The sequence below is a fragment of the Rhopalosiphum padi genome, chromosome 2, assembly GCF_020882245.1.
Source record: "Rhopalosiphum padi isolate XX-2018 chromosome 2, ASM2088224v1, whole genome shotgun sequence".
NCBI lineage: Eukaryota > Metazoa > Arthropoda > Insecta > Hemiptera > Aphididae > Rhopalosiphum > Rhopalosiphum padi.
The window spans coordinates 80452653-80656510 of record NC_083598.1 but is presented as its reverse complement, the minus strand read 5'-3'; the positions used below and the strand labels follow the sequence as shown (position 1 = coordinate 80656510).

The following is a 203858-nucleotide window of genomic DNA, read 5'->3' as shown; positions in this document are numbered from 1 at the left end:
CTTTTACGTAGATTTAACGTGATCTGATAAAATTATACTCTTTGTATATTTGACGTCGGCCGTCGTCATTCGTGATCTCGATTTTTATGTTGTTCGAAAAATTTCGATTAAAAAATAATAATATTTGATTAGTTCACAAAGTTACTTATTTAAGTAAAAACCTTAAAATAATATTTTAAAAAACACACTCTATTTTAGTGTTATAGATGCCCTAAAAACCATAAAAGGCTCTAAAAGTGAAAAATTCAAAATGAAAGCATTTTACTCTGTTTAAAAATTATGGTATTAAAATAATGCAGATTGCATCGAAATCCCGGCCTCAATTATAATTTATAATATTATAACTAGCCGTAACGGTGTAACTATTACTCGGCTTTGCCCGAATTAAAGTCAATCTGTCTTTCTGCCGTTTTCTGTCTTGTTGAATTTTAAATATGTATAACAAAAAGTCACAAACATTGAAATACAATTACAATAGTTGATTTTATGATTTTCCATTTATTTTTATTTTTCTCGAGGTAGCCGCGTACAACATGATGTTTTTTTTGCTACGAATTTGATTCATCTGTTGTTTCCGAATCCATCATAGAATTTCTGTAAAATTTTATTTTACAGTTTTTTGAAATTTTTGGTTTTTACGATAATTTTTCCATTTTTATAATTTTTATACCTATCAATAATATCATATTACATATTCTACAACGCAAACAATTAAAATTCATCTATAGTCTATTACATTTGTAATATATACAATATAAATTAATAACATGTGTATCTACCAACTTAAGGCTACAACGAGACTTAAAATTTTGATATTGGATATTAAAATTGTTTTTGAACATAATATACAAATCAATTTAATAATTTGGTTTATATTATATTATAAATGTATAATATTATATAAGAAATAGGTACCTAGTACACGCATAACTGTGTTCACACAGCATACCTCTTTTATGAAAAATTCAATTTTAATTTTAAGAATTTTTAAGTTCATAATATCTTCAAAATATCAAACATTTTGGTTTTTTTTTGTATATTTAAGGAGAGTTATTCGAGTGTTCTAGATAAATATGTATATATAACTATAACTCTTAATAATGATTTTATATAAATATATCATATTATATTCATTATTCGCGTGTAATATTTATGCCGGGTCGTATGAACGATCACTAAACATTTAATTAATTAATATAGTGAGCTAATAGTCTCATAAACATGATTTAGTGGCCAATGATTGGTATATTAAATCTAAATTAACTAGCAAATTGATCAATTGTTATGCAATCGGGCATTAGTCTTGCATACCTACTTATCATACTCGTATAGGTACTTTTTACCAATTATAAAAATATATTAAAATAATAATATTAGTTACCTACTATATAATTTTAAAATCATTACATTATCATATTTTAAACCTATCGACGTAGATCGCGGACTATTATCCTTAGATCTTGATACTTACAATTTAATAACTCAGAAATTACTCGTTCGAATTTCGATTTAATCGGGTAGGCACAAAAATTATCTGCTCAACAATTTACAAATCTTATATGGTACAAAAAAATGACTTAGAAAATACGGTGTTAAAGTACCCTCATCATTTATCCACTGAATTTAGAATATATTCGAATAAATGCATAATTTAATGAAAAATTGGGGGTGAGATCGGCGAATTTCCCGTAAATTACGTCTTGCGATATTCTAATATTCTAATAATTTATAGTTGCGCCGAAACTCGCAGCGCCGTTATTAGTGTCATTTGCGTCCGGGACGCGTCAAGGCGGAGCGGCGGGGTGGTCGTTAATATTTCTGTCGCGCGCCGGTCATTAAATCCGATAATAATAAATAATAATATAACATATAAAATATAATACGCGCGTACGACCCGACCTGCGTGTTGTGTGCTCGTCGTCGCGTCGTCCCGCGCCGAGTGTGTCGCCCTCCGAAACGGCGTCGCACGCGTATATACATACATAATAATATGATACCTATATAGGTTGTGTACTACACGAGTATATCGTCGATTTTCGTGTGTGTGTGTGTGTGTGTGTGTACACCTATCGATGTATGTATGACGATAATAATATATTATGTTGTGTTGTAGGTATACCCACAACCGCGTACGACGCTGGTCGTGTGTGCTAAATACGTCACGTTTGTAGACGCGGATTCTACACATACACTGTAATAGTACTATAATAATATGCGACCAGTCAGATATAATAATATTATGAGAACCGGCTCCTCAGCATATGCGATACACGCGCCGTCCGCGAAGGGGCTTACGGTCAATCACATCTGCAAATGCTCGCAGTGCGACGGAGCACGGACAATCTAATTCAATCCGTCCTCGTACGGCTCGTAGGTATATATATATACACATATCGCTGAAACATGAACATGTGTGAACAGTACAAGTACCTATATATAGTAGAACACTCGACACGGAAGTAATTTACGCATTTTTCGTTGGTATACGAATAAGTTACGAGTGGAAAATCATAACGTCGTTTATTGATTTAAGCTTTTGTTATAAATTGTACCTACTTATATAGTTATGTATAAGCTGATAATTATAAATATATTTTCCATTTTAGTATTATTATTCTACATACAATTTAGAGAAACACTAATAATATTACGAGTATATGTATATGTATTTACACGTATAATACTATCATTGATATTTGATAGTATTTTAGTATATGATATATTAAGTAACATTTCGAATTTTCCAACTACGTTTAGATTATAAATGGTATAATACATTTTTTAAAACAAAATTAATATTGTAATAACCAATAATATTAAGTTTATTGACACAATTAATAAAATAAATTTTTAAAAAATATTGCTATAATGAAAAAAAAACACCTAAACTAATAAAAAAGTAAAAGAATCATAAAAAAAATGGTAATAAAGGAAAAGAAAATGTTTTATGTGTATATATATATATAAGTATCTTCAACAGTTGGTTTCTTCATTCCGTTATTTCCTGTACTATTTATTATTGTATCAATTAAGCTTATTGTTCAAATTTTAACAGATGTGTAAATAAAGGATTATGTTAAAAAATAAAATAACAATAATCTTGCAGGTACTTACATATGAAATGAATTAAATTTATAGCCGATCTAACTAATTGATATCAAAATAAAGCAAGTGCCTATGATATAGTGACCTCTATTGGTAATCATTATATTAGTATATTACCAATTTACAGTCATTCAAGCCTCGAGAAATATTGAAAAATATAATATATATTATAATTATACCTGATAATCATAATTTTATAATAACGAATCGTTTTTAAAAATATTTCTTGGATTATCTAAATGAAAAAATAAATAACAAAACAAGTTTTCTAAAAAATAAATTTTTTTCACTATTTTTACGTATCGAAATACTCCTCCGAATGATAAACTACTTATAGGAATATGAAATTAAAATATATGTTAACGTTAAAAAAAATTTGAATTTAAAAAAATGAAACGATAAAAATAGTTATATAAATATTGCTTACAGTTATGTAAAAAATAAATATATTTTTAAATACCTATGGTTGTAGTTTTTGAAATAATGAGTGGTTTATGGTAAAAAAACAAATACTGTTTACACAACATACGCGGCGGCGCTCACCTACAGCAAAAAACGGTATATTCCAGGTTCTCGTGGTTTAGACATATTAATATATTATTTTGATCGAGTACTCGTTAAATCGTTTCGCCGGGGTAGGTCTATTGTATATTTCATATTATTATATAATTTATATACTTACACGCGGATAATACGCATATTACTACAAATCGTCGTCGTGTTATTATATATTACCTACCTATTTTACTCGCCTACGTGTACACGTGCAGTCGTTTACCCCGTCCGCGGTTTACGCGTTTATCAAACGCACGCGCATACATATTATAGGTGTAGTACGTTTCTTGATAATTTTTCTCAGACGTTTTCATACATTTTTATGAATATATTACTGCACACGAGTATTGTTATTTTTAGACTCACGCGTCTGGAGTACCTATGCGCTATGCCTTACCTATACGCATGTGGTTTTTTTTTCTTTTATAAATTACCGTATATACCCGCGCACTATACCACTATTCTGTCGGGTCGTTTGCTGACCACATTCGCAGCTATATAAAAATATATATAAGCGCATAGTTCGGACAAATCGGGGCCACAGAGGAAAAAAAATTACTCACCGTCGTACATTAATCGTATATTATATCCGCCGTACAAAGGCTTATGAAATAATTTATTGTTTATTACGTCATTGCTGCAATTCCGGAAACTAGTTTGGCGGATTTAATAATAATAATAAAAATATAATATCTATAGACAGTATCTAAATATAGTCATATCAGTACGCTGGGTACGCATCGCCGTATGGGTACCATTATATTGACGTTTACTTATTTTAATAGTTATAATCCCAAAAGACATTTTTTATGTAAAGTTTTATACTATAGCAATTATTACTTTTCAAACGAAATCGATTACGATATACGAGTACAATAGACATGTCGCTGAATCTTTGTGTATTGCGTAAAACGTGTGTCATAAAAAATACTCTATTATTCAAATTTTGGTATGATTTCAGTTAATTTATACATCGAAAATATACTATAATATTTACTGGAACTTGCAAAAAAAAAAAAAATAATTTTAATGGTATAACCGAGGTTTACTCACAAGAAAATGTTTAAATAATTAAATAAATATTTTTTATTACGTTAAACTATAAGGTTCCTTAATGAAATATTTCAAAACTCGTCAAGACAATCGCTAGTAAAACGTTTGATTCGGTTGAGGCCGAATTTTATACGGTTTGTATATATACCACATCTGCTATATAGTAGGTAAAAATAATATATACATACAATAGGTACATTATAATAAGCACTCATATTTAGATCATTAGATGGTTGATAGTGAATAAATGAATGATAACTATAGTGAATGGAATATAATTATAAATGCAGTTGTTTCTTTGATGCACTAAATTGCAATATGCATACAACGAAGAAAATTTACTGAGAGAATAAAAATGATAATATCGCAATGTTAAGCTATGTTAAACAATTATAAAAGCCAAACCCCATTTGAATATACAACAGATATACATCGGACATTTTCCCATGAGTTGAAAAGTCAACATTATTATTTTTTATGATTTATTTGAAATTGAAATATTTAAATATAAAAATTATTATATATGTGTATCGTGTACTCCAATAAGTACGTTTTTAAATTTATTAAACAATTTTTTATGATAGTAACAGTGATAATAAAAATTTAAAAAATTTAAATTATAATTTATAAAGTACATATACCATCTTCTATGAGTTCTGTGTTATTGTAATCCAATACAGTCATCATACGAGTATAATTCATATTTTTTAATTTTCTATCACTTTTTATTTTATTTTTTATTATGATAGCAATATAAATAACTATAGATCAAAAGTTACAAAATTTGGAATCCTATTGATTTTATAATTATAAAAAATAGGGTTGTATATTTCATAAATTTAATTAGATATGATTTAGAATTTCCTAAAGTTAAAAAGCATCTATCTAACTCTATTCAAAACAATAACTTTATTTTATTTACTATAATAATTATTACGTTAAAATTATATAATTGTATTTGTATATAATAATATGTTATATGTTAATATTCATAGATAATATTAAGTTGTACATATTTTTTTAAATACGGATGACGATGTGACCAATATAACATTATTATATTAATTTATTTTTATAAAGAATATTATTTTATTTTTATTCAGAGGCTTAATCACGACTTTGGAGCCCCTTTAAGAGATTTATAATTTGGCTCCTAGTGCGATTGCCCCCCCCCCTTCACCCCTCTAAATACGCCTATTATATTATTAAATAAAAATATACAATTCCACAAAATTAAATATGCTCTAAACAGTCAAAAATTATTATTCAAGTTAAATTTAAAATGTAACTGATTTAATATAATACATCACTGATACATCACAATAATGATATGAGTAATATATTAATATCTATTTATAATACACTTAACATATTGGATGCAAAAACAACTAGGCTGTTTGTAGCCATGTAGCCTGTAGGTCACAAATATTCGATTTTCGGAAGTTCACAAAATATTACTATGATTAGCTGTTTGGTAATAAATTACAAAAGTTTTACAGATAAGAAGCATTATAATAACACATTTAATTTATTCTGTATCTATGATTACATTTTTGTTTTTAAAATTCCACAGTTTATTCGTATGTCGGAATCATAAGATATGCCGCCGGGCGCCAAGTTTGGTAGGCCAAATAGTAATCCAATTGCGTGCAAACACGGCAAGTCGGCAATGGAAGAAAATAATAATGAAAGATTTACTAACGTCTAACTCCAAGAAGGCGTCACACTGCTATTTAGTGGTTTATTTACGGTATCATTTATAATTTCTAATATTCTAATATTCTAAATATACAATATCTTATGAAATTAAGGGGCGATGACTGCAATTTCAGCTGTATCACGATATTTAAATTTGAAAAAGTGTCTAAGCTTTATGATAACGAGTTATATTTTCTTGTTTTGATTTATAACATTATCGGATGTATATTTATATTTTTAGGAAACAGGTTATCAAAATATACTCACAACGTTCATTCACAGTAATATTATTCATTTTGATAACGGTTGCGATAAAGGTAGGTACGTGCACATATCATACAATATATTGTATACCTATTAAAATTTAAATCATTTAATAAGTTTAATAAGATTTATAATTGTATAATATATTAATATGACATATATTTTGATTTTTACTGATTTAAGCTATAAAATGTACGAGTAATTAATTCAAAAGTTTTTTTTTATCATTACAATATAATACATTATTGCACTATTTATTGTTATATTTTTGAAATTTAATAAATGATAATTTATTATGTATTAAAGTTAAAAATGCTAGTTATATAGTAACTTATTAGTAAATCATATAACTTATATATTATTATCTTACTATAGTTTACTATGCCTGTGAATATTCACAAAGCCTCATATTGCACATCGCAAATACATATCACTGACTTCCGATCTCAGACTAAATACGATTGCCGATTATAACAAAACTGGTCAAGAGATCTTTATTAAATTAGGGCTGTTAAAAATTTCACCGATGAGACTTCATATTCGTGTATTTCAAAGTATAGTAAATTACTATATGTTAAAAAAATATGAATTACTGTACTTAGTTTTTGTAGGTACCTACAGCGTACTGATACAGATTTTGGTTAAAAAAATATGTTCATTATTCGAATCAAATATTTTATTTAAATTATCCATATATAAATCATTATCAGGTACCGTATTTATTTTTAGATTGGGGTAAATTTGAATATTTTAACTTGATATACCTTTACTTGACAACTTATAATGGATATATACAATTAATACATTTTATAATATATATTTAATAGCTATTAATTTTAATTAGTTGGATTGAAAAATCCAATGACGTAATAAAAATATACAATGATGAACTAATAAAGCAATAATAAATAATTGAAGCTATTCCAAAACAACTGTCGACAAGATTTTTTTATTACATTATTTTCTCTCCATATTTTCCATTACCAGCAAAAATAGTGTATAATATAGATGGACTGTGGATAGTATATTTAAATGCGTGGACAGATCGGAAAACGAGTTTAGATAGCAGGTAGCGAATTTATATGTATAACATGAAACTATATTTTCTGAAAATATATATGTCTGTATAATAATATGACCATAAGATTCCCAATGACAAATCGACGCCAATAATGCTTTTCATTTTAAATTCATTAAAAATACTGGTTATACAGTACGATGTGTAATATACACCGTTATAAAAACTCTATTCGCACGTTATATAAAAGGTACACGACAGCCACTCGAAGACCATATATTTCGGTGCTAAATGTTTATTCGTTTAGTCGCTTGTTATATATATTATTATATTTATACAACACAGTTACAGTTATTGAATACGAATTTTTTATGTACGAATTGTATATTTTTCTGAAAAAAAAAATATAATATACTGTTACTTCAATACACGGTGATTATGAATATTGTCCGCACAAACGTTTTAAATCTACATAATGTTTTGTTATTTACACACCGACTATGGTGGGATAGCAAGTAATTTTATTCATTTTCTATTCAAATTTGATTAAATCAATTAATCGAATATTCGCAACTTTATTCATAGGTACCATAAATTACGGGCTTATAAAAATATAATAAACGCGCGGGACTCGTTAAAATAAAATCGTCGGGTAATGATGTTGCACATCGTCATATATTTGTTGCAGTGTTGTATATACGAATACCCGACAAACACATCACCGCTTTTGTATTAAACAGATGTGTCGTGTTTTAATATTTTCGATTCGACTGTAGGTAAATGACTGCTGCAACAATACATGTATAGATGTATACAGTTAACTTTAATCAAATTTCGTATAGGTATGATACCTAACTACGTTATTGTAATTCATCTAAATAACATATATTCGTTATTTTTTACGGTACGTTTGTAATTTGTATACTTCTATACATAATAAATAAGACGGGAAATAAGTGATTTACGGTTATGTGTATGTATATATATTTATATATAAAAAACAATTAAATATATTTTCACTTATTTGTATATTGTTGATTATTACGTAGGTATAAAACATTAAACAACGACCCGGCCTTGACCGCGAACGCATTTAAAACAACTGTATAGGTATTTATCATGATAGTTTAATCCTTTACAATTTGGGCTTACATATAATATGAGACAGCAGGTACCTATTATGCCTATATACATATTATTATAAACATTATGATTCGCCGACGGCCAACGGTTTTATTGATTTCGCTACAACTACGTTTATATATTACATGTGACGCGCGTATTCTTTGTATAATACTATAATAATTAATAGCTTATAATTTTTAATATAATTATATGTCAAAATTATTGGATTTATAAAGTATAAATACCTAAAGTATCTACTCAAGTTTTATTTACGTAATTGCAGTAAGAGTAGTTAATGTGAAAAACTGGAAATTGGAACCCTATTTAGCATGACTTGAAAATATTTTTGGTTGTCTTGATGATAATCTGTAATTTAGTAAAAATTTAAATATTTTTTTTTCGATGTTTCTACAGTATAATCCTAAAATAATATAATAATGTTATTATTATATTTAGTTATTTAATATTAATAAACATCATGCTCTGCATATTACAATATAACGCGTATTACGTATTATTATAATATGCATATAATATGTAACATTGTACTGATCTCTATATTTGCAAAGCTGGATGAGTTAATAATATTTTTTAATTCAGTTACGTTAAGTTGACTATTTTTTATAAAATAAATTGACATTTTAAAATAAGAGATGATCTTTTGGATAATAATTTTATTTACTCAATGAATATAAAAATATTTATGAAGGTATTTTAATACCTGTAGTAATTATAATACAACTTACTCAATTAATATTATTTCAGATTCTATAGAGGGTTATTATTTAAATTTGAGTGTAAATTTAGATACTTAATGTATTGTTTTTTCGCAGATATTATTTATCACTATTAATGTCAGAGAACTTTAAACTAAGATAATAATTATAATTATGTAATAATCATGGCTGTCAATAACCCGCTTTAAAAATAAAGTTAGTCGATATTCAGTATCGAACACACCAATTTGTACGTTCATGAATATTCGAATTAGTAGGAGAATAATTAAAACATAATTTATTATTCTGATATATAAAAATAAATATATATTGTTTTAATCACAAATATAATACAGTCCATTAACAGTGTTTTATTTTTAAATAATTATTTTCGTGAAAAAAATTGAATTTATAAAATAAATAATTCATACATTAATAAAAATAAAATAACTATATTTTTTAATTTAAATAATTATAAAGTGAATACTTAATTATAAGCGAATAGAGCATATAGGTTATAGTGGTTATACTCTATGTTTATCCATAATAATAAATTAATATACGTTTTACAATATGAACTTTAAAAATTATTTAAATGAATCTTTTAGTTTTAAATTTCTAAAAATTAAAACCATCAATTAATTATATTAATATATATTAATACGCTCTCAAAGTAAATAAAATAAAACATCTGTTTAGTACGACGACGAATAACCATATGGTGTAATAATGTATAGGCGTATTTTGAATTAATTGTATACGTTATACCTACTTAGTTCACGTCTTCGCGGGCAAATCAGTTACCTTGTTTAGATCATTAATTCGATTGAGATACGCAACCGCCTATGGCCTACCACTGATTGAATATAGAACTTACTTTATTTTTTAACGTGGTTCAAAACTATTTATTATTAATTTTATTAATAATTTATCTGATATCTTTAAAAATAATCCCTCAAATTTTCGTTAAAATCGGTCGAGTAGTTTTTGAATAAATAAGTTACAAACATACATTCAGTTATATATAAGTACATAGATTATATAAAATTATTATCTTTATTTCAGTAACCCCAATGGTAACAATATCTATAAACGAAAAAAATATATTCGATTGTCGTAATCCAAAACGACAATATTTTGTGAACTACTACCCTTATAGCAACCTATATATAAGTTGCAAATAGAAACTATAAACAGTCTAAAGGAATATGTGTTCAATATTTGGTGCCAATTGGAAAAGTGATTCCGGTGATTAGCAAGTACTAATTAATGCACAATAATTATTAATTTGTATACAAATTATTATCACGGTGTATAAACACGTATAGTATGAGCGATATTCAATAATTGCATTGTTGCCTTAGTAAATCGAAGTAAATATGGTTTGTATTTTTATTTGAATCGTTGTTGAAAAGGATATACAAACAATTTTGTTATTGAGTTTTGTAATTTTTTATTTACGTTTTAATTGAAATCATTGTTACATAAGAAAACAAAAACATGCAAATTTACCTGCAACCGAAGAGACGACAAATTTATCGACCCCTTACAAAAATATGTCCTGGTACGGTTGTGGATGGCTGGGGAAGATCTACATACAGGCATGATCTAATATACATTAACTATTTTGTTTTAAATATTTAATTATATATTTAAGTAATAAAACAATTATTATCGTTATTTATTATTATAATTTATAATATTATTTAATTAGCTTTTATAGTATCTCTAGAAACTATTCAATAACTTAATGGGGGGGGCTCTATAGTCACCAGGACCACCAAGTTTTACACTACATTGAGTTAATTATTGTAATGTATACGAATTCAATGATAAATAATTGCATATGTAAAATCTGTGAATCTCTTAATATTGCTATTAAAGACTAAATTAATTTATTTTACTATTAGTATTATAATACTAGTTAATTTAATTTTTTTGCAAAAACAATGTATTTATTATATTACTAATATTTAATTATTATAAAAACTATATATTATATTTATATATGAATTATAATTATTATTAATTTGTGTTACATTTTTAAGGTTTTTTACCGAGCGAAAATTATTTTTTATTGACATTATTAGAAAACAAATAAAACTCGAAAATGTCATATATTAATTATTTACATATTGCTAAAAAAGGGTTAAATTATTTTGATTATAAAAAAAATGCTAATATAAATTGATTTTATCAAAACTAGTTAAGCATAGAAATTTCCGTTTTTCCTTAATTATTTTCCTATTATTTTGAAAAATACTGGAGTTTTTTACTTTTACATCCATGTTGCCATCTAAATAAAACTTTCTATCAAAAATCACTTTTTTGAAATTCGAAATATATTATTACTACTCCAATAAATATGGTAATGACGGAAAGAAAGAAAAAAATTAAAACATTATAACATAACGCGTATACACGCGTGACTAACATATAAATCACTATACGCGTTGTTGCAGGCAATCGTACAAGGAGCCCGAACTACGGTTGGACGACTGCAGGAGACCCACAGTGGCACCGACAGAGAGCCCTTGGCCCAGGCCGGACGGTTGCAAACAACAGTTTGACCGGATGACCGTGCACCGGGCCAGTTTTCGCGAATGGCAGGACGTGGACCGGACGCGGCCCGCGGTGCCGGCCGATCACGAGCTCGTGGGCGGCACCCAAGAACGCATGCAGAACGTGACGTCGCAGCGACACGACTTCGTGACCAAGTGCCTGCCGGAAGCTCAAAGGCAGCGTGCCACCGGGCCGCCGGAAACCATTGGCCACAACTGCGGCAGCGGCCCGTGCCCCATGACCAGCAAGACCACCACGGCGGACGCGTTCGGGTTCACGTGCAATTCGGACGGACGGCGGCCACTGGCGCGGCCGTCCACCGCCTCCTGGTCGCAGGGCCCGAACTTGCTAATGGCCAAAGAAACGGAGACCAGTTCGAGTTATCAGCAGTGGGGCCCGCTGACGATAAGCCGGCCACAGTCGCTGGCCGCGTACTGCCGGTCGGAAGAGCCTGTCAACGGCCGCACCGTGTACACCGTCAGTTACCGTCCGCCCGGCTCGTTCCGCGACCCGTTGCCGGGCGAACAGCTACCGGCTGATGGGTACAGGCACAGTAAGTCGGATAAGGCTGAACCCCACCAACCGTTTTACCCGAGGGCACACGATTACAATTTGTATCCTCAATAATACACAATTATAATTAACACATTTTACAATTTGTATCCTCAAAAGTTGTAATCATGACATCATGTGCTCTTGGGTAAAACGGTTGGTGGGTCTCAGCCTCGTCTGACTTATTGTACATGTATGTTACACCTATTTTTAGGGATTATATTTTAACTAAATACATTAGGGAATTTTAAATTCATACAGTTTGTTGATATTTTTGGGAATCATATTAATAAGGTATGGGAAAAAGATTAGAAGAACAAGATTTAGTGTTTTGCAAATTATGCGTCTACAATCTATACATAACACTAAAACCGGATTCAAAATGATCGATTTTGCGGTTTTCAATGTATAGCTGATAACAAATGAGTAGTTTTATGTGTTTAAGTCTGTAGAGTTATACCATATAATTACTATAAAAATAATATATGTTATTAAGCATAAGTGATACTCATAGGTATATAATTTATTTTAAGTGTTAGGATTTGGGAAAATAAGAATGATGACTGAATCAGTTGAACATGAATTCAAAAGAGATTTTATGAAACACGCTGCTGACACCTCGGTGGTTTTAATCCATCAGCCGAGTGAATTTAAAGAAAAATAATGCACTTTATTAATATCATTTTTATCTTAATCCACATTTCTTTATAGCCTCCTGGCTGTTATTTATTATTTACATATATAACAATTTATTTAAATCGATTTGATATTTACATATTTTCAGAACACTGAATAATATATGGGTCCACTGAGGCCGCACTATTAGAAAAAATACAAACTTAAAAAAATCACTACAGTGAATAAAATTGATTTTTTGTAGAAAAACTATGCATAATTGAATATTTATTTAAATATACATTGTATTATTTATAGGCTTGGAAATTGTATTGGCTTGTAATTTTTTTTCCACACACAAATATTATTTATATTATATTATCTATAATAATTTGTTATAATAAATTTGTTGTACCTACGTTTGATACGGAAAGCAGGTAAATCATTATTGTACCTATAACTTTAATATACATTTTAACAGTTTCTACATTTGATCAGTAGAGTACCTAATCTACCATGTTTTATTGTCGTTCAGTACGGAGCTTCAATTCTGTTTGCTATTATAGTCCAAATTGCAACTAATTGTGATCGTGCAAAGTTAATATGTTATTTATTAAATTAATGACCATCATTATAGTTATAATAGTTATAAATTTTTGACGAATAATGATAAAATCGAGCCCATATGTATCGGAGTAATATACATGTATTTATGATAACAAAGTACAAAAATCGTATAAATTTTAATTTTTAGTTTTTATTTTAAGACATGGTCCTCGAACCTAAGAGGGTACCAACTCCAAATAAAATAACATAAAGTTAATATTATAGTTATTAATATATTATTTTATTTTATAGTTAATATTCTTTTTCACACCTAAATTTTTATATTATTTATAATTATAATTATTATATTATTATACATTGTATTACAGAAATAGTTTAAAATGTAATTAAGTTAATTAAATTAACTAACTATGTTAACTTTTATTTATATATCAAAAATGAGTTCATTTTATTAAGTATAAAATTCATATTTCATAACATTTAAGTCGCAAAAAAAAATTATAATCAAAATTACTTATTTACTTACATAGTGACTTATTAGTTATTTAAACTTATTTCTATAGGACGTATGTACTTTTAATTTTTAATACTGTCAGTTAAACTATAGAATATACACGCCGGTATGTTTGATATTCATAATATTCAGTAGATGTGTACAATTACTTTTAAGTAACATAATAATATGTAACCCAATAATTCAAAAAATATGTTGTATGATAATTTTATATTTTTATCGATATTACATGTAAATAATATAATAAGTGCACTTATTTTCTTTTTAAATACTTTAATAACTACTAATATCTAAATTAGTACAAGAGTACAACTAAACAATTCCAACTTACTATAGTATGCTATGGTATTCTTAATGCAATTATGCATTCTAAATATTATGTACAAGTAATAGGTAATTTGCTAAATATGTACATGAAATTAATTTTATTCTAAATTTATATAATTTTAGTATAGTTATACTTACGGCTACTTGTACTTAAGTAAAAACAACCGGTTTCATTTATGTACTTTTATTTATAACCGTTTAAAGTATTCAGACAAGTTTTCCATCGTTGATATGGTAATTTAATTTAAAACCATATAATAGGTACTTTTTTTCTACTACTGCAGATTTTCAAACGTAATATAATATGATAATCGAAAATTAAATAAGCTCGTTTTTTTTTTTTTTTAGTTAAAATCTAATTCAGTCAACCAAAGTTATTCTTCTAAGTTATAATTTAAAGATAATTTTGAATTCTGAGTTTGGTATAAAAAAATAATAAATTGATTTTTTTTTTTTATTTAATTTAAAATTTAATTTTTATATTATACCTTTTTTAGTAGATACTTTGTGATTTATCTAACTATACACAAAAAAAAATAATAATAAAATTAATTATATGTATAAAAGATTATTATAGTTATCATAATGGAAGTTGTTATACTCGCGAACTGCAGTTGGATTCGTGTTCAACTGATGACAATGGAGTTTTCTTTTCTCTTTTTTTTTCCATAACGCCCATAACATAAGTTGGCTATTGAAATAATTGTAAATATGTAATAATATATTCTATGTCAATGTAAACATTGTATAGATAATAACGTAGTAGAATATTATTTAACAAATTACTAATTATTTCATATATTATGCACCATTATTATAATACAATATAATATAGTTATTATTTCGTAGACACTTGTCTTGTTGCTACATAGAAAAAATCAATATATAGAATACCTAGTCCAATACTAAAATAGATAGTTGCAAATAATACATATTTTGGCTTGTTAATGTAGGAGAACCTAATATAGTGTTGACCCGTTATAATAAGGCGACATACTTACGTGCTTTTAATTAATTTGTCCCCGGACGTCAGAGCCATGTGAAAGTTTGATGATTTATATGATAGAAAATTCATATTTATATACATTTATAGTCATACGCACAAACTATAAGGGAACAGTGAACTTTGATGACATAAAAATCGTGAAAAATTGAGCTATACAACTACTTATTACTTACAAAAGTATAGGAACATCAATTTTTCATGCAATTTAATATGGTATTTGGAAATTCTACACCAAATTGCTTTTGGCATAATTCCAGAGTTCAACGGTATTTATTTGATAAATACCATTTATTTTAATGTTGATACAATACTACAATAGGTAGGTACCTAAAAAGTGATCATCATAAATTAAGACTTTTGTTTGAAATTGGGCAGTCAGAATTGCAGAACGTCGTAAAAATATAGGTTTACAAAGGAAATATAATAGCATTTATTTAATCTTTTTTTATTTAATAACTTGTTGTTCTGGAACAAAATCATAAGTACTTGATCAAGATAGTCGTGATAACTATTGTAAATTTGATCTTAAAAATTATTTTATTCAAATTACTTTTTGTATGAACTGAGCTCAGTTAATTCAAAAATTGTCAATATTTTGTTAAAAAAAGGTCATGTTCGAATACAATTCACATTATCAAGTTTGAAAATTAAGAAAATGTATGTTTATATTCTTGTGCAAAGAAATCCAAAATTAAGTTCAGAATTTAGCCAATTAAGGTTATATTATATGTCGAATAATTATTCAATTTAGGTAACAGACTAACAGATAAGGAAAATTGTAAAATTAAATAAAAATGAACATCAAAAATATGAAATTGTATACTAAATTTTTCTTCAATGAATATAAATGATTGTTAAATGTTTATTATTTAGTAAGAATAATATTTCTTTCAGGGGACAAAGATAAATATAGGTATTGAATATTGATAATACAGCTCTATATTACAAATATAAAGGAGGCAAGGGATTGTAAAATTATAAAATTAAAAAAAAATAAAGAAAACAATTTATACAGTTTAATGAAGTTGTAAATATTACTTGATAACACATTTTTAATTGTTAGTTTTTAAAATTATATTTTATTAGTTAAATAAGGTGTTTTAATAATTTATATTGAAACAATTATTTTCAGGTTTGATGTACATAAAAATAGTTTGTAATTTTAAAATATGTTGGTAACTATAAGTAAGTAATACGTAGTTAAATTATTTTTGTTTATAATTTTATATATCTATAGAATAATTTTTAATAACTAAATGTGTCAATAAGAATATATGTGTACTAGATGGTTTTTTTATTTTAATTATTTAATTATCTAAATTATAATGTCAACATAATATACACAGACACATATTAAATATTATATATCTATATAATTATATACTACATATAAATATATAATACGATATTTAATTAGAATAATATATTATTAGATCATTTAGATCAATAAATTTCAAGTTTTTCCTAGAAAAATAATATACTGTCTATATTAAAATGTATAGGTACATCTTATATTATAAAAACTAGAATAACGGCATTCCATGATATTATATAGGAATAAGAATATAACGACAACGTGTAATGTTTTGTATTTTATAGGTATCTTTTATTTAGACAAAAATTGTATGCGACATTCTTTAATTTAGAATTAAATGGCTGTTTTAAAATTATTCACATTAGTACATTACGCGTTTTAAACCAAATGATTTATGTTTTTTTTTGTTATCGGATTAAAGCCACAAATAAATAAATAAATAATAGAGTCAATTTTTTTTTGCATTTTATATAGTTGCTGAAACCGGTACGATAATTCCTTACGAAATCGGCGTTACTTATATTATATAATTAAGTGCTAACAAACATATTAAAGTATTGAGCATATTAATTTATTATGCAGTACCTAGATACTTAGTACAGTAATAATATGCAACGAACATTACTCGTTAATGCAATGAAATTATTTTTATTAGTAATGACTAATGAGATAGTAATTTAGTTATATTTTTAAATTAGTTTCTAAGTAATTTTTAGTTAAATTACTTTTAAAAAATAATTTTATAACTACAAAATTATAGAGCTAATGATAAGGTACTTACTAGATAGGTACCTAGTTAACCTACTTCTTAAAATCTATTAAAAATCACTTTTTATATGAATCCGTTAAATTGTTCATTTAATTATTTTGTTATTGTTAGGTTAAGTTAGATATTAGATATTATAGTAGTTTAATGGTTACGGATTATTGATTATCACCTATATTATTAATATTATATAGGTACGAGGTATCTACATATGATAACAATTCTTCTATTGTCCGGCGTCGTGTCTTTCAAATGTGTATATTGAATTAAGTGATTAGAAACAAAGTCAAACCCAAAGGCATAACGCTGACTGTCAAGTTTGAAAGTGCAATAGTTATTCTCCGTCTACCGAGAAGACGGGAGTAAAAATTCTTCAAGTGCTCAAAATATAAAAAAAATATAAAACAAGTACCTCCCTATACCTTTATTACCGTACGGTTCAGTATTCATCTTTCATACGAGTATAGGCCACACAACGTGCTCTATTATGTGCATGTCGCAGCCCGACGGTCGCGGTGGTGCGTAATAATAACCGGTCACCGGATGGCGGATGGTAAAAAATTCGCCATTTACGTATAGCCGTATAGTTATGCGCCAATTGATTTATATACGGTCTCGGCGGTGTTCGCGGACAGTCAAATTATGATGTAACCGAGAAATATTAATGATGATAACTACCTGCATAAATAGCAATAAATTATTGTACCGTGAATATAATAAATAATGTGTCGGAAAGAGACGATTTGATAAGTACCTACTAACTATAGAACAATAAATAATAATAATAATAATAATAATAATATAAATATTTTTTCGGTACTTCTTTTGTACGTCGTAATTAATGCACTTATTTTAAATATTATTATACGTCTCTAGTCTGAAGGTGTAGCCAATGATTTATTGTTGTTTACGAGTGAACTAAAAAAACTGATTTTTGAAATCCCGTAATACCCGCATAATTTTTGCAAAATATAATTATAAAGCATAATGCAAATGCATCAATATTAATATTAAATATTCACAATATTATTTTTCAGAGACTTTGACTGATTTATATTTATAGCGGATCCCCAGAGGCAGATTTAAATGTTTATAACTAAATAAGGCATTAACAATTTGCCGCCCCTATTATACGTAAACAACTTTATTATACCTCCTCCAAAATATTCAAATTATTAAATTTTTAGCACCTAAATTCATTTAAATGTTCAAACTATTTTTTTCTCGCTTTCAGATAATTAGACTACTTTGGAAAAATGTTAATAAATGTCCATCAAATTTTAATGAAAATCTACGATAATAATTTTTACGAACCATCATAAAAACAAAATGATGAATGCGTAATATAAAATTATAAATTATAAAACAAAATTAAAACTACTGTTTAGAAAATTAAGTTATACATTACAACATTTTTTTTATAATAATAATAATAATATAATTAAATAAACTATAGTCCATATTATAATAAATATTTTTTACATAACTATCAGTACTAGCTGCACGGTATATGGCCATATATTAATGATATAGTGATGTATCCGAATATGTATATCTAAATTTGAACGAGTTTTGAGTTATTAAAATGTACCTATATTTTAAGTTTAATAGTTCTTAAAGATGGTTTTACAAAAATATAAAATACATTTGATATTGAATCTAGTATTTACTATACTCTGACAATTTTTACAACTTTTTAAATATTGTTAGATTTGTATTTGTCTATTTATTAATATAATTTTCAAGAAATCGTAGTCCCCATATCTTATAAATCTATTATCGTTTGCATACATAGTTAAATAACTCAAAACTACTTGTTCACATTTTCATTTGTGTACATCAATATTTAAAAAAAAATCATTTTATAGTAAAAAGGGTGAATTCTCAATTGCAAAAAGGAGATGCTGAAAGAAGTTGAGAAGGTCATTCAATTTTAGTAGGTAGGTTTATACTGAATAAATTCAAAATGTTATAACTTTATAATTATCTAATCAAGATGGTTTATACTTTATAATATCGTAACTAGAAAAGTAGAAAGGTACTCGTTTTCCGCGAAATAGCAATTTTTTATTCATATATTAGTATTAGTATCTTTGCACCTTCTACAAATGAGAATTTTATCCGTCCGTACGTAGATTAGGTATGTGACAAATTCAACACTCAATCGGCGAACATTATTTTATAATCTACCTTATATAAAATGTTTTAACCTATCAAATGCCGTATCCAACTCATTTTTAAAATTTTTTTCGAATTACGGCACTTTAGCTTAGTGGGACAGAATACTTTACAGTGTCCTATAAGTATAGCAGCTTAAATAGATGACGAAGTACGAACTCTCATGGTAGGACTGTCAATTGATGTGAAGATGAGTAATAATCGAAAACTTAAACCAATAATATTTTTTAGGTACCTTAGGCACCGTACCTAGTCCTAGTGTATCTATATAATGAATATAAATTAATAACGTTTAATACAACTATAACTTCTCAGTTCTCATGATTATTAGTAAACATAGGCATTCACATACACACACGTACAGGCAGTAGGGCATCTAATTAATAGGTTTTAGTTAATTTAACGAAATATTATGATCAACGAATTCAATGGCGGAATATAATTATTAATTTTAGATCTCGATTGGGAATTATTATTGTTATCGTGAGTTCCATTTGATTATTTGGTATCAACTGTTATTAAATTATATTACGTCTCTCCGTAGTTCGTATTGCAATATTGCATTTTATCCAGTAGTGTCAGTTGTGTTGATATTAAATGCGTAATTACCTTTTAGTCCTGTTACCGCCGATCGATCATGTGATCGTATTTGCACCTATAGGTTAAATCATTTATTTTTAAAACTTTAATTACGTTTACTTTGATAGAAGTAAATTAAGCCAATCATACGTGACAATACCTATTCGATTTAGCTTTGTTATTTAATCGCACTTCCCACCGATGACCACTACATTACAGTCACAAAAGTTGTATAATTTAAGGTGTTATCGTTAAATTTTGTGTGAGGCCCGAACATTCAGTGATTTTACATCATTAATAATGTCAATGAAACCGTAAAATAATAATTTTTGAAATATTGTTTCAGTTTGTTAATAAATTTAAAAAAAATATCAGCTATAAATTTTATTGACTGTGCCTACTCAATGACCAAATGACTGCTCCAGAAGAAGATAATTCATATTCAAAGTTGCCTATCGAGGAACGATGTGTACATAAAGTAATATTTTACTTTATTTGTAATAAATAAATTATATTTCTGGTGTACTTTTACAATATAATAGTTAGTTATTCTTTAAAGTCGAAATTGATTAGTTTCGCTTGTATTACTTACATATGCATATTAATAACTTATGATGATGGTATTTTCACATAATAAATATTACAGTTTAAAATTATACTATCAGCACTAATTAAATACCTTACCTACCTAGTTATGGTTTTAGTAATTGCTATAATTTTATTATACTAGTATTATGTATGTTTTATTATTTAGTTATGGAAAGCCAGAATAAGTGGTTATGAAGAAGCTATTAAATTGTTCGGACAATTGGATGAAAAAGATTGTGAATGGAACAAATTTACTGAGATCATTAAGAAGTTCGTTATTGATAGTAATGCAATTGCACAGGAGAAAGGTCTTGAAGCCACATTGGTTTTTGTGGAAAACTGTGCTACTGCAGGGCGGTTAGTTGAGTATACCTAATTTTTATTTAAAATATTACATATTATGTTGTTGATACATTTTACTAACAGGACGGCTGGGGATGTCATGGTTGGATTGATAACAAAATGTTATGGTGCACCAAAATTAAAAACTAAAGATATTGCTATACAAATAACATTGATGTTTATTGAAATCGAGAAGCAAGATGTAGTAATAGAAGAATTAGTTAAAGGACTGGACCATAAATTTCCTAAAATTGTTTCAACTTGTATTAAAGCTGCAACTCAAGCCATTAAGTAAGTACCTACTGTAATAAAAATACTAAAAAAAGCTTGAAAAATTAGAAAAATTAAAATTTTTACTATTAAAAATACATTATTTACATTTATATTATCAAACTTTTAAAATAATTAATATTAATTTTCATTTTTAAAAAATATTATATTTATTAAATATTTAATGATATAATTAAAATATAATTTTGGTATATTTTTTTAATCATTTTATGATTCATTATTAAATTTGTTTTATTTTTGTGTTTACCGTAGACAATACGGATCAAAAGTTATAAATGTTAAACCATTACTGAAAAAATTACAATTAATACTTGAAGACAGGGATAAAAGTGTTAGAGATGAAGCAAAATTGTTGACAATTGAAATTTATTCTTGGATTGGGCCTACACCTGTTAAAGCTCATTTATCAAATTTAAAACCTTTACAAGTAGGTATAAATACTCAATTTTATGTTTATATTTTGAATGATTAATTAAGATAATCAACATTTAAATTAGATTCAAGAGTTGGAGAATGAGTTTGAAAAAATAAGTGGTGATAAGCCACAGCCGACACGATTTTTACATTCACAGCAAATGCAAGCTGCTAAAATGGTTGAAGCGGAGGCTACTAATGAAGGTAAATTTAATAATTAGTAAATATTTGTTTGTAAAATTAATATATATAAAACATTAAACACTTAATATTAATAGGTGTGGTATTTGAGGAAAGTACTGATGAAGTTGATGATGATGAAGAAAATATTGAACCGGTAAATATACTTTGCCAGCTTAGTAAAGATTTTTATGAAAAGCTTGAAGCAAAAAAATGGCAAGAACGTAAAGAGGCAATAGATATGCTAGAAGGAATATTATCCAAAGCTTTAAAAATAGAAAGTGGGGAATACGGAGACTTAGTTAGAGCTTTAAAGAAAGTAAGAAAATATATACTATATTTTATTCTAAATTTTTGCATAATATTGTTTTTAAAATAAAAGAAAACATTAAATTATAATAAATGGATTGAAATTTAAATGTATAATTAATCAATTTATTTTTAACTTTTTTTTCTAGATAATTACAAAAGATTCAAATGTTGTAATAGTTGGAATTGCTGCCAAATGTATGGCTTTATTAGCTAATGGATTAAAAAAACAATTTGAAACTTATGCTTCTACTTGTATACCAGCATTGCTAGAGAAGTTCAAGGAAAAAAAACAAAATATTGTTTTGCCACTAAGAGATGCTGTGGATGCAATATATTTAAGTGTAATTCAAGCATTTAAAATGTTCAATAATTGTTATCATTAGATTAATACTAATAAAATAACCAATCATTATTTTAGATGACGCTAGAATCTATTCATGAAGATATTTTAGCAGCAATAGACAATAAAAATCCATCAGTAAAAGCTGAATCAATTTCATTTTTAACTCGATGTTTCACAAAATGTACACCAGCCATTTTAAATAAAAAATTATTGAAAATTTTTATTACAGCATTAATTAAAACATTGAATGAATCAGGTAAATTATTATTAAATTCTAGTAATTCTATTAATGAATTTGAAATTTGAAATGCTTCATGCATAGTTTTTTTTAATTCAATTTTCTTTGACTAATAAACTAGTTATAACACTCAAAATACCTATTAAGAGAGCCGTGTGTATGGTCTCAATCTTACTTTTATAATTGTACAACATATAAATAATATGTGTTGAGGAAAATCAATTTTGTGTTGTTAACTTATACATATATGATAGATCATTATATATTTAGATAATATTCTTATTTTTAAGTTTGATCATAGTTTTTTTTTTTTTTTTTTTTTTTTTTTTTATTTTAAGGCTTCGACAACTTAGGTCATTAGCCTGTAGGTTGGTAGGGTTGGTACAGTAGGGTTGAAACAGTAGGGGTGTTACACGTGAGTGTATTTGGCAGAATTTTTAATGGGGCACCCGTAGGTTTCTGCCATGCCCCGGGGTGGGGGGATGGCAGCACTTGTTCTCCGGACACCGTGACTTGCCCGGAGAAAAATGCCACCCAGTGGCCGAGGATCGAACCGGAGCCGGCTGCGCCGCAGCCGACGAATTAAACCGCTCGACCACCCCGTCCCCCTTGATCATAGTTTAATTTACTGTAATATTAAAGCTAACAACTAAAAATTTGTTCTGTAGAATGCAAATTTATCATGATGTAAATTTGTAAGATTGATACAACACATACAGGTTCAGTGTCCTGTTATATGTGGAAATTATTATGAATAATAAATAATGGGAACTCAATAAAAAATAATGGCAGCCTTGATACTTTATTTTTTTTTATTATTATAGTTAAAATAACTCAAATAGTTAATATATAAAAATTAAAGTATCCTCTATAACCAGGAAGTAACAATTTTAAATTTAATATTGATTGGTATTGTTTTTTATTGAATAGATCCAATTGTTCGAGATAATTCTGCTGAAGCTCTTGGTACTGCGTGGAAAGTTGTATCAGAAAAAAATATTGTTTCTTTCTTGACCAATGTCGACGCTATAAAACTTTCCAAAGTACTCAAATAGATTCTATATGACTATTTCTAATAAATGTATGATTATTATGTATAATTTGGAAATTTTGTATAGATTAAAGAAGCTGCAGAAAAGGCTATTATTGTTGCAAAACAATCGACTGCTGTAAAAGAATCTTTTTCAAAACCTAATTGTGTCGCAACCAATAATGTCGAGAAAAAAACAATTGCAACTACTAATAAAAATACTGCTTTAAAAAAAAATCCTTCAACTATAAATATTAAAATTGCAAAAAGTGGTCAAGCCAAAAACCCTTCTGGTACATTTTTGCAGCTAAAATATCTGTAATACATTAATGTTTTAATATTACATAAAATTTATGAATTGTTAGGTGTTTGTAAAGCATTATCATCAAATGGTCATCTTCCAATTGATAGTGAAAAAGAAATCAGTGACGATGAGTTGGAAAACTTAGCTTTAACATTCTTGCCCCCTGAAATTTTAAGTGGCATGATTGATCCAAATTGGAAAACTCGTTTATCTAAAGTTCAAGAATTTTCTCAAGCATGTGTTAATTTTAGTGTTATTTTGGTAATTGGTTTTATTTTATAGCATATTCAACAGTTATTTTAATTGTCGCAGATAATTGATGAATTAGAGCCTTCAACAGTTAGCAGTCAAGTATTAATAAAACTGTTGGTCAAGAAACCGGGTATTAAGGACAATAATGTACAAATTCAAAAGTTAAGACTTGAATGTTTGAAAAAAGTTATTGAAAAGTTTTCTATAACCAGGTATTGTTATACGCGAGTATTGTAGAGTGATTCAAATCATTCAGTTCACAGTTTCCTTATTTATGTCGATAGTGTAGTTATTTATAATTAAATGTTTTTAATAGTAACATGGAATATTGTATACAAGACGTTTCTTCACTATTGGGTGATACAAAAAATGGTAGCTTAGCTAGTGAATTATTGACTGTCATTGCTGATGCAACTAAACTGGATCTGGTCTCTAATATTGTTTTAAAATATGCATTTAATATTCAAAAGAACCCAAAAGTTCAGATTGATGCCCTCAACTGGCTTTCAGGTGCAATATTAGAATTTGGATTTGAGTAAGTTTACTATTTGGTTTTTAATTTTAAAACTGACAATCAAATACAAATATTATTTATATTTTATCTATTTATTTATTTAATAGCATTACACCTAAATATGTAATTGAGTATGTAAAAAAAGGCATCATAGCTTCTAACCCGCAAGTAAGGGTGGCTGTTATTTCTCTTTTGGGTGTTATGTATCTGTATGTGGGACCTCAACTAAATTTGTTTTTTGAAAATGAAAAACCCACTTTACTGCAACAATTAAAAGCAGAATTTGAGAAGGTACGAGTAATTTTTGCTACAATAATTATTACTTACATTATTATACTCATTACTTACATTATTATACTCATATTTTAATAATGTTGTTTTACAGCGCCAAGATGAAGTCCCTCCAAAACCAATACGTGGAAAAATGATTAAAGGATCTACTGAATCATCAAGTGATGATGAAAAGCCAGATAATGAAGTTATTATACGAGATTTTGTTCCTAGAGTAGACATTACACCTTTAATTACCGATACTCTGATAAATGAATTGTCAGATAGAGATTGGAAAGTAAATAAAGTCTTTAAATAATTATTTTTAAAATACAAAATACAATTTTGATTTTGTTAAATTAATTTACAAATAGGTTCGTTCTAATGCCTTAATCAAATTGAAAAACATTATAACCGAAGCTAAATTCATAACTAATAAATTGGGTGAAGTAAGGGAAGCTTTGCAAGATAGGTAGGTATACATTCTTCATATACATATACCTTATAATAGTAACAATTATTAAAATTATTAATTGATTGTTTAATTATTAACTAATAATTAGGATAAGTGATTCAAATGCTCGTCTTGGTTCAAATGCCATCAATTTAGTGGAATTAATCACTATAGCCATGGGATCATCTTTCAAAGTATATATAAAAGGTTATTTACCTGGCATATTAAATGCGCTAGGTGATTCAAAGGTTAGAATATAGCATGGAAAATTATATATTTGAAAATTTAGTTGGAAAATAATTTAATGAATTCATCCATTTTTTTAGGTATTCAAAAGTCAAAGTGCTCGTCAATGTATGAATACTTTTGGAGATATATGTGGTTATCGAGAATTTTTTGGAGGTGACATACTCTTGGATGCATTTAAAAATAATTCAGTAACACTACGATCAGAATTATGGACTTGGCTTGCGGAAAAATTGCCTATTAGTATGATTTTAAATGCTGCTGAATATTTATATTTGTTAAATTTTATTATTTTCATATAGTTCCTATGAAGTCAATTCCAGCTGATGAGTTCAAATGTTTACTTCCTGTTTTATACACAAGTTTTGAAGATAAGAGCGCTAGTATTCGTAGTGCCTCTGAAAAGGCTGTTTTAGGGTTTATGATGCATTTAGGTTATGCTTCTATGTATGGTGCTTGTGAAAAATTAAAGGTATAGTGGTATTACTTTTATGTAAATAATATATTTAAATTAAAAATAATATAATGTATTTTGGTAGCCTATGTCAGTCAAGTTGTGTAGAGAGAAATTGGACAATGAAAGACCAAACTTACCAATCGAAAAGCCTAAAGTTGTAAAATCTTGTGTTCCTCCAAGTACTTTGGTTAAATCAAAAAGTTCAAAAAAACTTACGTCTAAATCTGTTACTAAAGCAAACAAGGTATTATTTTATACATTAGTAATTAACTAGTTAATTTACCTGTATCATATATTACTGTACAGATTATATCATAAATATTTTTGTAATATTGATGAGTAGGTAATTTTTGATGTTATTGTCCTGTTTCCAAATCAGATAAATAGTAAGGTCTGGGTTTTATACTGGGTATATAAACTAAAACAAACCTGTTCAAATTTTAGGACTTATATTTATTTATTAATACGCTTGTTTTTTTCAATAAAGGAAAATATTATTTCTCGTGCAAATATGGCCACTGGGAAAAAGAGAGAAGAAATAGATAATAAATCATTGTTTCAACATAACAACTTAAAACATCAACGTGATATTGATGAACATAAATTAAAAGTATGTACATGTTTAAGTTAACAGGAAATGGTTAAAATTGGAGATTTATGATTTTTACAACTAAACATTGAAGTATCATTTATTATATTATAAGTATATGTCAATTTTCAGTTCTTTGTTATAGAACTTATTCATTGTACTGAACTGTATAGATTATAAATTAATAATAACAATAAAAATAAGTAGGATGGTATGTATTATTAGAATTTTAACATTTTAAATTGTTGATGCATATAGGCTTTAAAATGGAATTTTGTTACTCCACGAGAAGAATTTGTTGAACAACTTCGAGAACAAATGTTAACAGCAGGTATTAATAAGGTATTAATTACAAATATGTTTCATTCAGATTTCAGATATCATCTCAAAGCAATTGAGTCTCTCACAGAGGTATTATGAAAATAAATAAATTTTATATGAATTATATAAGCTGTTGAATACTAAATTAGTTTCTAATTTTCCTAACAGGACTTTAATACGGCAGATGATAATTATTTGCCATTAATTAGTAATCTTGACTTAATCTTGAAATGGATAACCTTAAGGTTTTTTGATACTAATCCGTCTGTACTTTTAAAAGGTCTTGAATATTTACAACACATATTTAATATTCTTGTATCCCAAAAATATATTCTTCACGATACTGAAGCATCTAGCTTTGTGCCATATTTAATAAAAAAAGTTAGTAAACTCAGTATCCAACTATTTAGACTATAATATTTTACAATATATTTCTTTTATTTACAATATAGTTAGGTGATCCAAAAGACATAGTAAGAAATACTGTCAGAGCTATATTAAAACAAATTGCATTTGTATTCCCAAATTCAAAGATATTTCAATATATTATGGAAGGAATAAAATCAAAAAATTCAAGACAGCGTTCAGGTAAGTGTTATTAATTAATATTTTTATTTTTTTATTTAAATATAGGATTAATGAATTAATAGATTATTATTTCTTAGCAATAAGCAAAAATCAAATTTTATTCAACACAGTGTATTGAAAATATTATTGTTTTTGAACTTCAACAAAAATATTCTAATTAAATATTAATTTATTGTTTTCTTATAATTATAAAGAAATTATAATAGTTTAAAAATATGTTATGTACATATAGAATGTTTGGAACATTTAACATCCATGGTAGAAGATTATGGTACTTCAGTTTTTCAACCTAGCGTTGCAGTGGCTTGTAAAGAAATTGCTAAAAGCATTGGAGATAGGGACAATTCTGTCCGTACAGCAGCACTCAATTGTTTTGTTGCCGCATTCTTTTTACACGGAGAAGCTCTTTTCAATTTCGTTGGCCATGTAAAAATATATTTTATTATTATTTTATATTTATGTGATTTACACATCAAATATTATATTTGATAGAATATGTAAATAAATTGTTATTTTTTAAACAGATTTCCGAAAAAGATATGGGTCTTTTGAAGGAACGATTAAAAAGAGCTTCAAAGAATCGAGTTGTACCTGTTGCCACCATCCAGCCAACTATGAAAATTGTTATACCTCCTATTCAACGCGTATCTGACATAGAGAATGGTGTTATTGATAGTACCTCAGACAGCGAAGAAAATAATGCTATAATTAATGTTTCACTAGAATCTAATCACGAACAAAATCCCCAAGGAAATGAAAACAATTCACCTTATAATTCTGAAAATACATCTTTACGCATATCAGAAACTATTTCTACTGCTATAGAATATTTACCCACACCAGAAATGGAATCCAGGTGATAAAAATGTTTAAATATTTCTAGCATGATCCATTAATTCTATATTTCTATATATTATTAGATGTACATTTTGTGTAGTCAATAATTTTTCATGAGATTTTTCATGTATTATAAAGTATTTTCATCGTAATATAATTCGAGATTATCTGGAGGGTTAACTAGAGTGATGAATCAAAATGATTTTAAGCTAAGAAAGTCAGCATTATATTACTTAATATATATTATTTTTATATTGTTATTGTACAATTGTATTTTACTATTAGTGATATAGTAGGTTTAAAATTAATTTTTATTGAAAACATAACATTTATTATAGGTATTATTAATATTTAGTTATTATAATATAATATATTTATATCATATGTTATTGTTATTAATTTATGAGCCAATATCAATTATACCGTAAAATGGTCTGAATAACTTAAAAATATTTTAAATATTTATAAAATGTCATACTGTGTATAAAATATAATAATATATATAAAAGTTTTAGATCCTCAAGAATAATATTTTTTGAATTACAATAAAACAACTAAAATCTCAAATCTGTATTCTTTGTTAAAATATTTAATTTTGTCGACATTTTTACATCAAACACTTAAAAAAAAAATTGGCTTAAGTATTTTAAATATTATACAATTTCTAAAAAAACAACTTGTAGAAATTTGTATTAAAATTTTAAACTTTTTAAGCTTAATCATAAAAAACAATTTTAAACATAACCTAACCGTTAAGATAAGAAGTAGCTTAAACTAAGTCTAAATACTTAAAAAAATTAATTTAATGTAGAAAATGGTTATTTAAGTAGGTACTTTACAGTAGAATATTTTAAGTTTCTATGGTTAGTATTTGTTAAATTACAGCAAAAAAATTAAAATCATCATTTATCAATATGTTCATTATATTGTTCTATTCTTCTATTGTTTTAAGTCTTAAACTGCTAGTTTATTACAAAAGAAAGAAATTAAAAATATATGTTTATTTGTATTTTAGAACATCTAACAATGAAATCACTCACGAAACACGAGTGACCCGAACTCGTTTTGCTTTAGACGAAAAATTTATCCAGGAATTGGATTCAGAAGTGATTGAAACACCTCAATTAGTCTTAAAACCATATAACTGGACCTCAGATGACAATGAAATAAACTTTGGAAAAATATTTCAAGATAAATCTGAGTATGTGTCTAAATATTTTATATAACATAGATAAACGAGTATTTCATGTTTAGATGTTTATTTCCTGATGGATCGTCATCAAAACCATGTCTAAATGTGAACCCATATAGTACTGCAACTGTTATAAAATGTAAAAATCCACCTGCTTTTATTGATCCTATTACGCAATTGATAAATCAAGTGACATCGATGGATTTAGAAATATCAAAAGTTGCATTATCAAAGCTCAATAAAATGTTAATGATACCTGATGTAAGCATTATGTTTAATATTTTAATGTACATATTTGTTTTTGATTTTCCATGTATTTATTTATTACAGACAAGATCGAAGTTTTTAGAAGATGGAAAAGTTTTGTCACTTTTTCATGGCATCATTAGACAGTTTGATATATTATTAGAAAATAATGACCCTGTCAAATATAAAAACATATTTAATTTATGTTTGAATGTAAGTACTACTAAAGGGGATGTTATACCTGCACGTGTTGTCTCTGCTTTACTAATATTCATCATTCCAAATTTTCATTCAGAAAAAAACATTTTATGTTGTTAGCTTTAATATTGGGGTCAATTTACTTATTAACAAACTTAAGGTAAGAATAATATTATGTAGGACAAGTTATATGGTTTTATTGATATTATCATTTTAAAGTGAGTTATAGCTATGTAAAATATTACAATTTTAAAATATTTATAACTCTTTAAATTGATAGTACCGATAAAACCCTATGAAATGCCCTGGATTATATTCTTACCTTAAATGCTTAAAGCTTAATAATAGGTAAATTTACACTTAATATTAAAACTATATTGAATGCAAATTTGTTATGTTGTACATCAGTAAGACAAAAACAATATGATATGATATCACATTATTTAGCAATTACAGATTTTTGAGTTTTATATTTTCAATAAAAATAAAAATTGAAGTTAGTAAAAATGTTTTATACACAATTCAGCAAACTTTAAAAAATATAGAACAATCATAAAAATATAATTATTATAAACATAACATTTTGATTTATTTTTCATTTAATATTAACAAACAATATTAGTTAAAATAAGTTAAGAATATTGTATATTAGAATAATGTAAAATTGATGCATTTTTATCACTATTTCTCTTTTATAGTCATCACTTTGGCAATTATAAGAAAATTTAAAGCTAATATATCTATTTTTACATACAATGCAAAAAAGTGTAAATACATAATACCTGTTTAAATATTTAAAGCTAAGTTTATACTATAATAACAATTATACATTTGCTATGCAAGGAAAATATTTTTCTACCACTAAAATCCAATGATTGGTTTGGCGGTTAAATTGTTAATTAATTTCCAAAATAATAAAATTATTAATTTTGCCAATTTTTTTTTTAACAATTATATTTCTTATTTTCTTTTTAGCTGTGTAAATACCAAGAATTCATGTTCATATTAACCGAACAAATTGTGCATGACTTACTTTTAAAGCTATTGTATCTTTTATCTAAGACTGAATTGGATGGTTTGCCAAACCCTGACATGTTTTGGCAATGTGCGAACAGTCTTATTATGAAAATTCTTGATATGTGTGTCCATACGACAGTTACATGGTAAGAATGTTTAGATGAGAATAATTCTTTAAATAAATTGTGTTAAGTTATTTGCATATATTATAAATTCACAGTGCTATTTTGACTATACTTCATAACACAGTCAAAAATCCTAAAAACTCAACAAATTACTTTAAAGATTTGGTACTGAAATGTACATGGAAATGTATTAAGGATTTTGAAAAGTGGGGTGATGACTTATGTTATGAGCTAGTATTTGAACGTGTACACAAATTGTTGGAAGTAATTTATTTAATTTATTATGTCATTAAAAAATGTGTTACACCATTTTTCAATTTCTGAACTCCTCTGTTTATTAAAATTAGGAAACTGATTCAAAATATAGGAAAAAAAAAGAATCATATGATATTCCAATGAAAACATGTACAACTGTTTTATATACAATGGTAAAAATACGCAACGATAAAGTATTGGAGAGTTTGGCTAATTTAAAATTGCCTAAAGATTCTATAATGGTTAAACATATACTCAAGATGTTAAGGGTAAAATAATGAATTAATTATTGTTAATCAGATAATTAGAGTTTGGCATTTATTATTAGCATTTGAAGAATAAATCAAAAAGAAATAATGGTAAATACAATACACCACATGATGAACTAGACGATATATTCAAATTAATAGGGCAACACGAAATGATGGACGAAGTAAGTTATTGAAATATAGTTGTATTTTCAAAGTGAAATCGTCTCAGTTAGAGTAGACAATTAATAATAATGTTAAAAAAATTAACATTTTTTATTATATACAATGATCACTGTTTTTGGGTATTTTATTTCGAATTCTACAAACAAAAAACAACAAAATTCCTATTTGTCACAGGCCGTACAACAGTTATACAGATTTAAAATACAGTATCCAGACATAGACATAGAGCCACATATTTCTAAGACGACAAAATACTTTCAAGATTGTATTCATCGTCGACTAGCAGCAATCAAAAATAATTCAAATCGTCGTTCAGTCGAATATCATGGTACAGTATTTAATCTTTTGGGTGCTTGATGTACAATTTAATTGTTACAAGAGTGTATCAGTTTTTATTATTTAGGAATCGATGACAATTCCAAGTCACTTTTATCTCAGTCTGCTACTGTTAGCGAAGCCGATGGATTTATGAAACGGTTGCAAACTTTAAAAATGAAAGCATCAGCAGCGGGTGGTGTGTTGGACAGAAAACGTAATAAAAACAATATACTGAACCAAAATATTTAATCTTGGCCAACGTTGTTTTTCCTTCAGAATAAAGTTTAATTCCATTTATAGTTATTAGTTGGCATTGTTCTCAAGCAAATGATTCAGTTTTATCAAATCTTAACACATTAACACTGAAAACCCATGGAATATGGACACTATTAGTTTTTTTTATTTTTTTATACTTTTTTTGTCATTATTTCATATAATTATTATTATCATTGAATATTAGCGTTAGAATGTTTTGAGAATGTGCCTTATATGTTCTGTGAATGAAAAATTTGATTCTTGCCAACAATATGCAATTTTATTTTATTTTGATATTATATTTTTTTAGTGAATTTTAACAAAAATAATTTATTTAAGTTTTACAGAGAACATAATATATTTACATTTTTACATTATAGTCATTATTATTATTATCAATTATTCATATTATTAATATTTATTTTAAATTATTAAAATTGATTTTAAAAACTGAAAGATTTTGTTTTTTACTTGCAATATAATATGTAGTTCTCTCTTGATACTGGTATTTCATACTTGAGAAGTTGATATTTAAAATTTTTTTTTGATACATTGTTTGGGACATTTTTCTCTCATATCTCATTGAAATGTCAGGGTCAGCACATAAGCTAACGAAAAATCATTACATTGTTTTGGAGAAAAATGCATTATTGTACTGATTGCTGGAAAGTTGATAGGTATAATATTTTAAATGTATAACTCAATTGCAAAAAAAGTACATTTTTGATGGTGTAAATATCTTAATATAGATATTTTGTTTTTGTTTTTATCTATTTAGAGAAATGTTTCAAACATTATTTGTTTTAATCTTAAAATACAGAATTGTAGTAAGAAATATAATATTTTAATTTTCTAAAATAACAACACGTCAGATACTTATTTATGGATTGGATAATAATTGACACACACAATAATAAAAACAAATTCAAATAAGTCAACAACATGGTATAATTATGATTTATTTAAAAGTAATAATAATAATATAATAACTTATATTATAGTAACACACATCGTTTTAAATTACATAAAATAAAATAGTAGCCGAGGTGGATAAAACAAAATTTTTTGTGTGAAGCCAAATTAATTTGTCAGGAATCAGGATAAAATGATTTTCAAACATTTTTGTATAGTATACACAACACTTGATAGTTAAAAAAAAATTGTTTTAAATGTTTTTAACAAATGTTTGCTATTTTTTTTTATTGTCAAAAGTCTTGATCTAAAATGAAAAACACTCAAAACTTGTATAATAAACTACATGATAAATAAAAACAAACTAACTTTAAATTAATAAAAAAATCACAGAAGACCCGTACATAATAATAAAAAACCTGCACTAGGCACATTATTAATTGTACCGTAGATAATTATACAGCTAAAAATATTATCAATTATTATGACTTTTTTACAATTTGTATGAATATATTTGATTTTTCAGTTATAATAATAATATGTAATATAACATTACGTTTCTATTAAAATGGTATATTATACTTCTAACTTTTGAATAACATAACTCAATCCATCACTATGCATTTATTAAAATATTTGAATAACTCAAATAATAGTATAAATAAGTGAATAATATTATTTAAAGTAATATTATCTTTTGAATAATTAATTTTTTTGGTTGAATAGATGATATAATAGATAAAAGTATTAAATTATGAGAACTTTTATAATACTGGATTAAAATATTAAATTGGTTAAAGATTTGTTAAGATTAAAAAGTATTATTAATATTATCACCTTACTAAAGGAGAACTACCGATGAAGTAATCTCAATATATATATATATATTTATATAAAGGTATATAATTATAAAATATGCTTTATTTATTGCTGATATTAATTAATAGGTAATAGCTACCAAATGTGTAACAAAAAAATGAATACATCATTATTGCACATTTTAAAGTTACGATTAACAATTTCTCTAAATAATTTAATAATAATATGGTGTTTTTTAAAATATATTTCCTAATATTTTACTAGTAAAAATAAGAACTATAATAACTTCGAACGAATCTCGTTAATGCACAAAAGTTTATAATTTAAACATAAATATAACAACAGAATATTGTTTTTATAAGCAATATTTCCCTTCAGAATTGTATTATTTTGACTAGTTCTGTGGTATGTGTGATTACATATTTTTTTTTTTTACTATTATTTTTTAGCAAATCAATTGGATTTTAACATTTGAATAACAGTTATGGTTGCAAGAAATCTAATCATTCAAATCAAAACCCATTAATGATACCTGTCCGGCAGCTGTCTAACTTTCATCGAACCGTCCGCTCCACACGAGAACAGTCTGGCCGACGAGTCCACTTGTAGCTGCGTGACGCCTTGACCGATGTGCTTGAAGAAACTAGAACGAGCGTGTTCGGCGGGGAATGTGTACATCAACTGATGGGTGGATAAATTCCAAATCTGAAAAAAAACACGAATATAAACATTTTTCTTTGCGATGACAGCGGGTGTAGCGCGCGCGAGTTTACTTTGATGTCTCCGTCTGCTGCTCCGGTACAATAAAATTGTTCGTGGGGGTCGATGGTCATACATTTAAGACACGAATCATGGCCCAAGTAACGATGTTTTATCGAACCACTACCACCGCGGACGTCGAATATGCATATGTCACCTTTTCGTCCGCCGGTGACTATTACTTGATGCTGTGGAGCGAATCCGATACACGTCGACCCTTGCTCGTGACACACGAACGCTAACGACAAAAGCAAAAACAATCGCAAAACAAACATTTAGCCAAGTTGTTACGTTTTGAGTGTAATGTTTGTATATAATATTTTTGTGTTATTACCCGTGACTAGTGACTTTTTGTGCGGCAACAGTGTGTCCCACAATGCAACGTTTCTGTTTTCAGATGAATGGCCGGTCGTAGCGATGAGACTGCACGAACCGAGGAACACAAAGTCGCTGGTAACTTTATTATGGCATTGGAATGTCTTGGGGAAAAAATTAAGTATGATTAGAATATTAGATTAATCTTGATGACCGATTCGAAAAAAGTCCGGACTCGTTTTTTTTGATGCATCATCCGAGTTCCGTCGCGAGAACTTTTTTTTATACCAATTCCGTCCCGGTTTTAAAATCGTTACATACCAATTCCGTCCCGGTTAAAAAAAGTTACATACCAATTCCGTCCCAGCTAAAAAAAGTATATACTACGAGTAACTCATATTATCTTAATTTCAAATGTTTTCTAAATAATATAAAATAATATAAAATGAACATACAAAAGGGACTGAATCGGAGTAACTAAATGTTTGGCTGTATCCGAGTTCCAGCCCAGATTTTTTTTAATGGATATACTAATTCCGTGTCAAATATTTAGTTACTTCAGTTCAGTCACTTTTGTATGTCATTTTATATTATAATATAGGTATATAAATTTACAACTTAACGTCGACAATCGATTATAATAATATTATATTATTTAGAAATAATTTGAAACAAATATAATATGAATTAGTATATACCTTTTTTAACTGGGACGGAATTGGTATGTAACTTTTTTTTTAACTGAGAAGGAATTGATATAACACTATAAAAAAAGTTGCATCCGAGTTCTGTACCATATGTAAAAATTGAATTTAAAGATATACATATATTAGTTACGTCCCGGGCTTTTTTTAATGATGGATATACTAATTTCGTCCTGTGTCAAACATTTAATGACGGACAAAAAGTTTGAGCTTATATTATTTCGAGTTAGACAAATAGTCTGAAATTATAAGTTATTCAATTCATTTTTAATAATTTGTTACGATATAATATTTGATTATTATTTCTTTTACTTACAATGTACAAAATGTGCCTAATATACTATAATATATAATAAATATAATAAATTAAAATAATATTTAATTTTGTACTCGTATATTCGAAATTATAATTTTGGTATTTTAGTTATTATTAGTAGTGACTATTTTTTAAATATGTAAAGGAATAATAATCTAATAATACAATATAAAATAATATAATAAATTATTTTTTTAAATTTAAATTTTGTGAATTGAATAATTTGTATTTTTGGACTCATGGAAATAAAAAAATGGTTACTACACCTATTTATTTGGTTATCATAGCCCCTGCCTCCTAAATTAGCATTGACATAGAGATAGCTATTCAATATGTTGTAAGCAGGCGGACGCAGGAAAAAATTTGAAAAATAAGAATAATTACCGTTATTTTGAAATAATTATTAATTATTTGAAATTAATCATCCATTCATTTGGGGAGGCGGGTTGAACCCACAAAACCCCTCCCTGCGTCCGCCTCTGGTTGTAAGTACTATTTCAATTTAGTTAAACCTTAACCCTGTAGTTGAGTTAAGTTTAAGTTGTAAACATTATTGATAAAGCTATTGCTACTATTAATATTCAGAAAGTACTAAATACTAATTATTATGGTTACATGACTATCCTGAATAGAATTGTTTAATTTGTTGTATAGTTACTACAAAAAGCCATATAATCCCAATCACTACTGCCATTCATAGTAGATTTAGATTTTTCTAAAAATACTTATACCTGCAGCAGGCGCGGATACAAAGGTGGACCATGGCCTATGATGTATAGTAAATTCCTGTTATAACGAAAGTCATAGAAGTCCCCTGCCGAAAAGCAGGGCTTATAAAAGCGCTTATTCGAATTTTCGTTATAACGAAAAAAAAATTCGGTCCGATGAATTTGGAGTTCGTTGTAACGGGATTTTACTGTAGTAAAAATATATGAGTTGTTCGGAACATTTATCCGACTTTTTGTCCGGAATTCAATCCAATGATGTAACAGTCACAACACATCATGAATTTAAAAAAAATTTAACTGACAATATTGTATTACACTTACATAAAATGGTCTGTAGTTGGATGACGTGAGACCGACGTTAAACAGTGATAAATTTCCGTCGCCGTCGGCTACGCCGAACTTGTTGCCGTGTTGCGAAAACCGCACCCTCGTGACTTTTGCAAACGTACCGGCTGCTCTAGGTTCGGCCACTGTTTGAGGATGACCCCATTCCCAAATATGCACCGAACCGTCTTGCGAACCCGTCAAATCTAATCGGAATACATTTGTTTTAAATTATTTATTTTTCTATCACACGGTTAATCGAAAATGTAGCACGAATAAACTGTGTAATGATTTACTAACACACAGGTAACAAAGGATGTGGACATATCCTCCGAATGTTGTCCACGCGGTGTTTCATAACCTAAACAAAAAGAGTGAAAAAGTGAGAAAAAAAACCACCAAAAATCAAATTGTAGTATTAGATAAATAGGCAAAAATATAAATGAATAAAATATATGTACATGTTAAGTATTACGGTTAATGATATTTTTTTTACAATGTGTATGTACAACGTTGATGAGGTATTTTTTTAATTATTTGAAGTATGACAAACAGATATTATATTAGCTAACACTTCTAGGATTATTATACTTTGTTGATTGTAACATTTCAAGCATCATCAAGCGACACACAAAAAAATCTTGTCTATTCTACATAAAAAAAAAAAAACAGAAAAAAATACAAATAAAAAATCCAAACAAGAGCAACTTTATAAATACGGTTGCTCAAATCATGTCGAAGCTCTAAAATGCGCACATATAAAATCATAACAATGGAGAAACACGCAGTTTTAAAATTGATTTAAAAAAAAATGTATTTCATCAAATTCAACGCACCGGTCTGAGCAGGAGTCGACTGCGGTCACAGACAAACTGACAGAAACGTGGGTCGTGACAACCGGGGAAATTCAGTCCCTTCATCTGATAGCAATGTGACACACAATAATAATGACAATATTTTAAAAACAAATGATGTATTGTTAAAGCATTTATGCAATTCAAGTAATATTATAATTTTAACTGTGTTTTAGAGATAAGCCTTTGGGAAAAATAAAATAAAATCAAAAACAAATAACAAACAAAAAACAAAACAGGCGTACCTCTACACAATTTAATAACATTAATTATTATTAATATTTCATTATATACAATGTTTAGGCAAGTATACATTTTTTTTAAAGTAAAATACATAAGTTTTTTTTTATTATTATTATGTATGAGTAAGATCAGTGAAGTCTATGATTATAGATTTATTAAATTGATTAGAATAAATAGCTGGAAACAAAATGTAAATGTGAGAGGTAAGTGTTTTTAAGTTTGTAAGCGTTTGTTCAAAATTTTGATAGCTCTTAAGAATTGGGTAGCTTAAAGTATATAAAGCTTTTAATTCTGGCACCTGAAGATATTTGTTGAGAAAATTTAAAATTGATTATTATAGATAATAGATCAAATATATTGTACACAGAAGAAAACACGGCAGATGGTAATGTAAGCCCACGCTCGCAACAATTAATAGCCTCTTACCGACATAATATTTTTTGAGCTTTTTATTGCTCTCGTCCCTCCGTCGCTGTAACTTTGTATGCTCTTTTGTTGTACCTTATTACATAGAAAACAAAACATTCACATACTGCACATAACGCTTTTGAATTCACAATTACTATACAATTTAATTTTACTCTTTAGCCCCAATAATCAATGTAATCTTCCATTTGGTTAAAAATAGAATGTTGAGAGCTAAAGTACAATGATCACTTACCACAGACGCTCCTCGTCCAGTCTGGCCTGCTAATCCAGTTACACTAGGACTTGTGGGTAGTGGATTAACAATAATAGTACCAGGAGATGTTTGAAGAGGACGATCAATAGACGTTTGAATTACCAGGAAACTAGATGGTTGATGTTCATGATCTCTGTTGATTTAAATCATGGAAAATAAAGAAAAAATAAATGAATATTTTGTGCAACTAAATTTGACATTTTGGATCAGTTTGTTCTCAAATATAATATATTTAAAAATGTATTACTAACCTAGAGAGATTAACAAGGTCAAATTCACATTCATCTTCTAGCCAAGAAGGTGATTCAAGTAATAATGATATATCCATCTCCTGTATTTCTCGAGGAGTCGCCAGTGCAAGGAGACTACTGTTTGCCTGCAGTAAAAAATGGATTACAAAATTTAATTTAAGTTATACTTGAATTTAAAATAAATACTCACCAAATTAAGGCAAAAAGCTGATATGGAATCTTGTTCTTTATGGATAATTCTCACTGGATCGGGCAAATGTGGATTGGGTGTTTCACTTCCAGAACACGATTTAACTTCTTGATTCATAGTTGGTAGAGTAGAACTTCCAGCTGCACGTGGTTGACGACTGAATATACTTCGAATGAAAAGATCTTGAACAAATTCTTGGCGAACTAAAAAGTTCCATAATCGTCTAGCTGGAGCTGCTGACCCATGACGAGGACTAAACAAAAATGTAATTAAAAATACAATATATAAATTTATACAATGTACTTACTGGAATGGAGTATTTGATTTATCCAAAAGCGTTCTATATTTATTAATTGGTGGGCCTGTGGTAGCTTGTTCTACAAAACAACCAGGTATGTAATCAACAGGTGGAGGTCCTTTGGATTCTAATTCTTCCTTTAGTATCTCTTGCCATTGGCTTACTGCTCTGAGAGTGCCGTGTATCAATGGACTACTCACTGGCAATTCTGAACATACAATTGTGTATTTAACTATTTAAGTATTGATTTTATTTGTATAAATTAACAGCATATAGTATTTATGGAAGAAAGATACTAGAATTTTCAATAATATTTTGTTTTGTTAATAATTTTAAATTTTAATTCTTGTATAGTTTTTACATTTTATATAATTGGTCATAATTAGTAGTTAAATCAATAATATAAAGTAATAATCATAAAAAAAAATTGAATGCAATTAGAAATTTTCAATATTTTTATTTACCTTGGAGATCAATGGCTGCAACTGTGAGGAATGCATGCAGTTGCTCCTGGACTAACTGCATTATGGCTAATCGCATTACCATCCAAGCATAACTGTATGGATTTGAGTGTTCAGTGTTTTCAGTTTTACCAGTTTTACTCTTGTTGTCTTGTGTATTGTCAAAAATGTCACATTCTTCATCTTCATCTTCTGACAAATCAGAAACAGCACTGTCTGCCGAATCATAATCCACATCTTGTACTTCGGTTGCCAAATTAGGCTAAAATAAATAAATATGAATTTTAATATATACATACATTTTAAATAAAATCTTTATGGGAAAAATACTATATATTTTCTTACTTTGTTCAAAAAATATGATATCATAGACATTTCAGGAGGTACAAAATGTTCTCTGTAAGTTGGTTTATCTTCTTTGATAGTAGGCGTACCAGGAGAACCAACAAATTGACCAAGAAGTTTCATATTTAATCGTACTTTTTGTTTAGTTAAGCTTGTAACTGCGGTCCATACACCAATATCACTGCTTGCACTATTTTCTCGTTCTAAGCTATTAGGCTATAACATTTTTATAATATTATAAATAATTTAGAATTAGTTAAATAAATTAACTGAAAAAATTATAAATTTTACTTACTCTACTTTTGGGAGCTGTAGGTGCAACTTTTAAAAGTTTTTTAACACCACCTCCAAAAAGCGTGCTCCATGTATTTTCAGAAAATGTCTGTCCTACTAATCGGTATAATATGTGACAATCACATGTGGCAAATGCATACACTAATAAACCCATATAAGTAGCGACAAAAGCTTCACACAACAAAGTGTTTAGCTTTGGCGCGTCTTCATCTTTATCATGTGCTAATAATGCCCGTAGGCTTGAAACCCCAGGCCATTTTGAAGGCGGAGTGGTCACTTTGATAGGCTCATCTATACTATAACGACGTTTTCTATTTTTAGCTGCAATAAGATGGCTACAATACGTTGGATTGTCAGCGCCTGATTGATAACTTTCAGCAATTGTATCACTATCACAGAGGGATTGATAAAAGCAAGCTGACAAAGCCACTGATAGATCTCTCAGAACAAACAAATAACTAAGATCCATTCGAGTCAGTAAAGGAGGGCATCGAATATCAATGACCGTTTGTAACATATCGTGTGCTTGAGCCTATATAACAAATAACAATAAGTGGTAGTATAGTCAAATATTAAAAAATCATATATTTTTTTTTTTAAACTACTAATAACTATATTAAGTAATTTACCTGTAGGTATCGAACCGGATCAGCTATCACAGTCTTGTTACATGCAACACTTGCTGACAATAATGGCAAAGTAGTGGGGAATGGCAGAGGAGAGAGTAACTGTTGTTGAGTTTTTTCTTGTTGTAATTCTTGTAATAAAAGAACTAGTTCCATCCGAACTGATGCCAAACCACCACCTCCAGCTCCGTGCAAACTACAATAGCTTAGTAATGTTCTCAAAAGGGTTTCATTTTCTGTGTTAAAACGTGAACAATGTATCAATATCAAATTTTCAATAAATTACTTAACTGATTAATAGTACCTTTGAGCCATTTTTTTCTTCTAGCTGCTCTTTGAACCTTTGCTTCAAAATCAATTTTCTCAGCAAGTAAAATATCATGCAAGGTTGGTTTGTCAACAGAATTCTTTAGTGTAGGTGTTGACGTAAACTCCCGATTATCCAAGATTGATGTTTCAAGGCCTCCCTCATCTATATAAAATATATTTTAGAGTTAATTAAATTAATTTATAAACGTGAGAAAATCATGATCAATTGCATATTGTATACTTACATTGAATAATCATTGAATCTTTGGAACTATAATTGCATAAGTGTCTTAAAGCGTCAACTTCTCTCTCGAGCCACAAGTAAAGATGATACCGTAGCTCTCCACCATCTACTTCATATCCAGTAGCCAAAGTGGATAGTTCTTCCATAAGTATTTTTAGGCAAGCAACAAATTTTAACTGCTGTGCCATTACATCGAGATTGCATGCTTTTGAATCAGATTTTGATTTTTCACTTTCCATGGATTCTTGTTTGACAATTTTCTTTGGTTCCTCCACTGTTATTTCATCGTCGTCGTCGTCATCTTCTTCATTATCGCTCCAGTCCAGTACAAGCTCGTCTTTAGGTTTTACTACCGGTGTAGACCAATCTATTTGCTCAGCACTCACAGTATGATTTACAACAACATCAAGATTGACGGCTTCAGCAGGTTTTTGCTCTACGTCATAATGCATTAAGATACCAGTATCTATGCGAATGTCACGACTACGGGTAGGTGTGCTGACCAAACCTTGATAAAATGTAAATAAATTGACAATAAATAACAGAGACATATAATTACAAATTATTTTTTTAGTATTTTGAATAGTGTGATTTAGTAATATTTGTATAGGTATTATTTTAACATTTTTAATTTTATTTTCATATTCAAATTGTATTGTATTTCCGTATAATGATCAACAATTCCTATGAGCATAGGAATTTTATATTTTGATTGATTGATAGAAATTAGAAAGTGTGAGTAAATATGATATATGTACTAACTACTTAACTAATAAAAATTATTGATTATGTCATGGTCATTATTAAGGTTCGGAAGTAGTAGAAGTAGCATATTGTTTTATATGCTCTCGATTTATAGTAGACCAAGCAAGAAATCCGAAATGTAAGATGGTATTATGCTGTTTAAAAATCGAAAATTTAAAATGCATAATATGTCAATTTTAAGGGAAAAGTGCATATTTCATTGATTTTCATAAGCATAGTTAATTTTTTCTCAACCCACGTACTTTAAATGATATTAAATACAAAACTTAATATTATTTTATGTTAAAAATTAGTCAGTATTTTTTTTTTTTAAAGAATACCTAAATATTAAGCGTTGTATACTAATTGAGTCCGCGGTTGGAAAATTATAAATATACTAATTGAGTCCGAGGATTATTTTAAGTAAAATATAAAACCAACCATAATTTACGTAAATAGAAACGACTACGTGACATCGTTGAAATCATTTTATACAGTGATCATCATATAAACATGGAAAATGGGCGTAGTATGCACCGGGGTATGGAGGCTACAGCCCTCACAGAAACTTGTAGCTTCCTCACATTATTTACTTTCATTTAAAACATTTTATCAGAAATTATAGTTTTAACTATAATTTAACTTATTTATTTTTATCATAAACATGTAAATCAACGTCGTATTATTTTTTTTGGATTTATCCTGTGTGTTCGTCGAGTGCTGCAAGTAGTAATTTAAATTATTATTTAAATAATATTTTCAACTTAACATTCGTTAGCAATTTGGTGGCAATGATTCTAGATTAACTCATCACTCACAATCTGAAATGCATTTGAAGTGCATGGAAAGTTGGTTAGGTTACTCTAAGAGTAAATCAATACTTCAAATTGAAAGAGATTTTTCACATGCAATAGAATCTGAAATGTACTCAATAATTTTGCAGAAAAACACAAATATCTAAGTTAAGTAATTTAATTTTAATTGTTTTATCTTTTATGTATTGTAAAAAAAACAGTCCGGTTAAGAAGGAGTTAAATACAAATTGTTTTTCTAGAAACTGTTCTCCTTCAATTAATTCAAGTTAAACCTTAAACATTAGTAATTTTTGGCATATATTTTTGTATTCCTATGTAGCACTCACAGATAAATATAACAAACTACGCCCATGTACATAAATTTTTACCGATATAAAAAATGTAATTTTATCATCACCTATATTAATTCAATTAATATACCTTAAAACAACCCGGCCTTCAATGCATTCTAAAAGATTTAATTAGGACTAAATTCGTATGTAGCCATATTAAGAAACCTAGTATAAAATTAAAAATACATAAATGTATATTAATATTTAATAATAACTATCGATTTTAATGGCAAGGATAATAGCTATGATATGCTGTATACTAATTGAGTCACAATACCTGAACGGGGAATAAATAATATACTAATTAAGTCCGAGAATTATTTTGTGTAAAATATAAAACCAACCATAATTTACGTATATGGAGACGACTACGCGACGTCGTCGATATCATTTTATAGAATTTATCAAACAAATTTTTACAAATATAAAAAATGTAATTTTATCATCACTTATATTCATTTAATTATACATATAACTATATAAGTAACATTTTAATTATTTATATTATATTATAGCCATAAATTTTTATATGATAAAAAATATATTTTTTTAAATAAATATCTTAAGTCTGTAAAAATAGGAAGGATAGTGTTTTTTTAAATGTTGACGGGTCTCAATTCGTCCTAAAAGGTTTTATTGAGAATCAGTTTGTATGCAGTTCCATAATAATTAGAAAAACGATTATTATAAAAAGTTAGTTATTGATTGAATTTTACTACCGGAAAAATACACCTTTTTTTTGAGGGGCGGGAGGATAAATAATCGCTGCACAGGAAGTCCTTGTCCTTAAATTTTTTTTTTTACAGATTATTTTTTATGTCGCATTAATTATAATAATAAATGTTTAACTTGGTGGGATTATATTCTTTCTTTCAATAAAACATTATGTAAATTGAGTAAATTGTCTGGCAGGTTTGGAGTTGTTGATGACCTGGTATGATGTATTGATGTATATTATTAAGAATTAAGGTTAAATCATAGTTTGTCATTGTTGGAAATGTTGGAAAGTCTTTTGCTTATGCTGCGTGAATAAGTTTTCAAATAAACCAAAGTTTACGCTAAAAGCACAACTAACTAAAGTATAATGTGGTTTAAATTTATCATATTGTAATTAAACTAGAATATACGTAAGTATATAATCAATTTATCTATATACTACACATATATTTATAAAAATATAAATAGGTAGTAGTACGGTCGCAATTCGTGTGCTGATCAAGTAGATAATATGTGGCCGAAAAATGATCATGGCCGTTTTTTATAACCTAGTACTGTGAATCATAGTTATAACAAAATCTAACCTACAACAATTTTTACAGAATTTTTTAGTTATATAATAATGATTACAAGCCAAAATACATTTAACACATTTTTCTTTTAATATAGGTGCTTCAATATACTCAGTTGTACATGATAGTTATACATTTAAAACAAAACAATTATTATATGGCTTTAGAACTAGTATGATGTCAGTCTTAAAATAATTTATCACAATTTCAGTATAATATATTAAATTCGATAGAGCAAATAAAATAGAATTTAGTTTTTAGTGGTATAATTCTAAAATTCAAAATCAAACCCAATTTTAAAATTATGGAAGTTCTACTTTTGTGTATTACAACCATATAGTTTTGGCAATGGTTGATTGAAATTAAAATATTACTTTATTCTGCTATTTTAGTCAATTAACTAAGGAGGATACGTGGAAAAAAATTTGAAAACTACTGTAGTATTGATCGAAAACAAATATGTTAAATGATAACTCATAAAATATACATTGTTGTCAAAATTAATGATTCGATACTATGGGTCATTAGGTCAAGCGTTTGATTCTAATGGCACGGAGGGGGATCACTAGTTATTTTCGATGGAAAAATGAAATATACTGTAGGGGTTTCAGGTCACACAAACCTCTCCATACATTACAGCGATAAATATTATTAACCAACATATTATAAGATAATAAGGTACACTGTATTCGCCCTTAAATTATATTTGAGAAGTTGTAATGGCAATCAATCGAAGTATGTAATGTCGCAGTGATTGACATATTCCGTTCAACCCGTTAGTTTAGAAAAAATGTATTATATGTTTATGATTAGTGATTACATGTACTTGGATCACCGAAATGTGCCTATAAATTATGTTTGTACAGCTCCTACAGACTATTGATGTAAGTAATGATGTCTCCAGAACAAAAAAAATTCCACCACAACTACTACTCTATAACTGAACAATATAAAAACCATTCAGACCAACTTTATGTCTATATACTTAGAAGATATATCGTAAAAATGGTTTTTAATTCTGAATTCAACATATTATAGGTACTATTGACTTAATGGGTATGTCCTATTTTAAAAGTATTATAATATTATTTTAAGACATTTTCTCGTATTCATACACATAATAATATGAATATAGGAATGTATACCGATAATAGAATAAATATAATTACCACAATTAGTTATAAGTCATTAAAAACTTTTGTGATTACGAATCAATTTGCCTATAGTATAATCGTAGCATACTAAAGTAATTAAATTAATTATTAAATTACATACTAAATTTATTTATTTAAGGAGCTGAGCAGAGCGATTTGAATTGTATATTATTGGTTTAGTTTAACAATCATATATATTTTTTTTCATTACTCATGGGATAAAAAGAGTAAAATTGTACCGATCTTATATTTCGATGAAAAAATATCCGTTAGGTTAGGGTATATTATTAAAAACAAAACAAAAAATAATGTTAAATAATTTTTTTTTTTTTTTTTTTATGTCTAAAAACTTGAAAACGCAATATGTACACACAATAATTCTTCATAAGATTTAAGTAATTTTTAGCAATTTAAAATTACGTAGGTAATAGGTATATACACGGCGGTTTTTATGATAAGCGTTTGAAAATGAAATATTGACAAATTCTTAAAAATTCAAAAATTATTTTGATGTTAAAAATTTACAAAAAAAAATGTATAGCTTAAGCTTGAACATTTTTACAAAGTTCTAATTACTTCCTATGAGTGATTTTTATAGTATTTTAAAAATATTACAGAAAATGCTTTGGCAAATTCTTTTAAGACATCAGAAGTTTAAATTTTGATGAAATTTAATATTTAAAAAAATTAATGATTATTAAGACTTGAAATTTTTCACTTGAAGTTTTTTTTCAGTCTTACACACGTTAAAACCTCCGTATATTTATATAGTATTTATCAAATTGAAGACATTTATAATCTACACTTTAATAGTTCAACTTAAATAATAACTAAATTATTAAAAAATAATATTATTTGTTTTTTCAGAACTTTTTTTTAATATTTTAATTTTTAAGAACATTATCTATTAAATATTATAAAAAAGTAAAAACCAAACAATTACGAAAAAAAAAAAATAAAAAAAAATTGTTGATTCTGACAAATCAGATATTTTTTTTTTTATAATTATCAGAATACTTAATTATGATATTTTAATTTCATAATACCTATAATCACTAACTACAATAAATTAATTTCGAAGATAGAATTTTACTTATAAAACTATTAGCTATACTATAGTATACTATAGTTAATATTATAGTATTATAGCTTTAATTATTGGGATTATAGAGTCAGATTAGGTTAGATTAGGCCAATTTCAAAATAATATAGTCCTATGAAATATGATAAATTAGTTATACAATTTATCATAATATCCCAAAGAATATATTTATAACAATACTTTAAGTATAGGTTTATTACTTTGAGATATATCAACTATAATAAGTGATTTTGATTGTATATTTGATTTGTATTCAGTATTTATTTTTCAGAACAATAGCCAATACCAGAATTGCCACAACGTCAAATTATTGTTATCACTTTTATCGTTAATTATAATTAGCATCAATAAATGCACGGAATTTAAAACCAATGCTATTACTGAACATCATTTTATTGATAACTTTTTTTAAATTATAAAATAAAATACCTAAATATTATATTACAATGATCGTTTATACTAATTATACTTAAAATACTTTTTTACGTCGTTATAAATACAATACTAATAAAACTAAATATTCGTTCAATTTATTTTAATGATAATGAATCATTTTTGTTTTTGTTACAGTAACTAATAATTAATGATGGAAAGTTTAATAATTAAAAGATGTAATAATATTATATATAATAATAGGCGATAAGAGAAAGTAGGTGCAAGTTTTTAATGAAAATTCATATACCATTATTTTATTTTATTTGAACGAGTATATCTCCATATAATTTATTAACTATAAAAATATAAAAAAAATATAAGAATTTAAAAAATCAATACCTAGTATTATAAAATATTGTTATAGGTCCGTATTATATGTTTGCAAGCGATTTTGCACAAAATCACTCAAAGTTTGATTTTAATTCATTTTTTATTTTAATACAATATTATATGTTTGAAAGTGTCAGCGGTACAAACATTCTTAGTGGCATATAAAGGAGAAGAGACATCTGGGTCAAGCACTCACGCCCCACCCCAAATTTATAGGTTTAATTAAACATTTTAACATAGATTATAAATCATTAATATATTAGCTTGTATGTATTAAATAATGTTTGTGAATTAAAATATTTACGAATATGCATATGTACGTGGGGAATATTAATATACGAGTATATTACTATAGATTAATATAAATAATAAAAATAATAGCTAAATATAAAGCAATTCATCAGCAACGAGTGAATAACCTAACCTACCTAATAATATATTGATGATGGTTTAGGGTAAAGCACAATATTATTTATGATCTTAGGTACTTCCCGAGGAAGGCCATGAATGGTGTGCTCAGTATATAGTTCGTTTTTTGTTAATTTTGATTTTAAAATTAATCTTACAACACACTTCGCCGTTAAGATTATGTCAATGCATTATTTGCTTTCTTTCTCTGACCAATAAGCAACATAGAAAATTAGAGTTCAATAGAACCAATACTCAAGAATTTAAATAATAAATATTACATATAATTGACCTAGAATCAAACTTAAAGTTAAGAATATTATCTGTGTTCGTACTTTGGCTTTTATGATGATATATAATTTGAATTATGAGTATGTAAAAGTTAAATTTAAAAATGTATTAATATAAATCCAGACAAATTTAAATATCGTAAAAAAGTCAACGTATACATCACAGATAATGTACAAAACGTTTAATGATAGGACGATTCATTTTCAAATAACATCTAACATTAATAATATTTTTGTGTTGTGCGTGGGCCAGGGAGAGAATACAAATAGTACGTTAATACAATATTTCGAAAATAACTTTTAATAATACGAGTTTTATTTGAATAATACAGAATAGTAGTAGTTTTCCTTCCAAATGAAACTAGTCGTTATTAAAATTCAGTAATTATAACTGAATCATCAACAAGGTTATACATGATAACTATTAACTATACAGTGATTTGTTGCAATTAATAAATTACTGTACGTTTCTTCAAATCTAATTTTATGTTATAATTTCTCATATTATTGTAATTATATTATTTATAATCAAACAAAATATGTTCGATTCGATCACACTTAACACTTCATCATTCAATAGAACGTCGTGAAAATATAAAAGGTATGTTTTCTTGTATTTATTACTATGCATATAATATTTATAGCGAATTCCTGCCCAGCAACTATAATTTATAAGGGATTATTATAATTCAAATTAAAGGGGAGTATAAAATGTAAATTTTTTGTAATATTATGTAGGACCATCTATTCATTTTGAAGATATAATTAAATTAATTTAATCAAAAAAATTATAGAAATTCAAGAAACTCATATATTATAAGCAAGCAAAAATAAAATACAGATCATTAAAACTGATGAGTTTTTAAGGGTAATTTTTTTTTACGAAGCGTATGAATTATTCAAAACCTCGGTATATTATCAATTTGTTAATTTTTTAAAATTTAAAAACAAATCTAATACGTCAGAGGTACGCAAGACCAGTTTTATTCAAGGACAATGTAGTATAGAAGACACGTAGAGTTGACTTCCAGAGGTAGTCACATAAACGAGGTCGAACGGTGAACAGCCACTCTCTAATATATGATGTGCATATAATATGTAATATTAATCAAATAATTTAATATAGTTTAACTTGTGCGTTGTATACTTATAATTTTTAGTAAAAAAATTCACGGAATTAAATTTTTTTTGAACAACAATGGAAACTTTGGAGAAATATTTTAAAGTTAGTGCTCAGCAAGAGTATGAAAAAAATCCAAAATTATCTGCTGCAGATGTAGAAGAGCTTCTAAAGTGGAGTGATGAAAATATAAATCTATATGGAAAATTAGTTGGTGAGTGTTTGAAATCTTAATCTAATTAAGTATATTATACAAATATATCCCCCTTCAACGTATTATTTTAATTCATCATAACTTATATTTTAAATAAGTTTCGTTAAGAAAAGTCGTAATAAATCATCAAAAATTCATGGAAGAAATCTATAAAAAATGAGTTTTGAACTACTAGGTTAAGGTCAATAACGATTTTTTTAATAATAAACTTTATACGAGTAAAAAAAACCAAACATCGTTTAAATAATAAAATGTGTTATTAATACATTTGTAAACAATTATGTAATTAATATTTTATAGTATGCACTCATGAATATTTTTTTATGTAAAACACATTTTTTAGTATCACATGTTATGCCAAAATTTATATAGTAACATTTTAACACGTACAATTTACCATAATGTAACTACTAAAATATTTTAAAGGACATTTTAAACAATCATCACTTATTTTTTGTAAACATTATTTATGACACGTACCTACTTATAATTATGTGTAATTTCGATTTAATCACAAATTTCTGTTTAAGTATTGGCTAAAAATTCGAGAAATTAAAATAAAAAAATATTGTATTCTTATTCTTAACTTGTTTTTCTGTGAATATTTGTTATATTTATAGTCCAGAAAACATAAATACGTTAGTAAATATTGCACTTAATCTGCTATACTTTACCAATACTATAAATAGTACCTTATTTACTTTTAATTCATTAAAACAGAAATATTAAATATTAGCATTTTTAGATTGCTAAATATTTTCAATAACTACATATATTAAAAAATTAACATCTTATTATTTTTTTACAGATATTCAGATTATTATGTTTTTGCACGCGTGTAACTACGATAAAGAGTATGCAAAAAAGGTAATAACCCAGTGCTATAATTTAAGGGCTAAGAAGTGCACGCCGTTCTTTACGGCAAGAGATCCTGCACATCCTTTCAATCAAAAACAATTAGATGTTGTGTAAGTAAGCATAAATCGACTTACGAGAATTGTTATAAATTTTATAATTTATACGAATAAAGTTCGTTTATTATTTAGTAACATAAATATAATTCCTGACGAAGAAAATCAATACGGTTATATATGGTCGCAACTGAAAATCGTGGATGCTTCACAATATTATCCAACCGTGGCGTCAAAACTAACTTTTATGGCAATCGAACTCGATCAAGTCGAATATGGTACAAAGTCGGGGTACAGAATGGTACTGGATTCTAATCATTTCAGCTTAAGTCACGCATTACGCTACTCCCTAACAAACGCAAGAAATTTAATGTTATATGTGCAGGTAAAATCATATTGTTTTTTTAAAGAACACTTTTATCTATACTTTACAATTTGTACTTTTAGGAAGGTACGCCTTTTGTGATCGATAAAATTTATATTCTCAACGTTACCTCGGGAACTGAAAGAGTATACTCAATGTTGAAACCGTTCATGAGCGCTTCATTAATAAATAAAGTAAAATATATATACTTAAGTAGATACAAACAATTTTATAACTGTTAAGTAAAAAAAAAAAAATATTTTTATTACAGATTATTATAAAATCAGTTTCGAAAACGGGTGAATTTATAAAAACATTGCCACAAAAAATCGTGCCTAAGGACTATGGTGGCCTTGCGCCGATTATGAAGGAAACCAATGGTAAATTCAGGTTTTTCAAGTTTTAGTACATTTTATAGTAAATATTTATTGACAAATATTGTTCTATGTTTTTAGAAATCTTAAAAAAAAAATTATTGGATAATCGCGATTACTTTTTGGATGAAGAAAAATTTAGAAATGGCTGTGTTAAAGATGAAGTAGATACAACAGTTGGTGAAGATGACAAGGATAATATAAATTCTTTTAAAAATTTAAGCATTGATTAAACTTATTTTAAATATATTATATATTTTTCTAACTTAATTATTTTATCTAAACAATTTAAATTCATAGACACCATAAAAAATATTGTTACTTATTGATCAAGATGTGTTTTAATTTTAATGAATATTTAGCTGTTTTGTATATTATGTATTGTAATAAATTTTTATGTTGTTGTAATAAAAGGGGTCTCAAATTTATAAATTAAGGAGGTTAAGTATTATTTATCCATATTATTTTTTATTTTTACTTAAATAACAAATCTTTATTTTAAACTTCTGTAAAAAATATCCAAAAAAATATATAACATGTTTATTGTAACTGTGTGTATAAGTATAATAAATATTTGAAAATAGTATGAAAGGCTAATAAAACTAGGTAGAAATAATACTAATATGCATAAAACAACACATACAATAATTATAAATTTGTTTTGAATAACTTGAATTCTCTTAAAACATTATTCTACACAATCACTTTTAAAAAACTTTATATTTATAGTAGGTATTCTAACTAAATCTGGTACTTATTTATCAATATGTAGTTTGGTAAATACTAATTTAGCATTTTATGGTAAATATGTATAGAAAATGTACATAAAAGCATAACTTTACACATTTTTCCAAACAATTATTTTATCAATCTTATACGTTTTATGAATGTTATAAAATTATATTTTCTAAAAATCCTAATAAAAAATATAGATAAAATAATGATATTAAATATTTTTAATAATTTAACATTTATACAATCTATAATTTACAAATAGAATTATTAATAACAGCAAAAATTTTAGCAATCCAAAAATTAGATTCTTTACTTAAAGTATTGTTTAAAGAACATTTTAGATAATTAAATAAAATAAAAATTCTAAAAATTTAGTTTTAGTAGCCTTGTAAGATAATTTATAAATCTATTTTTGGTGATTTTTAAATATTATAGGCAACCTCAAAAAAAGTTAAGTAAAATACCTCCTAACAGACATTTACTGGGTATATATTCTTTACCGGGAAACTAGATATAATTAGGGTTCATTTGGTAACAGTAAAGGGTTCCATATATTCCTATAGAATAAGTAAAATTATCTACCTATTATACTACAATAAAACTATAAAAAAATCATTTTTCTGTAAATCAAAAACACTTTTAATTTTGTGTTCAAAAAAATAATAAACCCAATCTACAATTTAATTTAACTTATATAATTCTGGTAGAGTAGAATAAATAATAAAATAATAATATTGCATAACTTCTAGCCATAGTTTATTTTACACATACTACAGATATCTAATCTTAAAAGAAATTAAGAAAATATATGATCAAGTATATAATATTGTCTTCCTTGATTAAATAAAAATAAAATTCGAGCAAACGTCAAATACTGTACTTACTATTTTACTATCAAGTATTTACCAGTCAATGAGCGTCTATAGTATATTTTATGATCAATAAATTATTTTATAAAAATAACGTTATAATAATTTAAAAGTTAAAAATAGCAAGTTATTAATAATTATAACTGTTAATAAAAATATAATTATTGATTTTAACTGAAAAAGGTACTTATTTTATAAAGGTCTTATAATTTTAAGAGGGCCTACCAGTTTTCCCCTGATGTCCCAGTGGGCCAATATGTGCCTGCCTTTCCTACGTTATATTTTGGTTAATTGGTAGATTTTAAATGAATGATAATATTCATCAATTAACTACACATAAATAAAACATTATGGTATACTATATACTTTTCAAAAAATACTTAAATTCTCAAATTATTTTAAATGACGAAAATATTTTAACTTAAAATTGAATATAACATATATTGGATTTAATATAGAAAATGTATTTTATTTTTTTTAAATAGATTAAATGACTTAATAATATTAATTTAGCATAAATGTACTTACTATTAGATTGTTCTGTAGAAGGATCCATTATTTTACTAGGTAATTTTGATAAAACTTCAAGAGCAAGTGCAGGACATCCTGCTTTAAAATGAGCATGTGCAGTTTTGAAATATAGTTGTCTTTCTAATGGTGAAATGGAATCTTCTAACATTAACTAAAAAATATGGCACATAAGAACATCTGATTTCAAATTCAAATACAATTATTTAGTTACTTGTCGATCCGAAGTTTCCCTACACCTGGCATCAGAACCATAGCTAAAACCAGCTAATACTACAGTATGATTTTTTTTATCTTGATAAGTGGATGCCAAATAGTGTCTTATCAATAATGGATGTGTACGAAGATAAACGTAGAAATTGAACACATTTGGATTTGCTACAAATAATAATAATAAAAAAAATAAATGAATACTATATATATGATTAAAATATTTAATGTATTTTAAACATACCAGCTGAAGTTTCTTGTTTTTCCTCATCATTGTATTGTGGATGCATTGTACCTACATTCATTTGGACTAAAGTATTAAGACTTCCAGTCGAATCTTTAAGTATCCAAAGAGCCATAGAACGTAAGAATGGGTCTGGATTAGCCATAGATAATTTTTGATTTTCACCATTTTGGTCACAACCAAGTATTTCCTACAAAAAGCAAGTTAAATTAAGAATGAACATAATTCAGTTAATTAAAAATATACCTCATACAAAAGCCGTTTAAGACTGGGTGGAGTAGAATCAATTTCACCCTCGTATAATCGAGCAATCACCATAGCTAATTGTAAGTCATCTAGTTTATTTAGGCACACCTAAAAATCAAGTTTGATTTTAATATTATTTATAATTAAAATATTAAATCTACTTATAGAAAATATATGAAATAAATACCTCAATTGCATCCCTAAGAGCACCAGCTAAAAGGAAAAATGCAGCAGCGTGTTCAAATCGTTGTTTTCCAAGTAATGCAAATGCATTTTTAAGTGCTGCCTTTCGCCAACGGTCTTCAGCAAAATTATTGGAAAAGAATTGAGTCATTCGCTCATCTCTTTTGGACCTAAATAATCCCCAAACTAAGGACTTCTTTTTCATTGCTAGATAAAATATAGCAGCATCTAAAGGATCTTGATTTGTCTGATATGCTGCTTTTGCAATCTGGGAAAAATTTGAATTTAATTAATAATAGTTAGTTTTAAATTTATATTTTGAAACAAAAACTTACTTTTTCAATACATGTTCTTAATAATGTTTGATTTCTAAGCCACCACCCAACACCTAATTCTTTTAATGCTGACCAACGTGGAGTACCTCGTACATAAGAAGGTGTTAATTGTAATAATTCTTCTTCACTTTCAGAATGGAATGCCCATGCAATATCTGCTGAACACATACCTCTTTTTTGAAATTGTGTACGCTGAGCTACACCTAAACATCTTAGTAAATAATTGTAATGCTTCATGGCCAACAAAAATCTAAGACCACAATCATCCAATGAATCTAAAATGTTCATAATATATTCACAATTAATTTTTATACTTTCAAATTTGTTTCTCTCAAACTAACCTGAACACACTTCACCTTCATGAGGAGCCGAACTGTCTTTAGCAAACTGAGTTTTGTCAACAAATCTATCAGCAAAATCAGTATTACATGTAGATACAGTATCGGCAAGAGCTAATAAATGCATTTGATCTAAGCTTGATAAACCAGGCAAATGAGTATGAGTTAACAGACGAGACAAAAGTTGACCTTGTTTTGGCCCAAAATGAGAAAGTAAACATTGCTGTTTTTCTGTTGCATTAGATTGGCGCTCACATCTACGAGGGCTTTCTGGTTCTGATTCATCATTCAATATGTCATCTAGATTGTCTTCTGATGTTGAAATATTTCCATTAAATAATTCATTATAATCTTTTTCGTCTTCAGCTAACTTAAGAGCAGTACTAGCATTTTCTTTATCGGCGGCCAAAAGTGTCCATAAAGGTAAGGGAGGAATAGAAGTAATTTCTGCATAGTCCAACATTAGTTCTTCTGGAATGGCTGTAGTGGATCCTCTAGGTTCCATTGGACTTGTAGCTAATAGTGATAATAATAATGTTTATTAGTAAATTAATACTTTAAAACATTTTTATTATATAGTTGTATCTCACCAGCTCCAGCATAGCTCACAGATAATGTTCTTGATCTTGACCAACCTCTTTGGCGAGTTAAATTATCTTCTTCTGAATATGAACATACAACAGCACCTTGTCTTACACTACATGTTGTTGAAATACATCTACAAATGCAATTTAATTTTTGTAATAAAATGTTTAATATATAATAATTTATATGATTGATTACCTGACAAGATGAGCAAGAATTGCTTTCACCCATCTGATTTTTCCAGAATTTAATAGTTCCATTAATTGTTTAGGATGATATTGGGGAAGAACTGGACATGCAATACGACTTGCTTCAAACAGTCCATAATCTGGCATATACGAATCTTGAATATTATTTGAAGAGTCACCATTCTGGATACCCAATTTCTTTTTTTTTGTTTCAGCAGTTAACATATTCAAATTGATTGAGCTGACACGAGACAAATGAGGCATTGAACTTACATTAGCCAGTCTTCTTTGGGAGGTTTCCTATGTATGATAATAATACAAAATACAATATTTTTTTTTTTAAATTGTTTTGTTGTTTAAATATGTCAAATTACGTGTGCCAATGTTCTAAGATCTTCATCTCTTAGATTTCTAGTGTCTTGGAGCTCATCAGATTCTTGATGTATTAATTTGCAACACAACAAAGCATTCTTTTGAATCATATCTAAATATGGTTTATAATTAAGTCATATTTTAAATTGTTATTTCAATAATTTATGATATTGATACATAATCTGATCTACTAACATGTATTTGGTTTCCATTGTGAATACACATGCATTTCACTGTCCATGCCTACAACTAATATACCATCACGAACCCAAGAAATTTGCATTGGAAGTGGAGGCAAACCATCTGCTGTAGTAAGATCAATTTTTCTAAGCTTCATCCATCTAATAAAATTAAATTTAAGTTATCAATATCAACATTAATCAGCATTATTGTAAACTTCTAATAAGCAAATATTAAATGTTTTGGAATTTGACACTGGAGTGAATCATTTATATAAGAATAGTAACTTTCAAAAGTTATTAACATTTTTTTTTTTTTTACATAACATTAATTGTTATAAAACATTTAAGAACAATATTTGTTATTGTTACATTTTTGTTTTTTTTTTTTTAATGAAAATACACATTCCTTATTTTAAAGCAGAACATTTTTCTTTGTACTTTAACTATAAAAAAATTGATAATTGAATAAGTAGCTTACAAATTGTAACTACTTTAAGTATTTTAGGTTTAGATAAGCGGAGTGGATTGGCGCAGGTGTACTCCGCAAAATGTTTGTCACTACTTCCTTCGCCTTAACTTTTTTACTAATTACAAATTAGCTACTTGTTTAAAATTTGATTTTAACATAGTATCAACATTTTCTGAATAATATTTTGCTTTAGAAATTTAGAATATACAATTTAAAATGTATATAGTCATTAAAATAAAAATGTTCTTATTTTATTAAAAACTTTGTTAGATTTTAAAACAATGGGTGTTTTATGTTAAATAAATTACCTAACATCAGTTAATATTTATAATTTAAATTTACCTTATTTCATCAACAAAATTGGGAGAAACTAGTGATGAAGCTTTTCGTAATATTGGACGGTTTACTGATTGGGACTCTTTCATTGCTTTCATATTAGCTTGAGCTAAATCACTAGATACTGGTGTAAATAACATTATCTATGTACAAAAAATAAATATTTTAAAGTATAAAAACAAAATTAATGATTTTATAACATAAAAACAAAACTATAGTATGTTTCACATCAAATGCAACTCTATTAGAGTGCCCCGGATGACAGTTTCTACTCAAATTAATGGTTCGTACATTTATAATAGTAAATAATAGTTCTGTAAATATAATAATTTTAAATTTCTCACTTTTTTTACACGCTATTATGAGTAACTCTGAAAAAATTAACAGCCTCCTGGCGTGATATGATCGAGTCACATTTGATGTGAAACATACTTAAACATTTTATTTACATATAATTAAACAATAATTTACCTTGCTACCAACAGCAACAGTTAGTATATGAGACCCATCTTCCTTGGAAACCCAATCTAATTGGACAATATGTTTTTGTGTTAACGGACAAGTATTTCCATTTTCAATAATAGATTTTCTTAATGACTGAAGGGTACTAAAACTAGGAACAGCCAATAAACCTGAAAAGTGAAAAGTTGGCAAAATATTAATACACTACTATTCATGAGATATTTACACAATTAACATACCATGACTACTTTTGACTAAATTAGTTTCATTTTCTCCATTTCTACCATTACATCTTCCAGTGGTTCCATCTAAGTCTTCTGATGATAACGCTTTTAAAACAGTAGACTGTAACTTATGCTTTTTAGATGAAAGTATTGTTTGATCGTGTAAATATGTCAAATCAACACTAGGATCAATATGAAGTTTGGGCAAGTGAATATTTTTCATGTGTATTGTGTCCTCTAGTAACCATTCTGAACCACCAGTACTTTCACACTCATAAATAGCCACACATAGATTCACATATCTTGATTCTGGGTCTTTTTTTGATGGTCGAGTAAATGACTTTCCATATTTATAGGCACAAGCAATACGGCCACTATATGCTGCACTTATGTTTAATGGTTGACCTAAAAATAAATATTAATTAAAATATGCTAAGTATTTAGTAGCGGATAAAATTTTACCTGATATTTCTATCATGGATTTGCGATCTTTTCTTATCATTTCCCATTCAACCCATTGGTAACTAACTTCATCGGCTGTTTTTGTAATTTTACATTTCCAAAACCGTAGTGTGCTATCTGAACATGCAGTTACAAATACATATGGCGCAAAACAAGCTGGGTAAATAGAAGCTGAACTTAAATGTCCTCCAGCTGGAGATGCATGAATTACATCAACACCATCAGGTAAATTTAATTCTTGTGTACAAATCTAAAGTAAAATTTCAACATTTTTAAAAATTAAACAGCATACAATTTTATATGAATCATTCAACAAAAAAAGTCAATGAACTATTAAATTGCATTTTTTTATTTTTATATTAATCGAGAATAATTATCAGCATGATATATTATAATAACTTACCTTTATAGTTGATATTGAAACATGAGGGGCAAAAGCTGACAATGTTGGTTGAGTTGTTTCTTCCCCACCCAAATTTGTGGCACCTAATTTTCCTGAATTATCCATATCATCATCATCTTGTACCAGTTGACTATCAGGCACATACATCATACTTTCACTTAAAGCTATTTATGAAATAAAAATGTTATACATTTGACAATCATAAATTGAAATTGAACATACGATTATTTTCAGGTTGAGAGGCTATTATTAAACGCCACATATGTACAGTTGTACCTTGAACAGTTCGTTCAAGCACTACTAAATAAAATGGTTCTTCAAAATCATCATCAGGTTCTTCGCTATCTAGACCTGAAATAGCATCTACTAAGCCTCTACCAGATGCTCTTTCTCCAGTCATTAACTGTTCTTGAAACACATGTAAAAATTGAGTATTTTGCCAATCCTATAATGAAAATAATTTTTAATTATTTAATTTTGGCTTATTTATAATTACAAAAATAATTATTATAAATAATAATTTACATGTGTTGCATCAGATATAGCGTCCAATTGAATAATACATCCTGGTCTAGCAGTAGATTGTTGAGAAACAATTTTTATACGATCGTGTAATGAATTGTGTTTCAAATCATTTTCAGAAGAAACATCGGTTGATAAACTCACCATTGAGTCCTATAATAAAGTATTAAATGTATAACTATAGAATAACTACATCAAAACTGTATCTTTTACTGCAGCCATTCGACTCCGGTGTTCTGAACTGGATACTTCAGCCAATAATGTTCTAGCATCTATAACAGCTTGATAAACACGTAAACATTCTCCATCCGATGCTACAAAACAAGCACTTGGAGAATTTGATAATGTGCCCAATGTAGTACTAATAATAATCAATTAAATATTTTAGATTAAATTCATCTAACAAATCATAAAAAAAAAAAAATAAGTTTGAAAAGAACCTTGGTAGTAAAGTTGGAATCCAAGCAACATTCGAAAATGCTGATATTTGAAGTGAATTTATACGAGCAAGTTCAGAAACACCACCAGATTTAGAAAGTGGTCCAACTGCATCAACTCTCCATAATATAAGTTCACTACAAAATCCCTGAAAAAGAATTTGCTATATAAAATTGTAAATGTTATTTAATTTGAAGTTGATATACTTACTGATGGCGGTTGAGCAATAGGAGGTGGATTAGGTGATAAAGGAGAAGCTGGAGTTTCTTGATCAGGCAGATTGTGATGGGAAGTAGTTAATAATAATGGTAGTACAGGATGACAAGTCACATCGTTTACACGGAAACGATGACCAGAAGCTCGAGATGCATGGCCAATACTTAGGACTTGAGAGAACTTAGATTTATCAGCAAAGGTTAATTGCCATAAATTTAGGGTTCCATTAGTATGTTTAGTGACCATTGACAGAGTTGGACATGGCGGAGCAGATATTATATCGTTAAATGTTCCGGAATCTTCACCCATAGTTGAATTGGCTCGATTAGGTTTTCCATTTTCCGTCAATGATGATGGTTCAACTGATTCGTTCTGATGATGTAAATCAATGTCACCAGCTAAAGAGTCACCATCTTCCTCCAATACTCTAGGAAGACTTGAATCGCCATAATCTCCATTTATACCTGGTTAAAAAAAAAGTTTATTTGACGTAATATACAAAAAACTTAAATAATTAACTAACCATGAACATCACTGGGTGATCTGCTTGGTGCTGCAGCAGCAGTTTTAACTACATCTCTAAATGCCAGCTGTAAACTTGATCCAGATGTATGATATAAACATACATTATGTGACATTGTAGTAGCATCTCCAAGAGGGAATGCATTAGGTATTCTAGTTGAAAAAGAAACTTGGGCTTGTCTAAATGAACCAGGATGGTATTCATCCAACCAATCAACTACCCAAATTAAATAACTTCCATCAATAGGATGGACAGCAAATAATAAATCAGGACTATGGTGCCAATCACGAAGTAGACATTCAATTTTATTATCAAGAGAATCAGTGGTTATATGATTCGTATCAGTAGTAAATGAATTTACAGATGTTGTATTGCTAAAATAAAATAATGATATAAATATAACTTATAAATAAGAGTTATTATTTATATAATTATATCGATAGATATTAAATGTAATTTGAATTATGAATTACCTCAGTGTAGGATGAGTTGATGGACAACTGTGTTCATCACTAACACTTTCATCTTGTGATGTACTTTTACCAAGCTTATTTTGTTTTCGTCTAGAATCACTATACTCGACATCGTGATGTTCTGATATTATAAATTGTTCGTTTATAAGCATATCATCTTTTTCAACTACTTTTTTGGTTAGTTCCTACAAAAATAGTTTATATGTTAATAAATAATAATAGTAATTTGATTTTGTTTATTAGTGCTCAAAACTTTATGCATTTGCAAATTTTTTAAGAATTTACATATTAGAAATGTGATTTGACACAAACTTGTTACATAATCCAATTTAAATCCAAGAATATATGTTAAATATTTTATGAAATTTAAGTGATTTTAAATATTTAAGAATTTTATAAATAAAAAAAAAAAAAACATTTATTACATTTTTTTTTAAATAACAAGCTTTCAGAATAATGCACCTCTGTAATATAGTAATTTATATTTTAAGTCATACTATATTAATTATTTCTTTATTTGAATTAAAATATTAAAAATATATTTAAAAATTAATTATACTACATATTAAATATTTTTTTATTGCAAATATATGCACATATTTCAATATCTTTATGTGCATCAAGTTCTGAGTTCTAATTATAACTTAGAAATTAATATACATTTAGTATTGCTTCTGCCTGGAGTGAAAAATGCATTTCTTTATTATTGAGCCAATGAAGAACAAAATTTGGTTCTCTTTCAGGGTCAGTGCTTGATAAACTAGGCACTAGTGGAATGTCTACAGAAAAAAAGGCAAATTTAGTATAAATACATAGTTTATATAAAGAAATTTTTTATGATCAATTTTTATTGAAATTACCAGTTTCAGCATTAATGCTTGCAGCTAAATGAAAATGAAGTCCAGGAATAATACCAGTACCATGAAACCCGTAGCTATGAAAATCGTGAACGCTGAATGTAGATGGTAATGTTGGTATTGTAGAACTTGTACTTCCAGCCATACCAGTTCCAAGATCTCCTTGATGTTTAGCATGCCTTCGTATATGAAAACAAGCTCTATGAAAAGAAAAAAAAATTAAATCATTTTAAAGGTTGTTTAAAAGTAAAAGTATTTTAATTAATTACTTCATATGTTTGAGTCGTTGAAGAAGTCTGTGCTTATGTCTATGTGTTCGAAATCGTGGATTATGAGCAGCTAATGGATCAAAATGGCTCATATTTACTAAACCATCATCTGGTAAAACAGTTTCTGACCATAATCGACATATGTTATCTCGACATGATGTTACTAGCATATTTGAAACAGATCCCCTAAAAAATAATATTTATTTGTATTACAAACATAACAAACAGGCAGTGTAAAACAAATTACTTTGGCATGTATTTGCTAGTTTTTCTCCATGATAGTTGTGTTACAGCTCGAGGATGAGCTATGTACACAAAACCATAATTTGGTTCACCAAAATTAGAAATAGCACTCATCGAGTAATTCTGATCAACGCTTTTGGATGGAAAAAGTACTAAATTAATTATTAATAAATATTAGAAACAAGTAAAATTTCAAATTTATTTTTAAGTAAAATAAATGTTTGTTAATGTTGTAAACCTAATACTTTAAACAAATATTAATAGGAACACTTGTATTGATACATTAAAACAACATTATAGAGGGTACATTTAATTTCATGATTAAATATTCTCAACAACCATAATTAAAACCTTTATAATACTCACATTGTTTATTTTCAAACCAAATTTTGACTAGTCTGTCATCTTTTCCAGCAGTAGCAAATAATGTTCCATCAGGTGAAAATGCAATGTGTACTACAGGAGTTGCAGTTTCTTTTTGCCAAACACATTCCCAACCACGAACTTCACAGTTACAGGATGTTGTTGTTGACATTGGTATTGCTTCTTCACCAATCTCAAATGTTACTCCATCACTTGTCATTCCTATACAGAACATAAATATTGTAACAAGGTTGAAAAGTAAAATAAATGTTATAACTTATAGGTATATAATCAATTTATCTTAATTATTTACAAAATCTAACATTAATATTGTATCAACATAAATATGTATTTATTTATTAGGGTTAAACAGCCACGAGGGCTCAAGTATAATATGGCAACACAATCTTATTTTAAAATTGATACAATCACTATTGATATATTAATTACTACAGAACAAAAATAATAATTTATAAACTCAAACAAGTAAATTAGTAATATAAGTTTAAGTAAAAATATTAAAAATATAAATTGGATAATTAACAAATTAAATTATATGATATAACATATTTTAACAAATGTACATATAATGTATAATTTATTTAAAAGGATTATTTTGTAATAATATATAATTATTCTAGAATATGATAAATAATATTAGATACCTAATATAAGACAAAGATTGTGAAATATTTACTATAGGTATTATAATTTATGTAAATATTATACAGTCTTTAATATCAAAATAACATCAAGATATTACTATTTACATGGAAATTTTGTTTTTTTACTTGGGTTAATAGTTTATAAATTCAAAAATAACACATTTCAATTAATTTTTAAATCTTATCTATATGTTTTAATAATTTTGAAATATATTAAAATTTAATATTAAATAAATTAGTAAAATATGTTTACTTAATTGTATAGGTAAATATAATATTAATATTAATTACATTGATAATAATATTTACCAGTATTTTCTTCTAAGGGCTCATCTGGCAATTGTTGATGCCATAGTTGTAAAACAGTGCCCCCTGTAAGCAACCTAGTACCTTCCAAATTCCATGACAAACAGCTAATACGACACGCAGTTCGCCAGCTAGCAGTCTCCACCCATTTATAATCCAATTGCTAAAATTATAAAAGAACAATGAAATAAATTAAATAGTTAGGTAATAAATAGCAAAAGATAATTTTATTTAAAAATGTTAGGGGCTTTATTAGGTTCAACCTATATATCAAATCAAAATATTTCTCATATGAAAACATATGATTAAAATTCAGAAATGTTTAATATAGGTAGTTTACACTGGCGTGGTCAGGATTTTTTTTCAGGGGGAGGAGGGGCTGATCAATTTTTGTAAAGTAAAATGTAAGATTTTTGTTGCGATTTGTATAGATCATTAAAAATTAAAATAATTTTTAAATTTTCTTAATATTTCAGAGGGGCTGCAACCCCCTCAGCCACCACCCTAGCTACGCCAATGGTAGTTTATAGTTTATGTTATTATTTTAAGTAATTTATACTTGGAAGATTTCAGATGAAACAACAATAATGTTTAATTAATTATTTTAAAAACTGTTTTTTTTTCAGTGGGTACATAATATGCAAAATATTATGATGGTTTTTTGATTAAAAAAAAAAATAATAATTTAAAAATTGTAGTTTATTAATTACTTATATTTTTCTCCTAAACAATAATTTATTGCAACTATAGTATGACATGAAGATAAACAATATTTCAAGTGGATTAACTGTCAATAATAAATTTAAAGTGGTTACATATTATTATTGTTATTTAATAACAGTTTCATAAAAACAAATAATACAATTGATTCAAACCTAACTATAGACTACTATATAAGGTTTATATCAAGGATTGAAAATTTCTCTAATGTGACATGCCAAAAATTGCATGAATTTTTGTTTCTTACGTGCCATTAAATAAAATTATAAAAATATTATATAAGTAAATAAATAACAAAAATGTGTTAATTTAAATGTATTTAATGAATTGTTAGTAAATTTAAGATATTTAATATAAGTAATAAATAGAACAAAAAAATAAATAAATATTATTTAATATTATACTTTAGTATTAATTAATTTGTTTTATGTAGTTTTTTTTTGTTGTTCACTAATAATGTGTATTATTTTTTTTAGCCTGAAGGCCTAGTCCCGACACCTATTTAGCAGAATATCTAGTTGGGCACCTGTAGGTTTCTGTTAGCCTGTTTGGGGGTAGGGGGTGACGGACTCGCCCCTTAAACAGTTTCCTGCCCAGAGAGAGATACTATCTGTGGCCAGGATTCAAACTGGTGATGGTAAGCTTCTGAACCGACGCCGTAGCCCACTCGGCCACTCCTTCCCCCATATTATGTATTGTATCAATACTAATACATGAATATTTGTAATGAGTTGTAAATACAAATATGAAAAAATTGCATACAAAGTTTTTAGATCTTTACAGATGTTTTTAACTTATGTTATAAAGAATTAAATTTATATTTAGTTTACCTAAAGTTTACCTATTATGTTTACCTATATATAAGTTGCAATAATTTAAAAATAGTTTACAACTTTTAATATTATAATAGTTGATCATTTACTAATGTTTAATAATTAAATATGAATAAAATCATAATTATTTATGAATGTAATACTTGTAGATTATGTAAAAACTGTTTTTATTAATGTATAACTATATATTAGGTAATATAGTTCAGGGTTGAAGTTGTTTGTAAACAAAGGTTTCAACAATTTTAAAGTTAGTGATAGGACTTTCTAGAAGATTAATACTTAATTACTAAGTTAGTTTATACATGTTTAATATATGTTTGTACTGTTTGTATTTTATTATGAAATAGAGTAAGTGGGTGCTAAAATACTAAATTTAATAAAATATGATAGTTAAAGATAGGTTTGATTCTTGTTTAAATACTGAATATCCTTTGAAAAGCTTACCATATTATAGTTTATTTCTAGGTACTTAATGTTTATACATTAACTATTTACTATAATATTATATTATTAATTATAGCAATAATTCACTGTACTTTGTATTGTTTATCAATAATAGCACATTAATTGTTTATATAATAATTTGCTAGTATCAACATATTGTGAATAACATTTAAAAATAAAAACAACTTAAAACCTATTGCTAAAAAATTATTACTTAGGGACACAGTACCTAATATGAGAGAAACATTAATTTATAATTGTATTGATAAAAAGGGGTTCAATTCAAGAACAAACCAGAACGTTTATCAGTTTATAAAGAGTATGGGTGTGTCTGGGAAAAACAATAATAGGTATTCGATAATTCTAAAAATGAACATACATGGGGTGAATTTTTGCAAACTAGCGGAGTTGGCTCAAAGACACATATCTGATTGTCGTAGGCAGCCGCTATCTTGCCCGTGTCCGTTGAACAGTCCAAACAACTAATGCGGATGTAGTTGTGTATCGCACCGGGGATGATTTGCACCCGTTCGAATGTGCTGGCCAGTATCACAATGTTGCATCCAGCCGCATAAGCCTAAACACAGACAGACCGATGAGCAATGCGTTGCGGGCCGTTCGACAGTCCGGATGCGGAATACTTACGGTGAACGGTACGCCTTCCACGCTACCGACGGCGAAACACCGGTCGCCAGCGTTACAGGCGCCGCTCAGTATTTGATGGCAGTTCATGTCGTCTGCCGCCTAAACTATGGACATGACCGACTTAGAGGGTCAGACACTAGCAACGCTTCCGATTTCGCCCGCCCTAACGTAACATCGTTGTCGCACCGCGAACGATATCGGCCGAGCGCATGGCCGTGTAAACGCGTAGAAAAAAAGGGTGAAAAGGACGACACCCGAACGTCAAAAATTGCGGAAAAAATTAATTACAATAATAGTAATAACAGCGCAACTAACGTACACCGACCGATACACAGTCTTATATTATATACAAGGCCACTGATAAATATTCGATAAATTGATAAAGATTATAGTCGTGGATGTTTTTTGATAAGGTTTTTTTTATGCATAAATAACATAGACCTTAAATTATGACGGAACATATATCTTGGCAGTAGTTGTTTGTAGGGTGATCCAGTCGAGAGGAGTAGAGTCGCAGTGATGCCCGTTCTTTGGAAAAAAATTATTTTTTTTTAAATTTCACTACCATAATTATTGTGACAATGTTGGCGCGTGAACGCCAAGAAATAATATTACAATTATTACTGTATATTATTGCGTATTTGCGTTTTATTGTACTTAGACTGCTTGTTACTCATTTTATATTTATGAATAATGGTTAGTAATTAGAATAGCATCTTTAGAATATGTATACAACGAATTGTTTCTTACGTTCTTCAATGAATAACTATCGAATAATTATTAAAATTAAAATTTTTGAATGAAAAGAAACTGCACATTCACCGCAGCTTCTTTTATGTTACCTACATAATTATGTCTGTAGATTACTGCTTTTGATATTATACTTTCATGAATCAATAATTAAAATCTACAGGTACGGTACCCGCGTATACATTAAATTATACATTTACCTAATATGATGAGCGATAAAATCGTTCACATCACGTACCTATATGAAGGAACATAATAAAATTAGTTTTATCTACAATGCTACTATGGTAAATTATTAACAAGTTAAATGTAAATTAATATAAATTTTAAATTATAATAGGTATACAATCGTAGGTATGTAATCTAATTATGTTTTAAAGGTTTATAATAGGTATATTGTATGTACCTACAAAATATTTTTGAGATAATTTTGTTAAATATAAGCTCTAAATTACTTTAATAGTTTAATATATCTATAACCTACTTTTAAATTGTATTGTATACTGTAATCTATTATAGTTATTAATTATTATTAATAACAGCATTCATTATTAGATTTCTTATGAGTTTTTTTTTCATTGATTTTTTTTTCCGTGTATACTTTATGCATTATATTATATTGATAAAAATAATTCACCTGGTAAAAATGCTTGAAAATTGAAAATACAGGGTTTCTCAAAAGTTTTTCTTATAGGTAACTACATAAAAATATTTAAAATACATAAATATAATGCTCATAATTTATTTTTATAAGAGTTTAAATTTAAATTTTTTATAAAATTTGTAAAATCTTAAACATTTTCAAACTATTTTGTAGTTAAAAATATATACAAATTTTGATTTTTCTTATCCAAGATTTAAAAACTTAATAAAAGAATCCTTATAAGTTAACTAATAACTATTTATCTAAGAATAGGTGTATAAGAAAAAAATTACCGAAAGACACATTAATTTGTTATCATGGGTAAAATAACTATTTCTTGTCAAGTAATTTTTGATATTTTATCGTAATTCAATAACATATAACAGCGAGGGAGTTGAAACTTACATCAAATGTTTATATGATAATTGTATATAATTATATATATATAAATGTATAATGATATTCTCAAAATATTTTATTCTTTTTGGGTTATTTATGTCCACATTTTTTTTTTTATTGTCGATAACATTTTTTTTCAGTTTGATCAAAAAGTTTGATAATGTTATACAAGATAATCCCACATAAGTTGTTTTTATAAAAATATTAAAAATATAAAGGCATTATTTATTTTTATATTCAAAAGCACAAAACGACAAATCGTTTGCAATTGGTTTTATAATTAAGAATATTATAAAATATAAATTATGTACAATTTGTGTATCTAAAGCTCGGAAGTTTAATAAAACTTTCATATATATAAGTAGTTTATATTGTTATCAAAAAATGTAAAAAAATATACATAAGAAATAGTTTTTGTATAGAAGAATATTATTCTTATTCTTAAGTACTCAATTTAATTTATGTACGTACTCATATGTAAAATAGATTTAACTTTTTCGAAAATATTTTTTTTTGTTTTACCTTTATCATTTTGTTATATCTGTAGTTACAATGCCACATCCTTACAGGATAGTAGCTATTTTTTCCATATTCAAACCATAGATCACAGGATTCAACAGCAAACTTCACTTATTCCTGTAATTAAAATAATTAAATAAAAACAATATTAGGTTTTCGATAGTATTTATAATATATTCTATAATGTTATAAAACCTAAATATTTATAATAAATGTAATAATATAATATGTATCAATGTTTGGATCAAATTTTTTTTCAGAACTAATTATTGGAAATCATTATTATTGTGAAACATGTTTCAAGTTTGATGGATTCCAGTCTCTAGTAAATATTTTAATATGGAATATACTATATGTTAACATTTATTATACCGCTTACTAATCGTAAGATTCAGCTAAATACAGCAGAATCATATTTTTTTTTCAGAAACCACTTATTGGTGTTTTTGTGAAGTCTTTGCGGCTTTTCACTATTCACTTTATCCTAATGGTATATTAATTTAAACATGCTAGTATAATTATGTTTTTAATATTCTAAAATACATTAGTTTATATTTTATTGGCGTGAATCTAGGTAACCAAAGTAGCAACTGTTTATTAATGGTAAAAATGTGTGTATGTTAAGTTGCATAACATTATATGTCGGGCGCATACGAGTATAGCTATAATACTGCTAAGTAGCTATACATCTTACCACAAGATAGCATCATGAAATCCATAGTCACAAAGTATGTTTTACATGGACATGTATTTTCGTACGCCTGCGATTCTCTCACCGGAGTTCAGTATAATATTGTATTTTGTCCCTCTTATAAGTAAGTTTCAATTTTTTTTGGCCAAGTTATGAATGTGGCAAGGCAGTCAACTTAAATGTTCAGCAATCAATATTTAACAAATTAGCATAACAAATTAAGGATTAACAAGTAATTTATACTGTTTGTACTTGTTGATTGGTAATTTGTATTTAATATTGTACATTTATAAGTCATAACTCATTATTCAATAAGTGTTTGACAAAATTATCATCATATGGCTTATAATATAATTTCTGTAATTTATAATCTCTCTAGATCTTTTCGTATAGATATACTTTTATTCAACGTTTTTTTTTTTTTTTTTGCTGTGAGTTATTCTAGTTACCATTCAATAATTGCCCTAGCTTTATATGCATTATGCACTTATGAATTAACGAATAATATCTTTTAATCTTTGTTCCTTTAAATCGTTTGTTATTATAAAGTATCTTATTATCTGCAAAGTTCCACAGTTCTTTGACATGAAAAAATATAGATGAATAATAAGTTGTTCATTAGTCAATACGAACAATAATAAATGATTTGAAAAAGCAAAGATATGTGTATTTTACACCCAATATTGATTGATTATAAATGAAATGTTATCACATATTTACACGTCTTGTTGCTAGCCTTTCCATCCAAGAAATATTAAACGTATGAACTTGAAACTTTACAATTTACACCATTACTTATTTAGTTATATATGCTATTTTTTATATACACAAATACACAATGAATGATTTTCAAAATATTTAAACTAATTTTAAGATAACTATATGAAATTATGAACCTATTCACACGTAGGAACTGACTACGTAGTTGGTATAGATATTAATAATTATAATATTAAAGTAATATTATAATAATAACTATTATTACCTAAACTTAGTACATAGGTACCTACTTAATAGCTCTAATATACATATGTATATTTTTAAAATAAATCATTTAATATTCTTTTGAACCTTTGAATAGTATATAAAATATTTTATAGATCGTGTTTGACCACTTTCAGCAACATCTAATACATGAATACAATTAAAGTATTAAATTTCAATGTTAATAAGCGCCACAGATCATTTGGTTTATATAATATATAGTGTAATACATAATCCTATTTTATGTCAACTTCGTATGACTGGCTACTGTGTTAATACTTACTTATTATCCAAGTGACTGATATTCGATGGATGAGTATTGTGATTTCGTTGTGTAGGTAAAGATTTTAATAATTATAATATAATATATTGTATATAATAATAATATATATAATGTATGTACCTATATAATAGCGTTGGTCTTAAGTATTAAAGTTATCATGTTGTATTATTTATTTTTTATTTATAATACTTTTATAAAATATTTATGTATTTGTTGTTGATTATCAATATTTAAGTTATAAGTTATAAGTTATAACATTTTGATGTTTTTAGTTATAAGTTGTTACATGTTTATGAATATTTAGAATTAAATATTGATTTTTATAAATGTGTGTATTGCCGTATTGGATGTACCTAGTAATTTAAATATGTTGATCTTCGTGTATTTCAAAATTATGTCTTTTTATTATTATAATATATCGAAGGGACTGATATAACCGTTTCACACTACCCACAAACTTTTACTGAAAATAATCAAAATGTTTTTCATGAAGACTCACATAACTAATATGCTTGGCATTATTTTATAAATATAAAATTTAAATTAAAATATAGGTTATAGGTTGATGTAAGGTGCACTTATAGAAAAATGTTTAAAAAATAATTGCGGAAACAGCAAAGTAAGTTCCAAATTTTGCCTATATAAAAACAAAAATCTAAGATTGAGTTTTAATAAACAATTTTGGAAAACGCTGTTAAATTAAAATATACAGTGGTTATGATACTAAAATATAACGGTGGGTACCTAGATTAAAAATTTAAATTGCATTAGGAATAGTAATGTAATATATATTTAAGAAACGTGATGTTTGCTGGAATTAACGTGTCTATTACTTGATATTATGTAGGTAATATATTCACCAGATATTTATATACATTAGTATTTTAATATTTACTTAATTTTAATTTATACTTTTGAATAATTTTTGTAAATTATACAATAATGATTATAAATCTGTACAATTGTTTTATATTCTTTTTAATTTCTAAACGTTTTGTGATAAAGGCCCACAAAACTCATGTATTGGTACAATAAAACATTGAATGATTCTATATCTACTACGTACTTCAACTAGTAAATCGTAAGTTTTTAAACATAAAAATTAGACACAAAGCAAAAAAAACTTCACTCAAACAAAACACATTTTAATGACATTTTTGTTTTTAATAATACGCACGCTTTATTAATGTTTTACAGAATTTAGTACATATGTAATACAGTATGTAGATTGTAGGTAGTTGAAGTAAGAAAAATGAACTTGATAGGTATACTGACTGCAGTGTTGTATGTTAAACGATAACATTTAGATAGGAAAAATTATTATGAACTATGAACTCCATTAAATTAAATTTTTTTTTTATAATTAATAATGTAATTTTTAGCATGGAAAAAATTCCTTGTGTCAAGTTTTTTGTTTAATATTGTAATGTAACAATATTTTTAAAGCAATATAGTTTTGTAAAAGTAATTAATTTAGGTATACCTTTGCATTATGGAATTCTACATTCGTCCAGCAAACTTTATTTCAACTAATTTGTATTCTATAATATTATTAGACCTAAATACATACCTAGCTAGTATTGATAAATGCACTTTGATTTATTTACAATACAGTTTATGTAATTATTAATCATATTAAAAACGAAAATGATATATATTTTGTTGACCGTCCTATATTATTATATAGTGTTTTAATAAGTTATATATAGGTTCATTTATTTAGTTTTATTTCAGCTATCAACATATCATATAGTGGGTTCATTAAAGTAACTGTAATTGAAAAACAACTACTGTCTTCTAATTAAATATAGGTATATTGACTGTCAAAAAAAAAAAAAACAGTATATATTGTAATAACTTGGTACTTTAATAGTAGACTATCGTCAACATGATTATAACATCATGTGTTTTTTTATACCGACCCCCTATATTATATACTCGTGAAATAATTATGATAATAACATTATTAAAATATTGCTCCAGGCTCTTTATCTGGAACCTTTTTGAACACTTGAATTAATATGGGACCACCTGCTTGTGATTTGTGAATACATATACGTATAGGTGCCTCCATGATTTTCGAATAAAAATGTAAATGTTATTTGTTTCTTTATTATGTTATATATTTTATAATTTCTACATTAATAAATTACTAAATAAATATCAAAAATCATTAATTAAACAATTATCAATAGGTATCTAAATGTTAAAAGAGAGTAAATAGGTAGGTATATTGTATATTTACCTAAGACCTAGGGTTTTGTATTAAGGTTAATAAATGATTGATCTGTATATAATAATAATCGCATTTAACTAGAATGTTGTAGTTGTTTTTTTTTTGTTATATCGTAATAGATATTAGATATAAATTAAGGTACTAAAAAGACTAAAATTACAAGTAGTCGTGTTTGCAGTCATTTATATTTCTTATTTTGTAATGCGGTAGTCTAATTAGTATTTATAAAGAACATTGCTAGTGATTTTATATTTCAATTTCGTATGAATTATAGTAAGAAACAGAAAAACTATCATTTGAATATTTGTATTAAATGCCAAGAAATATATAGGTACCTATATAGGTATATTGCAGAATAAAATAGACATTTATTTTGGTTATCTTTATCGATTATCACTCGCTAATTTATTTTTGTATACTATATATGCTTAAATGTCTACAGTTAACATAGTTTAATGGTCAAAAATTGTTCGTGTTACTGCAATATATATAGTATATATATATAATGTTTATGGCGTTATAAGTATATGTTTTTGAGTTGGGCTAAATAAAATTCAAATTCTATCTATTAGTTATAGTGCATTCCTATCGAGTACCTATATATAAATATTATATACAATTTAAATTCTAATCGTATTTAGGATATGTCTTTCAGAACTTATACTATTAGAATAAATATGTATATAAATTACTGAATGGCTAAATTAACGAGACACAAACACGGAAAAGATTAAGATTTAAGAGTTCAAGGAACATAATTTTTCTAATTATTTAATATAAACGATGACTGATATAGGTAGGACCTTGCAACTTGTATAGTTTTCATTATTGCACTGCTGCAGTATCTATGTTATTGTAGTAGTGCAGTGCCTATTTCATGTATATTATTACTATAATATCATAGCAGCTGCAGTGGAGATTTCAACGTCATGCTTATTATAACACATATTTTCGTCTAATATAAAATGTTGCTTGGACTGGACGGACTTGTCTGTTATTAAATTCAGTTGGCGACTGTGCCGGAAACGTTTTGTCGCCGACATCTCATTCTTTGGTCTGGACAAAGATTTTATATACAAAATGTTGTATATATATCAATCATATTAATATAGTATTAGTATAGTATTACTATAATAAGAATAATACGAGATTAAAAAATAACGCAAAAATGATTTAGACTCTTTATTATAATATGTTTTGCTGTACATGATCAAATAATGCACATAGAGTAAACGACGCCAAGTGTAATATTTTTATTGTTTCCTGCGAGCTCATATAACTTATCCTGAATGTCATTTCTAACGTTTACATATTGCATATACAGTGTGATTAAATGTCAGTTTAATGTACTTTTAGCGTTTAAATGCCTACAATCTAATGAGGTTTAGTAGATAACAATAAACTTGATGACGTTATTATTTTTTCAATATCTGTGTAAAAATTATGAACATATTATTATCCATTTAAGTGTTCGGAGTGTTCAATGTATTATTGTCGTGTCATTAAAAAGGTTCTGAATCCTAATTGATAAAAGAAAAAATGGAAACTAAAATTGCTAAACAATATTTTTTTTTTTTAAATCATCAGGAATTTTTTCATTTTTATGTTTTTACGAGATTCTTGACAATAACTCTAAAGCGCGTACCAACCTAAATGCAGTATAATATAATATTATGTTGGGGAAGTGACATAAGTAATATAAATCACAAACGATTAGTGATGTTATCATGCGATAGTATAATAATTTATACGTACACGCAGGTACCTGCACGAGTGATTCTTGTCAAGTGTGTAAAGGTAGTAAAAGTAAAATCATTTAATAAAATAGCAGTTCATTATAAAATAATAAGTTGTATTTCTATAATATATTATTATTTTATTCAAAATAACGAATGTTGTTTACAAAACCGAAACCCTTAAATCAATAATTTGCTAACTCTATATATACATATTTACTATCCCTATTTAGTATTAATAAATAGATAGATGTATAGATATAGTTATAATTATACATATACCTAGATAGAAATGATATTATTTTGTTGTGGTTAATGAGTATAGTTAAAATTATTTAAGTACCTTCAGTATTATTCAAATTTCAGTAAACGGTGTATCTACGTATTATGTACATTTAATCATAATCGAATCATATTTAATCATTAAATTAACAATTTTTTAATAATGATTTTAAATTCCAATACTTAAACTTGAACTATAAATAAATTCAGCTTCCTGCTTATGAATATTATATTATTTATTTATAAGGTAAATATACATTCAACAGATCTTTTTTAGTACTCATATAATGTATACATATTGTGAGATCTTATATAGTATATAACTTATTTTATTCGATGCACTAGTCATCTTATATAACTTAATATGAATAAAATGTATAATATTATACTATACCGTAATATTAACCGTAATAGTTTTTGAAATTAATTTATTAAGATATTTATTATGATAAAATATCTATTATTATTATTAATTATATATTGTATTCTATTTATTAAGTATATGTTATTATAATAGTGGAAAAAATATGGTTACTAGCTATATTAATATTTGTAAATTAAAATTAATTATACTAGATGCTTGAAACCAAAACATAAATTTGAAATTATGATTAAGTATTAACTACAAAATGATAGCATAGCAATTTTAGAATATTGCGGAATTGAAGATTCATTTATACGAAATGTTGTGTTTATATTAAAAAATGATGTTATTCATAATATAATCATGTTGAATATATTATATATAATACATATACCTATATTCATATTTATTTTATGAGTTGATGATTAATAATAATTATTTCCGTATTGAATTTTTTTGAAATTATTTTATTTTATTTTCTCACTAGTGACTTTTTGATACATATAATATATCGGTATTAGGTAGTATATTTTTTATTTAGTTTTCAGTTTTCAAGCATACTTATATTTGTGATTATTTATAAATACGATGTAGTTTTGAAATAGGTAGATATTATAGTTTCTTGTTTGAGAAATTATTACCATTTACCGTTATAAATTGTTTTAGTAATTCCGGTCAAATTTAAAATTTTTGTTCCTACCTCATTATTCTTTGCTATTTTTTTTATTATTATTGTAGTATAATTGTTTCTTTATTTTTGTTCGATCGTTTTTAGGAACATAATTAATAATTTTGAAATGAATTTATTGTAGTTAGGTAGGTATTCATAAATTTTTCCAATCACTGTTACACGTGTTTTAAAATTATTATTAAATCACATGATTTAGCTATAGCTTGTCATTAACGAACAACATTGCCTGTGACAAGTGGCTCCGGTAGAATCGCATCACTATATCGGAAGGTCAAAATGGCAATAATTATTAAATAACGCAAAAAATGTAAATATTCTATAGTGGGGTAACACAAACTGGTTTAAAGAAGACTTACGAACTGGTTGATATTCAAATAAGTAAAAACAATTTGTAGGAATGTATTCGCTAAAATGTTTTTTCTAATTAAAAAAAAAAAAAGTTATATATTTTGGTGTCTGTGAATTGAAATGTAACTTATACCTACAACGCCTACATGAATGGAAACGTGGGCGTATGTGTTATTTATAAAAGTATTTTATATCAATTTATATATTATATATCATTAAATTTAATATATTGGTGGCAATTTAATGTATACCTTTATGTGTTGATTTATCCAACAGGTATAATATTGTACCGAGACGGCCATAAAAAAACGGTGTTGCTATAATATAATAATTATTTCAATTTTATGTAACAATAAATATATTTATAATTACGATGATCAAATCCAACGATTTTTTTGTAATTGTAATTATCTATATTTCAATTATAATACCTACATAATTTGTAGTGGCGTTTTCCATCATGTCCCATGTATATTATAATACAATATAATTCTGAACAAATTCAGTAATTCGTTACAAAGGTTTGTTGTACATATAATTTATATATATAAACATTATAATATTATAACACGTGGCTGCACTATTCACCAGCCATCGTTGACCCGGTAATATTGGAATTATACAGTATACTATGATTATATTATATAATCATTAATTTTGTAAAATTATTTTAGTACTTAATATCCTTGACGTACCTACAGACTATTACAGATATACAATATATTATATTATTTTTCAGGAACACAAACGTTTTTCAAAAGTATAGGCACAGTTGTATTCCTTATTTACCTATTTGATATTTAATTTCCAATTTCAGTATAATGTTATACTGTTTTATTGCATAACAATATTTCGTGTAATGACTATGTAACTTCATCTAATTGTCAAACTCCAATACAAAACAATAATACACAATATTGCAATACAGACGTATAATAACAATAATACTCACCTACCAAATAATTATACTCGTCTCGGTGAACAATACGTTTTTACTTGAAAACCACGTTCATCACAACTTATTACGTACTTATATAATTTATAAAAATCGATTTAAAAGCACTTCGATTTATGTTTTGTATGTAATATAATAAAGCTATAAAACATTGTAGAATCGAATGTAATTTTGTTGTTTTTATTTCGAAGACCTTACACATCGGTGTAATAATATGTCGTTTACAAAAATTAAATTGTAGGTAAACACATTGCTGCAGTAAAGAACATTTAAAAATAATTGAATCGTTAAATCTAAGAATAAATGTAAGTAAATTTACGTTAAACGTATCGGCCACTCACGCACGTAAAACGTAGTATTATTAATATTGTGTTAAGTACGGACACGATGATATAATATTATATAATGATATTTTTATTTACATACCTATGTTAGAATAATGATTGTCGTGAAAAATTAATCAGTCGACCTGGGAATATTATAATAACGTACAGTTTTTCGTTTTCGTGAATCGAATACGATCGCGTCGATAGTAGATCCGACGACCGAGTGCCGATAGCTGTATGTGTATGTGTGTGTGCATAAAGCGCACCTGAAAATGTAAAATATATACATAAAAAAAAAAAACGAATTTTTATTAGAAATCGTCACGTGTGCATCGGGTGTTGGTGGGGTGTCGACCGGGTAGCCGGCACTCGGCGCCAGGATCCTGCCGCTCATTCTGGCTTCATGCGCCGCAGTTCAAAAATCCAGTGCGAATCCGTATATTATCTCCGTACCTCGCTCGCGTCTCGGATAATTCGATAAATTTTTTTTTCGACGTTTTCCCGTGCACATCCATTAAATAGGACTAATAGTGTTTTTCAAGTGTTATTTTTTTGATTTTAATTTTTCATTGGTTTACGTTTTATTATAATATATCATAATATGTTTTTATAATTTTTTTTTTTTATATATATTTTTTAGTAATATAATATAATATTATATGTGTTAATGTTAATTATTTGTTTTAAAACAGTGTGATTGCAGTTTTTCTTGGACGATGACGAACATTTAAACGTAAGTTATTTTTACCAAAAGTATATTTAAACTCAAACAATTATTATTTATGATGACAGATTAATATTATTAAAAATACATGTATGTATATAAAATAACTTACTCGGTAAATATTGAAATCATTTTTAATTTATTAGGTGGATAATTTTTATTCAGAAAAATTACACGTGCGATTGCTATATTATATTTTAAATATTATGCGATAGTTACGAAATAATAAAGAAAATAAGGAGTACATTTTTATAATATTTATTATTTTTATATTTTGTTTTTGAAATAAATTAATGGTTAAAATTTAAATGGCTAGGGTGTACATAGTCGTGTAAGATCGTGTTCTCCATTTAACCATTAGGTATACATTGTATTTTAATAAAAGGACGCCTGTGTACGTGTTTACGTAGTGAAATCGGCAGGTATACGTTTGTATAAAAGGTCTCTTCTCAGAAAAAACGAAGTATACTGAGAGGATCAATTATTGTTATGTCGGAAACGAAATGGGGCTCGGTAAAATATGGCAAAATTCTTTACTGGATACGCATCACGTATGGACTACACCAGTATTTATCCACAATCGCTCTCTATTATACTTGCTTTCGTTCAATATAGCATATACATCAATCACCATTAGATCAAAAAAACACAAACAACTGAAAAATGCTAACGTGTTTTATTAAAAAATATTTTCTTAGTATAATATTGCACTTGTATTTATTAAAAAAAAAGATGCTTATTCATTAATTAATTTAATAAAAAAAAAGTTAGAATAAATCAGAATTCAGTAATTGTTTTAAGTCATACGATTTCAATACAGGGCAATAATATTAGAACAGTTTTTTTTTTCAGAAAATTCTACTACATGAGTATATATTTTTATTTAAAGAATATTTGGTATTATGTGACAGTAAATAAGTTTTTCGGCGATGTAAAAAAATAATTGAATTTAAGATTTTACTGATATTATTTGAATACAAAATAATACGGCTAATTTCAAAGTATAAATGCAAAATATGATCCAAACGCAATTTAAAAGCGCAAACAAATTACCTTTTTAACAACCAAATACGTTAATAAATTATTATTTATACAAATGTTTAATGTTTTAACTTTCATATTAAAAAACGTTTCAAAATAATTAAGATAAAAGGAAAAGATTAAGTTATAAACTATGTATATTAATTTATTATTGACGATATTTTTAAGAATAAAAGTAATAAGTTAGTTATTTTATGGATAGATAGACAATTCGACATGGTGTTTATGAATTTTTTAGAATCATTAAAATACATTAGTTAAAAAAACTGTTGCTTATTTTAAAACATATTATATAAAATAGAATAATTAATACCAATTATAAAACTAGTTTAAAGTGAATATATTTTATACGATACATAACTAGGTATTGTCGAGTAAATCTGTTATTGAATACATTTTAAACATCAGTTATATAATGATTTAAGTTAAAAATTTAAAATTTGTAAAAAAAATTATACATTTAGCACTTTTAGAAATCATTTAAAATATACAAACAAATATGTGCAAATAATTTTTTTGTATACCCATTATAAATGTCTATAACTTAAATTGCAATTAAAAAATTAATAACTTAGTTTTGATATCATGTAAGTATAATTTTAATTGCTATTTAAATTTTTAAAGTCCAATATAAGGAGCTTATATTAAAATAAAAAATGTATATTTCACGTTTGTTTGGTATCTCATCATTTTTAAATAATAAAGAAAAAAATACACAGATAACAATAATAAATAAAATAATTGATAGAACAATAATAAACCAGTAGTAATAATTTATTAGTATACAGGCTAGTTCGCTAGTTAAATAAAATTGAAAGTTACGTTATGGTGTTCCGCATATATTCGTAATGAAAAAAAAATTAATTAAACAAGGAAGTGTTCTAAATGTATAAACGTATTAACGAGCAGTACTCAAACCGCCATAAAATAATTCTTTACTTCATATAGAGGACTAACGAACCTTGAATGTATCCAATATCTTTAACGAAATTCTTGGCCTGAATGTTGACAATAATAATATAATACTTATCAAATTATTAATCAAAACGAATAAAATATTCGATATGGTATTTATAACAAGTAATAAAATTCTATGTACTTATATATGCAAGATTAAAAATTAATCTCATCTTTCAGTTAAATTTCCCTCTTAAATCTTATTATTTATTTGTAATTTTATTTTCTCGAAATCTGATGGATAAATTTTATTGTTCAACAATAATAATAATAAAAATAAACGTATTTAACTTTTTATGTATACCTAGTATTCGTGGTCAATATCAAAAGATCCACCGTTATTCACAATTATTCCAATCCGCTATATTGAAATATAGTCAAAATATTATTTTATTCAACGTTCGTTTTATCTATATGATGTATATACCTAGGTGTATACTGTATAGTGAAAATTATGTTTATGCAGTTCATAATTAAAATGTTTAAATAGTACCTATAGGTAATATTATATGCTATAAACAATATTTAAGAAAAAAATTACTATTTTTGCATGTAGCAATAGATATAATAAAATATGTAGTGAATGTTTGAATCTGTTTTGATCATTATATTAGGTACAATATAAAATACGTTTGTTTATAATAATGATCGACAAAAACATAACGTCGACGTCATAAATCCAAAGAGTCATAATATAAATGATATACACACATTAAAGCGAAATAAAAATCATTTCCCAGACGACTTGAAACTGGTTTTCTGTTATTTTCGCATGTGTTAAGTTTAATAACCTCATTTCATAAGTATAGGCACTTATATACCTACAATAACCAGCTCATTCGGTAAACGTGCGGCTGCCTTTGAATATGTCGTGTTTGCCATCGAGTTGGACCGCATGCTGCTATCAGCCGTGGATCTATTCGAAAATTATAATAAAAACCTACTAATTTTTTCCTCATTTTCCTTTTTTTTTTTTTTTTGACCGATGTTGCACTATTATTATTATTGTATACGTGACTCGAATTCTGTAAATGTGTAAGAACAATTATTATATAATAACTGTATATACCTAATATATATCTATAGGTACCTATACTTATCATTTTCGACACTCAGGCCCGGTGTCCAAAAATGATAAAATATTATAATATTATGTACCTAGGTTGTATACCTACTGATATAGGTACTCGTAATATAAGGAATATACAAAACGGGATATTATATATTATTATACAGAATGATAATTTCAGCGTTAGACTTGTATGTTTGTAAAATATTGTGTACCTATTACATATAATATTATAATCTATATATTTTCCCGTTTCTTTTTAAATGAGGTAAAACATGATTTATTATCTATTTATTATATTATATATATATAGTGTACAAACTAACAAACACACTGCGATAACGCAAGTAAATATACATCGGATGCACATGCACCGAAATCTTTGATGGTGTTTATAATAATATAATATGATGGGTACATGGCACACGCAATGGGTATCATGCTTATTTCGTGATGACCGGAGAATAGGCGTATCCATCAAATAAAGATAAACGACGTAGAGTTAACCTAATATATTTTGACAACTCCAGTTGGACGTGAGTTTTACCAATGTACCTATATGTAGTATATATTAAACTATACATATAATTATAATCGAGTTGATGATTATCCAATGATGTAATTATAATAAAACATTTCTTTAATTTCACACTGCATATATTGTATTCCTAAAAATTAATTAGTATGTACTTCACCGTTTATTATTAATTAATTAATTTTTTATTTGATTTCTATCAATACTATAATTTTATTTTTATTGTAATTTTCGAGGCATAATAATTTAAATAGCTAGAATCTCATTAAAAAAAAATTGAATTGACGTTTATTATATAATAAAATAATTAATAAAGAACCAAAATTGTTTCATTTTTAAATTCACTGTTGAAGTGTTAAAAAGTAAAATAGATTAAAATATAAAATTATTAAAATTAGGTGTTATATATATAAACTTATTTCAGCTTTAAACCTCTGGTATACAGAACAAACGATTGCCGCAGTGGTATCCAAGTTTATCGTACGGGGTTTTATTTAGACTATATCTATTGACTATTAAATATAAATATATCAGTATAATATGTAAATTCTCAATAAACTTGTTACTTTTTGCTCAACTATACGTATACTTATGAAAATACTGAGACACTCACTACTCGCTGTACTATCAATTTTCGTCGCATTTCATTTCTTATTTTTTAACGTTCATCTATATACATAAGTATACTTAATATATACTTAGCGGCAAGCATATACTTGAATTACAAAAAGTAAACCATAGGTATACACACTGCAGCGACTGCGGAGTAACGATTTGGTTCTATTTATACAGAGTGTAACAGAAAAAATTGGAAAACGTTTAGGCAGCTATAACTTTTTTCTTATATTTTTTTTAAACATGGATTTGGATTGTGAAAGACAATTAGGTAGGTACATTTATCAGAAATTTCTTTTATGAAAATTTACCAATCATATGCTTACTCCCATTTTTTTACTTTAATAAGTAATTTATTCAAATTTTGAAATTTAAAATTCTTTACTATATAGTGTACCTACCTACTTAGATTTTTTTATTCAATTAAATTTCAATGAGTGTTCCGTGTTTATATAAGCAAAAATATTTTTTTTCAATTGAGAACCACCCTTTTCCTATAAATTGTAAAGCAGATTAATTTTTATAAAATTTGTCAAAGTATAACGTAGGTACTTTGAAATTTAAACGAGTTTAATTTCTGAACTATATTAAACTATATGTATATAATATACTATAATAACGATAATATATGTATTGTGCACCTTAAGTATATGTTAATATGTTTACAATATGGGGGCTATATTGATTTTAAAATTATAATAATTAAGTAGGTATGTACTCGTAGGTATTAGAATTTTATATTTGTATAAGAATTACCTTTACATCATATTATATCCATTTTATATTTAGTATAAAACTATTAGGTACCTATTATAACGATTATTATCTTTAGTAGGTACATATAAGAATAAAGTATAATAAATCAAAAACTAATCATTTGAATTTTGATTTATTAGCTGCGTATAATATGTATCAATATTTTTAAAAGAAATATTTGCTTAACAGTTCTGAATTTACAGTATAAAGGGGTTTCTCGTTTGAAAAAAAATTTAAATTGTAGCACAGGACATTCTTTAAATGGTATAAAAAAAATCTAAGCGTAGCCTCTTTAAATATATAGATTATAGGTATTATACCTATACAATATAATATAATGGGTATACTTTAGAAATGCTAAAATTAAGAATTTGAAAAAAAGAATTTATTAAAGGATAAAATTGTGGTGGTGTTGGACGGCGGTGAAGAAGTTTGGCGAATAACCCTATAAACTAAATGTATAACACATAATATTTTTTCTATGAAGCAGGTATCCGATTTATTAATATATTTTTAACTGCTGTTTTTTGTTACAAGATTATAAAAATTTGAGCCACGAGTTGGTGATATTTTCTCATTATTATTAAATAAAGCTATCTTGTACGGAATTTTGTTCGTGACAAAATTAAATGCCTCTGGGCTTACTTACCCTTTCTTAAACTCCATTAAATTTAAATTTCATAAGTTCTTAACATATTGATTTGGTTGATTTTGATAAAATATAAATAAATGATATCAAATTTATTATAATAGTTATTTTACATTCTGTCCAATGGCAAAGTTACACAAACAAATAGGTGCATTGGTACCATTTTCAGAACCACGAGTGCGATAGACTTGGCTATCGTTCGCTTACACTTTGCCATTCATTTAGGTATACAGATAATATATGTATTATTGTCATCGCGTCTGGCTTGATATGTCAACGATTTTTTCGCGGCGAACGCGGCGAAGTCGACTGAACGACAACGACGACGGAGAGCCGCCACACACGCGACGACCGCGTATAATGGCAATCGGCAAACCGGCCGCAATAACGGACGGACAGCCGCCACCGTTCATTGGTACCCCACCCGGGCCCGGTGGGTATTCGCGACCAATCCTTCTCCTCCGGCAGTGGTGGTGGTGGCAAAAAGTAGGGAGGGGGGCACATACCTAGTGCGCGTTTATAATAATATTAATAATATAATAATATGATGTGTTATAATATTATTATTATTATTATTATTTATTATTATTAGCATGGACTTTTACTTTCGGAGACGCGCGGGACCTCGGGGCGCCGCGAAACGCGATTTTCGAGACGACGACGGACGAACCACGCGGGTTGACTCGTTGCCAAAACGAGAGACGACACCATCACAATAATATAATATTATATTATACCGTTGCAGTATACGCCATCCGCGCGGAACGTCAATATATCAAATCGTCGGGGAAGAAAAACGAAAACGAAAACCGTAATTCCCGCACACGCGCGACGATAATAATAAAATTATTTTTATATACTTTTGTTGTCGTATATATTATTATACATAATATAGCGCCGGTCAAATTTAAAACCATCCGATCATAAGAGAGATTTTGCTCGCGATTTTTGGCCGGTCGCCCGAGACGATTGTTATCACGCTGGACAACAATATACGCGTGTTTATACATTATTATATCACATGCGACGTCGCTGTTGACACGAAAATACATGTTTAAACTCGATTTTTTAGGAGACACAAAAAACGTTTTAAAAAATAATTCTCAATGATCTACAGATACAAATTTTAATGCTATACATTTTAAAATCTTGTATACGATTGAAAAAATTCAATATTTTCTGCAGTAGGTACATTTTGTTTAACTGTCAATTTTTTGTCGCGTTTGAGATTTTATTATAGTTTATATTTTTTTGTCAATTATGCTTACATGGGAGGTTTTTAGAATGATAATTTGTGTTGCACATTTTTAATCACATAGAAGATTATCTCGTAGACGATTTTAGTAGGTAACACATATTATGACGTTTTATTTATTATTTTTCATTACCTAATTTTATACGACGAGAATAAGAGATGTATTAACACATAATAGGAGATATTATCATATTATTATGGTTATTTTTTTCTGAATCCAGGGACACCAAAACCTTAAAATCATAAATTTGGCACATATAGGAGGGTTTTTCGAGTCAACGACGACATTATACAACTGCGGCAAGCTATGGCACCAACTGTCGAGCTGCACAATAGGCGAAACACAATGCACGCGATAATAATAATACCCGCGTATAAAATAAAACCTACCGACTTCCTGCTTACTAAACATATTGTATATATGTTATGTGCAGTTTCGTTTTTCCGCGGCGCACTCGACGACATTATAATATATTATTATTATTACAATATACGACGCGAGACATTGCGCCGCAGCCGGTCCACGTGGTCCATTAGCACCATACATTTCGGACTCCGGTTCTTCCGGGACTGCGTGATATTGCTGCAGTTGCGGCGTCGCTGCAGCTTGCAATTGTGCTCGAAAACCGTTTATATAAAATAAATAAATATATTCCAAAATAACCTCTGTATCTGTATATAGAGTGTGAAAATTCTGCACTTTTATGGTAATATACGTTCGGGATACTCTTTTAAACATCGTGTTTGCATAATACCTATGAGATGATCGATACTTAAAAGGACACTATACAATTGCATACATTATCTCTGTAATTTAGGTTTTTTTCGTATTTTAAATTTAAAGCCAGTTATAAGTATTTTAAAACGATCATAACTCGTTTAAAAACAAAAACACGACAAAAAACTTATGCGATTTACTAGATAATATATTTACTTCTAAATTTAATAATTGATAAATTCATTCTAATATTAAATATAATAGAGTTAAATGCATTATTTAGAACGTACAATTTGGTATTTGGTATATGCGTTTGTAAAAGGCGCGGACACAATGCATGCGGTAGAGATGATGTGACATTGTTACAATCATTCATTCAGAACCTATAACGTTTTTGAATATATTTCTTTTACATAATTTTAGATTGTGAGCAGGAGCGATAAATATATTAAATATATAATACATAATATATTTATATATTTTACAATGATATTATTGATATTGTATGTTTTTTTGTGTGTTTCTTATCACTTTTTACAGCAGTAAAAAAACAGTAAAAATGTTTTGATTCTCAATTTTAAGGGTAGTTCCGGTACGATATAATTTATATTTTGAGGAGATTAAAAATAAAAAATCCCAGTACTTTTAAAAATCGTTGGGAAAACCAAACAAAAAATAAGAGAAGAACGGGGATTTTCACGAGTAACACGAGTAAAATTCGAATAAGTATTATCTTAAGTTATTAAAACGTAGTATTTATACTAAAAATGATACTTCTTAAAAATGATTATTCAGAAATAAATTTGGAAGTAATATTTGATTTAATATTTATTATAAGTAAATCATATTTACAAATTATAAATTTTGATATGGATAAACACTAATTCTTAAAATGTTAAAATTGCCATAGCTCCCGGATCTTCCGAATTCATTATTATGGACCTACTATAAATCTCTATGTTGATACGTACAATTTTTCAGAAGAATTATCCAGCAAAAAATTTACAGTAGAATATTCTTTAAACATTAATAAAAGGGATGAGCATGTTTGGTGATCAGTGGCATAGTGGTGTATATAGTGTGATTTTTTTATGTGAACTCTTCCATGCGTAGTTCGGTGATGAATAAAAGTATATTAAATAATTCGACTTAAATACATATGGATTATAGATATATACGGTTAGAAAGTGCTGCAGTGTCATTTCACTGAGGCCTAATACTGTGCCTACTGCCTATGTTATACTGGTAGTGTGAAAGAGTTAAATACTTATAAGTTATTAAGTTATAACACATATAGTTATTAAATACATTCATCGTTTTGCCTAGAATCTAAAATTCGATTTTTAAATATCAAAGTATTCTAAAAGTTATTTTACTTTAGAATAAATAGTTAAAAACGTATGTTTTCATTAAAAAAATATTCAATTTCAGAAATGTTAACGATAAAATAAATATTTTTTTTGAAAAACAACTTAAAATTATGTAAAAAAAATATTTTCAAAAACGTCAATAGTAAATTTAAAATAATAAGTGCCTTACGTTAAATGAATCACCCAGTAAAATATATATATTATATATTATACTGGGTGATATATATATAAATGTATACTATACTGCAGTTGGCCAGTTTCATGTCGCAGCACGTACCGGTATATACATATAAGTATAAGCAGTATATGTATATTATACGTAGAAGCATAAAACCGGAGGGAGAATTTTTTTCGCGACGGTTTGGTAACGTATCGGCGTCGCCTTCCGGGACTTTTTCTAAAAGCGTTTCCGTTAACATTAAATTTCATCCGTGCGAGGAAAGAAAGAAATCTTTAGTTAATCGAACCGAAAAACAATAATCATATATTCGTTTATATATATATTATATACGCATATTACAAACAGTATAGACTTAAACCGCTGGCTATAATAATTTAGTGTAAACACTTATAGCACAAGTCGTTCTGTCTGCGTCGGAAATTGCACTATACCCATACTTTTTCGTTTTACAATCTTAAAATGTCCCAAGGGTAGAATCCGAATAGGTTTTTTTTTTTAGGAATAATATAATATATTTTGATTTAATAATCTATTGAGAAGGCATTGAAGTTTTATTGAAGTTGCTTAATATGTTTAATGTTTTTTAAACATTTATATCCTTGCTCTAATATATAACAAAATACAATATATATATTATATAAATGTATATATTTACCAAAATCATAAATACACAATAAGTTGCCCATATATATATACACAACATAATTCGTTGAAACCGGTTATGTGTTTTACATATAGCTGACTAATTAAAAAGTGTTTGAAATATTTATTGTAAATACAATTTACATCGACCTTAAGTGGCGATAATATTCGTTGTAATTAGTGAAGTAATTCATATATATGCACATATATATATATACATTTTGTATCATTATTATTATTGTTATTTTGTACGTACCTATATATTGGACGCAGAAGTTGTGTATATTTTTCATAAATGATAATTTAATTGATTTTAGCACCTTGTTATACACCCGTGATGGATTATATTTAAAGAATAAAATATTATTTGTTATATTTGTTATTATATATGCAACGTTAGAGCGGCTTTTATACAAAGTTTCATGCCTGATAATAGATTATTAATTTTCTCGTCATTTAATGTGTATTGGTAGATAGGCCCACGTTCGCATCATCATATATTATATATTACAATGCGTATCCGTTTTTAAAACAATAATTAATAATATTCTCTAAACACATACCATACATCGGATCTCGTATAAATGCACTTAAAAAATTGCAGTTCGATAAATCTAACGTCAAGAGAAAGAATAATACCTAGTGGCTAAATTATTACTTCCTATAAAATATAAATAATAATCATTATTATTATAGTAGGTACATGAACGTCATTTGCGTATTTTGGACATGTCGTCGCCGACAGTAAAAATAATCGAAAAATAATAATATAATATATACCTAATAACGTACCTATAATACAGCATGATATTCAAGTTTCAGACAATATTATGTAGTATGTGCCAAATTTATACTATGTGATTCACCAATATTATGCTCACCTCTCTTTTTCCATTAATAATAAATGTATTCAAATTCTGATTTTTAGAATATTTACATATTTTACTAAAACATCATATATTTAAAAACTTAGATTTTTTGTATATTATAATATATATCAAGAGTGTCCTGTGGCAATAAAAATTCTGTTTTTTTTCAAATTAGAACTTGCGTTTTGTACTGTACATTGTTAAGTATATATTTTTTTTTTTTGAATTTGAACGAGCAGTTTATGAATTATTAAAATATTAGTTAGGATACTAATGATAATAAACCTTAAAAATCGTTAACAAAAAAATTAAACATAATATGTTATATTATATTTTTCAGTAGCTACTATATATTTAAACAATTTTTATAAATTATAACGTGTTATAATATATAAGTTTCAAGTAATAACTAAAATTGTTGTGTATATGTATAATATATATTAAACCCTTATATCATTAAACTTATTTTCATAGTCATTGCTAATCATGGACTATATTATATTTGTAGTGTATAATATTTAATAAATAATGAGTTATAATTTAGAAATTACTCGTTTAAATTTTTACATCAAAATTTCAAAAAAAAAAAAATGCCTAATAAATAATAAAAAATAAAAAAAATGGTTTTGTTTGAATACGAAATGTTTGTATGACCATACCTACTTTTTAAATAATATAAATACTGAAAGTAATTAAAAATACGGTATTTTAGTATACCTACTTCAAAATTCAAAATTTCAAAAATCATAATTTGAATAATAAATTATCTAAGTATAAAATCGAGGGTAATCATGCATAATAAATAACTTTGTATACATAATAAATATATGCTGTGCATTATAATGTATTGGAATTTCTTTAAGCTCGTGCTGAAACACATTATAGTGTTTATAGCTATATATAATATACATTGTACTTATATATCAAGCGCACCTTTAAATGCTTGTGAATGAAATGAGTAGATGGATATAGATGTGTGTGTGTGTGTTAAGACCGCGTGAACATATTAATAATATATACATAGTACCTATAATATATCATATTATTATAATTATTATTGTATGAGAAGATTTCCGTTGAGCAATTGGTTCGACAAAACGGTTAAAACGCGTTTTGCGATTTCCGAGAAATCGTTTCTTTTCAGCAATTTTTTCTTCGCTGTAGTGTTAGCTAGTACGTTTTTTTAAGCCATGAGGTTTATAATTATTTATGTAAACCAACTAATATCATGTAGATAAAATAGTGAAATTTTTAAAACGAGATTTTGTACGTTCAATGTATTAATGTATTTTATCATAATCTATAGAAGAACGGCCGAGTAGTATTCCACAAAAATATTATATTCAATTTAATAATTTTATAGTGATCACGCCAGTAATTTATACTTATATAATAGTACTGAAATATGATATCATCATTATGTGGAGGAGATACATAGGTTGAAACAAAGACTAAAAAGTGTTCAGTGTGATCACTTTTAAGAGGTGACCATAAATAAATCGATAGAGACGGTCGACAGAGCTGAAACAAATTGGACGATCCCAGTAAAAAGAATGGTATAATATTTTATATACTCTTGATAAAACATTTATTTTATTTTATTTACTCGTTATACTACTTATACTGTAGTTTGGTGTATGCACTTAATATTATAATAGGTACAACAATACTCTTATGATATTTGTAACTTTTTGTTTTAATCGTACTATTTAGGTACGCGGTTCAGCGATTGGTTCATCAATTCATTTAGGAAAGCTTAAATTTCGTATATGGTGCTGATCAGCGGATTCCATATGATGTCAAATCGCTAATACTGTTTTGATAGAGTGGAACTAAATTGAAGATGTTTTTAATGTCGTCGACGAATGATTTGTGTATATTTTGGCTGTACTTGCACTGTTTGATGTACCATCGTCCGTTGAATGTGACAACTAGTGGCAATTAAATGGATTTTATTACAGAATTTAATGTTCTATCTTCTATGATATTGCGTTAATTCGCTATGGTTTCACTGTATTTGAGATAATTAAAAAATAACAACATTTATTTATTTTATATAATTTTATTTATATTTCTGAAAATACAAACAATAACAATATTAGACCATTTTAAATATATTTATTATTTTTATACTGAAATCAGTATAGAAATTTGTTGAGGCGAAAAACTGCAGACGGTTAATCAGTGACCGTATTTCAAACCATTTCTACGAATGAGTCCATCGAATTTCGCGCACTAAAACACAACACTACATACTTTTTATTTATTTGTATTTTTAGAGAACATTTTCTATACGAATAGATGGAAACGTGCCGTAAAAAGGCTAAACTCAATTACATACTAGGTATATAACTTCAAATAATAATTGCAATTTGGATTCAAACGGCAAGCATTTAAACGGGCTAATTTTTCATCGATTATTTGTCTGTTTTTATTATCGGAGTGCTCGAGTGGGAGGTTTTTGTGCATCTCGCCTTTATTGTCGAACATTATCGAAAATTCTTGGTTTTTTAAGTGACGATAGTTTGACGATTGCATTTCATTCGACGACGTCGTCGAAATTCCTAATTCGTTGTCGAACGATGGCGACGAAGTGACCACGTCGTTATCTGTCAGAGACGGCTGACACGAATGCAAGACTTCACACTTGCTGTCAAACGACGGATTCTGTCGATATTCGGATGGTGGTGACGATAATAGGTCGGAAGATGAAATTCCGTTTCTACCGTTGTCATCTGCGGAAAACGGCTCTCCGTACTGTGGAATCGCCGGAATCAAATCTTTGTTATCCGACGACGAAATATGATTATTGCTGTTCGACGAAACCGATGGTTCCGCCGCGGAGCGCACGTTATCCGGGTTGGGCGACACTGAAAATAGTGATCAGTGCCATTTTATTTTAAATCATAATTTTTATTATGTAACAATAGTAATGGTTACATCATTGATATTTTAACTTTTAAGTTTAAAAAGAATTTAAAGATATGTCAGCGCACTATTAATTGTTTTATCTCACTGAACCACATGCCAACATGACACATATTCGTTCTGCAAAACAAAACTAGTATTGATGGTTTTAAAATCAACTCAACTATTATCAAAGTTAAGAACATTATAAATTTATAAATGTAACGTTGGATTTTTAACGATATATCAATGTAAATATAAGTTATGACTTTATGAGTGTGTTATTAATTATTTAAAAATGGTCATATTTTGCTTTAAAATTAAAATTCCAACGTAAGAACACGGAAAATGTATGTATTATGTATTATATGTAATAACTAGGTTTGTACATACGTCTTGATATGGGAAAACAGTACAATCTCTCGTGTAGCGCACACGAAAAACCACAAATAAGAATAAATGTATGTAACTTAAACATTTTTATAGATTCTTGAGCGCTGAATAGTTTGACTGACATTCGATGATTCAAAATAATTATAAAAACGAGCGTTGTAACAATTATAACAACAAATAATAATAGTTTCCTCGGCGACATAAAATATGATACTTAATAGTATTGTAGTTTTTAAATTTTGAACCAATACTACTGACTTACCGAGTAAAACAGTGTAAAAATAAGTTTGTAGCATAAATAAACAATATCATGAAATTAATAAAAATACTTGTGAATTTGTATATACCAATATTGAATATACCATAATATACATACAATTTTTAAGTTCCCACGGGGCTACGAATAATATTTTTGAATTACAATTAAATACTAATATAAATTGCACATTCGATTTTTAAAACGTATAGTAATGATTTTTAATGTTTTTGTTGAATTTGTATTATAGATTAATTTGCAAATTTTAACAATTTTTGAGAAATTCGTCAAAATAATTATTTCTTCAATCGGTCATAAAAATGTATAGGTTACTTCCTATAAGGTAGCTCACACATGAATTTAGTTTTAGCTCACGGATATTAAATATTTTTATTTGATCTTTGCCTATATGGTATATATAATAATTAATAATAATAAGTAACTGCTAGAAGTTGGTCACCTCCAAGCCACTATAGTTGTTCAATATTAGATATTAATCAAAATAATTATCAGTTGTACACTTATACATATTAATATATTTTGTAAATTAAGTATTAATTTACCAAAACAAAATATAGCTGTGAATAACAAAATATAAGAAATATTATTAGTGAGTAATTATATATAAACTGTTTATCGTTATTTTTTAAAATGCCATATTATAATAAAAGATAGTTGCAACTAAAACACATATACATATTATGGAATAAATTTTAAGTAAGAATAATTTGTATTAACTATATCCCTTTGCAGAGATACCTTTAGGTATGATTTATCTACGTAAAATTATATACCTTTTATAATACATAATATCTGCCTATATATAAATGCATATGATTCTTTGTCTTCTGAAGATTCAAAAACTATTGGGCCGTTAACAATAAAAGTTATATCAATCAATTTCTTGAGCCATGGAAGGTATTTAAAGCTTATATTGTTGACTCTTGTAGGGTTTTATAGGCCCTATAGTATAGGGCAAATCGCAAATGAATTTAGTTTTGGTCAACAAGAAACAAATGTTTTTTTTGTTAATTTAAATGCTTACCATTGTTTACAGACTATATTACTATTATAATTAGTATACGAGCAAAATATGAAATATATAAATTCTTAACGGTGGAATCTTTACGTCAAGTTTTAAACATTCGTTGAGTATTTCCTTTTTTTACAGTGTTTATACATTAAAAATATGTTAAGTGAAAAACCATAAAACTTAACATTGTAATAATTGTGTTTGTATTATATATTTTAAATAATGAAAAACGAAAAATGATAGAAAGGTATTACGATAATTTTAAGCCGGGCGAAGTCGGTATAATTTAATTATAATAAATAATATAAAATATAGAATATTGAATGTTATATAATATTATAGATGTTATATTATAGTGTCATACACAAAAATGGTAGCAAATTTAATAAATTATTTATTCAGCCCATAATATGACTTTTACAATATTAAATTACATGAATTATGTACACATTTGGGTGTGGTGAAACAATTTAAATTTAACAGTTGAAGTATATATACAGGATAATATACTTTATATCGAATAGCTATATATCAATATTTTCGCATTAGTTTCGTATATGTATATATTTAGGTAGTGTACATGCACATGTTTTTTTATTTTTATTTTATAATGTACAAACTGTATACAAACTATATAATACAAAATAAATCATTTTGGAAGTTTTCGACTAAAATTTATGCCATCTAAGATCCGCCCCACTCTATTGTTACACCACTTCAATATATATATATATATATATTATGGTGTTCTTGATACAAAAGTTCTACTATTTATGGAGACATATCGTCCACATTAGTTTTATTATCACATGTGGTTAGTCTGATGATAAAATATAGCGTATATACCATCGAAATAAACTAATGTTGTCGCGTTACTTATATATGTTAAATATACTATTATATATTTATATTATTATACACACAACCTATAAAACATTCAAAACGTATGCGCGTTTTGATGGCACGTTGTGTTAAGTGATTAAAATATTGGTAAAAATCTTCTTTTAGTTAACACGGGAGCGGCAGTACCTATATATAGTTGTATGATGTATATCGTGTTGTGCAGTTTACCTGCTGCGGCCCACCCACTAATACAGACGACTTATATACCGGCTATAATTTTACCGACAGATGATCGTCTTGTGTAAATGGTCAATATATAAACATATAAAAATTATTAAATCTGTTAAACCTGTGTACTTACTTGTATCATAGGAATAGTTTGATACAAGTTATAAAATATTTTAATGTTTTTTATTTTAATTTTTAATTTTTTTTATAAGCCATGCAGATCAAATTTAATTAGATAGAAATAAAACGTGTGAAATGTGGTAAATAAAAAAATAAAAAAATAAATTTTCGGAAAAAGTTGATGGGAGTAACTATATTTTAAAATGAAATTTTCTTTTTTACAGTGTCAATTTCTATTTTTAAAAATAAAATAGTAAATGCCTTAAATAGAGTAATACAATATGCAGTGCATGTTATTATTACCTTGAATAATCATTAATTTTAAATCAGAAAAAATGCAAGTCGTTTGAAAGTTTTCACCTTGAATAATACGACTTTTTATGACTATCTATTCATTTATCTATATATTTTCACAACGGCTATTAGATATAAAGTATATTTCTGTGCTAAACTAATTCATATTTAGGACATTAAATATTTTGATGGTTTTGATTATTCAAAATCAAAATAATAAATTTATATATTTTATTAAAAATTGTATTGATAATATATTTGCTTATGTAAATATTATATATTAATTAATTTTGAATAAATTATAATAATTATTGAAGAATGGATTATTATAATGTTAAAAAACATATTTTTATATTTTTATAATATGAATTTGCGTTACACCAATGGGTAATTTCCTCACGTGTATGTCGCATCGATAAATATCAATAATTATTTTGCTCATTGTAAATATACATTTTTAATAAATATGAATAAATAAAAATACAATTATATTCTAAGACTATAAAAAATAATAACTATTTGGTTACCTACATTAAATTAAATGTTTATGATTTTATATTATTATTGCATCTATTAAAATGTATAATACCGTAATTTTTATGTTCATTGCTTTTACAATTTTGTAGAAATTTTTTAAAATAATAATAAATGTTGTATTAATATTCGAATTAATTTTAAATGTTGCAAATTAGGTAGTATAATTATGTCAAATATTGTTTTTTTTCTCTTATAACAGTTAAATATTTCCAGTCAGTCAGGATAAGTGAGGTTATATGTAGTGCCGGTCTGACCCTCGTAATTTAGTTTTGAAAGTCAACTAATTGTATAACATAAAAATGTTGATTAACGCGCGTTATTAGAGTAGGACTCTATATAGCCAGGCGACACTATGCTTTGTAGCCTTGTAGGTAATCTATGGGAATACAGTTTGGACACTTATTTGTGAATACTTTTAGTATTTTTATTTTTAAACGACATAAACGGATAATAATTCTTTTACCGACCCCTTGTTAGGTATCTCAGTATAAGTTTCTTTTCTTTTACAATAACTGTACCTTCACATTACACATTACACATTACATGGGAACATAATATAAATAAATCGTCGGCGGAAACGCATATTTTATTGCCTTTGTTTGACCCGATAACAACTTCATTGCCTCAGTACTTATACATTATTTAAGACAGTCATAAGGATATAGAGAAATATAAGTAGGTACTCATTTGGGGAATGTCCCGAGGCTAATTGTTTTATAATTCATATATCATACACGTATAACCAAAGGTGTATTATTATCGGCCAATTTTTATTATTATTGCTTTTTTTTATAACGAATATTTTCTTCTAGCTGGCTGCTGTCGATCTGGAATCATTTTGATACACACGTGTACGCGCAACATAATTTACATGATACTTGCATTAGTGGTTACAGAGGGTCTTAATATTTACGTAGTATATAGGTATATTATTAAGACATGGGAATGTTCCACACTGATGTAGTCATTATTTAAACATATCGTCAAGAAAATTAATATACAAGCAAATAAGACAAATATAATAATATAATAAATACACGAAAACGTTTATCAAAATTTATAAAAACTATATTTCTATGATGTATTGGCGTATTTGATTGGTAATTTTTTTTTTATAATATACTCATATTTTATCAACGATTTTTGAATATAAATTTTTATATTACTTTTATTATTGAATTTTGGTATTTTCTAATGGTCTATCATTATCTATTATTGTTAAGTTGCAAAAGTCTGAAAAATAAAATGTTTTTAATTTATTAGTTTATTTAATTTAACCTAATTTTTAATTAATATTTATACCGTTTGATGAATAGATACATATAACTATGTCTTTTCATATTAAAAAACTGTAACTCTTCAAGTTTGAAAAATTAATTTTCAATTAACAATTTTTATTTACTTTACAATTTACCGTAGAGATATATAATTTTTAAATTTATGGATTCTTATTTATTTGTTAAATGTACGATATAAATTGTATATACTATATAATATATTATATATATATGGTAAAATAATTATAAATTATAGTTAATTATAGAATTAAGAATATAACACATAATCAATTACCTATTTAAGTATCAAATATTTTATTTTTTTTTAAGATGGACCGGTATTTTTTCAACAAGACAAATTACGAACATATATAATCAGGTAAGATTTCTCGTAAATCCTTTTAAGACATTAAGTAAAAATAGTGTGTATTTTTATTTGCGTTAACTGTTGGTTCCTAGCCAATAGAGCAGATCTTTTAGAATAAATCTTGGTTTTAAATGATGTTGCTTAATAAGAAGTTATAGAAGTATAGCAGATCCCTTTTTGAATTTTTTATGGGTGTGAAGTATTTTTAATGATTGTTACATATGTTTGACTTGGCTGATGTGGAAATGTTAACAACATTAAAATAATGGCTTTTGAGAGAAAGTTTATGTTACCACGATTGATATTAATTTATTGTTGTATATTATTACCGTTATTAGTGACAGTGCAAATGTACTATCTGTATACTAATGAAGGGTGTGATGGCACTTAATTTTATTATTATACTTAGTTATAGCTAACTGATTAAAAAAGTATAAATAAAATAAAATATGAGATTTAAGAAGCATTAATAGCAATTTTTACATAATTAAGATAGTGGTTATAAGTTTAAATCAAAATAAAATAATAAATAACGAAATTTTTTTTCAAAAACAAATAATATCATTATTAATTTATTTATACATGAAATTATTTCGTAAGTTTTTTTTATGCTAATTAATTATTTTATAACACAAGGTTATTAAGAAAAATTAGAATTTTAAATGGCCAACATCAATGTATAATATATCTTGATAGAGTGTGATAATTAATTAACTTTAATGATGTCGGATATAATCAATATTCAGGTGCATATGTATAAAATTATTGTCACATTGTATATTATTAATATTCTCAGGTGTTAATGTTTGTTCCAAGTGTGAATGATGTAATTTATCAAGCGAGAGGCAACAATGCAAACATTTGATTAAAATATAATATTGTATATAGCGTGTGCCCCATAGAGCAGCGTGTACATATTTTAATATATGCATGTAATTTTGTTTATAAAACGTTTGAGAAAAAAAATCCTTCAGCCGCGGTCTGTATGAAGACCAAAGAGTATAAGTTTAGACGTATGTGTTTTTAAATGAGGTATTTCATATTGCAATATCTTGTTTACTTCGAGAATCATTCATTTAAAAATTAGTTGCGGGTTAGCTGTTAGACTATAAGTTGAAACGTCCGCGAGAGGCACAGGTGAGTGCGTACGTATATTAACGAAGAGTTTCATATTACGTACAATATAGGACAAAGTAAACGCATCCTGTACACAAACCGGCAAACCGCTATTAGTATAATATTATTATTATTATTATTCAACAGTAATTATTTATTTTCAAACAAATCGTTTTTTCTTATGTCAAACACGACGGAAAAACTATAACGCGGAAAAGCTTATAATATACGGCGAGATTAATTTTGTATACTCGGAAAGTTGCGCACACTATAAACGCGGTCGGCTAGTCTTGCCAGAAGTGTAATTACTCAGTTTGATAGGTTGGAGTATATTTTAGACGAGTCGCGACAGCGTGTCTGCGTTTATATGTCGGGTGAATGGTGTTATTTTATTATTGTTTTTTATGATAGATCTGTATGCGCACAACTCCCAAGAACTCGGTTAATTAATTTATTTCGTTATCTCGCGGCGTATGCAGAATAGTTGGATAATACAAGGAATACAACACTTCACAGAGTCAAAGCATTATAATGCGTAATATATTATTACCTCATTGTACTCGTATATACATACTGCGTGATTCACCAAGCACGCTCACTCTATCATTTATTCATTTGATAATAAACGTAGTTAAATTCTAATTTTTTAATTTTCAATTATACTTCAAGAATTAAAGAGTATATTTTCAAATTTTTGAAATGTTATATTTAAGGAGTGGGCGATGTACATTTCTGTTTTTCAAATAAAAACCCACCCTTTTTTACTATAAATTATTTAGTGGATATTGTTTTGACAATTTTGAAGCACCTAATAATATTATAGAATTCGAACGAGTAGTTTTTTTTAGTTATTAAACTGGTTATACTAAGGATGATATTTCATTTAAAATGGTTTTACAAAAATATAAAATACATGTAATATCGAATCTAGTATTTAATATACTTGGACTATGTTTATAAATTATAAATATTGATTGAACTACTAAAATTTTCAAATTAACTTATGTTTCAAATCCTCTATATTATATAGACCCATCAACATTAGTACACAATGTCGTATAACTCAACATCTAATCATTCGAATTTTATACGTCAACATTTTCAGAAAAGTCATTAGCTAAATAATTTAGGTATAGAAAAAAAGGGAAGTTGTCGTTTGAAAAACAGAAGTTTATACCTCTACAATCTACATGATACTCCCTAAAGAATATGAAAACATATTAATAATTTAATAATTCTGTTTTTAAGTATATTTAAAAAAGTTAAAAATTAGATTTTGAACAACTGTATTATTGAAGAAGAAAGAGGGGTGAGCATGTTTGGTTAATCACTATCTATAAACGTGTATATATGACATACATGAATATTGAATTGTGAACATCAGTAATGTGGCGACACGTAGGTCTATATCTACTCTATAAGTAATATGTCGTGTGACATTGTATGAAATGTTTATAAAAAATGTTTTGACGGGACGTATTCGAAACGATCCATTTTCGGAGTACGAAAGACATAAATCTGATGGTGGTGGTTTGTGCGGATACCATTCGTTTCGTTACACGAAGACAAATTTTGTTGGCACGCGTCCCATTTATAGGCTCAACCCCATCAATTATAGACCTCATCTGTACACACGTCGTAAACTTTGCGTGGGCGTATATATAATTATATAATACGCATTATAGTCAGCCACGCAGCTCGGAGTATATAATAATAATTGCACCGCGTATATGCCAATATTATTGTACCGTTAACGCTTATTTTTTTAAGTATTCGAAAAGCTTTTTAAAAAAAATTGTTTATAGTATTTCACATATACTCGTATATTTTTTTAAATTCTTAATATTTACTCAAAATATACTTTTACATGTTATATAACAAGTTACAACATTGTCGTTGTGCGTGTAATATAGACAAATGTATCTTATTCTAAATTCTGGAAAATACATCCTTAAAATATGATTATGCGAATGAGTTTTTTATTATTTTATTCTCAAACGGAATTCGTAGTAATAATGTATATAAACATATCATGTTAAAAATATTTTACGACATGTTGTCTACAATTTTTCGGCGACGTGTTATGGGTATATACCGTTATTATTTTCAATTTAAATATATTGTCGGTTTTGTTGTGGTGTATAGTATAATGGCTATAATGTATAACACTACAGTGTTACGAATAGACTTACAAATGTTCCAAACATTTTGATAAATGCAAACACATATACTTGAATTATTTAAAAAAAAAAAGATAAATCACGATTATTTCACCGATATAATATTATTCAAGTTAGAATACGTATACATTACGTGCCATCACATTCGATTATCACAAACAGTGGCGTGCTTATATGGTTTTTGTTCCAATAAAAATTCATATTTTATTACATTTTTCTGTTTTATTTTTAGTTTTTCATAATATAATAAGTAGTTGATTACAATATATATTAAATCAATGAAAATATTTTTACTAATATCATATCATCCTCTGCGATGTACACCACGATGCTACTAATAAGTAATTAACTTATTGGTTATTAGAAAATAACTTATTACTAATAACATACATATAATAAACAAATTCTCCTTGTACACGACTAATGATTTAGTATTTTAATTCAATAAAGCACCAACAGGTAAATGCAAGAATATATACTTTTTGTTGTTGTTATGATCGTACTCTGAGAACATTCAACAATTTATTTTCCCTCCCCTTCAAAAAATAAATAAATAAATAACCGAACACACCCCTGTTGCGAAACATGTGCGTTATTATACAAAAAAAAAAAAAAAATAAACGGAGTTACATTAATTATATTATTACAATTTCCGAATTCTTTAGTATATTATACACTTTAAAAAAAACAAATTACGTTTATATGTATTTGGCGTTCGTTATATTCTCGAACGTTAATCTCAGCTAAGATGCTGCAGTGATGAGCGTTACATAATTGAAATCACAGTTTAACCCGGTTTTATTTACCTTTTTTTGTGATCTAACAACAACAATGTATCTCTGGTTTGTATAGTTATTGGTGTTTACTTAGCGCGTTCCATTAGCGCCGGTATGAGAATTTATTTTCGACCATTTACCATTTCTCTTAAGCCTATTGTCAAAATTATGTGTTAGGTATTTTCTTTTCTTGGAACCTGCACATGCACTCTGCAGCAGTCGAATATAATATAATATTATGGTACACGTCTCGTCGAAAGGTGTTCCTCCTTATGCGATTGCATTATATAATATTATATTATAATAAAGGTTGTCGAGAACGTCCGGGACGTCTATAGGTATTGGTATATATGGGGCACGGGCTCCGGTACACACATGTTGCATATTATAATTTAGTCGATGATATAGTCGATAATTATTTTTCATATATATTATAATAAAGTATAAATATGATATCGTAGAAACACACAATAATAATGTCTAATATATGTTGTGCGGTTATAACCAATTTTAAACTAATCGAAGGTTAAAACGGTCGGTTAACAAATCATGTAATTGGACGGAAACGGAGTTAACTGTGAACTTCACGTCACAGTAGTGGGTTCACGTGTAATATAATCCAACGTCGTATGCGTACATAGAATGTAAATTACCCCCGGGCGCATTAATACTACACACATGGCGCCTCAATCATTTTTTTATTGACGGTATAATCATTATTATTATGTTTTTTATACACATATTTGTTCACAAATTATGTACATATAGGTATGTTGTACCTGGTCAATATTAGCATTATGAATACGTATCACGTTCGTCATAACACATGTGTCTTCGATTGCGTACAACACACTTTATTAACAATGACGCTGTCCATTTAATAACTACTCGAAAAAACATGTTGACTATAATAAGCTTGGAAAAAAACGTATTTTTTCCGTTGTTTGAAATTGCATTTTGTTTTTTTTTAGTAATAGGTTGTTTGTATAGATACGCGTAGTCGCATTGCCATTGCAATGTTGTTGGTATATTTTAATATTATTATCGTCGATGGAGTTACTCAATTGCATCTACCTTGGTAGTATAAATATATATATTATACACCCACTAGAAGAAAAACACTAATCAAAGATTCGTTTGCAATAATCAGTCTCCTATATTTTAATATCATTATATTATCCTCAACGGTATTTCGATCATAAACTATATCGAACAAAATGTAAAAACTGGCACGGAACACTCAACTGTTGCAGCTAACGCTGTATAATACCATTAATACCCATACACAAGTTTTAATCGTATTTCGATCAGATAACATTAAAAATCGGCCCAAAGGAAAATAACGCGTAAATTACACGTATCCTATTAATATAATAATAATATATACAAAGTATCGTCTGAGTTTATATTAGGCGATTTCTTATAGGTAGGTAGTGTAGGTACTTACTTGAGTTTGGAAGTCTAACCTCCTCGCAATCGGTAATACGATTTCTCATAATAATAATAATAATAATTCTCGGCTGCAATTATTATTAATTGACACGGGTGAATGGCTGCGATGCAATTTATTATTTAATAATGTTCAATAAAATGTTATAATATCAGTTAATAGGTATTATAAATAAATTGACAAGGTAATACTTGGAGATGCGAGTGAAATGTAGGCGGATAAGAGAATATTTTATCCACATTGTATTATTATCCACAGATTTACCTAATTGACTTTATATCAAGCGTACTTATACAAGTGACTGGTATTGCATTATATTAGGTACGTAAACACTAATTTATTTCAATTATATATAAATTGTCGACCATTTTAAAGATAATTGCAGGTTATATCAGTACCGGTTTCAGTAGCGAAATATTACCGCGATAATTTTAGACTGTATAGATTTACACGCTATAATATAGAGAGTAAGCATATATTATACTAAGACAACAAGTAATTTATGTATTTTGAATATGTATGAGTGTGTGGTATACGTATTGGTTTATCTACTTTCTGTGTCCGCTCTTGGAGTTATTAGGGTTGTGAGTGTTGTGACTAAGTCTTGCATTGTTAGTCGACCAACCTGTATCAAATTTCAAATTTATCAAGCCAAACCGTTTTACTCTCGAATACTATTTATCGGTATGTATCTATTAACTTAAATATATATATTATAATAATCCAGGCATTTTATTATTTTTTAATACTATACGAATATAATAAATTATAAAATTAAAATAAATTATAATATCATCGTAGTACCATGTATTTGATTATTAAATTTTAGCGCACTAAAACATCGACGCGGTGTAATTTTAAAGACTCTTCTATTGACGTTTATTAAGTTTATTTTTATGTTGATACAAATTATTAAATTGTCTACAAACCCCGATAAAAATAAGTGAACATCCCTAGGCGGTTGCCGAACTATAGTATCTGGTTCTTTTTCAGTACTTTCTATGCATAAAATTATGTAGGTATTTAAATAATTGAATTCAGATTTCAGATGACTCGGAAGGTTTTCTAGTCGAATTAAAAATTCGACAGTAATTACGAGTATATGTGGGTAAACTTCTTATTAATCTGACATTTAACTCGATTTTGTGTGATGTGGACAACCAGCTATATACACTGGCGCCATATTAAGTATACGTACGTATTATGTATATACCTATACTCGTGATATAAATTATAAGACCACTATTAAATATTAATAAATAATAACTGTTAAACGGAATGGCCTGCATTTTGTAAATATATAGATATGCATAGCTGCCGTGGAAAGGTCACACACAGCACGCTGCAGGTTACGGGCGATCGAAGTTACCCCTTATAATATTGTGTGACCCTCGGGAGATTATCTTTCTCCGCGCGTCCAAGGCGGCTGTTGCAGGTATATAGTATAAATAATGTATAAAATGTTATGTCCTCGTGGAATGTGGTGAAAACATTTCACACCTCGAACTAGTCTTCCTTAATTATATTATCTAATAAAACGAAGAAAGAAATTACACACACATATAAGATACGTATAGGGTTACAAAAAAAAAGAAAAGAAAAAGAAAAAAAAGTGACCCTTCGAGCGCTGCAGCGATGGACAGTCGGATAACGTCGGCCCAGTTATTATAACTATGTAGGACGAATACCATAAAACGAGATCGGATTCGAAAACAACAGCGCGTGTGTATGTTATTAATAGGTAGGCTAATGCGAGGGGAATAGGAAATGCAGGTTGTATCTCAATACACTTGAAAAGTTGAAACAAAAAAAAAAAAAAAACAAAAAATAACAAAACCGGGTCCTGTCAGTAAACAACGCCGACTTTGTATGATCGATCGTGGAGATCTCGTGTACTGATGCAAAACATTATAATAAAACCGTGACCGAATCGAAGAAATATAATTTTTATGTGTGTTTTGTGACTCGTTGATATAATTAATGAAATCGAATAAGATCGTTCCTTTTTTTATATCGTGTCTCATATTATTACACCTATATATATATTATTATGATAACATACCTAAATCTAATGTGTTATCCTCGATTGCGGGGTTATCCTAACCTATTCGGCAGTTCTCATTAGTTTGCGGTTGCTTATTTCGACTTACCGAAGCCATTGATTATTTATATAGTGATAAACTGTAACACTGCAGTAATGTAATATTTATAGCATATAGCAGTACTATGTACTTTAAAGTTCGGAGCTATAAACTTTTTACTCGTATACCTGGTACTAGTTATAATCGTACAATCATAAACAGTTAGGTACCAGTATGACACTAGTTTTTGTCACACGTTTGTAAAACATATTTTAATTTAAAATTATGTACCTAATAATTATAATCGTGTTTTTTAACAATTGACATTTGATGATAAAAAGAAAATATATATGAAAAAATAAAAATTATCATGATTCATTACAGTAGTAAATCAAATTTTTAAAATAAATGCATTATAATAAAGTGCAAATGTGTTTAATAAATCTTTTAAGTATCTTGTTATGCTATAAAAATGCTGTATGTTAATAGATAAATGAAAGATTAAATGTCTGGAATGTATTATTTATTTATGTTTTTGAACATTAACTTTTAAATATATGAATAAAAAATATAAATAAATATTTTATAACTCAAGCATTTTTATTACTTAAATGTATTAACTGTGTATTTGTGACGAAAAAATGAATGAAAAATGACAAAATATCAAGTTTATTAATGTATACCTATAGGTATGCAAATGCGATTATAATCAAATGATAAAATGTAATTGGTATTAAATTTGTTCAATTTATTTGAAATGTTTTTTTTTTTTTTTTTTTTTATAAAACCTTGTAATATTTTTTACATAACAAGATATCATCGAAGACATATTATTATAAGAGTCATGTTTAGTCTACATACAACTTACAAGTAAATAATATTTTGAACACTATCGTATCATTTTTCTCATCACTAATTCTGTACGTGTAATTTAAAATATTTTGAAATGTTTATAACTGAACCATTTGTCTTAGGACATCGCCATGTGATGCCAACTCGTATCAAAATCATTTTCTGGTATGTTGAACATAAAGGTAAATAACTGTTGCTCTACGCGGTACCGAGGTCAGAATATAATTTATGAGTTTTAAAAAAAGTACAATCGACAAAACAATACGGTTTTTGAACTGGAAGTCATAAAATTGTATAGGTAAAAATATAAAGATGTTAAAACACTTTGTAAATCAAACTCGATGGGTTTTATTATTACGTATTATGTCGGCAATAAAACAAGACACATAGTGCATCATTCTTTTTTTCATTTTTTAACGACAAGAAAACGGCCAATTTGGATTTATTACATATATATTATTATTACGAGCATCACGATAAACATATAAATATATCTATATAATATAGTATATAGGTGTTCAGTTGGTCAGCCTGTACATTAACGTGGAGTATTCTTATATATGCACATGGATACTAAACGGGTTAAGTGCCAAAAAATAGTATTAAATAGATTTTAGATGACAATCTTAATGTTCACATGTTTAATGCTTTCTTAGAAAGTATTAGCAAAATGTTAATTTTGAAAGAAAATAGTATGAACAATCATAAAAAATAATGTTCTTATACATAGTATAGGTAACTAGAAATATATACAATATAATATTATGTGCTTAGGCGTATACCTAGTTATATTTATTTCCATTGTTCCGTAGAATGTATAAATATACAGAGATATTTCAGGTAGGTACATCAAATAATATAAAAATAATTTTTACTTAATTTATCTTAACTCCATTCAATCATTTTTAATGGCTAACTGAAGTTATTCAATACATTCTATCTTATAACATCATTGTATTTAATTTCAATAAAATTAACTGTAACGAAAATTTCTAATAGCATTCGTTTTATATACTACACTTATATATACAGTTTTGGCTAAAAAATGTATTCAAAAATATTATTTTCTAATATTTAAATGTGATAAATGAGTCAAATTATAAAATACCATAAAGAAAGTGGTACATTTTAATATTTATAAATTTTATTTTATTCAGTCCGCGTATGATTAGGTATGTTTTATAGTTATAATGTGCTAACAGGTATACCTACGAGTTTATTGTAAGTGAATTAATTATGTGAAAATAGACTATATTAAGTTCCCGTTATTTTCATTATTGTTTATTTTTATATCTGTATGAGTATACAATTTAAATATGACTATTTCTTCGATTAAGTTGTGCGTTTATTTTATTATCAAACGTTTTGATAACTTTGTAATAAAACTTATAAAACTTATACCGACTGAATAAAAATAAAACATAGTATGGGCTATACATAGATAGTTACTAATATTATGGTAGGTACTAGGTATATACAAAATATGTCTATGATTTTATATCAATATACAATAACATAAAACATAATACAATATCAACTATGCTAATAATACATTTTTATATTTAATTTATTAGTTTTGTAATTTGAATTTCAATAATAGTGTTTGTAATTGTAGAATATTATGTTATGTATTTAAAAATATGTTTTTGATAGGTAACTAATAACTAATAAGTATATATCATTATTCATTATTCTGAAAAATAGAATAGTTTAAATTTAAAATGTTAAATGTCTTTTCTAAAAACAAAAAAAAAACAACCCTTAAATGAGTATAATTATTAATTATAGTTTACTATTTAATAGGTACAAGTAAAAACTGTTAATTTTGTATTGCTAATATACTTTTGTTCTCAAAAACCGCATATATTATAATAATAATAAAAAAAAGTTACAATTCATTATAATTAAAAGTTTTTTTTTTTTAATATAAACTTTTTTAGTATAGGTATATTACAATTATAAACGCGCACTATTTTTAACTTCAATAAAATTAAAATTAAATCATACATAATATATCTGCACTATTACAATATTATATAGTGATTTTTATTAACTTCATTATGAAACATAGTCAGTTTTATAAATATTTATTTTTAATGCATAACTATTAAGCAACTGCAGCTATGTTGACACCTTAACGATGTCAAAAAAATACAACGTCACTAATTTATAGTAAATATAGTAAAGAATAATATTATCTCAAACAATAATCTATCGGCTTTGCAAGACCAAGTCTGGTATCGATTAAACCATCTCCGATAGTCGGCACATTAAATATAATATAATATATACGTATATTATGTATATTGTTTAATGTTTAGTTTCAGTTAACACCTTATTGATTGCGGCACCTACAAATAATTATTATAACACTTATTTTGTATAGGTACTTGAAACGCTTCTCTAAAACTGTATCAATTAATAAAATATAATGCGGAGTATTTTTAATCGTCAACGTATCACACGGAAATTCTTTAACATAATTATACATATTGTGGAGCAGGATATAACTTATACATTATTTTTTATTTTTTTTTTTTTTTAAACATCCAATGTTACTTATACAATATTAAATTGAATTCATTGAATAAATTAGTCTGGAATCTCTAGTTTTAAGGCAATATATTTTAAAATGAATTATTATTATAATATGTATTATAAATACAATATTCTGAGAAAATCTATGGAACCTATAATGTCAGTTTACGAAAAAATGTCGAGAGCAAAAGCATACGACCCTCGCGTAGTAGTGAACGATTGAGGAAATATAAAGCATTATTTTAAAATAATTACGTTTCTCGAGAACCATGGGAAGGCTTATGGATATTTCATTTAAATGAAACAAAACACCAAAAACGATCTTGAACGGATATTCTAATATATGAATAATGTACGTACATAATACAAAACAATGTCAGAGTAACGCCGACCCCCTCGCGGGTTCTATTTGCAGCGTCGTCCGCGTTGGCTGCGTTAACCACAATTTATATAGTCGCGAGGACTTGCACAATACATTATTATTATGATAAATATTTGTATACGCAAATATGTTTCGGCGTTCAGACGACGTTTTTTTTTTTGCGGGCACTGCCAGTTTAAATAAACAAATAAGACGCGCGTACGACGTTTAATTGCGCGAGAGCGGTCGGGGACGGTCGATTTGAAGTGCCGCAATAGCCAAGTATTATTAGAGATTCTTTTAAGCTATTGTGTGTGTATTATATCTCAAATTTGATATATTTTGTTCACGGACTTGAAATCTTCTGGCTCTGCGCGCGTTATATCGAGTGACACGCGAGTAACTGCAGCACTTACTGCATCATCGGGCACACGCACTGCTCGCGACGTTATTAATCGTCCAATCTCGGTGATTTATAACGAGTCGGGACTGCGCTGCATCGAAACCGGATAAGATGAAAAACAGAATGCAGAAGCACTGTGTAGTAAAATATTAGTATTACTATATGGTTCCTAGTATTATACATGTACGATGTACTAATAGTAGCGCATTATACGTCGGCTCGCGATAATTATTTGGACGATAAAGACAACTATATTGCGGAGTGAGCTATGTCGTTTAAATTATACTGTGATAATAATATTAGAACTAATTGCATACACGATTATTACATATAGGAGGTACTATATTATGTTGTTATTCTTGAAAGATAAATCAAACAAATATTATGAAATTAAATTATATCAGATATTATCGGAATCGTAATGTATTAGACTGCAGTGTTTATATTTTGGTCGCTATGAAAATTTTTTTCTCATATACTTACATCATATATTATTTAAATTACCCGAAACGATAATATATAACAACAGATGCTACAATTGTACAATCCCACATTTAATTTACTCTTTGGTGCAATTATTATTAATGACTTATAATATATTATGTTCGAATATTCTACGTTCGATGTTTGTATAATAATATATATGCAAAATGCAATATGCGTTTTTTAAATACTTTAACCAGTCATTTTATTTAGCCATCACTACTTACAGCAGTACCTAAAATTCAATAATATCCATATATAATTTAAATTATAATATTGTATATTATTGTAAATCATGTAAAAAAATAATTATAAAAATAAAACATAAGTTTAATTATAAGTTATTAAAATATTCTTATTAAACACGCAAATATATGTGGTTAATTTTTAGTAAAATATATTTAAGATTTTAATTTAAAGGATAAATTAAGATAGGAAAATATAATATAAGACATTTAGTAAATACATATTCGTAATAATAATAAACAACAATAACAAAACTCGCGGAATGAATAAATTAGATTTAATATTATATGTTTCAAGTTCAATAATAACATAATATTATACAGTGAATGTTTTATCTACGCATTTAATTTGTGTATACGTATTATAAATGTGTATATAATATATATATATATATACGTATCATTACGTTTATATATTATTATTATAATATATAAAATTGTCTGTGTGGTCCCGTATGAATTGCATTTTATAAATGTATATATACATATGTGTGTGTGTGTGTGTGTGTGTGTATACGATGCATAATATGTATAAAAGTTGAGATGTCAAGCTGCACGCGTGATATTAACACCTACTTAATAATAATCGTGTATGTGCCAACCGACAAAGAATGCGTGTATACGTGATTATTATTTTAATAACTACTATTACTGTGTATAGATATTAATCGTTACTTTTATTTTTGTTTATAATGCCGCGTTGCAACCGAAAGGAATACAATACCTAATGTTACAATGTAATGTTGTGTTTTTTTAGGGAACGGTTTTGTTCGTCCTCGAACCACTTTTGAAAATCTGCTATTATATACGACCGTTTTTCTAGACGTTTCCGGATTATGGTACCACGAATCAACAATGGTGTATAGCATAAACAGAGTAAATTTACTAAGCACGCCCTCTCCCCTTTGAATTTATTCGAATTTAGATTTTTTTTTTAGATTCTGACCGGATGAATGTATTGCTTTTACAATGATATATGTTTTTTTTTATGTTCGTTTATAGGATAGGGGTAGTTTTTTGTAGAAAATTGGATCTACTTTATACTTTAAAAGTCAAAATAAAATATTAAAGAAACATGCATTTTTACCTCGATTTTTTTTTTCATGTAAATCGAGAACGAATATCTATAAATATTTGAAATTTTTATCAAATGTTAATAAAAAAATTATTTATTTATGATTAAATTTTCCATATATTTCATCTGTATATGAGTTATTTATACTTTATAGATATAAGAAATTTTAGATTTTTTTTTTATAAATATCGATAAAAATTCACTGGATAAAAAATAAATATTTGAACATTTATATTAAGCTCCTCATCATAAGTTGTTAATATCTCAATTGAAAAATATCGAAAATATAGCCACAATATTTTTTTATGAGCATTTAAAGTTAGAATTTTTACAATATTTATAAAAATCACAAATATTAGTAGGTATATTATTTTGTAGTTAGAAATTCATAAAAAAAAATATAAGAATTGAAAATGTAATACAATGTTTTGTTAATACATTTTTCAACCTTTATATACATAAATAATTCTACCAGAAAGCAAAATTAATTTTTTATTAACATATGAACTTCAAATTCTTACAACAGCGGGGATGGGGATTTATTGACTCATAAAATAATTATATTTTTCCTCAAACAATTTTCGATATTTTCTTATACTTATTATTTCAAAATAAAAATAACAGTAAATATTTCAAATGTTCATTAAACGTTTATATTATAATTTTTATTATATTATAAAATTTTCAAAATTATTTAACTCTTTTTGAGCTATTTATAGAGACAACAAACTTTTTTATTATATAATTCTTGATAACAAATTGTTTGTGGGTAAAAATTCTTGAAAGTTTAATACAAGATCCCACATAAGCTGTTCTTATATCTGTATAAAATATTATAAGTACATAGGTACAATTGTTTTACATGCAATTGAAGTTAGAATTTTGACGATATTCATCAAAATTGTAAAAAATGACTATAACTATTTTGTAATTTCATAAAAACTTTTCTTTTATATTTAAGTTTTGAAAATTTAATACAAGATTCCTTATGAGTAGTTCATATTTAAACTATAAAATCTAATAAATATATAGAGGCAATTATACTTTTTATAGACATTCTAAGTTCAAATTTGGACAAAATTCTTATTTTAGATAAGGAATAATATTAGTTATTTTGTTATAATTTAAAAATATTTTTTGTTGTATCTTAAACTTTTATGTATATTATAATATTGCTATGTATTTTACTATTTGCAATGATATTTTTGATTTTTTTTTAAGATGTTATTATCTATTTATGCGATGAATCTATTTTTACTGTTTATGTTATTTACCGAAAGATGTTAATAAATATTGAGTAAAATAAGTACCTAGTTAGAATAATAATTCTTAATATTAGACTTACATCAAATATAAAATATATATGATAAATTTAGTGAAGTACATATTATGGGTACTCAGACAATTTTCACGAGTTATAAATGCTAATACAATATATTAACATAACGATTATTATTATTTTCAAAATATCATCATAGCTATCATACATCTTCAAACCTATATTTTAAAAATTTAATAATTTAAAAATTATTTGTTTATATTTCGATTTATATGAGTACATCAAAATGTTAAAAAAAAAATCATATGTGAAACATTTTACAACTAAAAAATGTGGTTTACGATTAAAAAAAAAATATATGAGTTTATATCGCCAGAGGACACTTCTCGAATAGTATAAGATGTGTACCTATAAGTATTTGAATATATAATCTTTAAGTATACATACAAATTCCAAAAATCAGAATTTGAATAAACTTATTATCGAAAATAAATGGCGTGAGCGTACACCCGGTGAACCGTCTTATGACTTATAAAATATAGTATTAGACATTAGTATAATACTATAACGATAACGTATAATATTATTATCATACGTAATTCGTATATGACTTACTGTCGAGGACGGACTACGATCGTCATCGTTTACGCATTTATAATGTATAGAAAATCATGTATTATACTCCCGCCGGTGCGCCACACACTTCAAACGAACCGCGGCGCCGGGTGGGCATTAACGGTATTACTATACTATATCGTTCGATAAACCTACTTACCGGCTGCATAATAATAATAATATTATTATGTATTTACCCTACTCTAACCGTCAGTCATCTGCAGACCAGCTGCGGCACTGCACCTCGGCGCTCGCGATCGATGACTATGATCGATGATCAATGATCTTAGATCGGTTTCGCAACGTGTTGTGACGTAAAATTAAGCACGTGTTATTATTATTATATGCGGCGAAATTTCAATGATAATAATATATTAATATGCTATAATATTATAAAGATGCAGATTGCATCCGCATAGGTATTAGATAGGTATAATAAATATAATATACATAATATAATAAATACTCTCACGGTACAACTGCATCAATCGTTTGGCGCCATCAATCGTTTATATTCATAAGTAGCTTGTTGTTCTCTCTTTCTCTCTCACACACACGCCCTTGTTTTGATCGCACGACCCATGGTAATTCGGAATACCTACTATATATATTTCGTGTTATTACACTATTATTATTATTACTATACGGCAGCGTCGTTGGGATAGTATATATGTAAATTAATAATGTTATTAAATTACGCGACGACACCGCGTGAGTATACACTATATACCTACAATATACATAATAATATAATATAATATCGGTTATATATAAATATATATAGGTGTGTGGGTGGGTGTGTGCGTTTCGCTGTTTTGGATCGCAGTCGTATCACTATTCACTATACATAATACCTAATAGCAAATTAATATTATTATATACTAAGGTGTATTATATTATATAGGTACATGCCAACCGCCCCGAGATATTGGTACTCATCGTCATCGATGTAGTCAGAAGCGTGAATTGCGATCCGTGTTTTTGCACGCGGGCATATATTTTTAGTTAGTTAGGTATATATCATGATCGACGAACACGTTTGCTGTTTCGCGAAACGCGTAGTGGTTATACGCGATTGCTGGTGACGCATTATTAGAACATAATTTTATAATAGATATATGTATTTACATTTTTTTTTATCTGTTTGTGTTATTATAAAATTGCATTTTTTTTTCCAATTCGATGACGAGCAGTATCTGTTTTCTGTTTATGACTTAAGTCTTTCGACGATTGTGTACGAGCCAAACATATAGTGTAGGTTGATGCTTCTGGTATATGTATAACACACGAGTGAAAACAAAACATAAATACAAATAGGCATCGATGGTGAGCACAATCTCTATCAAATTTTTATCACACAGGTTGGTGTTTCGCAGAACTAGTAGAAGTACCTATGTGTAGTAGAGTTCTGCTATTCTAATACACCAGAAACGCAAACTCAAATTATCAGACGGTTGTTCCGAAACATCATTAGATCAGTCTTGGAATTGGTCTATGACAGTCAAAACACTCAAAACGATCTATAGATTAGGGCGGAGATTTAGATCCAGAGACAATATATCAAAGCTATCATATATGTATAGTCCGAAACGCATTCCAACTCCAACTATTTCCAAATTCCGTGTTAAAACTAATTTAAGATTATTTTTTAAAAATAATATAAAATGCGCGACAGAAATATAATATCACAGATATTATTGATATGCGATTCTATAACATTATATAGCAGGACGAAGAAATGAAATATTGTTAATATTTTGTACAAATTTTAGTTTATTAGGATATACCTCAATTCTCAAACGTGCGCATGTGACAAGAGGGTATATAATAGTGTACCTAAACATATCATTATAATATGGACCCTCGGGTCCTCCTGTTCGCCGAGCAATCTTGATCAAAATGTACCGGTGGTCGGTTATCGATATTTTTGTATATACCTATACCCACGTACTTGGAAAAATATCAGAGACGCGGTCACGCGGGTTGATTTTCAACTCTTGTTTTCGTACGTAGGTACCTACATAATTGTTTATGACGAGTAGTCACAATAACCGCTGTCACGCGCGTGAGATTGTTTGATTGATATTCCGCTTGTCTCGTTTAAATGTGTATATAATCATTTGACATGGAGTTATGCGTCGCTTATACTTGAACTGTCAAAAATGTGCGGTGTCTGAGAAAAATGACATATTTCGGAGAGGAATCCTTTTTAGTAGAAACATAATGGGACGTTAATATTAAATTATTCGAACGATGTATAAAACGTGAAAACACACCTATATTATAGTGGATCGTTTACGGTAAAAAATGTACTATAAACTTTTGGAAAATAAATTTAAAACAACATTTTTCCTATACAAGCATTTAAAAATATATTAAATAGGAATTATACAGTTTTTGGTAAGTATTACCTACTTACATGGATATATACAAGTATATATGATATAGGAATGCGTTTTATTATTTTCACATAATAACTTAGGAGTGTTTTGTGTCATATATGTTATGTTTGAAATGGTATGGGGTAACCGTTAAACGGACAGCTTGGCTTATTTATTTTATTGGTCTTTATTTATGTAAAAGTATATTGATGCAAATGGATATTACTACGTCTGTAATAAACTTTTTATTAAACAACTTTTATGAATAATAATAAAACAAAATCCATTGTTTTTGTTGCCACGATAATATTATTATTCTTGACCATGATCGCTGATTTCATAGTATCTATTTAAATTAAAAAACATTTATATGATACTTCAATAAACTATATACAGACATATATGTTAACAATTTCTAATATTTATTAGGAGATTATTTACTACTTAAACGAGCTTTTATGAGTTATGTATGTTACGTAATTAATTATAAATGTATAATGTTGATGTCTTACAGGTTGTATAGGGCTGTTTAAGGATGATTAATGTGAATAAAATTGTAATATGATTTGATAATCATAACGAGTTTAATTAGCTTATTTTACATTTATAGAATATTGTATACAGTCGTATAGACACTATAAAAAAACAATTTAGAAAAACATTAGATTTTTAATGAAATAAACAGCACCTTATTATTTAAACTTAAAATCTATAAAATATGTCAAAACCATAATAAATATAGTACTCGTATTTGGTTAAATGTTTTTAATGTGACAGTTTTAATGATAAAAAAAGAAAATTATTGTGTTTATATGTTTAATTTAAAATGTCTGAAGAAACCGTTCAGAACCTGGAAAGGTGATATTTTTGGTTTTATGTAGTTTTTTTCTTTATGCAGGTATCTCAAAGGATACTTAAATACTCGTAAATTGGGCCTAAATTACTGTGTATATATAGTAGTATGTCAATGCACGATCAGATTAGGACTTCCTCAATGAGACCCCTGCAGGTGAAAATGTGAGAAAACGCCTAGTCTGGGGGATGAAAAAACCGGTCGAAAACAGCGTGTGTGTTCAATAAAAATTGTGTCGAACACAACCTTAATCTTTTTTAGCTAAGATATTTAATTCAAGATAGGTAGGACCACACACGTTATAGAGCGACGAATTAACATGATAATAACACCATTTACGATAAAAAAAATACTAGTCGGTCGTTTTTTCATATTATTTATTCAGCATTGTTCTTGGGCGTTAAGGTAATTTATATCCAAAGAATTCACGTTTTGTTTTTTTTTTTTTTTTTGTTTTTCCCCGAGGAGTAATTTGTACAATAATTTATAGGGCATTGAAGTCTCCAACCGGAACGAGCACGTGTACATAGTAAAATTAAGCGGTAACATCGCAGGATTTCGAGTGTAAACGGTTGAGCACAATATTATAATGTCAACTGTATAGTTTAGTGAAAATCGTAACGATATCAATCCTCAGCTTTACGCGAGTACCTACATCATTATAATACAGTACAATATATATGTGACACGTGTATAATTTGGTTTGGAAAAATTTAAAACCTATAGTATATATTATATATATAACGGTTAGATTTGGATTAAAAAGTAATGCAGGGAGTTGTTTTCAGATTTTGGAGATTGGGTGTTTCCATAATATATAATACGAGTATTAGGTATTATATTTCGAACTCATCATTTATACGCGCGTTACACGGCTATATAATATAATAATATAATATAATATTGTATTGTAATGGTTGTATATTATGAAATCTGCTCCACAAATCTGTCTAACAATACATTTAAATGCATGTTCATGAGTCATCATGACTCCCTTTTATATATATATATTTAGTAGTATACAACACGAGTAGCCATATTAACTAGGTATAGGTATATTATAGTAATTATTACTATACCTAACAATTAAACTCGGCTGCAAATATATTGTACGGTATATTATCGACTATTCTTTAACAACTCAATTACTTATGCCATGTAGACTTATCGGTATATGCTAATAAGGTGACGGGACTTTAACGATCTTACTTCAACGTATTATCTGGATATGATAAGACGTTATATGCGGTTTTGTACGACAAATGTCCATATTATACTTTTTTTACGATTATTTAATACTATTGTTTTGTCAACTATAAATGCTCAGTAAAAGGCTATAGATACCTTTAACGATTTCACTATAATACGTTCTGAAATATTTTTTACTGAGCTATATAAATGAACAATGTGAATAAATATAGAGCAATGCTGCAGTTTAAAGTGCATATTTGAGCCAAACACACTGATTTAAATTTTATTATATTAACTATTTTTATGTTCTTGTACCGTTTTAATATTCTGTTTCAGTCCTCGGGTGTTTTTAAAATGTTTCGACTATTTTTAAAATCACCCAATTTATTTAACACGAAAATTAATGTTCGAATAAAATATTAAATGTACATTTTAAGTATTTAGTTACTACGTTTTAATATTGACATTTTATTATAAATAACTTTCAAATTCTAACTTAAATTAATAGTTTTGAAAATCATTCAATATTTATTTTATTTATACAGTACTTGAAATACCCACACACTGTCCTTCTGATCGATCATATAGGTACATTTTTATGAAATAGCTATATATGATTTAAATCGACATGTTTTCTTTGAATGTCCTTGCTAGTTTGGCATCGTTTTTCTCAATAAATATAGATTATAGTTTAATTGATAATGTAAAATAATAATTATTTATTGTAAAGGCATTTCACTTAAGTTGTTTTTAGTTATTTCTTATTTGCTTATAATATGAGTGAAATATACGTGTATATATTATAGATATGAAAAAGTTAAATTTAATAATAATAATAATAACAACGTGTATTACATTAATCACAGTTAGGTACCCATATTAATATACTATTGAATCTCGTTAGAATGTTAACATGAGAAAAACTTCAGAAATATAAATAATGTAAATATGTTTCAGAAATATCATTTGAAAATGTCTTACGATATATTAATAGTTTTTATTATTAATATTATTATTCAACGTCTTGTTAGTGGAAATAAATTAAATACGGAAAAGCAAACGTTTCATGATAATCATCATAAATACGTATTATGTATCATATTTGTACAGTATATAACATGAAAACAAATTGACATAGTTAATAGTTATATTATCTGTTGTATACTTGTATGTTATATGTTTTTATTCATTAAATCAAGGTTTTTAATTTGAATAACATCGTACATAAAATATAGAAGAAAACATATAAAATGCATTTGCAGAAAATGAACTATTTGCATTAAAACGGTGTAGGTATAGCCGTATAGGTACTTAAGAATCGCGGAATTATAATTTATATGACCATTTTAATAGAGACGATAGAAGTTTATAGTGCACTATCGCGTGGTTAATTGCATATTCGAATGAGAAATGAAAAAAAAAATCGTTTAGGATAATGATTATTTTATGTGTAACAGTAGCATTCTATATTATATTAATTGTATTTATGGAAGGTAAACAAGAAGCTGTTATATTAAATCAAATTTTAGATAAATTAATTGAATTATTGCGTGTTAATAATTATTATTGTACACACTCTGTCAAGGAGTGAAACGGACGGTGTTTCTTTTTAGAAAAAAAAAATATATATCTATATATGTTTTAATATTAGAGACGAAAATAAAATAGTAATTTATTACAGTTATGTATACTAGTATATATATATAAATAACTTGGTATAATAATATGTTAATATCCAAAGAATAGTAATAATAATAATAATAATCGATTCCGGACGATTATTTGGCACCTTTAATTTTAATTTTCGACTCCGGCTAACAAACAGGTCCGCGATGTTTAACAAATTTATTGTTGTCGGATAAATCAATCTATACCCGACGCCACGATACCCACGCCTTCGGGGAAAATGTCGTGTATAGCAATCGATTTCAAAATTCAAACACCGCACTATGGCTGCAGTGCATATAGTTATTATAGGTGCCTATAGGTTTCTCTATACAATATATACATATATATACGTGTGTATATATCTGCGCGCGCGTATATACATACACGTAACGGAACGAACGTAATATTTCATATTGATTTAATGCCACGCCGGAAAATTTTTGCATATACCAATTTATTTTACTTAATGCAATTTCCCACGTATATACTTATAATATACCTAGTTAGAGCGCATAATATATAAATAACAATAATATAACAAACCCGTGCGTTTATACGGTTTATAGATTGTTTTCTCTTGTAGGTACATATACAATACACGGGTACATCGTAGGTATAATAATATTAATATATTATGTACTACAATATAATAATAAAGGCAATGCTTTACGCACTGCATGGCGGAACAATTTATACTACACGGCACCGATAAGTAGGTACACTTTATTTATCGGTGTAAACATGAAATTTTTCATCGTGCAGCTTTACCTATATTCAGCTGTGACGGTGATTTACAGCCGGGTGTCGTGTTTTGTAAATATTATAATCGTAGCGTTGAGGCTTTTGTCTTTGGTATATTTTATGTAGAACAGTCGTCGCCGTATATATTATTATTTTATTAGTGTAGTTATCCGTTTTCCGGCCGACGATTGGATGAATGTTACGCTCGTAAAGAACCAATACAAGACAACGGGTAATAAGTAATAAAGGTAACAATAATGAGACGTGTGGTTTTAATGGTATCCGTGGTCGCCGGGTGGTTGGCGGCGGCAAGGTTGTTACAGCATTATTATTATAATATACGCATATTGACGTTCAGTAGATCGTGTTTAACTGACAAGGTTAGATCGACGTGGTGGTGAACGATTTATGCGACTGTAATTATATTATTGCGCCGAACCCTGTTATATATACCTGTTACAATATTGTATATTATTTCGCGAATCAATAAAATTTAATATATAATATATAGCATTAGGGAATCTCTCTCTTCACCGCTGGCCGGCGGTCAGACGGTTTTAATTTACACAATTTGCGGGTCTTACGCGATGTCGATAGGGGAAAATCGAGGTTTTGAGACGGTACACTTGTGATTTATTAATCGTCTGCAAATAATTAACATCAATTTTAATCGCAACGTTCGCGTAATAATTTTAAATTTACGATGCCATTTTTAGATATGCATATAATGTTTTGGAAATAACACACATATTATTATAATGTATACCTACTGCAGCGAAAGTCTGCAACTGTATAATAAATTTAAAAAATATGAACATGATAATATTATAAATTTATAACATATAAACTGCATATATATTGCTATAAACGTAAGTAAAGTTAATTTTATACGGAATAATATATTTTTGGATCACATCATATTATACTGAGTTTGAAACTCACCATGTAATTATTATATGCCGTTACGAAAAATTATTGAAATAATTAAAATGCGCAGTAATTTTGTTTTCCTATTTCGCTATGCTTTATTATTTTTTCGTACATTTTAATATTTGATAATAATATTATATGTTAGTATAATATTTGATTTAGCTCATTGTGAAATATCTTTTATGTCAACGGTGTTAAATAAATAATTAATTTGAAGTATTTAAGAGATTTTTTTCAAAGTAAATCATGCTTAATTTGTATGGCGTACAACGATAATATTAAATGACTATTATATATAGTTTTAGTGTTGATATTTTCTTCAATACGCTATTTAAGAAGAATAAAATATTATTTTGTAAGTGTTAAAAACTATCATCTCGATAATTAATATAGGTATAGTATAATAGTATGGCGGCTATATTTATCGAGAACTCGTGTTTACCATAATACACGAATAATCGAAAAAAAAAAATTTAATAATTGACACTAACTGTTCAGTTAATTATAGCGCGTGGTTCGACACAGATGTTTATTATAATAAAAACTTTCTTTTTTTTTTCTTTTTTATCATTTGTTTGTCGGGTTGGTTCAACTATATAATACGTAGACGTACCGGGTATAGGCATATTATAATATGCCTACTCATAGAAAGCGTTCGGGTTACCAAAATTCAAAAACGTATTATTTATCATACGCACACGATCGCAATAAAAATAAATATACATATTAACACGATCAATTGTTCCAGGCGATTTACATAATCGACACGAGTAGGTATTTAAATTAAAACCGTGCATCGATATATCGTGGCGCACGCGGTTTAACGGCAAAACGTATTATCCAAACAATATATAATGATATAATATACACGCGGTTATAGCTTACACACGTAATATACCACCTGTATAATAATATAATATATCGTTTACGCATCACACACACACACACACACACACACACATATTCATATAATATATTTATGTATGAGGTCAGAGACTCTGAAGACGACGGAGGTTTCCTTTGACCGGGCCTAAGAGCGGCTCGTCCTTGATTTGGGAACGATCGCCGAGAACACGTGTCTGCGCTATCGTTACGGCGGCCGACGATGTGTACAGTTTGATAAGGATAACATTATTGTTATGTCTTACTTGCGGCAAGAGACGTATATTATACAACAACATAATATAATATGTAATGATATGCATGCATATTATACATATATATATATATATATGTTACATTATACAGAGACGTGGACTTGGTCGTGACGTACTTGTCTTGTAGGCGTAGGGTGATAAAATATATTGGGAGTGGTGAATCGGAGCACCACATAATTATTTTTTGACTTCCATCGACCAACGATATGATATGTTTAATATTATTGCTAATCGGTGATAATACAATATACATATATTAATGCCTATGATATACATTGATACAACATCAAAAGCGGTGTATTACATATTTATTGTGTTTTGATGTGGTGATACAAAACATGATTATGGTAGGTAAATAATTAAAAAAGTGATAATGTAATATGTGCATTATTGCCATTCGCTACGAGTTCAATACAGCAAGCATCATTTATCTAAAAGGCATAGGTGGATAAAAATAAAAAATTAATATTATTTTTAAACATCATGTCAAATATTATTAATAAATAGTATTTTTTAAATTAAAATTACTATCAACGTCTTTTAGTCTTAAGTGATCCAGAAATACGTCATCAAGTAGCAGGAGATATACATCGGGAAGTGATAATATTATACTTATTACTTATTAGCCGCTAGGCGTATCAGGTACCTACTGTGTTGTTCGGCACCGATATTGTATTTGAACTCCTTATGTTACCACTTTGGTGAGATGAATAACATATTTATAACAGCTGATTATACAGTCGCCGACGGTCTATTATATAGTATGTATAATAATTAATAATCAATAATATTACGCGCACATGAAAGTATACATTGCTAAAGCATTACAGACGAATCGTATGTGTATCTATTTATATATATATCGAGACATGTGAATTAATATCGCGTGCATTATTTGCATATAGGAGATGTTGCTGCAGTTTTCTGCAGTTGCATCAGTCAACGACGTCATGATTGTCGAAAACAAAACATGTTGCATTAGATTGCGGAACCGAAGCACTTAACGACTCCAGAAACGTTTCGATATAATGACCGCGTGATATCTAATTTATTATTATGACGGCGTAGAGCGCATTAATAAGGCAGCAACGATATAATATAGTTTAGAGTTTGAATATTCGAAATAACCCACACCTCTCCTTCGTATGCAAATCACAAACTGTAGTATATATTTAATTTTAGAAAAACTAAAGGAAGTGTGATCATAGAAAAAAACCTGATGGGCGCTAAAATAGTGTAATTTTATTCTTCTACATTTATTTTGACTCGAAATTTTATTGTTTTCGTAAAACAATACTATTTTTATCGAAATTTAGTTCATACAAACTAACTATCAAGATAATTTGTTCAGTTTCTTCACTATTCGTTTTTTGTGAAGTTCTCGATAAATTATGTGTGGTCTTAAGTTTATAGTTTATGTTCAGTTTTTAATCTAGATTTGGGTTCTGCATTGCGGCACTATTTTTATTCCGAGTTATTTCACGAGTAGCATTATCATTATAAATAGCTCAGTTCGAAATCTAAAATGATTTATAGTATTACACAGAGTTCAAACGATTTAAACGCTTAGGTACCGTTTTATTTTTTATTTTTTCATAAAATCTAAATTAGTCAAGAAGAAAATTTAATAATATAATATGTTGTGCATAATATAAATAAAGATTTGACATATTCAAATGTGGTTCAAAGTAAAATGGTCCGTGGTGCATCCTGTACGGGTACAATCTAATCGAACTTATTTTATAATATGGAGTATAAATTACTGTAAACTCGTTTTTCATAAGTACCTACTTAATGTAAATGCAATTGTAAGTAGTCACACACACACACATACGCATATAATATATATACTATGTACGTATACACACATTATGAACTTATCCAGTTCTTGAAATAGAATTAATTTCGTCCAGAGATTACATTAAATGCTGATACTTATTCTGTCACTAAATTTAAGACTGTTAAGACGTATACGTAATATATAATAATGTATATACGATAAATAAGTAGTAGCCCAAGCATGCGTTATATAATATATATATATTAATAAAATTATATTATTTTATTTATATAATATAAAGCAGACAGCGGTTTATAGTATTCGTAATACTATATTTTATAGTTTTCTTTAGGTAGTTAGAAAAAAAAATATTACTCGATATATTGTATGTTGATTCAGCAATAAATAAGTATATGATTAAACCGCAAAAAAAAAAAAAAATAATAATATTTTGACCAAAAGTAAAATATTATAACTGCGACGTCATCTTGCAGTACATATTATAATATAGTACTATACGGGCAACATTTACCGCGTCGTTACAAAAATAATAATGCAGTATGAAGTATTTTATTACGAAGTTACTTATATATAGTTATTATTTTTATTTTTGTGTCTATTTACAACTTTTGATTTCTAGTAAGTATAATTTCATAATAATCAGGTAAAAATAAAAATAAATCACGCAAAACTGATAAAATTTAGCAACACCAATTTTCGTCAATTTTTTCATATCATTATTATAATTCAAAAACAAATAACTGCAGAAACTTGAAATATTAATCAAATATTTAAATGATAATTTTCTAGGTAAAATACAATTTTCAAAATATTTTGGCTCTTTTTTAAATATTTACCTATAGATATTTCTAAATTTAAATTTTTTATTTTTTTAAGCCTTACTAATATTTTTGATCTATCAAAAAGTTTTAAAATGTAATACAAGTTCCTTCCTTAGTTGTTCCTACAGATATCTACAAATCTCAAAATACATTTGTAATTTTTTTTCATATAGACAAGTTAAATTTTTTAGTAAATTTCAATATTTCATATAGATATATAAACGAAAAATAGAGATTTTAGTTACTGTGTTGCAGTAATATTATGCATTTATGTTTAACTTTGAACTATTGTGTTTGTGTGTACAATTATTAACCATAACACAATGATATTTTAAACATTTAACATGTTAATGCATTAGCGCAACATACCTATCGTATTATATTAAATACAAGAGGTATATACCTCTGTATATATGACATCTACAAATGTCTAGACACAGCATACCGAGTTTCCGAGATTTCTTATATTTTATATTTCAGTATCGTGCAGTGAAAAATATACAAGTATTTATTTTATATTCATATATGGTGAATTTATACTATTCGTTGTTCCGTTTTTTATTTTATTTTTTAGATTTTTATTCACCAAATTATCATAACCGAAGACATTAAGCTAAGTTATTAGTCATAACTGTTTTAAAAAATATAATTAATTGCGTTAGTAAGAGTAATAATATGAATAAATTGACGTATTAAAATATGTTTATCCGAGAAAAAATACTAGTGTGTATCATTAGTCTATTGTTTGCGCGTGGGCGCCGTGTGAATATGTATATATATATATATATATATTGAATCTGTACGATTATTTTATGTGAACAGTTGTTGTGTCTATATCAATAGTGCGCTAATGTGAAGTAAGCTCTTAATTCATACGGATTATGGACACGTCTTTATACTAAATAATAACCCATTCAGCGAAATCCGGAACGTGAAATTCTTTCGGTTCTGAATAAATTAAGTACATTTATTTTTTTTTAAACGCACATACATCAATCGATTCGAAAACATTTAACTTTTATTTTACTTTTTTCCATAAAAAAAAACTCAACATTTCTAAGCTGATGTAAGTTGGTACGCTTCAAACAATTTATTTTTATTTACGCGTCGTGGTCTTTAAGTATAACGATATAAAATAAACAAGAATATAATATAGTAAGTAGGTAGGTAGTTCTGTATATTTTATTATAAATTATGATTTATGCCTCGGAGTTGTTATTGTTTCAGGCCTAAGACCAAAAATTAACATATTTTTTACCCTATAATTATGATGCATCAAAATCGCCTAATCATGAATAGGCTCCGTATTGTACCGTTATTATACTTGTATCTAATTCAATTATTAAAAAAATGTATACCTATTCGTTGGTTTTTTTTTTAAATTTTAATTAGACGTAATATTATTATATTGTTAATAGGTGCGTAGCTAAGAACGGCACTAAGATTTTGAACCAAAGTACTATTATTACGTCGATGAACGCCTACGTTTTTGTTCATTTCGCATTTGACTATTACTATTTATATAAACACGTAGTGTATATTATAAACTCGTATTGAAAATACTATACTTCAAAATATATTCCTATATAAATGCATAATTCGTTGAAATGTAAAACAATTGTTATCATACATAATATATATTATAAGGTTGCAAGTAAGTATTTAACTATTGCATGCGCGTGTAACCACCATGTGTGCCGGTTCGGGTCAATTTAAATGATATTCGGGTAGGGCAGTTTTTATAGAACGAATTCCAGCCAAGTATTTATACGTGTATTGTCGAGTCGGCCGTTTTGCGTTCGTGTGAATAATATATGATTATATCACAATATTTGCTTTTGTACAGAAACATAATATTTTACTTTAAATATTACATGAGACATGACGTTTGTTCTTTATATTATATTAAAACAACATATTAGGTATTATAATATATATTTTCGCACTTTGTATCAGCGTTTACTAGGAACACATTCGGCGCATTTTATAATGTCATCGAATCAAACTTTATAATTTAAATATCTATAGAATAAATTAATGTATTATTAATACACACACACACACACACACACACACACACACACACACACACACACACACACACACACACACACACACATATATATATATATATATATAGTATAATATATACAGTTATTATGTGGTAATTCTGTGAGTTATACTATGTATTTATAATTATTAGCCCATTACAAAATACGAAAAAAATGTCAATAAATTAAATGTTTAAGAATACTCGTAATTTAATCGTAACATATAGTTTATGGCTATAGAGTATACAGCAATGGCTTACGAAGAAAAACACGTTTTAATGATTAGTATTTTTTAAATTTAATTATTATAATTAAGCTATATATAATAAATTCGATGTATTTTTATTGCTATAATTTATAAGTGAATATAAATTCAATTCAATAAGTTTCTGTAAATGAATTTGAATTTAGTAGCAACGGATAGTGATAAAAATCGGTAGGATGGATTTCCTAAGAAGTTTGTTTATACACAGCTATGTGTATATTATACTTTATTTGTAAATTGCATTTCGGCACACATCGATCTGTTTTTTGATTTCTAATAAAAATTATCAATACCTAAACAAAATATACTACAAAAAACGTCGGATACCATATTATTCTGATTGATAGTAATATTATTGATGGGTTATGTATAATACACGTAATTTATTATTAGTTTTTCTCCACTAAAGATGTATGTGTTTGATATATTAACATTACATTATACTTTAATGGCTTTAGATAGGTCGCCGATAATATATCATAAACATATATACGAGGGAGTGTGCAGAGTATTATGAACATTTTAAGTGCGTACGCAAATACATTTTCAAATATTGTTTTACACACTCGTAATTAACTACACTATTATCTATAACATATTATGTAAATCAATTGAATGGATATGAAATTGCACACAGATATATACAATTTATATCTCATTAAGTAATATTTGTTGTATAGATATATGAATAATAAATAATTTAATAAATGTAATAAGTATAAAATGTCAAAATTAGATTTGCGTTGTGTATGTTTACACGATTACAAATAAACAATCTTAAGCGTTTTTATAGAGCTTAATTGCTTAATATTATAATCATACGACAGAGTTCTAGCGAAAGTCTAATTTAATCTAACAAATTGGATAATCGTTACTATTAAATACTGACATAGATTACTACTACTATATATATACTTTGTTTACTGTATTACAGCCGATATATTGTATTAATGTATTAAATTGCGTACGTACAGACATGCTATATTACTATGTACTATAGCTACAGCGTGCCAGCTTATTTGTATTAAAATAAAACAAAAGTTTCCGTTTTAATTTTGTTTCGAGATCAAAAGTTTATTATATCCGATACGCCGTGATGTATTGCATTAGATAACGTTACTGGGAAGTCAAGTAAGATAGTCTTAGGGTTGCCGGACACGACGGACACGATGGTGCAATCAGTTGTAACATCTTGTCTTACCGAGAGATATTTATATATTACCACTTGAGTAGAACGGAATGCTAAAATTTAGTTGAATACTTATGATAATTGCGAATCAAAAACGTCAATCAATGTATTCATCATGTGGGTTATGGACTCGGTCAATTTAACTTCCGTCGTTTTTAATAAAACTTTCAAATTGCGTTATTATAATGTGTACGCATATAGAAAGCGTAATATACGAAAATGATAATATGTCTATACTGAATGTATCGTATCGACAGCCAATGGATATTCTCAATCTGATTAAATGGATATTATTTTGCTTGTCAATTGTCATTTCGTGTATAGTAAGAATAAATAAGTGACATAATCATATTATAGCATTTTATCTAGCTGTCATATAAAACAATGAAATCGTTTAAGATTTTTTTTTGCTATATTATATCTGACTATAATGCATCTATCAAATAATCTAGCTGAATTCCAATGTTAAACTTGTAGTAGGTATAATGATTTTTCCGTGAAAGAGCTTAGCTATTGTTTTTGAGATTAAAATTGCACTGCAAGTATTTAGTAGTATACCTACGCATTATTAAATATTTTGTTTATTTTAATCATAATACCCCTTCGATTTGGTGTGTAGGTATTCGATGTATTCGTAGAAATCATCTATGATAAAATTAAACGTCCAGTATTTAATGGGACTATTTAATAAAAAACAGTAAAATACATTAAATGGATAAATTATGTTATCGACTTTTCGTGAAGTGAACGGGAATATTTTAACGAAATTAAATTCAGTTTAATAATAATTTTATACAGTCATATTACATGAATACTGTTGTCTCTATTATACTTTGGATAATATATAAATTTTATTTATGTGAATGAGTAACAATAAATATTATTGTATAATATTATTTATTATTGCTATTATTCATATTTACAATTGCGTGGTGGATATTGTAACATCATGACCATATATTATATGTATATATGTATATATATATCAAAATAGGTAGAATCAATAACACTATACAGTCATAAAAAACCTATCAATTAATGTATTTTTTTATTTTTTTTTTTTTAAGTATTTCGTTAAGTGGACGACGATGACAATTTCATGACATGAACACTTTTGGTGTGGAACAAAAAAACGGCCACGTAATGAAAATTTCGAATTAACTAAAATAATATACAACATATAGTGGATGTGCGACTCGTTATTATTTATATTTAAATTATGCATAATATTATAGCGCGAGCTAGTTGTCATTAAAACCCTCGATTATATGCAAATACGACCGATAAAATTATGTATATTGTCTCTAAAAACGCTAAAAACGATCACTCGTACAATAAACATAGATATCTACGTTTTTTGTATTACGAATTCTTGCAAAAAATATGTAGAAAATTAAAACGTATATATTCGTCATTATACGTGTAACACTACACGTGGGAAATAAAATATAATATAGTCGGACACAATAAGCGATCAAAATTCGTCATATAGTTTACACCGCCGTAGTAGTAGGATTTGTGTACAAATATAGCTAATATAAATAATTTAACGAAATCTCAGAAAATAAAAATCTTTAAAATTTTAACTTATTGAGTAACAACTAATATAACTAGAGAAAATGAAAAAAACCACTAAAAAGCATAAAATATACAAGCGTTTATGCATTTAAAACTCCCAAAATAGGTATGCTGTAAAAATAAGAACTAAAAAATGATGTAGTTTTCTGCATTGTTCGGTTACAGTTATAATATCGCACCTATTCGAATTTAATTTTTCGTGTAATCATCCGATTTTAATCAGGTAAATGATCTTGTTCATGTATAGGTATAATAAGTCTGCCACGAGAGATATGGAGGTTGAGTTTCAAGCTGACTTTGCTCGAATTCAATGGGATTTCCTCTTTTCGACGACGATAATATGCTGCCGGAGAGATCTGATCTTAAACCACTATAAACACAGACGAATTTTGGCATATATATTTTAATGTCAACGCAGTTTATAATAATATGTCACGTATATTCCGAACGAGCTATATGGACGCCGCCGCATGTGCCTCATAACGAATATTTATATACTTATATGTGTGCGCGGGTGTGTGCGATGTATATAACATTATATGCGATTTATATACATGAACATATTGTGAACGAATCGCACTGTTATAATATTGATATAAGCGTAATTCGAGCTAATGGTCGGCGAAGGATGACGGCGGACACGTGCACTCGTTATAATAATATACATGTACCTACGTATTACCCGGCGCATAATATTAATAAGTATATAATGTTATTATTTAACATATTACAATAATATATATATATATATGCATGTGGTGCCCGAGAGATACTTCGGACGATAATATTGCGTACAATAATATAATTTATGAATAGTCTCGGCAACAGAATACGCGTAAAACATATCGGAGGTATAATATTTAATGTAATGTACGTACCTACCTATATATAACACAGATATCTATAATAATACCTATACGCGATTGTGCGGAGTAAGTCGTTGTACATTATAATATTATTAAATGCGTTCGTTTCGTCTGACCGACAAACTCGTTCTCGTCGCGTCGCGAGTTCGGGTATTACAAAATCGGATTTCGATCGGTTATACTATTCGGTAGGTATTTGGTATAATATAATAAAATATGCGCGGGCGGGAGGTGCAATGCAATATAATCGTCCCGATAAAAATTAAATAAAACCGTATAATACCGTCATGCCGCAGCTCATAACGATTGTACGAGCATTGCACACGCTTTTACGAAGACTCGCTCGTGTGTCATAAAATACTCGTTTAGGGATTAGAAAAAAAAAAATTGTGTACACTACCAATATTACATAGGCAGTAGGCACAGTGTTAGGCCGCAGTGAAATGACACTGCAGCACTTTCTAACCGTATATATCTATATGTATTTAAGTCGAATTATTTCATATACTTTTATTCATCACCGCCGAACTATACGTATGGAAGAGTTCACAAAAAATATTACACTATACACCACTATGCCACTGATCACCAAACATGTTCACCCCTTTTATTAATGTTTAAAGAATATTCTACTGTACATTTTTTCCGGATAATTTTTCTGAAAAATTGTACGTATCAACATCCAGATTTATAGTAGGTCCACAATAATGAATTCAGAAGATCCGAGAGCTATGGCAATTTTAACATTTTAACAATTAATGTTTATCCATATCAAAATTTATAATTTGTAAATATAATTTACTTATATTAAATATTACATCCATTTTTATTTCTGAATAATCATTTTTAAGGAGTATTACTTTTAGTATAAATAATACGTTTTAATAATTTCAGATAATACTTGTTCGAATTTTGAAATGGGTACAACATTTTTGAAAAAAATATCCATTCAGCGATTTAAAATAAAAAAGGGTCCTTCGTTAAAAAGAAAAAGGTTGTTTCATACTAGACATTTTTAAAGTAGCATAAAAAAATATCAAGTATTTTTAAATATGGATTTTAAGTGTATTTAAAAATTCCAAAAATCAGAATTTTTATAAATTTATTATTATTAAAGAAAAAAGTGGTGGCGAAATGCTTAGTAAATCAACCTGTGTAGTGTGTACTTTATTATTACCTATATATTATAATATAATATGACATATTACACATTTAGTTAATCTCTTGTACTTATAAACTTTTTACTAAAAATATCAAAACTTATTATGATAAAAATATTAGCTGTTTATTTCTTCGAATCGTGTTTGAAAAATGATCGAATACAATATGAAATATCAAAGAGTATACCTATGATGTTCCTATGATATTAAACATTATTTATTTATCAGTAGTCGACTTAGGTGCCCGTAATGAGTTTTTAATATGATTTCGTGTATTTAAAAAATAGCGTGTAAAGCTTGAATATAAAACTCATTCTTATATTTATTAGTAATATATATATATAACTTGTACTGACGTCGGTGCCAAAATAAATCGATAAAAAATATGTATGAAAATTTATTATGTGTTTGAAATATTTGCATACCATTTTATTACTGTTATAGTATATAGGTACTGCTGCCGCAATAGAATATACAGTATACACGTTAATGATAAAACATTAGATTTGTGATCGGTTTCGAATGTTTTTTCTATCCTTGCCCTACCCATACAATTTTTATGTATCGATTTGATCTGATTAAGTTTTGTGATTACTGACTATAAGTTCTATTTTTACCTTTTTTTAGTTTCAATATTTGTTCATCGATATTTATATATTCAATTTGACAACCACACCTATAATAATACGATACGCGTAATCCTTACTTTGCAGGTAGGTATCTATTGGCAGCCAACGAATAATATTCTCAATTTCAGCACGACGCCGCAACACTCGATAATGAAGCCGACTCGGATATAGTATATAGGTACCGTGTTAATAAGTGTTTGTCGATACATACGGACCAAAAATTACAGTGTCTTAAAACATAATATACGTTTATAGTCATAATCGCTTTTCAACTGTAAGAATAATCGCGAAAACCCAAATAAATACTCAAATAAAACGTTTCTCCGTTCAAAATACTACCAGTAAGTGCGGCCAGTGTAGTACTTGATACACTTATAATATATAATGTGATCATTTTTACCAGTGGTTCTTAAACTTTTGAAGTACGTGGATCTTTATCTCGGCGAAAGACTTATTCAAACAGCGGACTCTCTCAGGTACAAATTTTCTTTCGAGTAACTATTTTTTTTCTTATATATTTTACTATAAATAACAAATACCACAGTTTTAACCCCAGCAATTAATGAGTGTCTCAGTTAAGAACCACTGATATATACGTTGGTGCATATTGTACGTTCATAAAATATCTTCTTCTTTCTCTACTGGCATGACTATTGACTACTCTCAAAGAGTTTTTTTTTATCATTCTTCACTTATCTCTCTTTTGAACTGCTGCTCTCCAGTTTTCAAATTTAAGACTTTTTAAAAATATTTTCTTCTCCTATGTTAATCTGTCTTTTATTTGATTTTCTTCTAAGTCTTATTTTTTGATATTTCCAATCCATTTCTTAATTCCTTCTTTCCTCGTTTCATCTCTACTTATTATGTAGCTAAATAACCATCAAATACTTTGGAGCTAATTCCGTCATATCGCACTATATTCCTCGTGTGGTATTTCCTTCAACAGTTCCTCATTGATTTGTTGATTCATCGATGGTGAGTCCGTATCATATTTTTCTCCGAATTTTATTCTCAAACGTTCTTAAGCTTCTCTCTATCTGTTTGGCCATCTTCCAAATCTTGCCATCATACGTGAAAGAATTGGTCTAATAGTATCATACAATATATTGGTGTACGAATATTATACGATGAAGATGAACTGTACCCATCTCATGAGAATAATTGGTACTCGTAATGAATTTTCAAAATATCTTGTATACTCGTACATTTCTGCATTACATATTCGTACATATAATATTAACAAATTTTTTAAAGTATAGGTAGGTATATGGTATATCTATATACTGTTTTATTTATTTTTAACTCCGTTATGGCGTTATTATAACATTACAAATTATTATGCTATAAGTTTATATACATATAATTTATGGATGCGTAAGTGTGTATAAAAAAAAAACTGGTTTGCATTACAATTGATCAGAGATAACACTCATCAAATATGTGGTAGCCTTATTTTATATTTTGTTTTTCCTTCACTTATATTACAATCATATTTTCCACATAACCACTTTTTAAAAATGTAAATTTCTTATATAAATGCAATAATTGACTCGTATTTTTCGTGTAAAAGAAAAAAAAAAGCAACATAATATTATTGTATTAACTAATATATTTTTTTTTATTATTACTACTACTACTACTATACTACTACTACCACTATTGCTACCACTACAGCAGTGGGTATATTATATTAGTGGACATTATATATCAAGACCGCAACATTATTATTTAAGTCCACGGTGCTGATTTAATTAAATTTCTTCTTGTGTATTATATCATTATGGTGGAATACGTGTTTTTGGCTACGAAAAACATGATAAAATCGAAAAAAAGAATACGGCAAACGGCATCGCATTGTGTGTGGCATTCTTCGTGTTCGGTCGATTTATACGGGTCGTTTGATAACGGGGATGCTGCGTGGTGTGGGTTTAATATTATAAACTATTATATACATCGATGTTCTGTGCTCGTTCGCCCAAGACAATAATTAAAAACGGATGTGGTTTTATTTTTTTCTCGTGGTAAAATAAGCATGACATATTATTATTACGGGAACGTTATTTCGACAATAAAATATTAAAAAAAAGATATATATTTGAAAATTTAATATAAATAACGTTACGTCGCTTTACATATATTATATCATCGTGTGCTATGAGCGTTCGAACACATCATTTGTATAGCCATTAGTTATAGGTAGCTGCTATGCAGGTGACCTATTCGTACGCGCATGTTCGATTCGTGTACGATTATTATATATTATTATGTATGCATTAAATATAAATAGGTTTATAACCAACCGTCCAATGAATCAACTTGATATATAAATTCTTAATAGGAAATGTATTATTCATCCTCGTGTATATTGCAGCAATAAGTAATAACGTACTTTTAGGTGTATCGCGTGTATAACATGAAATATTATATTTATCTATGATATATGTTAGAAAATTTCTCGTGGATTTATAATTTGGTCATCATGAAAGTATTTTATGTCTCTTGTATGGGACCAAGTAAATCGATTTTAAGAGTAATCGTGTTTCTAATATTTATTATAATACACAATATATTATAGAATAAAATACTAATAATAATATTATATTATACAATATACGAGTATATTGGCTAGACGAGATAAAATATTATATTTATCATTTTGTTTTCTCATATTTTTAGTGGTTTTAGTAATTTTTTTAAAACAAATTTAACGACTGCGACTTGCAGTTTAGTAATTTTATTGTTATTTCTCAAATAATACAATGAGTATTTCAGATTAAAATGAAACATGACTTCGTTATAAAAGTTCAGTTTATTTGAAGTTGCACGATTTTTATTTATAGTTTTATGTGTTATATTTAAAATTTATATTGGTGAGACTTAAATGTATATTTATTATATTATTTATTTTATGTTAAAATCATATCATATTTTAAATACGGTACTTTTACAACGAGTCTTATTGTATATACACTAATTGACTATACTATATATTTTAAATTATGTTTAATAAACGATTTTTAATTTAAAAAAAAAAAATATGATTTTTGGTAGTTTTACACCTTGAACTAATACCTTATATTCAACATAGTGAAAAAATAAATGCAAATCAAACCGATAACTCTCTGTCTCTCTCTGTATATATATATATATGTTGTTGACTAATAATAAAATATGTTACTACACATACAAATTATAACCTTCTTATATCTTTTTTTTTTCAAATTTTGTTAACTATTTTACATAAAATGAATGGCAATATTTACATAACTGTATTTCACCACATTCCCGTATGTAGGACTTGATTAATTAGACACATTATTATAATATCAATGAAACGGTACATAAAAAGAAATCTAACTATGGTTCAAAAAATGTATTTCATTAGTTATTTAGGCATGGTTAATAATTCTTTTCTAAAATTTAGATATACATGTATAATATATATATATTATATTCGTTGCAGTCAGTAATGTTCTTCATTAACAATATGTATATTATTATAATATAGTTTAAATTACCTACACCAGTGGGTTATAATAAATTAAAGGACGTGGGTATCGTAGGCAGTATTATTCAAATATTCAAATTTATTATAGTGACTATATGTGGATTGATTTAGGTTTGAATGCATATTATTAAAGCTAATCCCGTATGCACCGAGCTACGTTTTGAAAACACATTTTAATTGCTCATTCGGAATTCCTGCAATTGTAATTAGGGACGAAAACTATATAGCTTGTTTGTAAGACTCATTCGATACTTTCGATAACGAACAATAGTGTTTGTTTGTTTTGTTTTTCGTTTTTAATTGTTGTTATTAAAAAATGTATTATAAAACGGTGTCTACCACCGCCTTAACCTTTCACTATAAACGATTCGTATGCATATATACCTATTTATAGTTAAAATGCAAATGACACGTTCGATTTAGTTTCTTTTTACCCCATCCCCACTTCGTTATCATAGTATATACGAGTGTTAATAGATTGTAAAAAAAAAACCTGTCGATATCAACTCGTGATAAATAATAATTGTTTCGTACTTAATTGAAAAATAAAACTGTTCCAGGTGCCGCCATGGGACTGTCAGTGGCGGGAGACGGGCCTTCGTAGATTTAACGCTGCGAAGGACACCGTCGATTCAGCCAAAGGCATCGCGAAGACTATGCTAATTGACCGGTTACAAAGCTTAATTGCGGTAAGTTTTTCGTTCATTAAATCAATTGGATGTATTTTTAGCAGTGATTTCGAATGCATTTTCTCGTGTCAAGCACGATAAATTTAAAATACAGGTATACCTAGTCCAAACATTTTTTTTTTAATACGATAATATTCTTGTAGCAATAATGCGTAAAGAAAATGCTTTGACGTCCAGATAATATTTATAGTACCTAACTAATTGATTTAGGAGCTCTGATATTACGCGGCAATTAATTTTTTCACTCTCCAAAAGTTACGACCAAAAGCAGTATCAATTAATATGTTGATCAAAGTGATTATTATTTGTAATCGATCGAATATTAAATATAGGTGTATTGATATTAGTGGTTGTAATCTGGAGTGAATGTTAGTGTTCTTGAAAAAGTTAGTGTGGTCTGGTTAGTGTTATTTTCCTCAAGAGCTCGCCTTTCATGGTCATCATTGGATTGGTTAAAACGGTTAAAAATTCCTTGTTTATTTATTTACACGATAAAAAAACGATATGTTTTATAATTATATTCTTAATAAACTGTAGCAACAGTTTTTTTCCAGATCAAATATTTAACCTTATGTATATTAACTGCAGGTTATGTCTAAAATCGTGCCTAGAAAGATAATAAATAATTGTTTTTTTTTTAATTCAAAACAATAAAAACTTGTCTTATACACTGTTATTGTGACAATATATTACAAAAATAATTAATTTAATAACTGTGCATAAATCGAGTGCAAATGATTTGAAAGTTGCCATTCTATGTATTATATACATATAGGGTTTCAGTGCAGACACAGTGCGTGCCTTTTTAAATGTCAATGTTTATCGGCTTTCAATGAATCTGATTTATGCCATTCACTTTATTAAAATTAAGTTGTCACTACTTAATAATAATAAATATTGAATCTATAATTAATTATTTTTTAAAAAAATGTTCTAAATTAATTCATCTAGAAGACATAATTATAATATATTCACACGATTACAGATCAAAGATAACATATTATGATGGTTATTCATTTATCATATACAGTAAATACAATATAAAAACAGAAGATTTTATATACAATATTATCAAAAAAAAAAAAAAAGTTTTCTATAAACAGTAATATTTTTCGAAAAAAATAGCGTTTACGTCTAATAGAATCACCTTGTACTTATAGCTTATGGGTTTGAATATAAGTGCTTACATAATATACAAAATTTAAGTTTGAAAAAAATAATAGTTAAAATATATATAGTGCTTAGACTAACATTAAATGTGACGATCGGATCGGTAATAATTTTTCAGTGTTTTATATTGACTATAAATTATACAGTCATACTATTTCGTATTTGGGCATTTTGGGCATTAGTATATTTTTGTGTTTTAATATTTTAAACGTTAATTTTATATTATAAACAATGATGACCATATATTATCGTTCTCTATGCGCTATGCAGGACGAAACCCGTTCGGTGGGTATGGACTATATATAGGAAGGTATATAATATATATTATCTACTTACATACATATTATAAAGAACTCTATATAGGAGTGGCGCAATGTGTGATGTTCGGGAAACACCCCACTGAGGTGCCTCCAAATATATTATATTATATACGTCCGCAAATTATTCGACATCTACTAAACTATGTTTTATAAATGAACATACTGTCGTTTGTGGAATATTGCCAAATTTATACGCGGCCATATACGTACCATATTAATAAAATAATATACGCCTATCTATCGGTACGCACGCAATATTGTATCACACGCGTTATATTATGCCTGCCGGTCGAGGTTCAGTCACTTTTTACAGACACAAATTAGACGTAGGTAACTATCATTGACCATACCCACCTGTTGTATAAACCTATCTACTATAATATCATGTATAATTCGCGTGGCTCATTATTTATTCGCACTTTGGCGGTAACAGGCTTGCGAATTCGAATGGTGTATTGAATGCACGTGCGGTAGTGATATAATACAGGGTTATTCACGACAATAGTAGACCCCATTTTTTCCTTTAATGTTCGATTTATTCAAATTCCGAACAAATTTTTTTTACGTCATATGAGGAGAGTTCTGTTAGGTTACAGACTTTTTTTTCAAATTTGTTTCAAATGACCCCTGTTTTCCTGTAGATTCAATCAATCATCAAGTTTTTGAAAATGTGTTGATATCCTCGTATCTAAATCAAAATTTGAACGAGTAGTTTTTGAGTTATTTAACGTTATGTATTAAATAAAATATATCCAGGAAAAGGGGTTATAATGATTTGAAAATTTTAATAATTAATACTCATCTATTAACACTTTAAAATTTGTAAAAGTTTTCTGATTAAAAATTACTATAAATATAATAATATTACATCTATTTTATATTTTTGTAAATCCATTTTTAAAGGAATTTTATCCTTCCTACCTATATGTATAGTATATACATTTTTTTTAATCAGAAATTACTCACCGATTATGCTCACTCCTCTTATTATTTTTAATTAATTTATTCAAACTCTTATTATAATGAAAATTTTGTGTTTTTGGTACATTTCATGACAATATTCTTCAAAACTCAGATTTTTTTGTCATTTAATGAGTATTCTATAACAATAAAAACTTATTTTTTTCGAATGAGAATCATTCCTTTTTGATTTAAATCGTAAATCAGATAATTTTTTTCAAAAATGTCGACGCTAATCTAAATTGAAATTTAAACGAGTAGTTTCTGGGTTATAAAATTGTACGTACGTAAGTAAAATAGTCTATATCCATTCTATATAATAATAATAATATAGTTGTACATCATACATTTATAATATTATTATATTATTAGTCTAGCACTTATTATACTTTGAAAATATATACTAGTTATTCAATTTAAATTAATTAATTATTCTTCATAGCTTTTAAAACAATTATCACGAACTTTTATCCTAATTACCTATAGGCTATAATAAGGAACTTGATTTGTTTTAATTTTTCAATTAGTATACAACTTTACTACAATTTTCCAAATAAGACATCGTCTTAACAATTAAGAAATAAAAAAGAGAGGTTCCTATAATATTGTAATATAGGAATCACCCTGTATAATATTTTATTAAATAGTGGCACGCGTGTGACTCAGCGTTTTAATAAATTATACGATTTTTCCACCGCGCGGGTCAGAAGCTGCTGTCGGGTATACACGGAATATTTACTATATAACGCGTATATTATAATATGCAAGTATGCGCACAATAAAAATAATATGTCGTGTACCTACGTTTTATATCATATATATATATATATATATAAAGATAATATGGGGACTGAGATAGAGAGAAAGAGAGAGAGAGAGAGAGAGAGATAGACAGTCACGTGTTGTAAATGTTCGGCTGTGGTTGTTGGACTACATCCAAGAGCCGCACGGATTCTTCTATAAACAGGTGGCTAAAAAAACTACAAAAAAGAATCCGTATAATTTTTTTTTTTTATTATTATTACTATTATTTTCGTTTCTGTCACATTTGCTTTTCGCCACTACCTGGCTATACGTATTATATTAACATATACGACAATAGAATATCGACCGCCGCATCGACGAACTCTCGCTCGGGCCTGTGGCACACCGAGAACACGTTTCCGACTAATCGGGAAAACGACATTCGTGAATCGTGCCCATCCGTGACACATCATATCATAATATAGGTTTTTTCAGTATAAACAGCAGTGACCTAACCGCGGTACGACAATTTATGCTCCTCCTCACTGCCGCCGTTGTCGTCGTTATAATGTGGTTTGTACGACGAAACTACTATCGGAGTATCGACACTTGCGCGCACGAGGTCTAGCTGTTGGGGGATATAATATAATATGTGCACGCGCGTCCAAGACACGTGAATTTGCCGAGGGCTTGTCAGTATTTTCGTATTGATATTAATAATATTACGAGTTTGTCGCGCCCATTAATTTGCCCGATTGTAAGATACGCTTCGCGTCCCCCGCAAAACACGCGTATATTTTATGTTGCACAAAGAATAGATCTATATCAGCTGCAGCGGGCCTACTCCCCCCCACCCAAAATCCTAACCGACTTCTCGTACGAATAATTCTGTTGCGCGTGAATAGGTAGTTATATAAAAAATTATTGTTGTTGTACCTCTATGTAATATGTACGGTCAGTAAATATACCTATATATATATATGATGTATCTAGTGATTATATCAAGTATACCGAATATTAAAGGTACTATATATTATGAACAGAGTGCAGGCACATGGTAGTTCATAGAACATGCTAATTATTTGAAATGATTGTGATTTAAATGTTTATTTATTGAAGAAGAACTATGTTTTGTTACTGCAACTTCGTTAAAAAGATGACTTTTTTTTAAAATGTTTAATCTAAAAACATACCAGTAGTTGTTATGGTATTAAACATTATATATAAATACAGTAATTAATCCTTAATTAATGGTTTTATACATAAAATATAAATTAGATGTAATAATTATAGTCTCAGTAGCATGCACATGCAGGGGATGTTCTACTTCCTTGACTTTTCCCAGTACATACAAATGTTATATGTATTTATAATTTATATATTACATTATTTCTAACCATAACCTCTATAACAGACCCCATTTCTATGTACGCCAATACTGTTTATATTATTATATTCGGATGATTTTTACCAATTATAAATTTTCAATGAATTAATAATTATAATTTTAAAATGTCCAAAGAGTCTCATTTTTTCTAAACATATTATCATGTACACAAAGTGAACAATAATTTCATCTTTAATACTTAAATTTTAATAACATGATTGTATACGACTAATTGTTCGAAATTTAAAATTATAATTTATAAACGATGATTGAGAATTAAAATAATGTGATTTTCATTTGGAACAAAAGATTTGTGTCAGTACTAGACACTTTAAATCTCATAAAATTATAAGTATTTTCAATATTAACCTGAGTAGGTATTTATACCTACTTAAAAATTCCAAAAATTAGAATTTTAAAGAAAATATAAGTGGTGCAAAACATGAGTGACGAATCACAATTCGCAATTCGCACATCGTATTTATATTATTTAGAGGTGTATAAACACGTTTGCTGATCGTTTTGGATACAACTCAATCGATAATGCTTATTTTTTTCTCATTTATAATAAGTATGTTATATATTATACAAAAAAACAAGTGAATAATTTAAAAATTGTGTTCAATAAGCCAATTCCGAGTAAATCGCATAATTTATGAATTGATATTGTATATATATAGTTGATTATATTAAACTGAATAAATAATACTAATTATAAGTTCTAAAAATAAACACATCGTCAACTATTTATTTAAAATATTATATAGGACACGCGTATTATTCATAATTTTTTTTTCAATATTTAATGTATAAGACCTTAAACAGTTGTAATATTATTATGTTTGCCACCGAAAAAAATATAAAAATTAATGAACGTATCAATGATTAATACATTTTTAATACCATAAATAATACTATTTTAGTTTATCAACATGTTTATCTAAATTTAAATAAAATACGCATTTGTGCTTCATTAGTAATACTAATAGGCCTATTAACCTGAAAACATAGGTTCTACAATGCACGTAGGTACAAAAAAAAAAAGTTGATGCTCATATTATGTTTATTTTTATATTTGGATGATTTATTATTATTTAAATATATAAGACGTATAAGTACAATGGAATTTCACCTATTCTTGACCGTTAAGTAGAAGAAAACGAGTAGTTTTTTGCGGGTATAAAGGTAATAAAAATCTAAATTATTGTTTATAAATGAAACATTCAGGCTTGATGTATAAATCAGAACAAAAAGTAATATCATAATATTATTATGTTGATATTCGTTTATTTTTTTTATGATTTATTGTTGTGCTATTAATATGATAGCGTTTTAGGATAACATAGGCACAACACAACTAATCTAACTCATATACACCATATGCATGTAGATATAGTACTTAAATTATTGTGTCGTACGAATTATTTTAATAATACAGAGTATTACAATAATCCGTAATTTTGTATGGTTATGCCATATAGATACGGCGAGCGCATGCGTAAAATGTGTATCGGTATACTTAAACGATTTATTTATTTCATCATTTGGTCTTAGCTGGTATTCTTTCGAGCGTATCACTATCACACGCAGTTATTGTCAGCTCGATGAGTTCGGGACAATGTAAAAAACCTACAAATATCATACATATAATATTATACATTTCAAACGTTATTTTTACTTTCAAACGATATAAATTTCGAAGGCGGTACAACTTTTATTGTTCAATAATTCGTATTTCATTCTTCTGTATATATTATTCAAACAATCGCGTCGAGTCCAATCTAGTAGTTGCAGTCTAGGATATACACACACACACCAGACAATAGAAAAGTCTATCGAGATTGAACAATTCAAAGTAAAAAGTTTTTTGATAAACTTTTTTATTATTATATATATATATAAATATAATACCGCTTATTCAAGTGTACGTCATAAATCATTTTCGTCACAGGACTATCGAAAAACTTAAACTATTCAATTTTGACAATATATATATATATATATTATCTTTTATTGATGTGTACAAAATGGTACTTCTGTTTTCAATTAATGGTATATTTATTTAAATTTTTCACTTATATAAAACCAAAAATATATACTTTTCAATGCAATGAAATAATGTTTCAATCAATAAATAAATTTAAACAATCAATCATTATTTTGTAATTACGAATTTACGACTGTTATAATATTTTTCTACCACATGTTGAATCACCAGTTTTGCATTTTAAAATAATTTTTGTTTTACATATTTATTTAGCAAGTGTCTAGAATGAGTCAGCTATTCTATAAATATATGGTTATTATGGATCGATGTCATTTCAACAGGATTTCGTGATTGCATCAAATGATTAATATATGATATACGCACTTATACATTTTTTCTTATAAAGTTCTATTAACGAACAAATACAATCATAAACATACAGTAATGCCGCTGTGTGTTTATATTTTAATTTCGATAAATATATTATGTACGATTGTTCACACATATAGAATATAACACGAGTGTTGATATAACTCTTTGTATCATTATTGACACAGTTAATTTGTCATTTTTAATATTATACAAATTTTGTATTTAAATTTCTTGACTCAAAAAGTGGTGGATAATTATTATTACAAACTTTACATCATTATGGTGATTTATATAAAAATACAATTTTATCTATGTAAGACCTTAAAAATAATATGAGACATAAGTACATAAATATCTTAGCTTATAAGTATAGTTTGTCGTTTTATCCAGCCGATAAATTATTAAACAAGTTATGAGTTGAAATCTATGTGTATATTCCTTTCGTAATAATCTATGACTTAATCGTTACACGTGATGTCAATGTTCGGTTTACCCGGTTCTATAAAATTCCAAATTAGTCTAAGGGAAAAAGAAAATTGACTAGGTATTATTACACACGCGATGTGTCTTTATTTTTAATGTGTAGTGAAACGTTATATACTGGTAGAAAACGTTTGAAACATGAGATACATTTCAAAGATCCTATATCAGATTGGTATATATTTTAAAGTGAAGATGGAGTAATTTATTATTTTGACTATTATACATAAGAATATAATCAATGCGTGTGGCGTATAAGTCTTATAACGGTATACCTTTAGAATAATAATATGTAAAACATAATATTTTATAACTACTCGTACAAGATATAAATATTATATTGAATTTTTACTTTTATAAGTACAAAATTTATTTGAATATAATATTATAAAATGGTGGTAAGTATACGCATGTAACAGGTTTCAAAATTCGAAAAAAAATATACAACCTCACTCAATTATTATTATAATCATAATAATGTGTTTTAAAAAAAAAAAATAAAGTATTATAATAATAAAATTATCGAAAGTATCGAATATATTACATTACACAGACCAATATAATATAATATATATATTATAACAACGCATATAATTCAGTCGTTCAAAGTGTATTAGGTATAAATACAATATATTATATACAATATACATATTATATAGGTACCTACTTCAGATATTCTTTTACTAAGTATACAGAGTGATTCACCAAAGATGCTCATATTCCTATTTTTCCTTTAATAATACATTTATTCAAAGCCTGATTTTTCCAATTTTTGAATAAACCTACTTAAAGAACGTTTTTTAAAATTCTTAAAATTTGTTGTACTATGCTTTCCTAAAATATGTCTTGAAAATGCTAACTTCTCTTTCAAAATGAGAGTCCTTTTAAGTCGTTATGTTCTTGATAAAACCTATTTTTTTATTGATATACGACCTAATGAAAAAATGATACTCAAATAGCAAAAAAATCTCAAGAATTTGAAAATAAGATCTTTATTGAGTAAATATATTTGAAAATTCCAAAGTAAATTTTAAATAACTACATTGTCTACATTATTAAAGAAAAAGGGGGTTACCATGGTTGATGGATCACTCTGTATATTATACAATCGCGTCTATCTTTACTCGTGAGTTTTAAATCCAGGTTTATTACGAACCGAACGTTTACAAAGTACAAGTCGTATACCTTCGAATATAAATACACATATCATAATATATTTATTATTTATATATATATAATTTGTAAGTGCGTAAGAAAACCTTGGTTGGCCTGTTTGAAACTTGGAAGAGATATTAATATTATATATTATGTTCGCGCCGAGCTGCCACACGCACTCTCGAATATTCACGCGACGAGAGATTATAACAGTTATGTTATAGGTATCTGGTATATGCGGTAGGTAATACGCAAGAGATTATAATTTTAAATTCACTCGTAAATCAGAATAAACGCAAAATTTTCTTCTTCTTTCGAAATTTCCAATGCCCTTTAATTCGTCTTTTCGCTGGATTTTTTTTCTTTATTTCATTTTCAGTTTTCGTAATCAAATTTATTATATATATATTAGGTAAATTTAAATATCATATATGCCTAGATAATTTATCATTCGTGCAACAACTTCGTTTAATAATTGCTGACAATATACATAATGGTGTGTGAAACGAAAAATGGCACATTGACGCGTCCGCGTATTACCGATGTTAATGACGTTATATATAAGACTTAAGGTATTACGCGACAGCGATGACAACTCACTGGAAGGGTGTTATTGTGAAATAGGGATTATAAAAGATTAGGCGTTTTAATACATAATATGCCTACCGACGCGTATTGCTGGCGTGTGCTTCGCGATGGATTGTGATGATTTTTTTCTACAAAACGACTACCGGGATACACAAACAACGCGTACCACGTCGACAGTTGTATACATAGTAACTTAATATATTTTGATGTTTTTTTTTTCTGAAATCGTGCTGTGTCAATATCGTTGTTGTAGGTACAAAATATATATAATATTATGCGCATTGGTAAAATACGAACAGTCGTTGGAAAAACAACGAGGCGAGTAGGTAGTTTTTTTGACAAAAATCGTGCAGATTTAGCTATACAATACGTACCTATACTTGCTTACCTTTACTGCAACTGCAGTTGAATATAATATAATAATAAGCAGTATTCGGCGGCCCTGTCGTTCAAAACGACGCGTTTCTATATAGTATACAATAATATGTCATACATTGATTTTCTTAAAATAATAACGTAACCGATATTTTTATTGTTGTTATTATTATTATTATTATTATTCATCATTAGTTACGATACATATGACTAAAAACGTACAATAGGCGTATACAATGGGTATATAATATAATAGATCACAGGCGTGAGCAAATATTTCAGGGAGGGGCAAAATTATTGGTAACACAATCCGTAGTCAATAGTTATTGTATTTTTAAATATAATTTATTAACATTAGTCACAATGGGGTGCCGCCACTGGGTGACTTCCCCACTTACGCCTACTAATTCTTTCCCTCAAATTTACTTATTGTACGCAATGTATATTTTGTATACATTTTAAATTTTTATGTTTAAAAACGAAAAATCATCAGTCACGATTCAAAATTTAGGATTGTCTAATATTTCAATATTTGCAAATAATAACGTATTATATCTGGAGAAAAAAAATTTAGCCCCCGCAAGAGAAGCAATTTCCCACCTTGACCCATCTGTGCAACGACTTCATATGATATTAAATGTGCTTGTTTTAAGAGAATCAAGTCATTGATTACTAATTAGCGGCATTTTATTTATAATATTTGTATTTTTTAGCTTAGTTTTTAAAGATCGCGGTACCCAACTATTTTTAACTAACAGCGTGGGTAATCGGTCTTGAAATATTATAACCATTCATTATTTATTGCACATTTAAAAAAATATATGTTAAGTCGTCAGCTGTTTATCATCAGTATAGTGTCTATATTGGAAAAACTCCAATATTTATTATTGGAAAAATGCATATGTCGATAAAATAATGATTATTTTATAAAGATATAGTTTGTAAAATCATAGACACTATAATATAGTAAATTACCTATATAGGTGACCATTCTTATACACGGTTGGTTTGTGGTCCTTTTTAACAATTGAAATCTTTCTTTTAGTGTAGGTATACTTACCTCTACCCTGTGTCTTATAAAAGTATATAAAATCAGAACTCGTATTAATTCATCGAATATTTAAAAAAAATTCTAAATAGTCTTTTGTAAAATAAAGGTGTTATAGGAAATTAAGGATATAGTTAAAAAATCATAAATATAGAATTTTATTAGCTAAGGTCATAAAATATGTATTATAATCCTATACAACTTCATTACTCCGATAGTATTTAAGTTAACACTGCAGGTACTTCGATACCGGCAGATAATAACTCTATTTTTTTTTATATGTTTATTCTTTTTAAGCCTCGTGGTATGTGGTTAATAATAATTTACAAGATTCTATATATTATTATAATGAATTATTTTTCTGGATTACATCAGCATAGTATATCTATGGTAAAAAAGAATCTAAAAATACACGCGATAAGCTGTGTTGATAGAGGTTAGGAAAAATAACTTTTCTAAATGATGCAACGTTATTTATTTATATACAATATTAGTTTTACATTTATACAGTAATATACCTATGTGAAAATTGCTTAAAATATAAACCCATTCGTTATACAAGTTTATAGAAGCTATATCCATATAAAATATTATTTTTTTAAACTTGTTTTACCATATAGGTACTTGTGTATTATTAGTATTTATACATTTATATTTTTCTAATGAAAAATGTTAGAAAACAACTAAGCTGAACAAACACAATAATGTTAATGACTATTCATAAAATATAAAATATAAATAATCTGTAAAGAAAAACATATTTATAATACTTTATAAATTCTAAACCTCTATAAATGTTGAAACGTGCAATACACCTTAGCCGCAGAGTTTATACCACGAATTAACGTTGGAGTATACGTAGGCCAATATTAATTATTCTGTTTTTATTAATTTTTTTATATTATTTCAGGTGCTTATCACATTAATTGGCGTTTTGCTTGCAAATTCGGCTTCAGAACCTTTATTACCCACGGATTGGTCGAACGAAACGCATCGTCAGAGCAACAACAAAAGTCTGAACAAAAACTCTCAAGACTGGTAAACAGCTTTTAATTTGCATAAATAAAATAGCAGTCGTCGTTAAGTATTTGCACATTACTATCATTCTAATACTACATAATGTGTACCTACTTATATTTATTTAAATATTATCGTTTATTTTGGCTAGTCTTTTTATTGATTATATATTATGCTTGATAAGTATTATACTGCCGCTACGGCCGCAGCAATCAGGCTGGTAGACGGTAGACCGAAAAACGATGTCGCGTAAATCACCGGTTAATATTATATTATTACCGTTTTATATTTATCCTCTTTTAACGAAGCTGCTTTGCATAACCCGTATGGGACGTCATATATAGGTACTCTGCTTGTATACACTATATTATTACCGGTAGACTAGTTTCGGTCCGTGAGTATTTTCTTTTCCTTCAAAAATAAAATGTTAATGCGAGTATGTGTAATCCACGTGAAACGATCATCTCAGGCGGTTGAAATTGGCCTATACTCACTCGGTCACTCCACTTATTAATATTATTCCTATAGTTATAGCGAGACGCAAATAATATACAATATAATTTAGTGACGTCGGGTGGATCTTGAGATTTTTACGAGACAGTAAAGCGTTTTTAAATTGTGATCGCGCTCGTTAAGCATTTGCATAAAGTCATTCAAAAAACTGTCTGCGTTATAATTTTTCTGTTATGTTTTCTCTCTCCGACGTGTTTATACTTTTGTAACCCCTTCGACGTATAATCCGCGCCCGAGGACAACCACTATTCGTCCTATAAGCGAGAACCGGCTGTTTCATTAATAAATAATACACTTATAATGCTGTGTTGTACACAATATTGTCACACGGACTGTATATATGTTTATACGTCGTTTTATCTGGCCAGCTCGTTATTTTAAATGTTGTAACCGATGGTTTTCAGGTTAGGCGGAGAAGAAACATCGATAGAAGAAGAGGTAGCCGATCATCATTGGCTGTCTAGTCGTAAGAGTCAAGAATATCTAGTCTCTGTCGGTGGTCAGGAAGACTGTTGTCCGTCACAGATGGAAATGATCGAACCGAACGGCGGAAGCAACCCAGACGGGCTGTACGTTGAGCTTTTCAGGTAATTATATTATGATACATACCGACTACAGCCTGCAGACTCGTACAATATTATATTACGTATGTTGATACGAGAATTAATGTATTAAGCTTTCATTAAATTATAAGTGCGGTTATAAAGTAAAGATAAGAGAAACTCGAAACTTGATCACTGGTCTTGTCACTATAATATTAAACACACATAACATAATAAGTCGAGTTATATATATATATATAAAACCACCTATAAATCAGAATGATGAAATATTTCGTTTAGATTCTTGACTACACAGAGTACAGAACTACTGCGATACAGCCCTTATATACAGCACTGCACAATATGTCAGTCGCAAAAGTACGTTATTTGCTTTATATGTGTACAGTTTACTCGTTTCAAAACTATTGTATTACTTAAAAATATAAATAAAATAAGGGCTGGTATTACTTACACGTGCTCACAAGTAACTACCTACAATAAGAATAATGTATAATATATAATATTTAGATCTTCATTTACATAGAGCGAATGGACCAAAATTAATATTTTACCAATGGTGATATACCGATATGTTTCGAGAAAGTCACACGCAAATTGGAATTATACAATATGATTGCGCTGTTAGTAGAAAAACTCTTAATTTGTTTTCAGGGGACAGCATCCAGACGAACTACCTAAGACTATATCGATTTCAGAAATTTCATACGATCGGTAATTACCGATATTTATATATGCACATATATATATAAAAAATGCTTTAATTTTTTTCTAATTTATACTATTTATAAAATGTATATTTCAAATGATTATCATGTATTATTTTATCTTTGTTCTTTTATGTGAGTTCAACTTACAAACATATTTTATATCATAAAATAAAGTACCCAAGCATTTTTTTAGATTTTTTTCAATTTCGCATGATTTTTAATTGTAGATAATTTTTGAAAATGTAGTCAAGTAATTTATTTTTGTTATAGATAATCTAAAATCTAAAATTAGTTTCATTTTATTTACATATAATTAAATATTATTTCAATAATTAGGTTATTTACAACGACAACAAAAAAGTTCATCTATTGCAGTTTTTACTTTGACTAGTGTTCAGTCCTTAATCAGCACCTAAGTTTAAATGTATTCATTTTCATTTTGTAAACAATAAAATTCATTTATTTCACGTAATTGTGATATATTTATATTATGAATAAATCGTATATTTTTTATTACTATATTGAAGCCAATTTAAAATAATAACAATGCAGTAACTAAGTATTTAGTTTTAAAGGTATTCATCAAATTTAAAATTTAAAAACTGTTTCAAATTCTAATAAATAAAAGTTAATAATTAGGTAAACTTTAAGTACATTTTTATTCTTATTGTTTTTATTAAATTCCTACTTCTTACATTCAGTTTAATTCAGTCATTCTTATAATTATTTTATTTATTATCTTTTAAATTAAAACAAATATTCATTTTTTAAATTCTTTTACCGATATTTGATATAATTTAAATCTATAATTCCTTTCGATAAATAGTCTTATAAATACTTTTCAAGTGTATTCAGCCTATTAAATAAAATGTTAAATACTTTTAAATATAATCTGTAAATCCTTTTTTATATTTCAAAATAATAAGTTTGATAATGAATTATTTGTACCAGAATAATAAATAGATACTTAACCTTGTTCAAAAATATTTAAATTAAATAGTTAATATCTATTTAATCAATACAAACTTTAATATGTACAAGAATATTTGATTCGGGTTAACCTATACAGTTAACTTTTCTATTATCTGCAGCTTATTTAATGAAATTAGTAAAGACTTTTAGAGCCATTATACAATTTATTTTAAAACAAAATTTAATAGTTAAATACGAACTTATTGATAGCTAAAACGCAACAGTAAAACGAAAAAAATTATTCAGTATCTTAAAATAAAAACATACGTAGAAAAAGTATTTAAACATGCGAGTATTCGTAAATACTTAACACGATCGTTGACTGATTATCTGTGTAGTGCTTTTAATATTTTTCAATGAAAATGCTCTTATATAGTTTATACTTCCATATATGGTATTATATAATATGGTACAGTTTAAGGGCTGATTAAGAAACTTACTGTTTTAAAATTATATTATAAAACATTTATACTGTATGTTATGAAATAAAACTATATTTATAATATATTGCATGGTATTTTTTATTAAATCATAATATTACTAAATTAAAATAAAGAATTATTATCTATTAGTATTTTTCTAATAGGTGTAGCCATGTAGCTACGATTATAATATATTTTCGAAAATTAATAGTACTGTAGCTACTGCCTTATAGTAGTTATAAGGTACGTTAATATTTTTATAGATGCATTTAAAAAACGCTTAAAATTGATTTTCATATATATACTTGATGTATTTATTTGTATATCGCAGTTGTTTAACAACTTAAAAGTAAAAAACAAATTTTTTCATCGCATACGTCATATAGTAAAAAGTATTACAAAGATACATGTGTAGAATGAATAAATTGTGGATATTATATTTTTTTCACATTTATTGAATTTCTCAGTCATTGCGATATTCTCCGAACTGATTAACAGTCATTACTTGTTAAAAAATCGAACATAATGTATAGGTAGGTATAAAATAATATTCCTATTTCACATTATTATTATATAGTTTCAACTGCTGGAACGTGGTCTCTTAAGTACCTATACGAGTGGCTAATACCACGCGCGTAATTAGTTATCTACAAATTGATTTTTGACGCAATGAATGCGTTTAAAACTATATTATATGCCAGCCATAAAAGTATATAATTTAGCTAATGTAATACAATATATTATACGCCAAGAAGAACAAAATTAAAAACATGGAAAAAATCGAAATATTTAAAAAACCAAAAACCGCAAACGTCTCATTTACATTTTTATTTTTTAATGTATTATATAAGCAGGCCCGGTTTATGGTATAAACATTGTTAGCTAAGCCTATAGAACCTTGATTGAACATAGATTTTAATGTTTTTTTTTTTTAACAAAATATTAAGTTGAAATATTCTTTTTTCTGATACAAAATACAAATTTTATTTTAATTGGTATATGATAGTTTATGGTAGGTACTAATAGATTAGTTATCTATCCACACATAAAACTAAGTAGTTCCTCGTACTGTTGACTTAAATTGTTTATATCAGCTAGACTACGATTTTAATTTATTAACGTATTTAAAATAAAATAAATTCTAAATTCGTGCATCTAAAAAAATAAATAGTTAAAAATCGATGATTTTTTATTTATTTACTTTTATTATCCTTTTGAGTTGGTTATTATTTCTTAATATAATATATATATAACAGGTACAATAATTATTAATTACCTATGTTTTATATTAACTTATTTTTTTTTCTAATTGATTACCTTCTTACAAATATTTCTCATGATTTAAAGAGGGGCATAGCCCTCTTGGGCTATTGAGGCATGGCTCAATAACGTTAAATAAGTAATAGAGACGCTTTAGTAAGTTAGTAAGTAAGTAAACAGAGTTCTCTTACTTTAATTTTGCCAAGTCGAGCACTGTCAATAATTAAAATTGTTATATAAGTTCTTAAGAGGACGTCATATGCACATATGTGAATATGTTGTCTCCGTCATATTAACGCATAATATACCAATATTTAGATTTAGCAGTTCCAGTTTTATGCAGTTAGGTTAATATAAATATCGGTATGTTATGTGTTAGTATGGCGGAAACAACATATTTACAACGTAGGTACGTATTATAATGCGGCTATTTGGAAATTATTATCAAACTAGGTAATAATATAATAGTTTAAAAAAAAAACAACTCTAATGCAACTTAAAGTTTTTAACTAGTATTTGAACACTTTAGCCAACCTTTGGTCTTATATCCGAGATAACAATATTATGAATATCGTCTCGGCGACCCCAGTGGCGGCGCGTGCGCGTATATATTTAGTTACGTCCGTCGAACCGTTCCGGTTCTCCGCGATATAGGTACGTCCTCTGCACGGTCTACAGCATAACGCGCGCGTAAGCCGTAGTCATCAGCTGCCTTGCTCATTATCGTTTTATTTTTTTTTCCTCTGATCACGACGATATACGCGAGTCGTCTGGCCATTCAACAATGTCCGACCGGAAAACACGTTAAATGCACGCGCACACACGTAATATTATAGGTAGGTATCCACTCGGGGACGGGTTTGAATATCGATAGTGTTTCGCAGTGTACACACAAACACACGTACATACACGAACACATACATTATATTATTATGCGCTAGTAAAATATACATAAACGACATGCACGGACGGCGTGTTTAATAATAATTTTAATACGCGTGCCGTGTAAAGTGCTGCCAGATAATATTATAGTATTATTATTATTATTATTATTGTAGGTATATTGGTAAATATTGGATACGTATCGCGGTAATAGTTATTATTATACAGGTACTATACATATACTAGTATTATACTTATAATAAGTATATATGATTATATATTTAATAAAATAATTGCCTAAAATAATATCGTATTATAGGTACTTATTATTCGCTCTACAGTGGCAGCGATATGGATTTTTGAACTTTTATTAGGGGCGGACTGTGATTAAAAATGTCACTGGGAGTTAGATCTACAGTATAGTTGCATCTGTACATTGGTTAAAGACGAAAAATCATAACATTAAACATATAACTTATGTGATAAACTGTGGTATTTTAATTACTAATATATTATAAGTACTAAATAAAGTACCTATTTTTAAACTAAAACAAGTTGTTTTTTTTATGTTCACTTGTTATTAAGCGAAATTGTTAATAATTTCATAATTATTAAGTTCAGCTAGTTAGTATATCTTTTTCACACATCATAATAATCAAAAAATATCTTAAACAAATTTTTAGTTTATATAATAATGTTATATACCTGTTCTACTTCGTATAAAATATGCCCGTTACCATAATAACCTATATAATATAATTGTTACCTAATAGGTTAACTGCAATCAGGAAGGTTATCTTATTATATTTTTGAAATTTTGAAAAAAATATTGAGAACATTAATGTTTTCCATGATGTTCTTCTGGAATTACTGATATGTATCTACACAAAAACAAGTGTCTATAATTTTGCCATTGAGAAGAACTAAAAATACAAAAATAAAAAACAATTAATTAAAATATAAATATCAGTTGTATATTGTATATATTATAATATTCATGATATGATATACATATTATTTTTTTCTTATATAATTTGAATTCATTATAAAACACAATTTTTAAAAACAAATTATGTATTTACTTTTTATCGTCATTAAATTTTGAGTTTTGTACTTTTTTGAACGAGAAATTAATTAGTTAAAACTTCTTATAAGTATAAACTATAAAGGAACGTATTTAATAAGTAAGTTGATAAATGAAACGGAGCGTGGGTAACTCATAAATCTTATTTTGAAATAGCTAAATGAACACTGTCGTTTAAAAATTTAAAACAATAACAAGAAAAATGTACATTGTTCTTATTATACAGTACCTGTATATGGCTTTAAATTATGTTAAAAAAATATCTCTAAAAACTTTAATTATATATTTACGGTTTTTTTTTTTTACATGAAATAAGTGTTACCTTTAACATAATCGCATTGTCTCTGTACAGATGACTTATTTCAAACAAATCAGTACTTATATGACAAACGTTGAACCGGACATTAAAAATTACAAAAATCTACAGAAACGTATGTTCGCCTCGCGTGTGGCGTATACCACCGGTATACACACCGACGAGGCGTGTACCTACCGTGTTTTTATAATATAGTAACACTATACGGCACATAGTCGCTATATATACATTGCGCTCGAAACGGGGTAGATGGTTTAGGTCGGGTGTACATGATGTCGAAAGATTTGTACGACGACACGCGCGTTTCGTCGTCGTACGTACCCATGTCGACCCACCTCGCCGGCAGACGTGTCGCGCTGCGGACGCTGTTTAAAACACGGCTATCCGCGTGCATATTATAATACCGTACACAACCGTATGCAAATATCATAACGTATTATAATCCGCGTGCGGCCGTCTGTCGTGTTCGCGGATCGAATACAATATAATATAATACTATTATTCGCCGTCGCCGCCGCCACGCTGTGCGAGAAAACGTGTACGCAAACGCATAATATATTACATTATATTATTATTATATCATATTATATTGTCATCGTCGTATCGTCGTGTTATTATTTTACGTGTAGGCACCTATATTATTATTATTATTATTATTATATATGTATGGTCAGTTTTTCGTCTCGACGAGTTTTTGCCAACGCTCTTAAATCGCCAACCGTTTCACGAAGCTGCGCGTATCTATAATATATAATCGCTTTTTGGGCTACAGAGACGTCACAGTTGTTGATATTATTATTATAAGGTGTTATTAAGTGTGGGTTTAAAATATGCATGCGATTATTTCCGAATTTATCACAGAAAAATTGCCTTCCAAGCACAAAATTTGTTTCGTGCAATAGAGAACTTTAACATTAAAATTTTTTTTTATTTTAAGTACATTTTTCGTGCCTATTTAAATGTTATAACAGTGGTAATAGTTCGATATAATGATTCGTTAAAAAGAAAAATAAGAAAATAGGTATTTTTAAATTATTCATTTATTTTCATAGGTATTATTTTTATTTTGTAAAATGTTAAAAACATCTTGACAAAATCGGATGTGGGTTGCACAACGGTTTGACTAAGTTTTCATCGTGTGCTGGCAGATTTAGTAAACATATATACATAGCTGATATACTGTTTTATACGACTTACACCGATCGCGATAACGCGAAATTAAACATACATTTAAATAATATGAACCAATTTTTGTACAGGTAGTCGTTACTTTTTATCATTATATCAAACACGATTTTTAAGAGCACTCTTATGTGTTGTAGTATTTTTGGTGGCTTGGTGCATTAAATTGTACATTTGAAAGGTATTTTTCGTGTGTCTTAGGAGATTAAAACCACGTCTTGATTATAAGATAATAAAAATTAACTTTGACCTAAAATAAAAATCAAAACTTCCACACTACACCTACCAAATCGTATAATGTAAATACTAAATAAGTGTTTATTTGAGAGAGGTTGAAAATTCAGTGGGCAAGTTTAATGGGTCAGAAATCTATCCAATAAAATATAGTATCATTAATTATATGATGTATCATTGAGACCGAAAACTTCAGTTTTACATTGTAAAAATAATAAATAATACCTATTACAGCAGTACATAAAAGTTATTAGCTTGTTTCACATAGTTTTCATTGCAAGTTGCTGTGAAACTAGAAAGATAATCGGATCAAATAATATACCTCTGTACCTCATGTATTTCTCTATTGAGTTAGTAGATATTTTATAAAAGTTATATTTTAATATGTTGTAATGTCCAGACTCCTAATAAAAATAAAATCGATGAGAGTAGATTTCATAAGTTTTTAATAAGCAAATATTAAACATTTTTATCGTTCATAAACAAAATAAAGTTAAATTAACGTTGTAATAAAATTGTGGTTTTTTCGGAACCGACCGTAAATCTCTAAAAAACGAAAACAAATTATTGAAATTTTAACCGATCGGGCAGTGGGACATGACCGAAATTTCACGTAGTATAAAATATGTTTCATTTTACAACGTATCGATATGCTATAAAGCTACCACAATTAAAACACTAATAAAATAACCTATAATCTTATCAATAATTTATTACTATATACCTACGTTTCCCGTACAGAGGTATTTCTATTGGAAATAAAATCACCATACTAATCGCACAACTCTGAACTGTGGAGTGTACATGCAAATATAAATAAAACCGTTTAAGCTCATAGGCCGCCGGTACAGTTTTAATTGATTGCAAAATAGGAATATTATGCAGAAAATATATTAATTATTATTAATCAACATACTGCTACCGCGGATGAAATTATATTATCCTGCAGCGTACGTGAAAGTTCATCATGTAGGAGATATCGCATTTTATTATCAGATCTATTCGTTTTTCATTATTATATATTTTATACAGTTGTTCAACGCGATACGTATAAATTACTTGATTTGTATAATATGCTAATATTTTAACATTTTTAATTCATATAGATAGTATTCTACCATACTTGTTTGCACCTATAACATTAATTTTTTTTTTAAATCTATTTATTTAAATTGTTGATGTATGAACGACGACGTTTCACCGAGCGTGCCGTTTTATAACTCATTGAGATGAGAGAAACCAAAGTTTTTTGATTTTCTTTGCAACATATAAAGAAAATCTTCAGCAATAATTGGAATTTTATTTTTTGTTTAACTTTTATTTTCAACAAATCTTCCCTATAAAGGTCATAACTCGGTTGTAACCTTTGATTTTCAAAAAAAAAATTTGCGCTGTCATTCACTCAATTTTGTGGTTAGTAATAGCGGTATACCACAGCGTTGATAAGCAAATACCATAATATGATGCACGTACCAGAAAGTAGAATCTTGCAGTCCTGTTCGAATCCTATTATATCTTAAACCAGTTACCACTAACCATTATTAAGTTCATAATCAATAAAATCAGTTGAATTACTACACCGCATTAAAATAACTATACATTTTAAAATTATGTTTCACTTTATCTGGATAGTGGAGTGTGTAATCGCCTCAAGACCATTACTAATTAACTTTAATAACACGGCGTCTGCAGTGACACTCGAACGATGTATGATGATGAACATTGCGGTCTCGCGTGTTTTCACTTTAGGGTCGTAGCGACAATCGAATATAAATATTATAGTATATTATCTTATTCTAAACGGCGTGGATCATTATATAGGTATATAATAATGTGTTACGAATTTGAAAGTTACAAAACAAATTCTCAACCAGTTATTAGCACGTAACGTATTAATAATATATTCTTAGTTATTCTTGGAGTTAAAACACGAATACATGATATTATTATAAAAGTGTCTATCATTTTTATTTTATTTAAAAAAAAAATAATAATGTTTTCAGCGCATATTTGTTAATATTTACACATAAGCATTATTTCTCATATTATAATATATTATTTTATTTTTCCGTCTTAGCAGCTATATCCATATAGGTATAAATGTATATACATCACAGTAGGTACAATGTCAAATGTTTAAAATACTAAATAATAATTTTTCATTTAGATTACACAATACACTGCAAATGCGTACGTAAATAAAAACAATAAATAATAAAATATTATTTCTATATTCGAATTATATAATATATTATAATAACTCTGTATTGATTCTTTCTTAAAATGGCCATGAAGAGGGGAGGAGGAATTAAATCAATATGCGTTATTATAATTTATTTATAATCGAAACATATGTATATGCGTATTTAATATTTATGCACCTACCTATCTCATAATATGTTGTATCGTTAATAATATTTCCTTAGTATTTTGAAATATTTTTGTTTTCATTTTAATAAGTAGGACGTAGGTAGGCGCATAACAACGTATTGATATAAAAATTACGCGATTGAAAAGTATGCACAAATTGTGGACTTTGGGCGATTGAATTTTCTACAACTGATTTCATCAGGGAACGCTTATGAAAGTGATTTCCAGCCAGGTCGTACATCTTACTCAACGTCCAATGGTATTACATTTATAAACAAATAGAACATTATTATTAGTAATTTATGACCATATAGCTCACGCTGAACGCATATTTTCTCGTCTCGTATAATAATGTATGAATTTATGGTGTATCGCGTACATGCGTTTTTCCTTTTGTGTATAAATAATATTGATATAATTTATTGTACATATATTATACGCTCGTTCGTTGTTGAAACGGAAAAGTGAGACTTTAACTGTTTACTTATTTATTTTTGAAATTACAGTTGGATATGAAATTAAATTAGTACTCGAATGATACATCAATTTAAATAAAATGCAATTAAAACACCAGTCTTATTTATTACACTGTTTCACAACGTTAATCATTCCATATAAATGGTTATTAAACCGGATCAGAAACCAGTATCGAGATGTTTCCATCAATGCTATTTTTCGGTAAAACGTCAAAGTTTTGATACTTATCTTAACTGGGTTGGTTTTTCTGCATCATAATGGCTCGAAACTATTTTGTCATTATTTTTTATTGTTACCCGCAACACAGTAACGGTGGGTTATGTATTTATGTTTTTGAATTGAATAATATTATAAAAAAAAAAATCACTTGAGTATCGTATATGTTATTCTGACTTCATGGTACAAATTAATGCGTAATGTTAATAATAATAATTTCATTTTTCTATCACGTCATCTCCATATGTAATATACAAGGTGTGATTTACCAATAATGTTCTGTGTTCACCCGATTTCTTCTTTTAATGAATTATTCAAATTTTAATTTTTGGAATTTTAAGTATATTTACAGCTAGACCATATATTAAAATACTTAGGTTTTTTTTATTTCATTTAAGAATGCACTTGAACAAATCTTGTATTTATGTCAAGAGACTTACTTCTTTTTTTTCCTTAATCTAAATTCGTAGAAGTATTTAAATTTGCATACAAAGGATAAAAATAAGTTTGGCTATGATGAATTTAAATTTATAGTAATTACTAACTAGTAACTAATTATAATTTGTAAAAATTCTACGGTTACAGATTATTTTAACTCGGGGACCGAATTTTGATTGATATACATCGAAATATTAAAAAAAATTATCTGTTTTAAAAAATATTAGTTTTTATTTGGAAAAAATGGCTTTTTTCGCCACATCATATTTCATAGTCCTTAAATTGTATATAAAATGTCTAAATAATTGAATATATAACCTTAAAAAATAGTAAAATAAATCAAAATGTTAATAAATTAAAGGAAAAATGGAGGCTAAAGAGCATGTTCGATGAATCACTCTGTATAATATGTTGATTATACTGACATTGTATATATGTGTGTGTATATATATATATATATATATATATATTGCGCGATCGAAGTCGACGGATTTCGTTGATCATCGCGGCCAACGCGCACACGACGACGAACACGATTTATCTAAATCCACGAGGACGCCCGTGCCCATGTCCAATTCGATTTTCATTTGTCACAATTATTCACGATTAAGCGCTTTACCTTGTTAACGACAGCATTGGTGTATTATTTTTAATAACACTACTTACCGATACACCGTAGCCGACTTGTATAACGGTCGAGTGACGTGTACAAATGTGTACACCAGTGCGTATGTGATGTCCGATCGTTGTAGGTATACGGGATTTCTGAAAGTCCCATCCACGCAGTTGAAGTCGCGCTGACCATTAAGTTATTCAATGATATTATAGTTATCGAAAGTCAAATGTATTTTATTGCTATCAGTCGTTGACACCATTCGGCGCTTTTACAGTTTCCGGTTATGCTTTAACCGGTTTCGGAATATATACGAATGTTTTATTTTAGTTTATCTTTATTATTACTCCGATCGCAGCCACTATATGATCGTATACATACACACATATTAATATATTATACATAATATGTATAGATGGAAGGTAAACTCCGACTATAAACGAAATTCGGTTCATTTTTATGATCAATCAATAAAAGTATAAAATAATATATTTTAATTTTTAATTTGCAATTCATTTCGAATTGGAATATAATATTATATACTATGCAGCTGTAGGTCTTACAATGACTGGTCATTTTTTTGTTGTCCTGGAACTGCTGTTTTGATAAGCGTTTCAAAAGTTTCGTACGCAAACAGGATTATTTTTTTTATGTTAAAAAAGGTGTCAAAGTTAGAAATGTACAATAGTTTTTATTTATTTATTTTTATTAAAACGCATTTTAACATCATAGGAAATTTAAACTGTGATACCAACTGCATATTAATTATCATTTATTAGATAGTTTGGTAAAATATAAAAAAAATTTAATTTAAATTGTTTCATTAATAAAATAGGTATTATTCGTCGTCGGGGGTGGTAGGAATGTATTGCGTCCTTGTAGTCAACATATTATACACATGTATGTGATGATATAATCACAATTCAGAATTGCCTATATTAGTCGTAAGAAAAAATGCATTAGACAACCACGAATCATATGCGCTGCAGATCAGGATATAACGAGAATATTATAATATACCTTCAGATTATTTTATATATTTATAATATTATGACCACTTGTGATTAGGTAATATCGTTCGTTACATGGTTACCTATACTCAACCGGCTCTCACTATCACGCGATATATATTGGATTTTTTACGCTGAAAATCTAACTCAAATTTATGATAATGAATTGTGATATACACGTGTTTATAGTAGCTCTTTTATACGTAGGTACATAATACCTACGTCTAAAACAAACACAACTCGTAAATTATCACACTAAATGTTCACAATAATCTTTTTGTTATGATTTTTGTTTCTGTTTTTCATTTATACCATAACAATCTAATAAAACTTGTTTGTATTCAAAACGAATCAACCGTACAACTAATAAATCAGACTTGGTGGAACGTAAGAAAATGATTTTAGCGTGGGAAAAACATGGTCATTTTTGAGATAATAATCATGATGATCGAAGTGGTTTTTTTTGTAACCACTGCATTATAATATTATTAATAATGCTATTTGTGTGTGTGTGTTGGAGATGCTCAGCTTTAAAATCCGACCAATTACTACATAATAAACATCGAATCATCTGCAAATGACTTATTTTTTGATCAACGTATTTGAATTATTAAGTGTTGTTTGACAAATCACGATTTTATCCAATAATATACGCACAAACACTTGAACGTCAGACATCAGTGATTTGTTTTTGCAAAACTCCACAGTATTCACGAATTAATGAAATTAATGAAATAAATTGACGCGAAGGACACATATAATATAATAATATATACATACAAAATTAAATTTACTCCGAGTTGGACTAACAACGCAATAGTATTATAGTCCACTCATCGTTATCCGTAAACATATATAATATTATACTATATATTGTATTCTACCTACACAAGTCTATCAATAGTTGTTTCCATTTCATTCGTTGTTGGATCATACACACACGAGGTCTACAGCAATGTATTTAGTATATTCTATACTATCTTTATTATATTACAAGGGTAGTCAACTTGCGGCTCTTGTCATAGTTAGATGCGGATTGTGTATTGTTTATAAAATCAAAATTTCTGAAAATTATATAAAATGTATTTATTCATGTGGCTCAAAATAAATTCATGTTGACCACCCCTGTTATATAGCCAAATAAACTTTTTTACTGTAAATTATTAATCAGATGACCTTTTTGAAAATTTCGATGTACATAAATAATAATTTGAACGACTAATTTCTATGTTATCAATGTCAATATTATACTAGAAAGATAATATTGTCCTTAAAAATTGTTTTATAAAAATATAAAATGGGTTTACTATTACATCTATATTCTATATAATATTTATTATACCTATTACTAAGTATAATTTTCAAAAATTATAAAATGTTAATACATTACATACATTTGTATTAATTATACTCAAGTTATTAAATTACCATAGTCCCTGTATCGTTCAAACTAATTATCTTTAGTAGTACACTAAGTTAAAATTACTCGTTTAAATTTCAATTTAGATAAATACAAATTTTCAATAAAGTTATCGGAGATTCACAGAGAGAAAGTGTGATTTTCGTTTGAACATAAAAAATTTGTATCGCTACAAGCCACTCTACAATAATGATTAGGTTAATAACATAAAAATTCCAAATAATTTAAAATATACTTAAAGATTCTAAAAATCAGAATTTTAGTAAATTTATTGTTGATGGAAGGTTAGATCATCATGTTTATTACATAATATCGTGCTATGGTCGCTATGGATATAATACTCACTAGGTTTCAGAATGTAGTATTACACTATAGCAAGAGGGGCTATATATATAATTGTCTAAATAAATAATATAATCATAATATTGCGTACATGACATAGGTATTATACACTCAACGGCGTAAACAAATGCAAACGATTAATATGTATGTATATCATTTTTATTTGATTTCATTTTTTACGGTTTTTTGATTAAACGCATACGACGCGGCGTGGCGTGGCGGCATAATTTAATATAATTTTATCAATATTCGTTATCTTCCACGCGAGCTTATAGATACAATATTATATTACACACGCATATGCTTACCTACCATGCGGCCTATATAATATAATATAATATTTTATATTCTGACATTAAAACAAACGACGAACGAGGAGACGACGACGATATCTCGTTTCCAATTCTTTTATTGCGTTGCATTTCCGAAAACGTTTTCAAACCGTTGCGCGGGCTTTCTATATAATAGTAATATATACGGGTGCGCCATTGCGAGCGGACAAACAAAAAACTAAAAAATCTTTTTTATGCTACATACCGACGACGAAACGTTAAAAATAATAATAATATATTTATCCTGATAATATAAGGCGTTCGGGAAAGAACGTCTTCCTTCCGGTTCTTTATTTTTATGATTGCGGTGCTTAGAAGACGTCGATGCACTATATTTTGGTATCTCACTCTGTCGATTTATTTTGCAATATGTACATGCAATTATTAACACATTTATATTTTAAACAAGTACTATAACTTAATTAGAAATCTATAAATATTAAAAAAGTTAACAAACGAAAACGGGTAATATTCTTAACTTTAGACTTTATAGTAGTATAGATAAGTTGAAAACTAAAATATAACAGTGGCCGCTTTGCTGAAATCAAATACAGCTGTCAATGTTGTCATATACGTGTAGGTCAGAAAGACAAAACGGGCAGTACGCCGAAATCCTTTTAAATAGAAATTTACTAACAAATATATTTTTATAAAAATACAAGATTTTGATTGTTTTTAATTATTGCATAATATTATTTTATTATACCCTCCGATTGACCGAATCGTTTATTCCTGCAATCTTCTACTACTACCTACCTCAGGTGTTTTTTTATATTATAGTATCGTTTTGAGGGGTAAGATCTATTAGTTTATAAGACCCTCTTTAGAGCGTATTCGAGGGGGAGGGAATCTTGTATACATATAGTAGCCGGAAAAGCCTCATAAGAGTCCGGCACGGGACCTGCAGAGCAGCTCGAACTCCGCCTAATCTCGAACGCGCACCGTTTGTGGTCGCGACCCGTCTCGTTATAATAATATCACAGTAATATAATATTAATCGGCGTATTGACGGATTGTTTTCAGCGACGGGGCCGACAAGCAGCGGTTCTACGAGGTGTCGTGCAAGCCGGGCGTCGAGGGCAAGCCGTGCCTGTTCATGGAGCGCAAGCTGCACGGCCACTCGACGTGCGTGCAACGGTACTCGTACTCGTACGCGATCGTGCGCGAGGAGAACGCCAGGCACCACCACGGCGGCGTCGGCGCGGGCGGACAGTACAACAGCAACGGTGGCAAGCAGACGTTCCAGTCGCTGTTCCCGAACGGACAACAACGTTTGGAAATTGGATTACATAAAGGTGCGCAGCGGGTGCGCGTGCATGGTGCAGTCGCCCAAGAAAAAGCAACAAAAGCAGAGGCGGAAGAACGGCGGCGGCGTGGCGGGGGGGAGCAGCGGCGGCGGCGGCGGCGGTGGCGGCGGCAAGAGCAGGTCGCAACAGTGAGCGATGACCAAGACGACGCCGACGACGACATTACAGCGGCGGCGGCGGCGGTGATGACGCCACTGCCGCCGAGCACGGTGTGTTCCGCGAGTCCTATTCAATAGACGACGACTACGACGACGACGACGACCCTTTTTTTCGTGTCGTCGTCGTCGTGTGTTCGCTCGTCGCGCGCCTACGCACACAATTTATTATTATAATAATATTATTATATAGTGTTCGTGTATACGCACTACGTTATTAATATTATTAAATGTATTAAATATATTTTACCTAATATTATTAATATTATCGTGTACACGCCGACACGCCTCTCATCCGTTCTCGACTCGACGCCGATTGTTTTTTTTTTTCACTCATAAATTTTTAGATATATATTTTTTTTTCTACTGTATATTATATATTTTTATGATATTATGCCAAAAAACAAAAAACCACCGGCGATATTTTTCAACTAGATTTTTGTTTTTTTTTATCGCTTTTAGTTTGTTTTTTAATCCAAACGTTAACACACGTTGCGCACGTCATGCCGCGCGAGTCTTCTATACTTCTTCTCCTTCCCCACCCACCTCATCATCCTCCTCCGTTTTTTGTATTTTCATTCACTCTTGCCCTAAATATAATAAACGCTCACCGCTGCATTAGCGCTTTCACGTATAAACACACCGCGCACTCGCAATTTATAAAGACGTTAGAAAAAAAAAAAATAGCATTAATTTATACATCGCTACAAACCGTTTTTTTTTTTAAATATGTTATCTATACATATATATATTATATTTTTAATAACGATTTTTAATTCAATATAATATAAAATAATATATATAATACACAACTATATTCATATATAATATAAATATTATAATGTAGCGAGCGGTTATAATAATAGTAATATATAATAATAATAATATTATACTGTTTATAGTCATTCGAATGTTACCTTAGGCTTATGAATAGGTAATATTGTTAAGTAATTACGACTGCTTCGCAACGATAGGTAGGTAGATAGGTATATATACATACTATACATATAATAAGTGCATATTATAATGATAAAAGAAAAAAAAAATAATAAATGTTTTTTGTTTTATATTATATACATATACTCGTTACCTCGATCTATAATTATCATCTTCGGGATGAATTACAACATGTTAATTTTTTTTTATCAAACAAAAGCGCTACGTCTTACTACTCTTAAATATATATATATATACGTAATATCTCCTTATAACTTAATATTCTTCTAAATTAATATTATATTACATAATATCCTTTTCTTCAGCACCCGCATTATTAACTTATTATTTTTTTTATTTTTTTCATCATAATTTTTTTCCTTCATCATTCTGTTGTACATCATAACAAATATTATAATATATGTTTTCTCAAATCTTTATAAGTGTACATTTTATGTATACATTAAAATACATGGTATGGATATGTATTGACATATTGTATGTGTATATTTATTTATTTTTTGTTAATACTATTACCGTGTTGATATAGTAGGTATGTACATTGTACACTGTGTACACAGTACATACACATACGTATTTATTGACTAAAATATTATTGTACATTTTATGTTGTTTATTTATTTACTATACTTTTAATATATATATACACATACATATTATTATTATGTATAACTATTATAATAATTTAATTATCGAATATTTTTTTTTTTGTATTCTTTTGTTTTTTGTCAATTTAAATTTTGGTTCGTTTCTTATATATTATATATTAACGACTCATTAAGCTGTTTTTGCCACACATAATTGCATCATATTAAATGTTACATAACATAGCCAATAGTTACATAACCGATGTCAAACGCACACATACAAGTGTCTGCGTTGAGCGCGCGCGTACTTAATAATGTATAATATCTTTATACAAATATTTTTATATTCGAGTTTGTATCCAGACAACGACTGTGTACCTATAATATAATAGCACAAAATAATAAAATATTATATTTTACTACGTAGTGAAATAGTTAATGCATAAAATTACATTACAACCATTTTATAATTATAACAATATCACGTACGCTTCTATTACCGCGATGTCATATTATTAGAAATACGCTCAAAATCCCTTCAAATTTTAATTTTAAATAAAATAATACGTGAAAAATTATTATTATTTTAAACAAATATAAGTATAAATCGGATGGTCCATTAAACTTAGAACACTACTTATTATTTCAAAAACTATTAATATTTTTGAAAATATTTTTTTTTTTTAGTTTTGAGTTGCTAGAACATTTTTCCAAATAAATTATATTTTTACCATTTTTATCGTTCCTATTTTAAATTAACATCGACGGTATAAGTATTTAAATTTTAGATGAGCGGAGTGAAATGATTCTCGAAAATTTTAAACTATAAATGCTTAAAATAATATTCTGATTTCGAATAAAAAATAAAAAATGTATGTTTTCATTAGGATCAACTAGAAGAAAAAAATAAAACGATTAAAATGAGTATATTGTTTTATAACGACTTAAAATAATTAAAAAAAAATATTTTCAAAAAAGTTAGTGATTTCTGAAATAATGAGCTGGAAAGATCACCCTATTTATATACAAAAATAATACATATATTATTGATGTTTATATATCCACGATAAAAGTTTATAACTATAAGTGATCTATATAACTTAACTAAACAAGTTATTGATTTGTCGGGATTACGAGCGTTGGAAATTTGACCATATTACTTTTATTGTATTTATACGTTGGTTTCACGACAGTTTATTTAACGTCAATATTCGTTTGTATGATTAGATTGTTGTATAATTAATATATTCCAAATATCGTACACAATTTGTTGCAAAAACGGTTTGAATTCAATAAGATGTATTTTAACTAATTACCTACTATTATACATTTCTGGTAAAATTCACCAAAACAAATCGTATTCAGCATTAGTGGTTATTATTTTATCTTATAAAATAAATTATTATCACTGTCTGATTTTTTTTCTGATGTATAAATTCACGCGTCGTATAGAAACGACAAGAAAAAAAATTAATTCAAATTGTTACGATTATCGACATTATATTGTTAGACGGCGTTTTATGTATGCATTTATACCGACATTTATGTGTTGTCCATAGAGTTCAGATGGTTAGGAGCAAAACACGATATTTTGTCAAAATGCGATAAAATATGTACGCCTTTGCGGTCGCTATATCGCAGAAATATTGTAAATTTTTTAAACTGAATCCGATTTATATATACATATAATATGTATATGTATATATATAACTTCGCACAATTTAGATTATTGTTTGATAATCGAAACATTTAATGCACTTTTTTAATAAATTAATAAAGAATATATAATTAATTGTTTGAGTTTTATTTTTAATGTATCGTTACTTATAAACCATTAATAGTCGATGGAACAATTGATTTTGTACTATATCTAATTAACTATTGACTATTGCATACCATTTTACTACAGATAATCATGCTACAGATATCATCCAGCTATAAAACGATACAATTAAGACGCAGTTTAGTGGAATTCATGGTTATTTCAATATTCACTATTCAGTTACACAATATCATTGCTACAGTACACATCAAATTTTATCTCATTTTGGTGATAAATTAATCATGTTAAGACAGTTAAGTACTTTTTTGACGTCATTTTATAAGGTTTATAATGATGAAATGTATGATAACATATTATTATATATATTTTTTTTTATCATCGAGGAGGATAATAGTCTTTCAGTTACCTATTGTAATAAAGTTTAATACAAGATTTTTTTACATCTCCTCCTCCTTGCCCAGCACAAATCATGACTGTGACATGATCTACCACTGATATAAATAATATAAAATGGGTACCTATGCGGCTAGGCCATCGGCCTTCCTGACAAGAATTTATTGATTCTACAGACTACTGTTAATGTTATTACCTATTGATTCTGCAATCCTAATTATTTTTTAAATGAAACAATAAATAAATTAAAGGACATTTTGTTTTTAATTAAAAAAATTAATACTGGTTATATTATTTATAATATTTATTTATCAATTCTGCTCATGTTTAAATAAATAAAGAAAAAAAATGAGGTTAAGTTAAAATAATACAAAAATGTAGTATAATAATTAAAATAAAAAAATTATTGAACATGCGAAATTTAGAGCAATTTCGTGAATTAGAACGATATTGATTAGAAACTAGGTAAAAAGTAATATTAAGAATGTTTAAATTTTAACAACATGGCAGACAAGTGAATTTTTTTTATTAATGATTAATTATTCATTATATTATTTATATCTAAAACTATTAACGTATTTAAAAATATAGGTATAACACTAAAATAACAAATTTTCAAAAAAAAATTTTGATATTTCTTATATTGTTATAAATTGTTATGTTATTATGTTTTTGTGTATTTAAATAAAATTAAGACAGTGGAATAAATAGGTAGTCAATATGAACATTGAACAGCATCCAGCAGAATCAATATAACCAGCGGAATCGATGCATAGATATTATAAATAATAATAGTAGGAAAATTGCCACGGGATCCATGTAGGTACGCTCTTGCTGATAATTTTATCAATAACAAATTTTAAGCCACGGGGTTATATATTTTTTATTCTATCAAAAAAAGTCACTGTTTTATAAGCGATAAAGGCGAGTATAAACTAGCTATAAAGCTGCGTTTTCGTCTGCCGTTTCGCGACCAAAAGTTGTGTTCAGCTTAGCGATGGAAATTTTTCGGTAGATTAAGGTTAGTGATAATGATACCATGATTAAATTCTTGTGTATACATAACAGTTAATTTTCAGAGTACGATAAAAGACCTTCGACAGACGACGTGAAGCCCGGCTTTAATCCATGCAGTTTTTATCATACTGTTACTATACTGACAACAGTGATATCGAGTATTTGTGAAAATTCGAGTACGTTACTCCAAGGCTATTTATAAAGAAATTTTACTAATTATGATTCTATATTCTATCCTTATTATAAATAGTAAATAATGACAATCATATACAATGTGATCGGGAACGAAATCGATTTCAAATTTTACAATGTTATATAATACTCGTATATTATCATTTCTATGCATAAAAAACCACGGTTACATGCCAATTTATATTATTGCTGCATTATAATAATACCTAATATATTATATAGCCGCAGACGAGTGTTTGTGTATTGCCGAGAAGACGATATTTATTTTAATCATTTGGGAAGTGACGGTAATGTATTTTATTTTAAAATAATATCGTGTTTTTGTGATAAACATCAAAATATTATTTATAGTACGGATTATGATAGTATTAATATAATATTATCGTAGTACGATCACGGAAATATGAGTAAATCGTTTAGCACGCATGGAAAAAATGGTACTAGTTATTCTTATTACCTTTACCAATATTTTATAAACAATCTCATTGGGTTTTTACTCGTCCCGGAAGAATATAAAGTGACATATAATCCGCCACCGAATTAATAATATATATTTATAAGTATGTATGCGAAGAAGAAACTTTTCGTATCTAAGTATCGACGGGATTAAATTAAAATAATACCAGCATTAACAGTTTATTATATACTCGTAAAATTCGGTATTACTATAGCCAAAATCGTAACACTGCAGAAAACCGTAGTCCAGCAGCTTTATTAAAAATGTAATATTATAATAGTATTATAAATTATTATCATATTCCCCACATACGCATATACAAAATATATAAACGCGATAAATATTAATCGTTCTTCTGTAAATGTATATTTTCGTCTTTGAGTAATACAGCTTAATTCGCTTTAGGTATACCCTAAAGGTAAAAAGGTTGACCCTATTTTTAACACTGACTATGTGTTTATACAAATTCTGTTTTTTGACGTTTTTGAGAATATTAAAGGTAATATTTTTGATGATTTATATTTTTATAGCATTTATAGATTGTTTTGTATTGGTAATGCTGAGTTTTTATTTTCGAATGAGAATCATCCCTTTTCTTTGTGCATTTTTTGATAATGTTATTCAGGTGTGAGCGCATGGGAGTTTTGGGTGTTTAACCCCCTCCTCCCACAGCTCGAAATATCAAGAACAAAAATAAATAATCTAGCATAAAAATAAATAACTATTAGACACCGGTAACCGTCAATTTGATGATGTACTTAGGTAGGTAATGTAGACGACAAGTATAATTACTATCGCTACCGACATATTACGGGCAGTGACGTATTTATGGTGAGGTGAGGGGAATAGGGTTCAAATGTTCAAACCCCCCTGAAATGTATGGTTGGTACGGTATTGATTTTGATTGTATAATTAATTGGAATTTAAGAATGGAAATTTTTTCTGAACCACCTCCTGAAATTAATTTCTATATACGCCACTGATACGGGAAATTCGTAACAAGTAAATAATAAGTACCTAAAATAAATACAGTATGAATAGTAGAATAGTAATTACTAATTAGTATGATATATATGAACATTTTTAACCCCCCCCCCCCCACACACACACACACCAAAATGTGTTCCTGCGTTCGCGCCTGATGTTATTGCATTTTAATCGAAATTTAAATGAATAGTTTCTAAGTACATTGTACAAAGGATAATAAAAATAATAAAATATTTATATGAAAATTATAGTAAGTGTACTATTTATTATTGACAGTTTTTACAAATTGTACTAACTACTTAATTTATTACCATAACCGTCAAGTCATCATATCCCCATATATTTAAGCCTTATAATATCATCATAATCGACTATTATTATATCCTTATATTATTAGTCCTTAATTAGTTGTTGAACAGTTAATGATAAAAAGAGAGATTCTCATTCAAAAAAAGAAGTTTATCGATACTAACACTGCAAGACACTTCAAAATTGCATAACAATCTATAAGTTCCTATTCGAATGCATGATCCTAACAACTCAATATATATTTGAAAACCTTTTATAAGCCCTATAATATTATATATTATATAATCAATGTGCATGTAGTGTAAAATTAAAAAATATTAATTGGGCGGCGATTTTACGACAAAATAATATCGAGCGAAAGAGAAACGAAAATGAAATCGTATTTCATGGACTTTATTGTGTAATCAAACCACGTTTTAATTCGTATATTACAATATAATATGTCTATGTATTAACTATCTAGATACAATTAAGAAATTTCAAAATATACAAAACGTAATGATGTATCAAAAATATCGCTCATCATCACTATGTTTATCTTTTTTAAATAAGAGGGCTATTTTGGTTTAGAACAGTTAGAACTGATATAGTTGACTGAAAAGTTCGCAATCCTCTCATTTTCGAGGACCATTTCTATAGAAATTGTTTAACGCCGTCACACCAAAAAATTGACATCATATGACATATACGAACGTTTGGGAATATTATCATGACGATATATTATGTCTTAATCGTATGTCTGAAAATATATTATGGTATGCATGGCCATGAATAAATTGAAGATTATAATGTTTAGCGATCGTATTTATTGGCGATCAGATATGAAAAAAATTTGGCAAATCAAATTGTCGCGAGACACGCGTGTATAGTAATAAAAAGGTAATTATTATTTATAATATATTTATTATATCATGTAAAAGTATCACCTGAAGGTATATTTACACGAGTACTTCTTCTGGTCTTCTTCAAAACAGTAATATAACGTGATATTAACCTCGACTATTTTATTTTTATTACCTAGTGTACAACATGTACTTAATACTGGTTATATTTTAATATATATTTAATATTATTATAAATAATATAAACGGCGATTGCATACTTATGACGCGCGACGGTGTTTTTTAAAAAAAATTTTACGACATAATTATTATATATAATATTATTGCCGCACGTGACGTTTAAACGTTTTATTTTATTTTAAAACGCGTGTCGTATAAAAATACGACACGTTTATATAAATATAAATATGGATTAAAAACAAATGTCCAAGTGTGAAACCACGTATTTGGCGCAACGAAATGGTCCGGTTGGGTCGGAATGGAAATAAAATAATATACTAGTAGGTTTAATTCGTATTTTATACATATTATATAGATAATACATATAGACACCATCAAAATTTCGAGTTATTCGTTTGGTCGCAATAAATGTAATAAAGATAACCGTTTTTTTTTTCGTTCAAAAATTTATGGCGTGCTGGTTGACCAATATAATATTATAATACTGTAAACGTAAACCACAGATGATTTCCCCATCGAATGCACGACGTTTTTTCCCACAACACGTCGTACACGATGACGAGTTTTTCGAAGCTAGCAGTTCGTCTGACTACCTATCTGAAAATTATTTATATCGCCCAAGGGATGACTTACTATCGATCCGAATGATCGAAATTCATCGATAATACCATTTATTCAAATGGTTTCAAAAAATTGGAAAAATCGTTTATTTATTTTATACCATATACCTATAACTTATTATAACTTTAAATCGTTACACAAACATTTTTAGAAAGGTTTACTTAAGTCGACAAAAATTATTTTTTTTTACGTTTTTTACTCTTATGAATGATAATACACATTTTTATTTTTTTATTTCATATTTTTAAGTACATATTATTCGGAGTATTCGATTTATAAAAATCAAATTTTGAACAAATGCTACATTTTTTTGTTATAAAACGTATTTAGTCTGGACGAATGAAGAAGTGGAACAAAATGTGGCACGGTAACATAATTATATTTTACACAATTCCATTAAATACATTCATAGTATAAGTATTAAGTTAGCTATTTGATTGTTTTTGAATAACTTAAAATCATATAAAAAAAAATTTTGAAAAACATTAATTGTTTTTTAATTAATGAGTGTTTTACGTTGAAGAATTACGCTAATTTATTCGGTAGTATATTGGGATATGTAGACAGAAATAAGTTCAATCAGTGGAGAACAAGATAATGACGTTATGAGTTTATGACTTATACATTATCGATTTTCTTTTTTTTTCATGTAAAAACTGTATGAAACGAGTATAATAATAATAAGAAGAATAATAATAAAAAATCCGAAATAATTGTACACGACTTTTGTGTGTCGTAAACTCCACAATTTGATATTTATCGCGTTAATCGGAGATCATGAATGACCGAAGTCTCGAACGATAGACGGCCCCCAATGGTTTTACTCGAATACACGACATTATTATACCACGGCTGCTGCGGAATCCGTAGAAAAATATATTTTATGATAAAATGGGGATGGTGATCGATGGTAACAGAGGGAAGAGTGGAACCGAAACTCATTTTATAACAAAGCGAATTTTATATACCGTATACTATTATAGCGTACTATATTAATTGAATTCATACCGAAAACGCGTATTATTATTATTATAGTACATGTTTTATTATCGTCGTTGTCTTATATTTTGCCGTAAAATATGTTAACTGCACACTGTGGCAGATATGGAGAAATCTAATCTATTTATGTGCCGTTCGAATTAGTATTATACAACTACAAACTAGGAAATCGTAATGTGCATTTTTATAAAATTACGGACGGTATAATAAAATATATTTAGATAATACAATTTTTTTATATAAAGCACTTGATCAGTTTTCAATAATTCAACTTTTATTGAAGGGCTCTTTTCAATATGACATAAAAATGAAATGTTTAAAGTTTATACAAATAATTTCTTTAAATCCTGATGAATCCCTACACTCATCACTAGTGAATAATGATGGAGAATGTTAGCGTTGATATCAAGTATACATATTAAAATCACGCTATTGCCTTCCTCCAGTTGTTCAGAAGGCTCTCGAAGTTATGTATTCGAGAATTGATCAAATACACAGCACAATAAATTGTATGTAATATATATATATATATATATATGTAAAATGTTACGTTGATCGTAAATTCGTAACTATGTGTTGACAATGGTGTACTATGATTCAACCTATAGGTGGCATCAAATATGCATTCAATGTACACAAGGCAAATAAAAAAATTTCTCATAATGGCTTGAACAAAGGCCCGAAACCTGACGTTGTGCATTGTGCTCGGTATTCGAGATTGATTGTTGTTGTTGAGGTGGCTGGTGCGCATTTACTGTCGAAAAGAACGACATTCCGACCAGAGAGCGGCAGCGGCTATGTCAAAGGTTTTTGCATTTCTAAGAACTTTCTCTTTAGCGACGAAACCCTTCTTTGCTATCCCTTCGGCCTTCTCTTTGCTGTTATTGTATAAGAAATAGTCACACATTTTACGCTTTACCGTTACGAATACCCGTCGATTTCTTAATACGTGATTGTACGATACGGCTCATCCCTTTTACCAGTGCAGATGAACATTCATATCAGGGATCCCAGTTTTCTGCATTTGACAATCTGGTCATTATTAATTATTTATCCATTATTATATTTAACATTTAAGTTGGCTTATTACAATGGCGGGATATCATTACATCTATTTTATATCCATGTATTATATTTGGTAACAAAGACCGTGAAACATATTATATAACATATGGTTTCAGCGCGATCTGATTATAATAAATTGTATAGTTGCGCGTTACCATAATGACGAAACGGAATGGAAAAAAATCTAATCAAATGACAATTTACACGACGGCACACTTTAAAATCTATAAATTTTCGAGTTCTATACGAATCAACAATAAATTATTATAATAACATTCTGAACGGGCCAAGTAAATCGCAGTGAGTTAATAATAGTATCTAATGTTCGTTACTTAATATCATAATATACTGTGTCCCGCAGTAGCAGTGGCGTATTTGAAAGTGGGTTCACGAATTGAAGTCGTTAATCCTTAAAATATATTCCACTGCTGCTGCAGCTGTTGTTGTAAGTAATCATTTACGTATTTAGGGTATTCTCAGACTTAACCATTTGGACCTTTTACTATTGCCATTTAATATTAGACAATAAAATATCACCAACTACTTATGCAGACTCGTAATTTTACTGCTTTATAAAAATGAGAAAAATATTTTTTGAAATGTTAAAAATTAAAAAGGATGATCAATCCTATATCCTCCCCCTTTCCACTATAAGTATCTTATGCTACTGGTTTTAATGCATTGAAATATATTAATGACAAAAAAATTTATATACACTAACAGGTATATAACTCGCGTAACTATATATTATAATATTATACTCGCTCTACATGTCATCGTCAAAGGACACGGCTCACTGCAAAGACTCGACGTCGAACTTACTTAGGTTATTCAACGACGGGCGTCCCGATCATCGTGTGGTCACTAGACGAGACCTGATCACGGACTACCCTGCAGGTAACGACGACGACAATGATAACAGTCCGCAATCTTCAAACTCTGACGGCGCCGTTGCCATAAACAATTATTACACGTGGAACTCGTCCAGAACGAACTCTCCCATACACAAGTACGCATGGCGTGCGCGTATGAGAGCTGATAACATACATATTACATATATATATTATATACATAGTATATAATATTATATTAGAGTAATATAATAATTTAATGTCATGTTACCATATAATAATTAGGTAAAGATAGACATTTTTCAAACTACAGTTTTGAGAAAGGAAGGCTCGTTTGTAGGTGACTTTGAATTATTACCAAAATGGTAATACTTTTTTTTTTTTTTTAAACATGTAAAAATAATATTTTATCATAGGTAAATTATTGCCGTGAGACAATATGCATTTGATATTTAGGGTTGTATATGTGAGATTTATAAGGGATATTATGTAATTATAGTTATAGAAATGTTGATGAGAATAAAAACAATATTTTATTAAATTCCTGTGGTGCTGAAAACTTGCTCTGACCACATTGTTAATCGAAATTGGAATAAAATTCGAATAAGTTCTCGCCCCTTTTATTGAAATCATATTATGTATTCTCTAAATAATGCATTAATATTATTTTAATAATATATGACTTCTCTTATTACATCGTTAATGAATCCTCAACATGTTTTAATTCATTCGTCAACCGTCACATCGTACAAAATATCATGTTTCGTCATTTGTTATTTTAATACAACAAAAGATTAAAGATATTATATTCCTTAACACGCCTAATCCTTCTGATCATTTAAATTAAAACTAACACAAGGCCATTCCCAGTTCATAATAATAGTAAAACGTTCTCTCAACGCGTTTTTTACAGACTACAGACGCGTGAATCATCCCCTATTAGTTTATTTTTATGTGTACAATATAAGCATATATTACACTTCTATTATGTCAAATTAGTTTGAATATCCTTCAAATATGCCCTTCTTACAACACCAATTGTTGAAGGTTATTAGCCTGATGGCTTTCAAGTACGTAGACAGCAGTACTTAGCCGCGGTTGAGAAATATAAAATGAGATAAGATAATATAGGATAAGATAGGAAAAACATATATTATACGATAAATAGAATAACAACTATTTTATAGTAATATATATCCTTTTGGCTCTTGCATATATTTTCGCGTGGAAAAAACCACGGAAGCTAACTATTTTAATATAAAAATCATACACACAGTACACACCATAAAAGAGGGGGTCTTGGATCGTGCAATATCGTTTTTATTTTTTCAATATTACTTATATTATAATATAAGTAAAAATTTACTTGATTTCGAAAAACATGATGTAAAGGATTTTAAAACGAAAATAAATTTCTTCGAATAGTATAATAATTTTATAAAGTCATTTTACAAAAAAAAAAAAAGAGCAGTTGAAGTTTTCTTATTTTTATATAGTGCAAATAACAAATTGGCCTCATAACCGGGACTAAAATATAGCCCTTGACATTGGTTGTGTGTGATATTTTAATAATAATTTATTATTATATTGCAGGGAGAGGGCACAAATCGTATCAGCACTGCATTCGGTAAAGTCGACATCGGAGTTGTGTCGCGGGCTTATGACGTGCAACGGCTTCAATAGATCACACAGAATGAAGGAAATCATGTCCATGTGCGCAGACCGCAGGGGCGATTTTTCAGCGGACGAATACCATCACCATCACCACGACCACAGTAACAGCGGTAACGAGCAGGACGCCGCCGAAACGGATACCATGACGTCGACCAATTCAATCGGTGGGGCAACGTCGAACCGACGTTCTTGGTCGTCCTCATATCTCGGGGGTGCGTCGCGTTGCTGGTCTTGTACGGCCACCGACCGCGAAACAGACGAAGACGACGACGACAACGATGATGACAATAAAAACAACGCGAATGCGGACGAGGCACACTGCCGTCGGACGTCCAAAAGGCAATTGTCGTGGATACGGAAGTTGAACCGGAAGTTCAGAAACAGTCGCGACAGCCGATAAAATAATGTGCAATTTTATTATAAAATATGTATAATATATTATATTTTATTAATTATAATATAATATGTATACCGCCAGTATACCATGCATATTTTAATAACGCAGCATCTGCAGCATAATGTGGAAAAAGACCAAAATAGCGAAAGTAATGATAGCTACGAAGTAATATTCACGAAATAATAAGAAAGAAAACTAAAATAATGAAAGTAATAATCGCATTTAAGTAAAAACAAAAAACAACAATAAGTCTAATTTTAATATAAACATTTAAAATACACACATTTTTAAGTACCTACCTTTTTATTTATATTATCTTTTGTTTTATGTTACATTGACAACTACCTTTAAAATTATTATCTTAATTATAAATAGAGTTTTTTCGTATAAGTAAATAAATAAATAATTATTTACATATAATAGCAAAAGAGATAATAATGCATTATGAATAACATTTTAATATTTTTAATATTTTTATTATCTTTTATAAATATTAAATACCAAACATTTGATAGCTATTAATAATTATTAAGTAATACAGGTGATTCTTTTTTCGAACAACACTTATTCTTTCAAAACATATCGTTTTTGAAAATATTTTTTTTACATAATTTCTATTTGAAATAAAACAACATTTAAAAATTTCTTTAAGCATATTATTATCTTTGTATACTTTATTTTTTTTTATAGATGCTCACCAACAAAATATTTCTATCGTTTTGTTTCCTCCAACTATACAGCTATCGTACAGTATGATGAGAATTTATTACACATTTATTTTATTATCATTATTATTATTGTCTATACTAAATATTCAAATGAACTATTTCATGATCGTAAAATCAAGTACGCATATTATCACTGATACATTTCGTAATTTGCATTTATTTGCTGTAAATGATAAATGCTCCAGATTATGCGATTACTTTCGCTTTTTTGAACGGTTACGATACTACCGCGAACAAGATTATTAAGTTCACATCTATATACATAGACTGATGAAGCGCTTTCGAATTCTATAATACGATGATAACTCAAATAGTTTATTATAGGTACTACAAGCTACAAGGTGATTATTGAAATAAGGCAACACACATATTATTGAAAAGTATTAACAATTTTGAAAATACCTATATTCTTTTTAGATAATTTCAGATTAAAGTCATACCAATAAATTTTCTTTTATGAACATCATTATACATTTTTCCATTTAATATTCCTAAGCAGAATATTTTTCTCAGATTTTGAATACATAAAAATAGTATTTTTAACGATTAGTTTATTATATTTATAAGTAATAGTATTTGAAGTGTTGATTACGAAAATTCTATTATAATCCACTCAAATTTTAAATACTTATTAATTAGCTAATCATTAAAAATCCATTTTTTATAAGTTGAGATACTCAGATACGTGTTTTGTTTCAGATAATGAAATTAAATGGTGTCATTAAAAAAAAAAAAAAAAACAATAAGTACAAAAATATTGTTTTTGATTACCTTTAAATCATGTAAAAAGTTTTTTATAAAAATGTAACAAAAAAACATTAATACTTAGAGAAAAAAAGTGTACCTATACAATATTTAAAATAATTAACACGTACAAAATATTGTGAATTTGAGGTAAAAGCTGCATTTTAATGTCAGCCGCGTCGAGAAAAAAATTATCAGATATTGTAAACAAATATTGTTACTGGAGCGGTAACATGCATAATACTACATTTTTTTTTTTTTTTTCTAGTTATACACTTATATTCTTTCAATATAACTATAAATAATTTTTCATGTAACATTTTATTATTTTATTCATTTTTAAAGTAATAACAATAATTAATTGATTTTAAACGCATAACAAATATTAATTATTTCAATTTTTTGTGGTTAAATATTATTTATTTTTAGTGTGCTTAGAAATTTTATCTGATTACTTGTACTATTTTTTGGCACTTCCATACATCAATTATAATTATTGTTATGACCTTTTAAAAAATTGTCACAAACTTGGTAACAATTTAAAAATGATTACATATCGCTTTATTGCCAAAATGCATTGGCGCGCGTTAAGGTCAAAACACGCAGTGGGGAGCCGAAACAAATTTCAACTCCTTTACTCCTGAAATTGATATCAAATGATTAAAAATGTGTTAAATACATATATTTATATTATAATACACAATATTTAAAATATAAAATATACATTTTGTATAAGATAATTATTGTACTTAATACAATAAGACGAAGTCTTTTTATTTCTTTTTTTTACTGTACCATACAGTTATCTAATACATACAGCAAGTCTAATATCCAAATAATAAAAAAATAACCTAAAAGCTGAAACTTCTTAGTTCACGGGAATTCTACTATTTCTACATGATATCAGTAAAATAAATAATGAATAAATAATAATTCATTTAGTTAGATGCTAAAAATACAATATTAATAATTGCCTATGAAAGTACAATCTGATGGCGGAGATAACAGTTCCTATAAAAGTATTTTTACATATTTATTTGTTTTAACACGTCCAATATTAACTATAATTAATCCATATACCTAAGATTAACAATATATAATACTAATAAACTAATATAAATAATTAATAGATTAATAAGATAAATCAACGTAGTTAATGCAACAATTTTTTGATATCTAGGTATACTATAAAATAACGTACGAATACCAATTTGTCGTTTAATGAAGCCTATGAAAATAAAAACACTATACACAAAAAATTATATTCTTATAACCGGGGCTCGGAACTTAAAGCATTTGCTTATTTTTACGGATTGACTTAAAATGTATCAGAGTGCTATGAAAGTTTATATCATGTTACAAGACGTTCAATAATGAAATTTTAAAGTGCTTTTTTCAACGATTTTTTAAAAAGATGGTTATTTTTGCTTTTTTGACCAGTTTTTATAGTTTTTTTCAGAAAATCCCTAGGAAAATCTATGCCTATTAAGGCAAAATGACTCAAAAGTGAAGTTTGATTTTTTTATAATATAAAGATTTTTTTATTTTTTTTTTTTTTATATTTTAGTTAGAAACTTTTCCTAATCATTTTGTTTCAATTTTATTTGTAATCTTTAATTATATTATTTTTAGCACAGTTACAAATTATTTCTAGTGTCTAAGTTTTTTAAATGCTTATTTGAGTGCTTATAATAATGTTTTAATGATTTTAAGTGCTATAAGTCCCGAGCCCTGTTTATAACTTATAGGTCATGTACTATGTAGTACTCAAAGTTATATAATACAACTCTACTCAGTCTACTCTAAAGAACGCAAAATATTCACCAATATTATGATATTATTAGTTAGATGTTTGTATTATATAATACTTTAATTTATAATCGATATTATATAAATATATTGGTACAATACATATTGCGTAATAATTAATATTATTTATAGGTATTTATAAGATATTATTGCTTATTTACGATTATTTGTGATTGTAGTTTACTTCTCTCCCGTCCATCCATTAAAAGTGCGTGACAAGTGTGTTTAATCACATTGTGATGACCTTGATAATTCATGCTATTTTTTATCACATATTTATAAATGTACGATAGAATGATAACATATATTATACATGTCAACAGTGGTGTATACGCATTTCACAATCTATAACATTTATAGTCTACATAAACAATTTTTAATACGATATCTTTTGCAATATTATAACATAAAATGGTTTATTATGTACAATTTTAATGTATAAAGATACTGAAATAATATATCGTAATTCGTAAAGTGTATTACGCATACCTATGTATTATGTGTATAAAGTTGGTATACGTTTGAATCGTTAAATTTAATTTTTAAAGACTATTATTATATCCTTAGTATAAGCATTTTAATGACTGGTATAACTAATTTTATAACTATACTTGTTCAAATTTTGAGTTAGGTAGGCACATTCAAATTTTCCAAAAATGTATCCTCTAAATAATTTACAATAAAACAGAAATGTTTTTATTTGAGAAAAACAGAAGTCTTGTTTTTATTTGGGCGGACGTATGTATTCAGATCATAATTATTATGTTTTCCGTCAAACGGATCGTAACAACGCGTGTAATTCGTTCTGAAATGTATGCAAATTCTTTCTGCTATCTTGGTGGATAGACACTCCAGTCGTCATATTTTAATAATATTACCTATGAGATTTATGAGAATCAATTTGAACAGTTGTATGACGATAAATTATTTTTATCGGGAACCAATACATATGCACTTTAATTTTACTCGGGAACCTATTACGCGTGTGTTAAAATTAATCACCTTGCGGCGGCACTGTGACTACGTTCGTCGTTTAATTTTTTTTCTCCGCCGCGCGTATACATCCGCCGTCCGGGTGATAGATCTTTGTTCTTCTTCAAATTACATACACTTTGTATAGTAAACACATACTACGTGTGTAGTGTATACTTCCTATAAAATATAAATAATAATCATTATTATTATAGTAGGTACATGAACGTCATTTGCATATTTTGGACATGTCGTCGCCGACAGTAAAAATAATCGAAAAATAATAATATAATATATACCTAATAACGTACCTATAATACAGCATGATATTCAAGTTTCAGACAATATTATGTAGTATGTGCCAAATTTATACTATGTGATTCACCAATATTATGCTCACCTCTCTTTTTCCATTAATAATAAATGTATTCAAAATCTGATTTTTAGAATATTTACATATTTTACTAAAACATCATATATTTAAAAACTTAGATTTTTTGTATATTATAATATATATCAAGAGTGTCCTGTGGCAATAAAAATTCTGTTTTTTTTCAAATTAGAACTTGCGTTTTGTACTGTACATTGTTAAGTATATTTTTTTTTTTTTGAATTTGAACGAGCAGTTTATGAATTATTAAAATATTAGTTAGGATACTAATGATAATAAACCTTAAAAATCGTTAACAAAAAAATTAAACATAATATGTTATATTATATTTTTCAGTAGCTACTATATATTTAAACAATTTTTATAAATTATAACGTGTTATAATATATAAGTTTCAAGTAATAACTAAAATTGTTGTGTATATGTATAATATATATTAAACCCTTATATCATTAAACTTATTTTCATAGTCATTGCTAATCATGGACTATATTATATTTGTAGTGTATAATATTTAATAAATAATGAGTTATAATTTAGAAATTACTCGTTTAAATTTTTACATCAAAATTTCAAAAAAAAAAAAAATGCATAATAAATAATAAAAAATAAAAAAAAATGGTTTTGTTTGAATACGAAATGTTTGTATGACCATACCTACTTTTTAAATAATATAAATACTGAAAGTAATTGAAAATACGGTATTTTAGTATACCTACTTCAAAATTCAAAATTTCAAAAATCATAATTTGAATAATAAATTATCTAAGTATAAAATCAAGGGTAATCATGCATAATAAATAACTTTGTATACATAATAAATATATTCTGTGCATTATAATGTATTGGAATTTCTTTAAGCTCGTGCTGAAACACATTATAGTGTTTATAGCTATATATAATATACATTGTACTTATATATCAAGCGCACCTTTAAATGCTTGTGAATGAAATGAGTAGATGGATATAGATGTGTGTGTGTGTGTTAAGACCGCGTGAACATATTAATAATATATACATAGTACCTATAATATATCATATTATTATAATTATTATTGTATGAGAAGATTTCCGTCGAGCAATCGGTTCGACAAAACGGTTAAAACGCGTTTTGCGATTTACAAGAAATCGTTTCTTTTCGGCAATTTTTTCTTCGTTGTAGTGTTAGCTAGTACGTTTTTTTAAGCCATGAGGTTTATAATTATTTATGTAAACCAATTAATATCATGTAGATAAAATAGTGAAATTTTTAAAACGAGATTTTGTACGTTCAATGTATTAATGTATTTTATCATAATCTATAGAAGAACGGCCGAGTAGTATTCCACAAAAATATTATATTCAATTTAATAATTTTATAGTGATCACGCCAGTAATTTATACTTATATAATAGTACTGAAATATGATATCATCATTATGTGGAGGAGATACATAGGTTGAAACAAAGACTAAAAAGTGTTCAGTGTGATCACTTTTAAGAGGTGACCATAAATAAATCGATAGAGACGGTCGACACAGCTGAAACAAATTGGACGATCCCAGTAAAAAGAATGGTATAATATTTTATATACTCTTGATAAAACATTTATTTTATTTTATTTACTCGTTATACTACTTATACTGTAATTTGGTGTATGCACTTAATATTATAATAGGTACAACAATACTCTTATGATATTTGTAACTTTTTGTTTTAATCGTACTATTTAGGTACGCGGTTCAGCGATTGGTTCATCAATTCATTTAGGAAAGCTTAAATTTCGTATATGGTGCTGATCAGCGGATTCCATATGATGTCAAATCGCTAATACTGTTTTGATAGAGTGGAACTAAATTGAAGATGTTTTTAATGTCGTCGACGAATGATTTGTGTATATTTTGGCTGTACTTGCACTGTTTGATGTACCATCGTTCGTTGAATGTGACAACTTGTGGCAATTAAATGGATTTTATTACAGAATTTAATGTTCTATCTTCTATGATATTGCGTTAATTCGCTATGGTTTCACTGTGTTTGAGATAATTAAAAAATAACAACATTTATTTATTTTATATAATTTTATTTATATTTCTGAAAATACAAACAATAACAATATTAGACCATTTTAAATATATTTATTATTTTTATACTGAAATCAGTATAGAAATTTGTTGAGGCGAAAAACTGCAGACGGTTAATCAGTGACCGTATTTCAAACCATTTCTACGAATGAGTCAATCGAATTTCGCGCACTAAAACACAACACTACATACTTTTTATTTATTTGTATTTTTAGAGAACATTTTCTATACGAATAGATGGAAACGTGCCGTAAAAAGGCTAAACTCAATTACATACTAGGTATATAACTTCAAATAATAATTGCAATTTGGATTCAAACGGCAAGCATTTAAACGGGCTAATTTTTCATCAATTATTTGTCTGTTTTTATTATTGGAGTTCTCGAGTGGGATGTTTTTGTGCATCTCGCCTTTATCGTCGAACAATATCGAAAATTCTTGGTTTTTCAAGTGACGATAGTTTGACGATTGCATTTCATTCGACGACGTCGTCGAAATTCCTAATTCGTTGTCGAACGATGGCGACGAAGTGACCACGTCGTTATCTGTCAGAGACGGCTGACACGAATGCAAGACTTCACACTTGCTGTCAAACGACGGATTCTGTCGATATTCGGATGGTGGTGACGATAATAGGTCGGAAGATGAAATTCCGTTTCTACCGTTGTCATCTGCGGAAAACGGCTCTCCGTACTGTGGAATCGCCGGAATCAAATCTTTGTTATCCGACGACGAAATATGATTATTGCTGTTCGACGAAACCGATGGTTCCGCCGCGGAGCGCACGTTATCCGGGTTGGGCGACACTGAAAATAGTGATCAGTGCCATTTTATTTTAAGAACACGGAAAATGTATATATTATGTATTATATGTAACAACTAGGTTTGTACATACGTCTTGATATGGGAAAACAGTACATTCTCTCGTGTAGTGCACACGAAAAACCACAAATAAGAATAAATGTATGTAACTTAAACATTTTTATAGACTCTTGAGCGCTGAATAGTTTGACTGACATTCGATGATTCAAAATAATTATATAAACGAGCGTTGTAACAATTATAACAACAAATAATAATAGTTTCCTCGGCGACATAAAATATGATACTTAATATTATTGTAGTTTTTAAATTTTGAAACAATACTACTGACTTACCGAGTAAAACAGTGTAAAAATAAGTTTGTAGCATAAATAAACAATATCATGAAATTATATGTATAATATATATTAAACCCTTATATCATTAAACTTATTTTCATAGTCATTGCTAATCATGGACTATATTATATTTGTAGTGTATTATATTTAATAAATAATGAGTTATAATTTAGAAATTACTCGTTTAAATTTTTACATCAAAATTTCAACAAAAAGAATAAATGCCTAATAAATAATAAAAAAAAAAAAAAATAGTTTTGTTTGAATACGAAATGTTTGTATGACCATACCTACTTTTTAAATAATATAAATACTGAAAGTAATTGAAAATACGGTATTTTAGTATACCTTTTTCAAAATTCAAAATTTCAAAAATCATAATTTGAATAATAAATTATCTAAGTATAAAATCGAGGGTAATCATGCATAATAAATAACTTTGTATACATAATAAATATATGCTGTGCATTATAATTTTTTTTTTTTTTTTTTTTTCAATTATTTTCCTTTATTATTACATATACATTCATATAAATAACAATAAAGAAAATATATCTACTCCTTTAAGCCTAAGCTTGTGGCGGAGTAGAGAGTTAACATAACATAAAATAAATAAAATAAAAGCACCTATTATAATGAAAATAAGAAATAAAAATACTACAACTGTAACATCATAATATGGAAAATAAGATAATATGATTACATTTTATAGAATACACAATAGTAGATAAAATAAATGGTACAAAATTAGCATACAAATCATAATTATTTAAGATTAAATAAAATTGAAATAATATAAATATAAATTAAGATTATATTTTGAAACAGCAAAATCAGATTGTTAACAAAATTTAATATAATGAAGTATACTAATATAATTTTTATAAATTACTAAAATAAAATAAAAGAGAAACATAAAAAATTTAAAATTTAAAATTCTTTTGCCTCATTTCAATTCAAAAAATATGAATTTTATTTGTTTAGGGAGTCATTAATTCATAAAATAACCAGTTATAGACTAATTTTTTTCTATTCATTACTCCCTCATGAATATTTTTTTTGTATAGTAATTGCATTTGATTGAAATACGTTGCACCTAAATAATCAATAAAAGATTGTCCAAAGGATTTTTTAGAGTATTTTACAGGTAGATTGTAGGCTCTATGCTCTCTAATATATGAAAAATTTGTGTTGTCTATGGGGTTCATACTTTTTTTTATTATGAATAAAATTGCAAATTTTTTATATAGGTATCTTATAGGAAGAAATCCTAAATGTATGTAATTCATTTTTGTTGAGCCAACTAATGACTTTTTATGTAATATTATTCTTAGTACATTATTTTGATTTGATTGAAGAGGTTTTAAAAAACTTTCTTTGACACCTCCCCAAACTAGAATGCCATACTGGCATATGGATTGATAGAGTGCAAAATAGACATTTCGTAGAGTTTGTAAAGGTAATATGTCTTTAAGTTTAACAAATTTGTGTAAGGTATAACGTAGTTTTCCCAATAAGTTGTTAATATGGTAGTTCCACCTCAAATTACTATCAAAAATAATACCTAAATAACGAATTTTTGTTATTAGTGTAATTGGTTTGCAGACTTGCATATTGCAAATCAATTGATTTTCGCAATTATGAATTATTAAAGGAGAGTCTTCACTACTAGTCTTATTTATTGATAGCTTCATATACGTTGTTTTATCCGAATTAATTTTTAAACCTAGTTCACATATGCATTTATGTGATAAGTTTAGACCTTTAGTGGCTTTAAGGTAAACCTCTTCCCAAGATTTACCCGAGAATAACAAACAAGTGTCATCAGCGTAGGTCACAATTTTGCCATCGATATCTAATTCACAAACTGCATTAATATAAAGTATGAACAAAATTGGACCTAAAACACTGCCTTGCGGGACACCAAATTTTATAAAATTTGCTTTACTTTTAGTGTCGTTCAATTTCACCATTTGTTGTCTATTTGAGAGGTAGCTTTTAAACCAGAGTAGACTTTTATTATTTATGCCAAAATTTGGTAGAATACGAAATAGAATATCATGTTGAATGGTATCAAAGGCTTTTGCTATATCTATGAAAACTGCAATCGTTTTTTGACCATTTTCTATACGAATAGATGGAAACGTGCCGTAAAAAGGCTAAACTCAATTACATACTAGGTATATAACTTCAAATAATAATTGCAATTTGGATTCAAACGGCAAGCATTTAAACGGGCTAATTTTTCATCAATTATTTGTCTGTTTTTATTATTGGAGTTCTCGAGTGGGATGTTTTTGTGCATCTCGCCTTTATCGTCGAACAATATCGAAAATTCTTGGTTTTTTAAGTGACGATAGTTTGACGATTGCATTTCATTCGACGACGTCGTCGAAATTCCTAATTCGTTGTCGAACGATGGCGACGAAGTGACCACGTCGTTATCTGTCAGAGACGGCTGACACGAATGCAAGACTTCATACTTGCTATCAAACGACGGATTCTGTCGATATTCGGATGGTGGTGACGATAATAGGTCGGAAGATGAAATTCCGTTTCTACCGTTGTCATCTGCGGAAAACGGCGGCCTCGGTCGCTCTTCGTACTGTGGAATCGCCGGAATCAAATCTTTGTTATCCGACGACGAAATATGATTATTGCTGTTCGACGAAACCGATGGTTCCGCCGCGGAGCGCACGTTATCCGGGTTGGGCGACACTGAAAATAGTGATCAGTGCCATTTTATTTTAAGAACACGGAAAATGTATATATTATGTATTATATGTAACAACTAGGTTTGTACATACGTCTTGATATGGGAAAACAGTACATTCTCTCGTGTAGTGCACACGAAAAACCACAAATAAGAATAAATGTATGTAACTTAAACATTTTTATAGACTCTTGAGCGCTGAATAGTTTGACTGACATTCGATGATTCAAAATAATTATATAAACGAGCGTTGTAACAATTATAACAACAAATAATAATAGTTTCCTCGGCGACATAAAATATGATACTTAATATTATTGTAGTTTTTAAATTTTGAAACAATACTACTGACTTACCGAGTAAAACAGTGTAAAAATAAGTTTGTAGCATAAATAAACAATATCATGAAATTAATAAAAATACTTGTGAATTTGTATTTACCAATATTGAATATACATACAATTTTTAAGTTCCCACGGAGCCACGAATAATATTTTTGAATTACAATTAAATACTAATGTAAATTGCACATTCGATTTTTAAAACGTATAGAAATGATTTTTAATGTTTTTGTTGAATTTGTATTATAGATTAATTTGCAAATTTTAACAATTTTTGAGAAATTCGTCAAAATAATTATTTCTTCAATCGGTCATAAAAATGTATAGGTTACTTCCTATAAGGTAGCTCACACATGAATTTAGTTTTAGCTCACGGATATTAAATATTTTTATTTTATCTTTGCCTATATGGTGTATATAATAATTAATAATAATAAGTAACTGTTAGAAGTTGGTCACCTCCAAGCCACTATAGTTGTTCAATATTAGATATTAATCAAAATAATTATCAGCTGTACACTTATACATATTAATATATTATGTAAATTAAGTATTAATTTACCAAAACAAAATATAGCTGTGAATAACAAAATATAAGAAATATTATTAGTGACAGACAGTGGCACTGTGGCAGTTTAATTAAATAAATCAATATAAATATTATATAATATTATTAATTTGTATACATTTATAGTAAAAAAATAAAATATAGTGCGTTGTTGCGGAAATAAACTAAAATATAGTAATAAGTCGATCGCGATAATCCTATTAAATTAGGTACATATAATATTAAAAATAATAAATAATTGTTTTAATAAATTTAATAGTATATATACATATTATTGATATAGCTCTGTGCCCGTCAATTATTAAAATAATTATCTGTACTTGTAAAGTCCACTATGTGTCATTAAGTTTGCTTAAAGTAGAATTTGACCATTTTTTTATATTTTTATTTTAAACACATCGTATCAAAAAAGTGTTACGATAGTTAAAATATTAAATATTTTCATTGTACATTTCGCTCGATCTCTTAATTAATTCAAACTACTAGCTACTTGTGTTCTTATATCAAAACATAAAACAGGATACCAACGGGATTGAGCATTTTAAAGGACGTGGCATTTTAATCTCCAGGCGAGTCGACGAGGCAATGAGAATATTGTCAGCCAAACAAAATCAAGTGTATCACGTATTTAAAAAAATAATACGATTTGTTACAAATATTTTATAATCAATGGATCCCCATTTACCTACTATTTGCGCCATCTATTTGAATATGATCGCATCAATCGCATTTGAACAATCGCCTAGATAACACTAGTAGACGTGTCCGACCAATATCGGACACGATAACTTATACTTATACACGATAACACGATACTTATTTTAGTATTTTATACATTTTTTTTTTTTTATAACCGTGGATTCATGTAATAATACGTAGTCACTTTATCACTACACTTCTTTTATTTGGTCAATGAAAAAATCTTGTATAGGTAATCGTTTTCAGTAACTTTTACCAATGTATTATATATATATATATATTAACTAGATATATCCCCACGGAAATGTGAATTTCGATAACCGTACAAATTGCATAGGTCTTAAATTTGGTTGCCTAATGCTAACATTTAGCGTAACGTATATCAATAAATAATGTTTTTGGTTTTCTGTTTTGGTATATAGATGATATTTCTATCACACCAACTTTGCACAGTTGTCTCACCTAAAGTTGCTGTTTTTAAAAATTATGTTCTTTTTTTTTTTTGGACGACCCATAATTGATTTCCTTTCATTTTGGACCAAAGACCAACGACTCTTAAAGTTTTATTAGTGTGAACAAAAAACAACGAAAAATTGTGTACTGTTGTACTATATCTACTATTCATTAAAATCGAATGTCTAATAATAACTAATAATTGATAACACGCGCGGATAAAATAAAATGTATGTGCGTGATTGCCGATTATTTAAAAAATAAATAACTCGATTTTTAGAAACTTATAAAAACAGAAATATGCTTAGAACTTGATCGTGACGGACTCTCTTTATTAAAAAAAAAAACATGTGTGACAAAGATTTCCATTTTCACATTTTTATTTTATATTATTTTTATATAGATTAGTACTTGTCTTGTGCAAATCGTCGACATAACCATAGGTCCACAGCAGTAAAGTACGGGCTGCTAGTATCTACTGCGAATAAAAACGATGTACTAATTTGACGAGTTAAGGAAAATGCAACAAGGGTTTGAATTCAATCATTCAATTGTAACTGTACATAGTTTTGAGAAAAAAAAATATCACATAATGTAGTATAATAATATTGTTAGGTACTTTATTACTAACTTGTCTGCACTGCAGAGTTGCATCATTGTGCGAAAATGTGCTGTATACTCGTATAATTTGTACTATCCAAAAAAGGCACAAAGTCACAAAGAACAGCGAATAATAGTTGTATATGATTATGATTACATTTTTAGAGATGTCTTCTAATTGATTTTGTAGCTTATTATAACGTTTAATTAGATTAATTATTTATCTAGAAATTAAATCAGTGGCGTCATTTGGAACTCGCTAAGTGTGTATTTAAAATCCATTATAAAGGTAATTACTAATTATTGAGTATTGTCCCACTTGTTAAATTGGTTGCCCAGAAAATGGATATATTCCAAACAGGGTTTGTGGTATGTATAAATAATGCATATAAATAAAAGAAAAATTTATGTCGACACTGTTTACAATATAAAAACTTCAAAATTGTCTACCTATATATATGCTGATCACTTGTATCATATTCCTCAATCATTGTTGTACAGTTCAAATTGTACTAGTAACATATTGAGTACATTCGTAATACTTCACTAACACAAGATTTTCATAATATACCTACAGTCGTTATAAAAAAAAATTTTAAAAGATAACAGTAATATATCTATAGTTGCGGACTTGCAGTAATACGTTATTTTAAGTAGGTAGTTTATAAATTTAAATACAAAATGTAATAAATGTAGTATTTTTCTACCGGTAATATTTCATTTACTTTGTATTCCCGATATTCCCATACGTGTTTTTATTTTAATTAAAAAACAGTCAAGTAGATTGAAACAATAATAATTGAAGTTTGATATTTTCAACACTTAAAACATGGATATTCGTTACGTCGTGTTATTTATTTTTAGCAAAGCACTGCTATAATTTTATATTTTTTCATCAACTTTTAATTAACTACTTGTAATAGTTAAGAATCAATAGAAACAACAACTTATATATATTATACTAGAAGCAAAGAATTTTTTTTTTATAAAATAAAATTATTTGCGTTAAAATATATAATGTTAAACACAATTATTCCCTTAAATTGATCGTTAGTTTATAGTTTATTCCGTAATAAATTGTATTCCACTATAAAAAATAAGATGAGCCCGTATTTTAACCAGTTATAATAATTATTCAATTTGAAAATGTATACATAAACTCAATTAAAATATCACATTGCTTAATCTTCAAAATGTTAATATTAAATATTATTGTATTTATAAAACTGAAATAAATAATAATAACGAATTGCTACACTCATAAAACAAGACATAATTTAATTTAACAAAATAATTTCTTCATTAATTTAATTTGACTACATTTAAGTATTTTTACCTTTAAAGTAAGCTTATTATCTATTTCAGAAGTAGACTGTTTTTTACGTAAACCATTTAACAAGAATTTTAATTAGTATAGCTAATACGGCAAAAATAATTTCTTCAAAATATCAACTTTAATTTATTATATTATATGTAACAGTGGAATCAACAAAATAGTGAATAAAATTCGTCTACGGTGACACGCTATTAAAATATTTCATACTTTGCCACTTAGTACTTACAATAACAAAATAAGAATAATAGTAAGTGAGTGGATTCCCAACACCTACTTTATGTATATTAGTTGATTCCCGGGTCTTAAGAGGTATTTGCGAGTTGATTCTCTATTGTTGTATATCAATAGATTGAGCTGTTAGAAGTGCAGTCACATATATTAAATACAAAAGCAATGCGACTAGAAAACCGATGAAAAACCGAGAAAAACAAAGTTTTTTGAGTGAAGTGATGTTACGGTATACTGGACATCTCATTACTAAATACCAGTTTTTAAAAACAATGTGTTTTACATTTTTACCTATCTACTATTTTTTTTTATTAATAATTTTCTTAATAAACAATAAATTATTATGTAATACAATAAATAATTGATAAACAAAAATTGAATGATTTTCAAAATATGAAAAAACTAAAAAGAACAACATTTTTGAAAAACTTGTCAGCCATCTTCCATGTGGTGTCTCTTGAATTATGCTAATAGACTGAAATGCTGAATATTTGACTAAATATTGAAAAAATATATAATGACCCGGGGGGGAATCAACTCAACGGTATCGGTGTAGGTAAATAAGTACCCGGGAATCAATTCGTACACAGCCACTATAAAATACACACACAAAAAAGGTCAGGTTGCACTTAGCTGGAAACCTCAAGCCGCCGTGCAGTACCGTATGTCCCGTTATCGGCCGACTGCTATTGTTATTATTAAATGAATATACAAATACACGTAAAATTTATTTTTTCCGATTTCAACCCTTTAAAATCAAAATTTTGAAAAATCCTTTCTTGGTGCACTGTGAAATTATAATATTAATCTATCCTCAAAATTTCAATTCGATAACTTAAATAGGTTCAGCTCTGCGTTGATCATTATAAAGTACACTTTCCTTTATACATAGAGATATTATATATTTATATGTATATAATATAGATACATAAAGGTAATACTATTATATTATTATTTTTCTATATTGACTGGAACTTAAAAGTATAATTTGAATGTAAAAGGTTTAAATTTCGTCAAAAATTAATTTTAACATAAAATATGTTGCAACAGCACGATCATCTCTGCAGCTCTATTGCGTATTGGTGTTTGGACGAGGAGTCTTAATAATTAAATTTATTAACTAGGAATATGTATGATACATAATTTAAAATGTTCCGAATTTTATATCGAGTTAAGTCTTCAAATATCAACTGATATGATGCAGTAGGGTGGATTATGATTCACGTGTATGTGTGTGTGTGTGTGAGTGTTTGTAACTAGTAGGTAGGTAGGTATGTGATTTAGAAGAGCATATACCTACCGAATATATATATATATATATATTATGAAACGCGATACGACATCAACGAAATTGCCCGTAAAACAAGTCACGTGCGATCGGATTAGAAAAGACACCGGCGATTTTTTCCGCCGCATTTATATCCGATGTATAGAACTTTCCTTCGCCATTATCCGATCGACTCCTTTCCCCTCCGCCCACCCGATAACCCGTCCCGCACACAACCATTCCGTCGTCGTTACACGGCGTTTGTTCGCAGATATATAATGACCAAAAGTCCACCGGACTGTATACATATATATATATAGTATGGTACACGTTCCACGTGTATTTGTAAACACGGTACGTGATGAAAGTGCACAAACGATTTTCTTTATTTTGTCTCATTTTATTTTTTTCCCAAAACTTTTTACGAGACACAAAAGCGAAATTTAAGTCATCCATCTGCTTTTTCGTGCTATAGATTTATTTGTACTATATATTAACATTATAAAAGCAGTTTCTCGTTTCCATCAACATATTCATTATATATACGTATATAACAATAAAAACATCGAAAAAATTTAAATAATTGTATAAATAAAAATAATAATAATAATTGGGTACTATACATGTCGTAAGAAAACTCTGTTCAGATTCGTAGTTTGAATTTATTTTTTATAAAAATAAATTTATGAAACTTACAAAGCTCTGTAAGACATTTTATAGAAAGTTGGTTTATACCCATCATGTTTGATTTATGAACTAATTCGTGGTTTTTTTCTATACAAAATACATACTCTAAAGATTTGCCAAAAAGATGAAGATCAAGTAAGGATCAATTTAATCCCCACAATTTTTTCACACTACATTTGGAAGGATATGTTTACATCAAAACTAAACACATTTATTACTTTAAATTAGACATAAATAAATAGTTCTGTAGTTAAAAATGTATAAGATTTTTGAAAATTGAATTAAATTTAAGTTTTCTAACTCATTTTAAATTCTGACCTGAGCAATGAATATAATTTTTACAATGTGTGCTTTTTTTTGTCTATAATCAACTTTATTGGGACAGTAAAAATACTTTGATATTCAACTTTTTGATTAATTTCTGATAAAAATAATATAAAATTAAAAATTCTCATTGAAAAAAAATAAAACTTGGAACGAATAATTATTTTATGAGTATCATAATATTTACACATAAAATGACTAATGTGAGAAAGGCCCAATAGTGAATAAATAATGACAAATGTTAAAACTTATAACTGAATCTCGCGTCCTCTTTATTTACTTTTACTAGGTAATACTAATACTTTTAGTCTTAATTTTACAAATAAACTTAATAATAAATAATGGGCTATACAAATTCAAAATAAAAAGATATGCATTAATATCTTCAAAATACATAATATAAAATAAAAATGGCATATTTTTTATTTTCAAGAAGTGAAACAGATATCTATGTCATTCGGTTATATTTTGGACTTAAATGCAAAATGTTAGAACATAATTTTAACTTTTAATCCAAGCAGTATATAATAATTATTTTTATTATAATATAATATATGGAATTTGTTGTTTGCTAAAATTATTTCAACTTTCTGTATTATAGTAATACAAAAATAACCTATAGCAATATAAATATGTAAACAAAATATCCTCAGAAATATTGGCTGACTCGTTTTTCGTACACAATGATTTCTCATTGTATTGATGTTTTATATTTAACACATCTTTAAGAGTGACCCACTCATCATTGAAGAAGTACACTGTATACTCGACATTCGACACATATAAAACAGAGCAGAGCCAGTTTCCCGTTTTTACAAATGAAAACAGTTCTGTTTACTGTAAATTGTTAATCGCGTATAATATTTATTCTAGTATATATACTAGATATACTTAAAGAACTATAATAAATATTTATAGTACCCTAACAATTTTTAAATACCTACATTAAGTACTTATATATTAATATTAATTACAATTGTATTATTCACAAATCACAGTTCAACAATAATGTGTTAAAACCTTTATTATAATATCATAATCATTATAAAATTTAATAATAATTCAGTTACTTCTTTTTTAAATATCGATTTATGTACATCGACATAAAAAAAAAATTATAACTAATAATAATTTTTAAAGTTTCAATAATAAATATTAAACATATATATATTAATTAATTTACCATAAAAAGGACAATAACTGTTTCTTTTGAATTAAAGAAGCTTAAACCGTTATACGATAGTTATTAATTGCAAAAAACCTATATTTTTTGAAAAAAATTCTTAAATACCTGTAGTACTTATTAATCTAAAATATTCCAAAAATTAGCATAAAAAAAAAATTTTGATTAAGATGAAAAAATATGGTGATAAATCATTCTGTAATAAATTATTTTAATTTATTATCACGCGATTACAAACGTATCCGATGTCTATTAATTTAGTTGGTTTACAGTCATCATATTATTTCGTTATTTAACCGATGGAGTGAAACGCATCGAAATACAAAAATAAATCACCTCTTACAAATGTGTATACAAAAGTCGCGCATGTACTTACCGCTGAAATATGGGTGTACACGTTATTATTATGCGTAGGTACCTACCTATATATTATTATATGAACAAGTGGTTAAAAAAATAATCGATGTTTTCATTGTAAATATTATCGAAACGAAAGAGCGATAGAAAACCGAACGTTTTCACGACGTGTATTACTATTTGTTTGTAAAACCCGTAGAATATATAATACACCACACACACACACACATACATACAAACACAAACACACACATAATACCTATCCCACTTACCTATATATATATATATATATATAATGATGATGATGACGCGGACGATGATTTTCATATGTCAGTTTATGTGTGTGGACCGAATTTGGTTATATACATATATATATATATATATATAGGCGCTGCATTCCAATATATCATATAATATTATATCTACGGCTGCGCGAGTGTATCTCTATTTGTATTATATTGTTATGATTCCAATCCACCAAGTCACGGCGGCAATCGTCGCGATGACTGTCTTCACGAAGGCGAAAAATAAGAATAAAAAAACACAAACCAGCTCCCACCCGTCTCCCGCCATTCCCGCCGACTCGTCTTGTATATAATATAATATTATGTATAATAAAATACACAAAATGTATATAACACCTATATACGTAGTACCTATATGTATATATTATATACATATTATACATACAATAATAATAAAACCGATATGTCGATATATATATATATTATTATACGTACACTACGTCAATCTCGTCGTCTCGCGCCGAAGAGTGGTGAACAAACATTGTTACGGAGTCGACGAGAATAACGTAAATACAATTTATTAATATTATATATTATTTTATTATGATTTCCGAGACGCACAACGATTGCCATCGATACGGCCGTGACTTGACGGTATAATATTGAAACGACGAGGCGGCAACCAAAGTAAAACGATAATAATGTATTAAATGTAATATAATATTATAGTGAAAACAAAAAAACATAAAAATACAAATTCGTTTAAACATAACACTTCCTAAAATAATATTGCCATTTTTACAGCAAACTTATCTTTGCGACTACTACAGAAATAAAAATATTATATTATAATATATTACCTATATAGTATTCTACCCATAGTTACTGGATAATTTATTTAACATCAGACACTCATTATTCAAAAACTAACAATGTGTTTGAAAATAATAATATTGTATAATTTTAGGTTACTAAAAACAAAATTTTTCTAAATAAATCATAGTATATACTATCTTTATATTTTACTAATTTTTTATGGATATCATTTTTTAATATTTTCCAAAGTACTTTGGTTAAAAAAAAATCGAATTTGGGACTAGGTAGTTATTATTCATGAGTTATAACTTTATAAGTATTTAAAATATTGACGAATGGAATGGAATGGTACTGGAGTAGGTACTCCGCAAAATATTAGTCCATTACTTCGCTGATTCGCTCATAAAAATGTTAAATACTTAAGTATTAGTTATGATTAGTATAAATTAATTATCCAAAATTAGTTTTTTATAGATTTAAATGTTTTAAATAATATTCTGTATCGAATATAAAATTAAAATGGTAGTTATCACATAAAAGAGTAAAAAACTTTAAGAAATAATAAAAATATTTTTTGTTACGACTTAAAACAAGGTAAAATAAATTGTTTTCTTAAATGACAAGTGTCTTACTTTAAACAAACCAACGTGTATATATTATTTAATGAGTTGTTTTATAGCTACGGTTTTAGTTGTGTTATAATAAATTGACTCGTTTGTTATTTCACTATGTAATATTTATTATTTATGTAATTCGTGAATAATTATTTATTTATGTTAAGTATAGAACGAATTTAAATTCACGCAGACAACTAAAAACATGAAAGAAGAGAGGGAATTTTGCATTTTATAATAAACGTTATTTAGTATTTACCTATCATTGAAATATTTGCTATTGCAGCATGTCAAAAAAAGCATTAAAATTGTATGTTCATATTTTGTCGTACACAATAAATTTTGTTTATAGATAAATTGGAGTACTTAATTTAAATATTTAACAATAATAGGCTTATAAATATGAAATTTTTAAACTTCATATAAAAAATTTAAATAATTTATCGAATTTACCAATTGTTAAACAATATAGTAAATAGGTTTTAATTTAACTTAAAAACAAAAAAAAAATTTAAAAAAAATGTATTGGTTGTTAATTTTAATGCAACTATAAAGAATATTTTCAAAGATGAAAAATTCATCCTTTTCCCATAGTCATATTATACTCGGCAGTCGGTTTCGGTATACATGGTTTAATGTACAATAATAATAATGCTTTGTACCTGCACTCATACATTTTAATGTAAGTGTTTTGGATGTCGTCTTTTTGCGGCGTGTGTGTCGTATTATATATACCTTTATATATATATATATATAAACGAGTAATAGCTGCGTATTATTTTGTATCATTTATGCACACTTAATCGGACTTACCGCACAGGATGTGAAAATGCAAAGGTCGTTGAGTGAATAGTTCGTTCGAGTGTTCGCTGGAGTGTGTATACATTTTTGACACACTCGCGTTTTATACTAACGAAGTGGATTCAAAAAAATGTAACGCGACTAATGTTTTGCGGATCAACGAACCAAAAAGTTTCTCTTTTATTATTATTATTTTATTTTCACTAACCCCCCTGCTTTCTTCTTTTTTGGCGTTTAGACAAAAATAATCGATTATTGACGCTTTGCTGGTCGCAATGTTCTAGAAAGACAAAAAAAAAAAATGCCATAAACGTGTATATACAATCGCACAATTTTGTATTCAAATAAAGCGAAACACAATAATAATTTTTGTTCCCGTCTAACAAGCACTCTTTTGTGTCGGACCGCTAATGAATGACTTTATGGAAAATTATTATAATTATTATTACAGTTTGGGTTCGTGGCAAAACGGTAGGTGGTCACATCGTGGGCACGGGGCTCTCGAATTATGTACATATTATATAAACTTGTCGGAAACACCATATATATTAATATTTTATAAATATATAATAATATGAATAATGTTATATAAAGTTACACATTATAATAATTTTTCTCTCGTTTATCATGTACATCACAATACATACATAATATTATAAATTATAATATATTAGTATATGACACATATACGTACAAAGTGTTACAGAAAGTAACACAGATAACTGATAAGTTATAATATCAATGATAATAATAATAATAATAATATTTTTTTAAAACATTTATAATGACTTATTCAGAATATGATTTAAATAGTTCGTCATCTATAACGATCGTACCGCAACCGATAACATACCTAGGAATAGGTACAATGCTGGTGCTCGGAAACCTACGAAAAAAAACCATTGACTCGAAATTAGATTTGCATTAACACGTGAAATGATGTTTTCCACGGGCGATAGAGTACCTATATTATTGTATACGTACATGGATTATGTGTCAAGTGTTTTTTCAATCATACATCAAGTAGTATAATATATATTATACTAAAATCGACGTGCGATGTATTTAGGGTCCTCTGAACAGATTTGAAAAACTTTATAGACATTATTGATACCTATTACAATACAATAATTTCTAAAATAAAATTTACTGTCGGTTACAATATAATACCTGTATAATAGGTATCGGGAACGCACGTGCACGGGCTTCATATTATACATGTATGTTATTATTGTTGTGAAGAAAACAATGTACGCTTATACGTTTATAACAAAAACCTCAGACATCATATAGCGAGACGATTGAAATCCAATACATGTTCAGCTGTTCACCGAGCTCTGTGTACACGGTCCGCGTGTCCAAGTCGGACTGCCACGCCCGCCTCGGCAATCACTTGTATAATAATATTATAACACGTCTCTTCCATATCTATATATATATATATAGTACGCTGCACGCATTCGACTCGGCTGCCCACGTATCAGCAAACACTTCAAACACACATACACGCGGAAAACCAAACATCTCGTTTTGTATATTTGTTAAACATACCTATATTATTATTATTATTATTATTATTGTAAGTAGTAGAAGTAGTAAAATAAATACAAGTGTATATGAGGTATAAGATATATTATACATGTGTGTGTGGTCGTATCTATAATATTAAATATTGCATATATACAACACGTTGAATATTTAATGAATTATGAAGAGCGCGATTTGTGTATTTCGTATGTATTACAATAATTTGTTGAATTGATAATAAAGGCGTTGATGAGTAGTTAATGAATGATAAACGCTAAAAATGCTTTATTGTTACACGTTGCTCGCTATAATTTTGATGCATGCATTTATAAATATCTGATAGAAAATATTAGTAATAATAATTATTTAAAATCCTAATAACAAAAACCGACAATAACTTCTTTAAGTCGAAAACATTATTAATAAAAGTCAAAACCTTGATAAATTTAATTTACCTTGAACTAAGACTTTACACTAAATAAATATTTATTCTAAGATAGTATAATAAATATTCAATTCCGGGTTTTGAACTTTGATACTTCGGTACAAAAAAATATTCAGTAGTACTCTAAATAAAAGATTTACTCGGCATAATTAAGTGTTTGTCTATAATTTAGTGTTGACATCAAAATCCCCCCTTGTTTTGTTATTAATCCGTCAATCTGGCAATGATACGCCGCATCAGTGATAGAGAACGATTTAAAATGTCTACCAAATAAAAGTTCGATGTTTAAATATTTTCAGATATCTTTATGATTAGGAAAACACTAGTCATTTTGTGGTGTAAGTATAAACATCATAAAATAAAATATAAACATTATATACCCATATTATATGGGTATAACTAACTTTTTCTTCAATTTAATTATCCAAACTGCTAAGAGTATACTTAATGTCTTAATGTTAATACATTTTACAAGAAACAAACTATATTTTATGTGTTTAAAACAACTAGATCCAATCGAAAAGAAAAACTAATGCTACACAAAATGAAAATTATTCGTATTTTCGAAAATAAAAAAAATCGTAAAAATGAAAGCACATAGGACGTTATTATGTTACTGCTACAACTTCTAAGCCTTAATCGCGAATTTTAGATAAGTATATTTTTATGCTCTCTGAGAGGTTTTAGCTCAGCAGATAGCAATGCTAAATTTTCCTGCCGTATTAAATATTACCATACGCCTTTTGTATTGTTCGCGCGCTTCACTCACGCCGATATACATTTATTGTTGTTACTTGACGTGTTATATAATATACAATATATATATATACATATATATATACATGAGTTTTACTTTAATTAATTATAACGTATACGGTGTATAGCGAAGGCGTGCGCGAACGCCAAATACGATTATTGTTTTCGCACTTTGGACGATCGACTTTGCGCGCCGGCCAAATCGAATTTGCGCACCTCCTCCAGTAGCGCCGCCGCCGCCGCCGCCACCGCTCGGCGTTCACAGCTCCTCCGCGCCGACACCGCCATAAACCACCGCCACCGTCGTCGGGGGAGCGCAAAGCGAAACGATAACATAATTGGCTTACGCACGTTCCATTTGCCCGTTCAAACGGTCCAATTACCGCTCGCGTACGGCTTTTAAACAAATATTAAACACGCCGTCGGTATACATATATATGTGTGTATGTGTGTGCGTGCGTACGGTATACCTACCCCCGCGCGACAGCGAGAGACTGCTTCGTCGTCGCATCAACACCCTCCCCCCCGTCTGCTGCACCACCTTTCAGCCCTCTCGCGCTAACACACGCTCATATAATATATATATATATATATATATATATTTACCCCCGCCCACGCACACACATGTGTACATACATATATATTATAATGTAATCAACGCGCTCCGGTGTACGCGACGAGTATACAGCATATATGTATTGTATAAAGGTATATTATATACCTCCTTGAGCTCAAACACAGTTATACATATATATGTATATATAGTATTATTATATTACGTATACGTACGTGTGTACTGTGTACCTATATATATATATATTATGTACTTCGAACCACCGCCGCCGGGGCTTTTTGACTTTGTGACGAGACAATCTCTCGAGAGGAGTGAGTGTATTGGATTTTTCGTTTCGGTCGCGGCGCATTATACTATATTCCAGATACCTAAAATACATATATAT

The 203858-nt window shown here is 27.6% G+C and overlaps 6 protein-coding genes across 9 annotated transcripts; 5 read left to right on the top strand and 1 right to left on the bottom strand.

The window, feature by feature from the left end:
• Positions 1-11874: 11874 nt before the first annotated feature.
• Positions 11875-13460, top strand: LOC132922316 (uncharacterized). The gene has a single exon (XM_060985775.1). It carries the CDS (start codon positions 12109-12111, stop codon positions 12721-12723), a length of 615 nt encoding a protein of 204 aa, XP_060841758.1. The 5' UTR covers positions 11875-12108; the 3' UTR covers positions 12724-13460.
• A 7061-nt stretch (positions 13461-20521) lies between these two features.
• LOC132921668 (protein mini spindles-like) lies at positions 20522-33413 on the top strand. Its single transcript, XM_060984819.1, has 36 exons — positions 20522-20777; positions 20862-20993; positions 21270-21460; positions 21530-21736; positions 21989-22163; positions 22234-22354; positions 22429-22649; positions 22789-22983; positions 23061-23241; positions 24154-24266; positions 24342-24546; positions 24619-24791; positions 24870-25021; positions 25126-25344; positions 25431-25614; positions 25709-25891; positions 25968-26065; positions 26157-26295; positions 26374-26536; positions 26596-26765; positions 26833-26994; positions 27238-27360; positions 27598-27750; positions 27829-28041; positions 28113-28248; positions 28481-28674; positions 28773-29104; positions 30101-30286; positions 30340-30538; positions 30608-30736; positions 31697-31884; positions 31959-32127; positions 32211-32387; positions 32447-32551; positions 32727-32880; positions 32956-33413. Exons 2-36 carry the CDS (start codon positions 20928-20930, stop codon positions 33117-33119), a joined length of 5940 nt encoding a protein of 1979 aa, XP_060840802.1. The 5' UTR covers positions 20522-20777; positions 20862-20927; the 3' UTR covers positions 33120-33413.
• A 642-nt stretch (positions 33414-34055) lies between these two features.
• LOC132921506 (dmX-like protein 2) lies at positions 34056-67957 on the bottom strand. 4 transcript variants are annotated; one of them, XM_060984563.1, is made up of 48 exons: positions 67570-67957; positions 67304-67501; positions 64931-65090; positions 63960-64178; positions 63598-63745; positions 63351-63536; positions 63085-63281; positions 62885-63003; positions 62225-62409; positions 61752-62125; positions 61223-61692; positions 61015-61160; positions 60788-60935; positions 60578-60727; positions 60275-60497; positions 60053-60216; positions 59650-59899; positions 59203-59592; positions 58973-59133; positions 58508-58644; positions 57710-57855; positions 57517-57626; positions 57153-57442; positions 56960-57087; positions 56373-56885; positions 56032-56306; positions 55701-55964; positions 55514-55621; positions 55268-55457; positions 55028-55191; positions 54814-54967; positions 42801-43307; positions 42551-42718; positions 42250-42482; positions 41622-42152; positions 41327-41542; positions 40985-41243; positions 40530-40728; positions 40223-40475; positions 40033-40157; positions 39761-39914; positions 39526-39600; positions 38839-38922; positions 38303-38363; positions 38000-38208; positions 35950-36094; positions 35630-35853; positions 34056-35561 (listed from the first exon to the last, which is right to left on the bottom strand). In XM_060984563.1, the coding sequence occupies exons 1-48, from the start codon at positions 67654-67656 to the stop codon at positions 35379-35381; spliced, it is 10080 nt and encodes a 3359-aa protein (XP_060840546.1). In that variant the 5' UTR covers positions 67657-67957; the 3' UTR covers positions 34056-35378. The 4 variants fall into 4 exon arrangements, with proteins under 4 accessions (XP_060840546.1, XP_060840548.1, XP_060840547.1 ...); XM_060984565.1 differs by lacking the exon at positions 38839-38922; XM_060984564.1 differs by lacking the exon at positions 39526-39600.
• Positions 50177-53113, top strand: LOC132922479 (alpha-tocopherol transfer protein-like). Its single transcript, XM_060986033.1, has 7 exons — positions 50177-50299; positions 50859-51032; positions 51841-52000; positions 52079-52328; positions 52391-52501; positions 52579-52687; positions 52763-53113. The coding sequence occupies exons 2-7, from the start codon at positions 50897-50899 to the stop codon at positions 52912-52914; spliced, it is 918 nt and encodes a 305-aa protein (XP_060842016.1). The 5' UTR covers positions 50177-50299; positions 50859-50896; the 3' UTR covers positions 52915-53113.
• An 11201-nt stretch (positions 67958-79158) lies between the features above and the next one.
• On the top strand, positions 79159-167732 carry LOC132921651 (uncharacterized). The gene is given in 8 exon segments (XM_060984794.1): positions 79159-79509; positions 98376-98424; positions 129982-130054; positions 137216-137344; positions 148841-148968; positions 149865-150047; positions 165324-165561; positions 165563-167732. Coding segments are annotated over 6 exon segments (891 nt in total). The 5' UTR covers positions 79159-79509; positions 98376-98424; positions 129982-130018; the 3' UTR covers positions 165740-167732.
• Positions 167733-176921: 9189 nt separating this feature from the next.
• On the top strand, positions 176922-179076 carry LOC132918890 (probable serine/threonine-protein kinase DDB_G0282963). Its single transcript, XM_060980234.1, has 2 exons — positions 176922-177160; positions 178596-179076. The coding sequence occupies exons 1-2, from the start codon at positions 176922-176924 to the stop codon at positions 179074-179076; spliced, it is 720 nt and encodes a 239-aa protein (XP_060836217.1).
• Positions 179077-203858: the final 24782 nt, after the last annotated feature.

Coding starts and splice junctions, on each gene's coding strand:
- LOC132922316 (XM_060985775.1), top strand. CDS start 12,109: ATGACCGTGCACCGGGCCAGTTTTCGCGAATGGCAGGACGTGGACCGG.
- LOC132921668 (XM_060984819.1), top strand. CDS start 20,928: ATGACTGCTCCAGAAGAAGATAATTCATATTCAAAGTTGCCTATCGAG. Junction 24,792..24,869: donor AAGTTCAAGAATTTTCTCAA/GCATGTGTTAAT, acceptor TAATTGTCGCAG/ATAATTGATGAATTAGAGCC. Junction 25,345..25,430: donor ATATTAGAATTTGGATTTGA/GTAAGTTTACTA, acceptor TTTATTTAATAG/CATTACACCTAAATATGTAA.
- LOC132922479 (XM_060986033.1), top strand. CDS start 50,897: ATGGAAACTTTGGAGAAATATTTTAAAGTTAGTGCTCAGCAAGAGTAT. Junction 52,502..52,578: donor GCGCTTCATTAATAAATAAA/GTAAAATATATA, acceptor TTTTTATTACAG/ATTATTATAAAATCAGTTTC. Junction 52,688..52,762: donor GATTATGAAGGAAACCAATG/GTAAATTCAGGT, acceptor CTATGTTTTTAG/AAATCTTAAAAAAAAAATTA.
- LOC132921506 (XM_060984563.1), bottom strand. CDS start 67,656: ATGAACTGCCATCAAATACTGAGCGGCGCCTGTAACGCTGGCGACCGG. Junction 57,627..57,709: donor ACAATGGAAACCAAATACAT/GTTAGTAGATCA, acceptor AACCATATTTAG/ATATGATTCAAAAGAATGCT. Junction 57,443..57,516: donor ATCTTAGAACATTGGCACAC/GTAATTTGACAT, acceptor TATCATACATAG/GAAACCTCCCAAAGAAGACT.
- LOC132918890 (XM_060980234.1), top strand. CDS start 176,922: ATGTCATCGTCAAAGGACACGGCTCACTGCAAAGACTCGACGTCGAAC. Junction 177,161..178,595: donor ACGAACTCTCCCATACACAA/GTACGCATGGCG, acceptor ATTATATTGCAG/GGAGAGGGCACAAATCGTAT.